At 41.4% G+C, this 288,358-nt stretch overlaps 2 protein-coding genes across 6 annotated transcripts; one reads left to right on the plus strand and one right to left on the minus strand.

Moving 5' to 3' along the window:
- Positions 1 to 23,224: 23,224 nt before the first annotated feature.
- On the plus strand, positions 23,225 to 91,024 carry VRK2 (VRK serine/threonine kinase 2). 3 transcript variants are annotated; one of them, XM_069954605.1, is made up of 14 exons: positions 23,225 to 23,350; positions 24,838 to 24,982; positions 27,592 to 27,647; positions 28,534 to 28,603; positions 29,220 to 29,304; positions 31,383 to 31,494; positions 32,690 to 32,782; positions 39,177 to 39,309; positions 61,058 to 61,178; positions 66,985 to 67,043; positions 71,795 to 71,976; positions 85,568 to 85,666; positions 87,310 to 87,471; positions 89,181 to 91,024. In XM_069954605.1, exons 2-14 carry the CDS (start codon positions 24,856 to 24,858, stop codon positions 89,388 to 89,390), a joined length of 1,509 nt encoding a protein of 502 aa, XP_069810706.1. In that variant the 5' UTR covers positions 23,225 to 23,350; positions 24,838 to 24,855; the 3' UTR covers positions 89,391 to 91,024. The 3 variants fall into 3 exon arrangements, with proteins under 3 accessions (XP_069810706.1, XP_069810708.1, XP_069810707.1); XM_069954607.1 differs by having other exon boundaries at positions 87,310 to 87,509; positions 89,181 to 89,259; XM_069954606.1 differs by lacking the exon at positions 23,225 to 23,350 and adding an exon at positions 23,414 to 23,620.
- On the minus strand, positions 81,528 to 147,748 carry FANCL (FA complementation group L). 3 transcript variants are annotated; one of them, XM_069954609.1, is made up of 14 exons: positions 147,531 to 147,748; positions 144,517 to 144,575; positions 142,367 to 142,427; positions 139,879 to 139,935; positions 138,865 to 138,962; positions 135,340 to 135,436; positions 122,486 to 122,554; positions 108,917 to 109,067; positions 108,202 to 108,285; positions 108,010 to 108,055; positions 106,385 to 106,466; positions 96,740 to 96,856; positions 95,871 to 95,942; positions 81,528 to 81,617 (listed from the first exon to the last, which is right to left on the minus strand). In XM_069954609.1, exons 1-14 carry the CDS (start codon positions 147,615 to 147,617, stop codon positions 81,609 to 81,611), a joined length of 1,089 nt encoding a protein of 362 aa, XP_069810710.1. In that variant the 5' UTR covers positions 147,618 to 147,748; the 3' UTR covers positions 81,528 to 81,608. The 3 variants fall into 3 exon arrangements, with proteins under 3 accessions (XP_069810710.1, XP_069810709.1, XP_069810711.1); XM_069954608.1 differs by lacking the exon at positions 81,528 to 81,617 and adding an exon at positions 88,236 to 89,484; XM_069954610.1 differs by lacking the exons at positions 81,528 to 81,617; positions 135,340 to 135,436; positions 138,865 to 138,962 and adding an exon at positions 88,236 to 89,484.
- Between the last annotated feature and the right edge of the window lie 140,610 nt (positions 147,749 to 288,358).

The raw sequence follows: 288,358 nt of genomic DNA on the forward strand, positions 1-288,358 counted from the left end.
CGATCGGGGAAACATCGGGCGTAAATTTACGCCCTGATGCGCCAAGTACCAGGGCGCGAGGGCGTAAGTTTACGCCCGATGTCGTTAAGGGGTTAAAAGCTGTTTTCTAGGACAATAACTGTATCACCTGCCAAACGGACCCCAGGACAGATCTTGGATTAAAAGCAGCTATCTGACGGTACAAGCGCTTTGGGGGGGTCAGATTGTGGGTACAGAGTCGCTGTAATTGCAAACCACACCTGAACTGGAGACAAGAGTCATGTTGTCTCTGGAAGACAGTGTCCATTTTTTTGCGTTGGATAACCCCTTTAAGACTCTCCTAACTCCTCTATTCAATTTCATCAAACTCTCCTATTGGGATCTATACTATCTCTCTACAGACTTTCCTTTCAGGCATCTTTCTATAGCCTTGATCCAGAAAGGAAATGTCTTAATTTTGTCTTTTCATAAAATTGTCTCTCCTTCTAGGGTTTCTCTGCAATCGTACTCACTATACTCCCCCCAACTCCAATACTGCCATGGCAGCGAAAAGCTGATCTTTATCGGCACCCTAGTAGTTTGACTAGGGCACCATAGGTCTACCATAGTGTGGTGGCAAGGAAAGAGGTTAGAAAGCTATTAAGAAACATAATACTGTGGTGAATAATAGCAATGAGTAGATACATGCTAATTCCATTTAGTCATTTTTCTCAGTCAATATATTGAAAATGGAAAGTGATTATAAATAGTGGGATACCTAATCTGCATCTAGGGAATTATTGAAAAGGGAAGCAATAATGGAGAGAAGGCTAATTACATAATTCTAGCTCCTTATTAAGACCAACTGGGAAAACGCAGATGGATCCGGATATGTTCTTGTTGGCAGGGTTTACTGAATATCTCATTGGGGCATAGATTTTGGAATGTTCTACAACCTTATCACTTTTAAATGGATGGGCTGACCTTCATGTTTTATCATTAAAGGAGAAGTCCGTCCCAAAGCTAAATTAAAGTATGTTATTGCAGCATAAAAGGTATACAAATTCTCAGACACTTATTACTTACACATAGTGCTTTTTTTCCCCTCCACCTTATACTGCATCAAGTCTTTACTTCCTTAATAAAATGGTCATGTCACCCTACATTGTATCAGTCCCTGAGGTGCGGGCTGGGCTGTGAGGTGGCGGCGGCTGTGGTGTTCAATTGTGCTGGCGAGTGCCGCACATTTATTCCACTTACTGTATATCACAACTGTGCTGGACAATTGATTCTAGAGCCCTGCATGGAGCATGCATTCAGGTGTTTGGTGTTCCTGAAGAAAAGGGATGTATAAGCAATGCTAACTATGATCTTGTTTGAAGCATCTATCAGAAAGTTGTATAAAATAGGCTTTACATGTTAAAATATCACTTCTACTTCATGGATGCACTAAGGGAATTTGAAGCAGAGAATCTGCCACCAGGTTTATGTTGCCTTAACCCCTTAACGACAGATGGCGAGTATACTCATCATGCCGGTGTTAGGGGGAAGCACGATGTAAGCCCTCTCTGCACTGCACGGCTCCCGGCTGCTATCAATGGGCCCACAGCTGCATTTAAATGGCTATGAGAAGCCATCCCTGGTGTCTAGTGGGGAGGAATTGCCCCAGCTCTCCCTGCTGCTTACCCCGCTGGGTCTCAGCGTTGCAATGAAGCTAATCCGTGCTGCCCAGACCAATGGAGCACTGATCTCATTGATCAATGCAGTATATATATACTGCCTTGATCTCTATAGGCAATTGCATATTCAAGTCCCTTGGAAGACTTAAAGAATAACAAAAATTAAAATTAAAAAATTTTTTTTTTGGTTCACCTCGCCTTAACAAAAACATTTCACATCAACCCTCTGCTGCTGATCTTTGCTCCTTTGCGACAACCTCCATTGTGATGACTCATCTGGTTACCACCACGGCCAAATAGCTGGCAACAGTAGTTACATATCTATGGACAAAAGAGCAGAGCACATGGAGGAGGAAGAAGACAGAATAAAACTGGTGGCCTGGTATTGGAAAAAGTAGGCTTGGTGTATTGGGAAGATTACTATTTTTAGGCCATTTTTTAACTACCAGTGCACTACTACTTTTGTAACAGTTTAGGTTAGTGCGGGTCAGTAATGTTTCCGTTACATTACTACATGCAAATGCAACCAATGATTTAATTTCAGGCAATATTAGGGCTAAACAAAAATGTGATGATGTCAGATTTATGTATTACCATACAAATGTCACTGCTCGTGGTTAAGCCAGATGGCACTGCAGTATAACATCTTAAATGCTGTCAAAACAGAAAACAAACTTCCATAAAAAAAAATTTAAAAAAACTTCAGATATAAAGACAAAGTCACAAATGACCACAGGGTCATGACTCAATCATGTTGTATAAACAAAATGCTCTCACTGAGGAAAAGAACTAAAAACCTGACTGCAGAGATCTGAATAATTTATTACTAAGGTTGAAGCTATTTTCAAACATTTAGGTTAGAATAAATTTGTGGATTTGAAGTCTTCAATGGATAGATGAAGATTTTACATCCACAGTGTTAAAAAAATGACGTAAAAATAATAATTAATAGGTTGTACAGAATGATAGTACAGCAAATACAGAAATGCTTATGTGTACCGTATATAACTTTGTTAATGTGAACATTTTTACAATGTGGCCGGTGTGCACCTTAATTTTATGGAAATTTCTGAAGAACTTATGTTTAATATTTGAGGAATGCTCAAGGGGGTGTTCAACCTCTTCATGACCATAAGGTCAATGATGCACGGATGTCCAGATCACATTGAAGCAATGTTCCCCCTCTCCTTCTAAGAGCCAGCACACTCTTATTTTCCTACCTACAGGGCTGGTTGGGGTTTCATTTTTGGTATCATATTGGTGTAAAAAAAATAGCTGATAGCTTTTAATAAAAAATCTTTCTGATATATAGTTTTTAAAAAAATCTGCAATATTGATGTTTTTTTTTCACTCTTTGTTTACCTCGGTTCACCATGCGGGAATAATATTGTTATATTTTAATAGATATGACAATTTTGCACACTACGATATATGGACTTTGGGGGTCAGTGACGGGTACTTATCCTGTTACTGACTTCCTTAAATGCCGCAATCACTATAGATCATTTTGTTTACGGGGTTAATGACAGGCAGCTCTGTGATCGTGGCTGCCTGCCACTATCCGTGGCTATGGGGACACTAATGTGTGTGGGGCTGGTCACATTTAAAGCGACTCTGTACCCACAATCTGACCCCCCCAAACCACTTGTACCTTCGGATAGCTGATTTTAATCCAAGTTCTGTCCTGGGGTCCGTTCGGCAGGTGATGCAGTTATTGTCCTAAAAAAACAACTTTTAAACCTGCAGCCCCATGCCAAATTGGCGTGGCCTAGAGCATCTGTGCCCTGCACCAACCCTCCGTCCCTCCTCCCCACCCTCTTCATCATTAGGAATGCCCCAGGCAGGATTTCTCCTATTCCTCTGCACAGGTGCCTTAGCAATCCATCCCATGTGCCGTGCTGACACAGGTGAGAAATAGGAGAAAATCTGCCTGGAGCATTCCTAATGATGAAGAGGGCAAGGAGGAGGGACAGAGAGGTTGTGCCAGCCTAATGCACACACAATCTAGGCCACACCAGTTTGGCACAGGGCTGCAATTTTAACCCTTAGAGGACCAGGCCAATTTTAATTTTTGTGTTTTCTTTTTTTCTCCTTGTGCTTAAAAGGCCACAGCACTTGCATTTTTTCACCTAAAAAAACCCACATGAGCTCTTATTTTTTGCGCCACTAATTGTACTTTGCAATGACAGGCTGAATTTTTTCATAAAGTACACTGCAAAAGCAGGAAAAAAATGTTTACGCCGTTCGACCTGGGGTAAAACTGACTTGTTATATATGTTGTTACGATTACAACGATATGTAACATGTATAACCTTTAAATTATGTGAAGGCTTGCAAAAAATTAAAACCATTGTTAACAAATATATGTTCCTTAAAATCGCTCTATTCCCAGGCTTATAACGCTTTTATCCTGGGGAACTTCTAGTATATGGCACACTGATCTCTCATTGAGATCTATGCTGTATAGTAATACAGCATAGATCAATGAGATAGGCACTAGATTGCTTCTGGCTGCTGCAGCCGAAAGCTATCGAGTGCCGAGTCGGGATCAGCGCCATTACGGCGCAGACCCCGGTCCGAGCTTGATGTGTGGATCGCTCCTCCGGGACAACGTCCCGGAGGAGCGATCCACCCCACTAGACACCAGGGAATGGCTGCATAAGGTAATCGGATGCAGCTGTCCATCTTTGACAGCTGCATCCAAATACCTAGTTAGTGGGCACGCGATTGGACCGTGCCTGCTAATAGACGCGGCCCCGGCTACATGCAGCACCCGGGACCGCGGTGGTTCAGAGCACGACCGCGCGTGGCCCCGCTCTGAGCACCCGTAGGCGGTACAGGTACGTCCAGGGTCGCCTAGGGGTTAAAAGATGTTTTTTAGGACAATAATTGCATAACCTACCAAACGGACCCCAGGACAGATCTTGGATTAAAAGCAGCTATCTGCAGGTACAAGCAGTTTGGGGGGTCAGATTGTGGGTACAGAGTCACTTTAAGTGGCCCTGCACATATTTAAACTCCTTCACAGCAGGAACATATATACACACGTTGAATAGAAGTCACACAGACATGTCAGCTCACACAATGGAGAGCGCGGCTCCAGTCGCAGAGGTGAATTGGGATGCAGGTGCAGAGGTGCGCCTGCATTTGAATTCAACAGAAATTAAGATCATCCAGCCAGTACTGCAGTATCGGCCGGGATGATCTTCACTAACACTAATAGGCCATTCTGTGACCCGGCCTATGGCTGTATCAAGGTTTTCCTGGCAGCCTAAGGGCTGCATCCAAATTCTTTAGCCATCAGTACTCAAATGCTGAGAGTTAGGGATTGGATGCACACGGGCATGCTAAAGGTTTACTTATCTCTAGAACTTTGCTAATAGTCCATTTTTGACCGCTTGTAAAAAACCATTGCTTCTTTACTTTTCAGGTATAAAACTTATCACCTCTCCCACAAAAGGGCTAACTTTTTTTTAAGCCTGTGTGGGTATAAAAATCATAAAAATCTGCTGGTGCAGTGTATTTTCAAACAAGACATTATTTACCACCAAGTGCCATCCTTTTACCCACAGCCATACATATTGCATTAAAGGAGGATGGTGATGTCACTTCCTGGATAAAATGGTGATGTCAGGCCCTGACTCCCAGAGCTGTGCGGGCTGTGGCTGCTGGAGAGGATGATGGCAGAGGGATGCTCAGTGTCCCTCCAGTGTCCTGTGTCCCTCAGTGTCCCCCTGCCATCATCCTCTCCTGCAGCCACAGCCAGCACAGCTCTAGGAGTCGGTTCGTGACATCATCATGTTATCCAGGAAGTGACATCACCATGTTATCCAGGAAGTGACATCACCATGTTATCCAGGAAGTGACATCACCATGTTATCCAGGAAGTGAAGTCGCCAGAAATAATTGACATGATAATTATTTTGACGCCTGAGCCTGATAACGTCCGTCATTTTATACAATGAAATAGCGGCCTTTTCTCTTTTTTTATTTTTTTTACATTGTGTGAACATAGCCATTAAAGGAATATCAACATTATTTATGATCTGCTTTTTCAAAATACAGCCGTTTTTTTCCCCTCATCAGTTCACACATTGTTTTATTGGCACTCAAAATTACTGTAGTATTTAGCTTTTAAATTACTGTGTGAGAACCTAGCCTTAGCGGCTGAACTGTTCCATATCCATTGGTGAATATACTCTATTTCCACTGTTCTCTGGATTGTCCTCTGGATTGTCCTCTTTTCTATCTCTGTATCTTTCCCTCATAACCAGCAAACATCTCTCATTTACTCATCATTTTCTCCTTTCTTGGTTCTCAACTTGTAAAATAAATACTTTGTAGGTTATGTGCACAAATTCAATATTTTTTTTAATAAGAGGACATGGATTTCTTTTTTTTTTTTTAATTTGCGAGCTAACCAAATTACGCTCATTACAGAGGTTTAACTTCCCAATCTCGCATATGGTTTTCTGCACATTATGGCCGTGTTATGAATCCCAGCCAGTGTAGCGTATAAACCATAGAAACAAGACTTTATTAGCATCTCAGTGGTTGTTTCAAATAACGACAAAACAGTTGCTCATTATTGCTCATTAGATTCATATTAGATTCATTTGCCATAGCAATACATCCTGTATCCATCCTCCACTGTAAAATAACTGATATGATATGACACCTGCGATATTTTAGTATTCATTAGATGTTAATAATACCAAAAGGACTTCATACTCTCACACAAGGTACACGGTTGTAAAAATGTTCTCTTTCACTTTGGGTTGTTTGCGCTCATTTTTCATTATAACACAGTGTGAAAAATACACTTTTAGAACACACGCCGAAAAAAATAAATAAATTATATGTATATACATTTTAATCAAGAACGAATTGTTGTAACAATGGCACAATTGCGTTCATAACACATCAGGGAAATTAACATAGTATTTACAGATCCATGTTCATCCTCGGAAAAAAACGAACATTTCAGAATTATGTTATCTTATATTGCGCAAACTTCATTACCCTTGATTGCCATTAAATTGGTAATGAAATGAAACCAGGAAAGAAAAAAAAAAACAATATCGGAATCATAACTTACAATTTTCTAACGTGTTTTGAAGAATTGTAAATTTACCGATAATAATAATAGTAATAATTTTTGCTTGTTTCCATTCACCACCAACTCAATTTATAATGTATAACTACTGCAGTAGGACTCAAGCTCAATCATGCTCACTGATGGAAAATGTATATCAATTATACATATCCACATGACATCTGTCATGCCCAATAATGTGTCGTCTTGTTGCTCAAACTGGTTTTGCACAAATTTAAATGTAAGTGCTTATGTGTATTTTTATAATTGTATAATAAAAATTGTATACTAAATAAAACATTAGGAAAACACTGACCTGGTGCATAAAAAAAGAAGACTCTAGCATTGTTACTTTCAGGATAGATATTTTTCAGTTGGAGCATAATGAAGACCATACTAGAGCAAAAGCCTGAAAAATTACTAAAATAAAAAATACTATTTTGTATGTTAACCCATTAAGCCTTTTCTATTTTTTTTTTTTCGTATCTAAAGACCCATCCCTTTTTGATGATGTTGCTTGTGAGGTCCTTTAAGACAATATAAATTGGTTTAAAGCTATCCTGTACCCACTATCTGCCCCCCCCCCCCTCAACCGCTTATACCTTCGGATAGCTGCTTTTAATCCAAGACCTGTCCAGGGGTGTGTTCGGCAGGTGATGCAGTTTTTGTCCTAAAAAACAACTTTTCATCATTAGAAATGCCCCTAGAACAATTTCTCCTATTCATCACCTGTCTGAAAACTGCACATGTGTTGGATAGTTAAAGCACCTGTGCAGTGTTAGGCAAGTGATGAATAGGAGAAATCCTGCCTGGGGCATTCGTAATGATGAAGAGGGTGGGGAGGAGGGACGGAGAGGTGGTGCAAGCCTGAGGCACACACACTCTAGGTCACATCAATTTGACACAGCTGACACAATTTGACACAGCAAGTGATGAATAGGAGAAATCCTGCCTGGGGCATTCGTAATGATGAAGAGGGTGGGGAGGAAGGACGGAGAGGTGGTGCCAGCCTAATGCATATACAAATGTAAGCCCTGGCCGTTAGACACAGCGCTGCTGGATTAAAAGTTGTTCTTTAGGACAATAACTGCATCACCTGCTGAACGGACCCGAGGACAGATGGAATAAAAGCCACTATCCGAAGGTACAAGCTGTTTGGAAGGGCAGATTGTGGGTAGAGAGTCGCTTTAAATCTACATAACTTTTATAATGAAACTTACTTTATACATTTAATATACTTATTAGAGATAAGCGACAGTCGAGAATGCTGAAGTCCGATCATTCAGCATTTGGTTATTGGTGGCTGAAAAAGTTGGATTCCACAATAAGGTGTCTGGGAAAACATGGATACAGTCTATTGCTGTATGCATGTTTTCCTGGATTCTCTAGGGCTGCATCTATCTTCTTCAGCCACTGGTATTCAAATGTTGAACGATTGGACGTGACCATACCTGAGATGTGGTCATCTCTTATAATTTTTTTTTATTTTTATTTATTTAGCAAAAAAATGGAAGTAATTCTGTTGATTGTTTTATTATACTATATACATTGTTCCTTTTTACTGATGTTTATTTTTGTTAAAGAGAACCAGTCATTACTTTCAGGCCTTCTGAACCATGAGTGAGAGAGTCAGGACATAATTTTTTACGACCATTTTTATATTTAAAAAAAAAAGACTATGTTTTTCACTGTAGGGCCCAGTTCACACTGAGCAAAAACGTCGGAATTCCCTCCGCTTCCTCCCCTCTCCGCTCAAAGAATTGACAAGTCAATTTTTCGAGTGACGGCATCAAAGGCTCGCGCACCCGCCCATAGAGATACTGCCGGACACTGAGCACAGCGGGATTCCGCGGCCAAGAGCATCGCCGTGGAATCCTGTGTAGCCTTAGGCTAAGTTCACCAAATTGAACAGCTGTCAAGGAGATGGCTGTGCTTTAACAAATAACGTCCACAAATAATATTCACAAACATGATTTGCTGCTGTTTTTATCAAATAGCTCCTGTTTTAAAAATGGCCGTTATTTCGCCTAAAAAGACATTGTGAGAACATAGCCTAAAACTGATGAGGTTTTCTACCTTAAACTAACAAGATAGGGGACAGGTAAGAGATTGCGGGGGTCTGCCCTCCATTCCCCTGACAAGCACCAGATCGGCCCCCAGCTCCATTGTTTTGAATACAGCTGCGGGTACGGCACTGTTTTTGCTTCAGTTTCGCTATAGTTATTCGCTTCATTAGCTCGGCAGTCGGCTTATGAGCCCACTGCCTTTTAACTTAGTGCCGCTCAGCTCTGGGTGCTGGGAAAAGCTGGATCCAGTCCTGGGAAACTGGGAGAAGTTTTCTAGGACTGGATCCAGCTTTTCCAGGCACCTGGGGAGTGGCACTGAGTTAAAAGGCAGCCGGCTGATAAGCAATTTGCTTTTTTATTACTGTACATTTGCTCATCTATAGCAGCCACGTTTTTCTAATTCTGGATAACTCTTTAAAAAAATGAAAACATTAGTGCTATACTACATTGTATTATAACTGATCTTTAATTTTCTTGGAAAAGTTATAATTGCACCAAAATCTGTGTCAAAATCCTCATGTAATGATGGTGTCTGCTGTAAAATAATATAAAATAAAAAAAATCCCAAACCTGTAGATACTTTATAATACAACTAGTTTACTATATAAATAGGTCATTTAGGTTTAGAATTCGTCTGTTGTAAAGAATCCACAAAATGAAGACAACCTTCGATACTATTCTATGTAGCAAAGTGTTTTAATTAGATAAGAAGCAGAGACTACAGGTGATGTCTTCTAGTATATTGTCCCAGGGGAAGAATGGACTGGAGGCCAGGATACTTCCTCGAACCAAAGTAAATCTGGGAAGCAATACTAATCTATTAATAGTGCATGGTCAGGACTGTCTCCCATTAGTATGCCATTAATGTAATGACCCTTGTACTACATTTAAAGATCATCATGATCAATTTTTATTCTGAGGTCAGACATATTGATTGTGCCATAAAATGAGTCACATTTAATATATCCCATCACGATAATTAGGTTTATACTGAAATGTAGCACTAACATGCGAATAATGAACATTATTGCGGATGAGGTATATAAAATCCAAAGGGCATGTGTTCACTTGGTAAAAAACAAGATATAGGGCTAAAGTAATTATGTTATTATTGCTAAGGTGTAATGCTTGTAATGTGCTCTCTTTAACTACATTTGGTGCGTTGTGACTCACTTATGTCCACAGGAAACAGCATCACATTACAACGGTTAACAAACTGGTTATCCAGTCAAATCAATGGTCGGAGCTTGTTTGCCGAGACGTTTTAACATTCATTTGTAGGACTCCTATTCACCAATTCCTCCTAAGAAACCCTATAGTATATTGTAATTTTTTGTACTCATCGAGCATTTAAGTATTTTTACAATGCAAAGATATAGAATAAGGGCAAAAAGATGAGGAAAAATTTAGGTTGCTGTCACCTATTTGAGAAATAAAAGTCGATGGTGCCATCGAGAAATTGCCTACAGTACAATGGAAGAGATCTGCAAGTTTTATTAAGCCAATCAGACATGCTCTGGAGGTGTCTGGCACCAAGGCTTTGGTAAATGATCCTTTAGAAGCTAAAAGTTATCATGTGCGGCCCTCATGGATAACTTATTTTTCCAGTACATTCCACAGATACTTAAAGGACAACTCAGATGATTTGCTATTTTTACCTTATTTAACACACATTACAAAGTTATATAACTAATGTGTGTTAATAAGCTAACCTAGCCATGACCCCCCCTCTAACCCCCGCTCTCTTCCGGAAGTGAAATAAAGCATACATACCCAATAGCTGTTGACCATGACTCATCTTGTGTCAATGTCGTCCGAGCTGGGGGCGGGCCTGTTCTTCTTCCTCCTCAGTGTCTTCTAGTAAAGTGAATAAAATTGGAAAGGACTGCTAAGGCACTTGCGCACCGGCAGCCTTTTCGTTGACTGGAGCGCATCACATGGCTTCCAGCTTGCTCAGCCCTGATTGGTTAAGCTTGCTGGAAGCCATGTGATATACTCCAGCCAATGAAAAGGTTGCCACTGCACATGCTGCCGGAGCTGTCCTTTAATCCGACTGGGGAATTTAAAGAGCATGTCAGTACCATTCAGTATTTGTAAAGTTCCCGAACCATTTCTGAACATTCTGGTCTAGTAGGAAAAACTGATGGAGTGTTTGGGGCTACTCGGTCTGTTTACATGGAGTAAAACTGGTGGAATCCTCTGCCGTGGAATCTCGCCAGCCTCCATGACATACTGGTAGTTTATAGGAGGTTTGCGTGCTTCCTCTTTCCGTGCTGAAGAATTGACACGCCCATTCTTCTGTGCGAGCCTCCCATAGACTACCAGTATGTCATGGAGGCTGACGGGATTCCGCGGTGGAGAATCCCGCCAGTTTTACTCCGTGTGAACGGAGCTTTAAAGTAGGTGGTATATGACAAAATAGCATCCACATAAATGCCAGGACCAAACAACTACCAGTAGAACATTTTACTGAACATTTTACTTTGCCAGCTCACCTTCTTCCCATAGTTCATATTAGTGCCATCTCTTCCCCAGATAGGTAACATACATGCAACCATCTGTCCACATGATGTAAAAGTAAATGTGACATTGGGCCACCTTCTTTCATTGTTCCACTGTCCGGTTCTGATGTTCGTATGTCTATTGTGGACATTTGACTGGTCTGTGGAAACAAACCCTTACGCACAGTAAGCTAGGGTACACTATGTGATATGACACTTTCTATCATTACATTTTTAGCAGTTTGTCCTGCAGTAGCTCTTCTGTGAAACTGGACCACCTGATTTAGACTTCGCTTCTTATGCAAATCAAGGATCCTTGGGCGCCCAAGGCCCTCAATTGCCCTTTCTTGGACCAATTGTGATAGTTGATAACCACTACATACTACATACAGTACATCATTTTAGAGATGATCTTGCCCAGTTGTCATCCCAATTGTAAATATTCTTGTTGTTCTTACTCTTGTCCATTTATCCTGCTTAGAGTTTCCTAATATAGCCCACCCTTTGATGAGTGCCATTGTCATTTAAGGGGTATTGCAAACTACAAAAATGATCCCCCCTATCCACAAGTCAGGACATAACACACTGAGCTCAGAAAGCTCAGGACCCCCAAAGATGAATTGTCTCTATTCTCTGATCAGTGTGGGACTCAGATGAAGCCCCAACAGCTATCTTCTATCCCTAATTTTGCTCTATCCTGTGAAAGTCTTCTGGAGTTGAGAATACCCCTTTAAGATAACCAATTTCATCCACTTAGCCTGTCAGTGGTTTTAATATTATAGTTTATATATGTATGTTTAACACGGTCTCTAATTCAAAGGAGCGATTCACAAAAAATTATTATTATTATTGCCCCCCCGGTAGGCACTGGCACGAATAGTCACTGCAGTGGATCAGTGTCCGGACTTGCGGCGCCGTTCAAATCTGTCAGCCTCTGCTGTGACTCCAGTTCTGTCTTCTGTTATCGTATGCCGGAACTCAGGAGCTTCAATGCATTCTCTATGGAAGCGCGTGACTTCCTGCGTTCAATCAGAGGACATAGAAGAGGACTCATAGCAGAGGCTGGAGTGAGCGTGCGGCGGATTTAGGGTATATTCACACGGACGGGCTCGCAGCGAGATTCTCGCTGCGAGCCCGGCAGGTCCTGTCAGTTCCCATAAACTACATACTTGCTGCGGTCTAAACGACCGCAGCGAGTATGTAATTATACCGCGCTTAACCCCTTCTACTCCCGCCGGCTGTAAGCAGCATACATTACCTGTCCTTGCTGCACGGGTCCGGCGTCCTGCTCTCCCGTCCGGCCAATTAGTGTGTCGCCCAGCCGCAGCCACAGATTGGCTTATATCACAGGTGCAAAGTAATCATTAGTGGCACTACTTAAAGTGTCACTGTCGTGAATTTTTTTTTTGCAGAAATCAATAGTCCAGGCGATTTTAAGAAACTTTGTAATTGGGTTTATTATCCGAAAAATGCATTTTTATCATGAAAAAGCAGTTTGAAGCTCTCCCCCCTGTCTTCATTGTTCTCCTATGGAGAGAGCTAAAGAAAAGACCAAAACAGGACAACAAAGAGTTAATCTACAAATCCCTCACCCCTTATCTGTTCTGACCATCACCAGTGACCTGTCTGAGCTCGGATTACAGCTGTCACCCAGCTCCGTGCCTGTAATCCTCTGTTATCTGCTTTCTGCTGCCGGCTAACTCCCTCCTTCCTCCTCCCCCCTCCCCTCTCCCTAGAGCAGACAGGGGACGTCTCCTGCAACAAGTCACAGTTTTCAGATTTTTCAGAGTGGATGAAAAAGAGGAAGGAGGGGGGGACCTGGGAAAAGGCTTTTTACATGCAGATAATGGCAGATTTGGCTAATAAACCCAATTACAAAGTTTCTTAAAATCGCCTGGACTATTGATTTCTGCAAAAAAAAAAAAATACGACAGTGACTCTTTAAAGGGTCCTGTGTACATTATGGCGGTGTGTATACATTATGTACAGCCATTCAACCACATGAGTTTGTCAAACTATCTGACAAACAGTGACATCTGACTGACCTGTCAGTCAGGAGGCTCGGTCAGTGGACCAATCACGGGTTGAATAAAGACCCTATTACACCAACAGATTATTTTTAGCCAAAGCCAGGAATGGACTATGAACAAAGAACAGGTAATAAAGGAAATACTGAGATTTCTCCTCTTTTTAAATCCATTCCTGGCTTTTATCTTTTAGGCTGCGTTCACACTACGTATATTTCAGTCAGTATATGTATATTTCAGTCAGTATATTTCAGTCAGTATTGCAACCAAAACCAGGAGTGGATTAAAAACACAGAAAGGATCTGTTCACACAATGTTGAAATTGAGTTGATGGCCGCCATTTAATGGCAAATATTTGCTGTTATTTTAGAACAATGGCTGTTATATTGAAATAATGGCAGTTATTTACTGTTATATGGCGGACATCCACTCAATTTCAACATTGTGTGAACAGAGCCTTTCTGTGTTTTTAATCCATCCTGGTTTTGGTTGCAATACTGACTGAAATATACGTAGTGTGAACGCAGCCTAAAAAAAAATCTGTCAGATAATCTGTTGGTGTAATAGGGCCCTTAGAATAGCCTATATATGAGCTTGGCTGTCTATTTAAATACGCTTTGTCACTTCTTCCTTGACCTTTATCGTGTCTTGTTTGCTACTAGTGTACCTGTGAATCCTAACCCTAACCACAGTCTGGCTGTTCCTCAGAATTTAACCCTTGCTGTTTCTGCTGGTATTGACCTTGGCTTTTTTGACCAATAGACTGCTACTTTCTGTCTAGGTGTACTCTCCTGGATTGACCCTGCTTTGAATACTTGCTGCTGGCTTTGACATTTACCTCATACTGATCCTTGACTTCTGTTTCTCCTACATCTGTCAGCTCTACCAGTCTGAAGCTACTCTGCAGACATAACCTGGTGATATAGACATTTTGTATATAGGAGATAATGGGTAAAAACTTGTGTTGCCTTGGAACCTATTAAACAGAGTGGTTAGAGCAAAGACCGTCCTCTGAAAATCTTGGTATATGAGGTAAAATATGAAATCTGAGGCGTTAAAGACATCTGGGCCTACAGGTTTTTTTTTCTGAGCCTGAAGAAACCTCCCTGGGTTGTCAGGGGAACAGACTTAAGGCAAAGTCAGGTCACAACCTCTGTTCACTGCAGAAGTATAGGGCCAATCCGGTCCGGCCTTGGCATTCCATCCCTTCTTAGCTTCTGTATTTAAACCTATAGCTGGAACACTCCTACACCTATGATTGGTCTCTCTAAGGGTCCATTTACACAGAAAAGTTATCTAACAGATTATCTGCCAAAGATCTGAAGCCAAAGCCAGAAACAGACTATAAACAGAGATCAGGTCATAGAGGAAATCCATTCCTGGCTTTGGCTTCAAATCTTTGGCAGATAATCTGTCAGATAACCTTCCTGTATAAATGGACCGAGCGACGTCTTATTCCATGCAAACAATTGGCAAACAAGCAACGATAAAAATAGGTCTAGGTCTCATCAAGCGATCAACGATTTATCGTTCGTCGTTTAATCGTTAACTGCTATTCAACCGAACGATTATTGCTTCGTTCCGAACGATTTAACGATTATCCAAGCGATAATCGTCCCGTGGAATAGGGCCCTAGGCTTCACTAGTGAATTCTTTGCCTGACTATTTGGACATGACGTCACCTTCGGGTACTGACCTAGTCTGATCTGTTTTCTCTATCTGACTTTCTGATTTTGACCCTTTGGTGTGCTATTTGTTTCTTCTTCTCTCTCTTATAAATTATGTTTTCAAATAATATAATTTTAAAATTTTGCAATGTATTCAAAAAGTGTAAATAATAATAACACAATAATATTAATAATAGGGATATTAAATACTAACCAAATTACAATTATTATGATTAATGTTATCATAGTGATTAACACTTGCATTTTTTCACATCGTCTATATACATTTGTATCACCTCTATCTACTCTCCATGTATAGAAAAAAATGCTAAAACCTACTGATCAAGTCTTTTATTTGAAGTGTTCAATTAACAAAATGCAAAGGAGAAAAAGTCAGCATGAAAACCTTAATCAGTCAGAAAGTTGGCAAATGACGCCTCATGTCATCCATAACAAGTATCCATTACTCGTGGACATAGCACATTAAGTGACTCATTAGGTATTTCAAACCATATGGACTTGGGCTTGGGTGGGTCGCTTTGATAATATGCTAAGGTGATCTGGCTAATTATTGCAATGATGTGAGCTCAATCATTGGGCCAGCCACACTAAAGCGTGTCACAGCCTTTGGAAAGAACGCCAGTACACCAGGATGATGACAGAGATGAGTGGCATGACCCCTTGTTTGTTGTGAAGCCATCAGTAATAAGGTAATTATGCAAAAAAGTTTGGAGGATTGATGAAGCGGATAGAATTCTCTGGTCGTTTGTTAAAAATAAGAAAAAAAAAAAAGCAAACAGATTTCTCGGATTTTGAACGTGACAACTTGCTGTTGATTTTGTTTTTGCTGCGGAGGTATGTCAGCTGTGTAAATTTAGCAATGATATTTAAAGATACGTGCCAGACTGGAAAACATGTTAATAGGGGATGTGCTAAAATGTCAGTATTAAATACCACGAGAGTGCTACAGTGCTACAATGTTGGTGAGTGCACCATGCTCATATGCTGCCGAAAATGTAACATCCCTATTGGGTGAGGTAACATAATCATAAAATCCCTTTAATTATTTCAGATGAGGGGGCTGCTTAAGACGGTGGGAATATAAAGTTTAGCAGCTTGTGAATTAGATTCTTGTGGAAGCTTTGTTGTGGATGGAATTATTATTTTTTTTTAATATTCATTTTCACCTATTTTTTTGGTTGCATGGAAATGGGGTTGGAATCAGCATAAAACAAGCCAGGGCAAGAGGGTAGTTCATGGCAATATAAATTTATATTCTTCAAATTTATTGGTTTGCATGTGGAGTAGATAGGGGGTGCACTGTGTGTATGCATATAGCATAACTAGTTATACTATATGTAGATAAGTGTGCAGAAAAAAATGACAGGACTCCCTCTATAAGGGTGCCCCCAGACAGTTTTTTTAGTGGAGTTTTTCTTGCCTCAAAAAAAAAAAAAAAAATGCCACAAAAACGCCAATACTGTGCATGGAGATTTGTTCATGTGTTTGTGCTTTTTGTGGTGTTTTTTTATTTATTTGTTGTTGTGTTTTGGTGCAACTTGGCATTTCCTTGCTAGGACAGGTGCCAGACCCAGCACACTAAGTTTTCTGTATCCCGGGCCCCTGGTCATTGGTCAGATAAATCTGTCTGTGTAAACACACTATTACCCTCCCTGTGAACAGCTTCGGTCTTTAATCAATCAGCCAATCAGCATCAGCGGGACACTCCTGCAGTAACAGCTCAGCCAATAAGCAGCAGCAGTGGTGTCCCGCCTCAGCCGCTGATTGGCTGAGCACATATTTGAGGAGCCAGAGTCCAACACACATCAAGCTCAGTGTGTCGGGTGTGGTGAAGAAAGATGTCTGATGGTGAGTATGAAGCACTGTGGGAAGAAGACTAAATGGATAATAACAGGTATGGAATGTATTGTCAGTTGCTGTCACGGGTGCAGGGCGAGACCAGTCCTGTGAAATTCAAAGGGAGGGCTTAAAACGAATTTACCATTAGGTACTTTTGCTTGAAGCGTAGCATATCAATAGAATGAATGAACACACAGACTATAACTGGAGTAGGAGTAGGGCTCAGCAGCAGGACAGGCCACACAGACTATAACTATAGTAGGAGTAGGGCTCAGCGGCAGGACAGGCCACACAGACTAACAATAGTAGGAGTAGGGCTCAGCAGCAGGACAGGCCACACAGACTATAACTATAGTGGTAGTAGAGCTCAGCAGCAGGACAGGCCACATGCACTATAGTGGTAGTAGAGCTCAGCAGCAGGACAGGCCACATGCACTATAGTGGTAGTAGAGCTCAGCAGCAGGACAGGCCACATGCACTATAGTGGTAGTAGAGCTCAGCAGCAGGACAGGCCACATGCACTATAGTGGTAGTAGAGCTCAGCAGCAGGACAGGCCACATGCACTATAGTGGTAGTAGAGCTCAGCAGCAGGACAGGCCACATGCACTAAAGTGGTAGTAGAGCTCAGCAGCAGGACAGGCCACATGCACTATAGTGGTAGTAGAGCTCAGCAGCAGGACAGGTGGGAGTAGGTTTCAACAGCAGAAGAGGCCACATGCGCTATGGTGGGTGTTGGTCTGAGCCGCAGGACTAGCTGAAGTGAGTGAGGTGTTCCCCACAAGTGTTGGCTATATTATAGCATGAAGACCAAAGAGCCACATGCCCAACCCAATGTAACTTTAACTAGTCGCTGGCAAGAGTCCTGAAACACACAAAGACTTGTGCCTTGAGAACTGTCACGCCTTATTATCCAGAAATTGTACAGTACCAATGCTTCTGTGACCAACCCTCCATTAATAAAGCTTTTAAACATTGATGACCACTGTACTCGTCTATCTCCAGCAGTTTTCATACACTATGGATAGAGAAGTGGTGCCATTTTTGAGTTTGCAGGGTCCCAGCAGTCAGACCCCCTGGGATCATACATCTAGCCTGTGGACAGGGAATAATTTCTGATGTTGGGACATCAGTTTAAATGTACTTTGTGTATTATATAGCGTGTAATATACTGAGTATTATATGGTGTGTACTATACTTTGTGTGATATAGTGTGTAATATACCATGTGTATTTTATAATGCATAATGTAAAATGTATTTGTAGTGTCCCAGTACGGGTGGGACCTGGGTAAAGTTTCTCTGTCAGGTGTCACACAGAGGGGATGAAGCTGCTGTTTATGTTTTTACCACTAGATGTCTCACTCTCCCCTAGCTAAACTGTCTGTATGGGCACAGCTGAAGGTAATAGGTTAACTTGTTGTATTCTTTTATTCACTGTTTGACCAATCGCAGGTGCAGGTGCCACACACAACATTTAGCCAACTACACTTCTTTCCTCTCCTCTTGCCCCACCAATAGGAGGTTAGACCCGGTCACCACTATAATATCCAGTTAGTTCCTGGTGGGAGGTCTTTTGTTAGTTGGTTGGAGGGAGAAAGACACTTACCAGGAGACAGATTTCTAGAGAGAAAGACTGCCTAAAGATGCAATGCTAGAAGCCACAGAAGGGGTAACCGCAGTGGCGTAGCCACCGTGGTCGCGGGGGTCGCCGCCGCGACCGGGCCCGCCACAAGGGCCCCCCGACCAATCACTCTTGTGACCGCAAGCATTGTTTTGCTTGCGGTCACAAGAGTCTGGCTCCGTCTTTCCCACGGCTGCTGCGCGGCTGCCGGGGGTGTCGCGTCTTACCCCCGGCAGCGCGCGCATCCCAGAACTCCCTGCGCGCCTTGGGCCCTGACTTCCGGTTTCCGGCGCGCAGGGAGTTCTGGGATGCGCGCGCTGCCGGGGATAAGACGCGACACCCCCGGCAGCCGCGCAGCAGCCGGGGACAGATCGAAGGAGTGAGGATCAACGTGGGAGCGCGATGTCAGGTAAGTTAAGTTTTGTTTTTTTATCAGCCTGTACGGGTGGGGGGAAAGGAGGGGGCCATCTATGAGGGTGGGAGGAAAGAGGGGGCCATCTATGAGGGTGGGGGGAAAGGAGGGGGCCATCTATGAGGGTGGGAGGAAAGAGGGGGCCATCTATGAGGGTGGGGGGAAAGAGGGAGCCATCTATGAGGGTGGGGGGAAAGAGGGGGCCATCTATGAGGGTGGGGGGAAAGAGGGGGCCATCTATGAGGGTGGGGGGAAAGGAGGGGGGCATCTATGAGGGTGGGGGGGAAGGAGGGGGGCATCTATGAGGGTGGGGGGAAAGGAGGGGGGCATCTATGAGGGTGGGGGGAAGGAGGGGGGCCATCTATGAGGGTGGGGGGAAGGAGGGGGCCATCTATGAGGGTGGGGGGAAAGAGGAGCCATCTATAAGGGTGGGGGGAAAGAGGGGCCATCTATGAGGGGGGGGAAGAGGGGCCATCTATGAGGGTGGGGGGGGGAAAGAGGGACCATCTATAAGGGAGGGAGGAAGGGGACCATCTATAAGGGAGGGGGGGAAAGGGGACCATCTATAAGGGAGGGGGGGAAAGGGGACCATCTATAAGGGAGGGGGGGAAAGGGGACCATCTATAAGGGAGGGGGGGAAAGGGGACCATCTATAAGGGAGGGGGGGAAAGGGGACCATCTATAAGGGAGGGGGGGAAGGGGACCATCTATAAGGGAGGGGGGGGGGGAGGGGACCATCTATAAGGGAGGGGGGGGAAGGGGACCATCTATAAGGGAGGGGGGGGGGAGGGGACCATCTATAAGGGAGGGTGGGGGGAGAGGGGGCCATCTATAAGGGAGGGTGGGGGGAGAGGGGACCATCCATAAGGGAGGGTGAGGAGAGAGGGGGCCATCTATAAGGGAGGGGGTAGAGGGGGCCATCTATTTGGGGGGGGCAACATAGGGGGAGAGGGAATACACAGAGGGGGGCATATATTATTAGGAGGTCACATAGAGTCAGGGCTACCCACTAAATGAGGGTGTAAAGGGGACAATACAGATGTGCAGTGTGTAGAGAGATGGAGATGGTGTCAGAGTGAGCAGACTAATATGTCTGTCTGGCAGATTCTGTGGATTCGTGGCTCGGAGAAGTTCTCATAACGGCCCAGGACGGATGGAGAAGATGAAAAGGAAAGAACTCCGATCAGAAAAGACGTCTCCTGTGAGTCACCTGATATAACTGCACAGTAATGTATATGGTGTATAGAGCCTGTGTAGAGCTGGGGCCACCTCTATATGACTGGATGAGGTGATTTAGTATACTGGATTTGGTCAGTAACAATATGGTGGTGATGGTAGTGGTTGTGGTGTGGCAGTAATGTTTCCTCCCTATATACTGGTATTACTGGTAATATTGGTCTCAGTATACAGGATTTGGTCGGTAACAGTATGGCGGTAATAGGTAATATCTGTCTTGGTGTGTGTGTATATATATATATATATATATATATATATATACACATACAGTGGTACCTTGGTTTAAGAGTAACTTCGTTTAAGAGCGTTTTGGTTTAAGAGCTCACAGTTTTTCAAAATTGTGACTTGGTTTAAGAGCATTGCTTTGGTTTAAGAACTTCCTGTATTGGGTGGGAGCGCGAGTGGAGAAGGGGCATGGCCTGCATAGCGGGGTCTACAGCACTGTACTCTAAACACCTTCCAAATCATAGCAGATCCCCTTCAGGGTGGGGCTTACATCAGGGGACAGGACTGTGGAGGTAATCTCTCCATAGCTGTAACCCCTCTCTCCCCGGACAGAGAGTGCTGCATGTATGTGCCCACATCTGCCCTGCTCATTCCTTCATGCTCCCTGCAGTCTCTGTCAGCCCTTGTGTTTCCCATCCTCTCCATTACTGTACAGTACAGAATAATAAATATATTTGGGGTGTGGAACCAATTGTCTGCATTTACATGATTTCTTATAGGAAAATTTGCTTTGGTTTAAGAGTGGATTTGGATTACAAGCACGGTCCTGGAACAAATTATGCTCATAATCCAAGGCACCACTGTGTATATAAATATATATATATATATATATATATATATATATATATACACACACACACACACACAACAATAGCATCACTTGGTCGTGAAAGGAGGGGGGGGGGGCCCAAGTTGGCCTCTCGCACCAGGGCCCAGGAGACATTAGCTACGCCCCTGGGTAACCGTCCTATGGGGTACACCTTTTCCATGCCAGGGATACTTCTCGATCATTCTCAGGACAGTTACCAAAGCACAGAACTGGTCCACAGTAAGACAAAGTGCAGGAAAAAGCTGAAGTATCTTACTGATATGTGTACGACTATCCTGGGAGGTCTCAGGAAGTGTGCTATGCCCAATTGTAAAGTCCAGGGGATTGTGCTACCCAACCTGGTTGGGCAGAAGGCGGTCAGATAGACAACTATCTATATGTGAGTACGAGTATTCTTCTTAACTATTTTCCTCTACACTTATCCTGGCAGAGTACACAACTACATTGGACAAGACCCCCAAGATGGTCCCTACACCTTCTCTACAGACAAAACTTAATTCACTTTAACCTCCTTTACCACCTCACGCACTATCATCACCTGCACCTGCTAAGCTCCTAGTATTGTTTCTGTTGTATTGCATAGAATTTTGACAAGTAAAAGCTTATCCCTGGTTAGGTGCTGGACTCTGTCTTATTTTTGTCGCCACATCTGCACCCACACCTTGGGCTACCCTTTTCATGTGTCCGGGGGTAGGTCATACCACTCCTGGCCATCATGACAAGTGCCCAAGTGTCCCAGCCACCAAACACCAAGTCCACCTGCTGCATAACAGCCTTAGCACCCCGATCCAGGGCATATTTTTTAGTGTGTAATATACTGTGTATTGTATAATGCATAATGTAAAGCATGTATTATATGATGCATAATGTACAGTAAATTATATTGTGTGTAATACAGTGTATTATATGATGCATAATGTACAGTGTACTGTATAGCGTGTTATATACTGTACTGTAATGCATAATGTACAGTACATTATATTGTGTGTAATTTACTGTGTATTATATACTGTATAGCAGGGGTTCTCAACTGGTGGACCGCGGAGGCCAGCTGTCCGGACCCCTGCTTCAGCTCAGTATATCTGTATGCTGAGCTGCACTGCTCCCCTCTGCACAGTACTATGAACGCTCATAATGAGCGCTCATAGTTACCATGCAGGAGCAGCACTGACAGCAAGGGAGCCATCGGCTCCCTGCCTGTCAGTCATTCTTGTGGCCGCAGTGGTCACAAGAGGCCGCTCTGTCCTGTCTCTGGTTTCAGCGCTCGAATGGCATCACTGGAGCGCCGACACCAGGACAAGGGGAGACCGGCCTCTGCGGCCACAAGAGTGAAAGAGAAGATGAGCTATATAACTGGGGGAGCACACAGCAGGGGTGCTATATACTACTGGGGGAGCGCACAGGGGGCTATATACTACTGGGGGAGTTCCCTGGGGGGTTTATATACTACTGGGGGAATGCACAGGGGGACCATATACTACTGGGGGAGCACACAGGAGGGCTATATACTATTGGGGGAGCACACAGGAGGGCTATATACTACTGGGGGAGCACACAGGGGGCTATATACTACTGGGGGAGCACACAGGGGGCTATATACTACTGGGGAAGCACACAGGAGGGCTATATACTACTGGGGGAGCACACAGGAGGGCTATATACTACTGGGGGAGCACACTGGGGGCTATATATACTACTGGGGGAGTGCACAGGGGGACTGTATACTACTGGAAGAGCACACAGGGGGGTTATATACTATTGGAGGAGCGCAACACATTTACTACTGATGTTCAGCTCGGACCTTCACCTGACAATACACCCCGGTAAGTGGACCTTTACTAAAAGTTGTTGAGTACCCCTGCTGTATAGTGTAGAGTTTAGAGGGGCAGCTTGGCGATTATATGTTTATGGGTCTGGGTGTGTGGAGGGGTCTGGTCTGTGTGTGATTATGGGGTCTAGTTTAGGGTTTGTATTCCTTTGGGGAGCACAATATGTTAGCCCCCCTCACCCCTATGCTGTAGGCTTGTCACATACAAATATAATTACTGCGCCCATATTTGTTCTACTCCCTCTTCCTCTTCGGAATCCCCCTGAATTCCCGTCCCGTCTCTCCTCACATGATCCAGTCCTCCCGGCACACTCACACACACTCTAAGTTTCAATTCCCCCGCTGGAGGATGTTTGCACACACTCCCTCACCCTGTAGACGCGCGGCTATTGGCTGGCGGCTCCTGTCAGCGATCACGTGACCCGGTGAAGTTTCCCAAGTTTGATACAACTATTACAGGAGCTGCTGATGCGCATCGGTGTCCGGGGCCGAAAGACAGACAGACAGCCAGCACGGGGGAGCGGCGGCCCTGAGCGCAGCAGGAGGAGGACGGGACTCCCGGGAGTGTGAGTGGGCGCTGTGCTGGAGGGGGCAGGTGCTGGACCAAACCCGGTCACCAGGACTAGGAGGCCGGTCCGGTGCCCCAGTCTGTGCGCTCAGGCCGTATCCGGTGCCATCTATGTGGGCGGCCGCTTCTGCCCCATACCCGGCGGGCACACAGTCAGCTGCCGGGGCTCCTGGCACCGATCTCTGTGCTGCGATGGGGAAGGCTCCACAGCAGGGGGCGCAATGCTGGGATAGAGGGTCCTGCTGTGACCAGGGCTAACAGATTGGCGGTGGGTGATGCCTGTGATTTCTGTGGGTACAAAGAGGCATTCTGGGTTTAGGCACTATGGTCACTGTGATCGCTGACCAAGGCATTGCAGCAGGGAGGAGTTGGGTAAGTATTAAATAAGTATACTGCGTTCAGCTGATATGTTGGCATATAGGGAGAATAGAGTGCCTACATATACCACGGTGTACCTGTTCAATGGCTATGCTGAACATACACAGAACGAGTAACATGCTGTATAACCATCGTCCGTTGTTTGACAATGTTGCTGTTTGACTTGTCAAAAACGGCCGATGTTTTAGATGTTCACCCGGCCGGCACTGGAGCATCAGTTGGATAAACATCAATTCATTTTAATTGAAATGCGGGCGCATTTGGGTGTGTCCACACTCCAATTAACCATAGAGCAGAATGTAAAGTACGGCCGAGAGCCATACTTTACATTGTGGGCACAGTCTGCTTTGTACGGCCGCTGTTTACTGAACAGCAACCATACAAAATAAAAATGTCAGTTGTTCTGTGCGGCCACATAGAACACCAGCTGTAGTGTATACACTGCGGCTGGTGTTCTATACACTACAATGTAATGGCACTCTGTTAATAAACGGTGGCCGTTGCAACTTGCATTAACGTCCGTTGTTTATTAAAAAAAAAATACTTAGTGTGAACATTGCCTAAAATTGCAATACAGATCTAGCCTTAGGTGTAGAGCATCCAAAATCAAAAAACCATAGGAACGCTGTGAGCCCAGGGTTCTTACAGCAGAGTGAATATGATGGCCGGACCACATCTACTATTGACATATACTATATATACTATAGACATCTACTATTGACATATACTATATATACTATAGACATCTACTATTGACATATACTATAGATATCTAATATTTAAGTGATTGATGGATGAATGGAAGTGAACAGCCCGGACATAGACGTCACTTTCTAGCTCTGATGTGCAGGTCCGTTGCTTTGTTGAATGCACAATTGTATCAGCCAAGTAGTTATCCAGCGGACGGATTGGATGAAGAAGGGGCCGAGCCTTTTCATAAATCCACTATTATAGGAATATGCCACATAATAGTAAAACAGGGACATTCTAAAGGCATTAGTGTTAATGAGTGAAAAGAAGAATAAAATGCCTTTTCTGTATTTAGCATCTGATGCAAATATTTGTATTGACACCTGTTAATTTTTCATTTCCAATGATGTTCTTTAGGATCTACAAGACAATATAATGCCGCCGAGAAAAAACAAGCTGCCGGAACCTTTGCCGGAAGGTCTCATCTTAACAGACATGAGTAAACGATCCTGGAGACTGGGCAAGAAGCTCGGCCAGGGAGGATTCGGCTTAATATACTTGGGTAACAATTTTTTTTCTTTATTTTTGAAAAAAAAAAAAGTACATTTTTCAGTGTAATGCTGCGTTTACACGGAGCGATTATCGTGCAAATTTGCACGATAACGATCGAATTGGAACGATAATCGTACCTGTAAGCGCAGCGAGCGATCGAACGACGATCGAGAAATCGTTCATTTTGATATGTGACCATGTTCTTAAATCGTCGTTCGTCAATCGCAAAAAATTCGCAGATCGTTCCGTGTAAACAGTCGTTCTCCGATTTTACCTATGTGCGAGATAGGCTTAAGCAATCGCAAAATGAATTTTCCGTATGATAAATCGTTCCGTATAAATGCTGATCGTTATAAAAAAAAATCATTACTTTGAAATCGTTAATCGTAGCTTCATTTCTCTGAAGCTTTTATTTAATAACATAGGCGTCATAGAAATGAATGGTTCTTTTTGCCTCTTCCTCTTTGTGGTTACTCCTGGTATGTTCATTGCTGACTTTAATGTAAACAGAGAATAAAAAGCAAGAGAGAAAATTGGTGAGACCTTTGAAGAACGTTTTCTCATGAAAGGTTTAGTGTAGGGCTCTCCGCCATTGCAAAGTGCTTCTACAGTTACTGGAAACATGGTGTGACTAATCTATACCTGTGCTGGTTCTGTCTGTGTGGCCTCTGCATCTTCTTCCTCTGCCCCATTGAATATGGGATGGCCTATGTCGGTCTACTATGTGTAATACATCTAGTTATTATAACATGTCAACTAGAGCAGTCTCGGAGGCAGGCTTAGGACAGGGTGTGTTTCAGAATGTCTCACCCCTTCCAACCCATAAAAGTGTTTGGCTTGAGCCTTTGGCACCTAATCACTGGTTAATTCTCCTTAAAGCTATGTTCACACTTTGTAAGACATCGGCCGTTCCGTGACCCGGCCGGGTCACTGAACAGCCAGTGTCAGATAAGATCATCCCGACCAGATCTTTACTGCCACTGAATTCGGATGCAGGCGCATCCATGCACGCCCGCATCTGAATTCCCCACTGCTCACAATGGAGCGTGAGGCCGGAGCCACAAACTCCATTGTGTGAACTGACAGAGTTTTCTGTGTTCAATGAATAGCACCCGCAGAAAACTGACATGTCAGTTTCTTGCGGCGCTGCTAGGGATCCCGACCAGAGCATATACTATGTGTATACACTCCGGTCGGGATTCCCTCAGCCTGCAGCTCTACGTAAGTACCATAGGAGTCATGGCAGTTGTTACAACGGCCGTGATTACTACGGAACTTACTTAGTGTGAACATGGCCTAAAGTTGTACTTTGTTGCCATTAGCTACCTCAAGCTTCCTGGCTCCTATTCTACTAAGTAAATCATTGAAATAGCAAGTCTTTTTGGGGTCCTTTTACACGGCCTGATATGGGAGTGTGCAAGAACACAAGCGAGCCCTCAGAAGGCAGGAATATTTAAGCTTTCAGGCCCCTACGAACAATCACTAAATCGTTTGTGCAGTCGATTAAATTAATTGCTGTCAGCCGCTCATCCCCTGTTTCCACAGGGAAATGTGCGGCTAGTAGCGGCTGATCGCTGAAACTTGTACACAGAACGATTATCAGCCAAAGGAGCATTTTTAGCAAATGATAATCAGACGATAATTGTCCTGTGTATCTGTGCATCAAGTTGAAGGAGAAGGGGAGAGAAGACAGGAAGTTCTAGGAAGGAAGGGGAGGAGCTGAAAAAAAAAAACCTGTGAAAAACGGACACTATCGGAATTACAAACGGATGACAACGGAAGCAAACAGTTGGCAAGCTTCCGCTAATCTTACTAAAAGAAACGGATACACTAACATTTTTGGCTATCCGTTTGCATCCGTTGACATCTGTTAGCAAATCTGTCTTTAGCTATCCGTTTACAAGAAATGAACGGATCCGTCAGTTTCACGTAAAAACGCTAGTGTGGCCATGCCCTAACATATATGCACTGATCAGCCACAACATTAAAACCATATTGTGTAGGTTTCCCTTATGCCATTAAAAGATCAACGACTTCTGAAGGTGTCCTGCGTTATCTGGCACTAAAAGACATTAGCAGTAGATCCTGTAGGCTATGTTATTTACAAGGTGGGGGGGGGGGTAATTGATTGCAAGTACTAACTTCTGTTGTGCAGAGTATATAGGTCTCATAGGTGTTCAAGATATTTTTAAGACCACTGATATAAAGGAATATCACTTCCGTGCAGAGGTGGACTTGGTCTGTACAATTGGTGGCAGAGGTCAAAGTAACATCTACATGAATGACAGGACCTAAAGTTTCCCAGCAGAACATTGTCCGGAGCATCACACAGCCTCTGCCAGCTTGTTTTCCCATATTACATCCTAGGGCCCCTTCAACCTTTTCCAGACAAGACTGATGTACAGTACCGGCACAGCTCTCCGCAAAGCATCATGGCTCCTTCATTCCCTGCTATAAGACTTCCACCTCATTTTTCGGAATATGCATCCCGTGTTCTACTATTCTTCTGATATATAATAATTATGACATCTGCTATAAGATCACTATTACATTATCATGTATAGTTGCATTACAACAAAATGCAAGAATATGTATCAAAGTTAATTCTTGTTCTTTCAGCTTCTCCGGATTGTGATGTGGCCGTTCCCGACGACGCTGCTTATGTCATTAAAGTGGTAATGCGCCTTTTTGCTGTTTGCTTTAAATTAGAAACATGAGTGAAAAGATTCCTTAAAGGGTTTAAAGTGTCCCTGTTGTTATAACTTTCAAAATCTAAATCAACAGTAGATGTGATATAAAGCAAGTTTGCAATTTACATTCATTTTATTTTTTTTATTTTTTTTTTAGTTATCATGGAAAACACGGCACTTCCTGTTTTCTGACTGTTTCCTGTTTTTTGAGAAAAAAGTAAGTCAGAAAACAGGAAGTCCTGTGTATCCCAGGCCATCTGAGCACTAACAGAGAGAAGGCAGTCATGTGATTAATGGACACATTGAGCTGTGACTCTCTGTACTGGCCGGAATTCCTGTGTTTAGTTTCAACCAGCATAAGTTAGAAAATCTGCCTTCAGGAGACTGAACCTGGATTTCTGGTAAGTACAGCTTTGTTTTACAGCAAAAAAATAATGAATGTATATTGCATACTTGCTTTATATCCCATCTACTGTTGATTTAGAATTTGAAAGTTATAAAGACAGTGACACTTTAAAGTTTAATCCTTTCCTAAGCTATGTGTATATTATATAGGATGGTTTAGACATGACTCAGCAGGGCTTGTATGGAAATTGGCTGTCAATTCAAAAACTTGCTTAACAGTTAAAGCAGTAAACCTTCCATCCCTTTACTGCCAGTAGTCACACAAGTACCGCCGTCATTCTTCTTACTTGCCTTGTGTTTGTCAAAATGTTCCTTTTAGTAGTAACAGAGTAACCTAATAATGGGGTTTTTGTTCAACCTGATTAAGGGTTCTGTCTGGGGATGGGGGTCACGTTTGCAATTAATCTTATTTGTCCGTGTAAATGTGTTACTATTCTAACATCTGATGTTATTCATCTAATTCTAGGAAAACTTTCAAAATGGGCCTTTGTTTTGTGAATTGAAATTTTATCAAAGAGCAGCAAAGCGAGATGATGGTAAGTCTTTGTTTATCCAATATGGGGTAAGGGTTTTATGTGGTGTTATTTCTATGGAATGACAGTAAATGTGGTAGTGTGCAAAAATTGTAACGAGTATATAATCAATCAATCTCTTTCTCTCCCTCCCTTTTTTTTTTTTTTTTAAAGTAAAAAAGCTCCAGCTCAGTAAGTGGTCAGACGCTGACAGATTTGCTTTAAAATCCCACAGGGTGTTTCTCTTGACTGCAAAAGCCCAGCAAAGTTTATCCCATCCACTTGTCAGCAACACTTCTTGTGCAGCTTGTCCCCTTCCCCACCATCTTGATTGACAGCCACTAGGCTGTACTGTCACCTCCCCCTCTAACGTGAAATCCTGTGCAAGCGCTGTAGAAGAATGGGGCAGTACATGCTCTGGTTTCCTCTTTAGCTGTTCAGCAATAATATTGAGACTGACACTGAATAAAAAAGTAAATAATGTAAATCTAAAGCCCAAAACGTTCTCAAAAATATCTCTCAACATTATGTTACTGTTATCCAACATGTCTACTTGTTCCATGCACATCAGGGGTACTGTACCTTTAAGTTGCTGTTGCTAAGTATTGTGTTTCTTAGGTTCTTTTCATTCTTTTCACAGTTACCAAATGGATTCACGGTCACAACCTGGACTACTTAGGGATTCCCACATACTGGGGAACTGGAGAAGTAAAATATAAATCAAGGTGAGGGTATTGCTGAGGTGTATTTGTAACATGAAGCTGGTCTGAGTGTCAGTAGCCGGACCTGCAGCAATTGACTCATCAGCAAGGGGGCTACGGTCTAGAACAGGCTTGTCCATGGGCCCCATATGGTTTGTCAGAGGATTCCTTGCATCCCAGCTCTGCACTCACGTCCACCAATGACAGGGCTGTGAAGTCAGGGAAGGACTTTCGGGTGCAGTTCATCCACTGAGCCGGTAGCTGAAGAACCTTCCCTGACTTTAGAGTGAGGAAGGGATTGTAGCTGCCGACAACTGCTTCTGCCAGTCTCATGAGGATAGGGGCGGGAGTGATGTCATCCCTATGTGTATCTTGAAGTGAGAGACTGGAAGAAGAATGCGAAGAAAAAAGTGAGTATGTTGTGTTTGTGTTTTTTTGTTTTTTTAAAGCAAATGTACCAGCAGGTACATCACTTTAAAGGTGACCTGTCAGCCGGGTCAGCTCCTCCAAACCCACCCCACCCCGGAAAGGGCACGGCATACATACGGCTCCTGTGCTTCCAGCTCCCGGTCCCGCCACGAAGATATGGCTGTCGGCTTATCAGCGCGCTCAATATGCAGATGAGCTGAGATAAGATGAGTCCGATGGCCATAGGAAATCAATGGAGCAGTGATTTCCTATGGCTATCGGACTCATCTCAGCTCATCTGCATATTGAGCATGCTGATGAGCCAACGGCTCTGCAGCGGGGTCGAGAGCGAAATCGCAGGAGCCGGTATGTATGTATCTTTGGGTGGGTTCAAGGGGGGACCGACCCAGCTGACAGGTCTCCTTTAAGATTTTTACATCAATAGACTGGTGCTGGCGCAGGGATGCCGGTGAAGCAGTCCTTTATTGTAACCGTGTCCCAGTTTCTGCACACGGTGCTGGTCTGTTTCCGGTCATTGGCCCGGCCTGAAGCACTGGAGGCATGCCCGCCTGCCCGCCTCCAGAGTGACGTTCTGCCCTCCCTTCTGTGACACGGCTCCATTAAAATCAATGGAGCCGCGTCACAGAGGGGTGGGGGTCTCGTCATACTGGGGGCGGGAGGGCCCACCTCCAGTGCCTCAGGCTGGGCCAACGACCGGAAATAGACCGGCGCCGTGCGCAGGAACCGGGTCACTGTTAAAATAAAGGACCACCGCACCGGCATCCCCGCACCAGCACCAGTCTATTGATGTAAAAATTAAACTTAAAGTGATGTACCGGATGGTACTTTTGCTTTAAACCTTCGCTGAAGGGTTGGGGTCCTACTTACAGAGGGTTAAACTACCTAAAGGGGGGTCTTATTTTCAGGTTCAAGCTACACAGTTGGGGCAAACCCACTACTAGGACAACCTACCTACAGGGGCCAAACTAAGTACTAGAGGAATCTACCTACTGGAGGGGACACTACGTATGGCGGAAAACTACTGTAGCATTATCTTCAGTTACACATCGTGCCACTAAATCCATCTGCGGCCTGGCGAGGCTTGGTAATTTTAAAATTTGGCCCTTACCTACTAGTTATGCACGCCTGTTCTAGAAGGAAATTCAACTGGATTTCACATTAGACATTGAATTTGTGCAAAAATCAATGGAAAAAATCTCTTGAGCAATATCAATGGGTTAAACTGAACTGAAAAGCTGTACTATGAAATTAGTAGTGTCTCTATAAGTTTGATATAACATGTGGAAACCACATTACAGTATCCGTGTTCTCCGGTGCTTTTGATTCTCCACACACGTTGTGCTTGTTCCCACGTTCTCTTGATCACCTAGGTAAATGCTGAACATTAAAGCTATATAAAAATAATCCTGTATGCAGATGATCATGATGATACCAAGTCCAGCGTAAAACTAAGAAAGTTCCCTTGAGAGTTTAGCTTCAGTTATTGTTCTTTTCTTTCTTTTTGTGGTCACTTCACGTCCATCTGCCATCATGATAAGGGAGTTAGTATAAGAGCTGAGCATATGTCGTGCAAGATTTATAATATATTTTTAGCAAATAAAAATTATGCATACAATACAATAACTGTAATATGATATAGATGGCTAACATAAATCTTGTTTTATCATTACTAGTAGTTACAGATTCATGGTGGTGGATCGGCTCGGCACTGATCTGCAGAAGTTGCTGAATAACAACGTTGGCAGATTGCCTGCAGATTCTGTAATGCAAATCGGCATACGTATGGTAAGTAAGAATATCATGAACAAAGAAAAAACTCAGCTCACCATAGGTGGTTTGTTGTGTGATGGTGGACGTTCAGGCAGGAGCAAGTGGAGTAGTAGCGGGCCGCACCCGGTAGTAATAGTAAGAAGGAGGAGAAGATCCACAGCGTCCAAAAAAAGTTTTGTTGTCTTTATTATGAGGTATATAAAAAGTTACAAAAGATAAAACGTAGGCCTATATGTTTCGGGGAAACACACCCCCTTGATCACGGCAGTAAGAATATGTCAGTGCCTTGAAGGGAATCTGTCACTAGGTTTATGCTGAGTTAAATGAGAGCAGCATAAACTAGTGACAGAAATGCTGAACAGATGGGTGTATTACTTACATCATTCTGTTCAGCCGTTCTCCTAATATGCAGGAGAATAGGATTCTTGCCACACCCCTCCTCCTGCCCTCCAGCTGCTGATTGACAGCTGACTGCCTTTACACAGCCTGGATAGATAACTGCCAATCAGCAGCTGGTAGGTGGAGTTTTCTGCTTCTTATGGATATTGAGGACTACTGGACCCATGCACATAATGGCGAGGACTACTTATTGACAACTGATTAATGGTGATTATTATTTATTTATTTATTTAGAGTTGCATGACCCCAGTGATTGGACCACTAATAAACATATTTACACATTGGCTGTTCAGTATGCCTTTTTGCAGCTGATAATTAGCCCATATGAAATGCCCTTAAAGTGGTACTCTGAAGAAAAAAAAATTAAAGTACCGGTGTCAGAAAGTTATTTAGATTTGCAAATTACTTCTATTTAAAAAATCTCTGTTTAAAAAAGTTTTTCAGTTCTTATAAGCTGCTATATGTCCCCCTGCAGGAAGTCTGACACAGTGCTCTGTGCTACCACCTCTGTCCTTGTCAGGAAATGTCCAAAGCGTCAGCAAATCTCCATAGAGAACCTCTCCTGCTCTGGACAGTTCCTGCCATGGACAGAGGTGGCAGCAAAGAGAATAATTTCAAACTGGAAAGAAAACATCACTTCCTGCAGGGCATACAACAGCTGATAAGTACCGGAGGATTTGAGATTTTTAAATAGAAGTAACTCCGTAACACCAGCAGATTTTTTTTTCCCCTCTGGAGTGCCCCTTTTAAGATGAAATAGTGGTCCGACTAAGCTCAATTCCTTTTTTGTTTGTTTGTTACTTTATTACAGCTGGATGTATTAGAATATATACATGAGCATGAATATGTCCATGGTGATATTAAAGCAGGAAATATTCTACTTCACACCTCGGATCCCAGCAAGGTAATGGGGTTAGTTTTTACTTTGTAGCTACTGTTTGGACACTATACTGATATTTTATGGGCTTTCTTTTTTCATTCTTGGCTACAAATGATTCTTCTTCGCCATCCTGATTCTGTGCTTATAACCTCTAGTCTATGTCGGAGATGCAATAAACATAGAGGAGACTGCATTGCTCTCACAATTACCCCTATCCCCTCAAATAGCTGATTAGCAGGGTCTTCAGGAGTCCCATTTATAAAAAATTAATCGACAAACCTTAGGAGAGGTCTGCGATATTAGAAGGCTGGATCACCACCTTAAAGGAGAGCTACAGAAAGGAGAAAATACATTGTGGGCAGGAGGTGGGGAGAGCATGATAAAGAATTTATACTTTCTGGTCCCTGTAGCGCTAAGTCAACAGGGTCCCAGTCTCCCACCAGATATAATTTTATCTTTGTTCCCTGGTATGGCACGACCTGGGGGAAAGTACCTGATTAGCCAATCAGTGACTGCGGCTGTGTCTCTTCCCAGTCACTGATTGGCCGAGCGGGGCATCCATTAGCTAGCTCCTGACGTTGCAGTTGGGAGAGCCGGAGGATGACGGCTGTTGTTCCTTATTAGCCCCCCCACCCCCCGTCCTGCCTGGACTGTGTTTTTAATTTTGCTGGAGTTCTCCTTTAATATGAAGCAGAGCGGCCAAGTTACTTGTTCACAAGGGGTTTTCTGAGTTTAAACTGGTGGGGCGAGGGGTGGTTTACAGTCAATGACCTGGCATATCACTTCTGTGACACACTGGCACTGGAAGATCTGGGGACTTATTAGGAGGGTCTTTTATTATTTTATTTCTATTTCCCCCTCCCCCTTTCTTTCTGATATTAGGAAAACCTTCTGGTAATCTTCTGGTGGAACGCTCTCTGTGCCAACAAGCTAAAATAGATGGAGGGATATTTCTGATGGGATTAAGCAAGTTATGGAATTGTATTTGAAATTCAAAAAATTTGTTTTCAAATCAATTGGTGCCAGAAAGTTCTACAGATTTGGAAGTTATCGCTCCCGGCTGCCACCTCTGCCCGTGTTGGGTAAATTCCAAAATCAAACCTCTCCGCACAGTTCTTGACATAAACAGAGGTGTACACACATACACATGTACATATATATACAGATAGTATTTTCCGGCGAATAAGACAACCCCTGACTTTTAAGAATATTCTCAGGGGTTTGTCATATACACCGGAAAATGTTAACCCCTGCCTGACCACAAGGGAATATGTGTGTATATATATATATATATATATATATATATATATATATATATATATATATATATAGATAGATATTCTTTTTTTTCCCCTAGAATATCCCTTTTCTTTTTAATTTCCACTTCCATTGTCATGTACCCTCCGCATAGCACCTGCTGAACTTATCATCGTTTGGGACATATATGGGTGTATAGTTTGGGATGATATATGGGTGTTCCTGTATGGACGGGGTGGAGCCATACATGTGCATGCATAACAGCTGTTCCCTGCTTCATAATAACTCCTGATTTAATGATTCCGACGCATGATTATAAGATTGTGCTGATAACCGTGCAAACCAGATGACTGGCATTCAGCTATGCAAGAGAAATTGGTATGGTAGAAAAAAAAAAAAATAATCCCACACTGACATATTTAAGTGGCATTAGGTATTTCTGCAGCTCCTAAATTTTAGGCTGACTCATTCATTTTCTATGTTTCATCCATCCCTGGGCTTTATTCGGTGTGATATACAAGTCTATTTTTAGCTGAAGTGCTATTTCCCAAGTTTATAGGCGCTAGCTTCATTCCCTGGATTCTTTCAGTGGTTGAAAGTGTTATGCAGATTAGCATAGATTAACCAATATGACTCTCCATAAAACATGTTGCACAGTATAATGCCATTGGTTTGCTTACAATGGGGGATGATTTATTTTCAAGCAGGAAAACCATGCATTGCTATTTTAACATGTTTTAACATATTTTAGCAAATAAAATGAGCTGCTTTGAATATGCAGCTGCTAGGGAGATTTGAATTGGAATGAAAACATTGCCTTTTTTTATTGGCTTTATCGTTTTTGACTCCTTTTCACGTTTTTGTCTATTGTGCAGTCGGCAGCACACCCAGCAGTAAATAGTGTTTTATATAAAAACAGGTAGGCATTTCTGCGGAATAATCTAAGGACATTGGATGTGGTAAACACTGATTAACCTCATAAACACGCATGCAAGCAAATTTAAATGATCATTCATAGTTAGATTACAAAGAGTCCAACATAGTCTGCAGCAAAGTCCACAAAGATGTATATAGAAATTAGACATTACACATAGAGATGATGCTGGCTTTAAAGCAAATCTGTACCCACAATCTGACCCCCCCACACCGCTTGTAGCTTCGCATAGCTGCTTTTAATCAAAGATCTGTCCTGGCGTCCATTCGGCAGGTGATGCAGTTATTGTCTTAAAAAACAACTTTTAAATTTGCAGCCCTGTCTTGAATTGACGTGGCCTAGAGTACTCATGTCATAGGTCTACGACACCTCTCCGTCCCTCCTCCCCGCCCTCTTCATCACTAGGAACTCCCCTGGAGAGATTTCTCTTATTCATCATTGTGCACATGAGCCTTAACATTCCAGCACATGTGCAGTGTTCAGACAGGTGATGAATAGGAGAAATCCTGGCCAGGGGTCTTCTTAATGTTAAAGAGGGTGGGGAGGAAGGACGTAAAGGAGGTGCAGGCCTAGGGCACGGGTAATCTAAGCCACGCCAATTTTACACAGGGCTGCAAGTTTAAAAGTTGTTTTTTAGGACAATAACTGCAACACCTGCCGAACGGACCCCAGGACAGATCTTGGATTAAAAGCAGCTATCCGAAGGTACAAGTGGTTTGGGAGGGGGGGCAGATTGTGGGTACAAAGTCGCTTTAAGCTCCTAATATATTTTTCTTTCAAGGCCATGTTCACACAGCGTTAAACAACAGCCTCTGTTTAACATCTTTCTCCAGCTGTAGGAACATTATTTTACACTCATACAAGTCTGCTGGCCATATGGGTGTGAATGAAAATTAACCATTGTCAGAATAGCCACACAGTGTGTGAAAAGTCTATTTTCCACAGCCGTTGTTCGCAAACAACGACCGTTGAAAATAGACATATTCATTATTTTGCACGACTGTAGTTTATGCACTGTGTGCACAACAATGGTCGTCGTTCTATTGAAATCAATACAGATTAATGAATTCGGAGATTTCTAGATTTTCTTAAAAATCTCTGTGCTTAGGGTGTCTGAGCTTAAAAAATAAACAAATAAATAAAATACACTATACTTACCTGTTTAACTTGCTCATGCAGCAGTGTTGCTCCAGTGCTGCCTGTTTGCCTGCCTGAATGATGCACTCTCCCTATGATGTTCTGAGCCAACTACAGGCTATAGTTGGGGCCATATAATTCTACAAATGACCATACGACTTGCCCAAAGCCACAACAACACACTTCCTATATACCAGGCAACACCAATTCAAAGGAGTTAAAAATTCATCATACAGGAGGATAACTATCACATGAACATATACAACACAGATATTTCATAATATGGGGATAAAGGGGGACATTTATCAAGACTGGCGTACTTATACATCAGTGTTAAATAAAGCCCTGCCCCCATTCACCCGGCTGGATTTACTAAGAGACATGTGTCAGGAATGTGCAGTACCCTGGTGTGAACTGGGCCTGGTTTTTGCTTTTGTGTGACACGCTCGAGTGCTTCTCAGCTTCCGGCAATACGAGAGTTACACTTAGCTTTGCACGACTTGATTTCTGCAGCTGAGCAAGCCTTTTTGATTGACGTTTTCCTCTGCCTATCCGGAACCTGGAGGATCAAAGCGCCGGGGATCCGGACCGGGCTCTTGATCCTCATAAAAGAAAGCAGAGCCAGTCTCTTAGCGCTGGTTATTAAGATTCATACCCTGATCCCAGCTCCCCTGTCTATTCCTGCGATCCACGTTCCTAATTCCTCTGCTTGCTCGACCTGTTATCTGACCTTTGACCTCCGATTGTTTACAGATTTAGTACTGCGTTGCCTGTTTGGTTTTGACTTTTGCTTGCTGACTATCCTTTGTGTTTGTTTGTCTGTCTCATTCTGTGTTTCACTTACACCAGAGCAGGGACCGTATTCGTGGTTGTCCGCGGCTACCTAGGGCCGTTTGAGGCAAGTAGGTAGGGACAGTGGGTGGGCTCAGCTTTAGGGGCTCACTGTCGTGTCTTGTCCCTACCTCCCTTGTTCTGACAGCATGTCTCTTAGTAAAGCCAGCAGGACCTGCCCCTGCCACAGGACTTGTGCAGAAATCTACACCTGCTCCTGATGTTAGATGGGCGCATCTTTCATAAATGTGCTTCAAAGTCTGCAGATAGCCAAAGTGCTAAAGTAATGCATCCTATAACAACATTAGTAGTCACAGTAATCTAGCTGCCACAACAAGTACAGAAAGTCCAGGACACTATGGCTCTCCTAGATATCCTGTATAACGTGTGTACAATATATACCACAGTGTTCAAACTTAGTTAACCCAAAATATGTCAGGAATAGAGATGAGTGAATCGGGTTCAAGTTGATCTGAACCCGAACGTTCTGTATTTGATTAGCTGGGGCTGCTGAACTTGGATAAAGCTCTAAGGTTGTCTGGAAAATATGGATACAGCCAATGACTATATCCATGTTTTCCACATAACCTTAGGGCTTTATCCAAGTTCAGCAGCCACCGCTAATCAAATGCCAAAAGTTCGGGTTCGGATAGACTCGAGCATGCTCCAGGTTCGCTCATCTCTAGTCAGGAAATCAGAATGTGATAGGTACCTGATAGTAAATGTTTGCAAGCCTGACGCCCAACGTGTTTCGTGTCTGCTTGTTCACGGAGGTGGGGAAAAAAATCTTTACCTTGCCTTTTCTTCACCCCACTTCTTTCCCCTCCACTTTTCTATTATTATTTTTATTATTATTTTATGGCTGGTAAACTAAGGGTGTAACCTGACTGGTTACTGTGGAGTACCAGTCACTACCATTTTCTTTTAGATAATTCTGTGAATAAAAATAGTCATGGTGGAGGAACCTGGAATTAAAGGTTTTGTCTCATCTGGATAACCCTATTTTTCATTGCAGCACATCTAGTGATCAGCTGATCAGCAGAGGTCTTGCTGTGCTTTAAAGGGGTAGTGCGGTGCTACACATTTATTCACTAAATAACACACATTACAAAGTTATACAACTTTGTAATGTGTGTTATTTAAGTGAATGGCCCCCTTCCCTGTGTTCCCCCCACCCCCGGAAGTGTGGTGCATTAAACTCACTGAATTACTGTCGACCCCAGCTGCCATTTTGAGTCGAACACGTCATCTTCAGGAGGCCGGCTGGACTGCTCCAGCCGTCCCTCATGCCAGCCCCCCTCCGGCGCGTCGTCGGCTGCTCAGCCGCCATTGGCTGAGCATAGTTATGCCTCCGGCCTCCTGAAGATTGTATGATCGACCCAAGATGGTGGCCGGGGTTGACAGTAATTTGGTAAGTATAATGCACCACACTTGTGGAGGTGGGGGTAACACGGGAAAGGGGGCCATTCACTTAAATAACACACATTACAAATTTGTATAGTCCTGTTGCAAAACTATAATTACAATTCCCATCATGCCTGGACAGCCACAGCTTTGATGGGAATTGTAGTTTTGCAAGAGCTGGAGGGCCACAGTTTGATACCTGTGGTCTAGCAGGACAACTCCTTTAGCTTCTAAGGGTTCCTCAAAAGTTGAACTTCACTTCTAAAGATGGTTGTGTAGTTTTTATGCCTTTCTTTTTACTGATAAAAAAAGAAAGTTAAAAACGCCCTTTGGAAATGAATCTCTTAAATGATAATTGATCATGTTGTGTTTGGCCTTCCATTATTGTTTTACTACCTCTTACACTCTAAGTATGGCTTTGTGTATGTTGAAAATTACAAACTTTACAAACCTTTATACAATTAAGCAAAATGTTGTAATCGGATAAAGTGTCTTGGAGAAATGCGAGAGCTTCTAAGGTATAAACTGAGAGGACACATAAAAGGCACATTGCAGTTTATGATGTATAGATACCCACCTGGAGAGATGAAAACTTGGGAGATAAAGAAGAAAAAAAAAAACCTCAGAAATGGCTAAATTCCGAAACGAGATATGAGTATGATGGGAAGGATTTAAAGTGGAAGGGTAACTGTTATAGCCCCCAGATGGGCATATTTTATCTCGAGGCACCATTTGGTTTCATAAAATGTAGATCAAAGCTTGTCCTTAACCTGTAAGTTTCTTAAGGCTTAATTATAAAGGTTATACTTTTCAAAGGACAAAAGCATTATTCATTTATCTGTTCTCGTCTTCCAGGTTTATCTTGCAGATTATGGACTTTCTTACAGATACTGCCCCAATGGGAAACACAAAGAATATAAAGAAGACCCAAGAAAATGCCACAATGGGACAATTGAGTTTACCAGCAGAGATGCTCACAAGGGGGCTGGTATGTTCCTTTTTATTATTATTACTGTATGAGTAGTTTAATTAAAAGAATATATAATGTGCAAAGTGAACAGGGATCTATTAGAGCAGCATTCTGCCACGCGCAACTTAATTTGGAGCGTACACTGTATTTTATCGTGATTTAGCTGGATGGACCCGCAGTGCTTTAGATGTGTTTGCGCTCTCCAAAACGTATACTGTCGTATGTGCTTTAGTTAGTTCCTTCTAACAAGGTGCAATGAATTGGCAGTTGCATAAGTAAGAAAATCAAAAATGCAGGCACTAAGATATATGCAGAGCCTTTGAACAATTTTGCATCACATTTCTGTTATATACGTTTACTATACTTTTAACCCCTTAGGTTGCGTTCACACCTACAGGATCTGCAGCAGATTTGATGCTGTGTTCAGTTATTTAAATGAAATCTGCTGCAGAAAATCAGCTGCAGATCCTGTAGGTGTGAACACACCATTAAGGTCAAAGCCAATTTTCGTCTTTGCACTTTTGCTTTTTCCACTTTATGTTTAAAAGGCCATAGCACTTGCACTTTTTCACCGAGAGACCCATATGAGCGCTTATTTTTTGCGAAACCAATTGTTCTTTCTTCTGTCAATTTAAAAAAACAAAAACAAATTTGTTTGGATTTCGGGGAGTTTTGCATTTACGCCGTTCGCCCTGGGGTGAAACTGACTTGTTATGCATGTTCCTCAAGTCATTACGATTACAACGATATATAACATGTATAACTTTTCTTTTATCTGATGGCCTTTAAAAAATTCGAAGCATTGTTAACAAATATAAGTTCCTTAAAATCGCTCCCTTCCCAGGCTTATAGCGCTTTTATCCTTTGGTCTATGGGTCTATGGGGCTGTGTGAGGTGTCATTTTTTGCGCCATGACATGTACTTTCTATTGGTACCTTGTTTGTGCATATACGACTTTTTGATCACTTTTTATTAAATTTTTTCTGGATGTGATGCCACCAAAAATGCGCAATTTTGCACTTTGGAAATTTTTTTGCGCTTACGCCGTTTACCGTACGAGATCAGGAATGTGATAATTTAATAGTTCGGGTGATTACGTGTGCGGCGATACTAAATATGTTTATTTATTTATATTTAGAAAATCGGAAAAGGGGGGTGATTTGGATGGGAGGGGATTTTTTATTACTAAAAACACTTTTTTTACTTTTTTTTTTTTACTGTAACTAGATATCCCCCTGGGGGACTTGTATATACACAGCATTGATCTCTCATAGAGATCAATGCTGTGTATACACACAGCAAAGATCCATCAGATCTATAATCCATTGCACTGGCCTGCTGCAGGCCACTGCAATGTATTGCCGGGATCAGCGTCATTGCGACGCTGAGGCCCGGGCCAGCCAGAAGAACGGATTCTTCATCGCGGGGGGCAGATCCGTCCCACTAGACACCAGGGACGTGAGGTCTGAAGCACTTCAATGCAGCTGTCAGGTTTGACAGCTGCATTGTAGTGCTTAATTAGCCGGCGCGGCAACGGGACTTGTGCCGGGCAATAGAGGCACTGCCCGGCAGATTGCAGCCGGGAGCGGCACCATTCAGAGCACCAGGTACGTTATGGGTCGCTAATGGGTTAAAGTTGGTTTTTTTTTGTTTTTTTTACAGATGACGTTTTACATTTGGCCGGTAAGTGAGATCACCACTGATTGCTAAAATAGGCCAGGAGAAGTGCTGTGCTGAGTACTTCTCTCCTTGTCTCTCCTCTTTATGCATGAGATGGATTCCAGGCAAGTCTATGGAGCTTTCTCCTGCAGCGAGAGATGAGAGAAGTACTCAGCTGAGCACTTCTCCTGGCTCGTTCTAGCAATCAGTGGTGGTCTCAGCACTTAGACCCCCAACCAATCCAAAGTTTTAACTTCTATCTAGAGTCATAAGTTCATTATTTTTTTTAATGATAGTGACACTTTAAAGAGGCGCTGTCACAAAAATAAGCTTTTGACTTGTGAGAGAGACATACTAATTAAGTAGTATCCTATAGCACCGTAGGATTAAAGGGGTTTTCCAACTGAGAGCTAAAAAATGAAATTCTAGCTGCTGTTACTAACCAAGTCCCCCTGAGTTTTTGAGCCGTCTCCTGTCTTTCTAGCTGCTGCCATTCAAAAACACAGAAAAATGCAACAGCAAGATACAGACCCACCATAGACATGAAAATAATTAAAAGCAGCCCCCCCAAGTGCTAAAAAAAACTCCCACAAAAATAATGAGTCTCTTGGTTACTATTTGCAAACAGTGTAAACTGCCCCACCACGATAAGGTGGACTCATATCGAGGCAGATCCTACACTGTACTGTGGCCTCTCCATTGTGTGTAATACGCCAATGCTCTGGGCATGCAAGATCAGTCTAATACCTGCAAAAATAATTGCACTACCTGGGTGGGACAGATGGAGTGCACGACCAAGAGGCAGCCACTCCCCCAACTGGAACACAGGAAAAAAAAAGTACAAATTTAGTCAGCTCTCCTAGAACACCGTTCACACTAGGCAGGAGCACGTTGCTATGGCTGAAATTGCAAACACACAAAAACACAGAAAAATGCAACAGCTCACCGCAACAGCAAGATACAGACCCACCACTGACATGAAAATAGTTAAAAGCAGCCCCCCCCCCAACTGCTAAAAAAAATTCCCACAAAAATAATGAGTCTCTTGGTTACTATTTGCAAACAGTGTAAACTGCCTCACCACGATAAGATGGAATAGCTGCTGCCGTTCCTGAGTTACAAGTTTTTCTAAAAGCCGATCTATAACAAAGATAGGAAACTACATTTCCCATCATACATTTCCCTGATTGGTCCATTCGCGTACTCACCCCCTTAGCTTTCTTTCCTGTCCACTATTGTCATTACTATTGCACAGTAAACACAGGACTGTTTTTGTTTTTGTTTTCTCCTTATTTTGCATCACATCACCCCAATATTTATTCCATACTAGCTGATGATGTAGCAGAGCTTACACACATGGTGTAGCTATGTACTGCATAATGGGCATCTGTTTACTGGGGGTTGGGGGTGTAGTGTAGGTTTAGATCTCTGCTTGATAACTGTAAGTGAAAACATTCTAGTTCCATCCAGAATCTGAAGAACATACATAACACTTACAATATACAGAGCTGTGACACAAAGACAGGTACATATGCCTGAATTCCCTGACAGCAAGCAGAGAAAGAACTGTAACATTTCATATTACAGAAACCTAGGCCCAGGGACAAATGAAAGTCTATGGAAGCAGCACAGGTGCATGGAGATGATGCAGATAATGTCTCCTGGGGGTGGGTCGTGTTACCACCTCAATAGACAGATAACCCAGCCCCCAGAGAGGAGATCATATTTTTTTTTTGTTACACGGATAACCCCTTTAAGTTCAATAACTTAGTAGTAGAATGGATGTACACTGTAGAGCAATAAAATCTCTGGATTTTTCCTGAAATACTGGACTTCTTTACTCCTTTATGTCAGAGAAACACGTCAAAAGGTTTGATCGGACAAGCTAACCACTTTCATATGGCCCCGACACTAAACATTGTACCCACGGAGCAAAGAATACTCTTGCCTACAAAATGTACTCTATATTGTTTCCTGGGAAATTAGTACTTTAGTGTTGTGTGTGTATGTAGTGTTTTGTGTATGTAGATAGGTATAGATCTAAGTATTGACCTAAATTGCACAAGTACACAAAGTGAATCTGCTTTTCTATAGGTGCATGTTTGTTGTTCACCATGAAGCTCCACTATTGAATAGTATCGGCCGTATGGTCAGAAAATGCAAATCTACAGTAACACCTTTGTGATCTATATCTTAATTAAAGTGAAGTAGCTGTAGGGGGAGAAGGGTTTGCAATCACACCTGGGCCCTGGTGTCTCAGGGGGGCCCAAAGGCTCCTCTGTTACCTAGATGTACAGAAGTCCTATAAATCAAAGTGCAGAGTATGTTGACATATGATAATTGTACTTGGAGACATCATACTATAGAAATGAATACTTCACTGCTGTGATTTGAGACTAGACTCTTAAAGTTTTTTTTATTTATTTATCAAGGACATTAAGCTACACCTCTGCTTTACTACTTTTTGCTGGAAAAAAAAAAAATCTTTTTTAGTTATTAGTAAATTATAGGGGTGAATGTTATAACCTTTACAGTTTGCAACATAAAATGTTAGTGTCCATTTGAATTTCTCCTTATACATTCATGTCATTACGGATGTTATAAAACCAATTATGTGTACTATTTATTTTGTATATTACTTTTTTTTTCCCATATTTTGGGATTTAAAAAAAAATACACTTTATTAATCTCATGTAGGACTGGGCAATTTAATCAAATTAATTTGATTAGTTTATAAGTTTTTTTTTTAAATCGCAAATTTTATCAATACATGTCCAGAATCCTGTGCAGCATAGTGTCCTCCCCTTCTGTGCTGCACAGAAAGGGTTAAAGAGTTCCTGCTCTGGTCCCTCCCCACATGTTTTCTAACTTGCGGGCAGTGAGAACAGGTCAGAGGTTATCGTTGCTGGAGCTGATGATAAATGTAATGATCTGCTGTTAATGTTTTCTGTGCGGCTGCATGAGTAATAAAGCTCTGTAAGTATTACATGCTGCAGCACAGGAAGGGTTAAATAGCAGGCATCACATCTCCAGCTCATGTTCTGATAACCTCCAACCTCCATTCTCATTACCCACTAGTAGGGAAATGTGTGGGACCCGATATGGAGGTCATACGGAGCAGGAGCTAAAGACACAATTGCAGCTCATGCTGCAGCACAGACAGGGCAATGAGAGCAGGACACTACCAGGTGCGGTTGGGTAAGTGCCAGGGGGCTAAAGGGGTTATCCAGTGCTACAAAAACATGGCCACTTTCTTCCAGAGACAGCACCACTCTTAACTCCAGTTTGGGTGGGGTTTTGTTACTAATTTCAATTTACGTAAATGGAATTTAATTGCAACCTACACTTGAACTGCAGACAAGAGCGGTGCTTTCTCTGGGAGAAAGTGGCCATGTTTTTTGCTGTGCTGGATAACCCCTTTAATGTGCCGGGTGCTGTTAACAGAGAGGTTAAAAGTATTACTTGAATATACAGCCCGAAGGATATATCATGTGCTGGTCATGATGATGTAGGTAAGGGGAATTATGTATGGAGGAGGTGTTATAGAGGGGCCTGCGGCTTGGCATGCTGGTATTTGTAGTAAAACTGCATTTTGAGAACAGAGCATGCTGGGATTTGTAGTGAATGAGCTGGGGATGCATAGACTTGTGCTGTTATATCCACAAGAATAAATATATGGAGTGGAAAGTATACTTTGCTACAACTACAACAGTGCCATGTGGAGTGCCCCTCATAATAACAGCCAGTATCCCCTTAACTCAGTGGGTACCTATACTATATGGGGGCACAGAGTAGCCTGACTACTATATAAAGGCACATATTGAGAATAACTGCTTATATGGGGACACTGTAACTGTGTGAAGCAATACAGCTGCTGCCTCAAACACCAATAAAATAGTAATTGAGGTGTCCACAAGTGGAAAATCTTCAGTTTATTTGGATAGTATGGTGCACTGGGTCTGATAGTGCTATGTGAGCAGAAATGAAAGAAACAGCAGCAGGGTCGCAGAAAGGAAAGGGTACATGAAGAAATAAGCTGCTACAGTTGCTGCTCAGAAGCTACATGGAGCAGGAGTGGAGATTGCACAGCAACAATGTTTATATACAGCAGTAGATACATGGCTATTTGCACAAGGGACAGCTGCCTCAAACTTTATGGATTGTCAGAAATGAGAAGAAAGCCTTGATTTTCCTTTAAGCAACAGTACAGATCAACATCAGCAAGCAGACAGGCAGGTACATAGAGCAGGCTTTCCGGGGCTCTCTCTGTATTGCACATGGCACATACCACCATATCCTGTATTTTTTTTCTGCTCTGTTACTAGAGACAACTTTGCCCTGACAACAGGCAATGGTCAGCAGATTGCAGAGAAGTGAGACATCTAGTGGCCAAGAATTAGGTTATCAAATGGAGGTCTCAAGTTTTTGCAGCATCATTGACCATTTACGGACTTGTATCAGACTTGTTGCAGACTTTTCTTAACTCAAATGAAACTTTCAGAGCTCCATGTGTTTTCCATCATTTAAAAAAAAATGAATGAAACTGATTTTCAATTGTAGAAATTTCTGCAATAAATCTGCCGGGTGTGAACGTGACAAACACAGCTCATAAGAGACACTTTACTAATGTCTGCAGTTTTCACATTTCTGAGCTGAGATGTAACCATAGTTTGTCAGTGTAGTAGAGTTAAAGGAGAAGTCTGGCCAAATTTTTTTATTAAAGTATTGTATTGTGCCCCAAAAGTTATACATATTACCAATATACACTTATCACGGGAAATGCTTATAAAGTGCTTTTTTCCCTGCACTAACTATTGCATCAAGGCTTCACTTCCTGGATAAAATGGTGATGTCACGACCCGACTCCCAGAGCTGTGCGGGCTGTGGCTGCTGGAGAGGATGATGGCAGGGGGACACTGAGGGACACAGGGCATATATTGGTGTATATTGTGGATTTGTATGACTTTTGCGGGACAATACTTTAATAAAATGTTTTACCTGACTTCTCCTTTAACATTCTAAGGGGCACTGTCATTTAGTGTGTTGCAAATTTAGCTCTGCTACATCTGCATATAGGGAAATGTCATTCCATTGTATTTTCAGAAGACGACTCTTCTTCATTATCTGCTCGGCATTCACACACAGAAGAGAAAGTGAGATCCCGTCTCTTCTCTTTCTTCAGTCTCTCCTGCTGCTTATTGTGAATTTTCTTTTTCACGGTGGCAGCAGAGCGACAAACCTTAGTTTCTCACCTAGTGTAACCTTGGCCTTTTGTTTGACCAGCAACAATAAAGTGACCCTAGCAGTCTGGTTCAGTCCAGATCAGATATTCTGTGCAAATTGTTTGGCTTTGTAACTTTGTCAGATTTCAGCACTTTTCTCCATCATTTCTTTGTGCGCTCTTTTTTTATTATTATTTTTTCCTCCCACGGTGTTCTGTCTTCAAAATAATGAAAATACCTGAAGTGGCCCTGAAGCATTAAATAATCTTGATTCATTTTGATGAAGGTTCGTGGTTAAATCATATACCTTGAGATTTCCGAGAAATATCAATGCAAGCAAAATACAGCAAACTTATAGAATTTTTAACAATTGTAACTTTCATAAAGAGAACTTATTTTTTTGGAGTTTTAGAAAATACTTAAAGGAGGTTTGAACGAAGGGAATTATATTAGTATTTTTTTTTTTTATTATTATTTCTACCAGTACTTTCCCTTTAATTGTCGCCCCAGACTAGAGTTTATTGAGTACCATGTCATCCTGGAGCAACTATAGATCTGGTTTATAAATGGGATTTAAGGAATTCTCAGTTAATAGAGGAGGATCTCCCTGTTTGAGACCCCCATCTAATAACCAGGACAGCAGCTGTGTGTATATATAACTATGTTAGTTGTGATGGGAGTATCCATTTAAAGGGGTACTTCTGGTTGCAACATATTGATGGTCCTGCCTCCAGATAGGCCGTAAATATGAGGTTGGCAGAGTCACTGTGCCAGTAGCCTCTGTTCCATTCATTGTGTTGTGGCCGTGTCGGGTCACTGCAGCTCAGACCTATTGGCCATTCTCCCTGCTCTGTTCACTGTACATCCAGGTGTTGGGTCAGTGCTCGCTTGCTCCTAGCTCTCTGCTTGCTGCTGGCGATATTACACAGCGAGTAAGTTTGAGGGGGGGGGGGGGGAGGGGGAGTTGCGGGGTGGCTAAGGATTAGCTGGGAAGCCCATAGGAGATAGCGGTGGTCTGCTGCCAACACTCCTGTTGCACAGGGTTACGGCAGCAGATCGTTGCTAGGCTGATCGTTTCAGCCTGTTGAAACACAACGATCAGCGGACATAATGATCGGCTGATCGTTGCCTTCTATCACATGGAGTGATTATCGGCCGTAACGGCCAATATCGACTGAATGCGGCGAAAAATCAATTTGTGTAATAGGGCCTTAACAGCTGATTGGCAGAGGTGCCAGGTTTTGGCACTCCACCAATCAGATATTGGTTGCCTTTCCTGATGACAGGTCATCAATATGTTGTAACCAGAAAACCCATTTTAAAGGGTTATTCTGAGAATATAGCTTGTCACCGATTATCTGGAGATTAATGGGCAGGTCCCTTGTCCCTTGAGTAAATTGAGTTTTGCTGTCTTTGGCGGTCCCATGGTAAGTGAATGGAACATCGGTTGTGTCTATTGCCTCTTCATTAACTCAAGTAGCACTAGTAGTAGCTGGTTAGTTGTACATTATACCTGTGTTTGCTTCATTGTATCTTTAGACAAGGAGTCTGTGTGTAGTAAGAGAGAGAAATTAAAAACCTCACCTTATTATCTCTTATGAGATAAAGCATTGTTGGATATATTTGGGAGTCAGTATAAGTCCCTGATATAGTCTATAAAAGTGCCATAAGTTGAAGCTGCGCTTTTAAAAGTGTCAAACTTCGAATCCTTCTTATAAATAAAGCTGCTGAGTCCTAAAATCTAAAAAAGTAACTTGGTAACATTTTCATTCTATTTTACACTGTTCTCTAGTTCTACATTCAGCATTGGTAACAATAGATGTATTCTTTGGTTGCCATGGCAATGCCCAAGAAAAAGTTTATGTACATAAATGTAAGTTCATTTTTGCCTATATTACGTATAGAAATACACTATCTTACAAAAGATTCAAAAGCTTACAAGTTTAGCATGTATGGCTCCCTCCCGGTAATAAAGATTCAGAAACACAGCCATATTACAACATGCTTTGTGTGAATGTGTAATATGCTGCCCATAAGCTGCTATGCTTATGTGTGGCATATTACACATGCTAGGCTCAAAAAAAATTGCCCAAAAAGTTTTGCCTATGTATCTGCTTGTCTTTTATACATTAATATAGGGGCTGCTATCATTTAGTGATATGCTTTACAGCAAAGACAATGGACCATAGTCAGTTGTTGTCCTATTCAGATGATGTGAAAGGCTTCTGGGCATGCTCAGTGATCATTATAGAGGCTATTCGGGTGGGGGAGCTGAGTTGTGAGCAGCAGCTATAGTATGCACCTCTGTTATACTGGTGTCACCTCTCACCGTGTTCCTAACTGTGTTGATAGGAAGGGAAATGATCTTTACAGAACAGGAAGTCTGAGTTTAGTGATGGAATGAAAACGGCAATATCTGATTATTATTTCAAAATGTAGATAGTGAGATTGAAAATTAGAAAACATCTAAACCTCTTTAAAAATATAGTGCAAACGTAAAAAATTGGATGGCACTCGCCATAGTCTAGGGCATGGGTCTCCAAACTGCGGCCCTCCAGCTGTGAAACCACAATTCCCATAATGCCCGGAAAGCTAAAGCTTTGGATTTGGCTGTGCAGGCATGATGGGAAATGTAGTATTGCAACAGCTGGAGAGCCACAGTTTGGAGGTCTATGGTGAGTGCAGTCCAAATATTTCTACCTTTGCACTTTGTTACCAAAGAGTAAGCACCCCATAGCGACAACAGAACTTGCATCTCTGCCTAAGAATACAGATATCTATCCGATACTAGAAGTGGTTGTTTTGCTTTTTCTTATATTGTGTAATGTGTTCTTTCAAAATATGTTTAACATAAAAACTTGATATAAACAATAGGTTATTGATGACACCTTCCCTTTTAAAAATGGCCAAAATGGAGAAAAGACTTTCCAAAAGTCATAAAAAGTGTAAAAGTCTAAAAAACAACTCTTAAACTTAGTCTTATTATTAAATAAAAGTGCACTTAATCCCATCAGAAACTAATGGGAACTGGCTGAACACTTTGTAAAGGATATTACGAAGGCTTGAGTCAGTGTATAAAAGCAGCTGAAGTTACAGTATTAGGGCCCTATTCCACCGGACGATTATCGCTCAGATTATCGTTAAATCGAACGAGAAATCGTTGATCCCTTTATAAGACCTGGACCTATTTTTAGCGTTGCTCGTTCGCAAAACGTTCACAAATTGTTCGCATTGAATAAGACATCGTTCGGTCGTTCGCAATAGATACGAACGCAATAGCGAATAAATAACGATCGCAATTACGATCATAAGTAACGATTATCGTTCCATGGAAATGAGTGAACGTTTTCAGGTCTTTCGCAATAGCGGTCGTTTGAGATTGTTAATCGTTAACGATTACGCAAACGATAATCGTCCGGTGGAATAGGGCCCTAAGGCTGGGTTCACACACAGTATATTTCAGGCAGTATTTGGTCCTCATGTCAGGTCCTCATGTCAACCAAAACCAGGAGTGGGTTGAAAACACAGAAAGGCTCTGTCTACATAATGTTGTAATTAAGTTGTATGCCGTCATTTAATGGCAAATATTTGCTGTTATTTTAAAACAATGGCCGTTGTATTGAAATAATGGCAGTTATTTACAGTTATATGGCGGCCATCCACTCAATTTCAACATTGTGTGAACAGATCCTTTCTGTGTTTTTAATCCACTCCTGGTTTTGGTTGCTATGAGGACCAAATACTGCCTGAAATATACGTAGTGTGAACCCAGCCTTAACATAGAAATAAAAAGCCCTTACAAGCAACAAGCCACAATACAAAGTAAAAGGTATAAAAGAAAAAGGTGGCATCAAAAGCTTAAAACTTGCATCTACAGTAGTTCCTCAATCTCCCTCCTGCGAGACGCACTCTCATTGCATTTTTAAACTGTTCCTCTAGCCTTTCATATATTCTACTTACTTAAACTCACTTTGACGGTATTGGAAACACATTTCCAGCTAAATTACATACATAGTCCCTTTTATTGGATATTGATTGGCCTGCCTTGCATTCCCAGGCAGACTTAATTCAACAATTCCCTAATTAGTTAAAGTCATAACCTATGTCTTGTATTCATTTACCATTAATTAAACCTTAGTTGTTTATTGCATTGCGGTCTCGATCCAACAGACAGCCACAGGAACCCGAGGAAGAAGAGTCTGCGGACTGTGATGGCACGGAAGGTCAATGCTCGGAATATATTGTATAAAGTTTTACTGTTGACAGAATGGCTAAGAATCAATGTGGTCAATGCAGCAACGCTTTCTCAGTTGCTCTGTCAGCAAGACAAAAAGTCAATTGAAATATTATACGTGAAGGAAAATAAGATTTTTTTTTTTTTTTTTTTTAATGACCAGACTTGCAAAACTGTATTTTTGTTCTGACTGCGGACATGTTTTAAACCTCAGAAATCATATTTTATATGAAGTATATTGGAATTTGGCACTGCAGGCTTTTCACCTTGGTCGTTTCAATTGCTTTATAGCCTGTTGCTTTGTTCCTTTGTGTCCTAGTTGGTGTAAACGGCTACATATTATTGCTTTTTCTATTAAAAGGGCCATTGACCATGTAATGAACAAGGTCCTAGTAATTTGCCAGCAGTGTAGAGAACTGGAGTCTTTTTAATATCACATATTAAGAAGAGGGGGAAAAAAAATACATCTCTGATTTTACCTTGTGAGATAATTGCACGGCTCCACCGACTCTCGTACTTAGTAAAGTGTAATATTTCAATTGAATAAGCTTTTAGATTTTTGTAAAGATTTTACTTTTTTTTAAATTTGTCTATTGCGGGACATTTACCCTATGGTAGACACCAGCTAGTATATAAATACATTTATTACGTAGACTCTTGATATAGTAAAATAAATTTAGTATATTGATACCTATTAGAGATGATCGAACAGCGCTGATGTTCAAGTTCGTACGAATTCGAACCATTGGTATTTGACTCATGCAGTCTTCCCGTTCTGTGGGGAAGATGGAGACAGCCCGAGTCCTGCCTGGAAACGGGAATACAACCTATGGCCCAGACTGTATTCCTGTTTTCCAGGCGGGACTTGGGCTGTCCCCACCTTCCCCTTGACTGCTGGAGTCAAATACTGATGGTTCGAGTTCGTACGAACCTGAACATCAGCGCTGTTTGATCATCTCTAATAACTATGACAGTCCTAAAAAAAGGCTGTCCACAAATATAGATGTAGACATTAAAGCGACTCTGTACCACTCTGTACCCACAATCTGCCCCCCCCCCAAACCGCTTGTACCATCGGATAGCTACTTTTAATCTAAGATCTGTCCTGGGGTCCACTCGGCAGGTGATGCAGTTATTGTCCTGAAAAAAACACTTTTAAACTTGCAGACCTGAGTCAAATTGGCGTGGCCTAGAGTGTCTAGGCCCTAACCTTGCACCACCTCTCCATCCCTCCTACCCGCCCTCTTCACCATTAGGAATGGCCCTGGTAGAGTTTGGGGAGGGCAGATTGTGGGTACAGAGATGCTTTAAAACAGTAGGGATCATAGTACTGTTGGTACAGTAGGTGTCGGTAAGATTTGCACATTTTTCTGTTGTTGGCAAAAATACAGAGCATAATACTACGTATGAATCCAGACTAAGGGCCCTATTCCAAGGACGATTATTGTTCGAAAAATCGTTAGATCCTTTGTATACTATAATTGTTTCATTTAATAGCAGACATTGATTTAACGACCAACGAGAAATCGTTGGTCGTTTGATAGAATTTGGACCTATTTCTATTATGTGCTGTGTCTGTCCAGTCTGTGTTTTAGTATTTTGTTTTAGGAAATTTTGGCTATAAAACTTTTTTGGTCCTTTTATTGTCAGATATTTCCTCATTCTGTCTTGTTCTATTGTGGTGGTTTTGGTTGTGTTTTCCTTCAGCAAGTTATCTCATATCCACAGGATCATGGTGCAGTTTACTGGTGTTCTTGGGGGGGTCGCGAGCCGCATGCACACGTCCTCAGGTTTCCCCGCTGGGCTGGAAACGACTCCCTGGGTTCAGACTCCCATTGGTCCACAAGTTATCCTCTATCCGTGTGGACAGGGAACTTGCTGAATGGAGAGTCCACCTTTTAATTTTTTTTCTTCATGCAAGACAACTGCTACTCTTTGCAGCTTTTTTCAGCCACTAACATCTGTGATCAGTTCTTGAGATTTTATGCAATTTGTATGGTTTCTTTGCACAATTGGTGATTGGTGCCACAATTTGGCTCTTCCATAGGTATTTGAGTAGTAAGAGCCATTGTTAGGACTCAGAGAAGGTCATTACTTAGTAAAGGCCACATGCTGCAGTCTTTTGACCCCCTCAGCTTCATTACAGCCGGCTATGCTTGCTTAGTCTCCTTTGGATAAGTCTTTACACCCGTACATCCATGCGTGAAATACACATCTGGCTATATAAAACAAAGAGTAATACTATTTCCAAGGTAACTTAGCCTACTTGTAGGGCAGAATACCACTATAAGGGTGGGTTCACACTAAGGAACCCGAGCGGAGAATTTCCGAAGGTTTCCGTAGCTTATACCTGCTCACAGCCGTGCACCTTTCTGCCGGTTCCATAGACACCATTCTATGGGTGGGCAGATTCTGCATTGACACGTCAACTCTTTCGGCGAAATGCAGAATCCGCCCGTGCATAGAATGGTGTCTATAACACCGGTGGAGAGGCGTGCAGGCGTGAACAGGAACGAGCTATGGAATCTGTCGGAAATTCTCTGCTCGGGTTCCGTAGTGTGAACTCACCCTAAGAAAGGGATAACTTGTAAATCAGTGGGCGTCTGACCATTTAATCCTTAGGACACCAGTAAACTGCCTCTGTATACCTAGCCTGGCTTTTTTTTTTACACCTAGACACACTTTATAACTAAATGAATTTTATATTCAGGTATACAGTGATGTAGTAGCGTTCTATTTTATCCTTTAGTGCAATTTCTCATGATCTCACTTTGTGCTACACTTAAAACTAATGTAAGATCCATGAACGAGAATAAAAAAGGGATGCATTGTAAAGCTGCAGAAGGATAAAGTATACGCAGTCCAGTGGCCTATTACACCACAATAATATGAAAGCTTTCCATATCCCGGGCATTGTGCCCTGACTGGCCAGTGTGGCATATGTGGAATCAAGTGCCATGTTGTCTGCTGTAATAAAATGGGAGTAAGGGTATGTTGAGGATCTCTATCAGCAGGGAAACATTGTCACTTAGGAGACTGGGGAAGAATAGAGAAATAAATTACACATTATCTGCAGCCTCATGTCTTTCAAGTACTAGTGAATCATTTTAGAGTGGCTCTAGAGATGCTTCCATTTATACAGGTAGAACTATAAATTCACAGGTGAAGATGGCACTGTAGAAACATATTCCGTGCTCCGACATTCAGGCTTGTGCTGTGATTGTAGTGAATATATTTCAGCGTGTCGGTGTGTATATATGTGTCACAGATGTTAGTCATTTTAGCTGCTTTTGTGTCCTGTAATCTGGAGATGTGCAGAGAGCACATAATTTAAGATGGTCTGTAAAGTTATACTAATATTCTGTATATATACCAACATATTCCAACTACGCCATGCCTGGGTACTGGTCTTAGTGACCATGGGTTAAAGGCGTACTCTGGTGAAAATCATTTTCTTTCAAAGTTATATAGATTTGTAATTCACTTCTATGGAAAAATCTCAAGTCTTCCGGGAATTATCAGCTGCTGTATGTCCTGCAGGAAGTGATATATTCTTTCCAGTCTGACAGTGTTCTCTGCTGCCCCTCTGTCTGAGACAGGAACTGTCTAGAGCAGGAGAAGTATTCTATCAGGATTTACTACTGCTCTGGACAGTTCCTGTCTCTGACAGAGGTGGCAGCAGAGAGCACTGTGTAAAACTGAAAAGAATACACCACTTCCTTCGGGACATACAGCAGCTGATAAGTATGGGAAGACCTGAGATTTTTAAATAGAAATAAAAAGGGGTATTTTATTATACAAAACATGACCCCATTTGAAAGCATATGATACAATGTAAAATCCCTTAATGTATAGTAATTAGGTTGTACTATAAATTACAAGATTCCCACATAATCCCTTACCACTTACTGCCCCAAGATGTGATGTTCATAGCACGTTGTGTAGGTTATGACTTGTAGCTTTAGCTTTATGGTTGCACATGCTCAGTCACAGCACTAGGAGCTATAAGAAGAGGGGAACCGCTTGTCTGTATAACAGAAGATGATGGCAATTGGGAACTAATGGGAGATACTGTATAATTATTATATAGCATAATATTATATGGAGGCTCTGTAGCAATCAGAGGAGTACAGGTGGAGGAGGACAGCCTTGAGTAAATGTCAGCAAAGCATGATGGGAATTGTAGACTACTACCCATATGAACTGCTGTTAAAGAGGTTGTACGGCGGTTGGCCTTTTTTAATATATAGCTGCTGGTGCATATAAAACAATATACAAGCTATCCTTACCTGTCCGCGCTCTCCCAGTGCCCTTCTATGGTGTCACTGGTATCCCCCACTGACTGCAGAGCCTCCACTTCATACTCGTTTCGGGAGTGACTGCCCGCTCAGCCACTCACTGACTGAGACGGGACAGCCCCGTGGCCAGGGATTGGCTCAGCGGGTTGTCACTCCTAAGACGAGTAGCTATATATTAAAAAAGGCAGACCGCCGGACAGCCCTTTAAAATAGAGAATGAAAGTAGGTAAGTTTGCCCGTTTTCTCATTAAAATAGGTAACTTCTATTCTGCTGGTCACAGGGGAAAAGTTTGTAGGGTTTAAAAATTTTCTACTGTTGTGAAATAAGTGATCTTAAAATTCCCCTTATTAGTCAAGATAAAAAAAGTCCCAATGGGGGAGATTCATCAAACATGGTGTAAAGTAAAACTGGCTCAGTTGCCCATAGCAACCAATCAGATTCCACTTTTCATTCCTCACAGACTCTTTAGAAAATGAAAGGTGGTTGCTAGGGGCAACTGAGCCAGTTTCACTTTACGCCATGTTTGATAAATCTCCCCAAATATGTTATGTGACTATATATATATATATATTTAAATCTTTAGAAAACCTATATTCAAATATACATTGAAGGGGTTATCCAGCCTGTAAAAATTGATAAGCCCTCAATGTTAGATCATAAGGGTTTAACTTCTGGCAGTCGATCAGCCGTTTGAATGGGCGGCTTGCCCTCGCATTTGCAGTTGCCATTCTTTTAGTGCAGCATTGTTTCATTCAAGCGAAGGAGGCAACTGAGCATTTTCCTGCACCACCACCACTAAAAGTACTGTGGTTGCAAGGACAATTTCACGTCACATTGAAGACTCGCACAAGCACTGTAGCCCTTAAAACATTAAATTGATGGGGGTGCTGAGAATTGGATCCCATACTTATGTAAGGGACCGTTCACACTACAGAATCGGCGCGGAGTCCGTGGGTGGGGGTTTCCGAGCGGAATCCTGCCTGCTATCTCTTTCAATGGACGGCCTCATGCGCCTCCGCTCTCTGCGCCTTGTTGCTCAAAGAATTGACAATTCAATTCTTTGAGCGGAGAGGCACGGAGAGAGGAGGCGCATGAGACCTCCTATTGAAAGAGATTGCAGGCAGGATTCGGCGCGGGGGTTCCGAGTGGAATCTCTGTGCCGATTCTGTAGTGTGAACGGGCCCTAATTTTGATTATCTATCTGCAGGATAGGACATCAGTTTTTAAAGTCTGTATAACCCCCTTAAAGCTTTGACAAATGCTACGTACAGTCACTTACAGCAGTCTTTTGGTAAAATAAGATCAGTACTACAGACAGTTCCTAAGTCTACTCTGTTGTGGACTGCTCCCTCTGTTGGTGGGCCCCTTGGCTGGTTAACAGCGATATATACTCTACTAACTTATTGCTATCTTTGCAGTCTTCTAGAATATATTTGAATTTTCACATTGAGAAAAAAAAATGTTGTCACTTAGATAATGCTGCACATATGGGGATCACTGATCCAAATACACACAGGATGCAATAGGAGAAACGCTTATGTAGAATTTTGCCATGCTTTATTGCTGACCACATATGACCTGACTGCCAGCGCCTATATGAAGCATGGGAATGGTGCCTGGAGCAATACACTGCTCTCCTTCTAATGCTCCACCTGAACAGCACCATATGGAAAACATCAAAAAGCCTGTATAAGCCTATTCCTTGTCTTACACTCCCAAAATCTGCATAGGTAATAACATTGTATACAATTTTGACCATAGGTTTATTATATGATTTCTTTTATCAATAATAAACGGACACAGCTCCTTTAACCCCCAACTCGACGCAAATGGCATTTTATTCGTTGGCGCGCTTGATAATTAAAGAGAATAATTTCGACGTCACGAGTACCATTTTAATTCGCTCCATTTTTACTTGCGCTAAAAGTAAGATTTGGATCAATGCATACTATAGATTTTTTTTGCAGAATTTTTCCCTTGCAAGCCAACCAGTCAATACCTAATTTCTTTGTAGGCATACTACACATAATATGTTGAATAAAAGATTAAAAAAAAAAAAATTGTCTGCAAAATGTTTTGTGTATTAGAAGTGCAGCCGTCTGCTGCTTTCTATTTGCATACACATAGGTGTTGTGTTGATATGCAGGCTGCACAGGCTAAACCTTTTTTTTTATTATTATTATTTTCTGTATCTGTGCTTGTTATGTTTTCATGTTATTTATTAGCAGTGGCAGTCTCAGCACTGAGGACGCTCCATGCATCCTTCAGCAAAAAGGGGAAAAAAATCACTTTAAATTGTCAAGTTCCTATTGATGCATTTAGCTGCTGCTTGGTACATTGATAATGCACTGCACAAATACAGTAGCGAGAGAGTCATCTCATCTCCCAGATCTAAATTAATGCAGCAGCATATCTGTCCCCTCGGTACTGTTTAAAATGTTAATTTAGCTTGCTACGCAGACGAAATTTGGAGAAGGATCTGGAGAAGGATTCTTTGGTAGTATAACCCTTTTATCATATACTCATGGTTTAACTAGGAGATGAGAATGGATATGCTGCTTAAACACAGCTAAATAAGCAATTCTGCCTACCTGTAATTGTGATGGATAGCGTGGACCCTAACACACTCACAAAAATAGCTGAAGATATCTACAAGTGATGTCGGGAGATACTTCTATACAGATATAGATAAAAGGGAATATAGAAAACCAGATTTGACAGCTACAATATATACAGAATATAGTTGCTACGACTAGTGATACCTTACTCTTTGTTTATCGTCATTCTATATTATATTGTAATTTTTTTGTGCAGTTTACATCTACTGTAGCTTAATAAGCTATTATATGTAGGGTAACACCTGATAAATAAGCAAAGTGCATTATTTTACTGTACCTATGTCGTCGGCCTTATTTACACTTCTGTATAGGGTATATACTTCTGTATAGGGTTATATGTGAGCACTTAGTACATTTGTCATTCATTGTTTTTTTTTCCCCATTAATTTGTTAGTATTAGATCAGATTTATTATATTGTATGTTATTGTATATTACGGACAAAACTGATATATGAAGTATGGATCTGTATTACGGCTCTGGTGCCTTTGCTTTCTGTGGTGAGCAAAGAGCAAAATCGGTCATGCGACATATTGGCAAATATTGAATATGCGTATATAGCAATATAAAAATATAGAAATGTGAATGTGTTGATATGTATTATAGCTCCATTACCTTCTGTTGTGCGGATTTGGCAAAATGGGGCATGTGTCTTATGGATGTGTGTACACAACTCTACAGACATTAGGAAGTGTGAATAGCGACATGGTCCCCCAATCCGGACATCACCTTTATGAAAGGAGTACAGTCTCAACGCATGTAATATGGTATAGGTATATGTGTGTATATGTATATATGTATATATATATATATATATATATATATATATATATATATATATATATATATATATACACACACACACACACACACACGTATATATTAGACGACCATGTTAAAATGTTTTATGAATATATATATTATAATATCTATCGACAACATTTTAAAACACATTTTAGATTTTTCTATTTCTTTATTTTTACATATTAAAAGCTTAACATAGCAAACAGAAGAGGTGTAACAGTGAGTGCATTATTGAGGAATACAGAGTTCTGGTTACACAAGATAACATATCGAAAACAAATAACACATATGAACAAAAGGTACATTGCTGTTTGTAATTTTATAATCAGTATGCATCACATATTGAGACCAGACATGGGCCACCTCACAGTTGGCAATAACCCCCAACTCCTCCTGTGAGTAGGTATAGGTAGACAGGGTAGTGTAAAAGATAGTAACTTCTTTACTGTATAATAATGTGTATGCCTGGTGTTCCTTAATAGATTTAATTTATTTTTATGAATACTTGTCAGTAGTTGTGATTGTTGCTGGGACAATCCCGCGTACAGAGGGAACTGTAGTTATACAGACTGCTCAAAAGTGGCCAGACTTTAGGGGCATGCCCAAGTGTTCCCAGGAGTTAGCAAGTATGGGTGCTATAACTAATGGAGCCAATGTATTCTAAAGAGTATAATGTAGGATAAGACAATTGGCAATTAATAATTCTATTAGGTATATATGTGATTTTTTTTTTGTTATGTGTTTTTGTTTTTAACTATTTGTAAATAGTTGACCAGTCTTTATCTATCTATCTATCTATCTATCTATCTATCTATCTATCTATCTATCTATCTATCATCTATCTTTCTTGTCTATATATGTAGCTAATCTGGTGACAACTTTACTTCTAAAAAGCTTAGAGAACCTGTAGCAGCCACAGTACTTTTGGCAAGCAAGTACTTCTCTGGTGCCAGGAAACTTGACCTTGATCGAGGGTCCTAGTGGCCATAAATTGAAGAAATTGCAGCACTCCACAAATTCCAGTGACTATAAGTGATTAATTCACCCATTCATTCTATCTATCTATCTATCTATCTATCTATCTATCTATCTATCTATCTATCTATCTATCTCCTACCTATCTACTGTATATCTCCTATCTATCTATCTATCTATCTATCTATCTATCTATCTATCTATCTATCTATCTGTCTATCTATCTTATCCCATCCCATCCATCCATCTATCACTCTTATCGTCTATCTATCTAATCGATAATCTATTTAGCCGTCTGTCATATCTGTCTGGTATCTTTTATCTCTCTTGATCTATCGCATAGTGCACATATACACAGACACTCTCACAGGATGTGTGCACAGGATCTGCAAGCAAATGGGTCGGTTTTACAAGGCTGTAATCTGGTATTGCCACGATGGAAAAAAGAACTTGCGAACACATGTGTATGAATGGAATCATTCCACAGTTAATGGGAGATTTATGGCTGATAAAATCGGTACAGAACAGCAAGTGGTGGAGATTGTGTTTTTATTTTAATACGAGAGCCAAGTCTTGCATTAGGACGTAGCCGAAGCCAGTGCAGAAAATAAACGGCACCCAAGGGACGGAGGAGCATTCTGTTAGGTTGAAGGGCCTTTAATAATCGCATACCCTAATAGCAGTTTAGATGGAGTGTGTGTGTGTGTGTGTGTGTGTGTAAAAGCTAATCTTGTCCCCTGATTCCATAATAACTTATGCAGAGTAACACAAAGCAGTTATGATGTGTCGGCACTCCACCTTTTAATAGGTGACTTTTTAAATTAAAAGATAAGTTTGCTGAGTGACTTTTCTCGAATTCACTTAACGAAAGCCCATAAACTAGGCGGCAAGTTTAACAACCACGAGCAGCCGAGGAAGAGATTACATCTAGCAGATAGAATATACATCTCCAATCTCGCTTTAGTGATTGATACATCGCTCGCCTCCTCTTCCCCCGAGAAGCCACACTCCAAATATTCATAACACAATAAAACAAATTTTAAATTATGACCGGAAATATTTTGCGAGTAACTTTTTTCAGAGGTGTGTATATCAGCCGGTTTGTATCTCGCATATAAAGCAGAAGTTCCTAAACGTAGAATAATGAAGATCTGCGCTTCGTTTTTTGTCTTTTTGTTTTTCCCCCTGGCCAGGGGTTAACTATTTATTCGCTGTGTTGTATGAAGCAATTACTGTGTTTCACGTAAGTGGGGAAAAATACAACCCAACTGCATTCTGTTTTTTAGCGTTCTATTAGGGATGAAATATTTGGGTTAATATTTCCTAGCAGAATAGAAAGGCGAGAGAAGCAGAGTGTATTGTTTAGCTTTGTAATGCACCGTAAAAGTGGAGACGGAGTCAATGACTTCAGTTCTTCTACACTAGATGGCAGTTTTGTCTTATCTTTTAGGTCGAGCATTCAAACATGATGGAACAGGAAAGGCCATCAATGTTTAGTCTGCACTCAAATGGTCTCTGTATGACCAGTGTAGACCCCATGGACTTCCTGGAACATGTGTTAGCAATTTAGCTGCAGACATTTCTTTCTTTGTTTTTACTGCCTGGCTCTTTGAGAAAGTGTTGGTGCTGGGTTATGGGCTGTCTGGATCATGTCAGAGGCCATGGGGATCAAGTTCATGTGACAGGCTAGACTGAGGAAGGATGAAGTTAGAGGAGGTAAGAAAACTGACCCTGCCTTTCTGCAGCAACAAGTCACTTGGCTGTCTGTGGTGTAAAGCCAAAACGACTGGGCGTTTTTACTTTTAATACAGCTGAACAAACAAAACACTTTGCCCATTTTACTTTTTCATATTTCATCACTAATAGTCAGTGCATTCCTCAAAAATGTATTCTGATACTCCATCATTTTTTAACATCCCCTCTTATTTTATTTTTTTTCTCTCTCTCTTTCTCCTAGACCCATCCAGACGAGGGGACCTGGAAATCCTTGCGTACTGTATGCTCCACTGGTTATCTGGGAAATTACCCTGGGATGGGTGCTTACGGGACCCTTCTACTGTCCTGGCTCTCAAAACAAAGTATGGTTTAAAAAAACAAACAAAAAAAAAACTAGTTGAGTGTAAATATTTTATGAGAATAAAATACATATAAAAATTGAATAAAGTAAAAACAAACACCTTTCAAAACGGCTATTAAAATCCTGTCGATTTTTGGCACTGATTTTATGGCAGGCACATTTAGTGTCAAAAAATGCAGAGAAACATGTGAACATACCCTTACACCGGGAGCAACATTTAAGCTTAAAATTTAGATAAGATATAGGTGTGATGCAAAGTAAGTGTGAATTGTTTTGTATAAAAGTAAATTTGATCAAATGCAACTAAAAAAATAAAAAAAAATATATATTTTTTTAATTTTATATTTTTTTTTTTGCAAGCGTGAATAAGAATATTTTTCTAAAAGTAGGACAGATGAGATGGTAGGTGGTGTTCACCAGAGCTTGCACTTACTCTGATCAGTCTGTACTAGTACACACCAGCAATTCTATGTAGATACCATTGTTAGTCTCCCTTCTATCTAATATGGGATTATTAGTATAACTTTCCCTCAAATTCTATTATGTTGAGTAGAAGCTAATTAGGAAGCATACGTATAGGCCAGTGTATATTACCTTGAATGTATGGTCATTTGGTCCTTACAGTCGGAGGTTTGTTACCCCATGCCTTTGCCTTAACCCTTTATTGGCCGTCCTGTCCTGGCACATTCCACCTCATTAAATGGTTTAGCATCGCTGGAAGAGTCACAGGTCATCATGTCGCAGGGTGGTACATTATTCTGGATCCTTAACCGGTGGTTGTGATTACTGCATTTTAACAAGAAAGTGCAGTACGGGGGGAAACTAATGCTTTTAAAAACTCAATAGAAATGGTCATTAGGAAACTAGAAACCTGTCGTCTGATTTTTATCCCAAATCCTTATGAATCCGTCTTTTGGGTGGGGTAGGGGAGGTAGATGATGGGGTCTTTTGTTAATCTGTTGCTGTGTTCAGTTTTAACACACACGTTAACAGTTTTACATGATTTTAAGTCAAGACACAACTGAAAATGAGTATATAAGTTATAATAGAATACGATGGATGGTTCTATAGAGTTAATAATTGGTCTTGACTCTTTATAATGGTCTGTATAGTATAGCATAGGCAGTTCTGTTCTATACAGTATATAATAGCTTCTTTTGACTCTTTATAATGTTCTGCATAGTATATAATGTAGACAGTCCTGATATATAATGTTCTATATAGGACAGAACTGGATGTCATATAATATATACAGTGTGTAGCATATAGTCAGCTCTGGGTCTTTATAACGTTCTATACTGTGTATACATTAGATGTTTAGAGATCTTTATAATGTTCTATACTGTATACAAAATATATTTATGTCTCCTATATACAGTATATAAAAGTCAGAAGCATGTATTTTACACTGTATAGAACTGTATGTTCTATACAATATTCAACATTATAAAATGCTGATACCTTTTGGCTTTTTATAACCTATACATTATATACTAAATGTTCCTGTCTGTGTAATGTTCTATACAGTGTATACTAGATACTTCTGGCTTTTTATAATCTATACAGTATGTAATAGATGGTCCTGACTCTGTAATGTTCTATACAGTGTATAGTAGATACTTCTGGCACTTAATAATGTTCTCCACAATATATAATAGATGCTTTTGACTCTTTATTGTTCTATAACTTGTATAAGAGATGCATCTGACTATTTATAATGTTCTGTACAGTGTATAATAGACAGTCCCTACTGTAATGTTCTATACAGTGTATAATAGACAGTCCCTACTGTAGTGTTCTTTACAGTGTATAATAGACGGTCCCTACTGTAATGTTCTATACAGTGTATAATAGTCCCTACTGTAATGTTCTATACGGTGTATAATAGTCCCTACTGTAATGTTCTATATGGTGTATAATAGTCCCTACTGTAATGTTCTTTACAGTGCATAATAGAAAGTCACAGTGTATAATAGTCCCTATTGTAATGTTCTATACAGTGTATAATACAGTCCTAACAACTGTAATGTTTTATACTGTGTATAATAGACAGTCCTGACTGTAATGTTTTATACAATGTATAATAGATGGTCCCTACTGTAATGTTCTGTACAGTGTATAATAGTTCCTACTGTACTGTTCTATACATTGTATAATAGACGGTTCCTACTGTAATGTTCTATACAGTGTATAATAGTCCCTACTGTAATGTTCTTTACAATGTATAATAGTCCCTACTGTGATGTTCTATACATTGTATAATAGACAGTTCTGATTGTAATGTTCTATACAGTGTATAATAGACGGTCCTTACTGTAATGTTCTATACGGTGTATAATATACGGTCCTGACTGTAATGTTCTATACAGTGTATAATACAGTCCTGACTGTAATGTTCTATACGGTTTATAATAGATGGTCCCTACTGTAATGTTCTATACAGTGTATAATGGTCCCTACTGTACTGTTCTATACAGTGTATAATGGTCCCTACTGTACTGTTCTATACAGTGTATAATAGACGGTCCCTACTGTAGTGTTCTATACAGTGTATAATGGTCCCTACTGTAATGTTCTATACAGTGTATAATGGTCCCTACTGTAATGTTCTATACAGTGTATAATAGACGGTCCCTACTGTACTGTTCTATACAGTGTATAATGGTCCCTACTGTAGTATTCTATACAGTGTATAATGGTCCCTACTGTAATGTTCTATACGGTGTATAATAGACTGTCCTGACTAATGTTCTATATAATGGTGTATAATGGTCCCTACTGTAATGTTCTATACAGTGTATAATAGATGGTCCCTACTGTAATGTTCTATACGGTGTATAATAGACGGTCCTGACTGTAATGTTCTATATAATGGTGTATAATGGTCCCTACTGTAATGTTCTATACAGTGTATAATAGACGGCCCCTACTGTAATGTTCTATACAGTGTAAAATAGATGGCCCCTACTGTAATGTTCTATACAGTGTATAATAGACAGTCCCTACTGTAATGTTCTATACAGTGTATAATGGTCCCTACTGTAGTGTTCTATACAGTGTATAATGATCCCTACTGTAATGTTCTATACGGTGTATAATAGACGGTCCTGACTGTAATGTTCTATATAATGGTGTATAACGGTCCCTACTGTAATGTTCTATACAGTGTATAATAGACGGCCCCTACTGTAATGTTCTATACAGTGTATAATAGATGGCCCCTACTGTAATGTTCTATACAGTGTATAATAGATGGCCCCTACTGTAATGTTCTATACAGTGTATAATAGTCCTGACTGTAGTGTTCTCTACAGTGTATAATAGATGCATCTGACTCTTCATACTGTTCTATGCTTTACATAATAGACGCTTGTGATTCTCTCTGATGTAGATTAATTGCTCGCTGAGGTTGGGATCCGCAGGAGTGTACTCCCTGTCCCCTAAGCAGTTAATTCACGGTCAGATTTGCCCCTCACACAGTACGAGGAGGCAGGGAAGAATGTGGTGCTACTATTGATTGTATTCTCGCAGTTAATTTGAAGTTTTAATTTCGTAAGGACGTCATCCATAAAATGTCTAAAATTAATAGACGGAACCGAACTTGAAAGATTAACCTTTTTTTTTCTCCCCCTATTGTTGTTTATATGGCTTTAAAAAATGGTAATCTCAACATTAAATGCACTGAGTTAGAAGAATCAGAACGACTCCTTCTGCTTTGCTCTTATTATGTATGAATTTAAGCCTCTTACCATGAATAATACATATATGAATATAAAAGTGAATATCATTGGAAAAGGATAAAGAACGCACAAAAACGGAACACACTGAACAATTCCCTTTAAACAGCGCTCCATTTTATATACCAGTTCAGTGCCAAGGCTGACAGTTTTAGAAACCCTCCATTTGCTTTGTAATCACAATATTAATCTCTTATACAAGGAGGATACTAGAGCTGTGAAAGATGGAAGAATATTGGCAAAGACTAATAGGAGACCTCTTGACCGCGTTCCACTGCCAAATCTATTTATGAAGGAAATATATATATATATATATATATATATATATATATATATATATCCTCACAATTTTACACCCTTACACAAGCTATCATTTCTGTTCTTCTCATCCCATTCATCTGGCCTTTGTAACATGCACTGTTGCAGTTTTTGTGTTACACCTCTGTAAAAAAAAAAAAAGGGGCGGGGGGGGGGGAACTACAGTAGACTCTTTACAGCTTGTACAAATGTCTGCCTGCCTTCTGGTCTCTGAGAGCGCTAGAAATGAGGAATAATTTGTACTTCCTGTTGAATGATGCGTCCTAGAGGCAGATAATAGACGTTACAGGGCAGGGGGTACAAAGGATAAGGGGGGACACCTGTGGCTGTCATAAGACCCACTGAAATGGTCGGCCACATCCTCTTCTCTTATGGGCTCAATACAGAAAAATTGGCTTGGAAAGAATGAATCGCATGGCCCCTCTACAACAGATGTGGGGTGAGTGTATGGGGTGTACCGTAAGGAGCCTCACTCCTTACGGTACATTACGGTGATTTAGGGTCTGTTCACACGTACAGACTCGCTGCGTATTTATCGCTGTGAGTTTCTCGCACATAAATCCACAGCGATACTGATTGCTATCAAGCCAATGTATGTGTATTCTCGCTGTGTGTTTGGTGCGATTTTTACATGCGAGTTTTGATTTTCACATGATTTTCACAGGCAAGTTCAACACCGCAAAAAACGCAGCTACTTTCATGCGAGTTTGATGCGAGTTCTGTGCGAGTCTGTATGTGTGAACAGACCCTTAGGGTACAAACACACCGTATACGCAGCAGATCTGCAGCAGATTTGGTGGTGCAGATTTGATGCTGTGTTCAGTTATTTAGATGTAATCTGCTGAGTCTACGCCGGGTGCAGGACCGACCAGGTTCACTAAGATCTTAGTGAATCTGGCTGGGAAAAAGGAGACCACGCTTTATTTCAGACCAGCGTACTCGTATGCCAGTCTTCATAAATGTCCCCTAGGTGTTCAAGTCATAATTTAGATGTCACAATGCATTCATATTATGTCCCAGGCAAACACTATTCTCAGTAGTGTGTAGTGGTAATGCCTGGTTACTGCTGGTCAGCTCTCATTTTCAAGGTCCTAGGAGCTGAACTGCAGTAGCTAGGCATGGCCACTATGCAGTAAAGTGAGCCAACTGCTTCAAGTCCCAGTCACTGCCACAGCGGCTCTAAAGAACGCCTCAATGGTCAGAGGCAATGTATAGGTTTACACAGCACAAGAAACTATGGAGGAGATTTATCAAACATGGTGTAAAGTGAAACTGGCTCAGTTGCCCCTAGCAACCAATCAGATTCCACCTTTCATTTTCCAAAGAGTCTGTGAGGAATGAAAGGTGGAATCTGATTGGTTAGTAGAGACAGTTTCGCTTTACGCCATGTTTCATAAATCTCCCCCTAAATGTTCCATTTTGGTGATATTGAATTCACACAATCTAGCAGAGACATTGACCCGGACCAGGCAGATAAAACAGGACTTCCTCATAAGATGAAAGCGCAACCAGCCAAAAATAAAATAAAATAAAACCGTACATATGCCGCTGTCAGCCTATGTCATTGTTGTTATGTAGAGTAAATAAAAAATGTATAAGAAAAGGTTTTGCTTCCAGGTATCATATGTTAGATAAGTACATTTTAGGTCCCACTTATAATATGTTAATTTTACATTTAATTTGATTTGGTATTAGAAATACAATGCTGAAATGTTATAACGTGCTTAATGTATGTCATTGTCCTTCTTATAGGCTATGGGATGAGTTCCCACAGTCTGTCACCGAATGGTGCGGTCCAGAAGACGCAGGCCGTAAGTATAGAGCAGAATCTGATTTTGTTGTTTCAAGATGCGATGCAGATTGTTTAAGCCCCAATGTTTCACTTCAATAGAAAGCTGCATAAATGCAAAGAATCTGACTGCGCTCTAAGGAGTACATGTAATGAACTGTAACAATGGCCTATTAATACTGCAGCAATCTAGCGGCAATGGTCAGAGGTGATACATGAACCATGGTAGCTTCGTTCGATGGGAAATAAAACACTAAGGATTTTCTGAAACAAAACAAGTCATACAGTGTAGAAGTGTGAAAAAACCAACCACATCCCATTGTTAATGTCTTCAATCAGATGTGTATACGCACAATAAACATGCGGTATTAAATTAATTTGTGTTTTCCAATCACAGAGAGTGCCAAAAACTCATATGCAAATAGAAATTTGTACTGCCATATGGTAATGTAATAAACATTACAGTGCCCTCTGGGGCCAAAGTCATTTTACATCTTTGTTGCCAAAGGGGCTGCTCATTTGTCACATAGGGATACCTTAAAAATCTCTCCTATAACCAAGAGTAAAACAAGCCTATCATGTTTACAGAGACAAGTAACAAAGAGTCGGCTCAACAATACTGTATAGATTGATATAATATACAATAGTAGAAACTCTTTAATGGTATGTCAGTACTACTTTACTTGAACTGTATTCATTATCACAAAGAAATGGTTGGTTTTGAGTTTTTATTTGCTATAATAATAATAATGTCACTTAAGTTACATACATACGGCTGGTCCATTGTACACACAAAGCCCTTTCTGCCTTTTGTCTGGACCCTATTCCTTATAGACGTAAGGGTCCTGATCACAAGAGCTTACAATCTATGTCTGAATAATAAGTGTGTAATTGTGTAATGTCTGATTGTTTATGCACCCTCAGAATTGTGCAGCACTGCAGAATATGTTGGTGCTATAGAAATGTCATTATTCAACAATTAAAGGGCATTTTACCATTAAATTAATACATAATTTGTGTATATAGATCATTGTCAGTGGACTGGAAGGATGGTCATTAAACAAATATAGTCATTCTAATGGTCTTTGAGCAAGAAGACCCAGCCTGTCCATGTATTACATACTGTAGGCAGGCATTCAATTGATTTACCAGCAGTTTCCTCTGAAGCCAGACCTAGAGAGTCAGGTGACTGCCAGGTCTGCTTTAATTAATTAATTAATTAATTAATTAATTAATTAATTAACTAAAACTCTCTTCATAAGACCACTGCTTTAATTTTGTAAATAACAGTCTCTTGGTAGGTCAGCACCCAGTACTGTATGTGGCTGTCACCTAGTTATAACAGATCTCATAATGGTAACAATCTAGTTATGCATTGATACGTTTTATGATCATATATAAATATTAACATATATTAAAGGAGTCTCCTGGAGGAGACTAACAATTCATTCCATACATGTCTTTACCTTTTCTGTTTCCTTTCCTCAGTTTTGAGCCTGCTGCTTTCTGCTGCTTTCTGATCTGTTCAGTCCATCTCTGTTCTCAACCCTGTCCTTCCCCCTCCCTTCTGAGATGGCTGATGTAAACAAGTCCCTGTCTGCAACTTTTTAATGCTGGGAGGGATAATCACAGCGAGTTTATCAACCACTTGACCTAAGATGAACCCTTCCAGCATTACAAAGAAGCTACAAGATATGGACTTGTTTACTTGAAAGGGAGGAGGGGGAGATGGAGGGAAAAGCTCACACACAGTTTTTTTTTGTTTCTTCAGCAGAAAGCAGCAGCTCAAAACTGAGGAGAGTGAATAGATAATAACAAGTATAGAAGGAATTGTTAGTCTCCAGGAAGTGGGGGGGGGGGGAATGATTCATCATCTATTTTACCTAACCGGATAACCCCTTTTAAAATATATATATATATATATATATATATATATATATATATATATATATATATATGACACTGAGAAATGTCACTGATATTATATATATATATATATATATATATATATATATATATATATGGTTCCACATAGTGTAACTAATCACAGAGCAAAGTTGATAATAAAAGCTTCTCATCACAGGCATACGTTTACATTTGTGAAATTCAGTGAGCCCTGTGATCTGTGTTTTTCATATCAGCAAATGAGCAGTGCCCAATATTTCCATACCATATAGCACAGAGACTGTTAATACAGGTGGAAGAGGAGGCAAGCAACAAAAGGTGGAGAAAAGCTGGGCACCTGAGATGATCATCCCCGCCCTGTGGGCACTTGCTGCTCATTTGTCTATATGAAAAAAACAAAAATTGCTTGGCTTACAAGCATGCATGAGTTTACAAATCTAATAGTAGGACTGTAAAAATACTTTGAGTACTCTGTACAGTGTCCTACCCAGTGCAGCTGAATCTGAAGCAGATTGCTACATAGGGAGATACAAGAGAGAAAATATGGTTCACCACTCACTTTGTAGAAAGCAGAACTCTTGTATTGGGTTGTAAATTTAGGGGCTGCAGTCTCCATTTGTTTTCAGTAGACGGAGAAGAAGTAGAGGAAAAAGACACTCATCACTGCGCTCCAGCCAAAAGAATGAGAAATTACATGCAGAGTGGAAGAATGAAATCTGCTATAAAATGATCGGACACGTTTTATAATGTTAAACGAGGGGAACGTAAAATATCAGGTGAAATACTAAAGGAGAGTTTGTTTCTCACCACGTTTAATATTTTTAAGGCCAGGTTGACACTACAACTGTGCACGTATATGTTGGCAGCTTGTTGGCAGAGTCGGATACTGACGTACCTTACCATGGATGGGTTCTGTCCCTAGTGACTACATTCTGGTCAATTTCCAAATATAAGGTCAAAACTTGTATATGTGTGGGAAATTACTAGAATTTAGTTACTGGTTGACTACATTTACGCCATTTAAGTCATTGGGGTTCGTGCCCATTCATGCTGGCCATCCCATTATAACACATTGCTGATATATCTGTACCATAGGAAGCACAATGGTGGTGAAGGCGCCCTTACTCTGGTGCTTTATTCCGTTTCTTTAAAGGGGTTGTCCATCCAAATATTTTTTCTTTGAAATCAACTTGTGTCAGAAACTTATATAGATTTGTAATTTACTTCTATTTAAAAATCTCATGTCTTCCCATACTTATAAGCTACTGTATATCATGCAGGAAGTGTTTATTTACATTCAGACACAGTGCTCTCTGCTGACATCTCTGGCCCAGTCAGGAACTGTCCTGAGCAGGAGAGGTTTTCTATGAGGATTTGCTGCTGCTCAGGACAGTTCCTGTCTCGGCCAGAGATATCAGCAGAGAGCATTGTGTCTGAATGTAAATAAACAGCACTTCCTGCAGGATATACAACAGTTTGTAAGTAAGGGAAGACTTGAGATTTTTAAATAGAAGTAAATTACAAATCTATACAACTTTCTGACACCAGTTTATTTTTAAAGAATCATTTTTTTTTGTTTTGCTGGACAACCCCTTTAATCCCTAGTGCAGAACCTAAAGGGGTGGCAAATATCAATTGAAATGTTTCTCTCTGGTGTCAGACTCCATCAGTTATTAGACCCTGAGGTCTCATGGTGCAGTACATGGACATGCACTTTACTGCTCCATTCAACATTATTTTCAACAATTCCATGAAGTCTGAATAGGCTAGCACCCTACATGCCTAAGTACCATGATATTCAGATAGGGACAGGGGGGCCTTATTCTCATCAGTAGGGGGCTACTGCATTAGAAACACGGCGATTTGTAGAGATTCCAAAATTATTATTAAAATTTATTTTTTTTAAACACATTGATGGTTTTTTTCATGGCTTTTACACATACGTTTAGGTGAATATACAGTGTTTGCGCCATTTTTCAGATGTGGTATTTACTAATCAGTATTCACTGATCAAATATTAATTTGCTCTGATTATTTTAGTATTTTTCATTTTGTAGTATTGCCCAAAATATTCACATAGGGCCATTGTACGTTATTTATCATCTGCGTAAAAATGTAAAAAAAAATAAAAAAATAAAAAAAATCACAAAGCGCAAAGCCACATCTGCTCTGGCCAGGTGAATACATTTCCCTTTTTTATTTTTATAATACTGTAAATTCCCCAGTACTTAGGCCTCCATACTGTATACCTCCCTCCCCATCTGTAGTTGTATCCTCATACTGTATACACCCTCCTCTACAGTATGATGCCCCATACTCTTTACCTCCCTCCCTCTTTTGTAGCTGTTCACCCATACTGTATACATCCCCCCTCTGCAGTTAGCCCCCCATACTGTACACCTCCCTAACGCTCTGTCATACTATCTACCTCAAGAGGTCATACTTTTCCACTGTAACTTGGGCAAACATGTAAACTCAGGGGAAACTGGCCATCCATGAGTCCATTGTGATGTTCTCCTGAGTCTATACAGTTCCTGAATTAGAATTTTTGTCATACTTTTAAACCAAACTCCAATCTGCAAATCAAAACTTTTAGGTGGTGTTTTATTAAAACTTGCATCTGCTTCCCTTGGTTCATGTTTCACAGCTAGCCGAAAGTAATAAAGTTCATAAAAATTTTTTGAAATAAAATTAAAAAAAATAGTTCGGTCAAGGAAAAAAAAAAAGATTTCCTGCTTTGCTTCAACTATTCTCTTCTTTGGGAAGGGTAAAGGGCAATGACCTAGTTTATAATATATAACTGTTTCTTTTCATGTCCTATATTTCTGTACACCTACTAAATCTTAAATCTGTTTTATGCATCTGCAGAAGCACTCGCCAAGTTCATGGCTGAAGTTTCCTTATTGAAGTACATTGACAAGCCAAATTATGCAGCTCTGAAGAGAATCCTCCTGAAGGCTCTGGATTCTATGGGAACGAGTCTTAGTTCTCCGCTGATTACTTCAGATGTACGATCCTTACAGAAGCCGTCTGCAGGAGTTAGGAAAAAGGTACAGGAGTAGCTTTAAGTTTTCTGGATTATTGTAGAATTAAAGGGGCAACTGTAATACAGATATAGGAGGTAGAATAGCATATACATTAGAGTTCTGCATCTGCAACACTTACTTTTTAAACTGTATTCACAGTGACATGCTGGGATACATGGAGCTGAAACTAGTAGACTACAATACGAGGGGGTATTTTTAACATTCTACATATATACAAGGGTAAGAACTGTAGACAGCTCCATACATTGTGTAGTGGCCATGTTGGGATACTGCAGCCCAGCTCTTATTCTCTTTAAAGGGAAACTCCAGATAAGGAAAACTTGTGTTCTATTAAAAGTACATTAAAAGTTATATAGATGTGTCTATACAATGTATTACCATATCTGTACGGTTCTGCCACACTGGTAGCTGATAGAAATCCAGGAAGTGAAGAAAAATGGCCTCTGTGCCAATCCACATTGTCTCCTCCTCCCACTGCTCTCCCACCTTAAGAGACAAATATTCCATGCCTCTGTCTCACATTGTGTGTGTTTGCTGAGATCAGGCTGATGATGCAGACAGGAGGAAGAACGTGATCTCACAGGAGGCTTGGCTGGCTGAGTGATTCACCATCTCTGAACGGCCAGAAACAGGTGTTGCACTGATTTAGCTGATTGTACAGAAGTGTGCAGTGAAATTAGGGCTGTGTTCACACATGTTGGGTCGTCATTGTAATACTGCAGCGTATTCACAAAAATGATGCAGTAACACAAGTAAATGATCAGAGCCTTATTGTGGGGCTCAACTTCAAAGATAAAAGATGCTTGATCATAATATGTGCGTGGAAATAAAAAGAAAAAAAAATTCAAAAAGTTCTTTACTTTACTCCAATATCAGTGTTACAGGTAGAGAATACAGTGCGCTGTGTGGTGTTACAGGTAGAGAATACAGCAATGTGTGGTGTTACAGGTAGAGAATATACTGTGCTGTGTGGTGTTACAGGTAGAGAATACAGTGCTGTGTGGTGTTACAGGTAGAGAATACAGCGTGCTGTGTGGTGTTACAGGTAGAGAATACAGCGTGCTGTGTGGTGTTACAGGTAGAGAATATACTGTGCTGTGTGGTGTTACAGGTAGAGAATATACTGTGCTGTGTGGTGTTACAGGTAGAGAATACAGCGTGCTGTGTGGTGTTACAGGTAGAGAATACAGCGTGCTGTGTGGTGTTACAGGTAGAGAATATACTGTGCTGTGTGGTGTTACAGGTAGAGAATATACTGTGCTGTGTGGTGTTACAGGTAGAGAATACAGCACGCTGTGTGGTGTTACAGGTAGAGAATACAGCGTGCTGTGTGGTGTTACAGGTAGAGAATATACTGTGCTGTGTGGTGTTACAGGTAGAGAATACAGCATGCTGTGTGGTGTTACAGGTAGAGAATACAGCGTGCTGTGTGGTGTTACAGGTAGAGAATACAGCGTGCTGTGTGGTGTTACAGGTAGAGAATACAGCGTGCTGTGTGGCGTTACAGGTATAGAATACAGTGTGCTGTGTGGTGTTACAGGTAGAGAATACAGCACGCTGTGTGGTGTTACAGGTAGAGAATACAGCGTGCTGTGTGGTGTTACAGGTAGAGAATACAGCGTGCTGTGTGGTGTTACAGGTAGAGAATACAGCGTGCTGTGTGGTGTTACAGGTAGAGAATACAGCGTGCTGTGTGGCGTTACAGGTAGAGAATACAGTGTGCTGTGTGGTGTTACAGGTAGAGAATATACTGTGCTGTGTGGTGTTACAGGTAGAGAATACAGCACGCTGTGTGGTGTTACAGGTAGAGAATACAGAGTGCTGTGTGGCGTGAGAATACAGCGTGCTGTGTGGTGTTACAGGTAGAGAATACAGCGTGCTGTGTGGTGTTACAGGTAGAGAATACAGTGTACTGTGTGGTGTTACAGGTAGAGAATACAGCGTGCTGTGTGGTGTTACAGGTAGAGAATACAGCACGCTGTGTGGTGTTACAGGTAGAGAATACAGTGTGCTGTGTGGTGTTACAGGTAGAGAATACAGCACGCTGTGTGGTGTTACAGGTAGAGAATACAGCGTGCTGTGTGGTGTTACAGGTAGAGAATACAGCGTGCTGTGTGGTGTTACAGGTAGAGAATATACTGTGCTGTGTGGTGTTACAGGTAGAGAATACAGTGCTGTGTGGTGTTACAGGTAGAGAATACAGTGCTGTGCGGTGTTACAGGTAGAGAATACAGTGTGCTGTGTGGTGTTATAGGTAGAGAATACAGTGTGCTCTGTGGTGTTACAGGTAGAGAATACAGTGTGCTGTGTGGTGTTACAGGTAGAGAATACAGTGCGGTGTGTGGTGTTACAGGTAGAGAATACACCGCTGTGTGGTGTTACAGGTAGAGAATACAGTGTGCTGTGTGGTGTTACAGGTAGAGAATACAGTGCGGTGTGTGGTGTTACAGGTAGAGAATACACCGCTGTGTGGTGTTACAGGTAGAGAAAACAGTGTGCTGTGTGGTTTTACAGGTAGAGAATACAGCACACTGTGTGGTGTTACAGGTAGAGAATACAGTGTGCTGTGTGGTGTTACAGGTAGAGAATACAGCGTGCTGTGTGGTATTACAGGTAGAGAATACAGTGTGGTGTTACAGGTAGAGAATACAGTGTACTGTGTGGTGTTACAGGTAGAGAATACAGGGTGCTGTGTGGTGTTACAGGTAGAGAATACAGTGCGGTGTGTGGTGTTACAGGTAGAGAATACACCGCTGTGTGGTGTTACAGGTAGAGAAAACAGTGTGCTGTGTGGTTTTACAGGTAGAGAATACAGCGTGCTGTGTGGTATTACAGGTAGAGAATACAGTGTGGTGTTACAGGTAGAGAATACAGTGTACTGTGTGGTGTTACAGGTAGAGAATACAGCGTGCTGTATGGGTGGGACAACAATGAAGTGATAAAGTACTGCAAATAATTCAGTAACACAATGAAACTGCAATGTGTTAACACAGCCTAGATGTTCTGCAACAGATTTGGGCGGGGAATGGGCAGGGTGGGGGACTGTGATGAACAGCTGAGGGAAAGCATTGCATTCTGGAACCTGTAGTACTGTGTACAACTGCTCAACCAGGAAGTACAGCCACACAAAACAGAACCCCCCCCCCCCCCCCCAATAAATATATTTTTGGTAGTTTCAAAAATGGAATAGATAGGTAAGTAATGCTATATGCTTCTGCAGAAGTTTCATTTTTTTTTATTTTTACCTGGAGTTCCCCTTTAATGGGAGCTGAGCTGCAGTAACCCAGCCTGGCCACTACACAATGTATGGAGCTATTTGATTCCATCTCCATTCATTGTGCAAGCAGGCACTGTGGCTCCGACAAACATGACAAGATATCTACACTAGATGGATGTGTCATTGCCTTTTCTGAGGTGCCCTGGGAAATATGTAGCAAGCTTCCAATAGAAGTTTGCAATAGCTACAGCTGTACCTTTTTTTTCGATGTACAGATTAGAACGATAGATACTAGGACAGGTCACTTATGCACCCAACTGCTGGGACCCAATGATCCAGAGAAACTTTGTAGTCAACCCTACAGTGAATGGAGTGCTCACCACACCTGCACGGCCATCGTGACCTACACTTTATTCACAATCTATTGGGCCGGTAATAAACGTTCCCAAGCATTAAACTCTGAATTCAGGGAAGAAAAAGAGTGCTGCACCTCACACCTATGGCTGATACTAGTACCTCTCGGCTGCATAAAAACATCAGAAACATGTGAATTGATCAAGCCACACTGCCCCATGTACCGCGTGCAGGTATCTGATACACATGGGTCCCTACACTAAGTCCACACTGTGCCAGTCAGCGACCACCACCCCCGCAGGCGTGCACAGTCAGGGAAGGGAGGCCATGGAACGGCCCTGCAACCCCCATGCCACAGGACCAGACCCAAAAATGCCACACCAAAACCCAGCCAGCACCACCGGCGGAGGAAACTGCCCCCAAACAGCACAAGTCTGGATAAGGTATTGCACTCACCATAGCTATCAAAGATAGAATGGGACAGACAGGAGGGATCAAAACCAAATTCTGATGTTTTTTATGCAGCCGAGAGGTACTAGTATCAGCCATAGGTGTGAGGTGCAGCACTCTTTTTCTTCCCTGAACCGTATTAAACTCTGAATTGTCTGGTGGCCTCATAGAAAATGAATTGAGCGCAGGCTGCAGTATCCACAGAGGTGCGGTGAGTGCTTATTCTTTTCGGAGGCAATTATGTTTCGGTTCTTTGTCAGGGTCCTAGCGGTCAGACCTTCGTAGATCAACTTGTTATTCCCAATCTTATGAATAGGAGATAACAATCTAAGATGGAAATTCCCCTTTAGATTAAATGAAAATTTAAAAAAAAATTGGAAAAAAAAAAAAGAAATGTGTTAATTCTAGGGGAGAATACAGTGTGCCTTGGGGGCACCACACCTTGATGCAGACATGTCAGTACTCTTCATGAGCAGCATCCAAAAACTGTATCAAAAAGTTATTTCCTACAGTTTATATATAAAAAAAATAAATAAAAATAGCCACGTTGAAATCAAGCTACTTTTTAAATTAAAGTAAATACATTTTTGATACACTGCATTTGCTATCGTACAACCTATAGGATGCTGTCACCTTTTTGCTAACCATAAGATTTCTGGACTAGGCGACCCGCCTTTTTAATCGAGACTGATAGCACTAGGGGTTATTCTTTTTACTTTTACCACATAGGTATGCTTTCTTCTACAAAGCCTTTACAAGCATTAAGGGTATGTGCACCCTGAGGAATCTGCCCTTAATTTTTGTTTGAAATTCCTCCCATAAAATATAAACAGAGCAATGACCCATTGTGTTTAATGGAATTTCCGCTCTGTTCACACTGCAGAATTTCCAAGCCGCATTTTCTGCCACTGATCCGCTTTCCACGCTAAGGGTATGTTTACACTGAAGAATTCTGTCGTTCGCCCCCACTCATCTCCACCCATGTCATAGACTCTATTCTATGTACGAGTGGAATTCGCCGTCTGTCCAAAAAAAGAACCGGTTCATTCTTTGGACGGACTGCATAGAATGGAGTCTATGGCACGATCGGAGATGCGCACAGCCGTGGGCGGGGGCAACAGAATTCCTCAGTGTGAACATTCTGCTAGGGCAGATTCTACTAGAGGAATCTGAACACTCTCTCCTATTCCTCAGTGTGAACATACCCAAAGAAAGGATTACTACTAGACCCTTCACTGCGATTCACTCATCTCTAATTACGACCTTTTCTACAAGTAGTGAAACAAAATGTTATGAGGCTGAAAACACACACAGGTTATTTTGGGAAAACTGCCAGTGCAGTTTTTGTGCAAAAACCAGAATTGGACTCAAATGGGATGGACAATATAAAGAGAGGACTTGTACTTTCTTTTTATGTTGGATCCTCTTCTGGTTTTGGCACAAAAACTCCAGTGGCTCTTTTCCCCAAATAACCTGTGTGTGTTTCTAGCCTATGGGGTGCTGCAGATTCTGAGTGTATGCTGGGCTGGCCATAGAGACAAGAGCCAAAAACAATTGACACAATGTTAGAAAAGTGTTAATCTTTCGATCCACCAGTCACTTCTGAAGTGAACCCACACTTCCGGCTTCGATGCCTTCCCTGTTAATATTTACTTATCCACAGATTGTACTTGTAAATACACTTTAGGCGAAATGATGAAACAATATATTCAAGTGATAAGTGAATGCAAACATTTGCTATTTAATGTAAATTACTATGTGATTACATTCAGCGTTACGAGTAAAGACAGCGAAGTCTTGCTTTTTTTTTTTTTTTGTCATTCCTGCTTAGCATAATTAAAAGCATCAGCCGGTGACCTTTTTCAGACATATCTTGTGCAGAAAGAAGACTATTTCTATCCAGTGCACTTGCAATGTGGAAGGGTCAAGATGCTTTAAATTTTTAATATATCTTATGAAATTTGGCCACAGGGACGTGCACAGCAGCCAAGAATGCAGGGTGCAAACTAACAAGAATGATGGTCTGATAGATAAACGGTGATTCAAGCATCAGTACACAGATGGTTCTGATTTGCTGTGTTTTAAGCTGCTTCGACTGAAGACATAAAATATCCTTCTAGTCATAAATTAGCTCTTTGGAAGGAAACCTTGGCACAGGAGCTTTACAACCTTCAATTAGTAGGGGAAGAAGAATCTGAATGACTGTGGTATTGACATCTGTAGGCTTGCATAGTAATCATTCCTAATAGAAATGAATATCTGTTTGAGGAGGTTTTGCATGGCTAATTAGCTACCATTGAGAATATGTAATTTTTGCATGATCTCTCGATTGTCACCTTCCTGTTATGATACAGTTACATATTATTGCAGCGAGTGAGTTGAAGGCCAATGCATGTAAAAAAAAAAAAAAAAACCAAGATTATTAAATAGTTTTGTTGGCCAAATTATTTTAGGACTTTTAAAGTTGCAAGGTGTACAAATGTGTAAAACTTTCTGGCACTAGCAACCCTTTAAGGGGTTTCAGATGAATACTCTGGACTAGGGATGGTCCGAACCCGCTGAGGTTCGGGTTCAGATGAATCCAAACGCTCGGCATCGGATTCCCGCTGTCTGCCCGCTCCGTGCAGCGGGCGGATCCAGCGGGAAGACCACCTGGAAAAATGGGATACAGCCATAGGCTGTATCCCATTTCTCCAGGCGTTCCTCCCACTGGATCCGCCCGCTGCACGGAGCTGGCAGACAGCGGGAATCATTAACTCGGTTCGGACCATCCCTACTCTGGACCTCTCTATCATTGCCAGGATTATTTTGTCACTGGTTATTCTTCTTTGGCTCACATTTAGTAGTTCATAACTGCTGCATACCCGGAATAACTTGAAGTTGGAGATACTCTGCCCTTTGGCCATTACAGCTTGACTCTTAAAGAGTACCCGTCATTAAAAAAATAAACTTATCGGCCATGAAAGGGAAGATGGTCCGCCTCTCCCCACTCTTTAATCTCCATACTTACATTGGAAGCCCGTTTAGGTGATGTGACATGGAGCTGGGAGTTCTGACCCCCAACTGATCAAAACTTTTGATATGTCTTTGACATGACCACAATAATAAATACTTTATTAATAAACAATAAATAAAAAATCATAAAACTAAGGTTGGGTTCAAACTGCGTTTTTGCAATCCATTTAATGCAAAAAAAAAAAACATGCATTTGTGAGCATCCATTTTGCCATTGACTTCCATTATAAAAAAAAATGAAAAAAAAAAAAATTGCAAAACTTTTTTTAAAATAATTTTTATAATGGAAAAAGGGATCAAAATGGATGCACACAAATGTATCAGCTCTTTCGTCTATTTTTTTATTTTATTTTTTTTGCAAAAATTGCAGTGTGCGCCTTAGATGCAAAAAGCAGTACAGAACGTTTGCAGGAGGACATGTTGCAATGCCTTGGCTGCTGACTGGTTGAGCGGGCCTGACACATGACGAGGAACCTGGAAGCAGCCAGGGAACCGGAGTGGAGGACAGCAGACCCCAGCACTGGAGCCAGGGAGGTGCATGTTATGTTCAGCCGCCTTTTTCCCGGCACTTTGGTGGGAAAAAAATTCTCTTAATACCAAAAAAAGTGAGGAAACCCCAATACTGCCTACAAAAAGGAATAACTAAATGTAATACATACATCGGTGCGTGTGTCCCACAAGCCAATTCACCCAACGCTACGTTTTCGCATACGTTACTACGTTATAGTAAATGCAATCTGTGGTGGCGACCCATTGTCATGCTCTATCCACTTTTAAAAGTGGTAGGCACAACCTAAAGGGGCAAATGCAAACATTTGCAGCTTATTTATGCCGAATGATAAATGCTTTTAGTGTTCTATTCACATAATTTCAGCCGCCTCTGTCCTTTAAGACCAGGCAACCCCCAATGAGACTCTTCTACTCTGTGGGCCAGAGGTGACTTTCTTTAATGCTGTTCTTTGAAACTAGCATTCAACATCTCATAGAAATGAACAGAAGATTTCAAGTCAACAGAATAGATTGCTATGGGAATGAGTGTCATTAGGGGTGGGGATGAGCAAATTTACAGTAGAAACGAAGTGAGGCCCTTTGTTAGGATTGTCTGGCAGCTTGTCAAGTTGCTGTCTTTGAAGTCTGTGCCGCTCTGCTTTGGGTACCAGGAAAAGCTGGATCCAGTCCTGGGAAACTTCTCCCAGTTTCCCAGGTCTGAATCCAGCTTTTTCTGGCACCTGAGAGGGAGCGGAAGCACTTTGCTTCCCCCCTACTGTAAATTCCCTCATTCCTGATTAGGGGTCCTGTGATATCAGAGGACAGGATGGAGACCGAAAATGTATGAAAAAAGTAACATAAATCACAGTATTCTTACCGCGTTACAAAATGTGCTGGTAGTACTTTATTGGACTGATATACACTCAACGGCCACTTTATTAGGTACACCATGCTAGTAACGGGTTGGACCCCCTTTTGCCTTCAGAACTGCCTCAATTCTTCGTGGCATAGATTCAACAAGGTGCTGGAAGCATTCCTCAGGGATTTTGGTCCATATTGACATGATGGCATCACACAGTTGCCGCAGATTTGTCGGCTGCACATCCATGATGCGAATCTCCCGTTCCACCACATCCCAAAGATGCTCTATTGGATTGAGATCTGGTGACTGTGGAGGCCATTTGAGTACAGTGAACTCATTGTCATGTTCAAGCAGAAATCGAGACTCATCAGACCAGGCAAAGTTTTTCCAATATTCTACTGTCCAATTTCGATGAGCTTGTGCAAATTGTAGCCTCAGTTTCCTGTTCTTAGCTGAAAGGAGTGGCACCCGGTGTGGTCTTCTGCTGCTGTAGCCCATCTGCCTCAAAGTTCGATGTACTGTGCGTCCAGAGATGCTCTTCTGCCTACCTTGGTTGTAACGGTTGGCTATTTGAGTCACTGTTGCCTTTCTATCAGCTCGAACCAGTCTGCCCATTCTCCTCTGACCTTTGGCATCAACAAGGCATTTCCGCCCACAGAACTGCCGCTCACTGGATGTTTTTTCTTTTTCGGACCATTTTCTGTAAACCCTAGAGATGGTTGTGCGTGAAAATCCCAGTAGATCAGTAGTTTCTGAAATACTCAGACCAGCCCTTCTGGCACCAACAACCATGCCACGTTCAAAGCCCCTCAAATCACCTTTCTTCCCCATACTGATGGTCGGTTTGAACTGCAGGAGATTGTCTTGACCATGTCTACATGCCTAAATGCACTGAGTTGCCGCCATGTGATTGGCTGATTAGAAATTAAGTGGTAATGTGCAGTTGGACAGGTGTACCTAATAAAGTGGCCGGTGAGGGTATATCCATGATTATACAATTATACTAGGGCTTCCTCGAAAGCATACATAGCGAAAGCTTTACCAGGACATGTCTTCAGGATCTCCCCTACTCATACAAGGCAGTTGAGTCACGGCAGTGAGACGTAGAGTTAAAACCCACAGCATTAATATATTCATATACAGTAAAGACAAGATAGACTGTGAACATTCTTATTTTAAGCTGAATGCCAGAGTTTAATACATATAATCAGTCACAAGGAGTGTTACTGCCGTCTTCCACAGAAAAGGTCAGATAACCTGCATGGAAAAGCAAATGTAGTGATTAAAATCACATTTCATAATTCTTTTTCATATTAATTAGGCTCATTGATATGGAAGAAAACTTACTATGAATGGCCACAGGTTTATGAATATGAATTTAAAACCTGGAGACTTCTGGATTCTTTCCCAGCAAAGGTTAATAATAAATTAATGTGGACATTTGAAAAAAATGCTGAGTTTTTATTTTTACGAGAATTATTCTTTGTATTGGAGAAAGATTAGAGACTAAAAATAACAGGCTGTATTTTGGCTGCAAATCCCCAATTAACTGTATATTGTGGTATAAAAAAAGCCATTTGTGTTACTCAGATGATAACAGTGTTTCCCAGGTGTGTAGTCTGTTTCTTTTAATAGTTAAAAACCATTTATAGTGCACATGTCCCACCCACCATGCATAATTAAGCAAAAAAAAAAAAAAAAAAAAAAAAAAAAAAAAAAAAAAAAAAAAAAATAAATAAATATATATATATATATATATATATATATATATATATATATATATATATAGGAAAAAAGCAAAACAGGAGATAAACTTTCTCAGGCCAGTTTCACGCAAAAAAATTTGTGTCCATATTACTGCAAATCCCAACCCAACCATGTTTCTGATGACCTACTCACGTCGCGTGAAACCCAGTGATACATATAATTCTTTATGTATTTCTCAGATTTGATAACAGAATGTTAGAAATGGATCCACAGAAAAGAGTTCTGCTAGGGTTTTTCTATACTTTTTATTTTGTGTCCATATCCTAAGGATAAAAAAAAATACTAAAAAAAATTGCATTAATATCTAAATTGAGCCAGGAGAAGCGTGTGGTTGTGCTCTTCTCTGCCAGCATACTGTGATCTTGTTTTCACTACACAAAACAAGTTCCACTGTAAGTCTTTGGAGCTTGTCTCGTGCAGCATGTTTTTAGAAATGGTCAGGGTATGACCACTCAGATGCAACCAATCACATCTTTTAACCCTTAGGCGACCCTGGACGTACCCGTACGTCCAGGGCCGCCTCACCGCGTTCAGAGCGGGGCCGCAATCTGAACCGCCGATGTCCTGGGTGCCGCTCGTAGCCCGGGACCGCAGGTATTAGCGGGCACGGTCCGATCGCCGTGCCCGCTAATACAGTAATCGGATGCCGATTACCGTATGCAGCCGTTCCCTGCTGTCTAGTGGGGAGGACGTCCCGGAGGAGCGATCCACACATCTTACCCCTTCCGGGGTCAGCGCCGTAATGGCGCTGATCCCGGCTCGACACTCGATTGCTTCCGGCTGCATCAGCCGGAAGCAATCAATGTGCCTATCTCATGGATCTGTGCTGCAAATCTATGCAGCACAGATCTCAATGAGAGATCAGTGCACCTATACTAGAAGTCCCCCAGGGGGGCTTCTAGTATAAGTGTAAAAGTTAAAATAAAAGTGTGTTTATTAGTAAAAAGCCCCCTCCCCTAATAAAAGTCAGAATCGACCCCTTTTCCCAGGTTATAAATAAAAATAAATAAATAAACATGTTTGCTATCGCCTCGTGCGTAATCGCCCGAACTATTAATTAATCACATTCCTGATCTCGCACGGTAAATGACGTAAGCGCCAAAAAATCCCAAAGTGCAAAATTGCGCATTTTTGGTCGCATCAAATCCAGAAAAATTGTAATAAAAAGTGATCAAAAAGTCGTATATGCGTAATCAAGGTACCGATAGAAAGAACACATCATGGCGCAAAAAATTACACCTCACACAGCCCCATAGACCAAAGGATAAAAGCGCTATAAGCCTGGGAATAGAGCGATTTTTAGAAACCTATATTAACCATGGTTTGTATTTTTTACAGGCCATCGGATAAAAGAAAAGTTATACATGTTACATATCATCATAATCGTAACGACTTGAGGAACATATATAACAAGTCAGTTTTACCCCAGGGCCAACAGCGTAAAAACGAAAAAACCCCAAATAAAATAAATGTCTTTTTTCTTTTTTTCAATTTCACCACACTTTGAATTTTTTTCTGGTTTCGCAGTGTACTTTATGCAAAAATTCAGCCGGTCATTCATTGCAAAGTACAATTAATGACGCAAAAAATAAGGGCTCATGTGGGTTTCTAGGTGAAAAAATGCAAGTGCTGTGGCCTTTTAAGCACAAGGAGGGAGAAACGAAAACGCAAAAATTTAAATTGGCCCGGTCCTCTAAGGGTTAAAACGTCAAGAGAAGATTTTAGATTGTGAGCCCTAATAGGGACCAAATTGGCAAAGTTATGTAAAGTTCTGCGGAATCAGATGGCGTTATATAAATGCAGAATCATTATTAGAAGTTTGAGAGTTTCAGATGTTTTTAAACTGATGTTTTTGGAGCCTCATGTAATGTGATGGAATGTAAACAGTTAAAAACACAGCAAAAATATAAGATGGGAACTGCATTCAAACAGTAAAAAAATAAGATGGATAGAAACTTACTACTATCTCTAGAGCTAGCTCTAGTGTAGGTACCTTAACGTATTTCCATACCACATTTTTGAACAGTAAAGGTCACATTAATAAAACAAGCACTAAAACCATTTCCCTGTTTTTCTCAAACTGTGAACAATTAATCTCCGAAGTATCTCCATTATTACAGGGTTATTAAAATATGACAACTGAGCAAGAATAGGGGAATCTTAATGAATTTTGTTGTAATGCTAGTAGAGTTTTTTTTTTTTTGCTTAGCTATTATAATTCTGATGTCATAAAACCAATCATCACTGATGGTATTGAGCTTATATACAGCTTAGGCTTTTCTTCAAATCACATTAAAGAGGTTATCCAGTGGTACAAAAACATGGCCACTTTCTTCCAAACACAGTATCACTCTTGTCTCCAGTTTGGGTGCAGGTTTTGTAACTCAGTGCCATTGAAGTGAATGGAGCTTAATTGCAAACCACTTCTGAACTGGAGACAAGAGCAGTGTTGTCTCTGAAAGAAAGGGCCCATGTTTTTGTAGCGCTGGATAACTCCTTTAGGCTATGTTCACACTACGTATATTTGAGGCTGTATGTTTGAGGCTGTATAGCAACCAAAACCAGGAGTGGATTGAAAACACAGAAATGATCTGTTCACATTATGTTGTAATTGAGTGGATGGCCGCCATTTAATGGCAAATATGTGCTGTTATTTTAAAACAACGGCTGTTATATTGAAATAATGATAGTTATTTACCGTTAAATGGCGGCCATACACTCAATTTCAACAATATGTGAACAGATCCTTTGTGTTTTCAATCCACTCCTGGTTTTGGTTGCTATGAGGACCTGACATGAGGACCAAATACAGCCTCAAATATACATAGTGTGAACCCAGCCTAATTAAAATGTATGGGCAGCGTTCGGCATGTACCTGCAGGGTGAGGGTGTACCCGCAATTCAATTAAACACAGACTACAATGTAAAGTATGGCCGCCGGCCATACTTTACAATGTGTGAACAGCTATTGTTTCCGGACGCTGTTAGAAATAATAGGCATTTTTTAACATCTGTTCTAAGGAACGGACGTTAAGATAATGAAGTGGGAACACAACGGGCGGCATTGCATTGAATTTAGTGCAATGCCGGTGCTGCAATCAGCGTCCGTTCTTTTCCAGAAAACAACAGTGTGGAAACCTAGCTAAACACTTCTTTAGCCTCTGTTAGGTGAGTGAAGCCATATGGATACATTTGATGTTTATGCCAAATGTGGGGCCCAACATGAAGAGCCTTACAACATTACCATTTACCTATGTAAAGATGGTCATTCTGGTGTTTATCAAACTGTGTACACATCCAATACCTTTACGACATTGCAAACAGGCACTTGATCTATAGAGTTGTCTGTTAGTGTAATAATATTCAGCTTGTTTAATTTATAAAGTGTCCTTCTATAGTATATAGCAGGCTTCACATTTTCTCTTCCATTTTGTCCACAGCCAGATGTACGGAAATATGTGAACAAGACTGAAGACAATGTTGAACAGATGAGGAACAGCATCCCAATAAACCCAAGCCTTTCCCCAAGAACAACAAAGGTATCTGATCTCCATTACTAGTTCTGTAATACTAGCTCACTGATGGTTTTAACATCCCACTGGTTTTTCAGCCATATCATCTACTGTTTGGCAAGCCTGCAGTGAGCAGTATAGGTAGAGTGTTAAGACCCTATTGCACGGAGAGACCATCAGCCAAATATCTTACAGTGTAATAGAAAAGGCTATCAGCTGATGAGTAAGCAAACGCTTGATCGTCAGCTGACCGCAGACCTTAAACCTGTCAAAAGATTATCTGCTGCTGGACGCATGTCTCTGTGTAATAGGCTGACTGCTTATTAAAGCAAAGAGCTGCAAGTACATCTCTAGCAATGTCCATGAAGCCCTAGCAGCTTGAATATTGTGTTGTGTAATAGGCTTGATAAGCTTGTCGTGTTGTGTAATGGGCTTGCATACCCCATGGGTCGGGCCATCTAATACAGCCTTTAGCTGTTTTCAGATTACAGTTATAATGCAGTCTTGTGCTAGTTACCATGCAGGTGAGAGAGGTGTCTCAATATTCATGATTAGCGAATTTAAAGTACAAGCAGAATACATCGCTAGGCTCAGTGGTCAGCTTGTCAGCCAACAGTCTTTAAAATCCAGGTGCCTGGAAAAGCTGGATCCAGTCCTAACTTCTCCCACTTTCCCAAGACTGAATCATGCTTTTCCAGGCCCCAGGAGAGGAGCGGCACAGAGGTCAAAGACTGTCTGCTGACAAGCCGACTGCAGAGCCTAGCGAAGCGCTTTGCTAGTACTGTAAATTTGCTTATCCCTATTCATGAGGCATTGTTACAGCTTATTGGTGCACCTAATGGTAAAGTAATGCCCCAGGGCACCAAACAGCCTAATTTGCATAGTAATAAAACAGAATTTTCCAGGACACCAGCACAGCAGGGACATATAAAAGGTAATACTATATTCATTGTAACGTGCTCCTATGCCAGCAGCTTAACATGGTCTAACCTCCTAATAAATTCCATATAACATCCCTTTTGTGCTATAAGATCTGCTTTACCACTACATGCAGCCGATGGCTTTCGTTTTCACCCTTGGGTACTGTGATACATGTAGATGTACTTTAACCCCTTAGTGACCGCAGATACGGCTTTCTACAGCGGTCACTAGTGGGCTTTATTCTGACCTTAGAAACTTAAACCAGGTAAGATGTTTTTAATTGGGTTAAGGGCTTGCTGTTAATCTTGTGTATCTAAATATTTGTGTTTATTTAAGTATTGATTCATACTCCTTATTTATTGGGGTGTGCCTAGAGTTATATGACATATACACTTTTTTTTTAATCTCCTTTGCTTGATGCTCCTGCGCTGACATTACAGGAGATCACCCGTCTGCATGACAAGCTCCTGCTCCAACTACCCGGAGCAGTGATTTATCGCTCCAGGTGCTTTAACTCATTAAATGCCTCTGTCAAGTCACAGCGGCATGTAAGATAATGAATAAAAACTATACATCTTCCTGAAAAAATTTGTCTCAGAATCGCTACCATCACGAAAATATAACTGCATAAAGTGAGACAGGTCAGATTTTGAAAAATGAGCTTGGACAATAAGGCCCAAACTAGCTGCAGCACAAAGGGGTTAAAAAACATGATCTTGTAAAATATATATATATTTTTTTCTCAACAGAAGTATTCTAAGACAACAGCTCTAAAAGTGTCCACAAATAATGATGGCAAGGAATATGATCCACAGTGTGGTTCCAGTAGTGTGAAAAATGCATCTAGCAACTTACAGAGAACAACCAATGCAGATTTCTTCTCCGACACACCAAGTATCCGTAAACCAATGGTAAATCCAGACCATGGGGGGAATAAATGAAATCTCTGGTAAAGTCTGTTTATGTATTTTTCTTATATATCAAAGAACACACACTGTCATTTATTTGGTGCTTGGTAAACATTTACCCTGGCCAAAATCTCTGTTTCCAATGTTTACTTGTGCACCAAAATAAATAAATAAATCAGACTTTATTTTAAATAATCCCCCAATATTGGGTATTCAGGTAATTTCCAGGGAAATGTTGAGTTTCCTAATTTTGACACAAAGTGCCACGCGCCAAAAGATTGGCGCAAAACCCAGCAAAAAGTATACTCCCCATGTGTTCATCTTAAAGGGAACCTGTCACCACTGGACGCCCCCCATACTTAATTCATCCTGCCACTCCGGCTCCTGATGCCAGTCCCGCAGCAGAGATACAACCGCCCACCCGTCTTCGCCCTCGATACGTGCATAAGTGGAGATGAATCCAACGTCAATAGGAAATCACAGTCATTTTCTATGGATTTCGGACTCATCTCCGCTCATTTGCATACTAAGCGCAGATAAGCGGACGTTCATATCTGTGGCGGGACTGGCAGGATGGGGTAAATATGGGGGGGTAGTCAGGGGTAGGGTGAGTTCGGGGGCTGTCCAGGGGTGACAGGTTCCCTTTTAAGTACAGCAATAGAAAACAGCAATAATGGAGATTCACCTTATAAAACAATAAGACTTTCTCTACACCCCCACATTTCTATAGTTTTTTTTATTATGGTCAGAGACATAGCATGCTGCTCTATATAACAAATAGAAACCTTACAGACTCATAAACCTTATAGAATTATAACAGATCCATCATACACTCTGTAAAAATAAAAGCCACACCGCTGATTCTGTGACATAAAGTAAAGGGGTTGGACACCATCATAATAAAAAGTCATAACCACTAAGGTATCCCAGTGCACGCTTTTATTTCCCGTCTTGTGATCACAGATAGATTCTTGCATTTGTTTTCTTGTGACTGCTAGAATATGATTTTTTATTTTTTTTTTTAAGACATTATCACAATTTTTATGTATATACTGTGACATGTTCTAAAATAAAGTGTTAGCGGGAAAGAGACATCCTATAATACCAAATGTAGGTAACAAGTGGGTGTGCGGTGGTGGGGCTTGGTGAGGGATAAAGAAGGAAGTATGACTGCAAGATCACACCACACATGGGGTCCCGAGTCTCCTGTCAGAATGGAGCATGGTCATGCTTGGGCAATCCTTTTAAAGCAAACCAATCAACAGCTTTTTGATGGCTAAAGTTAAGATATCTGTATGATAAGGCTTTTTACCCTGAATCAGGAGATATGATCTCTTAATTCAATCCATCGCTCCAGCGCTCAGATATAAGCTTTAGCACAGCAACATCAAGACCCTTCCTTCCTAACACCCAGATGCCTGCATACGGTATAATCACCCACTCTTGTTAGGTTGACAGGCTTCATCTCCTGATGTGTATAAACCTAAAGCTTATATCTCAGCGCCAGAGCGATAGATTTAAATAAGAGTCGTATCACCTGATTCAGGGTAAGAAGCCTCTTCTCTGTGTTTGCTTTAGTCAAGAAAAAGCTACTGACAGGTCTGCTTTGTTTTTTTGTACAACAGATGATATAGCAAACCAAGATATACATTCATGTGGTATTGCTTTTCTGTTCTTAAAAATAATTTCATGTTCTATATGTTTAATTTCAGAAAGCGTGGAATATTGGTGCTACTCCAGACTACAAAGTAGCAGCAGATAACAGTCCAGAGTATATAGATGCTAGTAAAGACTTAAAGAGAAGGCAGATGTCTTTGAATGAACCAGACCTTCACAGTCAGGATCGTCAAGATATATATAAATACGGTTTTGCTGTTCCAGTTCTTGTACTGATGATCTATTATCTAATATATGTACTGTGATGATGAACTCTTCTCCATCTTTCTCAATTGCTTGATATCCGCTATATTTCCGACACAGTCAAAATGGCTTATTAAGTAGCTTCAGGGTGATTGGCTGAAAATGAAATATTTAATATATGCAGTGATGTAATAACATGGGAATATATAGCCAAGGATACAATTTTATGAAGAGAATTTACATTTAAGATAAAGCATACACAACAAGCAGGACATTAAATATTATGGTGGGCAGGTAAAGCATAACATAATTCTTACCAAGTGCTACATTTAAGCCCCTATTACACAGAGCGATCAGCGGGAGCAAGCGAGCACCGACCTATCAGGTCAGCGCTCGCTTACTCCTCATTCGCAGCTCGCTGCCAGCGCAATTACATGCCCCTACAGTAAGAGCAGGAACTGCGAGGGGGGCTCCCCAGGCGATCTAACGATAGCCCATAGGAGATAGCAGCAGTCTGCTGCCGCTGCTCCTATTGCATGGAGCGAAGGCAGCAAATCGTTGCTATCCTAGTCGTTAGTCTTTCAACATGTTGAAAGACAACGATCAGCCGACATCGTGCATGTGAGCATATCTAAAGTGTCATGGCAAATGCTGTCCCTTGGATCAGTTAGTGTCATTGTCGTTTAAATTTTTTTACAGAAATCAATCGTACAGGTGATTTTAAAAAAAACTTTGTGATTGGGGTTTATTAGCCGAAAAATGCATTTTTATCATGAAAAAGCAGTTTGAAGCTCTCCCCCATCTTCATAGTTTTCTATGGAGAGGGGAGGGGTGGAGGGAGATAAGGCACCAAAACAGGACAACAAAGAGTTAATTTACAGCTACATCACCAGGCTGACTATCTCCTCTGAAGTCAGCACTGACCTCTGAATACCGGCTTTCACACAGCTCCCACTGTGTAATCCTTTGTTCTCTGCTGGCGACTAATCTCCCTCTTCCCCCCTCCCCTCTCCATAAATTACACAGGGCTCGACTGATGTAAAAGAGTCGAAATTTCCTTATAATGAGCAGTGAATGAGAGAGAGGAGGGGGGGGGGACCTGGGGAAAGTCTTATTGAATGTAGATAATGGCATATTTTCCTAATAAACCCAATTTCCACTTTCCTAAAATCTTCTGAACTATTGATTTCTGCAACAACAAAAAAACCCCAACAGTGACACTTTCAGCAAGTGAGCATACAAACAGTGAATATGAATCAATCTGGTTGTTATAATCAAGATTACAAGATCAAGTGTTAATAAATTCTTAATAAAGATTTGGCCCCATTACCCTGTTGTACCTGGGTCATACACTGGAATTCTCTACCAGGACCCAACAATGCCAAATAAAAGGTCTGTTTTAGGGTAAATTCACACGGGCGTCTCGCATAAGAAATCCGCAGCTAATCCGCAATACACGTATTAATAATAATAAGAATAATATGTGTATTGCGGATTAGCTGCGGATTTCTTGTGCGAGACGCCCGTGTGAATTTACCCTTAGACTAGTTTACATAAAGAGTGCACAAAGGTAAATTTTTTTTTTTTCTAAGAAGTATTTTTATATAGCTCTTATATTTAATTGTGTTCCTTGAGGAACATCTCGAAACTGGATGCAAAAAAGTCTACAGTTTTATCTGATCAAATAAAAAGCAAATTGACAAAACAATTTTGTGTGAATGGTCTTTCATAACTGATCCCTTGAGTTAACAGTATAGGTGATGGTAAGGACTTGTGTAAGAGGAAAGCTTCTAGTAGTAATGCCAGTGTTCAGCTAGTCTAGTCAATAAAACAAGTAACATTACTACCCAGAGCTTCCAATACAGGAATCACATAACATTAAAGGGGAACTATCAGCAAGTTGGACAAATCTAACCTTTAGGAGCACTGAGGCACCCGTTAGGAGCGCTGCCTGCCCCCATAGCGCTAGTCATTATCATAAGAAAGAGGCGGGCCGGATCTACGCTATGGGGGCATGCAGTTCTCCTAACATCTCACCGGACTGTGGAGCACACGAATAACTGCACTGAAACGTGCTGAGGAAGAGGGTAAGAGACAATACTGTACCCTCCTCCTCAGCGTCTCTTGTGCAATAGGGACATAGCAGGTTAGATTTGTCTAACCTGCTGATAGTTACCCTTTAACCCCTTTGTGCTGCAGCTAGTTTGGGCCTTAATGACCAGGCTAATTTTTCAAAATCTGACCTGTCTCACTTTATGCTCTTATAGCTCAGTGATGCTTTAACGTATGCTAGCGATTCTGAGATTGTTTTTTCGTGACATATGGCACTTTATGTTAGTGGCAAAATTTGGTCACTACTTTGTGTGTTTTTTGTGAAAAACATCAAAATATCATGAAAAATTTAAAAAATTTGCATTTTATGAACTTTGAAATTCTCTGCTTCTAAAAAAAGAAAGTCGTAGCACATAAATTAGTTACTAAGTCACATTACCAATATGTCTTCTTTATTCTGGCATAATTTGGTAAACATATTTTACTTTTTTAGGGTGTTATGGGGCTTAGAAATTTATCAGCAAATTATCACATTTTCGTGAAACTGATTTTTTTAGGGACCAGTTCTTTTTTTAAATGGATTTAGAAGTCTGGTATCCTGAAAACCCCCATAAGTGACCCCATTTTGGAAACTACACACCTTAAAGAATTAATATAGGGGTATAATGAGCATTTTAACCCTACAGGGGCTGGAGGAAAGTATTCACAATTAGGCAGTAAAAAAATTGAAAATTTAAATTTTCCAATAATATATACGTTTAGATTAAAGTTTCTCATTTTCAAAAGGAATATGAGACAAAAAGCACCCCAAAATTTGTAATGCAGGTTCTCTTGAGTACAACGGTACCCCATATGTGGGCGTAAACCACTGTATGGGCACACAGCAGGGCTCAGAAGGAAGGGAGCGCCAATTAGCTTTTCCAATGCAGATTTTGCTGAAGAAGTTTCTGAGCGCCAGGTGCGTTTGTAGTGCCCCTGTAGTGTCAGCAGAGAGAAAACCCCCCATAAGTCACCCCATTTTGGAAAGTACACCCCTCAAAGAATTCATCTTGGTGTGTGGTGACCATTTTGACCCCACAGGTATTACAGGAAAGTATTCAAAAGAAGACAGTAAAAATGAAAAACTCGAATTCTTCCAATAATATGTTCGTTTAGTTTGAAATTTCTCAATTTCACGAGGAACAAGAGGAAAAAAGTACCCCAAAATTTGTTACGCAGGTTCTCCTGAGTACAATGGTACCCCATATGTGGGCGTAAACCACTGTATGGGCACACAGGAGGGCTCAAAAGGGAAGGAGCGCCAATTAGCTTTTTCAATGCAGATTTTGCTGAAGAAGTTTCCGAGTGCCAGGTGCGTTTGCAGAGCCCCTGTAGTGTCCACAGAGTAAAATCTCCCAATAAGTCACCCCATTTTGGAAAGTGCACCCCTCAAAGAATTTATTTTGGGGTGTGGTGAGCATTTTGACCCCACAGGTGTTTGAGGAAAATATTCAAAAGTAGACAGTAAAAATGAAAAACTCGAATTTTTCCAATAATATGTTCCTTTAGTTTGAAATTTCTCAATTTCACGAGGAACAGGAGAGAAATGTCACCCCAATATATGTAAAGCAGGTTCTCCTGAGTAGAATGGTACCCCATATGTGGGCATAAACCACTGCATGGGCACACAGCCGGGCTCAGAAGGAAGGGAGCGCCAATTAGCATTTTTAGTGCAGATTTTTCTGAAGAAGTTTCTGAGCGCCAGGTGCGTTTGCAGAGCCCCTGTAGTGTCAGCAGAATAGATTCCCCCCAAAAGTCACCACATTTTGGAAAGAGCACCCCTCAAAGAATTCATCTTGGTGTGTGGTGACCATTTTTACCCCACAGGTATTAGAGGAAAGTATTCAAAATTGGCCAGTAAAAATGAAAAACTCGAATTTTTCCAATAATATGTTGGTTTAGTTTGAAATTTCTCAATTTGACGAGGAACAGGAGAGAAAATTCACCCCAAAATCTGTAACGCAGGTTCTCCTGAGTAAAAAGGTACCTCATATGTGGGCATAAACCACTGTATGGGCACACAGCAGGGCTCAGAAGGGAAGGAGCGCCAATTTACAGGAGCAAAACCGCAGCTAGTAATGGTTATTAGAATAGCGCAGTTACTAAAATAAAATAAAAAAAATGAGATTACAGGTAATGTGGGGTGGTTACGGGCAACCAGGGGTGGTTATGGGCAACCTGAGGTGGTTACAGGTAATCTGGGGTGGTTACGGACAACATGGGGTGGTCACGGGCAACCTGCTGTGGTTACAGGCAACGTGGGGTGGTTACAGGCAATGCGGGGTGGTTACGGGCAACGTGTGGTGGTCACGGGCAACCTGCTGTGGTTACGGCAACGTGGGGTGGTTACAGGCAACGTGGGCTGGTTACAGGCAACGTGGGCTGGTTACAGGCAACGTGGGCTGGTTACAGGCAACGTGGGCTGGTAACGGGCAACGTGGGCTGGTTACGGGCAACCTGCTGTGCTTACAGACAATCTGGGATGGTTACGGGAAACGTGGGGTGGTTACGGGCAACCTGCAGTGCTTACAGACAATCTGGGGTGGATACGGGCAACGTGGGGTGGTTACGGGCAACCTGCTGTGCTTACAGACAATCTGGGGTGGTTACAGGCAACGTGGGCTGGTTACGGGCAACCTGCTGTGCTTACAGACAATCTGGGGTGGTTACGGGCAACGTGGGGTGGTTACGGGCAATGTGGGGTGGTTATGGATAAACTGAAGTTCTTATAGGCAATCTGGGGTGGGTACCTGTAATCTGACATGGGCACCGCAATCTGGAGGGGGTCATTGGCAATTTGGGGTGGTCAGAGGCGACGTGTGGTGGTCAGAGGCGACGTGTGGTGGTCAGAGGCGACGTGCGGTGGTCAGAGGCATCGTGGCGTGGTCAGAGGCATTGTGGCGTGGTCAGAGGCATCGTGGCGTGGTCAGAGGCAACGCGCGGTGGTTACGTGCAATCTGGGGGGGGTTACATGTAATCTGGCGTGATTACGGGGAACCTGGGGGGGTTATGTGCAACCTGGAAGGGTTACAGACAATCTGGGATTGTTACTGATAAACTGAAGTGCTTATAGGTAATCTGGGGTGGGTACATGTAATTTGGGGTGGTTACGGGCAATCTGGAGGGGGTCACTGGCAATTTGCGGTGGTTACGGGCAACGTGCGGTGGTTACGGGCAACGTGCGGTGGTTACGGGCAACGTGCGGTGGTTACGGGCAACGTGCGGTGGTTACGGGCAATGTGCGGTGGTTACGGGTAATCTGGGGAGGGGTTAGGGGTAATTTGGGAGTAAACTGCAATTATTACTATAATAAAAAGTGTGTGTTTTATTTTTTTGTATGTTTGTCACTTTTTGTACTTTATACATTCATTTTCACTGTATTACTATGATTACTGTGATATTTTCTATCACAGTAATCATAGTTCAGTGACAGAGACCAAATTGGTCTCTGTCACTTTAAATTTTCAGAGCTTGGCTGGTTGTGAAGCGCATGCGCACTTCATAACCAGCCATGACGTCGAGGAGGAAGGAGCTCCGTGGATCCGGTGAGTATATGGGGAAGGGAGGGTGACTCGGGGACGGGGGTGACAGGGGGGGTGGGGGGCGACTTGGGGGGGTGGGGGGACATCACTTTTTATCCCCTGTCACCAATCATTTATGGTGACAGGGGATAAAAAGTGCCGGGAGCACATGGTACAAGCGATCAGCGGTATATAGTATATACCGCTGATCGCTTGTACCGGGACCCCACAGGGGGGTCCCCGATGACTGCCCCATGCTCTCCGCTACCTCCGGTGGCGGAGAGCATGGGGCTTTCATTCATTTTAACTTTTTAATCGCTGTGCACAGCGATGGCGGCGGCCATCTTGGAAATGATGGCCGCCGGGGGAGGGGGGTTAGTTATCGGGGCACTAGGGGGGTCTGATCTGGGGTCTGATATACACTTATTTCATCTCCCCCCGCCGTAGATTCACGGCGGGGGGAGATGAAAGGTGGCGGCGGCACCGGTAATCCTCTTTACCGACGGCCGCCGCTATAACGTTAATAGCGGCGATCGTCGGTAAGGGGGGGGGGCCGGGACGGACCTCACACACTGCCCCAACCCCTCAGCTACCTCCGGTAGCCGGGGGGATGGGGTGGGGGCCGTCCCGGCCCCGCAGCCTTATTCTCTGCCATCGCCGTAAAAAGCTGATGGCAGCAGAATAAGGCCCATTAGTGACCGCCGTAGAAAGCCGTATCGGCGGTCACTAAGGGGTTAAGCAACAAGTCTCTTCAACCTAATTCAGATATAAGATTTTAAGAAGACTAAAAGGTTAGACATGTCTTATTTTCTATATATATAGCCTTAAAAGCTATAATATTGTAAGTTAAAACCATAATGCAAATACAAACACTGTAAGAAACACAAGTCTGCAAAGGTGTCAGTGGACTCTGATGTTAATAAACCTTACCTTAGTGCAGTAAGGGCATTCTCCATATATGATGTTAAAGCTCTGTCTACTTGAGGGGAGACCTTTTAACCACTAAAAAGGGGGAAAAATACATCCTTTACTTAATATTTTATCAATTATACTTTAAAAGCAAAATTTTGAATCTAGCTTTATTAGGTATTTTGACATTTGGATATTGGTGTATTTGGCTATAAGCACACAGAACTTCAAACTTATGAGCAGAGCTTATTCTGCGGCTATTTATTTTTACAATGTTTTTTTTTTTGTTTGTTTGTTGAACTGGTTCTACTGGTTTATGAATCCCTATGTATAACTGGATCAAATACATATTACTACTAATGTATAGTACATTAATGTATGGGGGTAATAAACAAAACTTATGGTGGTAGTGTATGTTACTTTCCTGGCCTGACCAGAGACAGGTGTGTTGACGATGTATAAGTTCAAGGGGTTGAACAGGATTAGAAAAACATGACTGTTTTCTAGTATTGAAGTTACACTCAAAGTGAGTGGGACTAAGCTGTCATATCACACATAATTGTAGGCAATGTTTTTGGAAAAATCTTTATTAGTCATGGTCAACCCCTTTGCAGAGTCCCACAAACATAGAGCCTCCTGCAGAACGTTATTTAGTTACAGAAGTCAGTTATTATTTACATTGCCTTGCCTTATAGAAATAAAGGTACTGATATTACATGGTCAGACACGGATGTATAACTATTTTAAATAAAGTTACTGGGGTGATTTTAGTAATGGGTCAAGACCCTGGGAAATTCTGCTATTTCTATTCCATTTATGTTTCCATTGTTAAAGCTCCATACTTCGATAATCATGCTCTCAAACTTTGGTGCCTTTGAACAGGCACATACCTCATATAAACAGGCTTGATGAAAGGGCTGTGCACAGTGGGGATCATCACAAACTTGTTCTGGGATGGCGGAGTCAAGCCTATAGGCATAGCATATTCCACAGTCCATAGTAAAATCCTGAAAGTAGGGGAAAAAGTCATATAATGTAGAACATTAAACCAGAACTGTCAGCTAAAAATGCAGTCTGGTATATGTAGCCTCCACAGTACCGCACTATGTTGACTGACAGGCTACTTTATATGCATATATATATGAAATTACACCAGTATTTGTCTTACATAGATTGATATATCTGGGTCCATTTACACAGATTATCTGCCAAAGATTTGAAGCCAAAGCCAGGAATGGATTTGAAAAGAGGAGAAATCTCAGGCTTTCCTTTATGACCTAATCTCAGTTTATAGTCTGTTCCTGGCTTTGGCTTCAAATCTTTGGCAGATAATCTGTCAGATAATCTTTCTGTGTAAATGGACCCTAAGCCAGTGTCTGTAAGGGGATGGGAGCTCATAAGAACTATAGTCCTTTGCTTCCTCTGTTAATCCTACTTGCAGAAAGCCCTGGCAGCATTAAAACAAAGGTGCATTACAATGATTCCCTTTCTCTCTCGTCTACCCTTTGAGCTGGTTTGTAATCCCACCCCTTTCGATGCTTCTACAAAATTGAAAGAGCAGAAAGTCTATCTGATTAATTTATCTTACTTTTTTACTACCTTTTAACTAGCAGTTAAAGTGTCACTGTCATTATAACTTTCGAAATGTAAATCAACAGTGATGTGATATAAAGCAAGTTTGCAATATACATTCATTATTTATTTTTTAGATATCATGGAAAACATGGCACTTGCTGTTTTTGACATTTTTTTTTCCCTCAAAAAACAGGAAACAGTCAGAAAACATGAAGTCCTGTGTATCCCAGGCCATCTGAGTGCTCACAGAGAGAAGACAGTTATTGATTGATGGACACATTGAGCCGTGACTCTCTGTACTGGCCGGAATTCCTGTGTTTAGTCTCTTTTTTTCCAATCAGGACAAGTCAGAATATCTGCCTTCAGGAGACTGGGCCTGAATTTCTGGCAGGGCTGTGGAGTCGGTAAGTCGCAGCTCCGACTCAGACTCCTGAATTTTATCAGGACCAACTCAGACTGCCGACTCCTGCTCCTTCATAAATAGCCAGTCATATACCAGGGGAGTTATCTATCACACTGGCTCAGCAGCTTCTCCCTAATGTATTACATGATCCTGAGGCGACTTCTGAAACATACAAAGGAAGCTTCTCCTGTGTGTGCAGTGGATGCAGCCAGTCTCCAGCCTCCATGTCCTGAACAACTTAGAACTAGACTAGATGGAGCAGGTGGTCTTTTCCTGCTGACAATCTTCTATGTTTCTAACTAAATATTCACCATACTTAAAGAAACACTGCTAACACTGCCAGATCCCTGTAATATAGAGGTCAGTCATAGTGATATAGAGAGGGGTCACACATAGTGATATAGAAGGTCACTGTGGGGGCACGCAATAGCACGCACACACACACAGCCTGCTGCAGCCATAGCATACACGCACACCCACACAGCCTGCTTCAGCCATAGCATACACACACACAGCCTGCTGCAGCCATAGCACACACAGCTTGCTGCAGCCATAGCTCACACCACACACACACAGCCTGCTGCGGCTATAGCACACATACACACAGCCTGCTGCAGCCATAGTGCGCGCGCACACACACACACAGCCTGCTGCAGCTATAGCCCACACACACACACACAGCCTGCTTCAGCCATAGCACACACACACAGCGTGCTTCAGCCATAGCACACATACACAGCCTGCTGCAGCCATAGCACACACAGCTTGCTGCAGCCATAGCACACACCACACACACACAGCCTGCTGCGGCCATAGCACACATACACACAGCCTGCTGCAGCCATAGGGCGTGCACACACACACACAGCCTGCTGCAGCCATAGCACGCACACACACACAGCTGCAACCATAGAACACTGAAGAAAAACACACAATCTTCTCCCAGAGAGAAAACACCACACTGAGGACAGAGGTTACTGCTACACTACTTATGTCTTCTCCTCCTCCTCCTCTATATTATACAGGATATCTACATATTACACTGCTGCTCATATACAATCATCCAGCATCAGGGGCGGGCTGGGCCGGGGGGCAGGGTGGCATCTGCCCCCGGGCCGGCCTTCCCCAGTACATTACAGGGCCGCGCTGAGGCTGCTTACCGCCCCAGCGCTCTCATCTCTGCCTGTGCTGCAGGGCCGGTCTGTGATGCCAGTTGCAGCTGAAGCTGCTCCCCGCCCCGTTAAGCCCCGCCCCCTGTGTACCGTCCCATGTTCCTCCTGGCTCGGGACTTCCTGTATTACACAGTGTGGAGAGGAGGAGGCTGGGCTGGCTGCTAACCTCCAGCTACACAGCGTCCTCCAGCTAAAGGCTCCTGCTTCCTGACCATCCCCCACGTGTCCTGCTCTGTGCTCAGCGGCTATAAATGCAGGTACTTCGGGTTGTAGATAGGAAGGAGGTCGGGACAGAGAGGAGAGGGCTGTCTGCTGGGCTGGGCTGACAGAGGCAAACACACACTAGCATCTGTTCCCCCAACCCCTTGTAGCTGCTGCCCTTTACCCCCTATAGCTGCACCCTCTTCCACAGGCTGCATTGCCCCTCTGCACCTGTAGTTGATATGTACCTCCTAAGGCTGCTGTGTGAGCCTTCCCCCCAGACTGCTGTGTTCTCCCCTTCAGGCTGCTGTGCCCCTCCCCCCCCCCCCTTTCAGGCTTCTGTGCCCCCCCCCCCCACACACACACACACTTCAGACTGCTGTGCCCCCCCTTCAGGCTGCTGTGCCCCCCGTCCGGCTGCTGTGCCCCCCCCCCCCTTTCAGGCTGCTGTGCCCCCCCTTCAGGCTGCGGTCCCCCCCCTTTTCAGGCTGCTTTGCCCCCCCCCCCACACACACACACATTTCAGACTGCTGTGCCCCCACACACAGAATGATACACACTCATAGAGAACAATATACGGTCATACAGAACCATACAGAACAACATGCACCCATACAGAACAATACGCACCCATACAGAACAATACGCACCCATACAGAACAATACGCACCCATACAGAACAATACGCACCCATACAGAACAATATACACCCATACAGAACAATATACACCCATACAGAACAATACGCACTCATAAAGAACCATACAGAACAATATACACCTATACAGAACAATATACACCTATACAGAACAATATACACCCATACAGAACAATATACACCCATACAGAACAATATACACACATACAGAACAATATACACCTATACAGAACAATATACACCTGTACAGAACCATACAGAACAATATACACCTATACAGAACAATATACACCCATACAGAACAATTTACACTCATACAGAACCATATACACCCATACAGAACAATATACACCCATACAGAACAATTTACACTCATACAGAACCATATACACCCATACAGAACAATATACACCCATACAGAACATACAGTACAATATACACCCATACAGAACAATATACACCCGTACAGAACAAAACGCACCCATACAGAACAATACGCACCCATACAGAACAATACGCACCCATACAGAACAATACGCACCCATACAGAACAATATACAGCAATACAGAACAATATACAGCAATACAGAACAATATACACCCATACAGAACAATATACACCCATACAGAACAATACGCACTCATACAGAACCATACAGAACAATATACACCCATACAGAACAATATACACCTATACAGAACAATATACACCTATACAGAACCATACAGCACAATATACACCCATACAGAACATACAGTACAATATACACCCATACAGAACAATATACACCTGTACAGAACCATACAGAACAATATACACCCATACAGAACAATAAACACCCATACAGAACAATTTACACTCATACAGAACAATATACACCCATACAGAACAATACGCAACCATACAGAACAATACGCACCCATACAGAACAATACGCACCCATACAGAACAATATACACCCATACAGAACAATATACACCCATACAGAACAATACGCACTCATAAAGAACCATACAGAACAATATACACCTGTACAGAACCATACAGAACAATATACACCCATACAGAACAATAAACACCCATACAGAACAATTTACACTCATACAGAACAATATACACCCATACAGAACAATACGCAACCATACAGAACAATATACACCCATACAGAATATACACCCATAAAGAACCATGCAGAACAATTTACACCCATGCAGAACAATATACACCCATACAGAACCATACAGTACAATACACACCCATACAGAACCATACAGTACAATACACACCCATACAGAACCATACAGAACAATATACACCCATACAGAACAATATACACCAATACAGAACCATACAGTACAATATACACCCATACAGAACCATACAGTACAATATACACTCATACAGAACAATATACACCCATACAGAACAATTTTTTACTCAAACAGAACCATACAGAACAATATACACCCATACAGAACAATATACACCAATACAGAACAATATACACCCATACAGAACCATACAGTGCAATATACACCCATACAGTACAATACTCACCCATACAGAACCATACAGAACAATATACACCCATACAGAACCATACAGAACAATATACACCCATACAGAACCATACAGAACAATATACACTCATACAGAACAATATACACCAATACAGAACAATATACACCCATACAGAACAATTTACACTCATACAGAACCATACAGCACAATATACACCCATACAGAACAATATACACCTATACAGAACATTATACACCCATACAGAACATTATACACCCATACAGAACAATTTACACTCATACAGAACCATACAGAACTATATACACCCATACAGAACATACAGTACAATATACACCCATACAGCACAATATACACCTGTACAGAACCATACAGAACAATATACACCCATACAGAACAATATACACCCATACAGAACAATTTACACTCATACAGAACCATATACACCCATACAGAACATACAGTACAATATACACCCATACAGAACAATATACACCTGTACAGTACCATACAGAACAATATACACCTATACAGAACAATATACACCTGTACAGAACCATACAGAACAATATACACCCATACAGAACAATATACACCCATACAGAACAATTTACACCCATACAGAACAATATACACCCATACAGAATATACACCCATAAAGAACCATGCAGAACAATTTACACCCATGCAGAACAATATACACCCATACAGAACCATACAGTACAATATACACCCATACAGAACAATATACACCCATACAGAACCATACAGTACAATACACACCCATACAGAACCATACAGTACAATATACACCCATACAGAACAATACGCACTCATACACACCATACAGTACAATATACACCCATACAGAACCATACAGAGCAATATACACCCATACAGTACAATATACACACATACAGAACAATACTCACCCATACAGAACCATACAGAACAATATACACTCATACAGAACAATATACACCAATACAGAACAATATACACCCATACAGAACAATTTACACTCATACAGAACCATATAGTACAATATACACCCATACAGAACAATACGCACCCATACAGAACCATACAGAAAAATATACACCCATACAGAACAATATACACCAATACAGAACAATATACACCTATACAAAACCATACAGAACAATATACAGTACACCTATACAGAACCATACAGTACAATATACACCCATACAGAACAATATACACCTATACAGAACAATATACACCCGTACAGAACCATACAGTACAATATACACCCATACAGAACCATACAGTACAATATACACCCATACAGAACAATACGCACTCATACAGAACAATATGCACCCATACAGAACAATATATACCCATACAGAACAATATACACCCATACAGAACCATACAGTACAATATACACCCATACAGAACCATACAGTGCAATATACACTCATACAGAACCATATACACCCATACAGAACAATATACATCCATACAGAACCATACAGAAGAATATACACCCATACAGTGCAATATACACCCATACAGAACAATACGCACTCATACAGAACAATATACACATTTTGTAGGGTATTTTGGAGCATATTATATAGTAGTCAGTATGTTGGAGGTCACCCAGCTTCCCCAATATCTTTCACTCAGTATAATATGGTCATCCAGCTTTCCCACCATTTTATACTCAGTATATTATGGTCACCCAGCTTTCCCACAATCTTATACTCAGTAAGATGGAGGTCACCCAGCTTTCCCACCATCTTATACTCAGTGGCTGGTAGCCTCGGGGAGCTGCATAGTAGATCTATACTGTACAGCTGAAAACCATATCAGCACAATTGTGCTAATTGGTTCCCTTTAAGGAGCACTCCAGCCCTTACCTATTATTACCGTCCCCACATCAGTGCAGGGACGGTAGATGGCACCCCGGGGCTGTACTTCTGCCAGTGGCGATGTTCCAACAATTCGGGTAACGTCTCCTTCCCTTCTGGTCATTTGTGACAGGGAATTCCTACTGGTCTGTGTGAAGGGGCCAGAAGTCACCTTGTCAATGTAAGTCTATGGGATGGTTCCTTGTCAGCTCTGAGCCGTCCCATATACTTATACAGTAAAGAGATCCCCGACCCCGTCACGGCGAGCAGTAGGAATTCCCTGTTTACAAATGACTGGAAGGGCTGAATGTGTTATCCGAAGTGTGAGAACAGTGCTACTGGAGAAAGTATTGGAGTGGGTGGCATCTACCTTCCCTGCACTGATGTGGGGAGTGTAATAAGTGAGGGCCTAGAGTGGTCCTTGAAGGATGGGCCGCTAGCCGGCTACTCATGGGCCAGTGCTGTGTGCTTGCCCCCCAGGCTAAAATTTGCCAGCCAGCCCCTGTCCAGCATCCAGGAAAAGAACAGCAAAGATCTCCCCCCACACAATGGACTCTTCCAGCTCAGAAACAAACTGCCAAATAGTAACCGACAACTTTTCCATGACCCCCCTCTTATCTAATAGGGCCAGTGTCCCATTACTGATATATTCCCTGACCCCCCTTATGTAATTGGGCCAGTGTCCTATTAGAATGTTGCTCATAATATATATTCATGAGCAAAACTTGTAAAATTCATATCAAAATTCATTTCTACATTTTTTTAAAGCTGGAATCGTTAAATTTTTTCCCGACTCCAGCCAAAGCTAGCTCCGACTCTGACTCCACAGCCCTGATTTCTGGTAAGTTCAGCTTTGTTTTATAGCATGATAACAACAAAAAAATTAATGAAATTATATTGCAAACTTGCTTTATTTCAAATCTATTGCTGATTTAGATTTTGAAAGATATAACGACAGTGACACTTTAAATTGTAGGAATTCTATAATAAAGGTGCTCACAGCCTTCAAATTAGTTATTCGGTAATATTTTCACGTGTACGAATTTGCCCTTTTGTGAAGAGTGTTTTTGTTTTTTTTTGGATTGTACTGCTTGTAAAAAAAAAACATCACTAGATGCTTGTCTAATATATGAAGCCAGCATGTTGTGGGTTAAGGCAAATTTCAATGTTCACATGTGTATATTTATTCACTCAAACTACAGGTATTTAATGCTGGAGAAGAACTATTTTCTCCTCCATATTCACTGGCACTTTGTGATCCAGGATCTAAGTGCTTTAAAATGAAGAGTGCCATGGCAATTGCAGGTTTCCCAACTCCTGATAAATACGAGGAGATTTCAGAAGTGATTTTCAAGTTTGAAAGATTAAGTAAATATTGAGCATTTAGGGGGTAATGGTTGAACAAAATGACTTGTTTGTTCTGTACAGGTAATTATTAGTGTACTTTACGACTGTCCTTGCACCAGTCCTCCTGCTGCTTGTGGCAGAGTATATTATATAAATATACCCTACTGCTTTCATTGATATGTGGCAGCAGTGTGCTCCAGATAAACTTACAGGATGAGGAGCACAGGCTGGATATGCTGAGATGTTGGGCTGTAGATAGCAAATAATAAAAGGTCAATTAAAAACTAAATAGTAGTTGGGCTGGAAAGCCCTATGTTCTTTACATTAGTTTACCTTTTCTAAGATAAATACAAGTCTTCATTGAGGTAAGAATTTTGATGGTTAAAGTGTCACTGTTATAATAGAAAACTTTTGACAAGTCATAGAGACATGTCTTAAGTTTTGATCAGTTTGGGTTAGAGTTGATTGAACTCGAACATACCCGAACCTTCCACATTAGATTGCTGATGTCTTCACTGTCCATGCAGAAGGAGGAGCGTGCCCGGGGACCGCCTGGAATTCCGGGATTCAGCCTAGGTAAAGGCGCTCCATAGACTAAAGGCCCTATTACACCAAAAGTTGTCTGACAGATTATCTTACAGATTTTTTCAGCCAAAGCCAGGAATGGATTTGAAAAGAGAAGAAATCTCAGTCTTTCTTACCTTTACGACCTGTTCTCTGTTTATAGTCCGTTCCTGACTTTGGCTGAAAAAAATCTGTCAAATAATCTGTCAGACATCTTTTGGTGTAATAGAGCCCTTACATTATGAGCCCGACTGATGATGTAACACACCCAGGGGGGAGAACACTTAGCTCGTTCTCCCGATTGGTATTTGTCCGAACACTCAGACCCGGAATGATCAAAAGTTTTGACATGTCTCTAATGAAAGTGACACTTTAAATATATAGATATGTACAATTCCTACATAGTAATGTGTACACCAAGGTAGTATACTATGTATCTGCAATATATAGTGGGTCCCCAATATATGGGGGTCCAAGAGTTAGTGGCCATGTGGTTCAACAAAGTATTTTAGTCGCCGACTATGGGACAACCGACTATGGGGACAAGTTGTATGGACCAGTACAGACTGGAATGGAGCCAAAATTGCCAGAACTAGCTAGGGAATAGGGCTTAAGGGGCAAAATTAGGTCAGTTGTAGTTAAGAGCTTTTAATGTAAGGAACTGAATTCAGCACTAGGGATGGTCCGAACCTGCCGAGGTTCAGGTTCGTATGAACCCGAACGCTCGGCAGCAGATTCCCGCTGTTTGGATACAGCGGGAGGAACGCCTATGGCTATGGCTGTATCCCAGTTTTCCAGGCGGTCCTCCCGGGGGAAATCATTACCGAGGGTTCGGGTTCGTACCATCCCTATTCAGCACCTCTCAAAATGAAGTTAAATGTGTTATCTGGAGAGTATAATATGTATTACCCTACCTCACTCTCCAATGCTCCACCTGCAAACTCCACGACTAATGCCATTGTGGCTTCCACAAAAGTGAGTTTCTGAAAGCAGACCTTCAGGAGCTTGTGGATTATAATCCTGAGGTTCGAGAAAGCTATGTTGTGGTGAGGAGGTGCTATTGTGGCAAATAATATACATAACCCATGCAGGTAAGCACACCTGTCTCACCCTGTGGCTGTTTCAACCTATGATACTGTCCAAGGCAAAAGCGACATGGCTAACTTAAGATTGCCATATTTATATAACTTACAGATTTGTCAAAATCCGATCTTGATGGGAAATCAATTTCTAAAATGTCTTTCAAGTTTTGTAGCAAACCAACCTCAGGATCCCTACAAATGAAAACAAAACTATGTAAATGGTTTATAACAGCTTAAAACGACTCTGTACCCACAATCTGACACCCCCCCCCCCTTCCCCAAAACGCTTGTACCTTCGGATAGCTGCTTTTAATCCAAGATCTGTCCTGCGGTCCGTTCGGCAGGTGATGCAGTTATTGCCCTAAAAAACAACTTTAAAACTTGCATCCTGTGCCAAACAGGAGTATCTGTGCCCTAACTTTGCACCACCCCTCTGTCCCTCCTCCCCACCCTCCTCATCATTAGGAATGCTCCAGGCAGATTGCCTCCTATTCCCCACCTGTGTCAGCCTAGCACATGGGCTGGATCCTTAGGCCACCTGTGCAATGTTCAGCATGTAGAAAATGTTCCAGTGGTATTACTAATGATGAGAAGGGTGGGGAGGAGGGACGGAGGGGTGGCGCAAAGTTAGGGCACAGATACTCCCGTTTGGCATGGGCTGCAAGTTTAAAAGTTGTTTGTTAGGAAAATAACTGCATTACCTGCCGAACGGACGCCAGAACAGATCTTGGATTAAAAGCAGCTATCCAAAGGTACAAGCGGTTTGGGGGGGGGGGGGGGGGGTCAGATTGTCGGTACAGAGTCACTTTACATGTACTGGCTAAACAGACTTTGTACAGTGTAAAGGTCCTTTTATACTCTGTGATTTGTTGGCTGCAGGGGCCATAAGCAAGGGCCAATCAGTAAGAAAGGAAAAAGGTTACAGCACCTTAAACGGGGAAAAGTTCAAATTTTATAGGCGCAAGGATCTTATAAAAACATGCACAAAAACAAAGTCATTACTCAGTGTTATGCTTGAAGCTTTTTGCCTTGTAGCCTTGATCACAGCATATTTTAAAATGGCATGTTACTTCTCTAAGGCTGCATACACACGGACGTGGAATGCCTGTAACGGACTTCTCCCCTCGCCTGGGCAGCATCTGTCATTAGATGCTGGGAGCAGGGGAACTGTACAGATATGCGCGGCGCTGTAATGACAGCGCCGCATAGCTGATTCATTACAGTGCTGCACATATCTGTACAGTTCCCCCGCTCCCACCATCTTATCACAGATGGGGGGGGGGGGAGAAGTCCGTTACACACATTCCACGTCTGTGTTATGTGCCGAACACGAAACGTGTGAATGCAGCCTAAATAGCGGGAAACTGGAAAGAGACAGAAGCTGCACTGTCTCCTGAATATAAGACACAGGCACTTTTTAGCAAGATATTTCCTTGCTAAAAAGTGTCTATTTTGGTGGTGAGAAATGAGGGGGAAGCCTCAATTTACCTTCAAGTACAGGGTTGATCACATTAAACAGGCAGAGAGGCTTGGCTTGCATTTAAACAGCCCAGCTTTCTTAGGCTCTCTCCCATTCTCTTCTGCACACAGCACATGTTAAGTCCTGTCCCCAATTTCTGTGTTTTGTCCTGAGAGCTGTTACAAGAGACAGATATCCCCCAGCAACAGGCTGTGGACAGCAGATTGAAGGGAAGAGAAACAACTTTGTGCAAGACATTATAAATATAGAACTTACCATAAATGTACATTGCTGTTCAGCTTGTCTTTTAAGGGCTGTACCACTGAAAATAAGTCATACAAGTTGGGAATTTTATTTAAACATCATTATTTAATTTTAAATAAACATTTTAACTTTTTATTTTGCAGATTTAAAAAAAAAAAACTAGAAAGACAAGAACACTTTTCTTAGGGAACATCAAATACAAACCATGGTCTGCTCCAAGGAAATAACTTTCTGGAAACATGGTTGGGTGTCTTGGATCTACATCAATTGTTATGGACACATTGTTGCCTGAAACAGTAAAATAGCTTTAAAATATACTCTTTGTAATATAAAATTGCAGTCATATAAATAACTAATATAAGATAATAGATATTATGTTGAGATGGAAATACCTCTTTAAAAAGTCATATTACCACATGGTGAGCTCACAAAAAGCTAAACCACCCATAAATTGCACATTATTTTTATTTTATCCCACAAGATAGATATATACAAAATAAATATTTTTTTAAAAGGTATAATATATATGGTTAAAATAGGAAAGCTAATAAAGGGATTAACCAGGATAAGAAAGAAAATACTTAAAAAAAAAAAAAAAAAAAAAAACAGTACCACCTTTGACCTTTATGGTGCGTTTACACAGGCAGATTTATCTGACCAATTTTGGAAGCCAAAGACAGGGAATCTCAGTCTTTCCTTTATGACCTACACCGTTTATAGTCTGCTCTTGGCTTTGGCTTCAAAAATCTGTCAGATAAATCTCTCTGTGTAAACGCACCCTAAGTTCTGGGGGGGGGGGGGAGCAGCCATGTTTTTCTATGCCTGTATAACCCCCTTAAGAGTACAACTTATTCAACACAAAATATCTCATAAAATATTGTTGCAAAAATGAATGCGCAATAAAGTCGTATATGCTTACCTATTGCAATTCTTCTCATGGTAGCGCTACGTGTTGGCTTTTCTGGTTCCAGGACCCATGTTTTTCTGTCAATTTCATCTAACGCATCCCAAAAAACTTTTAGCGACTCCAAGGTGGATAAAACTTGATTGTATATGTCTTGTATATTACTCTGTTATAAAAGAGGGACATTCGCTTTAAATACATGGAAAAAAGAAAAAAAACATTATAAAGAGGAACAAACAATGAATGAAAAAAAAAAAAGATAGAATATATTAGTATGAGGAACCTTTGTTTTAAAGCAAATCTGTACCAAACACCATCCAGCCCAAACCGCAGGTACCGTTGCCTAGACTTCATCATGCCATGTCAGATCATGGCATCTGCCTTTCTCCTGGGGTCAGTATTTTAGCTAAACAAAAAAAGTTTTATTCTGGCAGCACAGTGAGGCATGGTTTCAATAAGGCAGGGCCTACAGCATCAGTGTCCTAGGCCTGCAGCTCCCTGGGTGACCCCTTCATCCAGCCCAGGAGCGTGCCAAAAAAGAAGAGAGGCGCTGCAGGCCTCGGGCACGGATGCTCTAGGCCCCGCCTCACTGAAACCATGCCTAACTGCGCTGCCAACAGCCAAACTCCCTCCTACCAATCTGATACTGAGCTGTCAAGTGACGTGTCAGGGGGTTAAGGATAAAGGTAAGTTTCTTACATTCATCCTCTGCACAATTTTTGTGATATTGGCAGTTTATGTAATATGGTAATGAGTCGTTTTGGTGCACAGGGTGGCGCTTCCGTCCTCAGGACACCCATCTGCCCCACCCCTACCTAGGAAGGGTGGGTAGGCTGGAGTAGATAGCATATTAAATACGAAGGATGAAGGTAAGGAAATAACGTTCCTCAGCACCCTGTGCCCTATAGGGACATGACAGCAGGTTAGATCCTTATAGGTCAGTGTCCCTTTAAATCTTATATTACTGATATAACCATAAAAGGGGCTTTGGTGAACATCACCACAGTGAGATACTGCCATGCTTCACTTCTAGAATATGCGTTATAATACCTGCCATAATTAAAGTAAACATCGATTCAATCTCACTTATATGTTAAGCGTAAGTGCTAAAAATGTTATAAAAAAAAAAAAAAAAAAAACATAAAAATGTAGTCAGGAACCTTTCCTGTCTACTATATACACCAATTATCAGTCTGACCTTTTGTTTTTAGTTCTGTCGGTGAAATTACCATTGCCTCAAGCATGTCTCATCAATGAACATAAACACTAAAGGAAGTGAATAGAAAACTTCAGATTTGTTCCGGTGTCATGGAACTATATTAATATGAGAAGCACTTGTAACAAAATCGGAGCAAGTACCTGTGTAAAACATGCAACAGTTATTACTTTGAAGAGGCTTTTTTTTTTTAAACTTAATACCTGAAAGGATATGATAATGTCAGTCACTTAACCACCATAAAAGCCCTCATCGTAAGTACCACTATTTCCATTTTTTAATAATTTTCACACATCCCTGGAATGTGATCTTACGTGCTTGAGGACACTTAAAATTAATAGTGTAATTTTCATATGTCTGCAAAAGTTGCTTTTCATTTCTTTACCTTTTCTTTACCACCGACATAAATTTGCTTATAATCACTTTTATTCCCATTCTATTGAATATATTAAAGCGGCAAAAAGGAAAAATCCATTTGTAGCTGGTTTTCTGAGAACCTCGATTAAAACACAAGAGGTTTGGTACAGATATACAAATCAAATGCTTTGCCAAAAAGTATTCGCCCCCCTGCACAGTGCCTAAAATGTCATACTGTCACACCACATGGTTTGTGGTCCTAAAATAAAGCTTAAAGGGGTTATCCACCTAAGAGCTAAAACATTAAATGCTAGCTGATCTTACTCACCAAGTCCCCCTGAGTATTGTGAGCTGTCTCCTGTCTTTCTAGCTGCTGCCATTCCTGAGTTACAAGTTTTTTCAAAAGCCAATCTATGTCCAAGATAGGAAACTAAATTTCCCATCATGCATCTCCCTGATTGGTCCATTTGCATATTCACCCCCCTTAGCTTTCTTTCCTGCATACTGCTGTCATTATTATTGCAAAGTAAACACAGGACTGTTTTCTTTTCCACTGATTTTGCATCACATCCCCCCAGTATGTATTCCGTACTAGCTGATGGTGTAGCAGAACTGACGTACCCATGGTGTAGCTATGTGCTGCATAATGGTCATCTGTTTATCAGGGATGGGGGGTGTAACGTAGGTTTAGATCTCTGCTTGTTGACTGTGAATCAAAAGATTCTAGTTCCATCCAGACCATGGGTCTCCAAACTGCGGCCCTCCAGCTGTTGCAAAATTACATTTTCCATCATGCCTGGACAGCCAAATCCAAAGCTTTAGCTGTCCAGGCATGATGGGAGATGTAGTTTCGCAACAGCTGGAGGGCCCCAGTTTGGAGACCCATGATCCAGACTCTATAACACAATATACAGAGCTGTGACACAAAGGCAGGTACACATGCCTGCATACACTGACAGCAAGCAGAGATAGAACTATAACGTTTCATATTACAGAAACTTAGGCTCAGGGACACGTGTAAGTCTATGGAAGCAGCAGTTTCACTAGTGAACAGGTGCATGGAGATGGTGCAGATGGTGCAATTCACTTCAATGGCCCCTAAAATTGTCTGTGGTCGCGGATTTGATTTGGGATTAGACAATTTTGCGGGACATGTGAATGCAGTCTCAGATGTCTAATTGGCTCCTCAGAAGTCACATGACTGTGCAGTGACTTCTGCAGCTGGAGGTCTTAATTGCCATGTGTAGCTGCTAAAGTGTCTCTGCTTGTAGAGCAGGGGTGTCAAACTCAAATACACAGTGGGCCAAAATTAACAAAATTGGAGAAAGTCGCGGGCCAACCATGATATTTAATAAGGAGTGCGTGCAGCGTTTCTGGCACTGCCTATCCTAAAGTAAATGTTCCCACATGGTAGTTACCCATTATATCCCTCAAGCAGTAGGTAATCCCATAATTGTGCCCCATGTAGTAGCCCCCCATAGTGCCCCACATACTAGCCAGGCCTACTATTATAGCCCCACATAGTAGCCAGCCCTTCCAATAGTCTCCTATATAGTAGCCAGCCCTCCAAATAGTCTCTTATATAGCAGCCAGTCCGAGCGGCTGTCCGGACCACCCATATAATCTGCTGCAACGTCAGGCGGGCCAGATTTAAACACAAAAAATTGCAACAGCTCACCAAAATGGCAAGATCCAGACCCACTACAGTGGGTTAAAAGCAGCCCGCCCAACTGCCAAAAAAACTTCCACAAAAATAATAAGGCTCTTGGTTACCATTTCAAAATGGTGTAAACTACCCCACCTCGTTACACAGTGGGCCAAAATAAAAAAATTGGAGAAAGTCACGGGCCAACCATGATATTTAATAAGGAGTGCGTGCAGCGTTTCTGGCACTGTCAGAGCAGTGTGCAGCGTTCCTGGCACTGCCTATCCTAAAGTAAATGTCCCCATTATATCCCTCAAGCAGTAAGTAATCCCATAATTGTGCCCCATGTGGTAGCCCCCCCCCCCATAGTGCCCCACATACTAGCCAGGCCTACTAATAGAGCCCCACATAGTAGCCAGCCCTTCCAATAGTCTCCTATATAGTAGCCAACCCTCCAAATAGTCTCTTATATAGCAGCCAGTCGGAGCGGCTGTCCGGACCACCCATAATATAATCTGCTGCAACGTCAGGCGGGCCAGATTTAATACAGCAATGGAAAAGCTCAGCGGGCCAAAAATAATGGCATTGCGGGCCAGATTTGGCCTGCGGGCCAGAGTTTGACATGACTGTTGTAGAGCAACAATATATATAAGATCAGTGTAGTGTGCTAATTTACACAAAGTCAGGGTTTACTGGGGTTGAGGGAAAAAGAACTATACTTCTCATGATTCCTTCTTACCACCCCTATGCTGCCATAGTAAATGCAGTTGTTGTATAGTGGTCTAGTCCACAAATAAAGAAACAGCAGATAAAAGTTTTGTGCAACTGGTCAAAAGTAGAGATGAGCAAATTTACAGTAATAATGAAACAAATCGCTTCATTATCTCTGAAATCTGCTTATCAGCCGGCTGCCATGTAACTCACTGCCGCTCCTCCCTGGGTGCCTGAAAAAGCTGGAACCAGTCCTGGGAAACTTCTCCAGTGAGTTATAAGGCAGCAGGCCGATAAGCAGATTACAGAGATAACGAAGCGCTTCATGTAGCCAAATACCATATGACCATAAGTACAGGATGTTACAGAAGAAAAAACTAATCAGATATAGGGTAGTTTATGTGTGTAAATCTTGCGCAAGATTATAGTAACTATAATATTAATGACCTTGTAGAGGGGCTAAAGAGTAGAATCTCCATTTTTTGCAGATAACACTAAATTGGGTAAAGTAATCACCACAGAGGAGGATAATATCATATTACAGAGGGATTTGGAGAAGCTAGACGCCTGGGCAGAGAAACAACAAAATTTTATATGGATAACTGTATGGTTATGCACTTGGACCGTAGTAATACTAAATACAGTTATGTGCTAAATAATAAAACACTGGGTAAACCTACTTCCGAAAAGGACTTGGAGGTATTGGAGAACTGTAAACTCCACTTTAGTGATCAGTGCCAGGCAGAAGCTGCCAAGGCTAATAAAATAATGTGATGCCGCAAAAGAGGCATAGATCCTAGAGATGAGAATATACTTTTGCCTCCTTATAAGTGACTGGTCAGACCAGACATGGAATACCCTGTACAGTTTTAGGCACCAGTATATAAGAAAGACATGGCTGAACTGGATGCGGGTGCAGAGGAGAGGGACCAAGGTCATTAGAGTAATGGGTGGGTTACAGTACCAAGACAGGTTATAAACTTTCGGGCTATTTAGTTTAGAAAAAAGACATCTTAGGAGGCTATCTGATTACAATGTACAATATATGAAAGGGCAGTACAGAGATCTTTGTAGTGATTTTTTTTTTTTTACACCTAGGCCTGTAGACAAGGGGGCATCCTCTACAGCTACAGGAAAGAAGGTTTCCCCACCAGCACAGACATGAATTTTTTTTATTGTAAGAGCAGTGAGACTATGGAACTCCCTGCCACATGATATTGTCATGGTTGATTCATAAATTATGTTCAAGGGAGGCCTGGATGCTTTTCTTGAAAAATATAATATTACAAGTTCTGGGCACTAGATTTTCATGTGATAGGACGCTGATCCAGGGATTATTCTGATTGTCACTGGAGTCAGGAGAGAACTGTTCTCACTGTGATGGGGCAATTGTCATCTGCCTCATAAGATTTTCTTGCCTTCCTCTAAATCAACACAGTAGGGTTTCTGTAGGTTGAACTTCTTTCTTTTCAACCTTATTAACTATGTTACTATGTGGTGTATAATAGAATAAGTAACTAATAATGTAACAGTTATAAGGCTATTTTTATGAAGCAGAAAACCCCACGCCGTGTTGTGTCTAATAGAGTGTGACTCCATGGTGATCTGAAACCTATGTACCCTGAAAAAAATCATACACAATTTTAAAGTAGTAGTCAACTCTGTACGACTATATATATCATAGACTTTTACTCCTAAAACACACACATACATGTAAAAATATATTTATAATTCCAGTAGAAAATAAAGCCATTTCAGATCTATGGCTTCATTTCAAACGCGTTAAGAGAACCTCTCTCATTTTTATTTTTTTTTTTCAATTCAAGTACCAACACACAAAGGTGATTTTCTTTTCCCTTTTCTCTTTCTACGGCAAAAAAAAATGTAAAAGCTGAAATGGAACTCCTTTAAGCAAAGCCATCCTTTGACACATTCATTTCAATGAATAATCATAGCTCGTACAATGTCACGTTAATGATGGCAAAAGGATAGTGTCATTTACAACAATCCTCTTTTCAGGCCGTCATACTTTAGGGCATCTTGGGTTGCACAGCCCCATTAGTCATTTTCAGTCCACATATGTATCACGGTGATGCATGGTCAGAACGTTCAGCAATTATTCTTACGGGGCACTAATATTGTCTGCGTTGGGCTTTGGTGACAAAGCCGCTAAACATTTAATGAATAACAAATTATCCCGTTAATTAAAATAAAATCTACAACTCAAATAAATGAATGCTTTAAAACTTGTCATTGAAAAGCACTTTGCATTTATTTGACTTGCACAGGAACAGAAGCAGCGGCAGCATCGCCCTTGGTGCTGATTTCTTACCACTCTAAATGTCTCCTCTGAGCCAGAATACACTAGCTGTTTCTGATCATGCTGTGAGACACCTGCACTGGCTAGTAGACTTGTCATGACGCACAAAACCCTACCATCTTCAGCTTGACATTGTGCAAGTTATAATTATTCATCCAAATGAATATGTCACTGCACCAGCGGCAGACCTCTCATCAGAGCAAAAGAAAAATACATCAAAACATTATCAACCCAGCAGGAAGACAGGGGCCATAAGGAAAATTACCCATTTTTAATATGGATGCCAGAAACTGCATCTATTATTTTTTATTTTTTTCCAAACAAAATAAAAAAAAAAAAAAATCTTCCAAGTTTTTGAAGTCCGATAGCGTTACCGAAACTTAGCTATATTTAGGCGTAAACAAAGCAAGATATATCATTCCATGTTAGCAATTTTTTCTGTAGTGATGTAGGAAATGGTTGACTCTAATAGAATGCAGAGGGAATGATCATTTGGCAAATTACTGTTAAGCAGGTTGTCAGGCACTGGTATCACATGTACATTGTGATGTGTAGGGTGGAAGCACGGCGTTCATTTATAGAAAAACCTACATCTTGAAGACACACATGAGAAATTCATCTCTACACACAAAGATGGCTTTGTGTGCCTTCGGTTTCTATAAAATGCAATTATATATCCAGGGGATCTACTGAGTCACAAAGAAAAAAACACTCAGAGGAATGAATAAGCTAGAATCTGCTGAAAAACTATACACAAAGCAGCACCAATATGCACAACATAAGTGTCGTACACTTAGCGGTCCTTAAAATAACATTACTATATCTGCACAACTTGTTCTGCTTCCTGATGACAAACTGAGCTCTACCTCTGCTATGGGTGGAGAAACCTGGTGGACACAGTCCTTTTCAGGGTTCTTAAGAAAAAAAAAAAATCACTTGTGCACCTTTACATTTTTACCTTATTACGTGTTTAAAAAAGTGTTTGCTGTAACAATGGTCAATCAATAAGCCCTAAAGTCTTTAGGGTCAGTTCACGCTTAAGAATCAGCGCTGAAATTCCAAGCGGAATCCCTGTGGCAGACTCCATTCGGAATTTATACCTTAATGTAAGGTATAGGGCACCTCCGCTCTTAGCTCAAAGAATTTACCTGTCAATTCTTTGATCGGAGGCGCCCTATACCTTACATTAAGCGCTGAGGCAGGCTAAATTCCATGCGGAGTCCGTGACGGGGATTCCGCTCGGAATTTTGGCACCAATTCCTCAGTGTGAATTGACTCTTAGTGCAACACTCCACCCTGACCCTCCTTATATTAAGGCGGTGCTCTGCAGTGACGCCGCTCCGACTGCTTATAACTGCAGAGCACCATGTGAATTATTTATGAGGAGGGGCAATGATCAGTGCAATGAGGATTTTAGTTCCACCCCTAGTGCTACAAATTGAATTTTTTACATATTGATAAAATTGAAAATTTATTTTATTCTCAGCAGCTCCTGCTCTAAGGGTACATAACACAGGTATAGCTATATTTTCTGCACTAGCTGTGTGGTGGAGAAGCAGATTGCAAACAAAGTTGGGAATAGAGAAAATACTCAAAGTGAACATGACTTTAATCATCCCATATGCAAAGTTTATCATGAAATTCTTGCAGATCTGTTTACATTGCTACAGCAATGACATTCTTAAGGTGGCCATACACCTTAGTGGCCCAATGATCATCCGGCTGTCATATATCTTTCTTGTCTAGTGACTGCACTCCCTATATACCGGAACGTTCAGCACAGCAAATCAATTGTGTGTTTTCTATGGTGAGGGGAGGGATAAGCCGCAACTAGAGAGCTCTGGCTGTGATTTGTCTCTCAGAGAACAAAGGGGTCAGGTGGTGATTTTTCCATCACACCAGACTCCCATCACCACTGACATACATCAACAGCCGAACCCACCACGAGTGGCGTGCACGGCCGACTAAGGTATAAGTTGTATAGGGACCTTTACTAATGTGATCACTGTAGCTGATCCCAAGTTGCAGCAAAGTGCTATACATACTAGAAGATATAGATATGAAGCATAAAAAAATTACAATTTATATTGTGCCAATGTTTCAAGTTATTTTTCCTAAAGAAATTGAAGGCATTAAGCAATTTAAGATCACTCCGCACAGACTAAAATTGCTGTTTACATAGTTAAAACAGGAAAAACACTGCACTAAACCGTGCTATAGTGCTCATTTGGTACCTAAATGACTGACAAAACTTTTAGTAGCGAGTCTTCTGCTCAGTCTCAGTGCACTTTCTAAAAGATGGATAAAAATGCAATAAAAAAGTAAAAATGTAGAAATGTGACTTATAGACAGCATTACCATCCTGCTTTCACGAGATATTTAAGATATAAGAAAGACTCCAAAGAGCACCGTAAGTGGGGGAAAAAAATGAAACATTGAAACTAATTAAGGTGATATTTCAAAAACCATAGTAGGCGGCATTCTGAAGTGACAGCGTGACGTTTGCCTTTGATCTCAACCTGCAAATCTGTAAAATTTCACTCGGAGAAAGGTGGGTGCGTCTATGTATATGCAAGGTGGTGACATAAATACATCTGTACAAAGGCATAGGGTTCATTCATTAGCAGCAGCTACTGTATATTATGCTCTTCCAAAAGGAGCACTAAAAGTGCAAAGGCTATAAAAGTACACGGTATAAAAAGAGCTCCTAATATCCTTCTTAAATACAGATATAAAAACTTATGGGAAATGGATAGTGATCATGAATGAGGCAGACACTGTCAGTAATCTCACTGAAGAACACTACAGTCAGTCTCTCCAATGACTATGGCAGATTACCAGACAGACTTCCGATCTCTTTACATCAGTCTGTGCGCGGAGAGGTTTTTACTGCCAAAAAATAAGAAAACAGCATCAGCTCAAGAGGTCCTTTATATACACCAATAATTTGGAAGTAGATAACCGATATAGCAGTAAAATAGTGGAATTTGAGACCATAATTGTATGGAATATTACACTAGTATCTGGTTCTCAAAATATCGACCTGAACTAATAAAAAAACCTGAAGAATAAAAGTGGTATTCCAGCTAATATATATATATTTTTTTATTGTTATTGAGCATTACATGGACTTTTTGGACGTTTGTGGATAACAATGTCACCCATTGTGACATCAAAAAGACCCATGACGTACTGTAGTAAAAATACACTGTGAGGCAATGTTCACACAACGTAAGAGATCTGCCATTCCTTGACCCGGGCGAGTCACGGTCTCTGAAAAGATTATCCTGGGGGGTACTGCAGTACCGTCCGGACTATCTTTGTAGCCGGAGGACTCTGATGCGGGCACATTCGTGCGCGCCCACATCAGAACTCCCCACAGCACTTAATGGAGCGTGCGGCCGAAGCCGCTTGCTCCACTGTGTGCACTGACAGGGTTTTCTGCAGCCGCTATTCAATGAATAGCGGCTGCAGAAAACTGACATGTCAGTTTTCTACGGCGCCGCGAGGGACCCGGACAGAGTGTATAGTAGGGGTATATACTCCGGCCGGGATTCCCTCAGAAGGCAGCACAACGTGAGTTCTGCGGGAATCACGGCCATTGTAACAACTAACGTTGTGTGAACATAGCCTGACATCACAAAGATCCATTTTATACGCCAGGTCAGAGGGGGCAGAGCCAGCATTGCTACCCGCCAAACCAGCAAAAACACGTAACCCAGCAGTAGCAATGTCCAGATATTGATATAAGGGCAAAATATACATAGATGGGGCTCAGTTAAATCAGAGATACAGTTCATAAATTAGCACAAGCTGTGTAGAACAATGAAGGAATCACAATCACCCATTGTGACATCACAAAGACCCACTAGGACATCACAATCAATGTCACCTGTAATTCATGGCAAGCACCCACTATATGGAGGGTATCAGCTGTAATACCTAGCCAACACCTAGGAGTATAGAGCAAAGTCTGTACTTCCTTCTTGACAACACTATGTGGGATGTCAGGAATGGGTTAAAGGGCAACAACTCTGTTGCCTGAAATCCCCTGCATGAAAAATGATTTTAAAATCAGAGTTCAATAAGTAGTAACTAATGGTGACCCGCCATTATTTTCTGTGTTCACTATGGCATAATCTTTATGTCTGCAGCTCCACATACACTTTGTGTTCTTCTATCCTATATGAACACATATTCTAAATGACTACCATATGCTGTGTGGTGTAGCAGGCAGTATACTCAGAATGTAATATCTAACATTGGGGAAACCCTCATTTTTCGTATAAATATTTTATTGAATGGTAGCGGGCAGGTTATATGAACTGGAGGGATCAAAGGAAAGAAATCAGTGTCAGTTTCCCACAAATACTAGTTGTCTCGGAGGTGTGATCCCCTTGTGATACCTTGCTATATACTGATTTGATTATTTAGGGCAGGGCAATGCTGAGCCATCTGCACATATATGTTACACGTTAACATTAGTGATGATCGAATAGTACGCTATTCATGCTATACGATTGTGTTCGAATATTCGAACGATAACACAGTAAAAATTTGATTCGCCTTCTCACCCCCCTGGCGCTTTTTTCCAGCCAATAAACATGCAGGGGGGAGTGACAGGCACTAGTAATAGGCAAAACTTTAAGAAAACCTCTAACTGTGATTGGCTGGCTAAACTATGTCACCTCCTGAATATAAGAATAGTGATTTCAGATGCGTGTCAGTTGCTGGTTGGAGCTAGAGAGGGACAGACTCTATACCAGGGAGAGAAAGCTTTTAGGTGAAGTTAGGTAGGAATGAACCCCTAAAAGCCCTTGTTAGGACTAAAAGTAGAAAAAACCTATATTTAGAAGCTGTTGTGAGAAAGGCAGTGTGTTCAGACATCTACTAATAGTGTATACGGCTGTATACTGTGATTGTGGGATAATACCTGTTATCTGCTACTACTGATTTGTGCAGTCTGCGTCCTGTAAAGGAGTTGACCAGCTCTTTAATTTTATTATTGTAAAAAACAATAATATTTCCGGTATACAGCTGTATACTGTGATTGCGGGGTAATACCTGTTATCTTGCTACTACTGATTTGTAGTTATTGTTAATTGTATTTCAAACTGCACCTGAAGTGCATACCGCTAGACCGAAATGTACGCTTCTACTTTACGTTTGTAATTTGTTTATGAATGTTCAGTGAACACAATCGCAAATATTTTTTTCGTTCGTGTTCGGGATCCGAACCGAAAAAATTGGGATGTTCGCTCATCACTAGTGTTAGATGCACCCAGGCATGCTTCCCCTGCTTTCCTATATGCATCCAGAGGTGTTGGCATCATTTCCTGAGATTTCATTATGCACTTGTTGACCTCCTAGTGGTCAAATATTGATTTCCAGGTCCCTAGAATTTTTCTCTCAAATTATATAGAGATTCGATATTCGTTCGAATACACGAATATCGGGAGCTATTCGAATCGAATTATCGAATATTTCACTATTCACTTATCAGTAATCAGTATTCACCAGTAATCCTCGGACAAGTTCAATATTGTTTATTTAAGGCTCCACAAAACACAAAGGGGGGATTTATGAAGACCGGCCTTGTCCCCTTTTTCACGGGCAGATTCACTAAGAAGCCACGCCTCAGGCGAGCAGGGGATACAGAAGACATACGCCAGGGAGAAGGGGCGAATCTGCGCCGCAGTGCTGATACTCCCCAGATTTTTGTAGAGGCGCAAAGCCTCTACATAAATCATGTGTGCACTGGAGCTCCTCAGTGTGTGCACATAGTTAAACCTACACTAGCTTAGAGCTGAAGTACGTTTCTGTAACATTTGTCCGCCCCTCTGCATGTAGCCACACCTCCCCTATGCCCCCTCCCTGCCCTTTTCGTACAAGCAAGTGTAAATAGATTTATTCACAACTGCCCCTCCCCCCCATCCCCTGCACCCGAAAATCCCAGTTTCGACACTTTACATTTGTTTTGTGGAGCCTTGAACAAAGAATATTGGATATGTCCCAGATTTAATGGCCCTTCCTTTTATACTATCATCACTAAGCATAGAGGTTCATTGGTCTAGGGCTGGACGAAAAGTATGTGAGAAAAACATAGCACCCTCTAGTGTCAGGTGGCATACGAACAATCAAAATATAATAAAAATCCATTCTGAAATTCAAACCAGCAGCAAACCACATTAGGAACCAGAAGACTTCTCAGCTGAGATGCCTTTGTTTCCAATCACCTCCTTTTGGATTTTTTCCCCAACTTTTTCACTACTGTAAAAGGTTAGAAAGTTGAGATGGGTGTCATTGTCGTCGATAAAATGTTTAGCTGCACTAGAAGATTTAAGGTTTCTAACATGAATGTCATATAAGTGTTCAGCATATGAGTATGTTTTAGGGAGTGGGAGGAAACCAGAGTACCAAAATTACCCATGCAAACCCAGAAGGCAAAACTTAACAAACCGCTCCCTAAAAATTATGTTAGTATCATTTGAAAGATTAGATTCTAGGCTATGATACCGAGAGCTAAGCTGTAGTCCATATAGTCTCATTCCTGCAAGTATTTAAAGTCAGATTGTGTTACATTCGTACGTGGCAGGGAAAGTGTTAGTAAAGGCAGCTTAAAGGAGAAGTCCAATGTTTAAAAAACAGAGGGTCAGGGAGGAACATAATAAACAAGCTGGGCGAAGGTTCGGGTTCGTACAAAACCAAACCATTGTCATTTGAATCCTGCTATCTTCCTGTTCCATGGGAAAGGTGGAGACAGTCCAAGTCCCACATGTAAAACAGGGATACAGCTTATGACCTAGGACTTGGGCTGTCACCACCTTCCCCACTGAACGAGAAGACAGTGGGATTCAAAGGCAAATGGTTCAGGTTTGTACGAGCTCGAACCTTGGCCTGGCTCGCTTATCTCTATCCGGGACCTCTGGCCAGACTCTGGGATCTCTTTCACAGCCGATGTCACAAGCCAGTTGATGGATTGCCTGCTCATCCAGTCAGTGATTGGGGCGGGACAACACTGAAGTCACTGATTGGTTGAGCAGGCAACCCATCAGCCTGGTCAGGCATTTTCAGTCATGACATCATCAGAATTCCGGGGAAAATGCCTTCTGGCGAGGGTCCAAAAGCCTGTGATGCAGAGCTTCATGAACAGGTGCACAATTTATCATATGCAATATTTTAGCATTTTATTTTTGGAAAGTAAATGTTGTACCTCAAAAATAAAAACAAAAAAAAACAACAAACAATAGTGGCCCTATATAGCTAACAACCACCCACCTAATGGAACAAAGCAGAGAAATGTGCTCTGTGTGTACAAGCATTACATATTCTTACCTGTGGTGTCCACGAAACGGAAAATGCTACGGGTAAGTCTGCACAACAGTCTGGAGCTTTATATGGGTACTAAAGTAAGAAAAAAGTAGAATGTAACAAGTTATTTCAAGCTAATTTTATGAAGCAGCAAATTAACAATGAGCTCAGGTCTACAGCAGATTGGAGCGCAAATAAACAGTGAGTCTGCAATGCAGATTCACAAGTGCTACATTAGAACTAAAGTAAAATCAGTAGTAAAACTCAAATCAACAATAGAATAGGCATAGCATAGAGAATACTTTACAACATACTTATATTTGAACGCAAAAGGTCTAAGCACCTGCACAAATATGCAGATGGAATCTGCACCAGTTCTATTCCTCGTGGACTTACCCTATGTAAGACAACATCTTTAAGCCAATTGCATTTTTAAAGCATTGCTGTGATTTTTATTTTATTTTCTCACCTACAGTATAGAAGAATCTGAAATCTTGTTTTTTATTTTTTGCAAAAAAATGGCATTCAAGGCAGAATATTCAGGTAAATATATATTAGGGTTTGATTAAAGAGGTTATTCAGGGCTACAAAAACATAGCCACTTTCTTTCAGAGACAACACGACTCCTGTCTCCAGTTCAGGAGCGGTTTGCAATTAAGCTCCATTTACTTCAATGGAACGGAGCAGCAAAAGCCCGCCCAAGCTGGAGACAAGAGTAGGGCCGTCTCTGGAAGAAAGAAGCCATATTTTTGTTTTCAGATGGACACAGAAATGTGAATGCAACCTGTGTAAAGTACAGAGAACCTTTGGGAAGACGATAAGCCAAACATAATAAGTAAACCAGCTGCTATCACTTTGTTTTGTAATTTGCGATTTAAAGAAGCAGTTCACAAAAAATTATTATAGGCCCCCCCGGTAGGTGCTGGCATGTATACTCACCGAAGCTGATCAGTGTCCCGCGGCGAGGCTTCGGACTCGTCCCGCGGCGCCGTTCAAATTTGGTGCACGCTCACTGCAGTGACTCCTCTTCTCTGTCCTGTGATTGAACGCCAGAAGTTACGCGCTTCAATAGAGAATGCATAGAAGCGCGTGACTTCCGGCTTACAGTCACAGGACAGAGAAGAGGAGTCAGAGCAGAGGCGGACGTGAGCGTGCACAGGATTTGAATGACGCTGCGGGACCAGAAGGAAGCCGCACCGCGGGACACCGATCAGCTGGGGTGAGTATACGTGCCAGCGCCTACCGGGGGGGGGGGGGGGTTTGGGGTCTTATAATAATTTTTTGTGAACTGGTTCTTTAAGTTAGGGCTCTACAGTGAAATAGAGTTTTCTGAGCTCTGCGGTAAAGTTGTGGCAATTCATGTGCCACTTTAACCTGTCACTATGGGAAAAACAGTTGCATGGAACTTGACATTTTTCCATATTCGACTGCAACGTCTTACCCATGAGAAAACACTAAAGTTGCCCACGAGTCATCATAATGTCACAGGTGACTGTGTCGCTATGGTGCCTTAGCCATTAAGTAAAATTTAATTACATTTCTTTGCATTTAATTCAATCTATTGACTATAATTAAGATATAACTTTAATAGGATAAGATAATTAACAATAAACTTCCCAGAACCAATTAATTAATTTAATTGATACCTAAGAATATACTACAGTACCTAAGGAATTAATTACATAGTAACAGAAAAACTATATAACCTATAAATGTATATAATAAAAACTAACCAAATCGATTAATGTAATTAATTACTGGAAACAAACGACAATGCTCCATTTTACAATTACTATAAAGCGATGACAATTTATAAGTATCCTAACAAATCATAAACATACAATAATAATTCATCATAATCTAACTTTAATCCTTGCACAGTCTTAATAACCTAGTTAATAAAATTAAGCAACTGTAATCTTCCTTACCATAACTTTTCTACTTAAAAGAAAAGTCCGGCCTTTAATAAAACCCGGCAACCGTTGGGGGGGGAATTTGATAACAAGTAGGAACCTACCTCTCCCCATATCCGTGGTGAGCGGCGGGATTGGTCTCCGGACCCCCACCGGAAGGCATTTTACCCAGTGTTGTGAGGACGTCACACCTAGGGGGAAAAAGCCTGTCCCGTAACAGACTGGCCGCTTGGCCAATCAGTGACTCGAATGGTGTCCAGCCCCAATCACTGACTGGCTGAGCGGCCAGTCCATCAGCCGGGTCGTGATGTGCTCAAGGCAAACTTTTATCTGCTTTCCACTCCTATTTGACAGATGGTCCTCAATGGTAGAGGCTCTCAACTCACAATGCTTTAATAGACTATTTGACAACTGTTTTTTTGGAGAACCATTTTAATATTCAGTAGAAAAGCTTAAAAGTTTATTTCCTGAACTTGAAAAAAAAAGAAAAGGTAGGTGCCTGAATGATCACTAGCTGATACCATCATAGATCATAAGTAATTATTATGTCTTTACATTATCTTGCCCAGCTTTGTACAGCTCAGTTGTTTTCATGCTGCCAGGGTTTACTGTTCATTCAAAAGTGTAGGGTCATATTACATGGCCCGATATAATGGGTAAGCAAGCACCATTCTGCTAAATCGGGGCTTGCTTACAGAGCCTATTATAAATCTCGCAATGTCCATGCAACCCTTGCTTTTAAGGTGTAAACTAATATAGATGTACTTACCTGCTCACACTCCCCCAGTGTCCCCTACCTAGTCTTGTCTGTGGGATTCTTCAGTCACCGCAACTGCAGCTCACACTTTTGGTCCCGTCTCTTAAGTTACAGACCGCTCAGCCAACCACTGGCCAAGATGAGAAAGTGCCGCAGCCAGTGATCAGCTGAGTGGCCTGTCACTTCAGAGACAGGTTTGGAAATTCCGATGGTGGCTGCGGTGAGTGGGGAATCATAGAAACAAGGCAGGACACGGGATGAATGTGGGCAGGTAAGTATATGTCTTTATTAGTTTCTTTACCCTTGCATCAGCCATCGTCCATGCAAAACTATTACAAATAGTGATGTGCGGTCAGCGGCTAATGATGAAAGGCAATAAACAGATGATGATCGGTTCCTCTGCTGGTCATTGCCTTTATTACATGGAGCGGTATGTGCCTGATTTGGCAGATAATCACTCTGTATAATAGGGCTCAGTTTTCAATAGCGTTCTCTCACAGACATTTCTTGTAGGCCCTCTATTGCATGGGCTCTTGGACATGGACAAATAGCATCCATTTACAAGCGCTGATTGACAATGTATAAGCCTATCAGCCCTCAGAGACATGTAAGATTGTAAGCAGAAAAAGACTACTTGGTCCATCTATACTGCCATTATATTATTTCCTTATGTTTTTAGGACAGATATATGCTTGGATAGATATATGTTTATCCCAGGCAGGTTTACAGTCACTTACCGTATATTTATCAACCAAATCTGCTGTAAGTTTGTTCCAATCATCTACTACTCCTTCAGTAAAATAATTTCTGGCCCAAATAATATTTACAAGGCCCAACTGTCAGAAATGAATGTATGCATGAAAGATCACTAGATTGTTTCCGCAGGCATCAATTTTAAAGGGGTTGGCCACTTTAAAGTAAAATTATTCAGTGCAGAGTGTACTCACTGTATATACTGACAGCAGCTCCCCATGTACCTCATAGAGCTAAAATCAGATTCCTCTCCTCCAGGCTGTGCTGCCCTGCTGTGGCGAGGCTGTCCATAAGATGGCTGACATGGAGGAGCATGTGACCATGCCCCGCCCCCAGTGTTCTCCATAGGTATATACAGGCTCAGTGGTGGACACTTGGGGGCGGGGCATGGTCACATGTTCCTCCATGCTCACAAATCTTATGGACAGACTTATCACAGAGCAGGACACCGCAGCCTGGAGGAGGGGAGCCTTATTTTAGCTTTATGAGGCACACAGGGAGCTGCTGTCAGTATATACAGTGAGTACACTTACTAATAATAAGTGAATAATAAGTGAAATACTTAACTATTTTACTATAAAATGGCCAACCCTCTTAACTATTGTCGGCAGTACATCTTCTGTTTTCACAGGAAAATGTGCTGCTAACAATTTTTTATGATATGATCAGCTGACAGATGGACTTTTTCTTATTCATTGGCTGATCACTGGTTCCTTTACACAGTTCAATAACTGGAAATTAGCATTCCTTTTCCTAACCTTCCCTTGTAAAAGGCCTCTTAAACACTATCCTGCTAAAGAGAGAAACTGTGATATCTGCTATCCATCATGTGAGAGACGTGTATCTTCCAGAGATAGTGAGGGAAGAACAGGATAAGTGACCTGCTATACTTTAGAGAGGACAAGGTAACATTTTATGGGATACCACAGAGGCAGGAAATGTGTAGTTATTACATGTAATATTGGCATTATACCTATTAAAGGGGTAATCTGGAGAGCAGAAAAGGTTCCTCAACTTTTGCTTTCCAGTGTTGCACCTTCTCTCTCTGTCTCTAGGGATTACTTCCAAGATGAGAGGGGTGTGGGTGCATATTGCAGTACAAAAAGGGTTAAGCAGAAGGTAGTCTGCTCCTGCACCTATGTATTTAACATAAGGGCTCCTAATGGGTCCACTGTATAGTAGGACACCATTTAGAAAACTACACCCCGCAAGGAATGTAAAAAGGGGTGCGGTGAGCATTTGGACCCCCCAGCTGCTTCACAGATTTTCAGAACACTGTGGCGTAAAAAAGAAAAAAATACATTTTTTACACTAAAACGTTGTTCTAGTCCTCATTTTTAATTTTTACAAGGGGATAAAAGAAAAAAAAAGCATTAAACCTGTAGCGCAGTTTCTCCCGAGTACAGAAATACCCCACATGTGGATATAAAGTGCCAAGCAGGCGCATGACAAGCCTCCAAAGGGAAGGAGCGCCAATTGGCCTTTGGAAGCTGAATTTCACTGGAATGGATTTCAAGGGTCATGTTGCATTTACAGAGCCCTCGTGCTGCCAAAACACTGGAAACCCCTCACAAGTGACCCCATTCTGGAAACTAAACCCCTCAAGGAATCTAACAAGGGGTGCAGTGAGCATATGGACCTCACTGGTGACCAGCACAAATGTAGAACAATGTGACGTGAAAGGGAAAATTTGAAATTTTTCACTTTCACAGCACAAATGTGCCTGTCATCAAGGGGTCCATATCCTCATTGCACCCCTTGTTAGATTCCTTGTGGGGTGTAGTTTCCAGAATGGGGTCACTTGTAGGGGGTTTTCACTGACTTGGCAGCACAACGGCTCTGTAAATGCAACATGGCGTTCATCATCCATTTTGGCCAAATCCAGTCTCCAAAATCCAAATGGCGCTCCTTCCCTTCGGAGGCTTGCCCTGCACCCACATGGTGCTTTCTGTCCACATGTGGGGTATTTGCGGACTCGGGGGAAATTGTTCTACACATTTTGTGTGTTATTTTTCTCTTTTAACCCCTTGTGAAAATGAAAAATTCAAGGCTAAACCAACATTATAGTGTAAAAAAATTTATATTTCATTTTCACGCCACATTGTTCCACATTTGTGCCAGTCACCAGTGGGGTCCATATGCTCACTACAACCCTTGTTACATTCCCTGAGGGGTGCAGTTTCCATAATGGGGTCACTTGTGGGGGGTTTCAACTGTCTTGGCAACACAGGGGCCTTTCAAATGCAACATGGCCCCTCAAAATCTATTCCAGCCAAATCCAGCTTCCAAAAACCAAATGGCGCTCCTTCCCTTTGGAGACTTACCCTGCATCCGCATGGCGCTTTATGTCCACATGTGGGGTATTTCCGTACTCAGGGGAAATTGCGCTACACATTTTGTGTTTTTTTTTTTTTTTTTTATCTTTTAGCCCCTTGTGAAAATGAAAAAATCAAGACAAGATCAATGATTTAATGTAAAAATTAAACATTTTTTACACTAAATGTTGGTTTAGCCTTGATTTTTTTCCATTTCCACAAGGGGTTAAAAAAAGAAATTGAACGCAAAACGTGTAGGGTAATTTCCCCTGAGTACAAAAATACCCCACATGTAGACATAATGTGCCATATGGGCACAGGGCAAGCCACCAAAGGGACAGAGCGCCATTTAGAGGCTGGAATGGGGGATGGAGGCCATGTCGCAATTACAAAGCTCCTGTGCTGCCAGGACAGTAGAAACCCCTCACAAGTGACCCCATTCTGGAAACTACACCCCATAAGGAATCTAACAAAGGGGTGCAGTGAGCATATAGACCCCACTGGTGACGGGCACATATGTAGAACATGTGCCGTGAAAATAAAAAATACCATCTTTTAATTTTCACGGCACAAAACAGCAGGGGGCCATATCCCCGCTGCCCCCCTTGTTAGATTCCTTATGGGGTGTAGTTTCCAGAATGGGGTCACTTGTGGGGGGTTTCTACTGTCCTGGCCGCACAGAGGCTTTGTAATAGCATCATGGCATCCTCTAATGGGAATGGCGGCCATACCTACTTAGCTGGGGAAAAGGGACAATTTTAATTTATTTGGGGGTATTAGGCCAATTATTAGTTTATAAGGTTGAAAATGACAGAGGTGTCCATCACATTCAACCTGTGTTGATCCAGAGGAAGGCAAAAAACCCTCGTGAGGCAGACGACAGTAGCCTCATCACTGGGGAAAAATTCCTTCCCGACTCCGTAATGGCAATCAGAATAATCCCTGGATCAACGTGACCCCTGAAATAGGAATCAGGGACAGAATTTAGATAATGTAGAACTCCAATGACGTGTGGTACGCCTTGAAGCGATCCAGTATGCAGAGACCGGGGGGATCAGGACAGGTGTCACACTGGAAAATGGTGTCCTTCCTGATCCCCCTGTTACGCCACACTCTGCACTTCTTCTGGGGTCTCCCATTCTCCAGTGTGGGGGACGTCACCTGGAAAATGTTGCCCTGGTGCGATACGGGGTCCTTCATATCCAGAAGCGCTGGGTCTGCTCAATGGCTGCTTAATATTAGGGCTCTGTTACTGCTTCTGATATTTTCGGATTGTGCCGCAAGCTACAGTAGCTCAGGCAGCAAGGGACCAGAAGAGGGGGATGCTGGTATAAAAGTCATCCCCGTACAGGTGGTAACCTTTATCCAGCAGTGGGAAGATCAGTTCCCGAACGATCTTCCCACTAACTCTGAGAATGGGCGGAGGGGGGGGGGCATCTGGGGGCTGGATTCCGGTGTCCCTTCCTTCATACACTTTAAGGGTACGGGCACACTGCAGAAAAGGATAACCTTGTGCATTCCGCAGCTGGCACCCGCCGACGGACTGATGGAGGCGCACGTCTCCGCTTGTGTCACACTCCATTCTATGCATGGGCGAATTCCGCCCTCTGTCCAAAGAATGAACGTGTTTATTCTTTGGATGGATAACGGAATCCGCTCGTGCATAGAATGGTGTCTATGACACGGGTGGAGACGGGCGCCTGCATCAGTCCGCTGGTGGGTGCCAGCTGCGGAATGCACAAAGGGTTATCCTTCGCCATTCCGTAGTGTGCACATACCCTAAGGCTATGTTCACACTACGTAAAACTACGGCCGTAGTTCTCGCCGCAGAACTACGGCCGTAGTTTTAAGTGGCAGAACATAACCTTATTTTCAATGGGATCCCGGCCGGAGCGTACACACATCGTATGCGCTCCGGCCGGGATCACATGCGGCGCTGGAAAAAACTGACAGGTCAGTTTTCTGCGGCCGGAATTCAGTGAATTCCGGCCGCAGAAAGACCTGTCAGTTCACACAGTGAAGCAAGCGGCTCCACTGTGTGCTATGGGAAGCTCTGATGCGGGCGCACGCTGATGCGCCCGCATCAGAGCTCCACGGCCGGACGGATCATCCGGCAGGTACTTAAGTAATTGTAATCACATCATTCAACCTGATGCAGCACTTGGGTCAATGGTTGTAAGAAACATACCAGTTGTTCTAAAGTATTAAAAATACATGGAAAAATTACTACACCTAGGTCCCCTGGAAAGAGTTAACGTCTTCACAGCCCCTCTCCAAAATAAATAAAAAAAAATAATAATTTTACATAAACCATAAAAAGCCTTTAGCAGAAATTAAATGCACCTTTCTGTCCTTGACATTTATCCTGATCACGCTGGACTATAGTAAATTACACCCGGATTCATCTGTAGGTTTGTTGCAGGATCTTCCCCATACAGATGGTTGTTTCTGCACATTAAATGAGTGTGTTCTTATCCCTTCGCACTGAATGCGGGATTACACTCACACCATCACAAATATTCTTTGCCCTCGTTTCATTTATCTTCTCCTGGGCAAAGATAAAAGCTGAAAAATTGAACTACTTAGCTTTGTGAGCTTAGGGAAGTCTGAGTGGCTAGAGGCAAGAGAGGGAATTATTGAAAAGTCACAAACAGTTCAGAAAACCTAGGTTTAAATAATGAGAGCCTCGGTTTTTTAATGTGGGCACGTTAGCTTCTTCATTTAATGTACCAGCTGCTTCTTTATACACAAAATAAGCAGTAAAAAAAAAAAAAAACGAAAAAAAAAAACCGCTCTTTTTATACCTGAATCTTCACGCTGATGGCGATGCTGCCTTTAACAGTAAAAACAAGCAATATTAGATTACTGAAAGGATTACAGAAAAAAAAAGACAGCATTGTCTATTGCGGGGGAAGGCTGCTCTGTTTCACTAACTTAATGATGTAGGGTAAAATTAGAGAGATACCTTCCGAGGAAGAAGGCACATAGTAATCACCTTTATCGCATTGCTTAACAGACTAGTAAGTGAAACAGTAATTTTGCCAACTGTGAAATGGCTTTAAAAGAAAACAATTCTTCAGACAATTTACTTAATAACTTAAGCTCTCCGAAGTAACAGTAGTCCTTACTAACGACGGTACAAATTCATTAAAATATCCACTTATATATGTATGAAAGGAGGCAGAACATTGACGGAGGCTTCTTAATGCCTCTGTGAAATTCGCGTGGAAGAGATTAATACTTTCGGCACGGAGATTTTTAATTATTTGGTTTTGAATATACACACACAAATAGATGACCTGCTTTGTTGGGCCGAAACGGGAAAAATAGAATCCCAGTTTATTAAAGGGGGAAAAAAATAATATTAATTGGATCAGAAGTTTTTAACGTTTTATAAGCTGACTTTGCTATTACAACAATATGGTGTATGTATTCTGCCGGAAAAAAGATAGAATGAGGATTATTAATGACAAAAGAGAAAAACAAGCCTATCCCATGGGGTATGTGCCATTTGCATTCCTTTATTTAGTCTTAGCCGTGTTAAAGCGGCACAGGGCTGTAGAAGGGGATTTATAGAAGGGGTAAGATTCCTGTCTTCTAATGAGGTTCTGGGTTGCCAACAGTCATAATTCATGGGCATAAAATGGGGGACTTCTGCCCAGTGTCCATTAAAAGTAATGTCCTCTGATTCTTATGCTGGAGGAGTTTGTACAGTATGTATCGTTATTTTAAAGTTTATAGTTTACACAACTAATGTGTTAGTAGTGAAGCTATAGATGTAGATCATCATTCATTTTATCTATAAATGTTTTGAATAATCATGATTTGCTAAAAAATGTCAGATAAATAAGTTGATGCTAGGCATCCTATGTGGAGGAACGATGGCAAGGATGGCGGAAGATCGCATTAGTATGGGTACAACCTATGCTGGCTGACTTCAATGCACGGGTCCTATTAATTCTGTGCACAGAACGGGGCCGCCATGGGACATGTCCAGCAATGGCATATTCCGGCATCAGTATGCCGATCTGCACACCTGTTCTTTGTGATAGGTATCTTTTAAAGAGGTTGGCCACTTTATAGTAAAAATGTTCAGTATACAGTATTGGTAAGTGTACTCTGACTACTGACAACATACTGACTTCCCTCCTCCAGGCTGGGCTGCCCTGCTCTGTGTTGTTTCTGTCCATAAGATGGCTGACATGGAGGAGCATGTGACCAGGCATATACAGACTCAGTGGTAGACACTGGGGGAGGGGCATGGTCACATGCTCCTCACATGCTCGGTCATTTTATGGACAGAAACACCACAGAGCAGGGCAGCCCAGCCTGGAGGAGGAGAGTCTGATATTAGCTCTATGAGGTACACAGGGAGCTGCTGTCAGTATATACAGTGAGTACACTTACTAAGGCCAGGTTCACACTACGTATATTTCCGGCCGTAGTGCAAACCGCGAATATACGCCCGTAGTTATGAGGTTGATGCGTACGCTGGAAAGTATACGATATCCGGCCGCACAATGCACACTACGTATGAGCCTACGGCCGGATCGTGTACGGCGCCGTGAAAAATGAACAAGACCATTGTTTGCGGCCGGAACTGTTCCAACTCACGGCAGTGGATTTCCATGCGGTCCCGTATGGAGTACTTATTTCAGCCAAATTGAACTTGATTTTTAGATCCAAAAGGTTCTGTGTGTTTTATTGGGTTGGGCGAAGATTTCCAAGTAAATGACCTGCCTCAGATCGCTTCGAATCAAGCTAGGGAAGCATAACTGTTCTACGGGCGTACGTTCGCGGTTCGCCCGCATGTCTATTTTTCCTACGGCCGTAGTTTCAGCCGCACATTTCCGGCCGCGTACGAACTACAGCCAGACATATACGTAGTGTGAACATAGCCTAATACTGTAAGCTGAGCAACTTTACTATAAAGTGGCCAACCCCTTTAACTCTATGACTCTGCATATGATTTAAGCGAGGAACAACTCACCTCTCCCCGTGCTGTGCCATTGCTGGATTGTCACTCTGGAACCCAGGATCTCCTGCACAGCCAACGTCACAACCCAGTTGACAGACTGCCTGCTCAGCCAGTCAGTGACTGGAAAAGGACACAGCTGCAGTCACTGACTGCCTAAGTGTGAAATCGCCCCTCGCCGTGACATCATCAAAACTCCTGGTGGATGATCATTGTTTATTATGTTTACACATGCCAGCAGTGACATTTTTCAAACTGCAGGACTTTACTTTAAAGCTACCACCATAAAGATCTATTGTATTGCACCTCCAGTGATCCACTTATGGGATATGTATATTCAAGTTTCTAAACTTTAATGATATAATTGAGAGCATTATTCACTTATTGAACACATATTGATAAGTTAGATACTGTATTTCCCCAAAAATAAGACAGTGCCTTATATTCCTTTTTTTTTTTGAAAGAGGCACTATGTCTTATATTTGGGGGATGTCTCATTTCTCTCCCCCTGGCCTCCCCTTGACTCTCAACCCCAGCTCTCCCCCCCAGCTCACTCACCAAGGTCCAAGGTATAGGAGAGAAGCAGGAGCGTGGCAGCAGCAAGACCAGAAGGGTGCGGTGGAGGGACGGCAGAGCGTGCGGCGTGACGTCAGCAGGACAGTGCCAGCTGTGAAGGTCCACAAGGGGATTAGATGAGTAATGGGGGGTAGCAGGGGTCGCAACCTTTCTTTCGGGGGGAAGTCTTATTTTAGGCTAGTTGGTAGGACAGTGGGGGTCTCTTTTTTTAGGAGGATGTCCTATTTTCGGGGAAACACGGTAGGCAGATATAAACATAGTGAGAGGGAACTTGCTAGTTATAAGGGCATTCCAGTAAAAAAAAAAGCAAGTCTTTTGCATACATTAGACCTAGGTTTACTAAAACGCGCTAAATGTAGTCTTAGACTAGATAGTAAATTTAATAATATGCATCCTGACTTTGAGTGATACTTTGGTGAAAAAAAACAAACCCTGTTTTTAAATCAACCAGTGAAACTTATAAAGGTTTGTAAATTACTTCTATTTAAAAATCTCAAGTCTTCCAGTACTTTTCAGCTGCTGTATGTCCTGCAGGAAGTGGTATTTTCTTTCCAGACTGATATGGTGCTCTCTGCTGCCACCTTTGTCAGGAACTCACCAGAGCAGTAGCAAATCCCCATAGAAGTTCCTGTCACAAATGCAGGTGGCGAATAAAAGAACCCGGCACTCACCAAATCAGTTTGCTTGTTTATTCAAGGTACAACTAGCATAAGTTTATATATTGCATTTCAGCCATTGGTGGCCTTCATCAGTTAAGGCCACCGTTGGCCAAAAAGTATCCTGTAAACTTGGGCATGTTGAACCTTGAATAAACAAGTAAACTGATTTGGTGAGTGCTGGGTTGTTCTAGTAACCTATTGCTCGATCCATCCACCACATGTAACACCTACCACCAGAGTGCCGTCCTTCTATCCTCACAAATACAGGTGGCATCAGACAGTGCAGTGTAAGACTGGAAAAAATACACCACCTGCAGGGCACGCAGCATATGATAAGTACTGGAAGGCTTAAGATGTTAAAATAGTAGTAATTTACAAATCTGTATAACTTTCTCACACCAGTTGGTTTGTCTTTTTTCCCTCCATAGTTTCCCTTCAAAGTGTACCTGTCATTAAAAAAAACTTCTGACACATGTCACAGGGAATCGGCAGATTACATGGGGAAAAGCTTGAAAATTTTATAGCTTTTAAAGTTCATTAATTTGCAAATTTATTTATCCAATTACCCGTCCTCGCTCTGGCTTGCTGCACGGGCTCCCGGCTTCCTGCTCTCCCACTCAGCCAATCAGTGGCTGCGGCTGGGCAATGCACTGATTGGCTGAACAAGGACAACAGGAAGCCGGGAGCCCGTGCAGCAAGCCGGAGCGAGGACGGGTCATGTATGTGCAGGCAGCATGCGGGTTAAGGAGCGGGTGATTTACATATTCAAAGTGGTCTGAAAGATCTGATGCAAGTAAGTATTCACACAGGAACTGACAGGATCGCAACGGATCTCGCTCGCTGCTAATCCACTTCAATCCATTACGTGTGAAGGTACCCTAAGGAAAATTTTCGTAAAGATGGAAACTATAAAATGTATCAGACACTTACCCTTGCACCCAGCCTCACTGTAACTATGTGCTCACGTCCTGAAGAGTCTTCAATTTTCAGTTTGATTGTACTGAACTCATTATCTACAAACAATAATCTACAACAAGAAAAAAAATATAGAGAGGTATAAATTCTCTTGCTTCATTACCTAATAAAATACTGGCATGATAACATTTGGTGTTATGCATGTACAGTATATACTTCCTGGGGGTCTAGCTGTCTCTATTTTTTTTCTTCTGAATTTTGTTAAGACTTTATTAAGTTCAGTATGTCCAGAGCCACCAGTATTACCCTTTCTCTGTCACAGTGTCACAATCTAAAACCAGTTAGTTAGAGTACACACCTAGCGGGTGCTGGCTCCTAGCTGACAATTGCCGTCAGCAGCCATTATTATCAGAGACCACTTGGATGCCACAGTCAGTAGCAACAATGGCATTTAGTGAATCACATGTCCCTTTCACCCCAAGACTGTGAGATGCCAATCAGTTGTCAGTATTTCTGTAAGTAAATTGCACTGTTTACTTTGTGCTGGTCCTACAGTACAGAGTTACAGCTTGTGTTGGGACAGGTCCAGACACAACAGAATTCAGTAATATGCAACATTTTTGCATGTCGTATCGCAATTTGTGAAAAAAATTCTGAAACAAAAAGACAAGCTGGGAATTTGGAAATGCATGTTTATTCTTCAGCTAAGTGTGAACAGAGTTTGGAAGAAAAAAAAAGGGACAGTCTGCTACGATCATGAATAATAAAACACATGATACTCATTTTATCCTTGCTGAGTCCAGTAACACTGCCCCAGTCATCACATTGACTTGCTTCACGAAAAGTCCTTGACTTTCGCAGCTGTGAGTGAGTGCCGCTGTAGTTTTACAAAAATATATGTACATTTTCTTGTAGCAAGGAACACTCAGCCACTCCTGGGATTCCCTATAAAAACCTGTGTTAATTAGCGGCAGTGCGGACACTCTATTCCTTCATGGTTTATCACAGCTACCTTAGTTTACTTTTTTGCATATTGTGCTTTTCTTAAAGAGAACCTGTCATCCCTTTCTTGCTTCCCAAACTACGAGTCATTGAAGCGGTCCTTGAAAGTTTCTGTCTACACCATAGGCTGTGAATAACAGTTCTCTTCCTATGCCACAACAGGCAGAGATTTATCAATCAAGACGAGAGGGAGGGGAAAACGCTGGAGACCGCCTTGATGAAATGTGGTTTGGGCAGCATGTGATGGCAGGTTCGCCTTACCATGATGATGTACCAGGAAACCAGTGTGAGAAAAGGAGAGAGGAGGGGCGCTTCCTTGTGTAGTAGTAGGAGGCCAGGTGTGTGGTAGTAGAGGACTACAAGAGGCCACTCACCTGGAGGAGTTGTGCAAGATTAGGCACAACTCTATTGATGGCATAAATGGTTGTACTCCGCAGCTGTTCCGGGGCATCACCACCGAAGGTGGGAAGAGAGTATGCAGATATCGTAACCAGCCGGTTACAGGACCAAAAGCAGGAACCCCGTGCAACTTGGGTCACCGCAGAAGTACTGTGGCATATACGTGATGGTATAAGTCGGCTCCGTATGCTTACTAACGGTATATACCAACCGCACAGGATGTAGTAGAACAGTTACTTTTATTGCAAAGCGTTTTGGCCTTCACAAGTATAACGAAGGCCTTTTTCAAGCTTGACTAGCCCATGACTAGTCAGCGTGTGCGCTCGGAGGGGGGGGGGGAATGATTGACAGGCAGAGAGGCCACCAACTGGCTCCCTTTGAAGACCATGTGTTCCAGTAAGAAACAAATATCGTTCGTTCCTTTGCTTCGAGCAAACATTGAGATAGTAAGGAATATTAAGAGCAACCCTTATGCCTGCAATACTGTGGTTACTGCTCAGTACAACAATACAGGCTATAGCTCAGAATCAGTATGATGTGCTCAACTTATATGAAGAATAATTCTATATGTACAGCGTAAAAGGTGTTTCAGGGTTTCTTCACAAGAGATATTTCAGATTAAAGTATTGAATATTTTTTTTTCAAATATGCCTAAAATCCCCACATTATAAATGTAGTAGGTTTTCGGCCTGTATTCTGAATAGCAATATTGCAGGTGTAAACAAATAACTACGCAGTTAAGTCTACTGGTATCTACATATTTTGCCTGGTTGCAGCTGCTCTAAATGCCCTGTATCAAGAGATTTCATTGCTGTTTGCCCAAGTCTGAACAATGTAATTAAGTTTCAGATGAGGTAATTTAAATGAGATTAAACTTTGACAGACATATTTGCATTGTAAATGTGAACGCTTGTTTGCCATTTCCAATACACATTTAAAAGTATAAATTATTAGAATTTTGAAGTGTAAAAACAATACATTGTTTATTAGGGTTCTATAGTGTCAATGGTGGCATAGGGCTAGTAACTGCAGTAGTTCTGGAATCATTGACCTTTTTGTAGCCAAGGAATGAGAACTTACATAGACATCAACAGAGTTTATTGGCCAGTCTAGGTTTAACCACTACATAGTTACAGTGTGATTCTGATTACCCGTCATCAAAAATAAGTGTTGACAGACGCGAAAAACATACAAAAAAAAAAAAAAAAAAGGTCAGCACACCAATAACACTGTTCACACAGGTGAATGTGATGGAGGTGGCTAATATACAGACAAAAACAGAAAAGTGCAACAGCAACCTGCAAGTGCCAGGACTTACCGTATATACTCCATTGAAGTTGCTGGGGCTGGGGGAGATGTGTCTTACTGCACCACTGAGATGGTAAACGGCACTAGCTGCACATACGAATGATCTCCCTCAGCCCCAACAACTGCATCGTCGCTCCGGTCCCGTTGTTGTACCCGATTGCCACCTGTTAGAGTACCCCACTGTCACCACTGTTACTATACGTGAAATTTGTACAATTTGTTTCAAAACTTCTAAGCTCTATGACATCCTATAAAGCAACTTTACCAAATAATGCAACATGATGCTCACTTTTTGGTTTAAAATATTTTTTCTATTTTCCTCCTCTAAAACCTAGGTATGTCTTATCGTCAGGGGGGGTCTAAAAATAAATTGAAAAATACAGTAAGTCTACATTGTTGGAATTAGTGACTGTGCAGGGAGTGGATCGCGCAGGGTGAATGAAAGAAGAGTACGCTGGTCTTGATACAAGTCCCCCATACTGTATAAAAACTAGATATAAAAACTAAAATGGAGAGACCTGCACCCTTTTCATGTGTTTTGGACCCAATCCTGGTTTTGGCTCAAAATAGTGTGAACACAGAGGAATACAGTTGTCTCAAATCAGTCACCTTTCCAGTCTTGTTTTTACCAACATAGCAAAGTAGATAGTATGTATGGTTTTAATGATTGCTGGTTCTTTTAATAACTGTACATTGCACAGAGCCTTTTATCCCTTATTATTGTGATAAAACTAACAAAACCTGGCAGATCAATGCTCTCCTCTTATATATAGAAACAATAAGATATCTTATAAGACAAAACACAAAGGATAAAGACAAAGGCAAACATACTTATCCCAGCCTAAACTCTCTATGTCCTTAACAAGGCAAGAATAATACTGCGGAGCAGGTGAGGCTTCTATTGAATTTGTGTTCTTCAGAGCAGCATCCTGAAATATAACGTTTGCATGTGTTCAGAGAACCGGTTATAGCATCTGTGATATACAATCCCTTATATCACAAGGCTATTCCAAAATAAAAAATGCCTTTACATTCCTATTATAATAGTAAAACATGATGTTTACAGTAGTTACAGAATTACATGGTATTACCATTTCTTTTTACCAGTGGTTTACAACTTATATACTGTAAAAACTAAAAACCAGAGTAACTAGGTAGGTTTACAGCATTACTTAAGAGTATTTTGTACCAATTCACTACTGTTTTTACTAGGACTGGCTTCTGTATTCACCCAATCCTGCCTTTTGTGTCAAGTCCATCAGTAGGACTCATACCCTGCTCATAGGCAGCTCAAGATCATGTGTCAAACCAGGCTGGCCCCAGACTTGACAAAATAAAGGCAGGACTGGGTGAATACAGAAGCCATAAGTCACCCAGGGCAGAAGATATTGGTGCACTGGGCCCGCCTCCAGTGCCCCAACATACCTCATTTGTATATTTAGAAAAGAAAAAGGATAGATCTCTGAAAATGGTTATAAATTAATTGCACTATATTGTGTGTAAGCTTCTCAAAAATTTTTTGTTAGGCCCATTTTCTAGTGTAAATGTATTAAATAATATAGTGTTCTGGTCAAACAGAAAGGTACATCTGCCATAAACGGTATAGAATTGAAAAATATAGCTAACAATGTATTCACTACATAAAATGTATACATTTCATGTTTACCAGACAAAATGCTGTGATCAAAGTTGCCAATGTAAGAAATTAGCATGAGGGCAACTCTAATGCAACTAGATAGATACAGTAGATAGATAGATAGATAGATAGATAGACAGACAGACAGAGTGCACCCCATCTGTGACTGTTACCAAATAACCAACACAGTATGCATCAGTGCTACTTACCAATATGGTCTTTAGCTCCATCATAAAGCTGCTAAGATCTGCACTCTGCTGTAATCTCTTTAAAAAAAAATAATAAATAAATAAATAAAACTTCTAGTCTATGTACAATTTACTGATCTGGCAATATAAACCATTGCCAATGTGCCGTTAATGTGAGAAACTTAAAAAAATAAATAAATAAGAACTTAACAGCATTTGCCCAAAATACCATTAAATGTTCTGAGGAAATGTCTGTTTTTTACTACGTTACAACTCAATATCACATTTTCAAAGTGAACTCTACCGTTGTTAGTGTGATTTAGGTCATTTAATATCATGCACATGTATAGAATGAGTATATGTGTTAAAGGAAACCTGTCACCCCCCGGATCCAGCTTCCTGAGCCGGTCGGGTGAATGAGATTTCAGCGCCCGAAGCCCGGCGCACGCGCTCACAGGAGAGTCCGATGCCCATAGAGAATGACGGAGCATCGGACAACCCATTCATTCTCTATGAGCATCTGACTCACCTGTGAGCACGTGCGCTGGGCTTCGGGCGCTGAAATCTCATTCACCCGACCGGCTCAGGAAGCGGGACCCGGTGCGATGAGGTAAGTATAGGGGGACCTAACAGGGGGTCGGGAGCCTGTCACCCCGGCACGGGTGTGGGGGGGGGGGTGACAGGTCCTCTTTAAACTTGTCTGGTTTGCCATCTGTGCTGTATGTACATGAAGTACCTGGAGTCATCAGAATGTTACACAGCAGCTCTGAGGCAAGGAGTCATCTATCTGAATTCATCTCACCCCCCCGTGCTGCAAGCACGCCTCCTGATGTCACAGCAGGGAGGGCTGTCAATCATCAAACAGGAGGCTTGCCTGCAGCAGGGCAAGAGAAGAATTCAGAGAGATGACCATTGACCATTATTCATACACAAATATCACACAAATGTATAGTATGGGTATTACATGACCAACATCACACCGCCAACAGCTTTACTTTAAAGGGAACCTGTCACCCCCCCGTGCCAGGGTGACAGGCTCCCGACCCCCCGCTACACCCCCCTATACTCTCCTGATCCCGCCGGGTCCCGCTTCTGGATCCGGTCGGGTCACGGAGATATCAGCCGCTGCAGCCCGGCGCGCGCTGAGAAATGAGTCCAACGCTCATAGAGAATGACGGAGAGCTGGACTCTCCTGTCATTCTCTATGTGCGTTGGACTCAGCACGCGCGCTGGGCTGCAGCGGCTGATATCTCCGTGACCCGACCGGATCCAGAAGCGGGACCCGCCGGGATCAGGTGAGTATAGGGGGCTGTAGCGGGGGGTCGGGAGCCTGTCACCCCGACACGGGGGGTGACAGGTTCCCTTTAAAGCTGTTAAAAAAATTATCTTCATCCTTAGCACCCAGTGCGCTATAGGGGCATAGAGCAGGTTAGATGCTTTAAAACTTCAAAGAGTAGGTGAAAAAGAGCTATGGGGGTCCGAGCACATGCTTAAAGTAGTTAGCAAAATGTTTTAATTGTCCCCCAGACTCCCCAGCGATGTCGATGAAGGCCAGAAGTCACGCTTTCCAATGCATTCTCTATGGGACAGCGTAATTTCCGGCGACGTGAACACGCGGGACTTGAACGGCCCCACAGGACTGTAACAAAGCTGCACCACGGGACCCTGATCATCACTGGTGAGTATACGTGCCAGCACACAGCGAAGGGACAAATAAAAAAAAATTGTGAACTTCTTATTTAATTACATGGGCACTGCTAAATTCTGGAGGACAAGGGATTCAAGACTCAAGACCATGGTGAATCTTAGCGATCATACCCCCATTGATGAGCTAGTTATAACCCATCTTATGGACAGACGAAACCACTTTAAGAAAGCCTAGTTTGATGCAAGTAAAATATATAATTCTCAAAGTTTTGCAAATGCTTTGACTTCTCATTTACTAGTAAATGGCTGATTCTATGCTTTGAGTGGAAATCCTCTTTACAATATGCAGCATTTTTCTTCTCTGTGTGGTTAAGTATAATTAGAAGACACATTTTGTGCACTTGAAGAAAGGTCACTATAAAAAAAGAAGATATATAAATGTCTACTCCCCAGATGGAGACATTAAGAGCACACATGATCTGGTTAAAAGGAACAAAGAATGTGAAGAGGCCACTGACTTACAGTAACGAAGATCAACATAAAAGAGATGTAAGAGCTACAATATAACATAAAGATAGATATATATATATATTATATATTTATATATATGTAAGTTTTTAGCTTCGATTCCTCTCTCACAAGTCTTCTGAGTGACAAGTTTCTGCTTGCCTTTCAGCCAAAGTTTAACAAATGAGAAATAATGATTTGCACATTTTATCAAATTCCATAGCAATATTTCCCTGCAAGCATGCTGCACCACTGGACCTATAATGGACCTTACAAATGCCCCTTTTTTTTTTTTTTTTTTTTTACACCTTTTACAACAAGAACTGCAAAATCATACACAAAAGCTATTCTGTACCTGCTTCACGATGTGCTGATATCCCTGCAAAACTTTCCTTAATTGCCAACTGCATTCTAACCTGTGGATAAGTAATAAATAAATGAATTACATTAATAAAAGTAAATAAAAAAAATGTATGAAACTCATTACACTACACGGCCGCCACACTCAATGTTATACTGTGCACGGCAATGGCGTAGTGTGGGTTGGCAGCACCCAGCACAGGGCAAAGTATTGATAACCCTAGTATTGTAGTTTACCCCCCAAAATTCCCCCTAGCATTGTAGTTAAGCCCAAAGATGCCTTTAGTATTGTAGGTAACTGCCAATTTTGCCCCTGGTATTGTAGTTATGCACGTGCCGCTGAGGTCACCCTAATGTTGTTATTGCATGCCAACTTGCTGGAACTACATATACAGGCATGGCACACACTTTTTTTCTCTTCTTTCTGAAGTTCTCCCTATCTCTAAAGCCAGAACGAAGCTTCTCCTGCTCTTCTCCTTAAACATAGCTTTTGCCCTTCTGCCTGACCTGAAGCATAACAGAGCTTACCAATTCACTTTAAGGGTGCCTTCATACGTACAGTATCGCTGCGTATTTAACGCTGCGTTTTTATCGCTGCGTTTTTTACATGCGAGTTTTGATTTTCACATGATTTTCATGTGAAAATCAAAACTCGCATGTAAAAATCGCACCAAAAACGCAGCGTTAAAAACGCAGCGATATGGTACGTGTAAAGCTGCCCTGAATAGGTATAAAAAGGACCTCTAGCCTTCCCCTGAAAATGAGATGTTACTATCATGAAATAGTAGGGTGCCCTGATCACACTCCTTTTTAGTTTCTTGATATGCCCATCCATTCTCAAGATTTGTGGGTTTATTACTTGAGATGAGCGAACCTGGAGCATGCTCGAGTCGATCCGAACCCGAACTTTCGGCATTTGATTAGCGGTGGCTGCTGAACTTGGATAAAGCCCTAAGGCTATGTGGAAAACATGGATATAGTCATTGGCTGTATCCATGTTTTCCAGACAACCTTAGAGCTTTATCCAAGTTCAGCAGCCCTAGCTAATCAAATGCCAATCGTTCGGGTTCAGATCGACTCGAACCCGAACCTGGTTCGCTCATCTCTATTTATTACATAAGCTCAAAAAGCAGCAAGCACCACCAATAAGACCTCTCCATTAGGGCCCGCTAACGCTACAGAATAGGAGCCGAAATTCCGCTCGGAACCCCCACCCGCGGACTCTGCGCCTGCTATCTCTTTCAATGGGAGGCCTAGCGCGACGCGGAGAGCGGAGGCACATGAGGCCTCCCATTAAAAGAGATAGCAGGCGGGATTCGGTGCAGAGTCCGCGGGCGGTGGTTCCGAGCAGAATTTCAGCACCAGTTCCATAGTGTGAACGGCCCTTAGCATCCAATCGCAAAATCCTGGCTGATAACTCTCCGGGTGGTGCACAATTACAACAGACAGAGTTTAGTGCACATTGAATGTATATAAAGGAAAAAATTCACAGCACTGACCAGTTAGGTAGTGACTATTTTTATAGTTCACATCCTGTCAGAACATAAAAATGCCATCAATTGTTTCGCTTTACATAAGCTTCACTATGGCCTGGATGTGGGTTTATAGTTTGACAATTTAGTTAAAGGGGAAATCAATTGGTGTCAGAAAGCTATCATTTCCCGCTCTGGACAGTTCCTGACACTGACAGAGATATCAGCAGAGAGCACTGTGCCAGACTGGAAAGAATACTCCGCTTTCTATAGGACATACAGCAGCTGATAAGTACTGAAAGTAAATTAAATAACAGTAAGATGGGTGTTACCTTAATTTTAATAACAGGAGTGAATATCAGCTGATGTATGTGATTATGCAGTCAGGGTGCGCGGACTGATTGGCTGAGGGGGACCGGAGCTGGGAGCCTCACATGCAGCCGTGGCGCCGAGCAGGTAATGTATGCTCTCGGTGGCGGGCTGCGGGGGGGTTAACTCACATATGTGTTCTCATAGGGATGAAAGGCACTGGATCCAAAGCGGATTTCGCTGCAAATTTGCAGCGTGAAATCCGCTGTGGATCCCTTACGTGTGTGACCCTAAAAGTTAGATGTAATTAGCTATAGTTTTAATATCTTACAAATATTACACTGTTAAAAACCGAGTGGCATACCTGGCATTGTGTAGCTGTAAATTTGTGGGCAAAATGACCCTGAGTCGAAAGTCCTTTTCCTGTAAGAGGGGAAGAAAAAGTAAGCTAATATAATAACATCAGCACCAGCACTGTACAGGCGCTATTTATCACTTCTAGCTAAACAATCATACACGCTAGTACAAAAGGTGAACAAAACATGATACTATCAATGTGCATGTATAAAAGATCAATGTCATGTCATGCAATGCTTTTGGTTCAAGATTACACGTAGGAGCTCAACTCAGAGATGTTGTACTTTATTTACCTTGTATTTAGCTAAATAGAAGGGACTATCAAATCTGTGTAAAAGTTGCTAAAATGCAAAAGTGATAAAATATCTAGGTCCTACAAACCCATGTCTTTTGAAGGGAACCAATCAGCCTAATCGGGCTGATTTGGTTCCCATGTCTAGTCACCACTCTCTGCCTGTCCGTGCTTGGCAGGGATGATTGTCAGGAAGAGGCGCCAGTAACGGGCTTTTCTGTCACTAATCCCCAGTGACTACACACTGGCAAGGAGCTGCCCAGAGGACTACCTGCCGCGCACAGGGAGACAGCGTATAAAGCTTTATAGTTTGCCCCAGGGAACGAAATGAGCCCAATTGGTTCCCTTTAAAGGGGTTGGCCACTAAACATGCAACCGCTTAAAGTGGAAAGGCAAGCTGCCACCTGCAATGAAGTGACAAACATAGCAGCCACAGGTCGGCACCACCTTGTTAAGAATACCTTAAAAGAGAAGTCCGGCAAATTTTTTTTATTAAAGTATTGTACTGCCCCCCAAAGTTATACAAATCACCGATATACACCTCTTACGGGAAATGCACATAAAGTGCTTTTTTTCCCTGCACTTACTACTGCATGAAGGCTTCACTTCCTGGATAAAATGGTGATGTCACTTCCTGGATAATATGGTGATGTCACGACCCGACTCCCAGAGCTGTGCGGGCTGGGGCTGATGGAGAGGATGATGGCAGAGAGATGCTCAGTGTCCCTCCAGTGCCCTGTGTCCCTCAGTGTCCCCTGTCATCATCCTCTCCAGCAGTCACAGCCCGCACAGCTCTGGGAGTCGGGTCGTGACATCACCATGTTATCCAGGAAGTGAAGACTTGATGCAGTAGGAAGTGCAGGGAAAAAAGCACTTTATAAGCATTTCCCGTAATATTGGTGATTTGTGTAACTTTTGCGGGGCAATACTTCTCCTTTAAGGGTCCGTTCACAAAAGAGGCGGCATTTCAAGCGGAGCCCACACAGTGGACACTGCTTGAAATTTTGCCTGTCCTGGGTGACTTTACTGTATATGAACCGTGCCCAAAACGGTAAACTTTGTCATGAAAATATTTTTTAATAAAAGCTTATTGAACATGAAATTTTGCCTGTCCCATTGATTCAAGCCACCGCTGAAAGAGTAGACATTGAACCCAACTTTTATTTTGTTAGCACCAGGCCTCTACAAAACAAAAATGTAAAAATAAAACTGCTGTGGTCTGAAGACTTTTTTTTTTATTTTTTTTAATTGCATTGTATAGGTACATAAAATGGACAAACTAGCACCATGGAGTAAGAAGCCATTGATGCGTCTGCAAAATACTGTCTGTGCAAGAACAGTATCTTGTGGATTGGACCTTAGAGCTTTCCCTCTTACTTTGTCACTACATTACTGCAAAGATTGAAACAGTTTCAGAGCTCCCGGCATAATAATAAATGCTGATGCTGGGAGCGCCCCTAAGGTGCAGATTAGTATTAAAGGAGAAGTTCAACGGTGTCAAAAATCTGACAGGAGGCGGAGGTAGGGGAGAAAATAACAAGCAAATATTGCTTACTAGAGATGAGCGAACCGGAACGTTTGGTATTTGATTAGTGGCGGCTGTTGAACTTGGATAAAGCTCTAAGGTTGTCTGGAAAACATGGATACAGCCAATGACTATATCCATGTTTTCCACATAGCCTTAGGGCTTTATCCAACTTCAGCAGCCACCGCTAATCAAATGCCGAAAGTTCGGGTTCGGATCGACTCGAGCATGCTCCAGGTTCGCTCATCTCTATTGCTTACCTCTCCCTGTGCCTGTGATGAGCAGCGTGACCAGCCCCGGGACCCCCCTGGTAGGCCTCCCCCTGTGACGACTCAGGCTAAAATGACGGTCAGTGCTGATGGACAGCCTACTCAGCCAATCAGTGACTGGAGCTGTGTTCTGCCTGAGCGGCCAGTCTATCAGCTGGGTTGTGACGCTGGCTTCGCTGGAGATCCCAGAGCCTGTTGGGGGACCAAAGCTGTGATCCAGTACTGGAGAGGGACCAGAAGAAGTGAGTAAGTGAAGTTTTTTTATATTGCCCCCTTAACCCTGATGCTAGAAAAAATGTTTCCCCTGGACAGACTGCTCCTTTTAAGAAAACAGGCTGTGCTTCCGTCATGTACTAGGTATGGATTCTGCACTAAGACGTGCATGGACTGAAGAGTGTGAATAGGCACGCACCCCGATAGTCAGTCCCCCTATAGACAGGTCCAACAGTGCTCTCTATAGCGCCACCTACCACCAGATTCCTACAGAGCAGCCTCCCCCAGCCTGTTACGGAAAAACTCCCATCATGCTGTGATGTCGGGCTGTCAGGTCATGCTGGGAGCTGTAGTTTCCTTTAAGTTGGGGAGTGAAAGACTGAGGAACCTGCTTTATAGGAGAAGCAACTAAACACTAATTTTATTTTATTTGGGGGGGGGCAATGTTTCTGTAGAGCACTGGTCACACTGTCAGTTTATAGAGCATTATAGAGCATTGTAGAGCACTGGTGGCCATACTGTCTTCTATACGGGATTGACTGGTGATTTATTAGAGCACTGGTCACATTGTATATACAGAAAGCACTGGCGTTTATTAGAGGTGAATAAATAAAGGGGCGTGGTCAGCACACAGGGGCGGGGCTTGTGCAGAGGTAACTTCTGCCGCTATCAGCACTGCAGCCCAGGACCAGTCTCCTCCCACGTCACACACTGCTGTCTACCTGCGCCCGGATGAAGCCGTCATACACTCTCCCGCGCACATCCTGAGGTAACAGCAGCGGGCACTGAGTGAGCACTCCCTCAGACATAGCGCCGGCCCGGACTCCGCTCACTACACAGGACGCCGCTCCACACTTCCCGCCTGCAGCTGCCGCTGTTACTGACACGGGGCTGTTCCCGTGATAATCCGCCGTCCTATAACAGGAACACGAGGGTTTAGCCCGGTCACGTGGTTAGGAAGGGGCGGGGTTAGAGTTGTGCGTAGGAAGCGCGGGAACATGTTGGCTATAGTAGCTGAGGTGCGGACTCCTGCACTGGAGGATAGGAGCGTCCTGTGTGTGAGGGAGAGAGGGAGGGCTGTACAGCCGGCTGCGGGGATTATACAGCATGGGGTTATAGTGACAGGAGTATAACGCCTCCATTTATGCAGAGACATAGGGGACATTCAGTAAAGAGTCTAACGTGTGCAGCTATTCTAATGAGGCATGTTTTTTTCTGATAGCTTGTGACTGATACATTCACTATAGCACTGCTACAGTTTAATAAATCTTAGTTACAAAGTAGCGAAATTGTGCGACTTTTTAAAAAAGCGCAAATGATAAATTGGGCGCTAATCCTGGATTATGTAAACTTTTGGGTGACTACTCCACACAGGCAGATTAAAAAACGGATCCGCAGTAAATTTCACTCTGCGGATCCTGTAGTGTGAGACTGAATGGGTCCCATACATGCAGCGGATCTGCTGCCTGTATGGGACCAGACCCCTTTAACCCCCCACTGCTGGCTGCGAGCAGCCCTGAGCATACATTACCTGCTCAGCGCCACGGCTGTGTGTGAGGCTCCCGACTCCACATCAGCCAATCAATGCTGCCGGGCACTGATTGGTTGTCGGGGAGCGTCACACACGGCGCAGAGCAGGTAAGGTATGCTCAGGGCTGCTGAGGGGCCAGGTCTCATACAGGCAGCAAACTCGCAGCGTGAAATCCGCTGCAGATCCGGTACGTGTAAAGCTACCCTAAAACATATTCACCTGTCGATTACTGGTTCATAAATAGCACTTAGACCAAAAATGGGTGAAAAATCAAATTATTCACCAAAAAATAAGCACAAAGGGCGAAATTTATCAAGCATAGTGTAAAGTAAAACTTGCTCAGTTGCCCCTAGCAACCAGTCAGATTCCACCTTTCAATCCTTACAGATTCTTTGGAATCTGTTTGGTTGCTAGGGACAACTGAGCCAGTTTCACTTTACACCATGTTTGATAAATCTTCCCCAAAGTTCTTGATAAGTTTGCCCCTCTGTCTTTTATGGCGAGGAGAACACCTCTTACAGAAAAAAGAACTAATGGAGTTAAAGGGAACCTGTCATCTCCCGCTACAGCCCCCTATACTCACCTATTCTTCTGGATCCGGTCGGGTCACGGAGATATCAGCCGCTGCAGCCCGGCGCGCACGCTGAGAGATGAGTCCAACGCTCATAGAGAATGACGGAGCGCTGGACTCACCTGTCATTCTCTATGAGCGTTGGACTCCTCTCTCTAGCAGGGGTCGGGAGCCTGTCACCCCGGCACGGGGGGTGACAGGGTTCCCTTTAAGATGTGGAACTCACTGCTAATGATGCGAGTGTGCAAACCCAGGGCAGCAAGGTGGTAATGTACTTTCTCAGCTCTTGTAGCAGACTGGAGTGAGGGAGCTCAGAGATGAGAATCATTAGATAAATAAATCCTTGTCACAGGCGGAGGGAAAGGGCCCCATTAGGGTGCCTTAACACAGATTTTTGAAGCCAAAGCCAGGAACAGGCTATAAACAGGGAATAGGTCATAAAGGAAAGACTAATGGTGTGTTTACACGGGCAGATTTATCTGACAGATCTTTGAAGCCAAAACCAGCTGATGCCTGTATAAAAAAAAAAATAAAGTTTATACATGTCCAAGTTTCCCAATGTCTTCCTGGCTTCTCTATGCAGCCGCTGATGGGACTTCGGTCTGTGAAGTGACACTGGCCAAACTGGACTGTCGTGGCCAGTGATTGGCTGAGCAACCTGTCACTTCACAGACCGTCTCTTAAAGGGTACCTATTATTTAACAAACTGTAGGCATGTCAGAGGTTTGCAAAAATACTGTGGCGGGCTGTCTGTATTGGCGCGCTCAGGAGACTGATTTCTTCCTGCTCTGCCTTTGGTAGCATACACTTACAATGGAGGCAAATGGTGAGCTGTAAGAAATCCATCTCTTGTGTGAATGGACAAACCACCAGCAGGATTTTTGTGGAGTATCCTGCCGTCCACTGCAAATGATAGGTAATTTTTAAAGCAAGGGCTGCACGGACATGGCTAAACTTTCTTTAGTTCACATCTACTGTTTTAGATTTTGAAAGTTAAAACGACAGGTACACGTTAACTGATCTGTGCGCCAATGACACAGCAAAACAACTTCCAATGGAGTTGTGATCCCAGCCTAATACAGACAGAGGGGGACATTTCTTAAGCCCGTAGTTTTTTGCACTGGCCTTAAAATGTTTCACCACATTTATATAGAAGCGCAATGTCCCCACATAAATCCTGTGTGCGCACAATGAAACCTAAGCCAGCTCAGAGTTGGAGTTGGTTTCCTTAACGTTGTTCTGCAAGAAAAATGTTAAAGAGGACCAATCACCTAAATTTAACTGTCCCTGTTGTAAAAGTTCCTCTCTCCCTAAGTCTATCTCTGAACATACAGACTGTCTTTGCAGTCTGTATCTTTCTAATTTACCTAATCCATCCTAGCGGCGCAGTAAGGCCGGGCGCGGCCATCTTGATTATGTCCCTTGCGTTCCAATGGTGCGTTCCACCGTCGGACCGCAAGTGACGTCATCAAGATGGCGCCCGGCTTTACTGCACCGCTACAGAGGACTGGGTAAAGTATAAGATACAGACTGCAAAAGCAGTCTGTATCTTCAGTAATAGACTTTGTGAAGATACAGACTGCCTTTGCAGTCTGTATCTTATACTTTACCCAGTCCTCTGTAGCGGTGCTGTAAAGCCGGGCGCCATCTTGATGACGTCACTTGCGGCCCGATGGTGGAACGCACCATTGGAACGCAAGGGACGTAACCAAGATGGCCGCGCCCGGCCTTAGTGCGCCGCTAGGATGGATTAGGTAAAATATAAGATACAGACTGCAAAGGCAGTCTGTATCTTTAGAGATAAACTAAACTGTCAGTTAGGACATTTATACACAGCGATCTCGCAGTGTATAGCGCGGGATCACTGTGTATTTACAGAGCGGCGGGCAAAGGCTCATGGGAGCCCATCCCGCTGCTCGGCGCGAAAAGAGCCGGCGCGCGACAGTGAAGGGAAATGCAAATATATTAAAACCCCGGCAAAAAAATTGATTAATTATATTTACAAAAATTGATTAAAAATAAAACCTTATTAAATGGAGCAATAAAAAAAAAAAAAACATTTGGCCGTGATTGGTTCTCTTTAAATGCTGGTCATACAGAGGCCACGCCCTCTCTGAGTAGACATGTGACATACAGACATGTGACCATGCCCTGTCCCCTGAGTCCTCCATAGGCATTTACAGGCTCAGTGGTGGACACTGGGGGGCGGGGCATGGTCACATGCTCCTCCATACCGGCAATCTTATGGACCAAGCCTGGAAAGAAAATCCAAGTAATAACCAGCGATCGGCACACCAGTAGCCGAGGTGCCCAGGGAAACAGTAGTAATCCAAGTAAGAAATCCCGGCACTTACGTTTTGCAATGAAGAAGTTGTGTTTTATTCACACATGTGGTTCGCTGCACGCGTTCCGACCATAAGGTCTTTATCAACAGAATTGATCGATCGGAACGTGTGCAGCGAACCACATGTGTGAATAAAACGCAACTTCATTGCAAAACGTGAGTGCCGCAATTTCTTACTTATATTTATAAAGATACAGACTGTCATTGCAGTCTGTATCTTGTGTCCCCTTGCTATAACATCTGGCGCCGCCATCTTGGTGACGCCACTATGTTCCAGCACTGCCATCACCAATGTGGTGGCACCTGACGTTACAGAACCAAGACACAGGATTAGGTAAACTATTAGATACAGACTGCAAAGGTAGTCTGTATCTTTATAAATGCACTAAGGGACACTTAGTAATACACAGCAATCTTGCACTGGATAGCGTGAGATTACTGTGTATTGACGGAGCGGCAGCAAAGTATCATGGGATCCCATTCCGCCACTCTGCAGGCCTGGGAGTTCCAGCTTCATGCTAACCCTTTTGAAAAGAGTCCATAAAAAAAATAATGGAAGTATACAATAAACGTTGGCGCAAAAATAATGATTATGATATATTTACACAAATAATAGGTAGTAAATGAATGAATACGCTTGTTCACCTGTATTTATAGGCTCTGCTTACAAGTTCTAGTGAATTCTAGGCTGATCACTTAATAGTATTTATAGCCATCACCTACAGGCCTCTGTGATCAGTTGTTGGTGGGTGTGTTTCAGCAGACTAAGGGCCCTATTCCACAGGAAGATTATCCTTCACATAATCGTTAACGATAAACAATCCAAACGACCGCTATTGCGAAAGACCTGAAATCATTCACCCATTTACATGGAACGATAATCGTTACTTATGATCCTTCTTGCGGTCGTCTTTTCGTCGTTATTACGTTTGTCACTACTGCGAATGACATCTTAATTAATGCGAACGAGCAACAATAAAAATAGGTCCAGGTCTTATTAAACGATCAACGATTTCTCGTTTGGTCGTTAATCGTTAACTGCTATTCAAACGAACGATTATCGTTTAGATTTGAACGATTTAATGATAATCTGAACGATAATCGTCCCGTGGAATAGGGCCATAGGTCTGTGCTTCCTCGCTACCTTGTGACTTTCTAGCAGTTTGTATCTTGTTTAATTCCTAGTTTTCTTCTCAGCTCCAGTTTGAACATCTTCCCATTGTATTTGAAGTTTGACCGCAGAAGAAAAGCATCCAGTCCCGTGCTCCAGTACTCTCCAATACTTCAGTTCCTTTAGTCACTGGGGATCTTCTCTGAGGGTAGCGACCTGGAAGTTTCCTGCAGCAAAGCCCATCTTGCCTTTTTGGTGGACTCTGGTAAAAACCAGGGCTCCTTAGACTCCGCTTCTTGGGTAAGGTATGTCCGCACTCCTCCTCTGTGATCCTGGGGATCCACCTCCTTGTTCCTGGTCCAGCCATTACATACTGTGTGTAAAAGTTTCCTTATAATAAACACAATAAAACATCTCCCTTTGTCAATTAGTCGATCTTCTATGTTCTTTGATTTCAAATTACAATGAAGTCAAGATGGGGCACATTTCAACACCTTTGATTTTTAGTGAATTATTTACTTACTGATCAACATTTTCTAGTACTCTTGAAGATTTGCAATTCTGATTTTTATTAGTGTAAAGCGATCTGCAAGTATTTACATGGTGAGACAATCATAATCCAATATAAAAATGTAGTTAAAAATTATAGCATATCTAACTTTAAAGCCAACCTTTGTTTAGACCAGCGCTTCTCACACTTTTTCTACTGGAGCCTCACCTAACAGACCAAGGCAATGCCTGGGCCTCACCTAACAGACCAAGGCAATGCCTGGGCCTCACTATCTGTAGTGAAAGTCTATTAAAAAGTTGAAAATAATGCTAGGGCTATCCTTCAACCATCTCCCAAGCTCAATATACTAATAAATCAGTTCAAAATATATTAATAATGTTGCTAAAATAGAGATTTTTGCAAAAAGCAAAAGGACTGTGCAGATCACCAACAAGTAGGGGGCGCATCACTGGTGAGGCCCGCCTCACAGTTTGAGAAGCACTGGTTAGGATGTTACAACTGCAAGTGTACAATATGATTCTTAGCATGGAGTCCTACTTATAACACTGGATAAATATTAAACACTCCACTAATAGAACCACATCTCTAGAAAATAAGCACGCTTATGTATAAAGAAATGTTTGTCTCCCAGACAGATCCTCTAGTCTTACTTTATGTTTTTCTGTTGTTGAAAGGTCTTGAAAGTACCCCTTAGGTTTTCTTGATCTAGCAGGAAAGCAGATACAAGAAAGATTTCTTCTCTTATTACTCCTAACCTCCCAGCTTCACCCTAAACTAGTTCATGGTTTTTATTGAAGATAACCTTTAGAATCAGACAAATCTTGAGAAAGTAGATGGTTTGTTTTTACAAAACATTAGAACGAAATAAAAAATAAAAACTTCTGTACAAATCACAAACTACAGAAAACTGATGCCAAAGAAATAAAAGCATGCTGAGAGTGGTTACTTTGTCAGATGATGTGAAGTACTGTGAAAACTGTGCTATACTGTTTCATAGAAAAAAAAAAATGCAACATGTTCATTATCCGTTCATAGCCGCCATCCATGTTTTTTGCTTATTTTCTCTGCATGGTGAGGTAAGAATACCGGGGGAGATTTATGAAAGGGTGTAAACTGCCCACAGCAACCAATCACAGCTCCTCTTATATTTTACCAGATCTGAAAGCTGAGCTGTGATTGGTTGCTGTGGGCAGTTTACACCAGGTGTATATTTACACCCTTTCATTAATCTCCCCCACCATGTTTATTAATGTTTTATATAAGGGCATAATCTTAGCCTTAAAGGATATAATCTTAACCTTAAAGAGGATCAATCAGCACGATTGTGCTGATAAAGCTATACGCAGGGCCTCATAGACTTTCTAAAATGCTACCCTACCATATCCTTTGTGTCTTCTGTAACTTTATGACCTTGAGAACAGTGATACAAATCATCAATATACACTTGTTACGGGAAATGCACATAAAGTGCTTTTTTCCCTGCACTTACTACTACATCAAGGCTTCACTTCCTGGATGAAATGGTGATGTCACGACCCGACTTCCAGAGCTGTACGGGCTGTGGTTGCTGGAGAAGATGATGACAGGGGGACACTGAGGGACACAGGGCACTGGAGGGACACTGAGCATTCTCCTGTCATCATCCTCTTCAGCAGCCCCAGCCCGCACAGCTATGGGAGTCGGGTCGTGACATCACCATTTTATCCAGGAAGTGACATCACCATGTTATCCAGGAAGTGAAGCCTTGATGCAGTAGTAAGTGCAGGAAAAAAAGCGATTTATAAGCATTTCCCATAATTGTATATTGGTGATTTGTAAACTTTTGGGGGGCAATACAATACTTTAATAAGAATCTTCGCTGGACTTCTCCTTTAACCAGCACTTTTCTTTTCGTATTACCTTTTTCTATGCTATATGTCCACATGTATTCATTTCAAAACTTTCCTACAATCTCCTACACTCATTGACAAAAAATAACAGTAATAATGTGCTATGATAGAAATGAAGACGACCTCCAACTTTTCCAGTCAAAATATACAGTTTGTGATATACCTGCCATGTTAGACTCCCACTCTTCCAACCCAAACCAAATAAAAATTGGTCTTTTCATGCGGTCGCTACATACAGCGGGGATGCGGCCATTCTTAAGCTCACCCCCACCAAATGGGGTGACCATATGAAGGAACCCGAGAAGGTGTCCGGGACCCAGGGTATGGGAAAAGAGATATGGTAGAGCGACGCTGTGCCCAGACAAACAGGCCTCTTTAACCAATCTGGCCCATCCCTGTATCCTAGCGGTATTTCTGTAGGTATTTCCTTCTCTGCCTCTTAGACCTTGCTGCTGAGGACTGCAGTGAACCAGCGTGCATGTGCGAGATCTGAGAGGCAGAGAATGAGGATCACAGGTGAGCTGGATAATGCTCACCCACTAAAGTCAAGGATTCCCCAGGTAACCCGGTTTACTGCCAATCAATAAAAGAACGAAGTATCAGCTCACCAAGTCTCGCAGTCCTCAGTGTCACGGATCCACACCTGGCTAGTGTGCACATGAGCATCCAAAAGAGACCAGTGATCCAGCACATATGCGAGGAAAATTGCCTTTATTTTTCAAGTTTTGCAGTTCATGACAGGAGAAACACCATAGTGCAGGGACCCCACAGTTCAGACTCGTTTCGAGCGCATGCGCACTCTTGTTTACTGATGAACAAGAGTGCGCATGCGCTCGAAATGCGTCTGTTCTGTGGGGTCCCTGCACTATGGTGTTTCTCCTGTCATGAACTGCAAAACTTGAAGAATAAAGGCAATTTTCCTCGCATATGTGCTGGATCACTGGTCTCTTTTGGTTACTGCCAATCAACCATTTTTGGAGAACCAGCGATTGTCATCCCAGCAGCAACATTTATTGTATTTTGCCTTGCATCTAGGCTTGCGGAAGCCCATTAGGTCTCCTTTCAATGCTACATTTTCCCCCAAAAAATGTATCTTTGTTTTTGAATACTGTTATCATTTACATATATCATTACATTCACATATATAAAGTTTAGTTTGACTCCACCAATTGCTTACTTTGGGGGAGATTTATCAACCGCTCCCAACATACCGTATTTTCTGGCGTATAAGACAACTCTTGACTTTTAAGAAGGTTGTCAGGGGTTCACCTTATATGCCGGAAAATGGTAACCCTGCATGGGGTTAACTGCAGCTAAATTAAAAAAAAAACAACAAAACAGTTAACTCACCTGGGGCCCTTTCCCGGCATCAGCGCGTCTCCTGGCCCATTCCCGGCGCAGGCAGTGTGACGTACACTGCCTGCGCCGGGGATCCCCGAAGCTCTACCGGACGGCCGAGCATCTCATCGGAGAAACTCTGCTGCCAGGAGAGCTTCGGGACAATGACAAAGGCTCCGGAAGTATCTGAAGCCTCTGTCATTCTCCGTATTTTCTGGCATATAAGATGACAAATAATCCTGAAAAATCTTAGAAGTCGGGGATCGTCTTATACACCAGGTATGGTCGCCCTATACAGTGGGGAGGGGCTCAAAAATGGCCGCATCCCCACTGTATGAGGCGACCACTATAAAAGGAAACAAACATTTCACTTACCAGGGGCCTTTTCCCGGCCTCCGTGCCTCCTGTCCCATTCCCGGCGCAGGCAGTGTGACGTACATTGCCTGCGCCGGGGATCCCTGAAGCTTTTCCGAGCAGCCAAACATCTCACCGGAGACTCTCGGCTGCCGGGAGAGCTTCGGCAGAATGACGGAGGCTTCGGGTACTTCCGGAAGGGCTGGGAAAGGGCCCCAGGTGAGTTAACTGTTTGTTTTCTTTTATAGTGGTCGCCTCATACAGTGGGAATGCGGCCATTTTTGAGCTCCCCCACTGTATGGGGCGACCATACCTGGTGTATAAGACGACCCACGACTTCTAAGAAGAGTTTTCGGGATTTTTCGTTGTCTTATATGCCGGAAAATACGTTATGTCTTAATCATCGATTTGTGTTTTGTTAATTAATGGGCGCTGTTGCTTTTGAAAACTTTTTATATGGGTGCCTTCACACCTACCGGATTCACAGCGGATCTCACTTCTGCGGATTCGAAGCGAGAACCGCTGCGGATCCGGTATCACTTCACCCCTATGATAGCACATATTCGCAGCGGGATTGACATCCCGCTGTGAATATGTGCTTTAACTCCCTGGTGCCCGCAGCTCCGCCGTCGCATCCCCGTCGCATCCCCCCATCCCGGCCACATCCCCCCATCAGCCCACCTCCAGCCCGCCGCCGCCCGCATCCCGCAGATCAGCTAAGCGGGACCGGAGCCGGGAGCCTCACTGCAGCCGAGCAGGTAATGTATGCTCGCGGCGGCAGGCCGGAGATGGGCTGATGGGGGGTTGTGGCCGGGATGGGGGGGATGTGCCGCCGCCGGGGATGGGGGATGCAACGGCGGGGCTGCGGGCACCAGGGAGTTAAAGCACATATTCACAGCGGGATGTTAATCCCGCTGCGAATATGTGCTATCATAGGGATGAATTGATACCGGATCCGCAGCGGTTCTCGCTTCGAATCCGCAGAAGTGAGATCCGCTGTGAATCCGGTAGGTGTGAAGGCACCCTAAAAAAAACTTTTGCCATAGAAATCAGGAGTAAGAGCTGGGAGAAGTGCACAGTAGCTCCACTATTAATCTATAAGGGCTGTGATCCAAGCCTTTGCTGCTGGGCGGATGTTACAGATGACATCCATTACTGATAGATGATACCCATTGCTTGCCCAGGCAAGCTGAAGCTTCCAGTCGTGCAAAGAAGGAGAGCCATGACCAGATCAGATAGGGCCCCAACTGAATACTGCAATAGAAAAGGCATCCAGCTATCCAGCAACTGGACATAGTGGGGGTGGGGGGTGGGGTCCAAGCCACGGCTGCTTAGTGAGATGCCGTTCTGGATCCAGATGAAGTGAGTAACACAGTCTAACAATGTGAAATTATGAAATTTAAAATGTAAGAACATTACTTAAATATTAGAGGGGTACGCTAGAGAAAACACATTTGTTTTCAAATCAACTGGTGTCAGAAAGTTATACTGATATATAAAATAATTTATATTTAAAAAAAAAAAAAAAAAATTAGTCTTCCAGTACTTATCAGCTGCTGTATGCCCTGCAAGAAGTGGTATATTACTTCCAGTCACACTGTACTCCCTGTGCCACCTGTGTCGGTGCAAGGAACTGTTCAGAGTACAGTAGTAACAAATCCCTGTAGAAAACCTCTACTGCTCTGGACAGTTCCTGACACAGATCAAGGAGGCAGCAGAGAGCACTGTGTCAGACTGGAAAGAATACCCAACTTCCTGAAGTGCATACAGAAGCTGATAAGTACTGGAAGATTTGAGTTTTTGGTTGTTTTTTTTATAAAAGCCATTTACAAATCTATATAACTTTCTGACAAATTCATTTAAATAATAGTATTCTTTTTCTGTGAAGTACTTCTTTAATAACGTCTTTCTAAGAGGGATGATTCTAATATGGTCACAGTGTAACAGTTGGCTAGTAGAGATGAGCGAATTTGCCGAAGTTTGGGTTTATATGAACCTGAACTATCGGCTTCTGATTCCCGCTGTCTGCAGCCTCCGTGAACAGGGTGGATACAGCCTAAGGACCGCCTTGAAAACTGGGATACAGCATATGCTTTTATTATTATCTTAGGATAGCTATTTGCTTATCCCAGAAAGAATTATATTCACTTACTTATATATTGTATCCCTAAGCAGCCGCCTACTTTACCTACTCCTCATCCTGGTGCTAATGCTACCTAAAAAAAAAAAAAAATCAAATATCACCAGAGGGAGTGATATCCACCCTGTTCAAGGAGGCTGCAGACAGCGGGAATCAGAAGCCGATAGTTCAGGTTCATACGAATCCGAACTTCGGCAAATTCGCTCATCTCTATTGGCTAGTTGCCTGTTGTCTTTCAATCTTAGGGCCCTATTCCACCGGACGATTATCGTTAAATCGTTCGAATCTAAACGATAATCGTTCGGTTGAAATGCAGTTAACAATTAACGACCGAACGAAAAATCGTTGATCGCTTTATAAGACCTGGACCTATTTTTGTCGTTGCTCACTCGCAAAACGTTCGCAAATCGTTCGCATTGAATAAGATGTCGTTCGGTCGTTCGCAGTAGATACGAACGCAATAGCGAAGAAAAAACTATCGCAAATACGATCATAAGTAACAATTATTGTTCCATGGAAATGAGTGAACATTTTCAGGTCTTTCGCAATAGCGGCAGTTTGAGATTGTTAATCGTTAACGATTATGCGAACGATAATCGCATAATCGGCCTTAGTATTGCCGATATCCTTGAGGCTCATAAACACAGGCACTGCAGTGCAATTGGCTATCCTCTCTAAGGCCATGTTCATACAACGTAAGTTGTGTAATAATCATGGCCGTTGTTGCCGATGTGCAACAACAGTTGAGATTAATACACAACCTATGTGCCGTGCAGTTATGTGCGCCCGCATCCCAATTCATCTGAAGTGAAAATCATCTGGCTGGTACTGCAGTACCGACCAGGATAATCTTAACTGACACCTGCTATTATTTGACACTGTGTGTATACGGTGTCATACGACATGTGAACATAGCCTAAGGGTGCGTGCACACTACGGAATTGCCGTGTATAACCCGTGGCGTATTCCGTCGCTCGTCCCCACACGCGGCAGCGCGCATACAATAGTGTCTATGGCACGGGCGGATTACGTATTCCGCCGAAAGAATTGACATGCCAATTCTTTCTATGGTACGCGGAATCCGCCCGTGCACAGAATAGTGTCTATAGCACTAGTGGAAAAGCACGCTGCCGCGTGCAGGGACGGGCGACGCAATACGTCACGGGTTATACGCAGCAATTCCGTAGTGTGCACGCACCCTAGGCTGGGTTCACACTATGTATATTTGAGGCTGTATTTGTGAGGCTGTATAGCAACCAAAACAAGGAGTGGATTGAAAACACAGAAAGGCTCTGTTCACATAATGTTGTAATTGAGTGGATGGCCATCATTTAATGGCAAATATTTGCTGTTATTTTAAAACAACGGCTGTGGTATTGAAATAATGGCCGTTATTTACTGTTATATGGCGGCCATCCACTCAATTTCAACATTGTGTGAACAGATCCTTTCTGTGTTTTCAATCCACTCCTGGTTTTGGTTGCTATGAGGACCTGACATGAGGACCAAATACAGCCTCAAATATACATAGTGTGAACCCAGCCGTGCCACGGCTGGGTTCACACTATGTATATTTGAGGCTGTATTTGTGAGGCTGTATAGCAACCAAAACCAGGAGTGGATTGAAAACACAGAAAGGCTATGTTCACATAATGTTGTAATTGAGTGGATGGCCGTCATTTAATGGCAAATTTTTGCTGTTATTTTAAAACAACGGCTGTTATATTGAAATAATGGCAGTTATTTACCGTTATATGACGGCCATCCACTCAATTTCAACATTGTGTGAACAGAGCCTTTCTGTGTTTTCAATCCACTCCTGGTTTTGGTTGCTATGAGGACCTGACTTGAGGACCAAATACTGCCTGAAGTATACAGTGTGTGAACCCAGCCTAAGGGTGCGTTTACACTGAGAAATACGTGCAGAGAAGTTCCTCTAGATTCCTCTACTCGCTCCCACTCTTATCTCCACTCGTCCCATCCGCCTAATCATAGAATGGAGTCTACGGGACAGGTGGAGTTGCAAGCGGTGGAATCCGCAGGATGTTCTCCATGTGGATTCCGTAGTCTGAACACTCCCTTACAGTCAATACCTCTAGGGTAGAATACCTCCACACGTATGGCATTTGATTGAGCATGGCACAATTTTCCTGCCCACATTTGCTGGTATACGGAGGTTATGGTAAGAAACTTAAGCTTCGCCATACCAAACTCTGGTTCGGTACAAAATAAAGCTATAATTGTTATGTTCCTTGTTAACCATAGCAGCCAATACCTTACGCTTCTTACATTTGATCTGTCAACTGTCCTATTGATCTCTTACCTATCGCTGGCATTTAATGGGTTAAGTTACAATCCTTCTTAATTGTTTATGCTTCAGTTGCTCTTAATTGCCTGTAATATTCTTTCAAGTTATCCAGCCCAAGATAAATGATTTTCTTCCCTCTAGCCAGTTCTTAACATTCGGCATTACAGTCTGTAAATCAAAAGTTCACATCACTGTCTCAATTTTTATTCTTTCATTTGCAAAATCTCTCCAGGTAACTTTTCCAGCTCTTTTATTTTTTCCTGCGGGGAGCTTTACAGTATGCGAATGACAGTTATGCAACTAATAACAGACTCCTCTATTCTAAAAATAATTATACTTCATTTACACAGTTTTCTTTAGAAAGCACTTACAAATTGCAGGATGCTCCATAAAGATTAAATGCTGTAGTTTTCTTCTTCATTAAATCCCTTTTCCTCTTCACAATAGAGCACAGAAATATTGGCCGGCTTATAGGTGTTGCTGTTCTGTAAAGTGGTTGCAGAAGAGTGGGTGGTAACCAGAGGTCCATCAAAAGCTTTCTGTTATGTTGTGCAGTGGATGTTAAGGCTTTCTGTTGCTCTCCAGCCTCTTCATCTTGTGTTTGATATATTACATGATTTTATTTGCCTTCATTTATCTACAATATGTTTTTTTTTGTTTTGTTTTGTTATAGTGTTGTTGTTTTTTTCGAGCTACAAAAAGGTAATGGAACTTTTTGAGGTGGGACTTATTGTGAAAGCAAAGTTCCACTTGGAACTGCTTTAAAATTATATTCGGAAACTCTTTAAAGGAATTGCTCTCTGTACAAGGAAGAATAATCTTATTATAACCTCACTTGTTTGAACACAATATCAGAAAAAGCTAATACGATGGCCATTTTTATATTGTGACAGCTTTTATTAGCAGTCCTTTTGGCATTATACAGACTGCCAAAGGTATTGACCCTTTTTCCCCACTTGCAGGGCAGAAAGAGATACTCCATTAAAAGCGTACCTACTGAAACTTTCTTTGAATATATATCGCTAGTGGCTATGTAAACCTTTGTAATACATCTTTCAGGAAAAGGGGTAAGTTCTTCTCTTCTTGCTTTTTGTAAATGTTCTGAAAACTTCTTGGTCACTTAAACATTGTCTTGTATAAAATGTGTGTGTGTGTGTGTGTGTGATCCAGCTAACATAATAACTATTGATGAGCGAGTACTAAAATGCTCGTTACTCGAGACGAATATCTCCTGATACTCATGCTCGTTTCGTGTAACGAACCCCAATGAAGTCAATGGGAGACTCGAGCATGTTTGCAGGGGACCCAAGTTCGGTAGGGGGAAGGTCTTGTGAAAACCTGTCAGCCTCAGAAAATGATGGAAACACCACGGAAATGGACAGGAAACAGCAGGGGCAGCATGTACGCATGCCTCTTAGGCTGCCTAATGGCACCATTATGCCTAATTCTGTGCAACAGCCTGGTTAAAACAGAGGTAGGCATATGAACCAGCCAAAGATTCAGCCTGACACAGCACGGCGGTGAGGACAGAGTGAACAAGGTAGAAGCGGTAGCCAGTCAGCCTTCCAAAAATTATACCAGACCTAGCATGGCAGTGAGCACAGAGAGAACCATTAAAGTGAGTGAGGAAGCAAGTGAGCCTCCCCAAAATTAGGCCAAACATTGCATGGCATTGAGCACACAGAGAACTCCCGGGAGCAGCAGTAGCCAACATGGAGGCCAGACAGGAGCAACAGCAACCAACATAGAGGCCAGGCAGGAGCAACAGTAACCAACATGGAGGCCAGGCAGGAGCAACAGTAGTCAACATGGAGGCCAGGCAGGATCAGCAGTAGCCAACATGGAGGCAAGGGCAGGCCCAGCAGTAGTCAACATGGATGCCAGTAAAGGCCCAGCAGTAGTCAACATGGATGCCAGTTAAGGCCCAGCAGTAGCCAACATGGAGGCAAGGGCAGGCACAGCAGTAGTCAACATGGATGCCAGTTAAGGCCCAGCAGTAGTCAACATGGATGCCAGTTAAGGCCCAGCAGTAGCCAACATGGAGGCAAGGGCAGGCACACCAGTAGTTAACATGGATGCCAGTGAAGGCCCAGCAGTAGTCAACATAGATGCCAGTTAAGGCCCAGCAGTAGCCAACATGGAGGCAAGGGCAGCATGGTGGCTCAGTGGTTAGCACTGTAGCCTTGCAGCGCTGGAGTCCTGGGTTCAAATACGACCAAGGACAACATCTGCAAAGAGTTTGTATGTTCTCTCCGTGTTTTGCGTGGGTTTCCTCCGGGTACTCCGGTTTCCTCCCACACCCAAAAACATACAGATAGGTGAAGGTGATAGGTGAAACTGGCAACATGGATGCCAGTTAAGGCCCAGCAGTAGTCAACATGGATTTATTTTCAATTTGACTTTGCCTGTTTTGATTTTTAATTTGACTTTGACTGTAGTGATGGGGCTCTGGCATCCTGGTTTTAATTCCTTGAGGATCTGGCAATTGTCTCATGCAAAGGGATCATCGCATGAGGTCCTACCGTACTAAATTATGTGCTGCCCAACAACTAGAATTGTTATTTGTTTCTTTAGTTTGAACAGGGTCTGATTTTTTTTTTCCTTTTTCCTCTTATGTTTTGTTATCATTTTATGCCAGCAGACAGACACAGGTCTGTATACAGACACACACTTAAGAACAGAATACTGACAAAGTATTCCACTCGGTTTAAAAATTGTAAGAAATTCTTAAAAGAGTGAGAGAGACAAACACAGAATTAGACAGCAAAGTTTGCATTGTTCATTGTAGCACTATTTGGTAATAAAAGAAACACATGTTTGTGCATTTTTGAAGATCCTTCTCATATTTCATTTGGAAAGATGGGCAAGGTCAGCATCCTTCATTTTATTTCCCCTGTTTTTGAAAGGCAATTTTCTGCCATGTTCCGCCCCTTCACAGCCAGAGGAGTATGTATCTCCTTACAGTGCAAGGATCTGCAGGCCCCTGTGGCAGGGTAGGGGCAGACAAAACCAATAATTCACTCTTAAGGAGAAAGATATTCCCGCAACCTTTGGACAATTTTCAGAGTTGTGTCCCTCCGAGCATCATCTTTCCAGAATGAGCAAAACACTGTGCAGTCTTTGTTACGATTTTGTAATAAATTTGTAATAAATGTGCTCAGACTCAGGGAAGGGTCCAGAAAAGAGTTCCTGGGAGCATGGTGGTGGTGGTGGATCTGTATCTCTTCTTTCCCTGGAGGGGCCAGGCTGTGGGGAAGGAGGCTGAGCTTCTCCAGCAAGCGTTCCACTCCCTTGGGTACCGTAGGTGGACTGCGTGGAAGACTGGGTGGTGGATAAGTTACTGGACACATTATCCCTTATCTTCATGATCACCTGTTCACACTGCTGTGGTTTTAATAGCGGTCTACCATGAGACCCCGTGAGTCTGTAGGGATACAATCCAGCAGTGGCTGCACCTATACACACTCTGTGGAACCACCTTTACTCTGTGTAAGCAGTTGTGAACTCTGATAGACCTTGTGTATGCAATACAGAAATCAGGAAAAATACTTGGGGTCCCACTAGTTTTGGGGGCTGTGCGATACAATCTGGTAGTGGCTGGACCTATACACACTCTGTAACACCCCCTTCCAATGAGCAGTGAAGTTCTATGCAGGTGTACTACAAATCCCAGCAATACAATGTAGTACCCACTAATTTTGGGGGGCTGTGCGATACAATCTGGTAGTGGCTGGACCTATACACACTCTCTGACACCCCCTTCCAATGAGCAGTGAAGTTCTATGCATGTGTACTACAAATCCCAGCAATACAATGTAGTACCCACTAATTTTGGGGGGCTGTGCGATACAATCTGGTAGTGGCTGGACCTATACACACTCTCTGACACCCCCTTCCAATGAGCAGTGAAGTTCTATGCAGGTGTACTACAAATCCCAGCAATACAGTGTAGTACAGCAGCAACAGAGCCCCAAAATCAAAAAAGAGTACACTGAGCACTTCTTAGGGGTCTGTATGCAACACCTAATGTCCCCTTTCTGCCAGCAGCCGATCACCACAGTGTGCTGCTGAAATCGTGGTAGCAGCACTGCAAGTCCCAGCCAGCAGTCTGTAGTAATACTATTAAAAAACGATTTGAAACCCTGAAAGGGATGTTTATTTGAATTGCTAGTATTTGTACTCACCGCTCCGGTCTTCTTAAATCTTTATTCTTTACATAGAAAAGATGAAAACATACAGTGCGGACATACCAGTGAGCAGACGCTAAAATCGGAGTGGTGACAGCTTGTTTTGCGCTCAACGGCGCTTCTACAGACCTCCTACAGGGGAGGTCTGTCACCACTCCGATTTTAGCGTCTGCTCACTGGTATGTCCGCACTGTATGTTTTCATCTTTTCTATGTAAAGAATAAAGATTTAAGAAGACCGGTGAATGCAAATAATCTTTCCTCTACTTCATGATATTATACATATGACTGTGCTGTTACAGTTAAACGGCTGCGCTTTTTATATGGCAGGGTCATCTGATCTGGCCAACCAATCGCTGCTATCGACATGTATGGGTCCTACGTGATGGCCCCCCCCCCCAAAAAAAAAATAAAAAAAAAATAGAGTGATCTTCCAAAGCAGTTCTATTACAACTGCTCAATAAGAAAGAAAAGAAAAAAGAACATAACAAACCTCTTCCGACTTTGCTTAACATTCTGCGTGGTTAGACTCGCGGAGCGTCTTCCTTAACCCTAACAGGTAAGCTACCCTACTTTGTTATATTTCTAAATATCACATATACTATAATCTTCATAGCCGGGAGGCAGCACAGTCCCACCACGCCGATAAGACTATTCTAACAGCTCCTAGGGCTACTTTATATACCCTGAACTTCAACTATACCGGCACCTGCCCCTATTGGCACTAGTTCAGCATAATTAATCTAGCCTCCCTTACCAATCACAACCTCCACCTCTACCAGTCGTACCCCCATACATGTATAAAAAGTATAAACTTCACTCTAAGTACCCGAGGTTCCATGTCAGCAGAGCCACCGGCTACCTCCCCTAGCACCCCGAGAGAACTCGTTGACCATATATTATGGTCTGCACGTCTCCCCCAAAGGGTTTGGGTTTTCCATACAACTAACACCGCACTGAACTCTATTTAAAGGGGTTGGCCACTTAATAGTAAAATTGTTTAGTGTACAGTATTAGTAAGTGTGCTCAATGTATATACTGACAGCACCTCCCTGTGTACCTCAGAGAGCTAAAATCAGACTCCCCTTCTCCAGGCTGGGCTGCCCTGCTCTGTGGTGTTTCTGTCCATAAGATGGCTACACAGGAAGGTACACAGGAAGCTGCTGTCAGTATATACAGTGAGTACACTTACTTATACTTTATACTGAGAAATTTTACTATAAAGTTGCCAACCACTTTAACGTGCAGTCATCCATGCCGCATATTAGCCACCTAACACACAACTAGCCATTATATATCACCAATCTTAATCAGTTAACATAACTGATCCTGGTCCCAACCCAGCTGGTGCCCCACCCCCCAATAGGCCCAACAGGAGCACTACCACTCCGCCACCCGCTATGCCCAACCAACTATACCCATGGAATACAGACAATATAGGCGCCCTAAGGGTACCACACAGGTTACATATTTATCAACGTACATGTCCCTTAAAACTGTTTACTTTATTGGCATTTACCTCCTCTCTAGAATCTAAATTCCCAATTACACTTTCTATTCCCACCCCGCTGCACTAAGCTGGAAATAAAAAAAAACTTAATAATTTAACCCAAAAGTCTTCCTATTTATTAACTCAATCATATAACATTAGCATTGGTAGGAACAGAGTAAGGGGTCATTCAAACGTCCGTAGAATTCTGGTGTTCTGTGTTCTGAATCACAGAGGCGTATCACACTTCTAAAACTTCACATTTATTAATTCGGCTAAAATGCTAAAAACGCCACATAAACCACATTTACTTCCAAATTGCACCTATCGGTGACTACTAGATAACAGTCGCCTGGATCATCCGATCCACATATTTCAGGCGACAAACACCCACAAATTAGTTATTATTCACAAACTAATGTAAAAAAATATAATAACAGTCATATACTAACTGATACTAAATTCCAATATCGTTACACACAAAAAGTATATAAAATACCCATACCCGACGCGTTTCCCCGTGGTGTGTATCCACGGATCATCAGGGGTTAAAGTGCACTGATCCTAAAACCCACAGTCACATAACATAAACAGAGAAAACATAAATATATGAATACAGTTCTCACTGAAAGCTGTGACGTAGGTGCACTTAATGCTCTGTTTAACCCTATCAGCAAACAGAGACTGAACTAAATCCCACGGTCATGTACCATAAACAAGAAATGCAACGATAAATGCCCTTCTCATTAGAAATTATGACGTAGGTGCACTAAAAACTCTATTTTGCCCAATCAGCAATCAGATAATAGCCATTCATGGTTGTAAACTGAGGAGAAAAAATATAATAATGCAAAAGATGGCTCAGCCGAGCCTCTTACTCCTTCCCCTTAGAAATGGTGTCCGGCCTCCATTGGGGCTGCAGTGGTGTACCGCGGGGTGTTGAGGATACCTGTGTGCCGCCCGGACAGTGCTCCTTAAATGCCTCTCCCTAATCGTCAGTTGCCGGCTGGTGCCTTGATTGTGCTTCCGGTTCCAGCCACATGACTCGTCACATGATCGCATGCATGATTACGCACGTGGAGCGCCGATGCGCTCCACCGTGCGCTCCACCCATATGGATCCTGTGCTCACATGACCAGTCACATGATCGCACTCATCATTAGATCCGTGGAGCGCCAATGCGTTCCACCGTGCGTTCCACCCATTAGAAACATGCGCTGCATTCCGGCGCTACGTTCCTTCATATTGAGATGGTTGCACTTGTCTCCATCTCACTAGTATCAACTCACATGAGCTCCATTACAATGCGTAAATGCTAGGAGAATTATTTTAACTACCTTGCTAGTCAAACTAAAGAATACAGGGTAGTATATTGATACATACCCCAGTATTTCATTAATAGTGGTTTCAAAAATAGCATCTATTATAATATAATAGATGGTACACATCAACCTTTTTTAGAGAGGGGGCCCACGTACCAAACACGGGGCAAATAGGACCCCAGACGGACCCCATAATAACAGAAAAAGATGAAGGGCTACAGGTGATCAATTTGTCACAGAAATTACTGTCCACACATGAATTAAATGTGTTGAAGAAGGGTCTTACATTTGTACCAGTCACGAGATTTGATCCTTTTACATGGGTGAAGGACCTTAATTTATTTTCACGTAGACTTAAGTGGCACAAATTTTTCAAGCACACTAATAGACGGACGTGTACTGAATTGGGCATCTCGGAGGAGGATTTGCCGGATGTACAATTACTGGCCGATCTATTTGAATCAGGCGGGAGGGGCTTGGGGGAGGGCCCCTTCACTGACCTGAGACCGAGAAGTACAAAAATGCCCCCTATTGGAGACTGTGGTAATATTGATACATTTTTGACCATAGTAACACATGAAATTGAAGCCTTATGTGAGATGCACAGACAATCTTCTTGTCAAAATATGACTAAAGAAGAACTTCAGGCTTTACTGTCATTGGAACGAGATGATTCAATAATAATAAAACCCTCAGACAAGGGGGGAAACCTTGTTGTGTTGGATCATCCCAAGTACAAAGACATGTGCTTGAGAATCTTGAGAGATAAGAACTGCTACCGTATACTTGAGGCTGATCCCACTAAATGTTATATTGATGAATTACGGATCATCCTCGAGGAAGGACTAACCCAAAAGCTGATCAGTAAAAATGAATTTGAATTTATGTTACCTAGGGCACCACAAGTGGCCACTTTTTATAGCCTGCCCAAAATTCATAAGGGGCTAAATCCTCTAAAGGGACGCCCAATTGTTTCGGGTGTTGACTCGATCACCCAAAACACTAGTGTTTATATTGATCAGATCCTAAGGGAGTTTGTGACGAGTCTCCCCTCGTATACGAGAGATACTTCTGATTTTTTATGCAAAATTGGCGATCTTGAGGTTGGATCAGACACCCTGCTTATAAGTATCGATGTTGAATCTCTGTACAGCTCAATTCCCCATGACGCTGGGCTGGCAGCGGTGAGATATTTCTTAAGATCTAGAGGTAATCACTGTGTCAACCATAATGAATTTGTAATAAGACTTACTGAGTTTGTCCTACACCATAATTATTTTTTGTTTGATCATGAATACTACCACCAACTCAGGGGGACGGCCATGGGTAGCCCATGTGCACCCAGCTACGCAAACCTCCTCCTGGGTTGGTGGGAGGACACTACAGTCTTCCCAGGGGAACCCAGAAGTTGGACTGATAAGATCCTGTTCTGGACCCGCTACATAGATGACATTTTTCTACTATGGGCGGGTTCCAGAGAGGAATTTTGTGAATTCATGGAAATTCTTAACTCCCAAAATGATGTTGGTCTAAGATTCACATACGAGGTGGGAGATGGAGAGTTACCCTTTTTAGATCTGATGGTGAAGAAGGAGGGTGACAAGTTGGCAACTACTATTTTTAGGAAAGCCACAGCGACTAACAGCCTCCTTCATTGGAGCAGTTACCATCCCTACCCCCTGAGAAAAGGAATTCCAAAGGGCCAATTCCTCAGGGTACGTAGAAACTGTTCCTCTGAACAAGAATTCCACAGACAGGCAGCAACCCTCAAGAGGAGGTTTGCTGCGAGAGGGTACCCTGAGGAACCTCTATGTGAGGCATATCAGTATGCCCAGGGTCAGGATCGACGCTATCTTGTGTCATCCACGAGACCACGGCAGACTGAGGAGAAGGTCGCTCGTATTGTAGGTACATTTGATGATAGGGCACCTGAAATTAGAAAAATCCTACAGACATACTGGCCGATATTGACAGTGGACGATGACCTCACTGACATCCTTCCCCGGACACCCAGTATAACGTTCCGTAAGGGACGTAATCTGAGAGACAGACTGGTACACAGCCACTACACACGCCCGAGTGCAAATCCTATGTGGCTAAATGTCAAGTCCACTGGGATGTTCAAATGTGGGAGGTGCAAAGCATGTAATTTCGTGAGGACCACAAAACAAGTGGAAAGTGCGGTGACAGGAGAGACCTTTGAAATTAGGGATTTCCTTAACTGTAGATCAGACGGAGTAGTGTATATATGTAAATGTGATTGCCCTAAGGACTATGTGGGCAAAACATTTAGGGAATTCAGAAGACGCATGTGTGAACATGTGAAGGACGTGGAACACAGAAGAGATACCCCAATTGCACGTCACGTCTGGGAGACCCATAAGGGTGATCCCAGATGCCTCTCCTTCATGGCAATCGAAAGGGTCAGACCTTCCCCTAGACAGGGTGACTGGAACAAGAGGATCTTGTGTAAGGAAGCAGCCTGGATATATAGATTTAAATCGCAGGCCCCAGGTGGCTTGAATGAAATGCAAAACTATACTTGTTTCCTCTAAGCTTACCTTCCCTTTTTACTTCGTAAGTTTCTGAATATAATAGTGTCACATGGAATGTCAATTAAGGCTAACCAGTCAGTATTGGCAATGGAGCAGGAATGCTCATGCCATTTTTCCTTTTCTCAATAATAATAATACCATCACCCCCCCCCTCCCCCGGCATGCAATAACTGAATAAGTATGATAATGTACCGGTGGATGGGGGGATGATAGACTCAGGAGGAGTATGGTGTTGACATCTGTCATCATCAATTAGACGGCCTGGGGGCATAATATATGGGTTCCTGTGCTGTCGTCCTGGACGGGTGTTCCTGCGATGCCTCTCTCCTTTTCCCTTGCTGTATCTAGATCATGTACCCTACCTTTCCCTCCCTCGATGTCTTAGATTGGTCCCTTTAGAAAATCAATGTATAGCAGGGCGTAAGAGGGAAAGGTTCCAGCGCGGGGTCGCCCTTTCTAGGGCGGTAGCTCCGCTTGTAGATAGGTAGGAGGTAATAGGGGTTGGCAGGGAGGGTTTAATACAAGGGACAGGGATCACCTTACTCTCTCTCTCCCCTCCAACCCCCTATTATTATAATAGATGCTATTTTTGAAACCACTATTAATGAAATACTGGGGTATGTATCAATATACTACCCTGTATTCTTTAGTTTGACTAGCAAGGTAGTTAAAATAATTCTCCTAGCATTTACGCATTGTAATGGAGCTCATGTGAGTTGATACTAGTGAGATGGAGACAAGTGCAACCATCTCAATATGAAGGAACGTAGCGCCGGAATGCAGCGCATGTTTCTAATGGGTGGAACGCACGGTGGAACGCATTGGCGCTCCACGGATCTAATGATGAGTGCGATCATGTGACTGGTCATGTGAGCACAGGATCCATATGGGTGGAGCGCACGGTGGAGCGCATCGGCGCTCCACGTGCGTAATCATGCATGCGATCATGTGACGAGTCATGTGGCTGGAACCGGAAGCACAATCAAGGCACCAGCCGGCAACTGACGATTAGGGAGAGGCATTTAAGGAGCACTGTCCGGGCGGCACACAGGTATCCTCAACACCCCGCGGTACACCACTGCAGCCCCAATGGAGGCCGGACACCATTTCTAAGGGGAAGGAGTAAGAGGCTCGGCTGAGCCATCTTTTGCATTATTATATTTTTTCTCCTCAGTTTACAACCATGAATGGCTATTATCTGATTGCTGATTGGGCAAAATAGAGTTTTTAGTGCACCTACGTCATAATTTCTAATGAGAAGGGCATTTATCGTTGCATTTCTTGTTTATGGTACATGACCGTGGGATTTAGTTCAGTCTCTGTTTGCTGATAGGGTTAAACAGAGCATTAAGTGCACCTACGTCACAGCTTTCAGTGAGAACTGTATTCATATATTTATGTTTTCTCTGTTTATGTTATGTGACTGTGGGTTTTAGGATCAGTGCACTTTAACCCCTGATGATCCGTGGATACACACCACGGGGAAACGCGTCGGGTATGGGTATTTTATATACTTTTTGTGTGTAACGATATTGGAATTTAGTATCAGTTAGTATATGACTGTTATTATATTTTTTTACATTAGTTTGTGAATAATAACTAATTTGTGGGTGTTTGTCGCCTGAAATATGTGGATCGGATGATCCAGGCGACTGTTATCTAGTAGTCACCGATAGGTGCAATTTGGAAGTAAATGTGGTTTATGTGGCGTTTTTAGCATTTTAGCCGAATTAATAAATGTGAAGTTTTAGAAGTGTGATACGCCTCTGTGATTTAGTTTTTGATTTACACGTATCCAAGGCTTGTGGTTAGTGGCAATTCACTAACTTTTTCTGTGATAGGTGTTCTGTGTTCTGACTGATCCTGGAAATTCCCTGCATTATGTTTAATTGTGATGTTGGGAGCTCCTAAACACTTTAAAACTTTGTGCTAGTGTACTGACACAGCCACGCAGCCGTATGAAGTAAAACTAATCTGCTTCGCTCATTTCTAGTGACCAGTTGGATCCTTACTTATGTTTTTTTTAAGGGTAGAAACTCACTGGCCGGATCCACAGCGAGTTCCTCGCTGCGAATTTGCAGTCAGACCCGCTGCGGATCCCTGCCCTGTACACATGGGCAGACAAAGTCGCAGCAGGATGCACATCACGCGCGTTTGTCCGCAGCCCGCCCCGTTCCCCCCCCCCCGCCAGCTGGAGCGCATACATCATCGGGTCCCCGCCCCGGCTTGCTTCGGGGCTTCTTCACATCCTGCTCAGCCAATCAGTGCCGCAGTGCACTGATTGACTGAGAAGGATGTGCCGGGAACCAAATGATGTATACGCTCTGGGGTTAACGGGGCGGGCTGCTGACAAACTGGCAGCGGGATGTGCATCTTGCTGCGAGTTTGTCTGCCCATAAACTGTACAGTGAGTTTGTACCCTTAATGTTTATTGTTTTAGTAAGAGTATTTTTAAGAATTAAATGGATAGCAGCCCCAAAGTTGTGACTAGCTGACCATTGAGCCATTGAAATGAATAGGGTCCATTGCAGTACGCCACCGTGTACATCTGGATCCCTTTCTTTACAGGAGGCTGATGGACTGCTGTGACGTTCTCTTTACACACAGTATTCGGCTATGTTTATACAACGTTTTTTGAGCTCCGTTTAAAATGATGTCTGTGATGTTGAGTCTAAAATAACCGACGTCATTTAGCTGCCTGACCTCCCCTTAGTGTAATGACGGCTGTTGGTACATTATTCTAGTTTGGGGTTACTAATTGGACTTTGGGTGTGTATTAATTGAAAAGTCCATTAAATTTAATAGTAAAAACGGAGAAAGAACGGTGACAAAAGAAAAACTGTGTGTGAACAACTAATAAAAAATGTCCGCTGTTTGTAAAATACGTCCGGTAAAAACTTCTGTTATTCAATACATTGTGTGCATTGTACGTCTGTCTTTCCATTGACTTCAATGCATTGCCATTGCAGTCAGTTAAATTGCGGCAATAACGGACGTTATTTTAAATATTAAATATTTTCTCTATTTTTGACATTGTGTGAACATAGCCTTAAACTAGCTTAATCCTTTGTTTACTCTGTAGTGGGGTTACAGAGAAGTGAAACACTCCACAGATTATAGCTGATCACTGAGGATCCTGGGAGGGATTCTTTTTGTAATCACCTTATTTTAAAAAAACAAAAAAACAATTAGGATTTGTTTAAAGCGGACAAGTAATGGTGAGATGATTACAGCACCGGCTGTGTTATTAAAATATGTTTACAGAATCGGCTAATATACAGGCTTCATGTTACAAAATGTCCTTTTATTCCTCATGCTAATTGTGATTGATGCTTTTGTTTGAATATCTCAGAGCTCTAATGCTTTTCGTAGCGTGTGAGACATTGCCAGTTAAAAGTACCTTTTATGTGAACAAGTATTAGAAATATTTTTATGAAGGACATTTTATTCCGTGTAGTTAGAATTGATAAAAAAAACAATGCACTAATTCATGATATCGGTATATCTAGTTGGGGATTTGTATATGGGCCTTCTGGAGGCCTGAATATTTCTTTCTCAGCTCCACATAAAAGCAATTATCTCCCCAGACAGCTAGCAAGAGATAAATAAGATGTGATCACAAGAATTCTTTATTTATTTCATTTACTTATTCTTTACTGTTTACATTCTGTCAATCTCACAAACGTGTCATTCGGATTTGAGGATAACACAATGAAGGCAGTTTATGAGAACATTTCCTGTTTAATTGCCATTGGACTTATTCTCATTTTCTATCGAGATAAAATTCAGAAGTTTTAAATTGCACAATTAATGTAGTAGTTGGGTAACAGCGGATGTGATTCAACAACGGATGAGCACAGTCAAGCCGAAAAACAGCAGCATAAAACACATTGTCATCTTTTAATACTTTATGTTTGAAGCCATTGAATTATTAGTTTTGGTTCATTGGCTAATAAAATATATATTTATTTTAATATATAATTTTTTTTTTAAGCTGTAAGAGACCGGCCGGGTCTGAAAAGATCATCCCAATGCGGTATCGTCCGGATGATCTTTAGCTATGCTTAGTTCTGATGCGGGCACATCCATGCGCACCCACATCAGAACTCCCCACAGCACGCTCCATAGTGCACTGACAGGACACTGACATGTCAATTTTCTGTGGCGCTGCTATGGAGTGTATACTATGTGTATACACTCCGGTTGGGATTCCCCCAGAAGGCAGCACTACGTAAGTTCCGTGGGAATCACGGCCGTTGTAACAACGGCCGTGTTTCCCATGGAACTTACTTTGTGTTCACACTACGTATCTTTCCGGCCTTAGTGCGAACCGCGAATATACGCACATATTTTTGGGGTTGATGCGTTTGCTTGAAAGTATACGATATACGGCCGCACAATGCACACTACGTATGAGCTTACGGCCGGATCGTATACTGCGCTGTGAAAAATGAACAAGACCATTGTTTGAGGACGGAAATGTTCCAACTCACGGCCGTGGATTTCCATGCGGTCCCATACAAAGTACTTATTTCAGCCAAATTGAACGTGATTTTTAGATCCAAAAGGTTCTGTGTGTTTTATTGGGCTGGGCGAAGATTTCCAAGTAAATGACCTGTTTCAGATCGCTTCAAATCAAGCTAGGAAAGCATAACTGTACTACGGGCGTATGTTCGCGGTTCGCCCGCATGTTCGCAATCCGGCCGCATGTCTATTTTTCTCACGGCCGTACTTTCAGCCGCACATGTACGGCTGCATACAAACTACGGCCGGACTCATATGTAGTGTAAACATAGCCTTAGGGTACAAACCCACTTGACGTATTTGCTGCGTGAATCAGTCTTAAAAATAAGCAGGCAAAACGCAGGTTGGCTTTATACGATTGTTCTGCGGTAAAATACGCAATTGCGTATTTTTGAAGCGTGAAGCTTGTTGTTAGCAAAGCATCAGTTGTTAACAACCTGTGCGAAAAACGCATGTAGCTTCACGCTTCAAAAATACGCAATTGCGTATTTTAACGCAGAACAATTGTATAAAGCCAACCTGCGTTTTGCCTGCTTATTTTTAAAACTGATTCACGCAGCAAATACGTCAAGTGGGTTTGTACCCTGCTATGTTCACACTACGTACATTTCAGGCAGTATTTGGTCCGCAAGTCAGGTCCTCATAGCAACCAAAACCAGGAGTGGATTGAAAACACAGAAAGGCTCTGTTCACATAATGTTGAAATTGAGTGGATGTCCGTCATATAACGGTAAATAACTGCCATTATTTCAATATAACAGCCGTTGTTTTAAAATAACAGCAAATATTTGCCATTAAATGACGGTCATCCACTTAATTACAACATTATGTGAACATAGCCTTTCTGTGTTTTCAATCCACTCCTGGTTTTGGTTGCTATACAGCCTCAAAAATACAGCCTCAAATATACGTAGTGTGAACCCAGCTTAATGTGTAAATCACTAATTACTTGTTTGTTGTACAATTCTGACTCATTCATAACACTTAAAGGGGTACTTCTGAGACGTAATATTTTTTTTCTTTTTTGCTAATACATTGTTTTAATAAAGTTTTATTACTTTGTAATTTAACTTTATTAAAAGAAATGCATACTTTTCGATCTATCATTCAGGTTCTGTTGAGTAGCAGCAGTAAGGGCTTGACATGTTTTTATTGGGAACTGCAGGGCTGTCTAAGCCCAGCAGATCCCAGTCCCCTGCTCTGATTAAACTCTGCTGCACAGCACTATACATTTACTGTATACTCATAGATACCATGTTTCCCTGAAAATAAGACAGTGTCTTATAAATTTTTGCTCCCAAAGATGCTCTGTTTCTTATTTCAGGGCATGTCTTATTTTTCCATGAAGAATTCACACTTATTATTGACCAAAAAAAAGAATATTTATTAAATACTGTACAGTAAGTTTCATCACAAACCGGCATAACTTGACCTAACCCTGGTGGTAGCGGGGGTCTTATGTTCAGGGGATGCCTTAATCTCAGGGGTATTCCTTATTTTAAGCTGTAAATCCTCCACTATGCCTTCTATTCAGAGGATGTCTTAATTCCGGGGAAACGGTACAGTGCATGGTGGGAGAGTCTGCCCAACGTGATCTCTGTGTGTAGCTGCCTCTCTACAGTCAGCAAGGATTGCTAGAACCACTAACAGAGGGAATGGACAGAACAATGGTGAGGCTGTCACACTCAAGTGTTACCATTAGAGAACCTTGTTATTCCTGAGCATGGCAATTGGACATTGGAAAGAGGAACTCTGGCGCCTTCCTTGGATCCACTAGCTTTCAATTGTGCACCTATGTGCCACTGACACCTAGGATGGTGTTTGGAAATTGGATGGCAACCAACCTCATTTCAAAATCACTAGAGTCGTACCTAACCAAGTACGTCTCCTCAAGGTAAGCGTGCTACCTAACCTGACTGGTAACCGTATAATAGGTTTGCACATGCAACGCCATTTGTACTTTTTTTTATTATTCATAACAGCATTATATGCATTATAAGACTATGTTCACACAACATCCCAAAAGGAAAAAGGTGTCCGCGTTTTGTGTTTAAAAAGACGTCCGTTATTGCATCATTTTAAGTGAATTGAATAAAATGAATTGGTCTATGGAATAACGGACGTCTTATGCACACATTGTATTGAATGACGGACGTCTTTTAGGGTACAAACCCACTTGACGTATTTGCTGCGTAAATCAGTCTTAAAAATAAGCAGGCAAAACGCAGGTTGGCTTCATACGATTGTTCTGCATTAAAATACGCAATTGCGTATTTTTGAAGCGTGAAGCTTGTTGTTAGCAAAGCATCAGTTGTTAAAATACGCAATTGCGTATTTTTGAAGCGTGAAGCTACATGCGTTTTTCGCACAGGTTGTTAACAACTGATGCTTTGCTAACAACAAGCTTAACGCTTCAAAAATACGCAGTTGCGTATTTTAACGCAGAACAATCGTATGAAGCCAACCTGCGTTTTGCCTGCTTATTTTTAAGACTGATTTACGCAGCAAATACGTCAAGTGGGTTTGTACCCTTAAGGCGGACACATTCAATACAATGTGTGAAAAAGACGTCCGTTATTCCATAGACTCCAATGCATTTTAGTCAAGACAATTAAAGCAATGCAATAATGGACGTCTTTTTAAACATAAAAAGCGGGTGCTTTTTACCTTTTCTGGACGTTGTGTGAACATAGCCTAACAGTGATTGGATCCCTTTAGGGGTTAACTAGAATGTCAGCAGAGCTCCAGATGAAATTCATCTTTTAGTATCTTGTACCTCTCCTGCCTTTTGTTCAGATCGCACATGTTTAGGAAATTTGTCCCATAAGATTAAGAATTACTCCAATTTTCAATGCAATTTGCCAACTTTTACCGCATGTGTTTCCAACACCACACAAAAACCCTATGGGACGGTGTGCCATGACTATCTGCAGGGCTCTATTAAAAAAAAACTGTGTAAAATAGGTGACACATGAAGGAATAGTGTGGATACTGTATTTATAATTATATTGGTGTTAAATTACAGATCCATAACACGTGAATCTGTAATATGGCCATGTGCATGAGGTCCCTTCTGTCTAGAGTTATACTGTACTTTGACTTTTATTTACATATTACCTTGAACTGCTGCCCACAAAAACTTACTTTTAGTGAGCTGCAGACCCATAAAAAACGTGTTCCTTTAACCAATTACATCTTAAGTACACTCAGAAAAACATGGCAACATTAAGCTGCCTTCATTTACTTCTTCCATTCCTTAGTGGATGTGATATAAATATTAATAAATTCTCCCATGAGAAATTTTTTTTTTATCTTTTGGCCTCCAAGTTCACAGTTTGTTGTGTATTGTTTATTCTTGCTTTTTTATGCATTACAAGATATGTATGTTGTTTTTTTTTTTTTTTTTTACTTTTAGAGCATACAAGAGTTTTAGGACTGAACAGAACAATTATATGATCATGGCGTTTTATGATTTTTAAGATAGGCACTTAAAAATTTTGATGAATAAATGAAAGCTGTTGAGTCAGGAACACGTAGACATAAAATTTATGGATTCAAAGAGATATTGCAATAACGTGTAAATAATTACCTATATAACAGAGTGTGCTGATGTTTCTGCTGATAATGCAAATGAGTGATAAAAAAAATAAATAAAGACATTTCTCATTAAGACATGAATGATCTGGAGTAAATTAGGATAAACATTTGATGATTATCTGCATAATTCTACATATATCTGCCACTATTTTTTATTCTACTTAAATTTGAGTGTGTAGGCGTTCATGTGATGGACAGGACAGCTGTCACTTTCTCTACTGTGTATAAAGAGAGTGAAAAGGCAGAAATAATTTGAAACGGATATGGCTGGGCACCTTAGGTGGTTCCATTTACAATTCCGCATACAAACATAGCCAATACAATAATTTACTTAAATGCTTGTATTTGTTGTCCTAGGCCAGTGATGGCAAACCTTTCAGACTGAGTGCCCAAAACTCAACCGGATAACCCACTTGCAAAGTGTCAACCTGGTAATGTAACCTTAAGGCCAGGGTGGGCCCCACTACATCCGGACAGTCTGGGTCTTGGGCTGTCCAATTAATTAATGATTAGGTGTGTGAGCCTTATAACAGGCAGGGATTGCAGACACACCTTTGCTCTTAGACTGGTAACAGGTCATCTGCTCGGAACCTGTCATAGCATTAGGGTGGTATGCACAATTCTGTTTTGTTTGGTGCCCACTGTTAGGTCGGCACTTAGTGAGGTAACCAGTTATTTATTTAGAGCTGGACAGGCATAGGATTTTGCTTTATTTTATATATGTACTAAAATTGTCAATAAAACTGGTCAAGGTCAGTGGCACAAAACTCGTTAAAGTGTGCCTGTGTACCCAGGAGACAACAAGCCTGCTACCTAATACCATACAATTGGTGGAGGATGCAGATAAATATACATCCCATCTACCACTTCTGCCAACACTGTGTCACACTGTGGTAACCAGGGGTTGCTAGGTGGTGGTGTTCCCCTAAGGCACATGTCACAGTGGCCAGGAGTGGTATGCACCCCTGGATATACCAACACACACTTTTTAGTTAGTACAGGTATAGTGTGAAGACATCACAGAGTCTCTGATGAACTTAAAGGGAACCTGTCACCAGAGAAGAGAGTGAAGAACTCTCCCAACCCCGGGTAGAGCCCCAGATACTTACCTCATCCTGTAAGTCCCACTCCAGAAGCCGGTCCCGCCACGGAGAAAACTCCACCCGGCGGTCTGCTCGCGCCTTATGTAAATGAGAAGAGACGAGTCCGACGTCCATGGGAAATCACTGGGGCAGTGATTTCCTATGGACGTCGGACTCATCTCTTATTTTCATATCGCACTCGTAGACCGTCGGGAGGTGATTTCTCCGCAGTGGGACCGGCTTCTGGAGTGGGACTTACAGGATGAGGTGAGTATCCGGGGCTCCACCGGGGGGTCGGGCGGGCTCTTCCCTCTCTTTTCAGTGACAGGTTCTCTTTAAACAGGGAACCAATTTACTGTAGATCCTTAAAAATGCAATACAGAGTATACGATATGAGGAGATATCGCAAGCTAATTAGCATATAATGAAAAAGGCCATATCTGCAGAACAGGGCACTGAAATAAGTATCAGGATGGTGGCACCCATCAGAAAGTATAAAGAATTATCATTAATGTCTCCCATAGTGTTCTGGCTCTTATAGGAGGGGAATATTAAATTAATGTTGGCTGCATCATTAAAGGAGAACTATCAACAGGTTAGACAAATGCTAAACTGCTTATATGTCCTTATTGCACAGGAGGCGCAGAGGAGGAAGGTATGTCTCTTACCTTCTTCCTCATCGCCATTCCAGTGCACTTAGTTGTTTACTCCACGGTCCGGTAAGACCGTTTGGAGCACCGGGGCACCGTTAAGAGGAGTGTCCCACCCGGAGCCAGCCCGCTCCATTACAAGGGATGGATTGGCCAGCCCGCTAATCATTACAAAGGGTGCTCCTAATGGCTCCCCAGTGCTCCAAATGGTCTTACCGAACTGTGGAGTGAACAACTAAGATCACAGGATCACAGCACCGAGGATAAAGTAAAGAGAAATTACTACATCCTCTGCGCCTGCTGTGCAATAGGGGTTTTTAGTGTTTATAGAGGTACTTTGGGAAAAAAATATATAAAAGTGTTTCCTGAAATACTTCTTTTAAGGTATGACATGAGACAATCCCTTAAACATTATTTTCTCCTGTAGGACAGCATCTGTAATGGTATATTCACATTTTATATAATTTATATAATATTTAGTTTCTGCTGTATGTGCAGGTAGGTGTGTTTATAATCCCAATAATTTAAAACCAAACCACCTGCTGCGGCTCACCAATGGATGGGAGGCCTTACAATTTGTGAAACACTGATCTAGACAGACATTTGGCTGTAGTAATGGCAAAAGGAAATCCTGGCTTTTCTCGGCACTTCATTGAGGTACACCAAGGCAATGTGTCTAGCTTAAATGTCTATGCTATAGAGAAGGTTTCCTGTCCATGGAGAGGGGGCGATCATGTCCATTTCTTGAGATAGAGAGAAGCCCTCTGGATTCTACGCTTAGGTACACGTTTTCAAAACGGACTGAATCACAGAAGCGATTTATTGTTTATTTATTAAAGTTGTGATACATTTTGTTTGAATTTTGCTTTAATTCTGTTGTATATGTCATGTACCTTTAAGAGCGTGTTGCCCCTGACAGGTGTAATTTACATGGGATCATGTTCACCTGCTAGGGGGGTGGGACTTTAGCAACAACATGATATTATTATGTGTCCTATATATATGTAGTATTGTTACACGTTATCTTGCCATGATTATCCCCAAGACCATCCCGAAACGCGTCGGCGTGTATTTTAAAGTTTTGTATGCATTTTATGGACACCCAATAAACTTTTGGTTTTTATTTGGAGCTGTGGATTTCCTTTTGCCATGATTGCCCAGCTGGTGGTGTAGCCCAGCCTCCTACACGTGCTCCAGTCCTACATTGGGAAACCATTCACTCTACTATGTTATCCTACACATGGTGAGCTGACCCAGTTTCCATATTTCCTATTTGGCTGTAGTATTGTTGATGTTTTGTTTAGTTTTTTTCCCCAGAATGCTCTTTATTTTTGGCCAATAGTTTTGTGTTTTAAGGCTTTTTTGGTAATTTTTTTTTATACACCCCAAAAGCCTTGTATGACAGAGGCAAATCATCTCTAGTGGGTATATTGAATTAATTTGTTATCTCTTATTATTGTTTTTTCTAAGTGGAAATGAAAAACTAAAGTAGTAGAAAAAAAACAAATTTAAGAATACATATAAACTATGATAACAGGTCACATTTCATTTCACTTCTAGAACCTTACAGTTTTTTTTTTCTGATATTGATAAAGTGCTTGATGTAATTGCATTACTTGAAGTGGTCACTTCCCCATAGGTGCTTGAATTACTGAAATTAATTTACACCTCCGTCTTAAAAATGCACTGAAATATGTATAATTAAAAGGTCTTATTTTTTTTATTCTTTTCAAGGAAAATTACTAGTTTTACAACTAAATGCAATACAGCTGATTTTTAAGTTAAAAACAAATAGATTCTTAACTTAATTAAAAGCAGTAATAATAGACTGAAGAAATACCTTTGCAAAATCAATATTAATCTACAGGTCTATATTATCTATAGGTCGAAATAGTCTAGTCATTTTAAAGGTTTTTTTTTTTTTACCACAATAAGCATCTATAGCACTTGGCTATCTTTGATGCCCCAATAGGTAATAAATGATAGGGGATAAATGTCTAACACTTTAATGAGGTCTCTATATAAGCCTTTAAAGGGTTATTCTGCTCAAAAATAACTTTTGATATTTTTTTGCCCATGGGGATAACATAACAAATAGCCTATTCTTACCTTTCCACTTTCCCCTGGTGTCACCCTACAGTATTTCTGGGTCCTGATAGAGACGATCCCGCCTTTACTTCCAAGACGGACTTGTCAAAGAATGACAGCCTGCTCATCCAATCACTTGTCATGGTGGGCAGCAAGATATCAAAAGTTATCTTTGAGCAAAATACCCCTTTAAGTTTCAACCTCCTTACTTCGGTCCACTGTCTTTTGATGGTAGGTTCTGCATAACCTTGGCCTGCAGCAACGTCCTGCACTTATAGCTTAGGTTCTTAGGCATCCTCTGAAGCACAAATATAGGATCCTGCCCCTTTAACCCTTTGATCACTGCAGTCCATTACCCCACTATGAACATCTGGAAAATGTCCCAAAGTCAGCCTTGGGAACCTAAAGAGGACCCCAGGGTTGTCTCTTTAGTGTGCCTGCTGCTAAGGAACAGTAAGGGCCTTATTACATGGAACGATTATCGTTAGAAAAATTGTTAGATCGTTTGGATTTGAACGATAATCGTTTAGTTGAATAGCAGACAACAATTAAATGACCAACGAGAAATCGTTAGTTTAATAGAGTTTGGACCTATTTTTATTCTTGATCGTTCGCAAATCACTCGCATGGAATGAGACGTTGTTCAGTCGTTTGCAGCAGCAGTGAACACAATAGTGACGACAAGACGACCGCAAGAACGATCATAAGTAACTATCATTGTTCGGCGTAATTGGGCGAGCAATTTCAGGTTGTTCGCAACAGCCGCCGTTTGAGATCATGGATTGATGAAATTAAATGATTGGCTGTTGGTAGTAATATAGGTTATCTATTACCATTTTTTTTATACCTTTCAATTCTCCTGATTTTAACAGTACAATGTTCCCCTGGAGGCTACTTTTCAGAAATGAACATATAGTAATAGCAATAAACAATTTGGTAAAGAATGTATATTGCTAGATACAGCGGATAGAGTAGGGTTACATGAGTAAGATAGACAAGAGTCATTCTCATTAAACGTGTAGAATAGAAAAGGCAAGGCTTAAGTATAATTGACCAAGCTTTGCAACATATGAATTTCCAGGACACAGTTTACTGCTCGACATAAGTTGCATTAAGACTAAATGTAAAATGTATCAGAAGAAGTAGGTAAACATGGTTATTAAATGTAAATTAGTATAAAAAAGTCTAGAAATCTATATCACAGAGCTTGCTTCTTCCTAACACAATATCCATTTCAATCCGTATTTAGAGCTGTGTTCTTCATTATCAATTCCCAATGCATACTTCTTTCCAGAAACTGAAAATAAAACAACCAGCAGCACATTGCCCTATGACATTAGTCATAAAATTGGATACAGTTTGTAAGAAAAATACAATATCTTTCCACTGTTGGTGGTCTTTACTTCATTCAGTAGTGAGACTGATAGTGTAAATCAGTAATCCAGATATGTACAACTGCTACACGATACTGATTCCTCAGTTTTCATACGATGGCTTTTATTTACAGACTATCTTTAAAAGGCGTGTTGTATTATAAATCGCTAGCGTAATGAAATATAAAAAATCTTTCCAAAGATTTTATACCTTAATAAAGTCAACTGTAGCAATAAGATACTAACTAGCCATGGTTGATCAGAGTATATTTGGTTTGTAGCCTGGTTGTTGTTGAGTATAAAAAAAGAATATAGTGTGTCTGTCTTTATAGTGATATTTCAATGAAATTGTGAAATGCAATGCTAATGTAGAGACAAAAGAAGACACCGATAAAATTTTGTATAAGTGAAATGTATTTAATCCATTATTAAAAATAACTATGCTAAAATCAAATTTTTATCTTTGTCACTAAAAATAAACTTAAAGACCTAAGTGGTAATTGTATCTAACAAAGCAAAGGACTAGGGTCATACAGTAAAGTATGTAAAAAAAGACCACCCCCTTATTAAAACCCGATTACATGGGATGTATGTTTAGTCCACCTTATACTGTATTATGAATAGTGGCCATTTTCTTTGAGAAGACCACCCCATTAGAAAACAGGTTTTCAATGTTATTTTGGATGGTTGTCTTAGAGTGGTTTCGCCATATAGCTATATTCACACAGCTTATAACACCGTCCGTTGCATAGCCAAGTGGTGTTCGGCACATTTCTGCAGCCTATACTGCTTTATCGGCTGCAGGAACATTATTTTTTTTTACAATTGAATTGTGGAAACTGTTTTGTGTGTCAGCAAATCAATTAACCATTCACTACAGTGTAAAGTACGGCTGTCGGCCATACTTTACATTTTGTGAACAGCTATTTTTAGGCATATTTATTAATTTAACGCCTGTTCTAAAAAGTGGGCATTAAAGTAATGGTGTTGGAACACAGCAGGCGGCATTGCAGTGAACTCAATGCAATGGCGACCCTGCAGAAAAGAACAGGTGCTGATTTCATTTTTTTTTAAAAGAACGGTGTTAACATTGAAGAATTTCCCTGTCCTAAACTGATACAGTACTATATATACTATACTCATATTCCAGTCTCCCTGACCAGAAATTCTCCCTAGACTCCTTAAAGAATACAAAGATGCAATTCAGCATCCTTAAAGGCCAAGTGCCATGAAAAACTTTTTCCCAGTAATTGAAGCACATTACAAAGTTATAAAACTGTGTAATATGATTCAATCACCTATCTGCCTCCCTTCCCTGTCTTCACCCCCCCCCCCCCCCCACCAGGAAGTGTCCAGCTCCTTCTTGTGAGGATGAGTCATCAGCAGGAGGGATGGTCTAGCTCCTGTTACAGCAGACCCCCCTCCCCAGTCCAAGTGATGGCTTGCAGTTGTTCAGCCAATGGGAGCTGAGCTAGCTGAGTCACCTGACAAGGCAGAGGAGGGGGGGCTGCTGTAACAGGAGAAGGAGCTGAGAGAAGAGCTTGGTGACGGTGACGACAGTAATTATGTCTGTGTGAGTTAGGACACTTCCTGGTGGGGGTTGGAGGGGGGAAAAGACAGGGAAAGGAGGCAGATAGGTGATTGAAGCATATTACACAGTTATATAACTTTGTAATGTGCTTCAATTACTGGGAAAAAGTTTTTCATGGCACTTGTCCTTTAAACCCTTCCTCCAGCAAATATTCATCCGTTTCTTTTTTTTTTTTTTACTTTTCCATGGCCACTTTCAAGTGGTGTAACTTTTCTTTTTTTCTATCAACATAGCAATATGAGGGCTTATTTTTTGTGGGACAAGTTGTACATTTTATTGGTGAAATTTTGGAATATTTATGACTTTTTTATTACACTTTAAAAAACAAAAACAGATTAACAAAATACAGCAATCCAAGTGTTTTACCTATAGTTATTTACCATGTTCACTGTGCAGGATAAACAATTTTATTGTTCAGGTAGTTACGGACATTGCGATACCTAATACTGTATGTGTATTTTTTATTATGTGTATTTTGTTTTATGTAGAAAAAGGGAAGGTAAAAGTAAAATGTAATGTTTATTTTTGGGGGCATAGGGGAAGATTTTTTTTAGTTCTTTTTATTTTTTTTAACTTATTTCTTGTCCCACAACGGGACTTTCACAGTGATCATCTAATCTCTATTATAATGCACTGCACTAGTCCTTAAATGCAGTATTCTGAGCCTGTATGTGAAGGGTTAAACTACCAGGAACCAAAGGTCCTATTCACTTCACAGAATCAGCGTATGAGAGCTAGGCCCCTGCTGCATCAGGGCCCGTTCACACTATGGAATCGGTGCAAAGATTCTGCTATGCACCACTGTCTGCTGAATCCCGCCTGGTATCTCTTTTCAATGGGAGGCCTCGCGCGCCTCCGCTCAAAGAATTAACATCAATTCTTTGAGCGGAGTCGCACAAGGCCTCCCATTGAAAAGAGATAGCAGGCGGGATTCAGTGCGGAGTCCGCAGGTGGGGGTGAGGAACAGAATCTCTGCGCCGATTCCATAGTGTCATCTGGCCCTGATTCAGCAGGGGTCTAGCTCTCATACTAAAAACCATGCTTTCACGATCCCCACACAGGTACCTGCAGTGCCTTACACTAGGCCTGCCCTAAAAAGCAGCAGCTTAGAATAAGTACCTTTAATGACTGCAATGAAATGGTGAATCGGGTCATTAAGAGGTTAAAGTTGATCACACCCTGTCAAAGCAGAGGTGATTAATCCAAATAAAACTGGGCAATGAAGTTGTACACCAACTTCACTCTGTTTTAAGCTATCTATGCCGAGATTCCATCATCACTGTACCAATGTCAGTGATAAAGCCAATATCCAGCCAGTGATGTATGTATTAGCATATATATAGCTTTATATTGACATGCACAGTGTTAGAGCCAGGTCTCTTCAGTCCAAACTCCTCTTTTCTGATATTGTGAGATCCATGTATAGACGGTGGGATGGTGAAAATAAAATAATTGCACCTCTTCACAATGCACTGATAGATAAAACTTTTGTGCGTAATGAAAATCGAGGAAGCTCTACTTTATTCCCAATTCATTTAAACCGCTTTCATGACACAGGCGCCAAAAAGACTGTAAACCGTGTTCCATCACAGACTCTCTGAAAGTACTTAAAGAAGAGCTGTCACCTCGGCTGCCAGGGTGAAGCCTGCCCGACCGGAAGCTGTGCGCTCGCTCACCAGAGATGAGTCCGACTCCCATAGAGAATGACTGCTCCAGTCATTCTCTATGGGCGTCGGACTCATCTTGGGTGAGTGCGCGCAAGGCTTCCGACAGGGATTTCTTGGCAACGGGACGGGGTCCGGGACTTCGAGGAAGGGGTAAGTATAAGGGGCTCCACCCGGGGGGTCGGGCGGGCTTCTGCCGGGTTGACAGGTTCCCTTTAAGGCAGCTAATTGCTTGCTCAACTTTTTCCACATGGTTCAGGGCCAGAGGAAGCAGGCAAGCCAGCGAAACGGTTGAAGCCTTCACAGTGGATGCTGTGGTTTTTTGCTCCCTGTATCCTATACTAGTACTGGACAATTAAAAGGAACCTGTCATAAAAACACAGTGAATTGACACTGAAAACATTAACTCATTGGCTCTGCAAATACATATTCTCATAGACTAAAAGCCTTGACCTAACTAAATTAAAGCCATAACGAAAAACAAGAGTACATTTATCGAAGTGTGCTATATGGGCTATCTACCTGATGGTAGAGAGTGAGCGAGAGATTCTATATCCACAGTATGAAATCAACACTGCTTACTTGACTATTCTAGTGACTTAATTTCCCAGAATCGCGTATAAAATCTAACTTTTATTAGATATGCATTAAAAGTAAAAGATGTATTAAAACAAGTGTTCTACACATATGAAATCGGCACTTCACAACAGATCTAGGGTGTTGACCCTCTGATAGACTGGTATATTTAGGGATAGATTAGCCCAAATGCATAAAGATGAAACCAGACTTCAGAAAAAATTGCAATAAACAAATATCTCTGTCTCAATCCAAGACTCTACGCGTTTCACCCAGATATGTACCTGGGATCATCAGGAGACCTTCACAAAACACAATGGTTACTGTTTAGAGATTATAAAGAATAGTTGTGTTTAAATAAATAGAAGAATCAGATGAATATTAGAGTAGGGTAGGAGACAAGTGGGGGTATATATATAATGTATATACTCTGTGTGTGCGTCGGTGTTCACCCTGGCCCGGCCTTCGATAAGCACTTAGAGCGACAGGTCAGGATAACCCCAAGACACAGACAAACTACACACAATCAGGAGTACACTTTTATGGCTGCAGTCTTACACGTCAGAAACTGTATGTATAACCAATAGGGATAGCAATCATCATCCTGGGCACGCTGGGGGTAGTGAGTAATCCCTGTGGGGATGAGTGCACCATGCACCATCTGCACTGTGAGTTTTTATCATGATGGCTGTCTTGGCATACACTGTTAGTATATATGATTCATGCAATTGCCAGTTTTTGTGATTGCACCTGCTGTATGAGACTTTTTTTCATCTTCCAGGATTGGATGTTCCTCTAGTACTCAGCAGACATAGCTAGTATATGCATGGTTGCCATAGATTATCATAGAGGTTATGCATGTTATCATATTTGCATGTGACTTATGACATCATAGGAGACTGGTATCTAACCTGAACCCCAAAGGACTGTCTCTGAGAGTCATTGCTATCCCTATTGGTCATACATACAGTTTCTGACGTGTAAAACTGCAGCCATAAAAGTGTACTCCTGACTGTGTTGTGTGTGCCTTGTCTGTGTCTTGGGGTTATCCTGACCTGTCGCTCCAAGTGCTTATCAGAGGCCGGGCCAGGGTGAACACCCGACGCACACACAGAGTATACACACTATATATATCCCCACTTGTCTCCTACCCTACTCTAATATTCATCTGATTCTTCTATTTATTTAAACACAACTATTCTATATAATCTCTAAACAGTAACCATTGTGTTTTGTGAAGGTCTCCTGATGATCCCAGGGACATATCTGGGTGAAACGCGTAGAGTCTTAGATTGAGACAGAGATACTTGTTTATTGCAATTTTTTCTGAAGTCTGGTTTCATCTTTATGCATTTGGGCTAATCTATCCCAAAGTATACCAGTCTATCAGAGGGTCAACACCCTAGATCTGTTGTGATGTGCCGATTTCATATGTGTAGAACACTTGTTTTAATACATCTTTTACTTTTAATGCATATCTAATAAAAATAAGATTTCATACGTGATTCTGGGAAATTAAATATAATTTACACGTAATTGGACCGTGGTTATTGCACGCCCATACGAGGTGGTGCATCTGTGATTACTATTCTAGTGACCACACACTGTGAAATATAAGTATAGGTTTTTGTTTTGTTTTTTTGTGCATGGGGCTGAAATAATTTCCTATACTTAAAAGGGGACATTCACATACCATTCAGGTCTCTATTTACCTCAGAACACCATTAGAAAGGTGGACGAACATATAGGCTCAACATTGCTAAAGGTTTCAATTGACCAAACATAGGCCACTTGTAACTGCATTTAGTCTGCTTTTTCTCAGTGTACCTTTTAAATTGAGGGATAGAAAGGCATGGTACTCTGCACTCCTCTGTCCCACAAATAAAATGTATATTCACTGTTTTGCAACCCTGTCACAACTAGACTAACTTTGGTCGGTTCAAGTCTCTGGCTACTTCCCGAGCATGCCATGGTATTTCAATGTAAATGCAAAGTAGTGGCCATAAGTTTGATGTAAAAGGGGCTTTACATTCACAATTGTTGGGGTTGCAGTTTAAGAGGGAAGTTCAGGGAGAAAAAAATCTGCCAAAAAATGCCAGAGATTTGTAATTGACTTTTATTTAAAAAAATTCTCAAGTTTTCCAGTACGTATAGGCTGTTGTATGTCCTGCTGGTGTATTCTTTCCAGTCTGACACAATGCTCTCTGCTGCCTCCTCGGTCCATGTCAGAAACTGTCCATAACATGAGCAAAACTCTATAGGAAACCTCTCCTGCTTGCCAGACAGGAAAGAATACCACTTCCTGCAGCAGCTTATAAGTATTGGGAGATGAGATTTTTGTTTATATGTATATTACAAATCTCTGGAACTTTCTGGCACCAGCTGATTTAAGAGATTTTTTTTTACTGAACTACCTCTTTAATTGTAGTTTCAGTAATTGGTTTGTTTTCCTTATAACCCAAGGTTATTTTTTTTTTTCCGCAATTCTTCTTAAGATGAATAATTCCAGGGCACTTATAAATATTTAGAAATTTTGTTTTAATTTTGGTGTCTAGTTTCCTTTGCAGTTGTGGCATCTTGAACTATGTGGACGGGGATCTGGATAGACTAAAACCACGGTAGTTATAATACCGATGCATTTTAACCTCAGTAAAGAATTTTGATAGAATACAATTGAAGCTCTTGATGCCATGTGTATTTAAGGCATTTACTCTGTGGTTGAAACTCAAACTGTACCATTTGTGTACATATTTTATACAAATATAAAATGTGATTTGTTAATATACGTGCCAAAATTAAATTTTCCATGAAAATTATAAAAAAAAAATTTGAAAGAATATAACATGAGAATGGACAAGATACAAAATAGAAGATTTTTTTCCCTTTTTTTCTGTTTTTAGGCTGAAATACCTGGGAACAGTCAGACATCAAGAGCCATAACTCATTATTTTCAGGATGTGTTAAAGTTTCTTGTTTGAAGAAGGTACAAAAAAGTTAACACAAGTGAGGGAGGAGTTACAATGTAAGTGGACCAGAACAGAGGCAAAAAGTGGGAGGGAGTGGGATCAAGAGAGCAAGTAGTAGCCAGATAGGATCTTAACAGCAGGGACACTTCTTCCTCTGTATCAGAATGAGCCAAGGAGACAGAAGAGTTTGAAAGAGATGGTGGATACAGGAAGAACTCCCATATGAAATTTCTTGAAAAATTGAAGTCACCTTACCTTTGAAACAGTAAGTATTCCTTAGTCTTATTGTGGCGGAACTGGCTAGCTTGTGGTAAGATTTCTATGGATGGCACATAGATTTAAAAATAGGTTGACAAGGTTAGACATTTAAGTTTATCAGAATGGAAGAAGTTTGAAGGGGACTTTTTTTTGGAGGGGGTAGAAAATTAAAAAGCGACTGAGTATTCTCTGTACATTGCTAAAAATGGCATTGGTGGACCACGTGAGTTAATCTTGGCTATTTCTAGATAGTAGATAAACACATAGTTATTGGCTTACCTATAATTCTAATCAAAATATAGATAAATATAGACCGTGCCGTAAGTGCCACCAGCCACAACTACACAAGTATTAACAAAAAAAAAAAAAAAAACAGTTAATGACCGAACGATTATCTTCATATAACGTTTTATGCCAGATGATTTTCATAGTATTCTGCCTAGAAAACTAATTGTTCATTTTATAAGACAAAAGTCTTCACCTTGTGTTGTCTGTTTTTTACTTGTGTTTTTTTTTTTTTTTTTTTTTTTGTAATATTGTATCCAGACATTATGTCTTACTTATAATTCTTGTAAAATATTATAAACTGTTAACAGAACATGTATCTATTACTTGCTATTACTTACTTGTCTTGTTTTATCTGTCTGTATACATACACACACACACACACACGCACGCACATTCGTATATACTGTACACGTACACACACACACACATGCCTTTATATACATACAATGATATTTATGTTCAAGAAAACCTCACAGTATATAATATATATTTTAAAATCTAGTACTTAAGGAAAAAAATGTTGTTTTTTTATATCATTACAAGATATTGTTAAAAAAATATATATAATATGTAAAAGCTCTATTTTTTCATCCCAGATTTTTCCTGGATTCTAGATGCTTTAAAAATAATTATTGAATGGATAACAGACTCGGAGGACATTGAGTTTTCTGCAGCATGTTACAGCTTTCTTCAACTGCACTACATTAATGCCAAGCTTTAAGCACAGTATATATTTTGAAACTATAATTCTGCTTGACTCTTTCAGAAAAAAAAAAAAGAAAGAAATATAGGATTTAAACAGTTCATGGAACATTTAAATAATATAATACTAATCTTGAATGGCCACTGTGGGTGAGCTTTGCTTTAAAAGAATTCAAATCTACTTTTTCTTAACTCCTTTAGTTAGCTACCTCATATCAGCTTAAAATACAGGCTATCAGCCTGTGGAGCTTTAATTCTGGTCGCCTTCTCAGCCATTGTTATGTTACAACAGTTCAGGCTGCTGCACATTATGCCTCCATTTAGCCATGCTTTTATGACATACAGAAATATATTTTCATCCTCTTCACAATGAAAAATTGTGGCACTTACTGTGTATTGTTTACTAATCCAAGCACACAGCAATCTTATGTTTCAAAATGAAATCTAAGCTTCCTGCCTTTTAGCTGTGAGGCCTGCTTAATGGTCTCCTAAACCTTGGTAGTATATCTGAAGCCCTCACACTATGAGCATGGGCAGAAAAGAAGAAAGTCAAGGTAGGCTTAAAAGTTGGAGGCTCATCATTAAGGAAATTAGATAGGAACAGGCTTCATTTCCCTCTCCTCCCCTTTCGTCCCATTATACGCCTTTTTTTGTAAACCTGTATTATAAACGATTATTTTTAGGTAAGATAGACCCCAGGAAAGATTAAAATGGGCAAAAGACATCCTGGTTCTTGATCTTCTTTTCTTCTCATCTCAATCTTTAGAAAGTCTTTATAGAAGAACACAAGCAACAGCAGGATGGTTTGTTGCAGACCTTTGAGACCTCCTTCCAATCAGATCCCAGGGGAGCTAAAATGGTATACCTCTGAGGTTCAAAAAAGTCTTTGGACCAGAATAGGGCCCTTTATCTGCCAACATATCAAACATATATAATCAGATATTGATCTCGAAAATCATGCTCTCCTTTTGTATGTAGAGGAAATTAAATTAGTACCTGCTGAAGATCTAAAAAATGGTGTTCCTCAAGATGATGACAGGGTACCGCAGGCAATGCCAAAGTTCAAAGACATTTATATGGACACCAAACTGATTTAACATTCTCTGTAATGCATGGAGAAAAAAGAGCGAAAGATCTGCTTGCCAAACGGAATGCATTGGAGACGATCTCATGTGGCGAGACCTTGCATCAAGAAGTCAGGTTACGGTTTCAAATTCATCTCATCTTTGACTTAAAAGAAGTGGAATGCATTTTGTTTCATTTAAAAAAAAATAGGTTTTTTATAACACCGAAACTTTTCATAGTGCCTGCTCACATGGTTAGACATAATACCCTCTGGCTCAAATATTTTCCTTATTTCTTTTGTGCCTGAATTTCATGATGTGCCTCATTTTCACCGAACACAAATGGATAGCACGATAGCACCTTTTTTTTTTTTTTCTTTTTCTTGCCGCTCAGAAGGGTTGAAATCTTAGAGAAAGTTAAGGATTTATTTAATGTAAGTAAAAATTTACATTTGCACACTTCTTTTTGTTCTAATAACATGTACTATGTTAGAACCATCTGTTGCTGAAAACATTTCAGCACTAGGTACAAAGACACTGCAAACTTAATGCACAGAAGGAAAGCCTTTTTCTTTCAGAAGACAGTGCTGTAAGTGTAATAATGTGCGGTGAGTACTACGTTTTCTGATTTTGGAAAGAAGGTAGTTTTATGTTTTTATTATTGACCATTTCAGTCCATTTCAGTTGCATGGTAAATAGTAGTCTTAATGTATCCTGTGCCTGTTTATACTGAATGCCAATGACATTACATAAGGTGCTTTTATTTGATAGATATACTTGGATAAATTCTGTTAAATGAATTATTAACCCAATATGTATTATTTTTCTTATTATGGATTGCCTGATTTCTATCCCAGATGACATTCTAGATAGTTGACTTGTCACTATCCTTTTAAAAATCTTAAGAATATGGATTTCTAAACCTATTCTGTTTTACATAAGCTAGTTGGACCTCATTGTCACATAGTTCAGAGAATGTAATGTATGTATATGTCAGGGTGAAAAGTAACATATTACAATAAGCCAAACTGACACTTTTCATAATATGTTCTATATGGTAATAGTAGATAATTTCCAATGACTTTCTATATACCTATGTTCAGCAGGTTTCATGTAGCCGGGGCTTGTCTTGGTTTTTCAGTACATACGGCATTAAGATATTCTTACCAGATTTAGCAACACAATATAACCGTCACCTCTAGACAGTTGTATTTTACATTGAATAAATCAGACAGCTTATAATGCACATTAGTAGAGAGATTCTTAAAGAAACAAGACATCACATGGGCAATGTAAATCATAAGGAAGGTTTCTTAATGTTAGTCTATACAACTGCAGCCATGTAGAAATGTATATCCTGGTAAGCACGGCTATACAGGTTGCCGTGTGTCTTGCTGGGATACCTGTACAGTATGTGTGTGTGTGTTTTTTTTTTTTAAAGCACCCTTGGTTCCAGAGCGCTGTATGTATCATGAGGGGTTAACATACAGAATATACACTTACAGAATGTAACATAAAATCAAGAAAACAACATAAATAAATAAAATGATAGACCAATACATAGGGAGTGAGGACCCTGCCCAAAAGAGCTTATAATCTACAAGGTGAAGGGAGGTATAATATATTTTTGTGTTATTCAATCAAAAATATATTTTTTTAAAGTAACCCTATCTTAAGTATTTATGGTATACTCACAGCATACCATATGTAATAGAAGCAGGTCCCACCGCACCTTTGTGACCAACACTTATCTGTAGAATAGGAGTCCCCTGATGTCCACCCCTCCTGGCAAGGCAGCCTTTGGCAGCTTCCTGCAGGCAGAAATTAAATTGGTCACGCATGTGCATGGCTCCCTCTACTCACTTAAATGGGAGTCATGGAAATATCAAAGTCAATGTACTCAGCTGCTTCTGTGACCCCTGAATGCAGAGAGATAGAGATATGTATACACATGACCACCTCTCCACTTAGGCCCCGCCTAGTTAGAGCAGCCAGAGGCAATCTCACCAGGAGGGGCAGTGGTAAGGTGACCTTAGGTGGGATCTGCATCTTTCAGACATTTATGGCATATTCCAAAAATATGCATACATGTGTTCAGACTGCGACCGCTTAGGAGAATGAGTTGGGAGAAGTCTGCACTCTGCATTGCGTTCTCTCCTGGCTTTGTGTTACAGGACCAGGACGGGTGCAGAGCAGAGAGCAGAACACAGTCATTTCCCGCTTGTTCTCCTGATTGCTCCCAGTCTTAACAATTAGACCCCGACAGATCAAAATGTTCGACATGTCTCAATTATTTTTTTTAATGACTGGTTCGCTTTAAATGTTTATGGTTAGAATACCCCTAAAAAATTTCCAAAAACCCGGAATCAAAATTAGTATTGTGGTGTCATGCGATAAAGATATCTATAGAAGTAGCGGAGCTAAATTTGACATTGAATGTTTTCTTTTAAGGTAGTCTTTTTTTCTATTGTAGATAGATATCCCTGCTGTAAACTATAGAAACACATATTATTATGTGATATTTTCATGGGTTGTATTCAACAAAAAATGAACATTTCTGCATGTGTCAACTGGTATACAGTATAAATCTCAGTTTCAGCATAAACCTCAGTTTCAGCATGTAATAAACAGCCCAAAAATTACTTAAAACTCCTACGACATTAGGGTTTACATTAATTTAAAAAAATAATAATAATGTATTCTGCAAATTTAGTCTAACTAGTGTACATGTTGTAATGCTAAATATATAAGCTTACTGGTTGTCATGGGGTATAATGCATTCTCACTTTAAAGAGACACACAATTACTGTACATTACGTTGCTTGTTTTATTACATTAAACAGCTTCAGACATTATGATACTATTTGAAATAGCTGATGAAGCTTAGAAAAATGGCACCATCATAAAAGCATGGTATATTAGCTATTAACATTTTATTGTACAGCGGAAACATGGTTTGCTATTTGACTACACAGAATATAGAGGCATTTTTTCCTAAATGGATTGCATACTTGATAAATAACAATATGACTTCATGGTGTTATGATGCCATGTGTATTACTTTTAATTGTTATCTACCATTATGCAAAACAATTAAACTTGAACTTTTCCAAGTTGTGTACTTAAAAATATAAAGTATCAGCATAAATGTAAAAACACATTAGACCAGCTATAGACTACATAGAGTAATTAATCTACCTTATCCCTCTGGCTCAACTACATATAGCACTCAAAAAATTAAAGGAAATTTATCATCAGAAAATTACATATTATTTAAAACATGTTTTTATAACAGTTTTTTTTTTTTTTTTACTATTCTACTGTCAAAATAATTTTTTTAAAAATCATGTTTTCACACCAGGCACTAGCAGACACAATAAGCTGGCATTTCCAGATTTATCTTATTTTTTTAGCTTTACTGTACAGACGGGGGCAGGATTAGCGGGGTCATCTTGTTATTTTAATGGGTGTACAATTATTTATACTTTTTAGGCTTGCATTTAGGTTTAAATGCAAGCCTAAAATGTTCATGCTTTCTTTTCTTCTGCCATTACACCTTCGGAAGGCCACAATTTTGCTTACTCTTTTGTTTTTTGTTTTATTTTTTTATTTTTTTGCAAACATTAGTGTAAAATTATTGCAGTCTTCTCTTTTGGCGTAACATTAACAGATACAAAAAAAAATAATTCGATAGAGACTATTAAGCGTCTGCTGCATCAAGTTCCCAGAGGAGAAAAAAAGTCATAGGGGGAAACTTATCAAAGGCTTTGCGCCAAATTTTTGGTGAATAATTGGATTTTTCGACCATTTTTGGTCTAAGTTCTATTAATGAACCAGTATTCGACAGGCGAATATTTTTTTTATCTGCCTGTTTTGAGTATTCCCACAAAAGTTTGCATATTCCGGGATTAGCGCCCAATTTATCATTTGCGACTTTTTAAAAAGTCGCACAAACAGGTGCAGGCCTACGTCTGGTCAGTACCAGATGAATATAATTGTGCAATTTGTGCATTTTTGTGACTTTTTTCTTAGATACATTCACTATGTCAGTGCTACATTTGGAATCAGTCACAAGATATTGAAACAATATACAGACCAATCCCCATTAGAATAGTTGCACACATTAAACTCGTTAATAAATGTCCCTCAGTGAGTAAACCGAATTAGAAAATATATATATTTTTTTTTATTACAAAAGTGCTGTTTTTTTTTTTCTAATCTTTGTGTTTAATTTTCTTACTTTTCACAGTATTTATTCATTTAGCCTCAGGTCCAGGTGCCATCAGCGAACTTTATTGGTTTAGGTCTTAATGATAACAGTTCAGACCAAAGTATGAACTGTCAGACATGGACACTTCTGTGCTGTTGGATCCTGGCTAATATAGAGTCTTTTTTGTCCGCAACGTGGCCTCAGGCCTGGGCGCTATCATTTGGAGCTGATTGGTTGAGGTCCAATGACTTTGCTCAGAAAAGAGATCGTAACTTGCTGTCTTATTGGAACATGGCAATTGAGGAGGTTCTAGGCTAGAAATGTGCACGTCTGACAGTAATGTTACAGCAACTGGTCTTGATTCTGTCAATAGGAGCAATAAGGTCCTGGTAGTGGTACATGGAGCAGAGGTTTTAGTTACAGCCAGATCAGGACACTGCAGCAGAAAAACTGTGATCATTCAAAGAAAGGGGCAACAACTGTATAATTGTTATATGGACAGGAAGGGGTTAAGGCCCAAAATAGGCTGGACTTGAAGAAGTTAACATACATACAGTATTTCATCTATATTGCTTTAGATCTGGTTGTTAAATCTTTCTTAAGGTGGGTTTTCATTGTTCTGCCTAAGATTTCTGGTTATGATTATATCATTCCTAAGTTCTTCCGCATACTTGTAAATATTGAGTAAAAGCTTCGTAGAGTTTTATGAAAGTGTCAAAAGGCTTTTATCTTAATTGGCTATGACTGTTGATAGGGAGTAAATTACAGAACAATGTAGCCCATTCATGTTTTACTAGTCCTCTCTTAAAAACTGGACTTAAACCATACACAGCTGGTACAGAGCTCTGTGGAAAAACTAGAATGATATTGTATTGCAAGATTAAAGAATCCCTTAATCCAAAAATCTCTTTATTCCCCACTTATTATGTTCCTCTTAGAAATTCTAGTCTCCCCTTGTAGTAGTCTCTGCTTTTACTTACACAGTTCAAGCAAATCAAAAATAGATGCATACCCTATAGAAATAACACTCCCACATAGAAATACACCCCCACATCTATCGAAATGGATGTGAACATTCCGATGCCATGTGGAATATTATATACTGTGTTACTGAGCATCTTCAGTGATGTCATCTGGCGCAGAGTTTTTGGCAGTTAATGAGCCACTATCATGCTACTGGTGGTAGCGTGCTCCTCTTTTGAAGTGAATCATCTATCCTGAATACGGATTATATGAATGTACTAAGAAAACTGAAATTTACCATCTAGAAGTGTGTTAAAGAAGTAGCACTGATACATTCAGGTTACTGGCTTTAGTTGCAGACAGTTACAATCATGTATTTCTCCCCATGTACCTCCAATGAACCTACATCGCTTCTTTCTCCTCTCTCTGTTTGTTTCTTTTGCTACAGTAGTTCGTTCGTTGTCTCAGAAGCCGAGAGATGACATCACAGTCAAGAGCCTGTAGAGTCTCATTTTAGAGTTTTGAAACACAGGACTAGCCAGTTATCCCTCCGGGAAGGACCCAGCTAAGGGTTGGCTCCTGTAGGGAAAGCACCAAAACAACCATATTAAGTGGCCCTATATTTCAATGTAAAGACAAGGGAAAAACCAAGGCCATGAATGCATCCACAGACAGCTGTTTCGGGATGTTGGACCTCATCAGTGTGGAGCAGGATTCTGGCTAGGTGGGAGCAATGCCTAGTAGAGCCATAGGAGAAACAGATTGCTGATCTCAGGGAGACCAGCCAAACGATAACACTGCCAGCTGCCGGTTAAAGCGCTCAATGCAGTGAAATCCTAGGTGCATTGCTCCCTGGGAAACATGAATATGCAAAAAAAAAAAAAAAAAAGGCTGTGGAGCCTCATTTAAGAGTCTCAAAACACAGGACTAGCCAGATATCCCTCCTTCCAAATCTTTTTTATAGGTTGGACAAAAGAATGAAGATGCTTATCTTGCCACAATATTTACGCCCCCAACTCCATAGAAGATTGTTGGGATAAAAAGACTACCTGGTTCATCTAGTCCACCCTAATAGTCTATGCTTTTATTATTATTATCTTAGGATAGCTATTTGCTTATCCCAGAAAGAATTATATTCACTTACCATAGATTGTATCCCTAAGCAGCCGCCTACTTTACCAACCCCTCATGCTGGGGTTGGTAAAGTAGGCGGGAGTGAGGGAAATTGAAGAACTTTCAATGTACAAAAATAAATAATAAAGTCTGAGGATATGTAAAAGTGTACACAATTTGTGTGTGTATATATATATATATATATATAATTAGATTAAATGAGCTTTCCCATTTAAAAATACCAGGGGACAAGTATAAGATCACAGGGTCTGACCTCCGTGCTCCCCCAGTGATCTCTCTATCGGCAACCTGGCTGCTTTGTTGGGAATCGAGTCACAGCTTCATTCATTCTCTATAGGGCCAGAGAAACTAGGACAGCTCTTAAAGTTTCACTGTCGTTTAAACTTTCAAATTCAACATGGATGTGATATAAACCAAGTTTGCAACACTTTAATTCTTCTTTACGACAGCTCCATAAAGAATGATTGGAGCCATGGGTCACGTGCCAACCTGCCGCTCAATTTATAACAAAGGAGCCAGGTTACTGATAGAAAGATCCCCGGGGGGCACAGAGGTCGGAACCCCCCTGCGATCTTGTGGATAGGATAGGACAAAGTATTTTTAAATAGGACAAGCCCTTTAACCACAAGTATATTGTATCTCCTCAAGCTGAAACCATTTGCACATTGAGAGTAAAGCATTTGTCTAAAGGTTTCTGCTCCCTCCTTATAGTAATTTAATGAAAAGTGCTTTAACACTAAATTAACCTTACATGTGGCTAATAATCTATTTAATGCAGGAGAAATAACATGTAGGTTTTGATGCTTCATTGAGGACTCAATTAGCTTTTATACATAAAGAATGAATATTCAGACAGAAAACAAGACAATAAATGAAAATAATCATGGCGGACCATTTAATTGAGCCTAATTAGCACAAATGTTCATTGCTTGTGATATTTTTAAGATTTATACGTGCTTATACCCCACAAACTAAGTTTTAACAATTAGTAAGTGTGGTTTTGCCTGGATGGGGGGAATATACATGTTTATGCTTAATAATAGCTAATGTACAACTGCTAAAATATGCACGTGGATCTCAATAGCAACCAGCTATTCACTGGGGGATTTTGGCAAGAGCTTATTGTTATCTTTTTCACATAGCAAAAAATGAGGTTAGTGAAATGGTTGTAATTCTCAAAGCGATAATAAGCACTATCACATCACATCAATTATCAAGACTGATAGAGAAATTGTATCCTAACCTTCTTAATGCAGCCTAAATATAAGTACCTCATAAAAAAGTATAGAATAATATACTACATACTATACTCATCAAAGGTTATATGCAACCGAATGAGTGTTTATAGGACATTATACATATAGGCTATGTTCACACAACGTATATTTTCGTAAAAGTACGGCCGTTGTTGCCGATTGCAACAATGGGCGTGATTAGTACAAAAATATAAGTTACTTTGCCCTCTATGGAATCTCTATAGGCGCCACAAAAAACTGACATGCAAAGATCCTGTCCTTCCCCCCCACCCTCCTCAGCATTAGGAATGCTCCAGGCAGATTGCTCCCTATTCCCCACCTGTTTGTATAATAAACATGGGCTGGATCGTTAATACACCTGTGCAAAGCTCAATCAGCAGTAAATGTTGAGGAGGGTGGGGAGGAAGGACATAGAGGTGGTGCCAGCCTAATGCATATACAAATGTAAGCCCCGGCCATTAGACACAGCGTTGCTGGATTAAAAGTTATTTTTATGACAATAACTGCATCCCCTGCTGAACAGACCCCAGGACAGATCTTGGATTAAAAGCAGCTATACAAAGGTACAAGTGGTTTGGAGGGGACATATTGTGGGTACAGAGTCGCTTAAACAACTATAACATGTTTATCTAGTTTGTATTGGTCATTTTGATATATATTATGTATAATCTTAGGTGAATGGAGCAGCTAGGGTGACATTTTTTTTTGGCATGGGTAGTGTTTTTTTCTGTATTTAAAGTATTTATTTAATATAACGTGCTTATAAAGTGTGTATGTTATTTTAAAACATAACTTACTTTTTACTTTTATTATTTTGCAATATTAGACTGGGTTTACACTACGTATATTTCAGTCAGTATTGTGGTCCTCATATTGCAACCAAAACCAGGAGTGGATTAAAAACACAGAAAGGATCTGTTCACACACTGTTGTAATTGAGTGTATGGCCGCCATTTAATGGCAAATATTTGCTGTTATTTTAAAACAACGGCTGTTATATTGAAATAATGGCCGTTATTTACTGTTATATGGCGGCCATCCACTCAGTTTCACCATTGTGTGAACAGACCCTTTCTGTGTTTTTAATCCATTCCTGGTTTTGGTTGCAATATGAGGACCACAATACTGACTGAAATATACGTAGTGTGAACCCAGCCTAAGGCTATGTTCACACTACGTAAGCTACCTAATAATCACGGCTGTTGTTGCCGATATGCAACAACGGCCGTGATTACTACGTAGCTTATGTAGTCCTGCCTTTAATGGAATCCCGGCCGCAGTGTATACACTCTGGCTGGGATCCCTAGCAGTGCCGCAAGAAACTGTCAGTTCTCATAATGGAGCGTGCAGCTCTGGCTGCACGCTCTATTGTGAGCAGTGGGGAATTCTGATGCAGGCGCGCACGAATGTGCCCGCATCAGAATTCAGCGGCGGAAAAGATCATCTGGCCGGTACTGCAGTACCGGCTGTAATGATCTTTTCTGAGACCAGCCGTTCCTTGACTCAGCCAGTCTCATACAAAGTGTAAACATAGCCTTACATTGTAGGGGAATGTGCACACTATGGAACCCAGGCGGATGATCCACCTTGCCTTTGCTTGTGGCCATACACATATCCACCTGTGCTAGAGACTCAATTCTATGCACAGGCAGATTCCGCTACCCGCCCGAAAAATTAACCCGTTCATTCTTCGGGCAGACAGCAGAATCTGCCTGACCATAAAATAGAGTCTATGCATAGGTGGAGAGTAAAGTGGGAGCGTGCATTGACGAACGGTGGAATCCATCTGCGTGTTTTCCTCAGTGTGCACATACCCTTACTGGAGCCTTACATACAAGTGAAAACTTTTACGATATTAATAACTGTTCTGCTTAGACCCTGCAGCTTTGTTACTGCAGCACTTGGCCATCAAATGATCACTATATCCAGTGGAGACAACACCATTGCTGCTGCCTTTTTGTTACTGCATAGTGTGCATTGAGTGTTATGTAGCCAGCAAAAGAGACAACAGAAGCAGTTACAAACCACTTCTATCTTCCCATCAGGATCCCGGGCTGACAGTGACACCAAACCTGCATAAATGCAGGGGTAGGAGCTGTAAGGGAAATCGGCTTACAGCGGTCTACCTCCTCCCCACCCTCCCCAAACCTAGCACTGAGCTCTGTACATCAATCGTGCAGGGCAGGAGGGGAAGGAGAAATCCTGCTGTGGCTCTGACCGCCTCTCCAACTGCTCCGCCAAATTACCTTGTACAGAGATGCGATTCCTGTTAAACTCTTTCCTTACATTTACAGTGGATTGGGTTTAACCCCTAATGGCGCAGCCAATTTTCCCCCTTGCCATCTAGAAGACACTTTGGTTTAAAGGAGACTTTCTGATTTGCTTTTTATAAATTGTTTTGAGATAGATGATGTCACCAAATGTTTTGGTGTTATATTGTATTAATAATGTTATAATAATTCAGACATTTCCACATGTGTCAGTACCAAATATCATCATTTTGCATTTTAGTGGTAAAATGACTGACATCGGTGTGATCACTGAAGGCCTTCATCAGTGGTGAAAGCTGTCTGCTGATAGCCGCCAGTACTCACCAGCATGACGAAGGCTCGGCTCCTATTTATAAACAAGAAAATGGCTCTCACCATCGTGCATGTGCTGAACAGCTGATCAGCGGGGGAGTTGGGTGTCTTTACCCTGCTGAAGAATTATTGATAGCCAATCCTGGACAACCTATTTAAGGCCCTTTTACATCAATGGTCATTAGCATAATGGGACAGCTATTGCCCCGTGTAAAAGACCTGTTGATCAGCCGAAAAATGAGTAGTACAGCACTAAAAATGAGGTTTATTTTGGCACATGCATATCTTTGTGGCTAGCTATAATGTTAGTGAAGGCCCACATAAACAATTCAGCAATCATTCATACAGCCCCATACTACAGTGATTGAACCATATGATGACTTTTTGTTAACAAGCACCAACCGGTTAGAGTGGTGCTTGTATTGGATAGAGCTCTATGTCCAATGCACATAGGGGAAGATTTATCAAACATGGTGTAAAGGGAAACCGACCGAGTTGCCCCTAGCAGCCAATCAGATTTCACTTTTTATTTCTTACATACTCTTTGGAAAATGAAAGGTGGAATCTGATTGGTTGCTAGGGGCAACTGAGCCAGTTTCACTTTACACCATGTTTGATAAATCTCTCTCATAGCGAATAAAATAACGGATGTTATCTGCGTGGACCTCACACACAGTTTTTCTTTTTTCCACTGTCCTTTCTCCGTTTTTACTATTAAATTCATTGAATAGCGGCCACAGAAAACCCTTTCAGCTCCATTGTGAGCAGCAGGGAATTTGGATGCGGGCACGCACATATGCGCCCGCATCCGAATTCAGGGGCAGTAAAGATGATCTTTTCTGACACCGGCTGTTCCGTGACCCGGCCGGGTCACAGAACGCCCAGTGTCTTACAGAGTGGGAACATGGCCAAAGGGTGTTAGTCCACCTGAACTAGGATAATGTACCAGCAGCTGGTACATTATCCTGGACAGGTGGCCAATCCTCAAATGTCATTTTAAAAATTATAAACAGACAAGAATAAACGTTGTGGGAACATAGCCATCCAAACTATTAGCTTGCTCAAGACCATTAATAAATGAATGCAGATCACCAAGATTTACAAGTCCTTCGCAAGGCTTGATTAGTCAGGCAGTTGGTCCTTTCCTGCAGTCAGCTGTTAGCCACACATCCCCTGACCAGAAAAGCAGAGCAGAATGGCCCGATTAGCTGACGAATAGATTGTTCATGAGTGATTGCCAGCCCTATTACGCTGGATGGGATAAGCCTGTTCGGCCAATAATCACCCCATGTTAATGTACCCAAATACTGTCTGTATCTATATATATTTGTTTGGTAGGTTACTTTGAAAAAGAAGTGTAGAGCTCAGTGATGTGAATCATGATAGTAGATAATTTAATGTATTTTGATAAAATTGTAGCTTCATCCACCTCTTTGCATATTGATGAATGTTGTATGTGCATCCCAGATCTCCAGTGCCCCTAGAGATTGTATACAATATGATAATATAAGCTTCTTACTTATCTTACATATGGTAACATTTCTATGCAGTGTTCATACTGACTGGGATTATGGTTGCAGTTCTCATTTATAATTGGAGAAACTCTTCCAGAGCTGCGTTAGAGCGGCAACATTTTCTGCAAACCCTGTAGGAGAACACTATGCTGAAGTAATCATCATTCTTATACTTAGGGCAGCCAGGGGAATTTTCTGCTGTAATATGCAGCTTGCCATGCTTATTTCTGTGTCTTATCACATTATTTCCTTAGGGCAGTCTCCTTTTCCCACACTCCATTTTTCCGTGTCCCAATAGCTTACCTCTTCCTGATTGCTATCCCTGATCTTCCAGCCACACGGACACTGACATCTAATAGCATCAGCTACTAAGGGGAGCTTCTTCAACATTCATACAGCTGCCATTTAATTTTGTAACAAGTGTTAGGCTGACAAACTGTATGTAGTATTCTCATCCTTGTGGTACAGTAAATATGTAGTTGTGGCACAGTAAATATATAATAATTTACAACTTGTATTTGTAGGAAAAGTTGGAAAATTTGGCCCTCAAGCATTCGTGTCCGGTACTGTTAAAAAATAGCCAATGTCATCAGCTCCAGCCACTCGCTCCATAGTGTGCAGTGGTGAGTTCTGATGCGGGTGCGCACTAATGCGCCCGCATCAGAACTCTTCGGCGCTAAAGATAATTTGGACGGTACTGCAGTACCGGCCAGGATGATCTTTTCAGAGACTACATACGTAGTGTGAACATAGCCTTAGGGTGCATTCACACGTACAGGATGCGCAGCAGATCTGTAGCAGGTTCGATGCTGCAGATTTGATGCTGTGTTCAGTTATTTAGATTAAATCTGCTGTGGATCCAGTGATATGGTGTGTGTGTGAAGCTACCCTTAATCTCCCTTTATTCTATTCCTCTTTTTTCAATGTATCTCTTTTTTTGCTTACCAAAAATGTAAATCAAGTTTTTCGTACGCAACATTTTTTGGGGAAAAAGTCACTGCAGTTTATTTTATATAGTTTTTGAATCAAAGCCATCAATCCAAGAAGAAGTGCGAGCCTTTCCTCTATATTTCCCTTTCATTTAATCTCCACTTCTTTGGAATGACCATTCACTTAAGGCTGTATTTCATACACCGATGAGCAGTGTAAGTGACACTAACTGAGTCTATTTCACGACTCGATGATCAATTGTGTAGCAAAGAAAGAATAAAGTTTATACTTACCCATGCTCCCCTTGTGTCCTGGTGCCTTTTCCCTGCATTTCTTGCTCCCCGCAACCACCTCTGACCCTTCTGGCCCCATCTCTTCAGTGACAGGCTGCTCAGCCAATTACTGGCTGAGACAGGACTGCTCCACAGCCAATGATTTGCTGAGGAACCTTTCAGTACAGATACAGGGCCAAAAGTGTCAGAGGCAACTGAGAGGAGCAATAAACAGGCAAGAGTACAGGCTGCAGCATACCGAGGAAGCCTGTACACATAAGTATAAACTTCATTCCCCCCCCCCCCCCATTACCGTTCATAATTACCGTCAATCCATGCCTTATCTGCGGATCTATAAGAGAAACAGATCACTGATCTCAGGGAGACCAGTCAAAGATAACACTGCTGGCTGTCTGTGGATCTATCTGTCTCCTGGGTCTTATGTTTGGGTAAAAAACTTCCTTTATTCAGGTGGTGGGGCACATTGCTGTGTCAAAGGGGCGGGCCCTAGCGCATCCATGCCCTAGGCCTGCAGAACAAGAAGATTCAGCCTAGGAATGGAAAGAGGCACTACAGGCCTAGGGCATGGGTGTTCTAGGCCCTACCCCTTTAATACAGCACTGCACCACCTGAAGTTTTTTTTAACCAGAACACCGGCCCTGTAGTGAGAGCAGTCCCGCACACAGTGTGTCCGGAGCCGGAGATTTTGACAGGCAACTGCGATCCTGCAGCTTTCATTAACCCCTCAAACGCTGCGATCTATAGCGATTGCGACGTTTAAGGTAGTCAGTAACAGGACAAGTTGAAGCTGACTGATTGGAACCCCTGCAGCAGTGCTGTGGGGGTCCCGATCACTTGTACCAACGGGCGGGGGTAAGCCACATACCTTCGTCCTGTCGGATCAGCCATCTATGTATAGAGTCTGCTCTCAGGCAGGCTCTATAAACAGATCGCTGATAACACTGATCTATGCTATGCTATGGCATAGCATAGATCAGGATATGCAATCTATTGATTACATGTTTTAAAGTGAATAAAAGTGTTTTTTTTAAAGTGTAATTAAAAAGTTTTTTAAAGTATTTAAAAAAAACCTTATATAACCCCTCCAAATAAAAGTTTAATATACCCCCTTGTCCATTATAAAAAAAAATATAATATTTTAAATAAATAAAACATATTATATATCGTAGTGTGCAAAATTGTCTGGTCTATTACAATATAACATTATTGTTCCTGTACAGTGAATGGCATAAGTGGGAAAAAAAACACCAGGATTGCTGATTTTTTAAATTATATATCAGGGGGAAAAAAATTAATAAAAAGCAATCAAAATGTTTCTTCTACACTATTATGATATCGATAAAGACAAGAGATCATGGCGCAAAAAATGACACCCCAACCAGCCCTGTAGGTGGAAAAATAAACGTGCTATGGCTCTTAGAAGGCGGGGAGGAACATTGTATTAATTTGTCCCGGACATCCGGGCATTAATGGGCTCTGTCATGAAGGGGTTAAGGACCTCTCTCCATACCCACTGTGCTGGATTGAAGCAATAAAATTATCTCAATTAAGACATCTTAAAATGTAAGTAATCTTTTTTTTTTTTTTTTTTTTAAGTCACTATATTGAGGTGTAGAAAATAAGGAGAGGAGGAATGTTATCTCCTACTCAGAGACAGATCTAAGCAAATCCAAAGTCTAATGTCTTTAAAAAATGTTGTGCTATTTGCTCCATCGTTCCTAGACTTTCTTCCTCCACTTATAATTTTAGTAGATGTCTAATTTCACTAAAGTAATCTTCGGACTATATACTGGTTGGCATATTTTTTCTAAGTAAATGAAATAAAGAAATGATTAGAATAAAAACCCAATGGGAAATTTTACGTGGTATTCAAATGACTAGAATAATCAGAGTCCTAATTGATGTAGGTAGTCTGCACCGAAATTAGAGAAACTTTTATTATATAACTGGGGCAAATTCAACTTTAATAGATATTAATATATATATATGTTGTATGTGAATATTATTATTTTAAAGTATTATTGGGTTATCGCTAATGGCTAGTATTTTTCCTACAGTGCTTAGATTTCTTTTTCTGTGGATAATCATTAAATGATATTTTAATGAGTTCAACCTTTCAAAGATTACTTCTATTTAAAAAAAATATTCACTGAAGTATGCCGCAATATAATACCATTTTGTTATTTGAACTGCTAAAACCCAAAACTAATTCAAGTTACATAAGTTAATCAGAAAATGTAAAGTGTATAATTTTCTTCAACACTATGACTTGCTAAGCAGCACTTTTTATTTTAAAGAAGTATTATCTTACTACTCATAAAATCATTAGTTTGTTAAATACACTTAGCTCTCCAGAAACAGGCTATCAATTATGATAAAGTAAAATGAAAAAAAAAAGGATAATAAGGATAATAGGCGAAACAAAATATTTTGTATACAGCATGAAACAGTCTGAGGGTGGAAAGCAAACCTGATAAATAACCAATGACAGCTGAATGCAGAATTCAATTCGCGAAATGTAAAAAAAAAATACTAACAATAACCTCTATAAAATTGTTAACAGTGACATGATGCAGAAATGGTTAATAGTTCTGATGCACAGCAATAAAACTGGGTATTAAATATTCCCTTCATGACCGAGGTCATTGATGCCCGGATGTCCGGGTCAAATTGAAGCAATGTCGCCTCCTCGTTTTCTTAGAGCCATAACGCTTTTATTTTTCAACCTACAGGGATGGTTTGGGTGTCACTTTTTGAGCCATGATCTCTAGTTTGATATCATATTGATGTAAGAGAATTTTTTTTTTCTTTTATATATTTTTTCCCCTCATGTCATTTAAAAAAAAAATGTGCAATCCTTTTGTTTTTTTCCCTTTGCTTTTCATTTTTGATGTTCACCGTGCGGGAACAATATTCTCACATTTTAAGACTGGGTTCACACTACGTATATTTCAGTCAGTATTGTGGTCCTCATATTGCAACCAAAACCAGGAGTTGATTAAAAACACAGAAAGGATCTGTTTACACAATGATGAAATTGAGTGGATGGCCGCCATATAACAGTAAATAACTGCCATTATTTCAGTATAACAGCCGTTGTTTTAAAATACCAGCAAATATGTGCCATTAAATGGCGGCCATACACTCAATTTCAACATTGTGTGAACAGATCCTTTCTGTGTTTTTAATCCACTCCTGGTTTTGGTTGCAATATGAGGCCCACAATACTGACTGAAATATACGTAGTGTGAACCAGCCTAATAGATCAGATAATTCTGCACACTTCAGTATGTATTTTTAATTTTTATATTTTTAATATTTTTATTTGTATAATGGGAAAAGGGATATATACACTTTTATAGGGCCATTTTATTATTTTTTATTATTATGGATTTTTTTAAACTTGTTTAAAACTAATTTTATTTTTATTTTTACACATTTAGAACTGCATATATAAGTCCCTTAGGTGATTTATATATGCAATGCTCTGATTGCATATACTGATAAATGCTATACCATAGCATTGCATTCATCAGTATTATTGGCGATCTGTACATAGAGTCTGTCTGAGTCTGTCTGACTCTATGAACAGATTAAAGATCCGAGAGGATGGAGGGAAGTGGCCTACCCCCGCCTGTCTGCACATGGGATCGGGACCCCCGCAGCCATGCTGCAGTGGTCCCAATCAGTCAGTGACAGGTCCTTGTCCTGTCACTGACTACCTTAAATGCTGTGATCTCTGTGCGTCGCAGCTTTAAGGGGGTTCATGACAGGCAGCTGCAGGACCGCGGCTGCTTGTCATTCCCAAGTCTGAGGACTGTAGGGATTGCATTGAAACGGCCCTGCACACATTTAAATCCCTTGACAGCCAGGAACATTTATATACGTTCCTACCACACAGGGTGTGTGCAGCAGGAATGTATATAGTAACATAGTAACATAGTAAATAAGGTTGAAAGAAGACAAGAGTCCATCAGGTTCAACCTAGGAAAATCCTACTGTGTTGATCCAGGAAGGCGAAAAACCCCTATGAGGCAGAAGACAAACGCCCCACCACAGGGAGAAACTCCCCCCCCCCCCCTCCCCCGACTGCAATGGCAACCAGAACAATCCCCGGATCAACGTATCACCAGAAATCTAATGCCCATAACTTGTAATATTATATTTTTCAAGAAAAGCATCCAGGCCTCCCTTGAACTTATTTACTGAATCAGCCATGACAACATCATGTGGCAGAGAGTTCCACAGTCTTACCGCTCGTACAGTAAAGAACCCGTGTCGATGCTGATGATGAAATCTTCTTTCCTCTAGACGTAGAGGATGCCCCCTTGTCATTGTTACAGACCTAGGAGTAAAAAGACCACTACAAAAATCTCTGTACTGTCCATTCATATATTTGTACATTGTGATCAGATCGCCCCTAAGACGTCTTTTTTCTAGCGTAAATAACCCCAAGCGTGATAACCTGTCCTGGTACTGTAACCCACCCATTCCCTTAATGACCTTTGTTGCCCTCCTCTGCACCCGCTCTAGGTCAGCTGTGTCCTTCTTATATACCGGTGCCCAAAACTGTACACAGTATTCCAAGTGTGGTCTGACCAGTGATTTATAAAGAGGCAAAACTATGTTCTCATCTTTAGCATCTATACCTCTTTTGATGCATCCCATTATTTTATTAGCCTTGGCAGCTGCTGCCTGGCACTGATCACTAAAGTTGAGTTTACTGTCCACCAATACCCCCAGGTCCTTTTCGGAAGTAGTTTTACCCAGTGTTTTATTATTTAGCACATAACTGTACTTATTATTTCTATGGCCCAAATGCATAACCTTACATTTATCCACATTAAACTTCATTTGCCATTTCTCCGCCCAAGCCTCTAGCTTCTCCAAATCCCTCTGTAATATGATATTATCCTCCTCTGTACTGATTACTTTACCCAGTTTAGTATCATCTGCAAAAATGGAGATTCTGCTCTGTAGCCCCTCTACAAGATCATTAATAAAAATATTAAAAAGAAGTGGACCCAACACTGACCCCTGTGGTACCCCACTAGTAACTAAAACCCAATCTGAATATGTTCCATCAATGACCACCCTCTGTTTTCTATCACACAACCAGTTACTTACCCATTTGCATACGTTTTCCCCGAGTCCCAGCATCCTCATTTTGTAGACCAACCTTTCATGCGGCACAGTATCAAATGCCTTTGAAAAGTCCAGATACACAACATCCACAGCCTCCCCCAGGTCCAGTCTATAACTTACCTCTTCATAGAAGCCGATCAGATTAGTCTGACAGGACCGATCCCTCATAAATCCATGCTGGTGCTGAGTCATAAGATTATTTTCATTAAGATACTCCAGTATAGCATCTCTTACAATCCCCTCAAATACTTTACCTACTATAGATGTTAGACTTACGGGCCTGTAGTTTCCAGGATCACTCCTTGACCCCTTCTTGAATATTGGTACCACATTAGCTATGCGCCAGTCCTGTGGAAGAATCCCTGTCGTAATAGAATCTTTAAATAATAGGAATAACGGTCTGTCTAACACAGTATTTAATTCTTGCAAAACTCTAGGATGGATACCTTCTGGGCCCGGTGACTTATGGATTTTAATATTTTTAAGGCGTTTCCCCACTTCTTGTTGTGTTAGGCAGGTGAGATTTATGGGAGGATTAACATTATCCCTAGTCATATCGTCTGTTATGGGATTCTCCTCCTCCGTATGGCTGATGTGTAGGGGATATTCACGGTCACCAACCTTTTAAGGAACTTTGCATACCTAAATAGTACATATAAATATATGAAACTTGGGAATATTCACTTTGAAAAACTGCTTAAGATTTTGTGAAAGGTCAACTCACTTAGGGATCACGGTACCAGTTGCCCATAAAAGTCTATAGAGACGGGAGGAGAGAGAAAGAAGAAGTTAGCTACAGAGTTAGACAGAGGAGAGAAACTCAGAAGCTTACTAGGAAGTGTTATATCTCAGTGATTACTTATTTACAGCTTACGGCCCTTTTACACAGACCGATGGGCTCCAAAGCCTATAGACTTTATTTTTTAGTTTACAAGGCCTTTAAATGGCTTGATTTATTGAGGGGTCGGGCCACATTACTTGTTCATTTGTGCTGCAATTAAACTTTTTATTATGCTACCCAAATCCCCTGCTTACACAGGCTGATGTATGGTCCTTAAAGGAGAAGTCCGGTGAAAATTTTTATTAAAGTATTGTATAGCCCCTGGGAGTCGGGTCGTGACATCACCATTTTATCCAGGAAGTGAAGCCTTGATGCAGTAGTAAGTGCAGGGAAAAAAGCACTTTGTGTGCATTTCCCGTAATAAGTGTATATTGGTAATTTGTATAACTTTTGGGGGGCAACACAATACTTTAATAAAAAATTTTCAGTGGACTTCTCCTTTAACAATAATTTTATAGACCTCACAAAAGATGCAATTGACGAACAAGAGGCAATTACCAATTTACACAGGCAAATTGTGGACAAAGAGCATTTCTACAAATGCTCAATCATCTGATAATCGGCTTATGTAAAAGGGCCCTTGCATTGCCTGTAATTGCCTCTGTGCTCCTGTTTCTCAAGTGTACTTTAGGGATCATAGCTGAGATATTATAGCAGCTAGTTTGCTTCTACTAGTTTAGAAACAACTGGAAATAAGAGCTGCTGCCTTGAGAGGGGAAAATGGTGAATGCCGTATGCAAGTTGTACACTGGCACTAAATCGTGTCACTCCTCATGTACACATGCAACTCTTGACAGGACACTTTCTGCCTGACAGTTGGGTGAGATACCACTTGTGGATACAGTAGAATGAGGCACCTGTAAGCAGGCTGGGTGCTGGACCGAAACAGGTGTCAGTTGTTTATTGTCCTTAGTAGAAAAAAAAAACGTTTTCTATGTATGCATAACAGTTGTTTGTTGTGTTCACAGCACCCCCTGCTGGCAGCCAAGCATTTATTTTGCCCAGGCAACTCCCTTAAGGCCAGAGTCACATGTACCGGATCCGCAGCGTATTTCACGCTGTCAATTTGCAGCAAAATCCGCAGTGGATTCCTTGCCTGTTAGATTCTATGAGAATCCATACTGTATGTAAATGACAGCCCTCTTAACCCCCCCACCGGCCGGAGTATACTGTACCTGCTCTGTGCTCCGGCCCGCTTTGGGGGCTCCCGGGATCTGGACGGCATCCAGCTGGAATCCCTTAAAGCAAGCCAGAGCGTGGAGCAGGTACAGTATGCTGGGGGTTAAGGGGACTGTCACTTGCATACTCGCAGTTGGATGTAAATCCTGCTACGAGTATTGATTCTTATAGAAACTAACAGGCAAGGAATCCGCAGAAGATCCTGTATGTGTGAATCTGGCCTAAAGTTACTCATAATCCTTTGAGTTATCCATCACCACAGAGCAGGACAGCACAGCATGGAGCAAGGTACATAGGTACACTTACTAATACTGTACACTGAATAATTTTACTATAAATTAGCCAACCCCCTTAAAGGGGTTATCCAGCGCTACAAAAACATGGCCACTTTCCCCCTTCTGTTGTCTCCAGTTCAGGTGCAGTTTGCAATTACTTGCAATTACTCCATTTACTTCAATGGTAATGAGTTTCAAAACCCCACCGAAACTGAAGACAACAGTAGGGGGAAAGTGGCCATGTTTTTATAGCGCTGGATAACCCCTTTAAAGAGACCATGTCAGCCCGTTTGGCCCTATGGCACTCAGGGCACTGGGTAATACATGGCGTAATAACTTTATTATTGCAGGCAGTGTTTAGTTTAAACTGCCAAAATGAGTCTTTTAACGAGACATATGGATTATAGAACTAATGCATAAGTAGGCATCAGGGTGGATACTGAGCTTTACCTAGTCATGGCTCTTCACCTGTAATATAGCTCTGCAAGCATGATTGACAAGCAGAGAGGTGTCTATGTCCGGTCATTGTGTCATGTAGACGCCTCTCAGCCTGTCAGTCAGAGAGCCTACAATAGAGAAATACGTGGAATCTTTGCTTTTTTTTCTGTGTCTTAGATCAGCAGCTGTAGTTCTTTGACATCCAATTCACAATTTAGAATAATCCATATAACTATAGCTTCTTTTTACCTGATCCCACTTACCTTTGGGATACTTGGGCAAGGCTTTATGGAGTATATGTACCAGGTCTACTACCTGCAGAAAGGGATCCCTTCAATCAAGGTGATATAAAATCAAATAACATTTGAAAAAAAAAACAACCTAAGATTTCTTTTTACATGGTGAAAGGAGTGCATACGTAGACCTTTTGAAGTGAGAGACCCTTTCTCAGATCTATAGATAACAGTTTCAGAAACTGGGGGTAATTAAAATCAATACTAATACAGTAGGAGCCTGCTCAGGGTTAATGCTGAGTTTCTTAACATCACGAATGCAAGTGTGCAAAAAAAAAAAAAAAGGATAATAATATTATCCCTAACAGTCCTAAAAAATGTACCTTTAAACTCCATAAATAATTTATTGAAATTTCATCCAGTATACGGCTAAGTTCACATTCATAATTTCATTAAACAACGGCCTGAGTTGCAGTTTTGCCACCACGGCCGTTATTTAATGAAATTACTGATCACATTGAAGTCTATGGAGTGTGTATATACACTTTGGACAGGATTCCAAGCGGTCACACAAAAAACTGACATTGTTTTTGTGTGGCCGCTATTTATTGAATAGCGGCCACACAACACTGACAGTTCAGACAATGTAAAGTCCGGCTCCGGCCGGACTTTACATTGTCGGCTATGGTGATTTGAAATGCGGGCACACCAGAACATGCCTGTATTCCAAATCTAAAGAAATAAAGTTCATACGGCCGGTCTCTTATGTAGTGTTCTGTATTTTGGTTAAGGCTAGCCATGTGTTGGATGATGCCTGATGTAATACCTGCTTTTGGCACCCTCCATAAAGTGTTGACTCAAAGAGTATACTATACATATAACCATACAGTGTCTAATATGCTAAATCATACAGTATGGTTCCCAAAATTACTTTGCCATACTGTGGCTAAATAATGCTGTCAACATACTATACAAAAGTAGTGGAGTAAAATCACTGTACAGTGTTCAAATTATAACATACAGTAGTCCAATTACAGCTTCCTAAACAATCTCGTAAAAATGTTATGCATTGTCTAAAAGGTGATGAAAACTGTTGAAGAAGATGTCTATGTTTAAGATGTTCGGTTAATATTAAGCGAAAGGTCTTTTAAGGGGTATTTCTGATAGGGGCTGACGTGGACTAAAATGTGTATGATTGTTCATGGGGCAATTGTTTGTTTAACGTTTGATCAACCTTTATCTTTGTTAACCACCCTTAGTAAAACTGCTATACAGTAAGTCCATGGTGTCCACAAGCTTGGAGTGCCAAGCCTTCTGTGGCTGCCTAGTTTTAGGAGCAACCTCCTTCACTCCAGTCCTTTATCGTGGTCATACAGTGGGTCAGGCTTCAGTAAGGGTAATCGCTATTGAACCAAAAATCTCCCTCTGGTCCGGACAATGTGTCACAATGAATGGTGTTAAAGTGACTCTGTACCCACAATCTGTCCACCCCAAACCACTTGTACCTTCGGATAGCTGCTTTTAATCTAAGATATGTCCTGGCGTCCGTTCGGCAGGTGATGCAGTTATTGTCCTGAAAAAACTTTTAAACTTGCAGCCCTGTGTCAAACTGTCTGTCCATTAAGCTGGCACAACATCTCTGTCCCTCCTCCCTGCCCTCTTCATTATTAGGAATATTCCAGGCAGATTTTCTACTATGCATCACCTGTGTGAGCACAGCACATGGGCTGGATCGTTAAGGCCCCTGTGCAGTGTTCAGAAAAGTGAGGAATTGGAGAATACCTGGCTAGAGCATTCCTAATGATGGGGAGGAGGGACAGAGAGGTTGTGCCAGCCTAATGCACAGACACTTTAGGCCTCGCCAGTTTGACACAGGGCTACAAGTTTAAAAGTTGTTTTTCAGGACAATAACTGCATCATGTGCCAAACAGACCCCAGGACAGATCATGGATTAAAAGCCACTATCCGAAGGTACAAGCGGTTTGAGGAGGGCAGATTGTGGGTACAGAGTCGCTTTAAGAAATGTTCTCTTGCCTACCCACATAATATTCAGATTATAGTTGTTGATGGGGTGATAAATTGATTTCTACATGATTGGGCACGTATGCCTAATTTACTCAGTTTGCAAAAAAAATTATGAGATTTACATAAAGATACATTACAGACGATCCTCTCTACAATCTTTTTATATGCATGCTCAACAATTAGGAGTCAGCTTCTTTAACTATACCACCTACAGCCTTGTATTGTGGAGCGGGTCTGTTTCTACAGACCACTGTTTCATGCTACGGCTTTCCAGATGCAGCAGATATGACACTGTAATATTGTTTATTTGGCTTCACTGGTTTTTATAATAGCCATCTGTTTCTTTTGCAGTAACCATCAATGTGGAACAATATCAGTAAAACCTGCTTTATACTAATTGGATACCTTTTGGTTTACCTAATTTTGAAGTCAAATCTGTTAGATATAAACATATCCGATCTTAACACCTCTTATATCACCGATTCCGCTTACACAGTGATAAGGTTTATATACTGTACTGTAAGTTTAAATCCATATATAATATTACATGATATATATTCCAATTTTCTGCATTGTTGACATAAGAGATCAATTGTGTATTTCATAAGCCTGTAAAATAGTGAATAAACCCATCAATAAAATGTTACATGCATGACCTGCTTGATATTAATCACAAGAATTAAAAGCTTGATGGATTTTGGTGAGTTAAACTGCAACATTTTTAATTTTATTAGGCTCAGCATGTGCTTGTTTCTTCTACATATTATAAGTCTTTATGAAGCAAGGAATATAAAGAGAGAATTTCAGACCATTTTTTCGGTCAAGAATTAGGTTTAGCTTAATGGATCAATTCTTTTCTTATTAAAGTGAGTCTGACCAGTGGCAAGTAATTCATTCAGCATTGATCTTTGTCTCACCCTCAAGTAGCATGCATTCTCTTACGTACATGAAAAATAAGGTGGCCGAATGAAAACAATGCCAATATAACAGAAATCTGGAATTTTTCTCCAATTTACATTTTTTAAGTTGCAGACGGTACAGTATGTTTGCGCCTTTTTGATTTCATCATATGTTTTTATAGATAAGGAGAATTAAGAACACATCGACTTACTGGTTGTTTGAAATAAATTTAGCTCAGCTGGATGAAGTCAAAACAATTGTTTAGATGGCATTACGTTCACAAAAGTGAGACAAAAAATAGGTAAAAGTTAATTAAAAGTACAAATTAGAACCATCTGTTAAATACAACATGTATCTCTCTGAAATAAATTCGCTGATCAGATTAATAAACTTTAATCCTAGTTTTTATTCTCAGCATGCATTAAGATAAAACAATGAAATGTTCATTATAATTAACACTAGAGATGGGCGAATACGATTCGATCGAGTAGGTATTAGATTCAAATTCAATCGCGTAGTGAGGCGAATACGTGGAACATTCGAAAGCCCTCCCATCGCAGTTGGCGCTTTTTTAATCCAATGACCATGCATGGAGGATGTGAGGGACCCTGGGAGAAAAGTCCTGCAGCGTCCTTGGATCAGAGATTTATGTCACATGATTAGAGATGAGCGAACCTCGAGCATGCTCTGGTCCATCCGAACCCGAACGTTCGGCATTTGATTAGCGGTTGCTGCTGACGTTGGATAAAGCCCTAAGGGTATGTGGAAAACGTGGATGCAGCTAATGACTATATCCATGTTTTCCAGACAACCTTAGATATTTATTTAACTTCAGCAGCCCCCGCTTATCAAATGCCGATCGTTCGGGTTCGGATGGACTCGAACCCGAACCCGGTTCGCTCATCTCTACACATGATCCAATGCAGAAAGGCTGCCTTTCAACCCCATTAGACTCCTGAGGTTGAAACATTGCATTTCTGTACTGGATCATGTGAAATAAATCTTCTCTTATTCAACCAAGGATACTGCAGGACATTTTATGGCTATATTCACACAATGTCAAAAAAAAGAAAAGGCGTCCGCCTGTTCTATTTAAAAAGATGTCCGTTACTTCTGCGATTTAATTAACTGCAATGCAAGGCATTGAAGTCAATAGAATGCACACAGTGTATAAAATGACGGACATTGAGTGCACGTCAAAATAATGATCATGACAATTATTTTCAGACGTCTTTTGCAAACTGCGGACATTTTTATTTTTTCTTTGTTGTTTACACAGTTTTTCTTTTTTCACTGTCTTTACTATTAAATTTGATGAATTAAAGCCACACCCAAAGGCCAATCAGTCCACCTAAACTAGAATAATGTACCAACAGCCGTCATTGCACTGACAAGCAGCCTGCAGCAACCGCCGTTATTTATTGAAAATATACAGCGTGTGAACTGGGCCTAAGACTAATTGGATCTGCTTTGTTTTAACCTAGCAAAAACACGCTTCCAGAAGTTATGTTTTAGCTATAAGCTTGTATATTTCTTTTATACCCTGTTATTATTTATTAATTTAGCACATTTACATTTTATGGAATTTACTTAGTAAAACAGTTATGACATGAATGAATCTGTACAAATGCCTATTTCAGCCTTCATTATCTTGTACAAGGAAAATATGGCTTTTTAATAGGAAATTTGCCCATTGGCAAAACTCCTCAGAAGAAAAGTTTTACAGATCTGCTAATCTCCATTTAATCTTACGATATCACGGCACACAATTATAGAGCAGCAAGACAGGGAAAAAGTGGACTAGATACGTATGGCTTACAATATACTGTAGGCTATTGATCTTTAATAAAATGGTGGTAGACTTAGAGGGAATTTGTCAACAAAAATGTCCTATTGTTTCAATGAAGATTCTGTTATGGTGTGTTTACACAGAGAGATTTATCTGACAAATTATTGAAGCCAAAGCCAGGAATAGATTGGAAAATCTCTTTATTCAATGAAAAGTATCCAAAACAGCACTCGTAGTATCAAACAATGTGATAAAGCTCACATTGTGTTAAACTACGGGTGCTGTCTTGGATACTTTTCATTGGATACAGCTGCGCTCTGAGGGTCCGGTACGGTGAGGCAAGCTACAGTTGTTATAGTGAGTCTTTCCTTTGACCTGTTCTATGTTTACAGTCTGTTCTTGGCTTTGGCTTAAAAAAAATCTGTCAGATAAATCAGTCTGCTGTGTAAATGCACCCTTAGGCTAGGTTCAGACGCTGTAACTGTGCGGCTGTATTTGCAGCTGTAATTGAGCGGCGGTATTTTTGGTGGTTCGTGTGTATGCTTGGAAGTATAGGATATGCGGCTGCACAGTGCACACTATGTCTGAATCTACGGCCCTATCGTAAACGGACCCGTAAAAAATTAACAAGACCATTGTTTGCGGCTGGAGATGCGGCCGAGGATTGACAGGCGGTCCGTACGGAGTACTTCAAAAATAGCCGGCAATGATGCCGAATGCCGATGCCTCTAATAGTTAATATATTAAATTAATAAAACACATTTTCTTTGTAATCAAGACACTTTCGTTATTCAATAATTTATTTCTAACGAATCCATCATTTTGCAATTAAATATACTGTTAAAATAAATAGATATGAATAAATGTATATTTATATATATATTAATTTTTTGACAGTATATTTAATTGCACAATGATGGATTCGTTAGAATTAAATTATTGAACAAAGAAACTGTATTTATTTCAACGAAAATGTGTTTTGTTAATTAAATATTAATTAGTACAGGAAGCTCCATAAGCCGTTAATTCATATTCCCGGCAATAGAGCTTTCTGTACTAATCATCACTTTACTTTAATTAAAACTTTAAATGTTTCTTCTAATTATGTTATGACAATAGCATTATTAGAAGAAACATTTAGAATTATATGTGTGCTCAGCTGATTGGCTGTTCGGCTGAGCGCACATATAATGAGCCGGTCCGCAGTACAGTGACTTCATTGTGCTGCGGACCAGCGAAGAGGACACATCGGGGGGAGTATAGAGCTCTCCCCACCCCCTCCCCAGCACTGCACCCCTCCCAGCAAGGAAGGGGGGTCGCTTAACCCCTTCCTTGCTGGGATGGGTGCAGTCTGACATCAGTCTGGCCCCCAGGGGGTTAAGGGGGATGCAATATATCCTCCCTTAACCCCTTGGGGGTCAGACTGTAAGCAGCGATCTGTAAAGATGCTGCATACTGTAAGGAGCACAACACCGCTCACAATGATGGGTGTTGTGCTCCTGTTTGTGTTTTTTTTGTGTGTTTCTCCCTTTTTGTTTTTCAGATATCGGTATCCTGGGGATTACGTCGGATTCCATGGACTACGTCGATGACCAGCGGTTGTTGTTTTAATTTTTTTAATAAAATGGTCAACGAGGGGTGTGGGGGTGTTTTTATTTGAATAAATTTTTTTTTAACTTGTGTGTTGTCTTTATTTCTTTACTTTATAGACTTAGTAGTGGAAGCCGTCTAATAGACGGAATCCATTACTAAGTTGGGGCCTAGTGTTAGCCGGTATAAAATGGCTAACACTAACCCCCTATTATTACCCCAGTACCCAATGCCACCAGGGGTACTGGGAAGAGCCGGGTGCCAGTGGTCCCGGAGCGTCAAAATTGGCGCTCCTGGACCGGGCGGCAGCAGGCTGGTAAGATTTAGGCTGGGGAGGGCCTAAACCAATGGCTCTTCCCACCCTGGTGTTACCAGGCTGCTGTCGTTTGGTTTTTAACCCGGCTGGTCATAAAAATAGGGGGGACCCTATGCGTTTTTTTTTTATTATTTATTTATTTAAGAAAAAAACCCGCATAGGGTCCCCCCTATTTTTATAACCAGCCGGGTTAAAAACCAAACGACAGCAGCCTGGTAACACCAGGGTGGGAAGAGCCATTGGTTTAGGCCCTCCCCAGCCTTGACGCTCCGGGACCACTGGCACCCGGCTCTTCCCAGTACCCCTGGTGGCATTGGGTACTGGGGTAATAATGGGGGGTTAGTGTTAGCCATTTTATACCGGCTAACACTAGGCCCCAGCTTAGTAATGGATTCCGTCTATTAGACGGCTTCCACTACTAAGTCTAAAAAGTAAAGAAATAAAGACAAGACACAAGTTAAAAAAATTTTTTATTCAAATAAAAACACCCCCACACCCCTCGTTGACCATTTTATTAAAAAAATTAAAACAACAACCGCTGGTCATCGACGTAGTCCATGGAATCCGACGTAATCCGCAGGATACCGATATCTGAAAAACAAAAAGGGAGAAACACACAAAAAAAACACAAACAGGAGCACAACACCCATCATTGTGAGCGGTGTTGTGCTCCTTACAGTATGCAGCATCTTTACAGATCGCTGCTTACAGTCTGACCCCCAAGGGGTTAAGGGAGGATGTATGGCATCCCCCTTAACCCCCTGGGGGCCAGACTGATGTCAGACTGCACCCATCCCAGCAAGGAAGGGGTTAAGCGACCCCCCTTCCTTGCTGGGAGGGGTGCAGTGCTGGGGAGGGGGTGGGGAGAGCTCTATACTCACCTCGATGTTGTCTCTTCGCTGGTCCGCAGCACAATGAAGTCACTGTACTGCGGACCGGCCCATTATATGTGCGCTCAGCCGAACAGCCAATCAGCTGAGCGCACATATAATTCTAAATGTTTCCTCTAATAATGCTATTGTCATAACATAATTAGAAGAAACATTTGATGTTTTAATTAAAGTAAAGTGATGATTAGTACAGAATGCTCTATTGCCGGGAATATGAATTAACGGCTTATGGAGCTTCCTGTACTAATTAATATTTAATTAACAAAACACATTTTCGTTGAAATAAATACAGTTTCTTTGTTCAATAATTTAATTCTAACGAATCCATCATTGTGCAATTAAATATACTGTCAAAAAATTAATATATATATATATATATATAAATATACATTTATTTATATATATATATTTATTTTAACAGTATATTTAATTGCAAAATGATGGAATCGTTTACATTTAATTATTGAACAATAAAAGGGACTTTATTAGAAAGAAAATGTGTTTTATTAATTCAATATATTAACCATGAGAGACATCGGCTATAGTGCAGAGGATCGCAAACCCCGGTAATAGCAATTCATGTAAACTGTGTTCCCTGCTTTCCCAGATGCATCCAGAGGTGTTTGCATCACTTTCTTAACATTTTATTTGTTATTTTTAGTTGAACCAGATTTCCAAGTAAATGACCGTATGTTTTGAGCCGCATGTCTATTTTTTCCCACGGCCGGAGTTTCACCCGCACATTTACAGCCGCATAAAAAATACAGCCGCACAGTTACAACGTCTGAACCGACCTCCCAACATGTTTTTAACCCTTTAGTGACCACAGATACGGCTTTTTACGACTGGATCAGAATAAGGATCTGCCGCACTCCAGTGACGGCGGTGCTGTAACTAGTAGTTTACTGGCATATACAATACACTGTACTACAGTGGTACTTAAGTGTATTGTTACAGTGATGTACAGAAGATGTACACTTGTGCAAAGAAAAAATAAATAGTGAAATTAAACACAATTAAATAAATCCTCCATCCCTCCAAAATAATAAAATATTGTATTCCCCATACAAAATAAACATAAAACATTTAAAAAACACATAAAAGTAAAGACCTAATCTATAAAACTATATCATTATTTATATAGCACAGTGCTTCCTGTAAAAAAAAATTCAAAAAACAGCACCAAAATTGCTGAATTTTGTGAATTCACCTCAGAAAAACATCATAGGATATGTTCACACAACAACCCAATTAAAAAACATCCGTTATTGGCGTGATTTAACTGATTGCATTGGCAATGCATTGAAGTCAAAGGAAAGACGGGCATCAAATGCACACAATGTATTGAACAACAGACATTTTTACTGTGGACGGCAAAATACTGAACATGATCATTATTTTCGGACGTCTTTGCAAACAGCGGACGTTTTTTATTTAGTTGATCACAGTTTTTATTTTTTTCACTGTTTTCTCTTTCTTCCGTTTTTACTATTCAATTCAATGGACTTTTCAATTAAGCCACACCCAAAGGCCTATTACTAACCCCAAACTAGAATAATGTGTTAACAATTGCCATTGCCATCACAGGGAAGGCCAGACAGCTAAATGATGTCCATTATTTTAGACTCAAAATAACGGACGTAATTTTAAACGGAGCTGAAAAAACATTGCGTGAACATGAACACGCAACGCAGATCAAAAAGTCATATGTATGTAAAACTTGGTATCAATAAAAACTTGGCATCTACCCAATAAATACTTGGCATCTACCCACAAAAAATTTGCCAAAAACAGCTTCATTTCATGGGAAAAAAACACACTATGGAACTTAGTTCTATTACTATAGTTTCTATTGTGCCAAGGTTTTAATAGCTAAAAAAAAAAGTACCAATTTTGTATCGCTGCAATCTTAGTGACCCAGAGAATACCCAGAGAATTTATTGGGTACACACGTACCATATCACTGCGTATTTAACGCTGCGTTTTTATCGCTGCGTTTTTGGTGCGATAATGTGTGAAAATCAAAACTCGCATGTAAAAATTGCACCAAAAATGCAGCTTTAAATAGGTAGCTATACGGTACGTGTGAAGGCACCCATTATCTGTTTTCTACCAAACGCTGAATAGCGTAAGTTTGATAATAAAATAAATACATGATCACTTTTCCAATTTTTCATTTTTGGGGCTTTTTAACAAAAAAAACCCCATACAAGATAGTGACCAAATGTTACCAACCACTAGCATCAAGTACAATGTGTCATGAAAATATGTCAGAATCCCTAGCACACGTTAAATCACCACAGAGCTATAACCACATTAAATGAGACAGGTCAGATTTAGAAAAATTAGCTTGGTCATTAAGGCCCAAATTAGCTGCAGCATGAAGGAGGTAAGAGTTTGTTTAGTTGTCTGTTTAGGCGGTCTGTAATACTCTTAGCGCCAAAGTCTTTTCCCGAGGCAACGTCTTTTATGGTGTCTTTGTCATTTCAAAAAAATACTTTACATGTTAAGGCTATGTTCACACTACGTATATTTCAGTCAGTATATGTATATTTCAGTCAGTATATTTCAGCCAGTATTGCAACTAAAACCAGGAGTGGATTAAAAACACAGAAAGGCTCTGTTCACACAATGTTGAAATTGAGTGGATGGCCGCCATTTATTGGCAAATATTTGCTGTTATTTTAGAAAAACGGCTGTTGTATTGAAATAATGGCAGTTATTTACTGTTATATGGCGGCCATCCACTCAATTTCAACATTGTGTGAACAGTGCCTTTCTGTGTTTTTAATCCACTCCTGGTTTTGGTTGCAATAATGACTAAAATATACTGACTGAAATATACGTAGTGTGAACGCAGCCTAAAGAGACATGTCAAAACTTTTGTTCGGCCCGGCCTGAGTGTTCAGACCTTGACAAATCATGAGAATGAGCCAGGAAACGTTCAGCACAATCTTCTCCCAGCTCTTTGTCACATGCTAAGTCGGACTTGTAATGAAAGTCTATGAGGCCATCTTTTCTCACTGACACAGAGCGGGAGAGGATTGTGCAGTAGCACTCAGACCCGAAAGGATCAAAACTTTTGACATGTTTCTGCAATACTAAAAAAAAAAAAAGTGCAACAGCAGCCTACAGTTGCAAGTGCTTACCGTACATACTCCCCCTGGTGGGAGTATGTACGGTAAGCACTTGAACCTGTAGGATGCTGTTGCACTACTTGTTTTCTTGTCTGTACTTCAACCACATGCAGCGTGCTACCCACAGTGTGAACAGAGACATAGGAGTGCTGCCGCCTTTTTTTTTTACGTCTCTCTGACATGTCAAAAAGTTTTTTGAAACAACAGTGACACTTTAAGCTTGACTGCATGCAACTGAAATCTAACTGACCAGTAAATCCACCAAAAGAATGTCAGAAAGGTGGAGGGTTTCTGAATGGTCACGGCAAAGCTCATCTTTGATTTGCAATATTATTCCTTATGGGTTTTTTTTTTTTTTTTTGCTTCTATCATGGCATCATGTTAGCTGGAGAATTTCCAGAGTGCTATTATGAAATAGAGTATTATTTATTTTTTCTCCATATATTTTGTAACGTTGACAGATGACCCATTGCCCTTCAGAACAATATCATTGTGATGTGATTTTGATCACAAAATATATATTTTAAGGGAAAAGGTCACTCTGAGAAATGACAAATCCATTAGCACTCATATAATTGTGTGAAACTGTCATAATCTATATTACCAGTTTAAAAGTATAATGAATTAATGGGGCCTGTTTCTTCTAAGTCGCTCTACGGGATTTTATTGAATAGATATATTTCTATATAAAAATATGTGACATTTTTATTGCAGAAGCATTCTTCTATACTTACAATAATTATACAGTGCGTAAAATGTATGATATTATAGACAATATGGACGTCTAATGTATTAAAGTGATACTTTTAATGAAAAGAAGTCATTGTCGTAGCTTGAACTACATTAGGAGTTTAAAAAATATCTAAAAAGTTACAATACTTAAATGTTTTAGTAAAACTATCCACGAATAGGCTATGTTTACACATCAAAAAACGAGCAAAGGCGGTCGCCTTTTTAAAAAGACATCCGTTATTGCCTCAATGTAATTGACTTTAATGCAATGACAGACATCCAATGCACACAGTATATAAAATGATGTGCGTTGTCTGCACGGACGTAAAAATAATGATTATGACAATTATTATTAATGGATTTTTCAATTAAACGCACACATAAACGGGCTGCTAAACAGCGAAACGACAGACATAATTGTTAACTAAAAAACGTAGAGGAAAAACGTGTGAATATATAAAGTAATAATGAAGTAGATTGGAAGTTTATATAAAAGAGGAACATGCATCATTGGGTTTGTGCTAATATTTCAGCTCAGTTTTTGGGCGTGGCCTTTACACTACTTTTGAGCAATTTGCTGCTGCATCTTTTTCATTTTTTACCCTTGGGTGGTTTCATATTAGCCACTTTGTTAGTGAGATTTATCATACGTGGCCGTACTCCACTTCTCCAGTAGTGTATTTTTTTTGCCAAGCTGTTTTACCCAAAAAAATTGTGCAAAAGAAATTGCTCAAGATTTATTAAGGCACCTGCGCCTAAAGATGAAAATTGACTGTGCCCTTAAAGGGGTATTCCTCTCAAAAATAACTTTTAATATATTGCTGACCATGGGGATAACATAAAAAAACAGTGTATTCTTACCTTTACTTGCTCCCCTGGTGTCCTCCTCCTTCACATTCGGGACCCCAGCTGAGGGATCCCACCTCCACTTCTGAGACAGCTTTGCCTTGGTGTGACAGAATGCTCTGGCTAGTCCTGTGTTTTGAGACTCTTCAATGAGGCTCAACAGGCTCCTCTTTTGCATATTCATGTTTCCCAGGGGGCAATGCACCTAGGACTTCACTAGCAGCCGGCAGTGTTGTCGTTTGACTGGTCTCCCTGAGTTCAGCAATCTGTTTCTTTTATGGCTTTACTAGGCATTGCTCCTACCTAGCCAAAATCCTGCTTCACACTGATGAGGGGCAACACCCCGAAACAGCTGTATGTGGATGGTTACCTGGCCTTGGTTTATCCCTTGTCATTACATTGACTTATAGGGCCACTTAATATGGTGGTTTTGGTGGTTCCTAACAGGAGCTGCCCCTTGGCTGGGTCCTTCCCGGAGGGATATCTGGCTAGTCCTGTGTTTTGAGACTCTTCAATGAGTCTCCACAGACTCCTCTTTTGCATATTCATGTTTCCTAGTACTTCACTGTGATTGGCTGAGCAGACTGTCCGCCTCAGAAGTGAAAGTGTATTTGCTTACCCTGGGACCCGAAGATGATGGAGGACGACAAAAGGGGAACGTGGAAAGGTAAGAATATGCAGTTTATGTTATCCCCATGGGCAGCAACATGTGAAAAGTATTTTTGAGCGGAATACCCATTTAAGGGATTAAATAAAAGGTTTTTAGTTTTGAGTAAGAAAAAGCATGTGAGTCCAACTTCTCCCTCCCACATACAGTGATTTACAGCTCTCCTAGTCACATGCTTTCTCTAAGTCCACACATTTAACCAGTGTTCACATGAAAAAAACTTAATGAATATGTAGAAAACTCATACTCATATTGCTTCTATTTTTTCCCTCAGATATGAGATGGTGGGAGACCTGCATCTTACTTAATTTCTCTAAACAATAATCAAGTATGAAGCATGTTTGAATTTTTTGTCTTAATGACATCACAGGACACTGCGGTCATTTACTGGCCTCAGGGGCCACATTTAAGAGGAAGTACCACAAACTGCGAAACCCCTTTAAGAAACCCCTGTCATTATCTTCCTGGAGAAGCTCCAGCTAAACACCTATTTTTATTTGACCAGATTTAGACTAGTGTTTAAAAAAAAAAAAAAAAGGTGACAAATTTTTGTGCTTCAAAGGGCCTTGTAGTAGATATACTGTTAGATGTTTAGAAATGGAGGAGGGAAAGTTGCTAAAAGGTTTTATAAAAACTATTAGAAAAGCCATCAGGGCCAGGGCTGTTTCCAGGGAGGAAGGAATTTATTATTGCACCTTTTCCTTATTCACAGATTTCCCTTTAAGGCTATGTTCACACAACATGAAAAAAAGAGAAACGGCAATGTTAGAAGTTTGTGTTTGAACTGGCTGCAATGCAATGCATTTAAGTCAATGGAATGACAGATGTCCAATGCACACAGTGTATAAAATGACGGATGTTATCTGCGCAGACGTCAAAATAATGATCATGACAATTATTTTTGGATGTCTTTTGCAAACAGTGAAAGTTATTTTTTGTTCTTGACACACATTTTTTCTTTTTTTACCTTCTTTCTCAGTTTTTACTATTAAATTCAATGGACTTTTCAAGTAAAGACAAAGGCCAATTAGTAACCCTAAATTAGAATAATGTACCAGCAGCTGTTATTGCACAGGCGGACAATCCTCAAAATAACAAACGCCATTTTTGACTCAAAATGTTGGACATCTTTTAAAAAAAATAAATGGACAAGAAAAAAAATGTTGTTGGATCATAGCCTTAAAAGTAGAGCAAATTCCATCAGATGAGGTAGGCAATGTAGAAGGTTGGACTTAGGTGTCCATTCTAATTTAGAAAGTAGCAAGATCTATATTGGCAAAGTAACTCTTTATATTGTAAAAGAAGTAGTAGTAATGACAAGAAATATTGACTATTTGTAAATCAATTTTCTGATTGGTCTGGTATCAATTATATGAAGTTGCCGGGAGTGTTGATTTGTTGTTTTTGAGTAGGTTCCAATATTAGATTCTTCTTCAGTTAATGTTGACTCTTTGGCAAACTGTGCAAGATTACTTGCAAGATTAGCTCAGACTAGTAAGATGTATCAAGTCTCTGTATGTATCTCTCTATACCTGTGTTTCTCAACCCCAGTCCTTAAGACCCACCAACAGATCATGTTTTGTGGATATCCAAAACAGCAAACAGCTGTGGCAGTTACTGGTGCAATGACTATAATTATATCACCTGTGAAATCCTCAAAACATGACCTATTGGTGGGTCTTGAGGACTGGAGTTGAGAAACACTGCTGTAGTTATCATGTTTGTTGGGAATGGCTTACATAAATGCTCTTAATTCCCTGAACTCTTGGAGAGAGCTACATAATCATATTCTATTCTTTCATTCTGATCCTGAGGTTCTCTGTAGTTGAGGCCAGATATGCCCCAGCACTCTTGCTGTGGTCCATATCGGGAGGCAACGCTCCGAAAACACAAAATAACCTTTTTTGGTAGATGTTCCTAAAGGCATTAGATCACAGTGTTTTTTCTTTTGCAGTTATAACTATTTCTGGGGGGATAGCCAGGGTGTCTTGTGGTTTAAAATGTTAAGGGGTTTATCTGTATTGCTGAAGTCTATGGAAATGGGATGCAACTGCATTCAAATGCATTCTTTTGCATCTTTTTTTAAAGGGAACCTGTCATCACTTTAATGCCGCCTGAACCAAAAGAGAAACAGATCACTGATCTCGGGTAGACCAGACAAAGATAAAACTGCCAGCTGCCGGTTAAAGCGCTCAATGCAGTGAAATCCTAGGTGCATTGCTCCCTGTAAAACATGATTATGCAAAAAGGAGCCCGTGGAACCACATTGAAACAGAGAAATAGCCAGATACCCCTCCGGGAAGGACCAAGCCAAAGGGTGGCTCCTGTAGGGAAACCACCAAAACCACCATATTAAGTGGCCATAAAAGTCAATGTAATGACAAAGGAAAACCATGGCTAGGTATCCATCCACATACAGCTGTTTCGGGGTGTTGCCCCTCATCAGCCTGAACCAAAAGGGATTGGGACCATCCCTGCTTGATTGATAGATCTCTCCCAATATCCAGATGGTTAGAGATCTGTCTATCAAAGCTAGTGGTGTGGGGAGAATCTGCCAGGGACCACCATGATGACTCATAGTTGAGGAAGCATGAAAGAGATGAGGATGCCATGCCCTTTAAGTTGACATTACGTTGCCTTCAAATGGCAGAGATTCTGGGATACAGTACCTTAAAATGTTGTGCAATAATCGCAAGAATTATCTTTCCTCATAAAGAAACAAGAGTTAAAAATGCTAGGATTTTACTGGTGTCCAAATTACATTGTGCAGTCCTACAAAAAAAGTGGAGAAGAAAACAATGCCTCAAAGTCCTCTAAAACATAATGTGAACACAGTTTTACTATAATTAACATAGCTGCCTTAGGAGGTGAAAAACTAACAAAAATATGACTTTTTTTTTTTAAATGTCGTATGTTTACTAACTGTTGAAAAAAAAAGAAATGTGCTATCAATAATGGGGGGAAAAAATCGAAACCTTATCTTTTTACATGACATTTAACATACATTACAAATTTATATAACTTTATGATGTGTGTTAATAAGCTCTCTGGCCCAGTTCCAATCCCCGCTACCCCTTCTGGAAGTAAAACAAAGTATACATACCCAATGTACCCGTACCCAACTGTTGACCACGTCCTACTCCCCCGGCCGCCATCTTGTGGCAATGTCGTCAGTAAGGATGAGCGAACCGGCTGAGGTTCGGGTTCGTATGAACCTGAACTATCGGCTTCTGATTCAGGCTGTCTGCCTGCTCCGTGGAGAAGGTAGATACAGCCTGAGGACCGCCTAGAAAACTGGGATACAGCCTATGGCTATGGCTGTATCCCAGTTTTCCAGGCGGTCCTTAAGGTTGTATCACCCTCTCCATGGAGCGGGCAGACAGCGGGAATCAGAAGCCGATAGTTCAGGTTCATACAAACCCGAACCTCAGCTGTTTCGCTCATCCCTAGTCATCAGAGTTAAGGTTGGGCCTGGTATTCTTCCTCCTCAGCGTCTTTTAGTAAAGTAAATGGGAGAGGAATAGGGTGCTGGTGCACCTACCCACCAGCAGCCTTTTCATTGTCTGGAGGGGCTGAGCTTGCTAGAAGCCACGTGTTGTGCTCCAGCCAATGAAAAGGCTGCTGGTACACATGTGCATGGGCAGCCTTTTCTCTCACATTCACTTCACTGGAACCCGGAAGTGAGGGAGTTCTGAAGATGACAGCCGGAGGTGACAGGGACACAGCCAGTGGGAAATTCAAGCGACGATTGTCAGCAAAGGGATGGTGAGTATGAAGTGTGTCTGTTTTTTTTTTTATCCTGCTGGAGTAATTCTTTAAGGATATTTTCACACAATGTTTTTTGAAGTGATAAGGTAGTTTTATGTTCTTTATTTATGGCTATAATTACGAAAATATGGCAGTATTTTTACATATAAAACATTAGGTGAACATACCCTTATGGTAAAGTTTACTTTATATTACATATAGGATGTGTAATATGAAGTCAATAGATATAGTATGCAAAATACTACCAGATAAACATGCATTAAAAAAAAAATCAGTAAAGCAACTTTTACAGTTCATTCTATTCCCTTTTTTATACTTCATCTTAGCTTCAAGAATTTCCAAAAGCTTTTAAAAAATGTCCAGAATATTTATTTTTAATCATTACCCCTGAAATGATTAATATTCCTAATGTAATTACATTCCATTAGGCTCAGGCTGTCTCAATGACTATATTAGTGCCACAGCGTAACAAGAAACGGCTCAAAACTACGGACCAAACCACTTTTCTGCAACGTAATCCCCTGGATCTTAATAATAATATAATGCATTTGTTTATCTCGCTTCTTCTATCTATTGATAAATTAGTTAATTAGTTCTTACCAGCTCGTGCTTTATTTCCAGTCCATTGTATATTATAAAACATATTTAGTATTGCTTTTAATGCAGCAAAGTGTTGGCAGGAAAAGTTATTTTTTATTTGCTTAGATTTAGAGTTATTACAAAGAGTGTGGGCTTTCATGAGAGGATGGAACATTTAGCCCCTGGCTTTCTATTTCCTGCGAACACAGCCAAAGCCACTCTCCTTCCTGCTGTTTTGTAGCTGTAGATCCTTAAAGATTGGCATTATAGTAGCTGATGAACAGTTTGTCCCTATTCAAATGGCTGCTGTGATGACCCACATGGGAGGTAATGGTTAGGCGGTGCTAACAATGTGACCAGGTGCTGTAACATAAGCATTTCATTAAATATTGAAAGAATGATTTTCTGTTATAGCGAAATGAAAAAAAAAAGGAAAAATTTGATCTCACTCCAAAATTATGGGTGTTCTTTATTTTTCCTCTTTCATGCTCGTTTAATCACATTATTTTTTTTCGAGTGACCTTTCTGATGCTAATTATCTGTCTTCTTGAAAGGAGTCGTGGGCAATATTGTCTAAGATAAACCCGGCATTATTTCATGTTCCATGTTGTTCATTCATTCTTAATGTATGGTATAAATAATGTATTGACAAAATCCTTTTTTTTTTTTTTTCTGTACGTAAGAAATAAGCAAATCTTTCACAATAGTCCATAAAAGAACTTAATTTAGATTCTGGTCTCTCAGTAGCTTAATAAGTAATATAGAAACCTATTACTGTAAGAGATTTGAAAAAGCATTAACGCACCGATCACGGCACAATAATATTAATGTACATAGAGAAATAACTAAGATCGGGTGATTGGAAAAGTGAAATTATTAGGGGTCAAATAAGTTATTGTGCTTTTTCTTCCGTTTTTAAGCATTTTTTTTCTCCATTGCTAGGAAAGAAAATTGCTCTATTAGGCCATGTTCATACAGCGTATGAGACCGGCCGTTTTATGACCCCGCCGGGGTCACTATGCGTATACGCTCCGGACGGGATTCCTAGGCAGCAATAGCATGTATATTTCCGTAAAAATCACGTTGTACACCGGCCGTGATTTTACGAAAATAGAGGATGTGTGAACATAGCCTTAGACTGGGTGTGTGGTCGAAAACAGACTTTACATTGTCTGCTCTGACATGTCAGTTTTCGATGCGGCCGCAAGTGTATACTAAGGGGGACATATATAAAATGTTTGCCTGACGTGTACGGCAGGGAGAAGACGCAGATTCGCCCCTTCTCCCTGGTGTATGCCTGTCATATCCCTTGCTCACCTAATGGCGAAGGGGAGGAGGCATGGCCTCCGTTGCATTTATCATGATTTACACCTGCTTGCATTTTTATGTAATGTTTTGGTCTCTATGACCTCTTTAGTGTCATGTATATTATGTAGGGACCAGGAGCATGGGTTTTCTGATAATCTGTCTATATAATAATTACAGTGGTACCTTGGTTTAAGAGTAACTTGGTTTAAGAGCGTTTTGGTTTAGGAGCTCACAGTTTTTAAAAATTATGACTTAGTTTAAGAGCATTGCTTTGGTTTAAGAGCTCCCTATACTGGGTGGGAGCGCGAGTGGAGGAGGGGCATGGTCTGCATGGTGGGGTCTTCAGCCCTGTACTCTGACCCAGGAAGTCTCCCTCACCTTCCAAATCATAGCAGATCCACTTCAGGCTGGGGCTTCCATCAGGGGACAGGACAGTGGAGATAATCTCTCCATAGCTGTAACCCCTCTCCCCGGACAGAGAGTGCTGCATGTATGTGCCCACATCTGTCCTACTCATTCCTTTATGCTCCCTGCAGTCTCTGTCCGCCCTTGTGTTTCCTATCTTCTTCATTCCTGCTATAATGCTCCTGCACTTACACTCAGCTATACACACTGCTATAATGTGCCTGCACTCACACTCAGCTATACACACTGCTGCTGTGTTATCAGGGTTATGCACTTACTTTACATTATACACCACATGCTGATTGCTATACTGTACTGTAACTTATAATATCACATATTCTGCTGTTTCTGAATGTTTGTTTCATCATTACAGTGTAATGGGGGGAGGTTGGCGGCGGCACAGTGTGATGCGGGGGGGGCGGGGGGGTTGGCGGCAGCACAGTGTGATGGGGGGCTGGCGGCGGCACAGTGTGATGCGTGGGGGGGCGGGGGGATTGGCGGCGGCACAGTGTGATGCAGCTGCATGTGTACATTACATGGTGAGGACAGGCGGCCGGGGACGGGACTGCACTGACAGGAGCGGCCACCGGGTGAGCTGCGGAGGGGGGCGCGGGGTTCCGCGGGGGGTGGGGGGGCACAGTGTGATGCGGGGAGCCCGCACTGAAGCCGGCTCTATGGGGATGACAGGCGCAGGGTAGTGGAGCATGAAGCTGCCTACATTACACGGTGGAGGCAGGCGGCTGGGGACGGGACTGCACTCGCAGGTACGGCCACCGGGTGAGCTGCAGGGGGGGAGGGTTTTTTTTAGCACAGAGTGTGGGTACGCTCCGAGTGGAGGGATACAGGGTGTGAGCCAGGTAAGCTCCGTGGCGAGGGGGAACACACAGTGGAGGGTGGGCGGTAATGGGGTTAAACAGTGTGTGATTGGCTGGGTTAGAAGCCTAACCCGGCCCATTGAGGACACGTGATGCCGTCTCGGAGGGTCGGCGCAGGGAGCAGGGAGCGTGTCGGGTTGGACTCATTGCTGATGATTCTATGCATTCTGTGGGGGTGACTACATCTAGATAACGGCAAAACTGTGCAGAATCCGTAATAACTTTAGATTGGAAAGATGGAAAACTACGGGTGGGCAACCTATTAATGCAAAAATAATTTTGGGGGGAATACCCCTTTAAGGCCCGACCCTTTTGATTTTTGCGTTTTCGTTTTTTCCTCCTTGTGCATAAAAGGCCATAGCAGTTGCATTTTTTCACCTACAAACACACATGAGCCCTTATTTTTTGCGCCACTAATTGTACTTTGCAATGACAGGCTGAATTTTTGCATAAAGTACACTGCAAAAGCAGGAAAAAAATTCAATGTGTGGTGAAATGTGGATATGTGTTTTTACGCCGTTCGCCCTGGGGTAAAACTGACTTGTTATATATGTTCCACAAGTCGTTACAATTAAAACGATATATAACATGTATAACTTTTCTTGTATCTGATGGCCTGTAAAAAATTAAAATCATTGTTTACAAATATACGTTCCTTAAAATCGCTCCATTCCCAGGCTTATAGCACTTTTATCCTTTGGTCTATGGGGCTGTGTGAGGTGTAATTTTTTGCGCCGTGATGTGTTCTTTCTATCGGTACCTTGATTGCGCATATACAACTTTTTGATCGCTTTTTATTAAAATTTTTCTGGATTTGATGCGACCAAAAATGCGCAATTTTGCACTTTGGGATTTTTTTTGCGCTTACGCAGTTTACCATGCGAGATCATGAATGTGAGTAATTAATAGTTCGGCAATTACGCATAAAGCGATACCAAACTTGTTTGTTTATTTATTTATTTACTTTTATTAATAACCTGGGAAAAGGGGGGTGATTCTGACTTTTATTAGGGGAGGGGGCTTTTTATTAATAACAACACTTTTTTTAACTTTTACACTTATACTAGAAGCCCCCCGAGGGGAAGATGCCAGAGGAGAGGGAGAGGTTGAAGATTTTAGTAAGGTAAGTATTGAGAACAGGAGAGAGAGACTGGACAAGGTGTGAGGGAATAGGGTCACTAGGGCAGGTGGTGGGGCGAGAGGAGGAGAGGATTCTGGAGACTTCCTCCTCTGTTACAGGTTCAAATACTGAGAGGGAAGAGGAGGAAATACAAGAGGGAATGGGATCTACACTACTTGGGGACTGGGAGGTGATTTCCTGACGGATAGTATTTATCTTTTCCTTGAAGTAGGATGCTAGGTCTTCAGCGCAGAGGATAGTTATGGGTGTCTGAACGTTGGGTTTGAGGAGGGAGTTGAGGGTATCAAAGAGACGTTTTGGGTTATGGAATTTAATGTGTGTTTTACTTGCATTAATTAGCGCTATTTTGCAGCAAATTCCAATATTTTTGCTGCATTTTGGCCAAAATCATGGTAAGAAAAGCGCCATAGTAAATTTGTGTCAAAATAGCACTAATATGGCTAAAATCTAATAGAGAGCAAGCTTTCCTCACACAATACTAACTTAAAAGTGTCACTGTTGTTAAAACTTCTAAAATCTAATTCAACCGTAGATGTGATATAAAGCAAGTCTCCAATTTACATTCGGCCGATTTTCATATTTACAAAAACGTCCGTTTTTGCTGAGATTTAACTGACTGCAATGACAATGCATTGAAGTCAATGGAAAGACAGACGTCCAATGCACACGGTGTATTGAATAACTAAATGTTTTTGCCGCGGGCGTCAAAATAATGAACATTATTTTTGGACGCCTTTTGCAAACAGCGGACGTTTTTTATTTGTAGTTCACACACAGTTTTTCTTTTGTCACCGTTCTCTCTGTTTTTACTATTAAATTCGATGGACTTTTTCAATTAAGCCACACCCAAAGGCCAATTAGTAACCCCAAACTAGAATAATGTACAAACGCCAGTCATTGCACATTGCAAGGGGAGGCCAGGCAGCTAAATGACGTCTTATTTTAGACTCAAAATAACAGAAGTCATTTTAAACGAAGCTGAAAAGACGTTGTGTGAACATGGCCATTCAGTCAGAAAACAGGAAGTCCTGTGCATCCCAGGCCATCTAAGGCAGTCATGGGATTGACAGACATATTGAGCTGTGACTCTGAAAAAAAGAGACTAAACACTGGAATTCAGGACAGTACAGAAAGTCACAGCTCAAAATGTCTGTCAATCACATGGCTGCCTTCTCTCTGTAAGTGCCCAGATGGCCGGGGATACACAAAACTTCCTGTTTTCTGATTTTCCTATTTTTTGAAAGAAAAAAAAGTCAGAAAGCAGGAAGTACCGTGTTTTCTACATACTGTACAAGTCAGAAAATCTGCCTTCAGGAGACTGGACCTGGATTTCTGGTAAGTTCAGCTTTGTTTTACAGCATGATAACAACAACAAAAAAATGAATGTAAATTGCAAACTTGCTTTATTTCCCATATACTGTTGATTTAGATTTTGAAAGTTATAACGACAGTGACACTTTAAATTGAGAATAATCTGAAATGAGAAAATGCTTATTTCCTGTTATAGAGACATATGGGCGTTTGTAGTTTTTGAAAATCTAGATTCTTTGTAAAATATAAATATTCACATAAATTAATTATTTGTAAACTATAAATGTGGACGTTAATCTAGTTTAGAGATTTATTGGTATACAAAAACACTGAATCCTACTATATACTCTGAAATCTAAGAAAAGTCTTATCGGGTATCGTGTGGGACATTGTGGAGATCATGTGGTCACAGATTATAAATTTTATATTCTTGATTGTTTATTTGAATTTTTTTTGTTATTATGATATTTCAGTAGGGAATTATAAACTATGTGAGGAGAAGCCCCAATTCCCTATCTAATTTAAACAGAATTAGGGTAGATGTTGCAGCCTTAGGTAATGCATTAGCCTAGATAATATTTATTTTCTTTACTGTATTCTAAACTCAATTCATTGGGGATAAATTGAGAAAAAAAATCAATTATTATTATTTTTTCTTTATCTAGTAACATAGTAAGGACGAGAAGCTACATGAATGAAGTCTATCAATGGAGTGAAATTGTTTTTTTACATCATACCAACATGCAGCAAGTTTCCATATTTATAGAGGTTAAATCCACATAAAAAATGATATAAAATATTAATTATGGTTTTTGTATGACTAAATTGTAATGATGTTTAATAAAATATAACTTTCTATTTGAAAATGGGAAATATATCTATCAGTTAAGCTATTCTCATAGAATGTAGAGGAAAACATTAAATTAAACATATTACAAAGCTACAATCATTGTATTTCTAACATTATTCTATGTTCAGGTTAAATGGGTATATCACTGGTGTACTTTGGGATAGGTATAGTAGTAGTCTGTAAGCTCCAACGAGCAGGTCTCGTTTATACTTTGTATAAATATTTTTATTTATTCTAATTATTTAACTGTGTATTATGTACCTCTTTACTGTATGCATAGAAAAAAAAGCGCTGCGGAATCTGTTGGCGCCATACAAATAAATGTATTATTATTATTATTATTTTTATTTTTTTTAACAATATTTTATTAGTGGCTTATGTAATATTTGAACATACATATTGAAAATTCATTACATATTCAAAAAGAAAGTCGCTCACAGGCAACAAAGGATTGTATGTTTACAATATAATACAGATACTATGAGCCTTTGTAATAACCTTAAAAGACATATTATATACAATACAACGTAGTCTTACCAAAAATATAGGTAGAAAAACAGTAACCTATAATATCACCTTAAAACATGGTATAGATGTCAGATATTCAAATATCCTACCAATAGAATGGAGAGAATTGTCTTTAACAGAGAAAGGGAAAAGCTTAAGATATTTTGGAGTGCTCCCAGAGTTCCCTTTTGGGCATCCATGCAATACCATGTCTCTCTTCTATAGTAAAATCATGAATTAGAAATTGTGTCCATTTGGACATAAATGTTTTTGTTGATTTTTCTTTGGTGCGCAATACATCCAAAAGTTCCCAATGAAAGATCTCCTTCAGAGCGGAGATTACCTCAGAAATGTCTGGTAGAGTATCCAGTATCCAGTGTCTTAATAAACATTTCAGGGAAACTAATAGAGTTAAATGAATTCCTTTAGAAATAATTAATTTAGGAGAGGGAGTAGTAGAGTCTATATCAATAAAATGAAAAAGATAACTAAGAGGGAGAAGTGGTATGGCATGGCCCCAAGTGGACAAAAGATAGAGCCGCACAGAGTCCCAAAATTCCTGCACTCGCGTGCAGGCCCAGGCACAATGAAACAAGTCTGCTTTAGGAAGTGAACATTTCGGGCAACTGTTTATGTGAGAAGTATGGGAGTTGGAAAAAGGGATATTAAAGGCATATATAGCGTTGTGTATAAAGCGGAAATGTATTTCACGTAGAACCACATTGGGAGTATTATTATTATTAGGTATGTTGGTGTATAATGGGGAATACCTGCATTTAACCCATTGATCTACATAGTTACATAGTTACCAAGGTTAAAAAAGACACATGTCCATCAAGTTTTCTGAATGTATATATTATTAGTAGGACTCAAAAGGCTAGTCTTTGAAATTGTACTTAGTGGGTAATCCCCAGCATAAAAAACCCTTCATGAGTCGAAAAAGAGGGCCAGAATCAGTTGTTTGTAAGAGGTGCATAGAAAGTAGGACTTGCTACAGGAGTGTGTAGAAAGTAGGACCTGATAAAGGTCCCGGATCCTGTAATGCATCCTTATGTTATTTTTTAAAAAGACTTAAAAAGATTAAGGGGCAGGCGCATCAATAGGTGGCTTTAGGTTCTAAGATTTTCCAGGTTTGCACAGCTGGATTTATCAAGAGGTGCACACCTCTTGAGAAATACATCATATCAGAAGCTGCTGCACAGTAGGTTAAAAAATCTACCATCTACACCAGTTCAGATTTCTAGCCTAATATTTGGCTAATTGTTATGCACATGCAATAAACTTTTGCACATGGGAAGGACACATGTGCAGCGCCGTGCCCCCTCTCCACCCACATATAAACAGGGTGCAAACTGGCAAAAAGCTGCACAATATTTGCGCAAGGGGGGGTTCTTCAGAGAAAAATCTGACTTTTTGATGGTTTGTGCTAGGTGCAGACATTGATGCATCAGCCCCGTAGAGACTACAAACATTTAAAAATGTGTTTTTTGGTGCAAAATATAGAAGTCTCTCCAAATATAGAAACATATTCTTTAGTCTACATGGTAGACAGTCTGATACACCAAAATGTGTCCTCCTCTGCGCATGTTGAAACCACCTTACGGCCTATAATTGTGGTGTGTCCCTTACATCTGGTGGTGCTCAATATAGAATAAGTCCATTCAAAATCAGTATGTGCATAAAGAAATGTGGCACTCACCCTTAATAAATTATGAAAAAACTTTATTCTGTAGCATGGTTATAGGACAGAGACCAGCGGGCAATGGACATTTGAAGAACCAACTCTTGTGTGCTTCTTCTCGGCCAGTGCAGCTAATGTCGGGATGTGGGTCTGCCTGCAGCTTGGCTTCTCAAGTCTGCCTCTCATCTGACCCCACTCCTAATCTTCCTCATCGCTGGTGCATATGTCCGTGCCTCCTAGGGCACCCTTAATTGGCTGCTACTTGCAGCTTAAGTGCCTGTTTATTTTTCCTGTTGTGCCTTCTTTCCCTGTTCTGGCCTCTGTGTCCCAACCCTTGCTCATTTTATTGACTGTTCCTGGCGATGCCTGTCTATGTTGCTCTCTCTGCTTCTTTCCTGCCACCACAAGCAAACCAAACAGGGGGCAGCGGCCTGAGGGTCACCTGCCGCAGCAAGCCTGACCTACCTTGCGAGAGGCTCTGCCGCCCCTTAGACTCTTCTCCCTGGTATAGTTCAGTCAATTGCTTGCAATGGCCCAGTGGATCCACATCCTTTACATCGTTTCAGCAGCCTGGCGGCAGAGAAAGATAGAGTTGTATCCAGTAGGATACAAAAAGATATTGAGAAAATACAATGGGTGGCAACAAAAATGGTGGAAGATCTGATGCATAAGACATATCAAAAAAGACTTCAGGATCTAAAGCTGTATAGTCTGGAGGAAAGAAGCGAAACAGGGGACATGATCAAAACCTTTAAACATGTTGAAAGCCTAAATACGGTTGAGGAGGGATGTATTGTTAATAAGAAACTTAACATAACAACAAGGGGACTGCTATCTCTGTGTGGCTGCAGGAAATTCACCTGACCCAAAGCCTAAACTCTGTTGTCTCTAAGAACCAAGTTTAGTTGTTGACCTCTAGGATTAGAGATCAACAGCTGCCGGGCAGTGACACACACATACACAGGTTGGCTCTTGCTTTGCGGGGGTTGGCAATCGCGGACTGGCACAGTGTTGTTTTAGAGTAGGGACTCATGTGCCAGAAGACCTGCACGTGGTACAGGAGGCAATATGGTTTAATCAAATTATATACCAACATTCTGGCATTGGTTTTTAAATATAGCCGAGTGGCATTAGTGTACACCATGGGTGTGATGTGCAGCCACTCGTCTTTCTTTAGGTCTGCGTATGTAGAGGCTCTCATTATGGACAAAGAAAAGCTAGTTTATTTGTAAGAAAAATTGCCTGGCCTTTGCCATACAGACTATAAGGACCAATCAAAAGTCTTAATTCACAATCATCCAATTGAAATTAGATGATGTTATATTAAAAATAGAAATAATGATCTCATGTAGATTATAAAAATACAACGGGTGTAAACAAAGAGCTGATTTAAGAGTTTTTAGCTATACCTAAGCCTACCAATGATTTTGCTAACTTTTGATATTGCCTTGTAATAACACTTATAATTATTTTTATCTAAGAGACAGTCTCTGCAAATGGGTAAAAGGTGAGGGGGATGCTCTTAGGAAATTGTACATCTAAAAAATTCCCTTTTCATTTGAATATGTCTGACTTTTTTTGAATATACAGATGTAGCCAGGGTTAACATGATCCCTTACACAACAGTTGTGTCAGGGAGCTACTGTTTGTTAAGTCAATTAGAAAGTTGAATTAAACGCATTGTGATCAAGTTAACACAGGCTACATCTGTATCTGACTTTTTTTTTTTTCATTATGTCATTGTGATCCAGTTAACACGGGCTACATACAGTATATGCCATGAAAATTATAGGTTCATTACCTCAACACTGAGTGATATGGCATATGTAAATGATATCTTCTTTGGTCTCCTTTACCTAGGCTTACAGACACGCAGATACAGAACAGTGTAACAGATGGACCAGCCACAAGGAGATGGAACCCCTGATCACAAGGAGTCTAAGGAGCCACCCGGTTTTCCCCAAAGGCGGCAGGAAGGCAGACTGAGCTGAGAAGTAGGAATGGAACAAAATCCAAATGGCTAGAAGGTCACTAGGAAGCAAGAAAGTGTCGGCTAGCCAGGGAGTGCAGACGTGCTTTGCTAACTGAAACACACCAACAACTTAGCACAGAGGTCTGGATGTAATGAAAATAAATACGCTCAGGTTAGAATTTACTAGTGTGCTAAGCCTATAAATATAGGTAAACAGGCATATGCCTGACACTAGAGGGAGACGATCCCCCAGGAAGCCAACATGGCACAGGTGAGAAGCTGCCAAAAGGCTATCAAGCTGAGAAAGAGCAGAAAAGCAAACGGATGACTGAAGAAGAGTACGACCTGCAGCAGGTACAGGATAAAGGACTCGAGCGTGTGCATTCAGTGTTTATGCAATATAATTTACCCATAGGATGCCAATACAAAGTCCATTCCAGGCCTTAGTTTAGGGAAACCATTAGGCCTTACAGTAGTGGAGTCCGTGATGCCTTAACATTACAATGGGAAAAGTATAATTATTTTTACAGTCTGCTCAGACTCCTTGCTCCCTTGCTGCCTCTGTCATAGAAGAATGATATGAGGAGGAGGAGGCCACTGCAAAAACTTCCACATGTCCAGTAACTTGAGACAGGAATGCAAAGATGATGGAGTTATTGCGCGTGTAATACCAGAAAAATGATATCAGTGAGGACCTGGTGAGCTTAAAGGGGTTATCCCATGCTACAAAAACATGGTCACTTTCTTTCAAAGATAGTCCCACTCTTGTCTACAGCTTGAGTGAGGTTTTGCTGCTCTGTTCCATTGAAGTGAATGGAGCTTAATTGCAAATCACACCTCAACTGGAGACAAGAGTGGTGCTGTTTCTGGAATAAAGTGCCAATGTTTTTGTAGCACTGGATAACCCCTTTAAGAATGGCAGCCTGTTTAAGGGGTTATTTGCATCTCCACATAGTTATACTTGTAAGTTAAATATTTGTGCAAATACATTACTTAGCAAATTTTCCTCCTTCTCCTGATATGTACACCCTTTCCTTTCCATTGTTGACAGCGTGCGGCCTAGGTTACATCACTGTCCTCTAAAAAAACTGTAGCTTGGCTGGTTAAATATTAACATGCAAATGATTAAACAACAAAACTAGTGGTTTTATAAAAAATATTATTTATTAAAAGTAGATAGAGCCTGAGTGCACATAAATAAGCATGGCTGAAATACTCCTTACTAGCAGACCATTCTACTTTACTGTTGTGGGTTAAGATTCCTAAAACTACCTATATGTGGGGAAAAAACCTATAGGATAGTTCCAGGGATCCACCAAGGCTTACCTAGATCAAGTCACATCTAAACAGATCTAGATCTTAAAGTTTTTAAGAAGTGCTTTGAAGCACACCATCAGGTTCCAATGTAATTCAAAATACTGCAATTAATTTCTTCCATTACTTACTGTTTCAAACTGATGCAAATGCAACGCAACCTCATCAGAAGTTTTATCTCAAATAGGGATGGTCCGAACCCTCCGAGGTTCGGGTTTGTATGAACCTGAACGCTTGGCATCAGATTCCCGCTGTCTGCCCGCTCTGTGGAGCAGGTGGATACAGCGGGAGGACCGTCTGGAAAACTGGGATACAGCCTATGACTATGGATGTATCCCAGTTTTCCAGGCGGTCCTCCCGCTGGATCCGCCCACTGCACGGAGCGGGCAGACAGCGGGAATCATCACCGAGAGTTCGGGTTCGTACGAACCCGAACCGAACTCTGTTTAGACCATCCCTAATCCCAAACATGGTGCCAGAGTACATTTTGACCGGAGATGATTTAGATTCAGTCATTGTCCAAAATCTCCAGGATTTCCAGAAAGCATGGGTAACTCAATGTTCTGGTATTGACCATTCTTAAAATAAAATATTAATGCAGATCATAAGTGCTGCAGAGCAGGACTGGGCTCCTTTGGAATGGCAGCGGCATGGGATCGGAGCAGGTAACTACACTTTTTGTTTTGTTTGTACCCAACTTTGTACCTTCAAGAACCTATTTGCTCTTTCATCTATGTGTGCACCCACACACCCCTGACCATGCAGAATATCACATAACAGTGCACCCACACACCCCTTACCCTGCAGAATATCACATAACAGTGCACGCACACACCCCTGACCCTACAGAACATCACATAACAGTGCACCCACACACCCCTTACCCTGCAGAATATCACATAACAGTGCACGCACACACCCCTGACCCTACAGAACATCACAAAACAGTGCACGCACACACCCATGACCCTACAGAACATCACATAACAGTGCATACACACCTCTTACCCTGCAGAACATCACATAACAGTGCACGCACACACCCCTGACCCTACAGAACATCACATAACAGTGCACGCACACACCCCTGACCCTACAGAACATCACATAACAGTGCACGCACACACCCCTGACCCTACAGGACATCACATAACAGTGCCCCCTCACACCTGACCTCCAGAACATCTCACAACAGTGCACCCACACGCCTGACCCTGCAGAACATCACACCCACACACCCCTGACCTGCAGAACATCACACCCACACACCCCTGACCTGCAGAAAATCACACCCACACACCCCTGACCTGCAGAACATCACACCGACACACCCCTGACCTGCAGAACAGAGCCCTCAGTGTGGCTTACCTCCTGCTGAACCTGTGAAACCAGCTGCCTCATAGAAAGCCTAGCAGAGGAAGATAGATCCTCCCACACTGGTCACATGGCCATGACATCATCAAAGATCCTTTACACCTCCCTCTGGACACTCCATTCTAGTTTCTACCATGATCCTGCTGTGGGTGAGGGGATTTCTACACTTTCTGCCCGGGAGAGAGTGGGAGGACATGAGGGTGCTGGTGGTATGTGAGCAGGGAGGGGGAGAGAGTGGGAGGACATGAGGGTGCTGGTGGTATGTGAGCAGGGAGGGGGAGAGAGTGGGAGGACATGAGGGTGCTGGTGGTATGTGAGCAGGGAGGGGGAGAGAGTGGGAGGACATGAGGGTGCTGGTGGTATGTGAGCAGGGAGGGGGAGAGAGTGGGAGGACATGAGGGTGCTGGTGGTATGTGAGCAGGGAGGGGGAGAGAGTGGGAGGACATGAGGGTGCTGGTGGTATGTGAGCAGGGAGGGGGAGAGAGTGGGCGGACATGAGGGTGCTGGTGGTATGTGAGCAGGGAGGGGGAAAGAGTGGAAGTACATGAGGGTGCTGGTGGTATGTGAGCAGGGAGGGGGAGAGAGTGGGAGGACATGAGGGTGCTGGTGGTATGTGAGCAGGGAGGGGGAGAGAGTGGGAGGACAAGAGGGTACTGGTGGTATGTGAGCAGGGAGGGGGAGAGAGTGGGAGGACATGAGGGTGCTGGTGGTATGTGAGCAGGGAGGGGGAGAGAGGGGAGGACATGAGGGTGCTGGTGATGTGTGAGCAGGGAGGGGCAGCGCTCTGAGGCCACCAGAAGTACAGGAGCCTGTAGTAATTATTTATTTATTTATTTTTTTTCATTTTAATTGAGCCCCCTGTAACTCACCACTAGATGGCGCCCTAGGCCTTTCCCTACCCTGGCCTACCCTTTGTCCCGGCCCTGCTCTACAATCTAAAAACTACAGTATACTGTTATAAATCCACAATATTAACTGACAAAAGTTTCCCACAAATGTCAGCTTATCTTACCTGATACAAACAATGTATTGATTTCACAGTCACAATCTATTTTCCTGGAAAAAAAAATATATATTTTTTTTTTCAAGATATAGTGTTCCTATTTTTCGGAAGACAGAGCTGTTTGCGGGCTAATTAATACCATTTTATTTAAACTTATATGAATTTTTTATATATTTTATGCAGTTTTTGACAGATTTTATGCAGTTTTAGGCAGATTGACAATTCTGGTGCAGTTTTTGTTTTAATTTTTTTTTACAGCATTCAACGTGCTGTATAAATAATGGTATCATTTTAACGCCTTGATCGTTATGGACATGATGATGTCAAACGTATAGATTTTTTTATGTTTTATGTAAAAAAAAAAAATGATTTTGTATAATGTTATTTTATTATTTGGGAGAGATTGTTTATTATGTTTTGTTTCACCCTTTTTTTTTACTTTTACACTAGTTCTTCTAGTAACTTTAACCAGTGGTCTGTTGATCACTGATACAATAACACTGTACTACTACTGTATTGTATCTATTGTAACTGCCAGCACTATGTTATGTATATGCCTCTGGCATGGCTGTGCAGAGATATATATGGCAGGTCTGGGGGCATTGAGAAGGCCTCTGGCTGCAATGGAGACCAATCAGCAGCCATAGATTTCACCACTGGACTGCCAATGGGTAAGTAGACAGTGTCTGATCATTTACTGTACATGCTGCTGTTATGATTCTCCGCTCTAGGTAGTTACAGTGGGATCTCGGCTGTCAGTATGACATCATCTCCTGTGATTCTGGTGTAAGAGCACAGTATTTACTTATTCCAACATCGGCTTGCCCTAAAAATAAGTATTAGTAGGAATAAGACCTACTAGGGACCACCTTGAAAAGGTTTATTGGTGATCGGTCACTAAGGAGTTAAGTACTTGTATTTCACAACATACAGACTTGTAATGAATTTCCTTGCTACTGTAGGATTCCCTTCTAGTTCCTTTGATTAATTTTATAATAATAGCAGCTCTTTTAAGAGCAATAGATTTTACATATTACCTAGATAACGTTGGGCCAGAACAGCATGTAAGAGTTAAGGATGGTGTTGCTTTTTGTTTGCAGTCAATTTTCGGAGATATTTGTCAAAGCCAAGTCCTGTTATGTCCATCCTCAGTACACTGCCGTTTCTGTAGGCTATGGAGGAAGTGTTTGATAGTTCTGCAATTATGATAGCAATGCATCTCATTTTCATGCGGGCAATTTTTATTAGATGCATAAAATTTTAGATTGTTTTTGTATGAAAATGCACTTTCTAGATTACATCATAAATGTTGAAATATTTCTCTGACTGATAGGAAGTCAGATTTCTATGGAGGCACCAAACTACTGAATTTAAGGTTACAGTGTTCATTTCCTATTGTATGCCTTTTTTTTATTATTGTTTAAATTGTATTAGCCATTTCTTTAAATGATCCCCATATAAAATTCTATGGAAATCTAATTTCTTCTCTTAACTGTTTTATGTAAATTGCTGTTGATGCAAGCCCAAATACATTGCAAGACTTCATATGTAAAGTTTTGGTCTTTGATACCTTTCCTTATTTTGCTGAAATTCACTTTTGTCCACGATAATTTAGCTCATTTGAATATTTCACTATTTTAATCTGGCCTATACCTTTAGCACTAAAGAGAGAAATTTAAATAGAGAAATGTAAACAGTAATGAAAATGCAAGATACTATTAACTTAAAGACTAGTAATATGCTCACCATAAACCAGATGGTGCTAAACCATAAAAGCAACTTCAAATTACTATATGTATTATACTTCTTGAATTTACAAAATGATATTTATTAATCTGTTAAAGGTATCTCTCCTAATATAGGCATTGTTCACAGGAAAGACCAGGCTACTCTTGTCAAATCTAATGTCACAAGCGGGGCCGCGCGCTTGGCTCCCAGCATTGCCATAGCGCACAGCCGACCTGTCAGACGCGCCGACAGTGTCCCTAGGCACCGCTTCCTGGCCAGGCATTCAGCTGCACATTATTGTGGGGATGCTGACTGGCAGATGCAGCTTTGTTCAGGAGGTTTGAGTCCCAGACCCCAATCAGTCCTGGGGCTGGGACTTTACCTCCCATATAAGCCTGTCCATTCTCCTCCTTCCTTGCCTGTGATAGAGTTTCTAATCCTGAGTGATCCTAAACCTAGCATTTGTATCCTGATTGTACTCCTGGTTTTCTGATCTCTGGCTTTTGGACTATTCTCTTGAGTACAATCGCTGACCGATTCTTGCTGACCTCTGACCACATACTATTGTGTTTACCTGTCTTGTCCGCGTTTTTTTGTCCCACTTGTGCAGGCCAGGGACTGTTGACCAGTTATTCACTGCCAGTTAGGGCAGTCAAGGTAATTAAGTAGGGGAGTTTGGTATCTGATTCAGCACCCAGGACTCCTAGTTATGTCTTGGCATGGGAAAGGAAGCTGGGAGTACAATTCTCTCCACTTAATAAAAAGGCTACACTATGCAACTCACATAGCTTCAAGAGACTATGGGCTATGTGTGAACATAGCCAAACTCTTTTAGTATTGAGTTTACATAAGTCAAGTCCAGCAAGTTTTTCCTCTCCCCATAGGTAGACAGGTTTTTAATATTTAAAGAGATTTGGCCATGAAACACACTCATCCCTTAGACCAAGTGTCTTATTGGTGGAGTGTGACTGCTGGGATTTTATTGGTCGAGGAGGGGGGTGTCCCGTGTTTCCGTTTGTTGAATGAAGTGGCCTGCAAACTGCTGCTTCATTCTACTTTATAATGAACATAGTGGAGTACAGTTCAGTCTTTGAAAAGGCCTATAAAGTTCAACGGAGTACAAGCACACGTCAGACTGTTGCTACATTCAACCCAGGGAGACACAGGACTCCTGTTTTTCACAATTCTCTTGGTTCTTAACAGTTGGACACTCATCCTCTCTGATACTGATAAGAGATAAGTGTACTGGGTGGGAAGACCACTTTAACAGTAGAGAGCTACCAGACATTAAGAACTCTCTATTGAAAAAAAAATTAATTATTGTTAAGAAGTATAGAATTAAGAAAAGGCAGTATAAAATGCTGGACTTTAAAAGAGATTGGTGGACATTCAACAAATTTTTCAGCTGAATTTGCTGCTAAGAGCTGGAGACACTGTGTGATCGCTGTTAGTGTGTTAAAGTGTGTAAAGCAGTTGATTGTGTTTGCCAGACTTTCTGTTTCTCCGCTAAATATCAAGAAGGTGGGCCGAACTGATCAACTACCAGAGTCAGGCATGACTCCTGGTTACTGGTCCTGGTTACACAGTAAGGCATGACTCCTGGTCCTGTTAAAAATCCCCCATATCGCCCTTTGGGTTCTGTCTCCGCTCCCTGCCACCACATTCCTGTCTGCTCCTCTGTTGTGTTCCGTACCGGCCCTGAGGCTGCTCATCCTCATGTCTTCCTGTGGGCACTAGAGTGTGCATATCTCTGGTACCTGAAGATGATCCAACTTGTAAACCAAGCATACCCAGCCTGTTCCCCAATGCCTTGCACCAGCTTTGTCTGGTTTATGAGAACCAGCTGCTCACATCAGGACCACACTTTTGAAGCAACCTGGTGTCCTCCATCGGCAGAAGTTCAGCTTCTGCATCATAGACTTAGACTTAGACTCCACCTCCTGGTGTGGAACAAAGCTAAACCAGTCAATTAAGGAGGGTCTGGGAGGGGAGGGCAAGTGAGGAGGCATGCTAGGCTACGGCACTTGAACAGCTCAGCCCTGCCTCTGTGATGCATGATATCAGTAGCAATAGACAGCATAACTCATCTATTGTTCCTTGTTCATTTCCTGTCTCTGTGGCACACCAGATGAAATTTTAAAAAAGAGTAAAGTGGCAAACACTGGGCAGTGTGAAAACCATCAGCGACTGCGAAGGGGGACAGGTGAGTATAAACATTTTTTATGTTCCCAGCAGGAAATTATCTTTTTGTGCTGGCTATGCGAAACAGTCAATTACTATCTACATGACACATCAGTGGAAGTATTGAAAAGAGCACAGCAGCAGACCCCCTGCAGCCAGGAAACTGTCAATGGTGGCTTAGCGGGACAGGTAAGTATACATCTTTGTTATATGACCCACTAACCCTGGTAGCATCTTTAACTCTCACCAATGATTGTTACAATACTTTGGGAACTCCCTAATGTATTTGTAAGAACTTAGGTGATCATCACTTACTGTTCCAATGGCCCCTTTAACCCTTTCACAACTGTGGGTCATTGATTCCTCAATGCTCAGGTTGTTTTGAGACTTCAACTGATGGGATCATAATGATCCCATGAGCTGAAGTCCCTGGGTCTGCTCCATCTCCTCTGTCCTCTTCCGGTTAGAAGCCTGTAACAGCGGCAGGGGAGAGACGGGAGGGGGCAGAGCGCACGGTTTTGCACAGGCCTTACCTCCCTACCGTTCCCCGCCGGCCTCTGTAGCCAAGACCCCTATGGTTACCATCAGCCGTGATGGTTATCAGAGAGAGAATGTTCCCTCTGTAGAGGGAGAATTCTGTTTCTGAAGCAGTCAATTACTATCTACATGACACATCAGTGGAAGTATTGAAAAGAGCACAGCAGCAGACCTCCTGCAGCCTGGAAACTGTCAATGGTGGCTTAGCGGGACAGGTAAGTATACACGTTTGTTATATGACCCACTAACCCTGGTAGTATCTTTAATTCTCATCAATGGTTATTACAATACTTTGGGAACGCTTTAATGTATTTGTCAGAACTGCCGCGAATGACACATGAGCAGCTTCTGCGCCTGTGTCATCCTGCATCGTAAAACAACATCACTGCAGCCTCAGGCATAGGCTGCAGCTGTGTTAATCTACTGTGTAGCATCGGGAGGGGTGAAAGTGGTAAACAGCTGTAGTTTATTATAGACACACCCACTTCTTAACTCATGACCATGTAGCAAACATTAAATGAATGCACTTGATGACTATTTTATGGTAGTCATTAGGTGTCCTGACCACAATAAAAAGCATATAACAAGTCTAATAGAAATTGCTGTGTAAATTGCTGAACCAGAACATTTTAATAAATAGTCATGAGAAATTTTTTTCTCTTTCCACTGCGCACCACACAAAACCATAGACTCTAAATACAGTGTTAACATACCTGTTCACTTCTTGCAATTTCAAGTAAGTATCTGCAAGAAAACTGCAAACTGTAACCCTATTTTAATTGCCTTTCATAGTAGTGTATTACAGCAAGTCAACTTAGCTCACTTAGGTTATTTTGCTGTCATGGATATATTAGTAATACATGATGCATGCTAATTATGAAGTTGGCTGTAACAAGAGTTCCTCTTGTGAATCCATTTAAGAATGGATTGTTTACTATCTTTTTCTGTAAGTATAAAATTTTAATTATGTCACTGACAGGAACTGTGCGTGATACAGTGCTCTACATTTATCACTGGGAAAGGGCCGGTTGCAGAGCTGTTTGACTTTGGAGAAATCCTGATGCGTTTGCAATGTTGAGCAGCAGGTGCCACATTATTATGTACAGAAAAGCAATTAGGAAGCATATTGGATGAATGGCGAGTGCATTAATATTAGCAAGTACATTTGTCAGTGGTTTTGATGCAAGTCTTTTCTTTTCTTTATGCAACATTAAGATTGTGGCTGTCATAAATTCTTCCTTTAAATTGCCATCTGTTCCCTTGTCATGCTGTTGAGAGGTGGAGAAAAGTAGTTCCCCCCCCCCTTTTATTTAAAGATAAAACAAAGAATAGTCCATGTAACAAACCCAAGTGTAATTTGAACAAGCATATTGTGCAGTGTATCTGGAGGAATAAAATTTACGTTTTGTGCACATTTTTTCTGTTTATTGATGGTCAGATCAATCCAATAAAGAGTGTAAACTTTTAATACTTAAATAAAGTTATTATTGTAATATTAAAGGGGTTATTCAGAATTTAAAAATGTTTTATATATTATTGCCCTGTTGGTAAACGTAATAAACATGTTATGCTTACCTCTCCTCGCTCACCCGTTGTCCCGATGCGGTGTCAGTGGTGTCACCCCGCTGACTTTAGTCCCAATACTCCTGAGACGCACTTGTCTCAGAGGTGACAACCACTCAGCAAATCACTGGCTGAGATAGGACAGTGCCGCAGACAGTGTTTGGCTGAGCTGGCTGTCACTCCCGAGACCAAAGAGGTGGGGGATCGCGGGGGGATTGCGGAGAAGGGAGCATAACATGTTTATTATGTTAACCAACAGTGCAGCAATATAAAAATTAAAAAATTTAAAGCTGGATAACCCATTTAATTTTATACAAAGACTTAATATACTTGAAATGGCAAATTTTCCATTGTTCTATTGTCTAATTTACAAATTAAGGTTATAGACAGGAGGAAAATACCACATCAAAATATTGGACAAAAAGTTGGTAGAGGATTGTTTTAGTCAAAAAATTGTTCCCAGTGTTAAAAAGTTCAGTGAAAAAAAATGTTTATATTCGAGTGTAATTTAGATTTTTTCCCTTATGTTTCTATACAGATGTAGCTGGTGTTAAACAGGTCATGCTGGTGCTATTCTTATTGAGACAGTGCATAATCTGTTTAACACAGGCACAGTATATAGCTCTATGCACTGTGTACAGTAGATTTGCCAGGCATGCTAAGCCCAACCATTAGACATGAGGGATGCATTATGCATCAGTATTTTACTTTCTGTAAGTTCCCTACTCAAACTACAGAAGCCGACTTTTTTTTTTTTTTTTTTTTTTTTGTTTTATAGGAAGATGACATTGATAACTTCAGGAAGGAGAAAATGAAATATGTTTTTTTTTTAATTTAACGAAAGGGCCTTGAAGAGTGGTTAAGTTTTTTTGTTTTTTTTATACTTTTGTGTGTGTCTTCTTGTAGCTAGTGGATGCTGTATGGCAGTAGACGGACTCCATTACTAAGCTGAGGATTAGTGTTAGGAACCGGACAGCAGGACAAGACAAGACAGTGAGCCCTAAGCTCAGCCCCGCCCACTGTCCTCTACCTACTTGCCACAATCCGCCCTAAGATGGCGGCGAGCAACTGGGCGGCAGTCCCTGCACTGGCTTGGTGGGACACAAAGACAAGACAGACAGACAAAACACAATGAAGAATAGTCAACAGTCCGGGTCACAACAATCGGGCAGCAAAAGTACAAAATCACAATCCAATAAGCAGAGTCAAAAAACAAGCAATATGGTCAGGGGCAGGCGGCTAGCAAGGAAGGTCATAACACAAGGCAGAAGGGTCAGAGAAACAACAGATAATAGCAGAAACTCAAGCAGGCAGAGACTAAGTCAATAACCAGCAATGATATCCCAGACTGAGGAAGTTATATAGGAGGCCAGGGTTCTGATCCAGAACATCATTGGACCATCCCCCTGATCTCCAAGCACAGACAGCTGAGAACAAACCAGATCACTGGCAGGAAGACCTGTCAGTCACAGCAGAACCAAAACACAGATTAACCCAGACATGGCCAGACAGAACTCAGCAGGTGAAGTCGGGTGTGTCTCTCAAGGTGAGCAAAACCAGTGTTCACACACTACAAAACAAAACACAGAAACAGAATGCAAGAAAATCAGCGCCTTCTCGGCCGCACAGCATAAGCCGAGGGGCGCATAATGCTCCGCAAAGATACAGTCCTGACAGTACCCCCCCTTTTATGAGGGGCCTCAGGACCCTCACAGGACTCAACCTCACTTAGAAAATTACCATCTTACTCCCATTCATCAGAAGACGAGTCCATGGCATGGAGAACAGGCTTACTGACAGGACGAGCAGAAGAACATGATAAATTTACATCAGATACAGGCAAATAAGGTACAGCAGAACCAAAAACATATATTTCGCCGGAGGGTACCTGTGCGCCCAAGTGACCTTCCTGGGAGTCACCTGAACGCTGATGATCTGGGTGCAGGTTTTCTTGCCGCTTGGGACGCTTGTGGCAGAAACTGATGTAATGGCCGCTGTCACCACAGTAGTAACATAGACCGTTGTGTCTCCGGTGTTCTCGCCTGGTCCTGGCGTCCAATTGTCCCAGCTGCATGGGCTCGTCCTCATGAATATCAAGGATAGCAACAGAGTTTTTGACAGAGCAGGGAACAGAGGTCTTAGAAGGGTCAGAGCCTACTCTCTCCCTATGTCTGTCACGGAGCCTACGGTCTATGCGAATAGCTAAATTCATGGCCTGCTTAAGGGTGGAAGGATCTGGGTGTCCTGTCCAGGCATCCTTAATGCCATCAGATAACCCCTGCTTAAACTTGCACCTAAGCGCAGGATCATTCCATCCGGATGGAACGCACCACTGGCGGAACTCGGCACAATACTCCTCCACCGGTCGCTTGCCCTGTCTCAAAACTGTCAACTGCCTCTCAGCTGCTGCTGCCCTGTCAGGATCATCATACAGTAATTCCAATGAAGAGAAAAACTGATCCACAGAAGACAATTCCGTGGCATCTGGAGGCAAAGAAAAGGCCCACTCCTGCGGAGGTCCTTGTAAGAGTGACATAATAATGCCCACTCTCTGGCTCTCATCCCCAGAGGACCGGGGACAAAGTCTGAAAAACAACTTACATCCCTCTCTGAAGATTCGAAAGGCCCTTCTCTCGCCTTTGAACCTATCAGGAAGCTGCACTGGAGGTTCTGGGGGAACAGCAGCAGATAGCATGGCATTTTGGCCCAGGAAAGACTCTACCTGCTGCACCCGTTGCGTAAGGTCCAGAACAAGCTGGTTGAGACTTTGCATTTGCTCAACCAGAGCTTTCATGGGGTCCATAGCAAGGTAGAGAGAGAGAAGAAAAAAAAAAAAAAAAAAGTATGGCTGGTTATTCTGTTAGGAACCGGACAGCAGGACAAGACAAGACAGTGAGCCCTAAGCTCAGCCCCGCCCACTGTCCTCTACCTACTTGCCACAATCTGCCCTAAGATGGCGGCGAGCAACTGGGCGGCAGTCCCTGCACTGGCTTGGTGGGACACAAAGACAAGACAGACAGACAAAACACAATGAAGAATAGTCGACAGTCCGGGTCACAACAATCGGGCAGCAAAAGTACAAAATCACAATCCAATAAGCAGAGTCAAAAAACAAGCAATATGGTCAGGGGCAGGCGGCTAGCAAGGAAGGTCATAACACAAGGCAGAAGGGTCAGAGAAACAACAGATAATAGCAGAAACTCAAGCAGGCAGAGACTAAGTCAATAACCAGCAATGATATCCCAGACTGAGGAAGTTATATAGGAGGCCAGGGTTCTGATCCAGAGCATCATTGGACCATCCCCCTGATCTCCAAGCACAGACAGCTGAGAACAAACCAGATCACTGGCAGGAAGACCTGTCAGTCACAGCAGAACCAAAACACAGATTAACCCAGACATGGCCAGACAGAACTCAGCAGGTGAAGTCGGGTGTGTCTCTCAAGGTGAGCAAAACCAGTGTTCACTCACAACAAAACAAAACACAGAAACAGAATGTAAGAAAATCAGCGCCTTCTCGGCCGCACAGCATGAGCCGAGGGGCGCATAATGCTCCGCAAAGATACAGTCCTGACAATTAGCATTAGCTTTTATTACCTTAGTACCCACTGCCACAGGGATACTAGAAAGAGCCTGGTACTGGAAGGCATGGACATAAAAAATGGGGGTCTCTGTCTGGGTTGGTATCTGGTTGGCATTATTAGGCTGGGAAAAGCAAATATAAATGTATTTTCACACCCTTGTATGTCAGGCTGCTACTGCCTAGTTTGTATCTGGCTGCTTATGGAAAATAGGAGGAACCCCTCACTTAAAAAAAAAGAGAGATATCCCCCTAGTATCCCTGTGGTGGTGGGTACTAAGGTAATAAAGGGGGGGGGGGTAGCAGTGGTTTTTATTAGCTAAAGCTGAGCCCCACCTTACTAATAAACACCATGGCATCCATTTTGAAGCCACACATATGTAAGGAAAAAAGACACACAGGTTAAAAAAGAACTTTTTTCATAAAAACAAAATTAAATTAAATGGGAAAGTCCCAGGTCGATATCCCCAGAGGAGGTCCCCGGTGACCACCCACTAAAAGAAATAAAAGAGTTCTGGAGCCCCGGGATTAGAGTTTCTTCTTCTGTGGTCAAACTTCAATGTTTCAATGTGATGACTTTGACCAGACTGGAGCTGAGATGAGAACCTGGAATGGAACAAGATTCCAATGGCTAGAAAGTCGCCAGGACGTGAGAAAAGTGGAAGCACAGATGTGGTTTGCTGACTTAAACAATACCAACAACTGAGAAGAGAGGCCAAGAGGTAATGGCAATAAATACCATCAGGTGATTCGCATACAATTTACTAGAAGTTGTGTATTGAGCCTTTAAATACAGGAGAACAAGTGTGCGTCTGCCACTAGAGGGAGCTCAATCACACAGGAAGCAGACTCAGCACAGTGCAGGATGCTGAGACCAGTAAGAAGGAGGAGGAAAACAAATACTGTACAAGGGGGCAGAGGAGTGAATAGATGCCCGGACCGCATTGCGACCCCCAGCATGTATGGGATAACAGGCACGACTATAGACCAGGCGACTGGCTACAAAATGTGTTGTTACATCAATGTTGTCTGTGTTTACTGTAATGAGGGCAAGAGCACAATGTGCTATAATTTGGCGCACTGTGCGTAAAAGCTTCTGTCCATGAAACCCTGTGGCGGTAATCAGTTGACAACAAGCCAGTACTGCATAAAGCAGTGTTGGCTTGCTGTACAGTAATTTGGAGGGGAATATGATTCCGTAGGTTGGCCAAAGTACTTGGCCTATACCGCAGCTGAGTTTACTGTCCCTATTGTAGTTTCAACAGTGCTTTCCTTATGGAAAAGAGTAAGGCCATCTGAAAAATGTGGATGTCCCCACTCTTGGAAAACGAGTTATGCTAATAGCATAGTTCACTTAATGCCAGGTGTAACACGCCATTGACAAAGTTGGCACTGGTTACATCTGTACATATGGAAGATGTTGGCTTGTAATATCAATTTTGGCATTATTCACCAACAATTTATGGGGCAGGCCAAGACAGATTAAGCATGTTAAAAATGTTCAACCTTGTGTCCTCACTCCATGTCATAGATAAAGTTGCGTACATTTTACTGCTTTGGCAAGCAGATGGTAAATACTGTACACGTGCCAGTTTTTCTTTCCTTGCCAAAGAAGCTGAGGATGCCACTGTCCTTGCATCTTTTCTCTACGATGAGCAGAGAAAAAGCCAAGAAGGAGGATAGGTGACTATATGGTGACAGATGATGGCCCGACTGCTGGGACCTCCACTAACTAGGAATATAAGAATAGGGTCCTGGGCCCCCTGATTGAATAGAGCTGCAACTGGATATGTGTGTTGCTTCTCTATTTCACTCAATGGGATACATGAAGATAGCCAAGTACAGATCTCGATAGAGTACAGCACTATAACTAATAAAGTAAACTCTGTTATTCTGCTACTCTGTTATTGCACTCATTGTGCAGAAAATTTTCCCATATATAGTTAGGTCCATATATATATTTGAACACCCATACAATTTTTTAACTGTTTATTGAAACATGTTCAAGTTCTAGTTCTATAATGGACATGGACATATAGTCCAGACTTTAAGCTTTAAATTTAGGGTATCCACATTAAAATTTGATTTTCAGCAAAAGGCTGTTTTATGTGCAGGTGCGGGCAATTCCAGGAAGGGAGGGGAGGGCTCTCTCAGAATGATAGAAAGAAAAGTATGGTGAAGGCATGGTACAGCTCATGATCCAAAGCATGACACATCATCTGTAAAACATGACAGAGGCTTGGGCATGCATGTCTGTCATTGATGACATTGAGAGTTCACACCACAATGGTGTGGGTAGTAAAGTAACATTGTACCGTGTTATGCTGCGTTTGTACGGAACGATTATCGTTCGAATTTGCACCATAAAGATAGAATTTGAACGATAATCGTTCGTGTAAACGCAGCAAATGATCAAGCGACGAGTGAAAAATCGTTCATTTTGATCTTACAACATGTTCTAAAATCGCTGTCCGTTGTTCGCAAAAAATTTAACCTATGTGCGAGATAGGCTTAAGCGTTCGCAAAACGATTTTTCCGTACGATATATCGTTCCGTCTAAACGCTGATCATTATAAAAAAAATTGTTACTTCGAAATCGTTAATCGTACGATCGGGCGAATTATTGCTCCATGTAAACTCAGCATTACCCATAGAAATCAGTAGAATAGTGAAGAAATCAGGTGATACCTTTAAGAGGCTGAGTATACTGAGCCTCTAAAAGGTTTCGCCTGATTTCTTCCCTATTTTAAAGGTGTGGGGGATTTCCAGGACTGTGGTAAATATTGGGAAGAAATATCTAGTACAAGGGCTGGGTCAGGTAGTATTGCCATTTTGGAAATTGCCAAGATAAGTTGGAAGACTTCTTTCCAAAAGTTGTGTCATTTTGGACAAGGCCACCACATATGTACAAAAACACAGAGAAATGTAACAGCTCACCGCAATGGCAATAACAGACCCAATACAGATATGAAAATCACTAATAACAGCCCCCCCCCCCCCCAACTGCTAAAAAAAAATCTCCATAAAAATAATGAGGGTCTTGGTTAACATTTGTAAATAGTGTAAACCACCCTACCAACAATAAGATGGCCTCATCCTTTGTATGGGCCTACACTGTACTTTAGCCTCTCCATGAAATACAATAAGCCTATGCTCTGGGCATGCAGGATCCAACTAATACTTTCAAAAATAATACCCACCTGGGTGGGATGGTTGGAGTGCACAACCAAGTAGAGGCAGCCACTCCCCCCATCTGGAACACAGAAAAAAAGACAAAAACAGCTTAAAACCAATGGCAAGATACCGCAATACAGATATGAAAATCCCTAAAAGCCGCCCCCAACTGCTAAATATGTAGTTGTGAGGCTGATTAACTACAATTTTTCAAGTTGAAGGTTGAAGAATAATTAGATAGAATATGTTTTAGATGGGAAGAGGTAAGTTACCCGCTCATGTGGATTGTCTTCAGGTCATTTATCCATTGTGAAGAGTAACATGGCCGTTGCATTGCTGCTTTCCTTCGATCAGTCGTGAAGGATATACCAATTCCCCCCTGCTATTTAGACACATACGAAAGCTTTAAACCACCATTATTTGAGCATAAGAAGTTATATACATGTAAAATACCTTTAGTAAAACCTCTCTGTTGGTTTAAGAATTCGTAATAATCAGAGAGTTTGTGGTTTCAACTTATTTGGCAAGGATACTAGATTCTTAATCTGAATATAGATATTGAAAAAGACATTTAGTTTGTAGATGAGAATGCAAATTAATGGTTTTAAAATGTTATTGTTGTAAAAGTCGGCAAGTGTACAACAGCCAGCTTTTTGCCAGATTATGATATCTAGATGTGAAATTATACAGTGTAAGGCTGGGTTCACACTGCGTAAGTTCCATAGAAATCATGGCCGTTGTAACAACGGTCGTGATTTCTGCGCTACTTACGTAGTGCTGCAGGCTGAGGGAATCCCGGCTGAAGTGTATAAAGTGTAAAAAACACCGGACTTCATAAATGTCCCCCTACACATAGGGGGACATTTATGAAGTTTGGCGGTTTTTAGACCGGGCTTACAAATGTCCCCGCAGCTCTGGAGCTCAGAGGATTTATGTAGAGGCTCATTGCTTCTACAGATTGTCCGTGCGAAAATTTTGAAACCTGCGTCAGCTCAGGGCCGGTGCGAAAAAAATACCCTTTGTGAATATTTTTACGCCAAACAGCCCCATCTGCACCCAAAAAGGCATTTTCCCCCATGGTATACACTCCGGCCGGGATCCCTAGCAATGCCGTAGAAAACTGACATGTCAGTTTTCTGCGTCCGCTATTCAGTGAAGAGCGGCTGGAGAAAACCCTGTCAGTGCACACTATGGAACGAGTGGCTCCGGCCGCTCGCTCCATTGTGTGCTGTGGGAATTTCTGATGCGGATGCGTGCGGATGTGCCCGCATCAAAACTCTGCGGCGCTAAAGATCATCCGGCCAGTACTGCAGTACCAGCCGGGTTGATCTTTTCTGATCATACTATTTGTGAACATAGCCTAAGATTTGTGTTGGAATTGAAACTTTAGGGAAATACAGTACCTTATTTTTTCAATTTATAAGACACCCCTAGGTTTTAGAGGAGGGAAAATAGAAAAAAAATAACGATTTTAATTATTTGTTGCTATTGGCTACTCAGGCTAAGACTGTGATAAGGGAAGAGAGTGAAAGTGCAGACAATTTTTTGCAATAGGCATTACAGTCTGTTTGGTGGACGCTCACTCTCTAGCCATTACTACAGCACCACTGCATGGCCTCCCTCATGGACAGCATGTGATCATTCTGTATGTGCAATTAGTATTAATTGTAAGGTGACTGAGCAAAGGAAGGCCACATTTACACACCCGTAGTGCAGTCCGTGGCCACGGACCCGCAGCCGCGGACCGCTCTACCAAATGTGCATTCGTAGTGCTCCGTGCTTCAAGGAGCACTATGTTCACACATCATTACCCCAGCAATCCGCAATTGCGGACAGAACAACGGATGTGTGAATTAGGCCGTAGTCTAAGTGGTGCATTTCCTTCATAGGAGACATATTATGCAGTATGTGCATTCCTTGGCAAAATGTGGATGGGAAAGCTGCAGACAGATCCGCTTTAAAGAGGAGCCTTAGTTCTTCAGTTTCATAAAGAACTGCCACAATTATAATTAAATTTGAATTCCCTGTAAAATAACAATTCTGGAGCATCATTAGTTTAAACTTTACCATTACTCTTTGTATCCTCTGGAATATTTATGGAACTTGTGATATTTATGGCACTTCTGATCATTGATGGTTAGTTGGTTTCAGGACATTTAACCCTCTTCCTGCCACCCAGTGCTAAAATCTATACCCCTTGTGATATTGAAGATACTTACCACCTCTCATCCTGTAGGGATTTCTGCCATTTAACCATCTTCCTCCTGGAGTCCAGCGGTTGGATCCACTCTGCTCGTGACGTTGCCTGGGACAAACCAGATGAACTGCAAGCCCCATCTTCCATCTCAGTGGTGCAGACACGGGGAGTGCCTCCTCTGCTCCTCTGAAACAGAAGATGACACTCATGGTCCTTTCACACGGAACGATTGATCGTTTGTTTTTGCACGATAACGATCGAATTAGAATGATAATCGTACGTGTAAACGCAGCGAACGATCAAACGACGAGCGAGAAATCGTTCATTTTGATCTTTCAACATGTTCTCAAATTATCGTTGGTCATTCGCAAAAAATTTGCAGACCGTTCTGTGTAAACAGTCTTTTAACGATTTCACCTATGTGTGAGATAGGCTTAAGCGATCGCAAAACGATCGCATAGCAATTTTTCCGTACAATGTATCGTTCCGTCTAAACGCTGATCATTATAAAAAAAACATTGTTCATTCAAAATCGTTAATCGTGCGATCGGTCGAATTATCGCTCTGTGTAAAAGTACCATTACAGTGGATCTGGTTTCTCCCCATTAGCCCGAGCAATGTCACAAGTGGAGTGGATCCTGCCACTGGACGTCAGCAGGAAGACTTTTAAACAGCCAAAATCCCTACAGCTTCATAGGTGGTAAGTATCTTTAAATTCACCTTATAAGATGCACTAACTTTTTCCTCTCACTTTGGGAAGGAAAAAGTGTGTATTATAAATTAAAAAGTACGGTAAATGCAGTTTATATCCAGGGATTCTTATTTCAGAGAAATGTTGTGGCATAAGTCTTGCAGATGAGAGTGGAAAGGTTTGGATCCTGGAGGTAGTTAGATGATGGTATAATGTAGAGCAAGTTTATGGTGGTTGACAGATGAAGGAGAGATATGAGAAGGTGCAGTGCAATGATGACTAAAAATGTATTCTCAAGTGAAGGAACAAGTGCGGTGACTGGCAAAGGTTTAGACATTGGTACAGCAGTTGGGAAGGAAGAAGAGCCTAGCTGCTGCATTCAAGATAGAAAAGTGGAGAGACCATATTTGTAGTCATTGTAAGACATTACCGCATGCCGAGTTTTGCAGCAATATAGACATGGATCCTAGCCAGGATGAAGATATTCCCCTTTGTGGATGGGCAAAGGTACCTTCTATAGCAACAGGGGAGAATGTTCCATAGATAGCTCTGTCATATGCCACTATGCACACTACTATATATTATAAACAGGGGCGTAACTACCACTATAGCAGCCGTAGCGGCTGCTATGGGGCCCGCCGCATCAGGGGGCCCCATGGCCTGCTCCTGCAATACACTGGGCCCCCTGAGCCGCCATCATTTGCAGCACCGGGTGGTCCTGCTGGTCTCCTGGGTTTTGCAAATGTCCCTTTAACTGCAAGCACTCCTGACTAGAGCTAGCAGTTATGTAGTTATGACTTCATTTGACCGTTTAGTGGTCAGTCGGGGGGGGGGGTCAATCAAAAGTTTGCTATGGGGCCCAGCCATTTCTAGTTACGCCCCTGATTATAAACATATTTATTATTAATCGCAACGTGTTTCGGCCTGTGTAATAAGAATCAGGCCTTTCTCAAGCACAACATCACAGTACAATAGATTTCTTATATACATGTAGGCACACAACAATACACAAATCACTTCCGGGTGCAACAGACAATAGATTAAAACCATCATTTAAACAGAATGTCATTGTACCAAAAAACTAGAAAATATATTCGAAAGAACTTACCTAAACTACTCTGTCGGCGTCTGGTCAGTGCAAACTTGAGATGTCACTACAAATCTCGTCGGCCGAAACTGACACTATTCACAGAGAATGGTTGAGCACGCTTGCTAACGCTGTTCTAAAAGAACACTTACGTACTATACCTAATGCTATTCACAGAGGACATTTACACGCTACAGCCTATGTTGGAAATACTGAAAATACTACACCAGAAGGCACCCCTGTTTTTCGTTCTCAGTTTTGCAGCAATGACACATTGTTAGGCCATATTACCAATTTGCAACAACGGCCGTGATCAATAGGAAACTTACATTGTGCTGCCGTCTATGGAATCACGGCCGGACTGTATACACTCCGGCCAGGATTGCTAGCGGCCACACGAAAAACTGACAGGTCACACAATGGAGAGTGTGGCTCCGGCCGCACTCTCAATTGTGTTCAATGGTGAATTAGGATGTAGGCGCAAACGGATGCAACCGCATCCAAATTTAGCACAAATCAAGATAAACCGGCAGGTACTGCAGTTCCAGCCGGGATGATTTCATTAATACCGACCATTCTGTGACCCGACTGGGTCACAGAACGGCCAGTGTTTCACGATGTGTGAACGTGGCCTTATCTGGGTAGATAATATATTTTTACAATTATTGTATATAGCACATTATACTCTTTTCTGCTATAATTTTTTTAGTGGAATAGTGTTTACTATGCTATCCCATAGCACAAAAACCATTAAAAAAGTATGCTGATGCGAGGTAGCCTCTGTTATGTCACCAGACCCTTACACCGTTGACAATGCATCCTGTAGAGACGCATAATTTAAGTTTTGGTGCAGGTCATTCTAGGCGAACCTCACTTCAGAAGCACAAACTTTACTATTCTGCATATTGTATCCTCACTCTCTATCTAAACTATGATTTTATGTGCCAAACTTTTCTTCAGAATAAAGTATTATGAATCTGAAAGTCATTTTTGTAACATTAGATTGATATTTTCTAGCTGTGGAGTAAAGCAGACATAAATAACATTGTAGTTTTCCAGATGGTAGCTGGTATTTACAATATGAAATCATAAATATGCAATTCAATCATGTTTCACTCAGATGCTTTGAATAATAAAATATTATGACAGTTGAAAGTCAGTGATAGTAATCACAAAGAATTTCATGGTAGCCGTCCTATAATTTTACTAATATATATAAATATATGTCACCGCTGTACAGGATGTCTACGGTATTACCAAGTAAACCTGTGCCAGGTTCCTTAATGTTTTATGCCACTTACACTGACCCATAACTTCAACAGTATAATAATTTCTCTTTTTGCTGCCACTGTCTTGTGCTATCTTACGAACACAGCGCATTACTTGTCCGCAAGCTGTGTCTGGTATTACAGCTCAGTGGAAGTGAATAAGCCTGAACTGCAATGCCACTTAAAACCTTTTCACAGATGTGGCACTTTTTATAGAAGAAAACAATACATTTTTTTTATTACAGATATAATTACACACCCCATTGCCACTGGTAAGAGAAAATATTTTTTACATTGAGGTTTATGAAATAAAGACTGGACCCCTACATATGTTGCAAACAAAAAAACATCACTGATACAGGATTTTATTCTTTTTGTGAATATTTGTCACCTTAAAGGTAAACTCCAGCCAAAATCTATTTTTAAATGTTCATAAGCAAAGTTAGACAAATTCCGAATGTACACTAATTATGGAAAATGCACATATACTGCTATTTCCCTCAATCTTGTAAATCAGAAAGGCTTCAACTTCTTTAATAAAACATGACGTCACGACCCGGTCTATACCTGAGGGGTCCAGCAGGGGGCACAGTATATGTAGAAATTACATGTAAAAATAACAGGGCCCCTCCTGTGCTTTCACAACAAATTCCAGCTGAATTTCAGCTATCTTGTACTTGATGGATTGCTCAGCGGACATTGTTATATGTCTTGACTTTAAACATGTATAGTATATATTAATGTGCACTCTGTGTGTGTTGTGTTCTGTTTACCCTACAGATATTGTACAGCAGTTGTCCGCAGAACCTTGTTGTGTCGCCATGGTGCACAGAAGTGACTGGCAGCACGGGTGAAGGTGCCCTGGGCTGCAAGATCCAAGCAAGCTTGTGCCCTAAGGAGGTCAGGTACTGGAAAGTACTGGGGGCACATGGTGCCAATAGGAGAATTTGAGTCGGCTTAGGCTTGTGCTGGATTACCCTTCTGCAGAACAGGCAGTGGGCCTGAGTACTATAAAAGTGCTATGTGGTGAAGGCTAAAAGGTTTGTGTGGACCTTAAAGGGGTTATCCAGCGCTACAAAAACATGGCCACTTTCTTTCTAGAGGCAGCCACACTCTTGTCTCCAGCTAGGGCGGGGTTTTGCTGCTCAGTTCCATCGAAGTGAATGGAGTTTAATTGCAAACCGCACTTGAACTGGAGACAAGAGTCGTGTTGTCTTTCTGAAAGAAAGTGGCCATGTTTTTTAAGCACTGGATAACCCCTTTAATGGAAGAGGGGGCAAAAAGGGGCAATCCCTTACTGGGAGAGCTGTAATGCCAGTGGCAGACAAACCCTAGCCTTGATGTCACTGAGTAATTAATCAACTGGTGGAGAGACTGTCTCTATATTCATAGGATTAGATAGGCACTGGCCATAGATATGGGTAAGTGTATTTTGACAAAAAATTGTTTCTTTTATATATAACATTTAACAAATTGTATAACTTTGCGTGGAAATAACTGCTAAGCTTCCTTGCCTTAACTGAGAACTGCAACTGATAAGATTGTTGTACCAAGTTTATTAACCCCTTTCCGCACGAGGACGTAACTGTATGTCTTTGCGCAGGTGGGGGAGTTCAGATTGGCGCCCCGCTCTGAACCGCCGCGGTCCTGGGTGCGGCATGTAGCCCGGGGCCGCGGCTATTAGCAGGCACGGTCTGATCGCTGTGCCCGCTAATTAAGTCTTCAGATGCAGCTGTCAAAGTTGACAGCTGCATCTGAAGACTTACTGCAGCCGATTTCCCTGGTGTCTAGTGGGGAGATCTCCGATCTCCGCGTCTGGTGCTGACCGGGGTCTGTGCCGTAATGGCGCCGATCCCGGCTCGGCATTCTATTGCTTTTGGCTGCAGCAGCCAAAAGCAATAGAACACTGATCGCATCAATCTATGCTGTATAACTATACAGCATAGATCTCAATGAGAGATCAGTGTTCATATACTAGAAGCCCCCTCCCCTAATAAAAGTCAGAATCACCCCCCTTTTCCCATGTTATAAATAAAAAAAAATAAAAAAAATAAACATGTTTGGTATCGCCGCGTGTGTAATTGCCCAAAATATTAATTAATCACATTACAGATCTCGTATGGTAAGCGGCGTAAGTGCAAAAAAAATCCCAAAGTGAAAAATTGTGCATTTTTGGTCGCATCAAGTCCAGAAAAATTGTAAAAGAAACGATCAAAAGGTCGCATATGCACCATCAAGGTACCGATAGAAAGAACACACCATGGCGCAAAAAATGACACCTCACACAGCCCCATAGACCAAAGGATAAAAGCGCTATAAGCCTGGGAATAGAGCGATTTTAAGGAACATATATTTGTTAACAAAGGTTTGAATTTTTTACAGGCCATCAGATACAATGAAAGTTATACATGTTACATATCGTTGTAATCATACTAACTTGAGGAAAATAGATAACATTTCAGTTTTTCCATAGGACACACAGCATAAAAACGAAGCCCCCTCAAAGAAAAAGAATTGCGTTTTTTTCCAATTTCATCGCGCAAAATTTTCTTTTCTGGTGTGCAGTATATTTTATGCAAAAATTCAGCATATCATTGCAAAGTACAATTAGTGATGCAAAAAATAAGGGCTCATATGGGTCTGTAGGTGTTAAAGTGCAACTGCTATGGCCTTTTAGGCACAAGGGGGGGGGGGGGGAACCAAAACGCAAAAACAAAAATTAGCCCGGTCCAGAAAGGGTAAAACTGCTTGTTTAAAAATCCATCAGTCTACATTTGTCTTTTTTTAAAGGAAAAAAAGATAGAAGACAAAGTCCAACCCCAAGCTATAAACCATCCCTTCATATGAATATGTCAACATTATAGTATTTCAAACTGTTGACATCAGAAATGTACTGTACCCCCTTTCCATATCGTACCCCATAAAGGATTTCTTGGTGGTCATTCTTCTCAAAAATGCATGTTATTGTTAGTAAATAGTGCCCTAGAGATGGGGCTTAACAGTCTTGGTGCCCCATATCTCTGCCGTAGGTCCCGCCGCTGTGACTCCATTGTCTTTGAAGCCCCGTCGCTCTACAGTGTCACCAGAATGGCCAGACCTAGAGGCATAGCCTTCACCCTCTCTGTGACAGCTGGCTCAGAGGGGACAGGGCCTAGATGACGTCACGGGAGGCCTACATTAATCTCCGCCCCTATGGCACTGTCCACAAACAATAACATGGATTTTTGAGGGGAGAGACCACCAAGAAATCTTTTATATGGTAAGATATGGAGTGTCCAGAATGTAAGCCTAAGAATGGTGCTGAGAACTCCTTATATGGAAAGGGGATGACAATATCACTTAAAAGCATTGTGATACCACTGTTGTCAGGGGAAATTAAAGTATAACTGTCATAAGAAATACTTTTGTGTCAAAAAATGTGACATGTTTTGGGACATATCAAAAGTTTTAAATGGTTGGGTCATCTCTGTCCTGTGACCCCATAGACTTCTAATGGAGCCGCAGGATGGGGATTGCTGAGGCGGGAAGTAGAATGTGCTACCGCATGCTTCTCCTAGCTCATTCTCCTGATCCAATCAAAACTTTTAATATGTCCTTGTGACTGTTACAGTTAACAAACAAGAATTTATTTTGAGACTATGTTCATACTACGTAAAAAACACATCCATATTTAAACGGCCGTAGTTGGACAAACAACGGCCGTTATTTGTTAAATATTATGGCTGTTGATATGAAATACGGCCGTGTTTTTACGTAGTGTGAACCCAGCCTTAAAGGGGTTATCCAGTGCTACAAAAACATGGCAACTTTTCCCCCTCTCTTGTCTCCAGTTCAGGTGTGGTTTGCAATTAAGCTCCATTTACTTCAAAGGAACTGAGTTTGAAACCCCACCCAATCTGGAGACAAGAGAGTAAAAGTGGCAATGTTTTTGTAGCGCTGGATAAGCCCTTTAAGGCTTCGGGTGCCTGAAAAAGCTGGATGCAGTCCTGGGAGAGGTTTCCCAGGACTGCACCCAGCTTTTCCAGTCGCTCGGAGCAGAGCGGAGATCAAGGGCAGTCGGCTGACAGCGAAGCAAAGCAACACTCTGCTTTCAGTTTGTCGGCTGGCTACCCTTGATCTCCGCTCTGCTCTGGGTGAGTGGAAAAGCTTGATGCAGTCCTGGGAGAAGTTTCCCAGGACTGCATCCAGAGCAGAGCGGAGATCAAGGGCAGCCGGCTGACAAACTGACAGATTAGTGTAGCGAAGTTTTTTGCTATGTAAACCCTGTAAATTCACTCATCTCTAGTCTCTAGGTTTATTTGAGTGTAAATACATTTTATTCTAAATAGTCTAGGGTGATAAATAGTTACTGATCATATTATATGTTATGTCAAGTAGCTTACCCAACACTCCAGCACTCCATGCAAGGCTTCCAGTTCATAAGCAGTGAGGAACAAAGATACGTATCTCAGCGATTGGACGCAGCTTTTATTGTATACAGTTCATTCTGTATAATGTACAGTTCATCACTTTGTATGTACGTTTTTTTGCAATCCATTCTACGAAATTGAAAATTTTGAATTGTAAATCGTATCGATACTTGGCAGGTTTATTGGAGATGTTTAAAACGTGTAATCTTTACAGAAGATGGTACAAAGAAGTCAAATATAGTACTTTTGATACCAATTTATGGGTTGGAACATTCGGTTACATTGAGCCAAAGCTAGAGGCAGCTGGCGGTGCTTTATGTGGCAGGATCCTCTGTGTTACAGCCAGGCAAAAAGTCAATCTTTCACAGAAGGGAAAAAATAGACAAAGATCAGTAACAAAAAGGGCTAGCTAACTAAATATTTTTGTGATAGCGCAATCAAGGAAAATTGGACTATTAGCACAATTTCCTGCAATTATGAGGGAAAGTCATTAGTAAGTCAGGCCCTTTGTCTTTTACAATATATATGAAATTATATAGCGCTAAGACAATATAAGCACTTCACAAAAGTTTAAAAGGCTTGCTATTTAAAGCACTTGTCTTTGTGCTTCATGTATTGAAAGATTCTAATTTTATTTGGAATTTTGAATCACATTTGTTGATTTTTTTTTTTATTTTTTAAATGAACTTAATTTTACACAGTATATTACCAGGTAGAACTATTGAGCACTTCTATTTTTTTAACCTCTAATTTATTATAATTATTTTTTTTTATCATCTCAATTGAACCTTTTGCCCTGTAGAGTCTGCAAGTATGAGCGCAATATAGTATAACCTTTCTGTGCATTTACATTGATAAATTAATCATCGATCCAAGTCTTTATATACACAATGATATAATGCATTCACACCAGCCTCTACTGTAGCGCTGTATACTGTACAGTAATTGTGGTTTATGAATTGTCCTTTCAGTTTATGCATCAGAATTCTCTTAGCCATTTAACATGTTCACATCCAGTTTTTGGGCTGTAAAAAAATGTATGTTTTATGGCACAAATTTCTAATAAATTTTTTAAAATTTTCTATTAGTTTAATGGAAAACTAGCCCTTTGTGCACACTGGCACTTTAAATGTATTGCTATATTTGCTACAGCCATGAAGTAAAATGGCAGGACCTGATTTTTGGCCATTTTTATGCCAAATTAGGCTAGGTTTACACTGCGTTTTTGCAATCCTTTTATGCAAATACCGGCTGGAAAATGGATGAAAAAATGGATGCATTTGTGTGCATCCGTTTTGATCCGTTTTTCCATTGACTTCCATTGTAAAAAAACTGATCAAAATGGATCAGTTTTTTTGACGGACACAAAAGTAGTGTCCGCTACGTTTTTGTGTCCGTAAAAAAAAAACTGATAATTTTTTTATTTTTTTTACAATGGAAGTCAATGGAAAAACAGATCAAAACGGATGCACACAAATGCATCCGTCTTTCATCCTTTTTTTTGTAAATATCCTGTAGATATGGCATTATTTGACTTTGTTGGATAACCCCTACAAAATATGCCTCAAAAATGGTTTGTTTACATAGCCAGTTATATTGCAACTAAATGATAATTTTTGGTTCTGATATGGCCTGTCATTGCTATCTTAAAAATTATGTTTTATTACAACAATGACAAGGGTGCATGAATTTATATATGTTCTTAGATAAACTATTAGGATGTGTTCACATGCCGCAGATTCATTGGAATTTCTATGACTGTCTCACACATCTGAAATATACAGTAGAAGACAGAAAAGTGCAAACTGCCATCTCCTAAAGTGCTGAAAACAATGAGCATGTGCAAATAAGCCAAAAATATGGTGTCACTCATTTATTTTATGTATATAGTCCCATTTGTTTTCACTTTATCATTTTAGTAAAGTTTGTACATATTTATATTTGGTCTTTATAGTGAGGATTGGTTTTGGAGTTCTGGGAAGATTCAATGAATTGAGGTATGTGCATCTTAATTTTATTTTTAATATTTATTACAAATATTTAGTGCAGCCTTTGGGGGTATACAGCTTTTCCTTTTGTGTGTATTTATTGTACACCAAGCCAGGGTGAGCTTCTCCTTTGTACACCAGGTGAGGGTGGTTCCATTAAATTTTTTTGGTACACCGTACTGTACAGGACGATAAGCCTGTCATCTAAGCTAAGTGTTTACAGTTTCCAACTATTTTTCTTTCAACAACATATTTGAAATAACATTGTTTTTACATCAAACTTTGCTTTTGTCAAAGAATCCACCTTTTGCAGCAATTACAGCATTGCACACCTTTGGCATTCTAGCTATTAATCTGTTGAGGTAAGCTGGAGAAATTGCCCCCCACGCTTCTAGAAGCAGCTCCCACAAGTTGGATTGGTTGGATGGGCACTTCTGGCGTACCATACGGTCAAGCTGCTCCCACAACAGCTCAATGGGGTTCAGATCTGGTGACTGCACTGGCCACTCCATTACCGATAGAATACCAGCTGCTGCTTCTGCTGTAAATAGTTCTTGCACAATTTGGAGGTGTGTTTAGGGTCATTGTCCTGTTGTAGGATGAAATTGGCTCCAATCAAGCGCTGTCCACTGGGTATGGCATGGCGTTTCAAAATTGAGTGATAGCCTTCCTTATTCAGAATCCCTTTTACCCTGTACAAATCTCCCACCTTACCAGCACCAAAGCAACCCCAGACCGTCACATTACCTCCACCATGCTTAACAGATGGCGTCAGGCATTCTTCCAGCATCTTTTCATTTGTTCTGCGTCTCACAAACATTCTTCTTTGTGATCCAAACACCTCAAACTTGGGTTCATCCGTCCACAACACTTTTTTCCAGTCTTCCTCTGTCCAATGTCTATGTTCTTTTGCCCATCTTAATCTTTTTCTTTTATTGGCCAGTCTCAGATATGGCTTTTTCTTTGCCACTCTGCCCTGAAGGCCAAAATCCCGCAGCCGCCTCTTCACTGTAGATGTTGAAACTAGAGTTTTGTGGGTACTGTTTAATGAAGTTGCCAGTTGGGGACCTGTGAGGCGTCTGTTTCTCAAACTAGAGACTCTAATGTGCTTATCTTCTTGCTTAGTTGTGCAACGCGGCCTCCCACTTCTTTTTTTACTCTGGTTAGAGCCTGTTTGTGCTGTCCTCTGAAGGGAGTAGTACACACCGTTGTAGGAAATCTTCAATTTCTTAGCAATTTCTCGCATGGAATAGCCTTCATTTCTAAGAACAAGAATAGACTGTCGAGTTTCAGATGAAAGTTCTCTTTTTCTGGCCATTTTGAGCGTTTAATTGACCCCACAAATGTGATGCTCTAGAAACACAATCTGCTCAAAGGAAGGTAAGTTTTGTAGCTTCTGTAACGAGCTAGACTGTTTTCAGATGTGTGAACATGATTGCACAATGGTTTTCTAATCATGAATTAGCCTTCTGAGCCAATGAGCAAACACATTGTACCATTAGAACACTGGAGTGATAGTTGCTGGAAATGGGCCTCTATACACCTATGTAGATATTGCACCAAAAACCAGACATTTGCAGCTAGAATAGTCATTTACCACATTAGCAATGTATAGAGTGTATTTGTTTAACCCCTAGACGACCCAGGACGTAGGGTTACGTCATGGAAGTCTGTCACCAGACGACCCTGGACGTAACTGTACGTCCTGGGTGGTTCTCCCGCTATGAAGCGCGCTCCGGAGCGGATCGCGCTTCATAGCAGGTGGGGGCCGGCTGCAATCAGCAGTTTGCCGATAACACTGATCAATGCTATGCCTATGGCATAGCAATGATCAGTGTAAAAATCAAACTAGAGTTTGTAAAAGTCCCCCAAAGGGAATTCAAATGTGTAAAAAAAAAAAGTTCAAAACACTATTACACTACCCCAAAACCCCTCCCCAATAAAGGTTTAAATCACCCCCCTTTCCCATTATATAAATAAAACATATAAAAATAAATAAATAGATAAACATATAATATACTGTAGCATGCGTAATTGTCCGATCTATTAAAATATAACAAGCGTCATTGTGATCGGTAAACGGCGTACACGAAAAGAGGGAAAAAAGTGCACGGATTACCGATTTTATGTTACATTATTTATTTAAAAAAATCAATAAAACGTGATCAAAACGTCCGATCTTCACAAATATGGTATTAATAAAAACTAGAGATCATGGCGGGAAAAATGACACCCCATACAGCCCCGTAGGTAAAAAAATAAATCTGTTATAAGTGTCACAATAGGCCCATTTTATTAATATTTAATTGCCAAAAAAAAAGGATTTCATAAAAAAAAAATATATATAACATTAGAGAATCTGTGTAACCTGCATATGGTTGTGTTCGGACTGACCTATAGAATAATAATATCATGTCCCTTTTACCATATAGTACATTACGTAGACACAGGAACCCCCCAAACGTTACCATATTGCATTCTTTTTTACGATTTCACCAATTTATATCTTCATAAATAATATATTTGGGATTCCATCATACATGTTATGGTAAAATGAAAGACGCCATTACAAAGTACAACTATTCCTGTAAAAAACAAGCACTTACATGGCTTGTAGATAGAAAACTGAGAGGGCTAGAGCTCTTAGAAGGGACGGAGGGAAAAACGAAAACACTAAGATCAAAATTTGCGCGGTCTACTGGGTCATTTTGGGCCTGGTCCTCAAAGGGTTAAAGTTAGGACTAGTTTAAAGTTATCTTCATTGAAAAGTACAGTGCTTTTCCTTCAAAAATAAGGACATTTCAATGTGACCCCAAACTTTTGAACGGTAGTGTGTATATATATATAAACGTGTGTGTATGTATTTATTTTTTATTATTGTTATTATGATTATTTTTTTTTATTTAAGCCTTTTCTGAGTTTAGGTTGAGATTGTGGGGGCTTCAGAATCAATTATTAGTTTCCCATAGCATTATGGTCTCAAGATAATTGGTATTTTAACTTGAAGGACCTCAATACAACTGCAGAGAAAGAAAATTTGGCAGAAACTCTGCCAAACTGTGTGCACTGCAGGTCTTGAACCTAAGTGGTGTAGTTATAGAAGACGGCACTCTGTCGGTTTGTCGGTGCTTGTGGTAGGACTCTTCCCAGAACAGTAGAAGAATAGATCCCGGCACACATCAAGTAAAGTTGTGCTTAATTGATAGCTGATGAAGGCTATCTAGCCGAAACGCTGCACCAACTGTATCAATAAATTAAGCACAACTTTAGTTGATGTGTGCCGGGATCTATTCTTCTCTTGAACCTAAATGGTTGCATGTGTAAGAGTTTGAAGGTATGTACAGAACCTATTTAGTAATGGTATTTTCCCTTGCTGGCTGTAGTCATTATGTGTCAAGCTAAGAACTACTACTCAAGTTGCTGTTTCTGCATAAATAAATAATCAGAAGCCATCACTCTTCCATGTAGTATCTAGATTTTAGGGATCTATGGGTGTAATAGCTGTTGGATTTCATCATTTACAGATATTACCATCCTTACGTTTCCTTTAGTTAAGGATTCCAGTTCCTCCAGTTCAATACATTATCATTAGAGATGAGCGAACCTCGAGCATGCTCGAGTCCATCCGAACCCGAACTTTCGGCATTTGATTAGCGGTGGCTGCTGAAGTTGGATAAAGCCCTAAGGCTATGTGGAAATCATGGATATAGCCATTGGCTGTATCCATGTTTTCCAGACAACCTTAGAGCTTTATCCAAGTTCAGCAGCCCCCGCTAATCAAATGCCGATCGTTCGGGCTCGGATGGACTCGAACCCGAACCCGGTTCGCTCATCTCTAATTATTATGCCATGTTATTGGAAAAGGCATAAAAGGCTTCAAAGTCTCATTGTCCACACATACACCAAAACAGTGAATACACTTACTGACGAAGTGTCACAAAACCATTTTGTTGTGAAAATCCAATAATTTCAGACCATACATCTCTGGATATGTTGAATTTAGAGATAAGATAAGAGAAGATACATCTGTACAATGTTAAGATGACCTCTTCAGGTTTCTAAGGCTTGTGAAATCTTGACTTTGCTTGCCTATAATCTTGGATTGTTTTTTTAGCTGGTCTCCTTGATTTCTACTCCCCTCTCTTACCCAGGGTTAATGCAGCTGTAGTCACTGACTGGTTGAGCGGGTATTTCCTGTTAAGCAGTGATGCCACAGAACTGTGAAAGAAAGGAGACCAGTAGTGGAACTGCGGAGACACCAAGATAAGTAAGTATAACTTGTTTATTATGTTCACCCTGTTTTTTTTTTTGTTTTTTTTTACTTTGGTCTAGACTACTCCTTGAACTCTGGCTTCACCTTATGTGAAAAATCAATGGAGGTTTATGCCATTTATATGTAGCAATCTGTGTGTTCTAGGATGGTCTCTTATTGATTACACAAAGGAACTTGCTAAGGCAATGTGGTACACTGGGAAAATGAGAGTGTAACTGCCTTAGGGTGAATTCACACGTAACTGATCCGCAGCAAAATCCGCTGTGAATCGCTTAACTGTCATTTTGAATAGGATTACATACAGTACTTGCACCGGATTTTTCATCCCGCTGTGAGTATGTAAACGCCGCCCCCCCTTAACACGTGGCAGCCCAGTGCATACATTACCGGTCCACGCTCCCGCTTTCTTTAGGAGCTCCTGGCATCCTGGCGTCCCGCTCAGCCAATCAGTGGCTGCAGCAGGGTGGCACACTGATTGGCTCAGCCTGATGTCAGGAAGCCAGGAGCCCCCGAAGCAAGCCAGAGCACGGTCCGGTAATGTATGCACCTAGCCACCACGGGTTAAGGGGGCCGGCATTTACATACAGCGGGATGAAAATTCCGCTGCAAGTATGTAATCCTATTCAGATTTACAGTTAAGGGATTTGCAGCGCATTTTGATGCAAACTCGCAGTGTGAAATCCGCTGTGGATCAGTTAAGTGTGAACCCACCCTTAGATGGGTAATGAGGAGTTACCTTAGAATGTATACACAAGAAGATATATTGTTAGATTAGCCTCCCCATCATTATTATAATAGTCATTATTTGTTATTAAGCTTCTAAGGTCTTGCATTGATTCGAATCCTACAGTTATAACATTTAATCCTTTATTTTTCCTTTTGTATCCTGCAAATTCTAGAGCATCGCTCTATAGATAAGGAAAAAAAAAATTACGATAAGGGAGATTAGCATACAGCAGCTTTGATATAGTACAGGCAGTAAATGATTTGGGACCCATATGTTAAGCTGATCTCACGCTGGTCACATCACCATTACGGTAGTTACCCCCTCGATGCAGTGCTTTATAATATATACAGATCTTAGTTTTTGAAGCTTTTGTGAGCTCTTGTTTTCGGTTTACTATTTGTGTCCTATGATTTGTGGCAGGATAAACCTTTAGCCTAGTTGTTTATCTCATCAGTATAAAACATTGAATATGTAACCACTGTTTCATCTACTGAGCACTGCAGTTTTAATTTCTGCCTGTAAATCCTGTATGGCTGTAGTTGAATTTTTATTACTATCTAGTGCAAGAAACTACGCAGGATCCACAATGATTCCATTTGCTGCAGTGTGCATCTTTGTTTCCTTTTGTTGGTAGGAATGTTAAAGCAATTGTGCAATCAGCATGAGTATACGTTACCTCTCTGCAGCCCAGCGTACACCCTTGTGCCATTTCTTATTATTAAAGCTGTAATATAATAGCTAAGTAAAGGAAGACAACCAAATGGCAGCTCCAAGTTACATGAAAAATTACTATAATCACTATTTTGGAAACACCCATCCATTGGCAAAATGGCTGATCCTCTTACAATGCGTTAGAAGAAGAGCCACTAATTAAAAAAAATCAGAATCCGTGGGTAATCGCAAAGATTAACTCTGTCACTTTAAAAAAAAAAAATCAAATTGATGTCCTGAAGGGAAATGCGTACTAAGCCATGTAAAGTAGCTATTATGAAAATGTTTAGCCTTTGGAATGTATTACAGGCAGCGGCTGCTTTGCCAGATTTGTCAGCCAAAAACTCACTAAGCAGATTTGTCAGTAGCTGAGGCCATAATCTGTAAAACAGACATTGGCATAGAGATTAAAGATCAAGGGAATTATATTGCTTTTGTTACTGAACACTACAATTCCTTTTGTATTTAGTTTATTTTATGTGGCCTTGTTACTCAAGGCAAAGATCAGAGTTTAGTTGTTTAAATAAAGATGAATTCATTGAGAATGTATTTTATTTTATTTTTATCGAGAAAACTATACGGGATGTGGGGAAAAAAAAAAAAAAACTATGGTTACACTCAGACATTAAACCAGATCATTGTATCATCACACAGATGTTAATTCAGAGGCTAAGACTTCATAATTGTAATTTAAGTTACCCTTGCCTAAGGACCTGCAATCAAATTATTAGAGTGTTGCACTGAGAGTATCTAGGTCATAGCTGCAACTTGCAAAGGGGATTCTCTTACAAGATGAAAAAGCTCGGTTTCTCTAGAGAAGCAATTGTACCATTATGGCCTTATTAAGTCCTTGATTAGATGTGATAGCGATTAGTAAGAAGACAATATTGGAATGTTTATCTTATTATCTATACGATTGTTACCTATTCGAGCAATTGTTTAATTAAGGTTCTTTACGTTAAAATCAGTAGAATAGCCAGCTTTTCTTTAAATGACTGGTTTATGTGTATTCCTAGTATTATTCCAAGATTATTATTATTTTTTTTTTTTACAATTTATTATACTCACCTTCCTTACTTCACCGTTTCCATATTCACAGAGCCAAGTTGTACTGAACAGTACTTTCTGGAGTCCTGGTCAGCCAGAGGAATTGGCAGCTTAGTAGGCGGGTTCTTATGTCGACACCAACCCTAGGAAATGCTGTGCAGTGGAATAGGCCTCGGTCAGAATGGTGGAAGCAGGGGAGGGAGGAAGGTGAGTATGGGATTATGTATATTCCCCAGCACTTTACAATGCCGAGGTAACACATACAAACAAATCAGGCTGGCTTCAAATTACCTTAAAATTTGGGGAAAATGCACAAAAAAATGCTAAATGCAAAAACACCAGGGACCAGATGTTAGTTGGAAGTCAATAGAAGTTTATGATCTGCCTAACACACATGGGGGGAGATTCATCAAAGGGTGTAAATTTTAGACTGGTGCAAACTGCCCACTGCAACCAATCACAGCTCAGCTTCCAGCTCTGGTGAAAGAAAAGAGGAGCTGTGATTGGTTGCTGTGGGCAGTTTGCACCAGTCTAAATTTTACACCCTTTGATAAATCTCCCCCATGGTTTTTTTAGTGTGGTGTTTTTCTCTCCTTTCTGGGGGTTTTTGAAGCTCTTTGGCAGTTTTTCCAAAATGCAGCATGCTGATGGTGTGGCTTTTTTTTTTGCAAACTGGCATTTTTCTCCCATAGACTTCTATAGGAATGATCAAAAACGCCATCGCTGTTGTGTATGTTTTTTATATGTCATATGATGTCAGAGAAAACGGAAGTTTAGACATCTTGGTGTACACAAAAACACCTAAAACTAAAAAAAAAAGTAAAAAATAAAAAGCCAGAAAAAATGCAAATGTGAAAAAAGTTATGCGCTGCACTGGTGTTTTTTTTTGTTTTTTTTTCAGGCCAGAAAATTGCCACCAACGAGACAAGTGTGAGGGCACCCTCACAGAATCAAACAGTAATAGTTAAAGGGATTTAGTCACAAAGAAGACTAGTGTATAATAGTAAGGCATTATGTTAAATGTAACCTAGTTCAAATTTACAAGCATTACTTAAAATGTAGATATAGGGGGAGATTTATGAAAGGGTGTAAATATACACCTGGTGTAAACTGCCCACAGCAACCATCACAGTTCCTCTTATATTTTACCAGAGCTGAAAGCTGAGCTGTGATTGGTTGCTGTGGGCAGTTTACACCAGGTGTATATTTACACCCTTTCATAAATCTCCCCCATAGACTTTCTAATCCCCTATGTGCCTTCTTTGTTTTGATAACCTGTTGCCTTTGGTTACAGCCCACTAGGCTTACACTAGAGCATAAAGAAAATGAACTAGCGGCACTCACCCGACTTCTCTTCAGTCTTTATTAGGGTTCTTTGTGCAAAACAATCCACTGGGACATCATGCAGGTGAGGGAGGACGCATAGGGGTGCATAAAGTATTCGCTTTATGCACCCCTATGCGTCCTCCCTCACCTGCGTGATGTCCCAGTGGATTGTTTTATACAAAGAACCCTAATAAAGACTGAAGAGAAGTCGGGTGAGTGCCGCTAGTTCATTTTCTTTATGCTATATTGATCCATGAACTGTTTGCTGTGTGCAGAGCACCACCTATATCTTCACTATACACTTCCAGCTTCCCACGAGGTCAGTTACAGTGTGCCGAAGACGCAGTGTGTGTCAGTATTAGTGCCGGTCCATGTTTTCCTTTCTCCCTGGATTCATAGGCTTACACTAGGTTGGGTCACTCATGCTCAATTTAACTGCTGTCTCCTGATCTGTCCCTTTAGTACTGGCAATTGGTTTTCACTTTACATGCAAGCAAGGAGGATTGTCGAAAAGTGTCTGCACTGTTGCATCCATAGTAAAGAACAATGGTACAGTGATGTAAACTACTTTACTAAAAATTGCATATTTGTATTCCTTTACATATATGTATGTGGCAATTGTCTAATTTAACATTATTTACTTCATGACACAATTCTTTAAGAGAAGTGAGGGCTCTGCACAAAATAGCCTACCATTATATATAGGATTTAGAAGAGTGATAACGGATTTTGTGTGTGTGTTTGTGTGTGCATATGTAACCTTGCAATTGTAAAGTTCTGTAGAATATGTACTTTATAAATAAAGATTATGTATTGCCTTCTCCAAATCACTTTAAGACAAGCTCAAAACCATTGGTGCAGCCACTAGGTTACTAAGAATACCCAGCAACTAAAGGGCCATCTCCATTCCAGTGTCAAGTGCAGTTTTTGACAACTATGGATGATGAAAGGTAAAACTGTGGAAAATGATAGATATAAAAAAGGAAATTGATCAAACACAAAATAATTTAGAGCCTTTCATGTGCTAATAAACGGGTTTTGTTCTAAGTATTACAATAAAGAAAGAGATATTGACATGGCAAATTCACTCTTATTTTCTTTTTGTATTCATTTTTCAGAAAAAAAAACAAATTTACATATTTTTCAAGCTTTTGTATAAATCACTTATGTGCAGAAATGGATACTTTATAGGAACTCCGTCTTGGCGTCCAGCTCAGGGCGCTGTTAGAGTCCACTAGGCAGTTATCCAGCAGAGACCTCCAAGCGAAGTGGGAGGCTCAATCATGGCATCTTCACATAGCACGCATGCTATGAAGACCTTATATTAGGCCCCACCCCCTTTTCCCGGCAGGATTCACAAAGAGTCACACGCCTCTTAGTGAATCCGGCCGTGCGTCCTAATCTGCACCCAGCATACTAAATCTACACCTTCTTCCATAAATGAGGCGCGGGAAGAGGCCACTCCTCCTCCCCACCTTATCACGCCCCACCAAGCCCCCCTAGCCTGCCCACCAGGCAAGCGGGGCGCACGGGAGGCGTACGCCAGAGAGAAGGAGTCTTCTCTTTCTCCCTGGCGTACACCTTGGGCGTATCTTTCATAAATGTCCCCCAAAAAGCGTACGCCTTTTTCTTTTTTTGGACGTTGTGTGAACATAGTCTCTATTATATCCTCCTCAAGTCCATGGGTAAAAAAAAACAAAACATTTTGGGTTATTTTGTGGAGTCTAGAGCAAAAGCTAAAATTTGTTCAGTATATGGTAGGTTACTTAGGTCTTAAACCAAATTGACTCAATAGTATTTGATGATATTGGTCTCGCAGCACTGGGATCATAGACTTAGGTACATTCAAGTCAACATCTACACAATTATGTGGGTTTCCTCTGGGTACTCCTGTTTGCTAGTACCCTCAAATACAATAAAATAAAGAATCATTTGGAATGTAGATTGTGAGCCCCATTGTGGACAGTGAGTGATGTGAACGATAACCATCTTTATACAGCACTGAGGAATATATTGGCTATATAAATAAAATGAATAAATTATATCGGCACTGGTACTTTGCCCTTTATATGATTGTATACATAATTTGGGTCATATTTTTGTATAAATTGTGATATTACATAGAGAAAAAAAAATGACCAAAGAAAATTAAAGGTATTATCATCTTTGGAAATAAAAACCTGTTCTAAACGATTATACGGCATGTCTTTCTATATAACAATGGTTCTATGATACAGAGCGTTATACACAGCTGCTCCTTCAGTTAGCATACTATTACTGACATTTTAATAGAAATACATTTCTTATTTGATATACAAATATTGTTCTCTCTTTCAAAGTTAATAGATTATTATTATGAGAAATGGAGAAATCGAACATATTACCTTTCTGTTTATACATCTGACATAAAATGATATGCCTGGCTAAAAGTAAAATAAATGCAACAGGCAGACAGAACGCAAACTTTCTCATAATGGGCAAGCATTCACCCATTGGATCAACATCTTTCAATTTATTAGCATGACAAAGGACACAATTATTTTGGATATGCCTGAGTGCAATTTTCATTAACTCTGCAATGATTTATTAACAAAAGTGTCAGGAATGTAATAAAAGCAGCAGGACTCCTCAAAATGCCAAAATAAAAAAAATGAAAACTACGGTACAAAATCCAAACATGCCTTGCAGCATCGGGTCACTAAGGTTGCCTGATTCTATCAAAAGCATCACCATGGTGAGTGAACTCTACAATTAACAAAGAGTAAGCACAAAAAATGCTAATATCTCATTTGAATGCAATTATGCACAGATTACTGCTCACTGGAACAAGAAAAGGGATTTTAATTGTCACCCAAAGTTGCATGTAAATCCTGACTTCTGTTTAACTTTTTTTTCAATGATCAATGGAACATTACAGACGGTATGAAATAGTGTGTGTCGTGCATTATAACAGTATAGGCTGTATATATGGTAGTTAGCAATATATATTAGAGCTATTAATGTTCAACGATTCTATACTTGCTGCTAATTTTCTTATTGGATATTTATCACACATATATCAACTCTGTAATCTGGTAATAAAGGTGCGTTCACACCTACCGCATCCGCAGCGAGATCCACTGCGGATCCAGTCCCATTCATTCCTATAGAGCACATACTCGCAGCGGGATTGACTTCCCGCTGTGAGTATGTGCTTTAACCCCTTGCCACCCGCTGCCGAGAGCATACATTACCTGCTCTGGCGACGTGGCTGCATATGAGGCTCCCTGCTCCGGTCCTGTTGCTGCCGTGCACTGATTGGCTGAGCGGGACCGAAGCCGGGAGCCTGACAAGCAGCCACATTGCCAGGCTGCGGGCAGCAGGGGGTTAACGCACATACTCACAGCGGGATGTCAATCTTGCGATTATGTGCTCTATAGAAATGAATGCGACTGGATCCGCAGCAGATCTCGCTGCGAATCCGCTGCGGATCCGGTAGGTGTGAACGCACCCTAAAGGGGATTATCTGGGATTATATATGTTGTTATCTTATTATAAGACATAACAAATATGTTATCATTACCTCTTTGTGCTTCCTGGATGTCCTTCTGCAGCATCTATGGGCTCCCCCACTAACCGCAGCTGCCATCACTTCCAAGATGGAAGACGAATTTCTCTCTGAAGTGGAAGCGGGGGACACCGGAAGCGTCACAGGGGGAGTGCGGAGAGGTAAGGATAAGATGTTTGTTATGTTTTATAATAGGGTAGCAACATAAAAAAAAGTTTTTAAGTGCCTGATAACCTCTTTTAAGGAAGCTGTCCAGAAATGTGACTGGGGTTTGAGTAAAAATAATAAAGGATGTATACTTACCTGTCCTGATCTCCCCACACCCTATAAAGTATGTATACTTATACTTACCTGTCCTGATCTCCCCACACCCTCCTGATGCCCTCTACTCTCATCCACAGGACGAGCCATTGCCACAGAAACTAACTTAGCAAAGTACTAACTGAACTAGAACATTGATGTTTCTGGTATTTTTACCTAACCTTCAACCACCTATTATTACTATTATTATTATTGTATTGGTTTTATCCCTGAATAACCCATTTCTAAAGGTTATTCAGCATTTGGAAAAATAAAATTGTAATAAATAACATAAAAACCTTTTCTTACCTCTCCAATGCCAGAGCAATACAGTGCCAATGCCCAGATGGACACAATGGTCTTTCTTTACCAGTGGGCTACACGTGAGCTCTGTAGGCTGTATGCTGTACTACTATGATGGATTCCAACATGGAAAAAGCACTTTACAAACAACAAATCAGTAGTGAAAAATGCACATTTGAATAACCACCAACCAATCAAAGAACACAAGATATTCAAAAGAAAATAACCAGTAGAAAGAAATCTTAGATGCCAATGCAATTACAGGTATACAATACCAACCCACTGAGCATATCTAGAAAAAAAACTGTAAAACAATGAAAATAACAAGCATGAAGAAAGTTTTACCAAGAAAATGATATATCATGCACAATCCTGTATCCCACTGGGGACAAGAGTCCTAAATGTGTCGATGTTGAATACACTTCATCAGGGTTGAAAGCCTTACAAAGTTGTGTTCAGTGACAATACGGATGGGACACTTGCCCTCCCACTGGGATATAGGATTCTCTTCTGACTTTAGATATTTTACACACAGCATTATTTGTGTGTTGTTGTTTTTTTAGCGTGCCCCTCCCCCCAAGTGTCATATGACACTTGATAAAAAAGTCAGTCTCACTTCGAAACACGTTGTGTCTAATTATTTTTTATGACGTATTTTAAATTTACAACATTGTTTTGGACCTGCATCTGATGACCTGTCTTTGGAGTGGAGGATGTTTGTCTATTGTTTATTCCCTGTGTGGAGGATACGGGAGTGGCTGCAGTTCGCTTTGGTTAACGCCCTTGTGAGTGTTGTTCCTCGGGTTTGCACAACCACCCCAGGTGAGAGTCTCCAACTTTCCCGCTAAATACAACCTGTTACAATTTACACTATAGAGCGCTGTTTATCTTTTCAGTGGTTAAAAAAAAGATGCTAGTGTTGGTACCAGGGTAACATTTGCTGGTAGTTCAACATTTTTACTAAACTGTTACTGTCACCTCAAAAATGTGCACAAAAGTACACAAAAAAAAGCCATGTAAATGCTATGATAAATTCCCCCCAAAGTGCTTATTATATCACACATCCTGATAAGTGAGTTCTAAAGAGTGGAGACTATTTAATGCCTTCTGTATAAAATAGATCCGGCCACTAAGCCATATAACTCAATAGGCTGGATAGGCTTTATAACATATTAATGTAAGAATGCATTTGCTAAGCTAAGAAATTTTTAAATATAAAAAGTAAAACAATTTAAAAAAAATTAAACAGTTTTTCTTTATATGGGTAGGGTGCGTTCATCCGAACAGGATCCACAGCAGATCTGCTGCAGATTTGATGATGTGTTCAGTTATTTAGATCAAAACTGCTGCGGACCTGCTGCAGATCCGCTGCGCATCTGCAGCAGAAAATCCGCTGCGATACGGTGTGTGTGAAGCTACCCGTAAAATGTATTTCATAAGAGGCAAAACAATGAACAACCCCATATTGCACGCAGCTTCCTGTGATGATATGCTGATCATTGGTGTTAGTTCACATCTTTGCTCTCAGGCCCTGTCACAGATCACTGCATTCAGCTGTGTGACTTTGTGCCATTGTAAAGCATTATGCTGGGGGCGTGTCTATCCTCACCGCTCACTAATCAGCGACAAAGACCGCGACCGACTCACCGGAGACCCTGATCGGACCCCGGACTGCTTCAGGAGCGAGCTGCCATGGCTGGAAGGGGGAAAGGGAGCCAAAACCCCCTGAAACTGACGGCGTTCTTCTCACGGGCCGGCTTCCAAGATGGCGCCGGTCCGAGTCGGAAGAAGACCGCAGCTGACACAACAGGCACGGAGCGGCTGCAGAGAGGTGAGGTCCCGACATTAGGGAACCGCTTCCAGGGGCGGATTAAGGATACCATGGGCCCCGGGCGGTTCAGAAATTGTGGGCCCCCTGCTAACCATGCCCCCTCTAGCCCTGTCCCCACCCCACTAACCTCCGCCATACAGGAGGCTGCTGATGCTGTTGCTGTCTATGGGACACTTCAGCTGATAATGACAAGGACTTACAGGAGGCGACTTCTCTCCATGAGGGATGTTTTGCTAAATCAAAGTTGTTCCTTTTTCCTTTTCCTCTCCATCTGGCTCCGGCCATCATGAAGACTTCCCCGGCCATGACTCGTCCCCACAGGATCTGTCAGACAGACATTTAAGACTCCTCACTCCAGCATCATCCTCATCTCTATACAAAGTCCACATCTGCTTCACCCAGTAACAGTGCTCCCACTGTGCCCCATATAAGCCCCTCTGTGTAGCATCCCCCCATATATATACCCCCCTCAGTAGCATCCCCTCCATGTATAGCCCCCTCAGTAGCATCCCCCATATATATATATATATATATATATATATATATATATATATAGCCCCCTCAGTAGCATCCCCCCATTTATATATAGCCCCCTCAGTAGCATCCCCCCATATATTTATATATAGCCCCCTCAGTAGCATCCCCCCATATATATATACCCCCTGTGTAGCATCCCCCTCCATATATACCCCGTCTGTAGCATCCCCCTCCATATATACCCCCTCTGTAGCATCCCCCTCCATATATACCCCCTGTGCAGCATCCCCCTCCATATACCCCCTCTGTAGCATCCCCCTCCATATATACTCCCTCTGTAGCATCCCCCTCCATATATACCCCCTGTGCAGCATCCCCCTCCATATACCCCCTCTGTAGCATCCCCCTCCATATATACCCCCTCTGTAGCATCCCCCTCCATATATACCCCCTGTGCAGCATCCCCCTCCATATATACCCCCTCTGTGCAGCATCCCCCTCCATATATACCCCCTGTGTAGCATCCCCCTCCATATATACCCCTGTGCAGCATCCCCCTCCATATACCCCCTCTGTAGCATCCCCCTCCATATATGCCCCCTGTGCAGCATCCCCCTCCATATATACCCCCTCTGTGCAGCATCCCCCTCCATATATACCCCCTCTGTGCAGCATCCCCCTCCATATACCCCCTCTGTACCATCCCCCTCCATATATACCCCCTCTGTAGCATCCCCCTCCATATATACCCCCTCTGTGCAGCATCCCCCTCCATATATACCCCCTGTGTAGCATCCCCCTCCATATATACCCCCTGTGCAGCATCCCCCTCCATATATACCCCCTCTGTGCAGCATCACCCCCATGTTAAAAATAATAAAATCCTGCTCACCTATCTCAGCGCTCCCCAGCAGCCTTTCTTCTCCTGGAGCTGCAACCGAGCATGGCGACGTTGGTCCCCTCTTTTCCGGGTCTCCGCGCCGGCGTACGTCGGGGAGTGACGTCACTGGTCTCTAGCCAATGGCAGCAGACGTGCCGCGCGCAGGCACGTCTGCTGCCATTGGCTCTGCTGTTTAAAGGGGCAGAGGCAGACCCCATCGGGAACTGGAGGTGAGGTGAGAGGCGGCGGCGTTAACAGCATCAACAGGCTCTTGAGAACGCTGCGCTGCGTCGCACCCACCTGGAGGGGGGAGGGGGGGGGGCGATCTCCAGGGACAGCGCACCACAGCAGCACATCACTCAGGGGCCCACTGAGCCCCAAAAGTGATGTGCTGCTGTGAAACATCATGCATATTACTAATGTGGATGGCATGGGCCCCCCAGGAGCCTTGGGCCCCGGGCGGCCGCCCATACCGCCCATATTATAATCCGCCACTGACCTCTTCTCCCCTCTAACCACCCTGAGGGAGGAGGACGAGGAACCCTCCTACAAGACAGCCACACAAATGGGGGAGACAGAACCTGCCTCACAAGCAATAGAAGCAGGCAGCAGCGTTGCCTCAGGCTCTCCACCTCCCTCCCCTGCAAACTCTGCAGCTAGCAGCCATGTTCTCAGAGCCACTGACAGAGGGGCTGAGTTAACCCCTATTATACCAGGGCATGATGCTGTGATTGACTTCCCCCCTGATGACGCCCCAATCACCATGGCTAATATTAAGCTGATGTTTTCAGCACAGCGGGGATCATTAAAACTGGACATAGGAGAAGCTATCCATCCTTTGTCCACTGCTATACAACAACTGGAGCAGAGGACTGATCACACAGAAGTGAAAATGGGGGAATTCTCAGAGGCTCACAACTCACTTGTTGACTCACATGATGCCTTAGTGGAAGAAGTAAAATATTTGAAAGACAAAATAGTGGACTTAGAAGATCGCTCAAGGCGAAACAATATTAAAATTAGGGGCATATCTGAATCGGTCCCACCTGATGAATTGTTCCATTTTGTCCAGAAATTCATAAAGGACGTGTTACCTGACTGCCCCAATCGAGAAATAACTGTGGACAGAGCTCATAAAGTCCCACGTCCTCGTCACCTTCCTTCAGATACACCCAGAGATACGCTTGCCCGTATACATTTCTTCCATGTGAAGGAGGCGCTCATGGAAGCTACTAGGAAAAATACAAAGATTCCTGATAAGTACAAAGATCTCTCCGTCTTTGCTGACCTCTCGGCAGCAACGCTACAATGGCGACGCACCCTGGCACCAATTACCATCGCCTTGAGGGATGCACAAGTGTCCTATAGATGGGGATACCCCAATAAGCTTCTAATTTCTAAAGATGGAGAGATAGCGATTATCAGATCACCGGAAGACGGGACTAAACTCCTTGCATCCTGGAATATTCCTATTGCAGAGATACCTCCACCTAAAGACCCACAGAGAACCCGGTCCGATTGGAACTACCCATCTACTAGCAGACGCGGTCGGGGCCGCGCTCGTCGAGGACAAACTGTATGAAAACTTCCTATCGAGAATCCACTCGAGTTGATCTGCTCCGGCTTTACACAAACTCTGGCCCACCCAGGCTTTGGGATTTTTGATTTTGTTTTTGTTTTCCACCCGAAGAGTCTTTGTTTTTTGTGCCCCAGCTGGCACTATGTGTGTACTGTTACAGTTGTTGGCCTCCGGGCCTTTTCCTATTTTCTTGTTTTATCTATATTTTCTGTTTTCTTTCTTCCTACATGCAGGATTTATGATGTATTTTAAGGAGGGGCAGTCTATTGGTCACGATGGGAGTTGCCGCTCGAAGTCTACCTTTGAAAATCGTTTCATGGGCTACTGGTATACGCTGAGTATATGTTTTCCATTATGGTAAAGCATTATGCTGCGTTTACACGTAACGATAATTGGCCCGATCGTACGATTAACGATGTCGGAGTAACATTTTTTTTTTCATAACGAGCAGGGTTTAGACGGTACGATATATCGTACGGAAAATTCGTTGTGCGATCGTTTTGCGAACGCTTAAGCCTATCTCACACATTGGTTAAATCGGCGAACGACTGTTCACACGGAACGATTTGCGAATTTTTTGCGAACGACGAGAATGGCGATTTGATAACATGTTGAAAGATCAAAATGCGCGATGTATCGTTCGTCGTATGATCGTTCGCTGCGTTTACACGTACGATTATCGTTCGAATTCGATCATTATCGCGCAAATTTGTACGATAATCGTTATGTGTAAACGCACCATTATTTTCACATATGCGTACTCTCCCAATTACACACAGTACACAGACATGTGTTTCTGTGAAAGGTGTATATGTCAGATATAGTACATAGGAGATATAATGCTTCTACACATGGCTATGCACTAACCTTAATGATATACAATTGCACATACTCAAGGACCTTCGCACTTTGGAGACCCAGGGGCTTTCCATTACACTTCATGAAAAACATGTATGTTTAAATGGTGACTTATTTTTTAACATACTCTGCCAAAGTTAAGTCTTATTAGAGAAAAATCCTTTTATACCCATCATTTACAATAAAAAAAAAACACTGCTAAAAGTCCATTTTGAGAGATAAGGTAGACTATAAATTTACTGAGCGTTTAGATTACTTGCTTCCTATAGAAGACTATGGTCAGGAAGAGGTGTGGCAGGAGAAAGACACATGCAAAGAGACACACATAGGGGGAGATTTATCCAACATGGTATAAAGTGAAACTGGCTCAGTTGCCCCTAGCAACCAATCAGATTCCACCTTTCATTCCTCACAGACTTTGCTGAAAGATTTATTAAAGTGACACTATCACCCCCTTTGTGCATTCTGACATCTCTACACAGATGTAAAGGGTAAATTTAGCGGTTTTCATACCTTATTTTATATCATACGTCATGGTGCTTGTTCAAGTAACACAATCTGCAGTTGATAAAAGATGACTTTTTACTTGAACAAGCACCAAGACGTATGATATAAAATAAGGTCTGAAAACCACTAAATTTACCCTTTACATCTGTGTAGAGATGTCAGAATGCACAAAGGGGGTGACAGTGTCACTTTAAATGTTACTTTTCTCTCTAATACTTTATTCACAACCTACATTGCTTAGTACTTAATTTTAATGTCCTTTATGCTGCTGCTGCTTCTGAGGGTATGCTACAGAGATGTAGAGGAGCAGGATATTTCCTTCATATGATAGACTTAAATGAAGCTAGTGGAGGGTGGGAAACTTAGTAAAATATCAGAAACATAACATCATATAATGGCCAGAATTAGTATTACACCTCATATACACACCACAGTGACCCATGAAAAGTTTCGGCTAACCCGACAGGCAATCAAAAAGTGTGCACTAGTTGGTTCCTGGCTGAATGCAGCCGACAGATGGGTGTTTTTACGCAAAGAGATTTATCTGACAGATTTTTGAAGCCAAAGCCAGGAACAGACTATAAACAGTTTAGTATGTAATATGTGTAAAGGGCTTATTATGCAGCTTTTGTTACAAAGGATTTAAGCTCCGTTCTTAGATAACGTCCCAGGTTCACTTCATTACTAACTTCAGTTTTATTTTTATAGGAAGAAAGATTTATGTATACACCCCTGGC

Source organism: Dendropsophus ebraccatus, chromosome 15 (genome assembly GCF_027789765.1).
Source record: "Dendropsophus ebraccatus isolate aDenEbr1 chromosome 15, aDenEbr1.pat, whole genome shotgun sequence".
Taxonomy (NCBI): domain Eukaryota; kingdom Metazoa; phylum Chordata; class Amphibia; order Anura; family Hylidae; genus Dendropsophus; species Dendropsophus ebraccatus.

Bases quoted from the DNA above. Each gene is read 5' to 3' on its own strand.
- FANCL (XM_069954608.1), bottom strand. From the start codon at position 147,617: ATGTCTGAGGGAGTGCTCACTCAGTGCCCGCTGCTGTTACCTCAGGAT. The intron at 144,576-147,530 runs GTAGACAGCAGT...CCCCTCTTACAG, and splicing joins ACGGCTTCATCCGGGCGCAG to GAAAAGGACTTTCGACTCAG. The intron at 139,936-142,366 runs GTACAGAATAGC...TTTTTTTTAAAG, and splicing joins ATCAGCACATCGTGAAGCAG to AGATTACAGCAGAGTGCAGA.
- VRK2 (XM_069954605.1), top strand. From the start codon at position 24,856: ATGCCGCCGAGAAAAAACAAGCTGCCGGAACCTTTGCCGGAAGGTCTC. The intron at 27,648-28,533 runs GTAATGCGCCTT...ATCTAATTCTAG, and splicing joins CTGCTTATGTCATTAAAGTG to GAAAACTTTCAAAATGGGCC. The intron at 85,667-87,309 runs GTATCTGATCTC...TTTTCTCAACAG, and splicing joins TTTCCCCAAGAACAACAAAG to AAGTATTCTAAGACAACAGC.